The 285,651-nt window shown below is 47.3% G+C and overlaps 4 protein-coding genes, 1 long non-coding RNA gene and 2 other non-coding genes across 13 annotated transcripts in view; 5 read left to right on the forward strand and 2 right to left on the reverse strand.

Moving 5' to 3' along the window:
• Positions 1-2,764: 2,764 nt before the first annotated feature.
• Positions 2,765-9,752, forward strand: COX20 (cytochrome c oxidase assembly factor COX20). 2 transcript variants are annotated; one of them, XM_008268168.4, is made up of 4 exons: positions 2,765-2,879; positions 8,711-8,825; positions 8,897-8,990; positions 9,502-9,752. In XM_008268168.4, exons 1-4 carry the CDS (start codon positions 2,838-2,840, stop codon positions 9,635-9,637), a joined length of 387 nt encoding a protein of 128 aa, XP_008266390.2. In that variant the 5' UTR covers positions 2,765-2,837; the 3' UTR covers positions 9,638-9,752. The 2 variants fall into 2 exon arrangements, with proteins under 2 accessions (XP_008266390.2, XP_002717684.2); XM_002717638.5 differs by having other exon boundaries at positions 8,927-8,990.
• A 7,775-nt stretch (positions 9,753-17,527) lies between these two features.
• On the reverse strand, positions 17,528-27,826 carry HNRNPU (heterogeneous nuclear ribonucleoprotein U). Of its 2 annotated transcripts, none has more exons than XM_017347701.3 (14): positions 26,929-27,826; positions 25,910-26,021; positions 25,749-25,822; positions 23,818-23,957; positions 23,282-23,381; positions 22,144-22,256; positions 21,603-21,866; positions 21,215-21,334; positions 20,443-20,571; positions 20,174-20,342; positions 19,691-19,945; positions 19,238-19,422; positions 18,806-18,877; positions 17,528-18,366 (listed from the first exon to the last, which is right to left on the reverse strand). In XM_017347701.3, exons 1-14 carry the CDS (start codon positions 27,560-27,562, stop codon positions 18,313-18,315), a joined length of 2,421 nt encoding a protein of 806 aa, XP_017203190.1. In that variant the 5' UTR covers positions 27,563-27,826; the 3' UTR covers positions 17,528-18,312. The 2 variants fall into 2 exon arrangements, with proteins under 2 accessions (XP_017203190.1, XP_002717681.1); XM_002717635.5 differs by having other exon boundaries at positions 26,872-27,826.
• A 34,589-nt stretch (positions 27,827-62,415) lies between these two features.
• On the reverse strand, positions 62,416-89,284 carry LOC103350910 (uncharacterized). The gene is made up of 2 exons (XR_011381544.1): positions 88,472-89,284; positions 62,416-62,766 (listed from the first exon to the last, which is right to left on the reverse strand). It is a non-coding gene; the product is annotated as an uncharacterized lncRNA (long non-coding RNA).
• A 1,401-nt stretch (positions 89,285-90,685) lies between these two features.
• LOC127483609 (U6 spliceosomal RNA) lies at positions 90,686-90,789 on the forward strand. The gene has a single exon (XR_007910050.1). It is a non-coding gene; the product is annotated as a U6 spliceosomal RNA (small nuclear RNA).
• A 16,527-nt stretch (positions 90,790-107,316) lies between these two features.
• On the forward strand, positions 107,317-227,474 carry EFCAB2 (EF-hand calcium binding domain 2). 4 transcript variants are annotated; one of them, XM_008268165.4, is made up of 7 exons: positions 107,317-108,340; positions 148,815-148,890; positions 191,422-191,494; positions 220,682-220,761; positions 221,361-221,403; positions 221,499-221,565; positions 227,043-227,474. In XM_008268165.4, exons 1-7 carry the CDS (start codon positions 108,316-108,318, stop codon positions 227,156-227,158), a joined length of 480 nt encoding a protein of 159 aa, XP_008266387.1. In that variant the 5' UTR covers positions 107,317-108,315; the 3' UTR covers positions 227,159-227,474. The 4 variants fall into 4 exon arrangements, 3 of the variants coding, with proteins under 3 accessions (XP_008266387.1, XP_008266388.1, XP_051676774.1); XM_008268166.4 differs by having other exon boundaries at positions 107,317-108,334; XM_051820814.1 differs by lacking the exon at positions 107,317-108,340 and adding an exon at positions 111,497-111,530.
• On the forward strand, positions 164,745-164,802 carry MIR7180 (microRNA mir-7180). The gene has a single exon (NR_162726.1). It is a non-coding gene; the product is annotated as a microRNA mir-7180 (primary transcript).
• Positions 227,475-275,937: 48,463 nt separating the features above from the next.
• The window catches only part of KIF26B (kinesin family member 26B), a 517,449-nt gene continuing 507,735 nt past the window's right edge, over positions 275,938-285,651 (forward strand). The window contains exons 1-2 of one of the 2 annotated variants that reach the window (XM_051820805.2): positions 275,938-276,816; positions 277,629-278,030. In XM_051820805.2, the coding sequence (XP_051676765.2) occupies positions 276,754-276,816; positions 277,629-278,030 (465 nt within the window). In that variant the 5' untranslated portion in view covers positions 275,938-276,753. Of the gene's footprint in view, positions 276,817-277,628; positions 278,031-279,751; positions 279,871-285,651 lie in introns of those variants that run through there. The other variant, XM_051820806.2, reaches the window with a different exon arrangement.

Genomic DNA, 285,651 nt, shown 5'->3' on the forward strand with positions numbered 1-285,651 from the left:
GCCAGGCCAGAGCCAGGAGCTTCATCCAGGTCTTCCACATGGGTGCAGGGGCCCAAGCATTTGGGTCATCCTCTGCTACTTTTCCAGGCACATCAGCAGAGAACTAGATCAGAACTGGAGCAGCTCGGACTCAAACCAGTGCCCATATGGGATGCCAGGACTGCAGGCAGTAGCTTTACCTGCTATGCCACAGTGCCAGCACTGACTTTATCATTTTGAAAGGTGTAGAGACAGACACAGAGATCTTCCATCTGCTGGTTTATTCCCCAAATGTCCACATCAGCTAGGTCTGGGCCAAGTTGAAGCCACGACCTAGAACTCCAACCAGGTCGCCCATGTGGGTGTCAGGGGCCCAAGGACTTGGGCCATCCTCTACTAATTTCCTAGGAGCTTTAACAGGAAGCTGGACTGGAAGTGGAGCAGCAGGCACTGGAACAGGCACTGTTTGGATGCTGATGTTGCAGGCAACAGCTTAACTTGCCGCATCCCTAAAAGCATCTGTTAACATTTTGCCATATTCACTGCCTATGTAAACAGTCTATGTACATACATACATACTGTTTTCTGGAAAGCAAGGATATTAATATCACATAATATGGGATTCATGACAAGGATTACAGAGTGAGGAAAAAAGGACATATCATATAAGGGATATAGTTCATTGAAGATATAAATATCTGTACATCAAGTATATGGTATGCACACATTTTTTATAATATATATTAGCTTCCACATATACGAGAAAACATGAGATTTGTCTGTGTCTGGCTTTTTGTTTCCTTTTTTAGGATCTATTTGTCTATTTGAAAGAGTTCTGGGCCGGTGTTGTGGCCTCATGGGTTAAGCTGCTGCCTGCGACTCTGGCATCACATACGGATGGCAACTGGGGAGTGAGCCAGTGGGTGGATGATCTCTCTCTTCTCTCTGCAACTCTGCCTTTCAAATAAATAAGTCTTAAAAAAAAAAACAGAGAGAGAAAGAGAAAGGAGAGAAGGAAGGAAGGAAAGGAAGTTTGGAAAGACATATCAGTTGTATTTATTTTAGGGGAAAAAAGCAATGAGAGATCTTTTTTCTTTTCACTCTATAAACTGTTACACAAACAAAAAAAACTACAATCAAGTATTATGCAACTTTTTAAATATCAAAATTCTTTAACATAAAAAGTAATCCATGTGAAACTAATTTTCAAAGACGAATGAAATGAACCCCCAACTAAGCCAACCTTAGCAATATTTCAGTAGCAATTAAAAAAATAGGAAAAATTTCAGAAATAGGATGACTTCATGGTGTTCTACCTGGTACTTTTCCAGTTCTCCGCCCTTTACAACGTATTTAGAGATCATTTCCCAAACACTTCCTTAAGCCTTTTGGACCCTTCCTTCCTTCCAGGCCACCTTCCTAACCAAGAGTTCACAGCACGGTTAGCTCAAAATTTCAGAACAGCACTGGCAGAGTTCCCTTTTAATTTCCCTAATGTTACAGCACAATTCCAAAATTTCCAAAAAAAAAAAAATTTCCAAAAACCACTGTGACCTGCAAACGCAGAAATGCAAGTCATCGTGCATCTCACTAGGGCTGTGACTGGAGAAAAACAGCCAGCGCCCATGAGAGGAGTTAACATGGGAGCTCTCGCTGCGTCGCAGATAAATAAAAATGCAACCAAGAAAGCGTCCCATCAGGAGCTCAGGCTAGGGCGTCCTCGCTGCGTGCTAGGCTGCGGCATCACCCCGAGCGGCGTGACTGTGCACCGTGACAGCCCCTAAAAAGCAGCTACACGTTAACCATCGAGGTGCATCGGGAGAGGCGGCGCGGGGCTGTGCGGGGAGGCGCGGAACTCGGAGAGCGGCCGCCTCGTCCTGCCCGTGGCCGCGCGCTCTGTCGCAGTCGTGGGCTGGAGTGCCCCGGGGAAGCACCAGCGGACCCCAACCACGCACGCTGCGGGTTTCTCCTCTCCTCTCCCACGCCGCCTTCCCGGTCCTCCCTGCCCCTCCCCCAGCCCCGCGCTGGCGGACACCAGCGTCTGACGCATGTTCTGGAGCGAGCTGCTCCCTCCATTTTGTCCCCAGTCTCCTTTAGGCGAACGCGGCGCTGCTGTTTTAAAGGCACTAAGTAGCGAGAGCGAAAAGGGGAGGTTAGAGGGGGCGTGGGAGCCCCGTTTGCTAAGGGCAGGCTCTGGGGACTGCAAGGCGGCCAGCGCAGGGTGCAGCTGCCGCGGGCCCAAGGGCTCGTCCTGGCGCCGGAAGGACAAAGGACACTTAGGGGACGAGGGCACAGAAGCCCGCGGGGGACGCCTTCCGGGCCAGAGGCCCACACTGGGGGTGCGCTGGGGCCCGCCCCGCAAGACAAAGCCGCGGCAGAGCGCGGGCTCGCGCGCGCGCCGGCGCCCCCCCCCGCCGCGGCCCCGCGCCTAGGCGCGCGTCCGCAGCCCGTGCACGTGAGCGAGCGAGCGCGCGGGCGACGGTTGGAAATGGCGGTTGGGGCGGTTGGGGTAGGGGCGGGAAGAGGAGCGGTTTCACTGTGCCAAGGCTCCCGCTGGGAGTGCGGGAGTCGGGGTTCTTTCAGGAGCTCTCCTCATCCCACGCTCCGGGCACCGCTCACCGGTTGCGGGGCTGAGACGAAAGTGGGGCCCCCTCGACTGAACAAAGGAGATGGCAGCCGAGGCGACAGCGCGGCCTGGTGTGGCCACTGCGGCGCCCTAAGAACGTTCCCTAAAATGGCGGCCGGCGCGCGGGGGCGGGCGGGGCGCGCGGGGCGGGGCGGGCGCGGGCCGGGCTTCCGCTCCGGCGGCCCTCGGCGGTGGCAGGGCAGGGCGGCGCGGCTGGCGCCCGCGCGTCCGCATGGCCGCCGCGCCGGAGCCCGGCGAGCCCGGGAAGGGGAAGGTAACCCGGGCGGGGAGCGTGGGGGCGCGCGCCGGGGCGGGCGGAAGGAACGGGGCGGGCGGCGACAGAGACGCGACCCCTGTGGCGCGCCTAGTCCCGGAGCACGTGTCGCTGGCCTCTGCACCCGCGTCTAGTCGGGCGCTTGGGGACTGGAGAGACTCGCCATTCCCAGCCCCGCCGACATTTTGATCTACATTGTCGCGACAGAAGCATCCGAGACTGGGGGGAGGTGGAGGCTAGGACTGTTCGTGACTTAACTGCAGGTCATTATGACACAGCTCACAATCCTGAGCCCTGTGACATGGCAAGAAAGTTCTGCTGACAAGGGCATTGCTGGTTGGTAAAGGTAAAGCGAATGACTTAACGGGTGCCTGCCGTCCACGCTGCGTACTGCACAGTACTCGGCGTGCGGAGATGCGGTGAACGCTGGGGTTTAATTCTGGCAGGTTCATCACCGCCAGAGCAGCAAGACGAGAGGAGAGGGGCCGAGGTGCTTGGTTTTGAATAAGATGTACCTGTCTGAAAGGCAGAGAGGTCTTCCATCCACTCTTTCACTCCCCCACGTGCACGCAGCAGGCCGGGCTGAAGCCATCGGGTCCCCCACGTGGGTGGCAGGAGCCCGAGGACCCCGGGCATCACCTGTTGTCTCCACGTGTGCCAGTGAGCGCCACGGTAGCCGGGACTGGAAGCAGACAGTGCCATCTAAGATGCGGCGGGTCATTCGTGTTCTCCCTGCAGCGGGAGCAACCAGCGCCCGAACTGGAGCCCAGCTGGCGCCCCTGGCCTGTGCTCTCCCGTCCCTCATTCACCTGTCTCAGGAGGCAGCTGGCTCTTCCCAACCTGTAGACTGGACAGTTTCACCCCACACTTAAACCCCAGTGGTGACAGCCTGTTTAGGATAAAACCCGAATTGGTGGGGTAGTGAATCTGAACCAGGCTCTCTTCCTGAAGGGCTTCCTGTGACTCCACGAAGCAGACTAAGGTGTTTCTTTCCTCTTCAACCCTGGTGTCGTCTGTAGCATTATCATTCCAGCATTTAGCATAGTGGGAAGGTAAGAACTGATGGATCTTTCTTTGGGCTTAAGAGCAGGAAACCCAATTTATATCCTTAGTGCAATTAGCAGGTTTTTTTTTTAATGCAAGGTGAAAAATTAAGGTCCAAAAGGCAGAATTATAGGTGCCGGTGCTGTGGCATAGCCAGTAAAGCCCCTGCCTGCAGTGCTGGCATCCCATATGGGCACCTGGCTGCTGCACTATGGCTTGGGAAAGCAGAAGATGGCACAAGTGCTTGGGCCCCTGCACCCACGTGGGAGACCCAGAAGCAGCTCCTGGCTCCTGATCTGCTCAGCTCCAGTGGTTGCAGGCATTTGAGGAATGAACCAGTGGATGGAAGATGGATCTCTGCCTTTCAAACGAATAAATTTAAAAAAAAAAGAAAAGAAAAGAATTATGGAGACGGAGCTCTTCCATCCATTGGTTCAATCCCCAAATGACTTCAGTGGCTGGGGCTGGGCCAGGAGCCTCACCCTGGACTACCCCATGGAGGCAAGGGGCCCAGACACTTGGGCCATCTTCCACTGCCTCCCCAGGTGCCTTAGCAGAGCTGGATAGGAAGCAGAGCAGCCAAGACTTCAACTGGGATGCCTGTGTCCCTGGCACTGGCTTAACCTGCTGTGCCACATCACCAACCCCAAGAAAAAAAACTAAATAGTGAACTGAACACTCCTAGGCAGACCCAGACACCCACTGTGTGTACTGGTTGGCTGTTTTAGGTCATTCACACAGCATGGAAATTTTGCTCATTTGCTCTTCTTGCTGGCTTTTCTGGGGACATTCCCAGCTAAATTTGATCAGGACATCCAACTGTCAATTGGTTAATATGAATAAATGTTGGGTAAATTGTTTCCATACCGAATACCAAACTTTGACCATCGGTGCCTCTTCCAGCTTTACTCATGTACTGCCCATCTGCTGTTGAAAAACAAAAGCACCCTTGTTCAGAACTTGCGTGTTTCCAGGTGCATCCTACAAACACTGAAATTCTAGATTCATCTCTGATGAACACTGGCATTTTGAATGGGACCTTTAGTTAGCCCTTCTCCATCTACTGCTCATCTTCTTACAACATAACTGCTGTCTTCTAAGGGCCAAAAGGGTCACTTGGAACATTGAAAATAAAAAAAAAAAAAAAGGAGAGAATACAGCATTGACCTAATGTAAGAAAAGGAAGCCAGCCAACTTTTTAAAAATATATATTTATTTGAACAGTAGACACAGGTCTTCCACCCACTGGTTTGTTCCCCAAATGGCAACAACAGCCAGGAGCCCAAAACTCCAGCTGGGTCTCCCGTGTGGGTGTAGGGGCCCAAGCACTTGGCCACCTTCCACTGCTTTCCCAGGCACATTAGCAGGGAGCTGGATTAGAAGTGAAGCAATCAGTTCTTGAAATGTTGCTCCAATATTGGATCCCATTAATGCAAGCAGTAGTTTAACCCACTGTGCCACAACACTGGTCCCAATAATTATTTTTCAAACAAAACCCTGGGAAATTATTACAGCCAACAAACCTAAGGTTAAAGTTAGTAAGTAAACTAGCCTAGGTTGATAGAACTAGCCCTTCAACACTGCCTTTGCTCCTTGCTGAAGCTTTCAAGTGGTAGGATTTAATACATTCAGGTACACTGACTTCAAAATTTTTTTACAGAATACCTACTGAGTGTTGGGCACTAAACCAGGTACTGAGGATCAAGCCCTGATCAAAACAGGCAAGTCTGTCTGGATAGCACATTCTACTGGAGGAATCCTGCAGCAAGATTTTCATTTACTGGGCCAGCCAGCTGTCCACAGAGCGAGGGAAAAGGCAGTATTATCATTTAGGCTTGTAGAGGAATATGGGAAGGCCCATGTGCCTGGCTTGCCAGGACAAGGCAGAGTTGGATACAAAGGTAACATCTCAGATTAGGTGGAGCCTCAAGGCAGTGGTAAAGGAATGCATGCTTATTATTTGGAGCATAACTGAACGCCATGAAGAGGATGAGACAGTTGTGCACGTTTCTAAGAGGAATCAGGGTCCAAAGTACTGTTGACACGAGCAGTGAAGTAGCCGAGAAGTGGTTGGTTTGGGCTATGTTCTGAAGGTAGGGCCTTGCAGACTTGCTGATAAACTGGACTTGCCATTTAAAGAATCAAGGATGACTCAGCTTTTTTGGCCTGAATGGAAACTGGTTGTGTAGATGCCATTAAGAGCTGCTATTAACTTCAAGGTTCTTTTTTAGACATACCAGAGATGTCAGCAAGCAGATAAATGAGACTGAATGTTGTGACTTAAAATCAAGCCATCATCTAAATGGCACGTAGTTGAAAGCCTTGAGATACCCCAAGAAGGGCAGAGCAGCACCTCAGCACTGGGGCTTGCAGAGCCTTAGCCACCAAGCTGCCAGGCACAGTCAGGGACCCGAGACATGAAGCCAAGCAAATGATTCAAAAATGTCTGTGCTACATGTGCTAAGATGGAGACCAGATTTTGCAAAATCAGAGATCTTGATAGTGGTGTTTGCGTGAAGGGGACTGCAAGGAATCACGGGCAGAATGGGTTTGTTTTCCTAGTAAACTGTAATAAACCACCAGTGTTGTAAGGGGGAGGGACAGCAGTCTGAGTAGGCAGGAGAGCAGTAGTGCACAAAGCGTTACGGCCACCTCTAGATGGATGCAGCCACGAGGAAAGGCACAACATAGGCACTGGTGCAGTTCATGAAGTCGCCCCAGCTTGATCTGGAAGTCTTTTGTGCATTCCCTCATCCCAGCAGCATGAGCTAGAAAAGCTACTTTCCTAAGTGTAAGGATTAAACATATTAGAAAATTGACAATTTCCTCAATGTTTAAAGGCTTAAATGGCAAGAGTTAAACCACTTGCGGGCTACTTAAGGGAATAGAAGAGAAACGCCAAATGCATATATATTTCAGTGTATTCTGAGTAGGGTACTCAGAAGTCTACACCTTGGACTTTGTCAGTCTCACAGTTGTGTACCAACGCTGCTGGGTAAGCAGGATTCTTCCACGCAGGTGTTCTTGCACTGTCCAAAGGCTCAGAATCATTTACCAGTGGAAAAGTATCCTCCCCCATTTTGTTTTGTGTGCAGGTTAGGGTTTTTTTCTTTTTTTCAAGATTTGAAAGGCAGAGTGACAGAAGCCTCTTCCTCCATGGGCCCATTCCCCATATGGCCACAAGAGCCAAGGCTGAACCAGGCCAAAAGCTTAGAGCTCCATCCAGGCCTCCCACACAGGTGGCAGAGGCACAGACGCATTAGCAGGGAGTTGGATCAGAGGTGGAGCAGCCAGAACCGGCACTGCAATAGAAGATGCTAGTACCATGGGTGGTGGCTTAACCTGCTGTGCTCTATCCTGTTTTGATATAAATTGCAGATGTCTACTGATTTTATGCTCCCCAGATATGGCCTTTGGAAAATGCTCAAGCCTTACCTGACACAGTAGAAATGACCTAAGCTTTTGGGGTCAGACTAACTGCCGCCTCTGTTCTTGGCCAGCATTGAAGACCCCTGCACCTGTTTTATCTGAGTATCAGAAGGCTATACCGCTTTGAAGGATGCAGAGGGGCTGGCATTAGTAATGCCTGCTAGCTTGAAATTAGGAGATTAGGTCAGATGGTACTGTTTTCTCACTCGCCTCCAAGACCTAATGCAACACCAAGCACCACCCCCACCTTTACCCTGCTTGAGCAGCCAGCCCCCAAAAGCAGCTGGCCTGAAGGTGAGGAATACTGGTCCTAGCCTGAGTGCTAAATGAGAAGCACAGAAACCAAATCAAATACACTAGAGGACCTGCTGCAGGGTCACGTTAGGTGTATGCCATGGCGGAGAGAAACAAGGAACAGACTCGACGGAGTATGCAAGCTTTGCTTTATTCTGAGCCAAGTCACATGTTCTTTTTCAGTAAATACTTGAGCCAAAGAAGCAAACATAAACTTTGATCCACCTTGCCTTTTGCTGTCCTGTTTCTTCCATTCTTTTCCCTTAGACAGTTCACATTCTTTTGCAAGTGCCCCCTCACCCTAAACAGTGCTCCTCGGCTGGCACAGCTGTCATGCCCAGTGAAAACGGCATCATGTTCTCAAGCTTTCAGGCTTTATTAACAGCAATGCTAAGTTAAACTGGAATGTCGACTTACTTTTAAATGTCTGCCCTGCCCTCCCAGAAACCCTGAGGAACAGACGTTCAGTGACAGGCATCCCAGATAACCAGGCTGGGGGACCATAAACCCAGGGAAGGCTGTTCAAAGATGGCTTTCTGGCACTTCAAGGAGCTCGATCATCCAGCCCAGCTCCTTCTCTTTACAAATTGAGGCCACAGAGATAAAAATAAATTAAAGGGTACCAAAGCTAGTGCAAAACTGGAACAAAAACCCAGCTCTCTGGATTCCCCCTGCTTTTCTCAGCACACCTGGCTATGGCATTGAAGTGCAACCTCATTCCTGTCGAGGAAACAGGCCAGGAGAGAGAAGTCTTAGGTGACATAAAGTATTTATTCTAAAAACCAAATGATGCTCACCTAGTTTACACCAAATACCTGGAAATAAAAGCCATTTTTGGGGAATTGAAGACAGCACTATAGTCAAATGTTGTAAGCAAACATGGTCCCAAAGTGCTTTCCCATTCATGCTTTCCAGGTTATTGTAATTACTGGAGAACTATGCTGGTTTTGATTTTCAGCAATAGCCATATTCCCAAATAAATTCACAAAGAACTCCAAATCAGTCTACCAACAGGTTAAAATAATTTCCTCATTCAATCTAGGTTCTTTTCTATGTTATTCTAGCCTTTTAAACTCCTAGGAATTTTAGATGTGGAAAACATTCCCTGTGCACGGGACTCAATATTATACGGCTCACTGGGATCTGCTGTGGCTGGCCTAGGACATTTTTTGTTTACTAGTAAGTACCTGTCTCTTTCTCTGTAAGTACCAACATTTTTACATACATAATAATCTACAGTTAATGTGTAGTTCATTACAATGGTTCTGCTCATTTGACAGGTAGAATCAGAAGATCATGCGATGTTGGAGTAGGAGGATTTATCTTGGTGACTTTGGGATGCTGGTATGTTATAGAGTAGTCAGGAATGCTTGGGACTGTAAAAGGTGTTACCTAATTAAGAACAATTTCCCACTGGGACATTGCCATCCTCAACGAAGTAGCCTGACTTAAAGACTTCTGCATGGAAATGTCTTACAGAACAGTATTGTTGGAATGCCTTTACCTTAAATGCAAGCAGATATGCACTTTTCATCATTTGACAGATGAACACAGGCCATCATTTAGAATGGCCTCAATTGTTTACCTTATTCATCACATCTGAACATGTTGCTTTAAAGATGTGTTCGCAGCTACTGATGAATACAGATGAATCTCAAAAATCCTCATTTTACACAGACATATATACCCTATTAAAAGTCATTTTCATACCTAATTACCCAATAGAAGGTACTCCTAATTCGACCATGTATAGTCAGTCTTGGAGTAATTACTTCAAGATGTGGGATTATAACGAGCAGTAGTTAATTTCTCCAAGAACTATATATTAATAATTTATTCATATTATTCTCACCAGGTTCCATTGCAGGTACAGTTATGCAAAGCAACGAATCCAGGAAAGGATTGCCAGAGAAGGAATTAAAAACAAGATTTTATATGAAAGTACCCACCTTGATCCTGAAAGAAAAACCAACAGCAGTGGTAGCAATTAAGTCTGAAGTACAGAAAACCAAACACAGCTGCCTCAAGAGTTGGGATCGACCACAGAAACATCTTATGTACAATAAGAAAGCTTTAAGCAAGTAAATAAACTATGTTTTAGTTGTCTTTTTTTTTTTTTACACTTGCATAAATCTGCCGATGTATTCTAGTCCCGCCTCTATCGCCAGGGTAGCATTCCTGTGTGTAACATACTGTTGTGATCTGCTGTATCCAGTGTTTAACAGGCTTGGAAAAGAATTCTTAAAGTAAGCAGTGAATTTAATGATGAAATTTCAAGAAATAAAATACCTACACTTGGATTTTTAATCTTGCCTTAGAAACAAAAATTACCAGGGTGTGGGTGGGAGGGAAGTTATGGGGGCAAAAAGCCATTGTAATCCATAAACTGTACTTTGGAAATTTATATTTAATAAATAAAGTTAAAAAAACAGCCCCAATAAATTAAAAAAAAGAAGAAGAAACAAATATTACCTTATTACTTTCAGAAAAGTTGTTTTTAACTGCCCTGTTTTTGGAACAACAAAAGACTTAATTTTTAAGTAAAATTAGTTTTGATTTTAAACCTGTGTGGTTTAAATATTTAGGTGGTCTGGTGCATACTAGAAAAAATTACAGAACCACACAAAAATTACTGATCAGCCACCATAAAAAAAGGGAATGAAAAAAGCACCCAAGTAAATCATCACAATTCATTCATGTAGGTGATTTCCTGTCTAAGGAAATGAAGCCATTTTTGGCTTGAACAAGCTTCAGCATTACTTTAAATAAAGGTGAAAAGACACGGGTTGATAGGGTTATGGCCACTGTTGGTTCTGTTATTCTGATGCTCAAAGTGAGCCACAGAAAAGAGCAAGGAAGAGAACGTCCTCTAATTATTCATCCTCTTTCATAGGAAAGAGCGAGGTTGAGTTCAGTCCACCAGGAAAGGTTCCCATGCCTATCTGCTGGTGGCCAGCACCTTTATCAATTTATCTGGCAGCCACCAATAAAAGGACATTGGTAAGGGGAGGCTGCCAGAAAGGGAGAGAATATGCAAGACCTGACACCATGTGGTGTACATTTTTCAATTCAGTCATGACCTTGTAATAAACTACTGGTTAGTCACCCATGTTTGAAGAAGGCAGCATCACGTGTGCGGGAAGTAACTGACGAGCACTGATCAATAAACTGATGTCTGACAAGCTGTGTGGGCAGGCCACCTCCACGCTCAGCATGTTTGCCGACAAAAACACAACATGCAGAGTTAGGCAGCTGGATGGAGTAACTGAAGTCCTAGCTCTAGCACTGTAATTACGTCTTACCCCAAGTAAAACCTTTTCCGGCTGGTTCAGTGCCTCCACACCAGTGACCCCGTCATTTTCACAGAATGGTTCCACGAGCTGGGGACCTGGATAAAAACACAAATTTTTGACATACTTGGTTTTACTACTTTTAACATCATTTCATACGTCCATAAAATCATTAGTGACTTCCTAGACTATGGTCACAAAAATACCTTAACTTGCGCGACTACGCCCAAGCCCGTGCCACTTTTGCCCTTGATAAAGGCTCCAGATTGGTCTGGACACTGCTGCTTCCAGTCATCCCATCTGCTGCCACCCTGCCATCCAACTTAATGTTTCTATCACATGTGTGCAAACTTCTGGCCCACCGTGACTTTTACTCCTTAATCCATAAATTGTTCACCCAACAGTCCCTTTTGCTCACTAACCTCCAGAACTAAGATTACCCTATTTTGTGTGGTGTTCACTGCTGTGCTCGAAGTACAGCCAACATTGCTCCTTGGCAACTATTAACATTCCCAACCAATTATCTGGCACAGTCTATGCTTACTAGACTGAATCACTCATGTGCCCCCTCCTCTAGCCTCACTCGTTGCATGCTTTAACCTCTCAGAGTAACCTACCTTCAGTGCCCACTCAGCTCCCAAGCGTACAGCTGCTTTTCCTGGTTCCAGTAACTCCAAACTTTCACACTAGGTGATATAGCAGTAGGGTACCAGCTAAAATAGCTGATTAAAATAGAATTGTGATTGTTAGTTGTTTTAAAAGCCGTGTGGATCATCCATCATACCTACTGTGTTAAGTCTTACTAGAGCTTTACACAATTCCCCATTCCCTTACCCCTCCCTCTGGTTTTCCATCTTAGTGAAAGGTTAGGGAATTTACAATTAGGAACTTTTCTCTGAACTTGTGACTCATACTGTCTGAGTTTGGCAGTAAGAAACTGTGACTTCCCTAGAACCAGTATTTGATTTGCAAGCATCTCTTCAGTCTACGTACCTCGACTCCATCGCTGGTTTCCCTTTGCTTCGATTACATAATGCGAGGAGGTCTATATAATAAATTCAGGATTCCTGTTTATGCACTTTTCAGCAAAGAGCTAGGGATCAAATAGGGTTTGAATCCTTCTATTCCTAGATAAAAATCTGTGACAGGGGTTCAAGGTACCCCTTTAAAAGTCATGTTAAGATATATACTATTCTTTGGGTAAGCAGCAGATCTTAATGAGGAAAGTAGAAAAAGTGAAATGGTTACTGTGATTCTGATTTATAATGGTCCTCTAGAATAAATTAATTTTTGGAAACATCTTAAAATAGTCCAGTAGTCATCAAGTAAATATAGTAATACCAATATTCTCTACCATCCAAATACTGTTATTTTACACAGCTTATTTTTGTACATTAAGTTCAGTTTTAAAAGGTTCTTAAAAGGGAAGCTGTTGGGACAAAACATCTTTATTGTGAACATACTTTTCAAAGTGTTACATTTAAAGTTTGTCATGTGAGCACTACAGATAAATGAGTTGCAAATACTTGAGTGCTTATCAACCACTGCATTCTCCTTATTCTTGCATTTTCTAGAATAAGGATGACATTTTGAATGCTTTCATCAAGGCTACCACTGTTTATATTAATCAACAGGTACCAGTGCTAATTAAGAGTTCTGTTCACTCTGAAAGGTTATTTTTCAATTAAGTTTGTTCTCAAACGGAAATGGTTATAAAACCTTAAGTTGCCTGTTCTCCAGAAACCATCAGGTAGCTGAGCCATATTTACCCGAACAAACCCTGATAGCTCCATTGGAATCAAAAGACTCAAATCCGCTCGTTCCAGCTACAGGCATTAGTGTGTATTGGGGAAGAAATTAATTTCCTCAAAGCTTTTAAAATTTTTGAATAATTTCAGACCTAAAGGAAATTATACCCCTTGGGCTTAGCAGACAGCTCCCAACACAGCTCTCCCATTCCTTGTGTATACTTCCTAGCTGACTTTATCGACTGTGATATGAATGGATCACTTCATTTTCCAAAAGGACCTCAAATCTGTTTTCCAAATTGTCATAAGCTAGTCCTTCTGTAAATATAGTATAAATGCAAGAAAATATCTTGGGAATGCAAGGACAGAAAGGCATCCTAGACTCTTTGCATCAGAATATTTATTGAAGCCTTAATGCTTCTTTAAAAAGCATGCAGGATATTAAATGTGTTATTTGAAAACAGTGCAAATAGAAGGAATTTAGCCCATCAGATAAAAGATCTGGCCTTGAAAGGCCTCTGGTCTATCTGCATTTACTCATAAGCCTATGCCACCGGAGCACGGCTGAGAAACCACCCGATACTTCACTCTAGGTGTGCAGAGGCAAGGCTGAACACTTTCCCTGTCTTCTGCCTTACTAATTATTTCTGTCCCCCATCTTTTTAGAGTTCCACTTCAGGTGAAAGGAAAGCCTAACGTAAATGGTAAATGTACAAGCAGCAATTAATTTGGAATACCTATTGAAATCACTGGAACACATTTAGTTGGGCCCTTTACTCTTCCACACAGCACACTCGCATGGAAAGACTAAGGAAAAGGAGATGACATTTAAATCAGCACAATGTTTATTACTTTCTTCAAAAAATAAAATAAAATTAGTTAAGTTGGAACCTTTTCTTGTACCTGACCATGATTTTCCCATGTTCCTTAGCTACAAACAAGATTAAAAAAACTATCTCAAAAACCCTGCTGCCATTCAAGTAAAACCCCAATACCACGTCTTTTCTATGTATGCTCACTTAAAAGCACTGGTCTAGCCATTTCTGCTCTCAGATGCTTGCCAAACTGGCATCACTTCGAGCAGAGTATTTTACTGGACAAGACGTCTAACTTCCTGTAAGGTCACAGAACAGGAACTGATTCAAGAGCAGAGAACAATCACCAAACGCTGTTCCAGTTTTATCAGGTAGATACTGTTGGTCCTCCAGCCTGTAATCCCGACCTGGCTACCAGCAGTCACTGGCAATATGGCAGACTCACACTGTCACTACCTCACTTTTTGCTGTGGTTTCTAAGGCCTGGCGACTCAGCTTTAAATCCTGTATTCCTTGTCAAGATCCAAGTATATGCTGAACCTTGACATAAAGATACCAAAATATCAATATTCTTAGGCAAATTAATAACTATGAATGACACTAAGTTCCTTGACATCACTTTCAACAGGCATCCTCAATAACTCACCTAACCAAAGCAGTGACCACTGATCCCCAGACCTATATGAATTACACCCTTCAAAACTTGTCCCCCTTATCAATTCTGAGCTTCCAACCATTATTTATTCCACACATATAGGTGATGGAGTTATTCTGGTTATTCTGTTAACATGAATACACTCTCAGGATATACTGAACAACTTCCAATCCACTAAGCCTCAAAAAACTAAATGAGCTTCTTAGGGCACCTAATTATTATTCAATCATTGATATTTACTCAACAAACCTATATTCTTAATGCAGTACATAGCCTTTCTTCACTTCTCCCCACCCCTCAAACTCCTTTCCCAAGGTCTAGCATTCTGAGTGGCTTGAAATTGACAGTGTGGTACCAAATAAACCAGCATGCATACCTACCAGAACTTAATATTGTTTAACTGTCCAAGTTCACACATACTGAGCTTTCAAATGTTAAGATACTTGGGTGATTCGGGATTTTTATTCTACCAAGGGCTAATGCACTAATTCCACTATTTGGCTCACTTCCAAATTCTCAAGTGCTTATTTTAAAAACCTAGGTTAGTATCAGCGTTAAGATGAGGGTCCATCCATCTTGAGTTAGCTGGACACGTTACTTCTAATGCTTAGTTGTCTTACTCAAGCACTAAACTGGCTCTAATGACCATCTTCATGTTCAACGAAAAATTGGCACTGGACATCTATGGCCAAAAGGGACCCTTAAAAATTATCTGTAGAAAAGGCTGCTCAGGTAGCATACTACAGTTCAACTCAATGTTTTAGATACATCTAATGAGACTCCTGGTTTGTTACTAGCAAATTCTAACTACTGTTTAGCTATGCGGTTAACAGCTTCTTAAACAGTTAACTGTCTCTTCTGTCATGCTTACGCTACAACCTACTGCCAGTCCCTAACATGGATTCTTATGACTTCAATTCCATTTTTCACTCATTCTAAGACTTCAATCTCAGAACTCCAGAATTATGCTAAAATATTTAGAATGAAACCATTTTCAAGAATTTTAGTTGGGGAAAAAAGGCTTTGCATGTATTATTGTGTTCATTTTTCCAACAGAACATCTCAGGGAGTGTTCTGTAGGGTGCTGAAATACAACCGTTCTGTAACAAGTTCCCATCCACTTAGACAAGACATCCAGGAGTTATGTGTCAAGTAATTAGAGACTAAGACGATCAGTTTATTATCAACACCTGAAACAAAGATTTGGGCTCTAAAATGTTTGTGTTGTTTTTCTTTCCATTGGTTATTTTTATTTTAGCTTTTAAAATGAATCAAATATGCTTGTAGATGTACTTGTAGATGTACAATCAGGTCTTTTACATCCAAGATGTCTTGCCACTACCAAAAAGGTGTATTAAAAGTATTTGTGTGTGCAACTGAACCCATTACAGATATGATCCAGGATGAAAATGTAGAGCATCATGTGTCAATAAATAGAAGACTCCCACATGAAAAACACGTGAAATAGTTCCTGGAAAATACACATTTGCGTATTTTCAAAGAAAATTGCTTCTAAACTTTGTATTTTATTGTACTACAAGTTATCCCCAAGGCAAATAAGCATCATTTCAATGTCAAATCCATTTCACTCAATTTTCATTTTAGGATCTCATACATATTAAGGCCAGAAGCTGGTCACTGCCTTCTTACAGGTCAGAACCAGACCCTCTCAAAAGCTAGATGAGTATCATGTCATCTACCAGCAACAAAAAACTACAAACAGTGGAGTTACCTGTCAGTTGCACACCTCTGACAATAATCAGGATTTGTTCAATCTGTTATCTTTGTTCAGTTTTCTGCTGCTTGTCATTGGCCGTGGGGTGGGTGGGGGGTGGGAGTGAACCATGAAGCAAACTTCCTAAGATACTATTCTGCCAGAATCAGGCAATTTCTTAAACTTACCATTTTTTCTCCCTTTTCCTTGTTATTTGGTGCTTTTCCTTTTCTGAATTCCTTAAACACTATCTAAGATTTTCATTAGTGTAAATAATACTATTAGTTCTAATCTTTAGACTGCATCTTAAAATACTGATATCTGACATTTCCTATGTTCCATCTCTCCTTCCCAAATTCTGATAGTCCACCCAGTGTACTTGACTACTGTGCTGTTGCAAGCATGAATGAACTCCTCCATTAAGCAATGTTTAAACTACAAGGTATATCCACAAACTTCAACAGGCACAAATGAAAGCCTACTTAGCTAAGGATCAAAGTTTGAATGTTCCCTGTGTTTTAAGTCTATGCAATCACAATGCTGCTGCAAGTAGCTTATGCTAGTGGTTGCTAAATGGAGGCTAATTGCCAAAAAAAAAAACCTGAAACACTATCTTACGCTGTTCAATATCCCTAGTTATTAGTCTTTGCTCCAATATATTTTCAACTGAACCTATACCGTGACCTAAAACTCATCTCAAACTTGTAGCCAAATTCCTAGGAGTTATGAATGCCAAGCTTTAATTCTGGTTTCAAAATGTCTGTAACAAAAATCTAAGCAAAGAGCAATATACCAAACCTGAACTTACCAGAAGCAACCTAAAGACACCAACCAAACACTAAACTGAAGTCAGATTTTAGTTCTACACTTTGACTCCTGATTCCTCACTTTATTATCAGTGAGGGTCCTTTAGAAGATTAAGTGTTCTGTGCAAACCCAATAAAATTACAGTTAGGGGATCTAATGTTGTCACATAGCTACAGTTAAGTTAGCAGTGTTGTGTAGTAGTGCAATCAGTAACTGGCTTGCATGGCGGCTTCTAAAAGCACCTGTTCCCAGAGTTTCATGTATATTATATGCATATAAAATAACCAGTTGAGGACAGCCATTAGCATATTGTAAAGATGATAAACTGAGTGTTAACTTCTCCCAGCCAGTACCTTTTCCCCTCAATAAATGTTAAAAGACATCTGGGGGGAGGGGAAGGGAAGAATTCAACTTTACTTGATAATTGTAAATTGGTAAGCTTTATACATTTAAGTTTTTTAAAAAACCTAAATGCTCTAAGTACAGACTAAAAGCTGTCCAGAAAGCACACACTTAAATTTCTCCACTTGGGAGTCGTATAAAGGGATTTTGAACCTTGATGGCGAGAATCCCAAAACAAGAGTAAAATGAATTCTTTTATTGCAAACAAACGTCTAAATTAATTTCTCCACCCACTTTCTTTAGAAAGAAAAAGAAATCAGCAGGCTAAGGAGATACCCATTCAAGAACTAACATGATTAAAAATTAAGATATAAATGGGTGACTCACAATTTCATTAGCTTACAAAGATGGTGGAGTTAACTACTACAAGCACACTAGTTATACAGTATTTTGTGGGAGAAGGGAATACAGACATAGCTAACTTCATATAGATCCCATTAGACAACTGGATTTACAACAAGTTTTTTTTAATAAGAAATGGGCAAAGCCAGCTTTCTTTTCAGAATCAAAATGCAGAACAAATGGAAAAATTATGGTATTTAACCTTCACAAGTTTGAGCCTCCACAAATAATGCAACCAAGTTTTACATTTTTAACAGCCCTTCTACATACACTCCATCTTCTCTATCTTGGTTCCAAGTTTTATCTTCATTCCCAATTATGCCAATTGTGTTGTTATTTAGTTAAGAATAGGCCTTCCCGGTTCTTGTCAGAAATTGTTTAGCTCACCCCCTCCGCTACCCAGCACACTAGAGAGAGGATGGAGTGTAATATGAGCAGTACAGAGTCTTATGCAATTCATGAGGACCTTAGTCCTTACATGAATCTGGTTGCTAACATTTCTATCATATTGTGACAATGACTCCCGACTGTTATTCTCCGTGAGAGATGGGGGGAGTAAATTCTTAATAAAAGACACCAGGTACAAAGCAACATTTTACTTTTGTTGTGATAAAAAAAAAAAGTCACATTTTACAGATAAAATGTAGAACCCTGAAATACTGACACATTCTCATCGTGCACAATGCTGAGGTTCTCTTACGATTCACTTTAAAACTGCAATTAAAAATGTACAAAAAAGAAAAGAAAAAAAATCAACCCACAAAGCTTCTAAAAAAGGAACCCGCAGGCACTTCCTCTTGTGGAATGTTTAAAAAGTTAGCCTACTAAAGAAAACAGTCGACTTCTTGTGAAGGTTTTGGAGAAATATGTATCAGTTCGTTTTATTTGGGTATTCAATAATATCCTTGGTGATAATGCTGACTCCATGGCTTCTGACCCCAGAATTGCTGTAAGAGAAAATTTTTTTTTTAAAGAAAAAAACATCAATAAGCCACTCAAACTGCTTTTAGGAAATGACAATGAATCTAATTGCTGGAAACAAATTTATCTTTCATACCTCTGATTTCTATGAAACCGTATTTAGTTTTATTATCCCATTATCAATACACATTACAAAAAGAAACACATGACTTGGTTAGTTTATACAATTAAAACTGGTAGTAAAAATACCCAAATGTATTAAGTATTATTTTATTAAAAATATAAAGTTACAGCAAACTCCAATGTACTTTGCCTCCAAAAGATTATAGCTACAGCTACAGCACAATTTATCACTTGTTCTACATCACTTATGAAGTACTTCAATCCCTGAACAAGATATTTTTCAAAATTGATTCTAATAAACCTGAAACACAGTAGTGAACATAAAGCACACAGATTACTTACACCCTGCTGCCACTGGTTGTAGCCCTGAGATTGATTTTTGTAGCCACGATTGTTTCCTCGTCCTCTGAAGTTCTATAAAAACAAACAAAAAGAAAAAATCTTTACCACAGAGCCCAGCACTTTTATCAGGCTTCTGGCCACAGGTGTGAGAGACATTAAGAAATGGACAGGATTCTACAGCCATCCACCTAGGGAATGCAGAAACTGAGCACTTTCTACTAATTTCTCAAGTGTTTTAATTTTTTGTTCATTATTAGTATTAGTTCATTATTAGTATTATTCAGTTCGTTATTAGTTAGTAGAAATACTAACATGCTATGCTGCTAGTTAGTACACCTAAAATTAGGTGCACACATTTTACCACTATTTTAAAACAACTTCTCAGGCTTAATTACAGACATCAGTGCCTACATAGAGATCTTGAAGCATTACCTGGTTATAGTTCCCTCTGTTGGGCATTCCACCTCTGTTGTAATTCCCTCTGTTTGAATAACCACCCCGGCTGGGGAACACAGGGCCACGAGGGTAGGGATAGCCAATGCCACCACTTCCACCACCGCCACCACCTCTCTGTGGCATATTACCCCTCCTGTTGTATCCACCACGATTCCCAGGAGCTGAAAACACAAGAGACTTTTAGTTTCCATGTGTTGTACCTACTTCCAGATTTACGTTCCTTCTAGACCACTCAGTTTGAGAAAAATCAATGTCTGAAGCTGCTCAGGTACCACAGCTGTCTTTTATACCAAATCAGATAATTTTAAAACTAATTAATACAGCAACACAGGATGGATGAACAAATTTCCTTTGCTAATGTAGATAAATAATCCACAGACTCAAAGATTGTTTCAAACTCAACCTAAGTACTACTCAAACTTCACTTACCCCCTCCTCTGAAATTCCCACCGCGCATATTAAATCCTCCACGTCCTCTGTGGCCACCACCTCTGTTAAACTGGTTCTTGCCACTCTTATTCTTATTGCTCTTCTTTGAGCCAGTGTTCTGCTTCTTTTCAGGTGGAAGCGCCTTTTTGCTTTCCTCCTTATATTGCTCCAGAAGTTTTTGGGCTTCTTCTTTTTGAAGCTCAACGTAAGTTATTTCATCAAAGCACTCGGCTACCTCTGGCAGAGTAAAGTTTCCTGCAGGGATTAAAGCCAAATCATTAACTTACAAAGCTTTGCAAATATCCAATCCTTCCAATTCTTGAATGGGTTTTAATGCTTTCAAAGATAACATGGATACCTTAATAATTTTCCTCAAAATAGAATAAGCCAAACATTCTTATCAAGATTTAGTATCATTCCTGAAACAGTTCTGCTATATAAAAACCATAGATTAACACAGCACAAATGAAATTAAATTCTTGCCTTTCATTTTGAGGACTGCATGTTCTGGGAGGTCTTTCCCCTCAACTTCGGCTTTCTTCTGTGTTCTCTGCTTATAATCTTCATCTTTTGGGCAAACTACAACAGCTTTTCGTTGGAAGCCTGCAAACAGGCACATTTTTCTCCTCTGGGCAGCAGCAGACACATTTGTCTTTGAGAGGGAAAAAGTATGAAGTTTATAACCCCCAACTTGGATTTATAACAAATTTTATAACAAATTCCAACATGTCAGTTTCAAAGGTACAGCTCACCTGGTCCAGAATGAAGTTTCTCTTCTTCCGAGCAGCAATCTCAATAAACTTTCCAAGACACTGTGGGGCTCTCTGTAACAGTGTGTTCAGTTTTCCAGTATCTGCCATTTGCTTCTTAAAACCTGCCACCTAGTTTTAGAAGTTAAAAAAAAAAAAGGCAAGTTAACATTTACACAAATGTTGCCCTTTCCCATTATTTCTACCAAAAAATAGCCACTTTATCAAGCACCCTATTCTGTTCCAGTCTTAGCAGCTAAGAGCTTAAAAAAAAAAAAAAAAAAAAACTATGGAGATCAGAAGCCTAGTCCGCTGGAAGAAGTTTACCTTAACTCCTAAGAGCTTAAATAACCAATCTGGAGGCCCACACTGTGTGTTTGGCTCTGCTGCCCGCGAGGCTAGAATCCCACATGGGCAGCAGTCAGCGGCCTACTTCGAGTCCAGCTCCCTGCTGATATCCTAGGAAAGCAGCCAGATGGCCAAAGTGTTTGGGCCCCTACACCCACTTGGGAGATCGGAGTGAAGTTCCTGGCTCCCGCCTGGGCCTGGCCCAGCCCCAGCCATGGTGGGAGCCATCTGGATAATGAACTTGTCGATGGAAGAGAGCACTCCCCCCTCTCTAACTCTGCCTTTCACATAAATAAACTAATTTGACTTTGTTCAAATTTGTATCTCTAAGGTACCAAAATGAAAGATAGCAACAGGCAAACAAGAGCCTAGAGAACCTTGTAGTTTATTTGAAAAGCTGAGATCAGTTCCTAAACATCTTACTTACCATCATTTTATCCATAATGGTATTTGTGCCAAGAATGTTGTATTTCCCAGGATTCTCAGCTGCATGCTTAGTAACCCAGGTAGTTTTTCCAGCTCCTGGCAAGCCAATCATCATCACAACCTGTGCAGCAAAGAAACATTAATTCACTGTCTCATCCTTACAAGTTAACTGTAAGTCTCTCTGGTTATTATCTAGGAATTCAGCAATCCAGTCTCATAGACCCAGGAAGACAACTTGAGAAAGTTTAACACTCCAACGTTAAAGGAACTATTAAGTACTACATTTGGGAAAAAGCAAATGAAAACACAACACTCATCCGTATCTGTCACTTTTTTATCAACCAAAAGCGATCTTTCACATGCCACAGCTGAAAATAAAAATCGCTTACCTCACAATCCTTCTTCTCTTCAGGGCCCTTAGGTCCTCTAACCCGGTCCTCTAAGGGGACATTCTGGATGAAAGTATATTCTTCAGGTATTGGAAAATATGGCTTTTCCTTCTGACCAAAATTAAATTCAACTGCACAGTTGTGGCAGAGAACATGCGGGAACAGTGGCCGTCCAGCAAGAACTTCTTTACTGATTTTGAAGGCAACGCCAAGCTCCTGTCCATTCTTAGCGTAGGAGAGTTCTACTTCATCACTTTCAAAATTCTGTTCAAACAGAAAAACAACTTTAATCTACTTCCTATAGGCTTTCTGAGAAAATGCAAAAATTCATAACTGGGAATGACTTTTAATCTTGTGGTAAACATTAAATGTTAAGAACTTTGATAGCTAAACACTGAAGCACAAACAGTGCCCTAGAAAGTGAGCTACACTTTCAAAATTCATCTGCTTTGTTTCTCAAAATTTTTATTTTTCCTGATAACTAATGAAATCTTAACCTTGTTGATCACAGTGAAGGCTGAATTATGCAGCCCTGACTTACAGCAAAACAGGTGATCACATCATTTTCATCAAACTTCTCTCCATAATCTTCAGTCTCACAGTTGCATGTTTTTATTCCTTTCAGAGAATACCCATAAGAAAATTCTTCTTCACCTAAAAAAGTAATTTTCATGAAGTAAATATTTAAAACAATCCAAAGACCCGCCTGGTTTACTATTCAAAATATAGGATGTAATAGAAACTAAGCAAAAGTAGTCTTCAAAAGTTCACAGAAAATGTGTATTACCAAAAAGCTGCATGCATTTCAGGAGTTTTTGCACTGGAATAGGTAATTCCAGTATTACATGAAGTTTTCATAAGTAGCTTAAATAACCTAAGAATCCATCATTGGCATTCAGTTTTAACTACCTCTACACTAGATGTAAAAATTGATGAAGGCTAACTGGACCTATTACAAAATAAAATTTGTGGACAAACTGCATGTCTTGTATACAGGGGCCAACCCTGTGGCACAGGTTAATCCCCAGCCTGCAGTGCCAGCACTTCATATGGGCTCCGGTTCTAGTCCCGGCTGCTCCTCTTCCAATTCAGCTCTGCTACAGCCTGGAAAAGCGGTAGAAGATGGCCCAAGTGGGAGACCTTGTTAGAAGCTCCTGGCTCCTAAGCTTCAGATCAGTCCAGCTCCAGCTGTTGCTGCCATTTGGGGAGTGAACTGGTGATGTTAGACCTTTCTGTCTCTCCCTCTGTCCACAACTCTACCTCTCAAATCAAATCTTTAAAAAGGCTCCTCCTTAATGCACAGGAAAAATGTCCCAAGTTCTTGCACCCCTGTCACCCATGAGGGAGACCCAGAAGAAGCTCCTTGTTTCTGGCACTGGCATGGCCCAGCCCCAGTCATGGCGGCCATTTAGGGAGTGAGCCAGCGGATGGAAGATCTCTTCTCCCCCTCTAACTCTACCTTTCCAAAAAATAAATCAGTCTTTAGAAAAAAAAGTATGCTGCTCAAGCCATTAGTCATAACTCAAACAACCATAAAGGAACAAAAGCAAATTTAGACTCTGCCTACTGTTACTATTCTCTAAAACAGAATGAAAATAACAAGAAAAGGTTTTGAATGCCTGCAGATAGTTAATGAAATCAGACATTCATGAACTTGCAGTACTCAATGTAAACTTTACCTAGCAACATTCCACTTGTGGTTAGCGACCAGCCAATCCGAACTTCATGTATGTCTATATCTTTTGTATATAAATGCCTTACAGGTATCTTCTCTGTAACCTGAAAGTTAAGTCATTATATCATTAACTGTAAACCAAGGTAGGTAGGTTATTTATGTGCCTGGTTTATCTCACTTGGGCTATGGGTACCTAAAATTCTTCTCTAGCTATTTATACAAAGACAGGACACCCAACTCTACCCCACTCCCAGTATTTTCCAATTGATGTAAGGGCTTATAACTTAAAATTAAATACTTGGTTGATTTAGATTTTTAGAACAATATTTTTAAATTACATTCTCAATTGATGTTTTTCTCATAAAACCAACACTCTAACCAAAAGAAATTTTAACTCTTTGGTGGCCCTTTTCAAGGGCCTCATATAATGGAGTGCCCTAAATAATGTATGGGCTGGCTCTATAGGGCAAATTCTGATAAATAAACTTGCTTCACTATTACAAAATGAAGGTTCCAGAAACCTCACAACATTGCATTTACCTTCATCTCAAAACAGACTTTGCCTTTTGACACACCATAAGATGCCCTTCCTCCAGCCCAAAGAAAGGCAAAGCTCTCCATAGTAAGCGAAGAAGCACTGAGGCGATCTCTTGATATTTTAAAATGTAGATCACAATTATCTGCAATTATATTAAATACCATATTATTCTTTTGACATCCAATGGAAATCTATTTGCTATGTAGACAAAACTTGGATGTTAAATTTTTTTCATGTACTTCTTAATGCTGCAGAAAACAGTTTTTAACACCATGCTGTTTTCCCAATTTTCCGTGTAAGCCCCACTCCCACCATTCTTATCAAATTAAGTACTAAAGAGTAAACTGCCTATAAACTAAGGCTTAATGTCTTTAAGAATATAAAACAAGACATGTGACATGGATACATACCTGCTCTGCTCTTTACCTTGATTTAGAGGCACGCAGTAGAGGATAGCAGGAAATCAAAGTGAAGCATGCCAGAACCAGGTAGAATTTACCAGTGCCACAATAAAACTGAAGGGAGGCCACGGCCAAATATTTGAACATAGGAGTATGAGCTGTTGATCCCGTACTTTAACACTAGGCTCCTAAGTCCTAAATTATTTTCTAAATCTTAGGAATAAGGCAAGGCAGCCTCAACTTGGAATATACAAATCTGGTCTTCTAACACTGTCAATATTACAGCATTTTGGTCTTGTGTATTTGTGTATTAGCAACAATTAAGGATTAAGCTCTTAATCAGGTCATCCAAATCCAAAGCATCTTTAATCTAGCTACCTCTGGGTCACGTGAGGGACAGCTAAAGTCAAGGTAGAAAGCTGGCTCTTTTCCTTTTTACAGGACAGGAAACCTACAGTTCGGAACTTTTAAATTAGCTTTGCTCCTGAAATTCCTGATCACTGATAGAACTATGATTTCAAGAAGCTGTTGTTGCTCCTGTAATCAGTGCTTCAGCATCTTGGTAACTGCTAGTAACTTGAAGCAACTGATTTTGACATCAAAATTTCAAGCCACCTTTTCCATATGCATTTTTTTCCCAAAGACTCAACTCTTAACTACCTGTACAGGGTATTCAAGTAAGAAATCAGAGGTATCACCATTTATCACCTGAATCAACAATCTGTACAAGGAAGCATCCGAATCTAACTTCCGCCTTACCAGAGCAACTTGACATTTTAACTTTTCAAGTACGATTTCTACTCTTGGTTCTATTTCACACTGGAAAGACTGGTGCATCCTATTCTGATCAAACGCTAACCCAACGTAATTTAAGTAAAATCTGACAGCCACGGCCCATTTAAAGGTTTGCAATAATTCCGCATACTCGATTGCAACCCAACTGGGTAACGTAGTATTTACAGTGCTGCCATTGATACCATTCGCTGCTGAAGAAAGCTAGTGGCCCAGTGATGGCCCACTGCTGCTGCCCCAGGTCTTTGGAAGAAATCAACTTATGTTAAAGCAGCAGCTACTGAACTGGAATTGAGAACAAAAGAGCAGTTATTGAAATAGTATTACAGTCTTTTAGAATAGGGAATATACTTGAGTGCTAATGGGAAAAGTCATCAGTTAAGTATTTAACCAGCCCAAGTAGCTGACTTAACAATCCCAAAATAAAAGGAAATTACTGTAGGACACGTTAACAGTTTCCATTAGCTAACTAGTCCAAAATTGGCATCAATTTCACATTCAAGAATAAGAAGCTTTAAATTACAATTAAAATTGCCAAAGCCTGTAAAATCAATTCAACACAACTGATGGCATATTAATATTAAACTACTGCACTCTGGGTATCAATCATTATCTTTGCTTTTTAGAAAACTGTACATGTTTTCTGCACTTAGGTTAAACGTACTGCAATCTAACATTGTCAAAAAAACCCAAGGCATTTGAGGACTGCGTGGGGGAGCGGGTGAAACAGCTTCACTTACAAGTATCAAGACAAACCACTGTGTCATCGAAGTGCTCATCTTCTTCTTCAACGGGGGGCTGAGGAGATTTGGCTCTGAAAGACAGAATGGGCTCCTGATACGTCTCTGCCCACCCACGGAGAACGGGCAACAACAACGCACAATCCGTTAGCATCCTCTACCTGCTGTACTTGTTCTCTTCAATGTACTCAAAATATCCACGGCCATGATCTTCTCGAGGTCTTTTTACACCTCGCTTTTTATCTCCGCCTTTCTGCTCTGTTTTGCCGTCTCCTATAACACACGACACTCTCATAAGTGCTCAAGCCACCCAACACCCCCGCCAAAAGAAAAAAAAGCCGCTTTTATTTCAAGTTGCCTAAAAGCATCGAATTAATGAGTTTTGGGTGAATACTGAACCGCCAGGTCGAATGTGAATTCAAACTATCAGCTTGGAATTGGATTGGAGTTAGTGACGCAGCCTAAAGACGTTACTAATTCGGCCCGTCTACCGGAGGCTTCAAGAAAGCTTAAGCGCAACTGCGCGCCGGAGGCCCCGAGCCCACGTGGATCCCGACGAGCGGTCAGGAGGGGGAGGGGCGCGGGGGCGGCGGCCCCTCCCCCACCCGGGCCCGCGCAGCCCGCGGCCGCATTGTACGGATCTTCCGCCCCGCTCGGCGCGCCGGCTCCTCCCGCCGGAAGTGACGTCACGCCGAGCCCCTGCGCTCCTTGCACAATACCGCGGCGAGGAGCCGCCAAAGCGCGCCCGCCCCGGGACCTCGGGCCTCTCCCCTCCCCCCGCCCTGAGCCATGTGCCCGCACCGCGCGCACACACAGCGCGGCGGCGCCACCGCGGGCCGACGGGGCTCCTCCCCCCCTCCCGCGGCAGCTGCAGCTCCCCCGCCCCCACCCCCGCCCCGGCTCCCGAGCCACATAATGGAGGCGCTGCCACCGCCGTCACACACGCACACGCACACACACACCCCGAGCCCCAGGCCTCTCGGCTAATCTGGGATTCCCCGCACCCCTCCCTCCCCCCACCGCCGCCCACCCAGCCACCAGCGGGGGGCTCCGGCAGGCCGGGGGCCCGGTCCCCACCCCACGCGGGCCTCCCGCCGCGCGCAACGTACAACGCAGCACTCACCCGCCGCCGGAGCCCCGGGGCGACCGCCTCCTCCGCCGCCTTCCGCCTTCTTCTTACCTCCCGCCTGCTGCTGGCCCTGCCTCGCCCCGGGCGGCGCCACCGTCACCGCGAACAGCGAGGTGGGGCCGCTGCTCTTCCCCGCGGCCTCCTTGGCCGCCCCGCGCTGCTGCGGAGGCTGTTGCTGCGGCGCCGCCGGCGGTTGAGGCTGCTGCTCCCCGTGCCCGTTCTCGTCGCCCGCGCCCTCCTCCTCGTCGCCGAGCTCGTCCTCCCCTTCCTGGAAGCCCTGATCATCGCCGTTCTCGTCTTCCGAGGCGGCCTCCTCCTCCTCCATCGGGCCCGACTCGGCCGCCCCCGCGGCCCCGTTCTCCTCTCCTAGCTCCATCTGGTCGCCATCCAGGGCGGCGATCCCTTCCTCCTCCTCTTCCTCCTCCTCCTCGTCGTCGTCGCCGCCGGCCGCGGCCTCCTGCTCGAGGCCTGCTCCCGAGCGCCCGGCGGAATCCCCGCCCAGGTCTAGGCTGCCGTTCCCGGGCTCCATGGCGGGGCGGCCCCCGGCCTCCTCGTCGTCCAGCGCAGCCTGGAGTCGCTCCATGAGCTCGGCCTTGAGGCCCTTGTCGGAGAGGCGCCGCTTCTTGAGCTCCTCTTTCAGCTCAGACACCTTCAGCTTTTTTACATTAACAGGCGAGGAACTCATGATGAGGGCCCCGATTCGCGGCAGGGAGCTTGGCTCGGACTGGGCTCCGCTCACTCGGCCACTGGTAGCGGCTGCTGCGGCTGCTCCTCGGTCCGGGCGGCGGCTGCGGCTGGAGGTGGGTTCGTGCTGCAGAGAGGACCCGCCTGGTGTCGAACGGCGCCAATTCCTTTCACCGAGTTCGCGAGGGAGACGCGGAGACTCGCCTGGCGCGAGCGAGCACGCAACGTCCTCTCGCAGGGGCGGCGCCGCGCACGTAATATAGCCGCCCCGCCCCCCGCGCTGACGGGCGCGCCGCGCAGCAGGAAGGCGGGAGCGCGCTCGCGCTCGGCCCCGCCCAGCACCGTCCCTGCCTCCCCGCCCCCACGCCGAGGCCCGGGTCGGGAGCGCGGCACAGGCCGCGCAGTGCGCTTCCTATTGGGTGCCGAGCAAATGGAGGAGAAGGAAACCGCCTTTCGGTTTAACCGGCCCGCTGCAAAGTCCACTGGGTTTCTGCCGAGGGAGCTCGTTCTGCTCTTGGCCTCCCAGCCTGGGCGGCTGCTCGGCTTGAAATGCTAGCAGAGCTCAGCTTGGCGTTTTCAGCTCGAACCCCTCCACCTTTTCTTCCATCTTAGTATTGCCGTCCTGGGTGCCCCTCCTGCTATACCGTTTTAAAACGCCTCGGGATTTTATTTCCGCTCTGGCTTGTCTAACCCAGCCTGGCAGTCAGCACACGGAGAGTTGGTTCGTCCCTTCTTCCCCCCCTCTCCCCCCCCACCTCCGGCCTCGTATCTCCTTTCATTTTTCTAAGCCGGCCTGGCGAATGGCCTTTTAAATTCGGGAAGCCTTTCTTTTGTGTCTTCGGCAGCCCCCGGTGCGGGGCCTGGGAAAGCGGCTTCTCCCCTCCTCCGGTCTGCATCCGCAAAGCGCGCTCTTCGCGGCAGCCACACGCATGGCGTCAGTGGCCTTGCAGAGGCCTCTGTGGGGCCTGATGTTTGTCATTCAGGCCCGGGCGTGCGGTGAGGAGGGCGAAGCGCAGCTAGGACCTGCCACCCGTGGATTTTCTCCCTGTCCCCGCGGGGACCCAATGGTGCCCAAACCAAAGGCTCCTGAGATGGAACAGGGCGACAGTCTGGCAGACGGGCCATGAGAGACCTCGCTCTCAAAAAGAAATCCGTGATTGGATCGTGGTTGAAGTTTGAGAGTGGCAATCCGGGGTAGCATCCTAATCCCCCAGCGTCCCCACAGTGCCAGGCCAGCGATCCCCGTGGGAATGAGGAAAGAGACCTGCTGCACAAAAAGACTGCTGTGCTATTGATTTGAAATGTGGAAGTACAGAAATGCAAATCTTGTCCCGTAGGCTGAGGTGATGTAACTGATCCACAAATGTTCGTTTTTAAAAGCTGCTTTTCAACAGTTTTTAAGAAATGTGTCTTACCCTGTATTCAGGCATAAGGTGAAATACTGACATCCGTGAGATTATTTGAGTTGAGATTAATAGTGTGCAGTACTGGTAATCCTCAAATTAACAGAGGGGACTAGGACAGCCCGGAAGTAGAAGCGTCCAAATAGTGTCAGAAATTCACTTGGCCTTTGGCTATGTTGCTGAAGCTTGCCAACAAGCCACAGACGAATTTGAACTCTTCCTTGCTCTCATTCAGAATTGGGAAGAGAGCTGCAGGGGGCTTCGATGTTCTCCAACTGGGTAATTAATGAATCAGAGTTAAGTGCAATTATGTCGATGGTCCTCTAATGTGTATGTGTCCTCAGATTTAATTTATGTTTTTAAATTTTAGTCAGAAGGAAACAATTTCCATTTAACACAGAAAAAACTATGAAAACCAAGCTTATATAAGCATAATAGAGTTTTACATTGTTCTTAGATGATTATTAAACCATTTATATTAATAAATGAATTACTACTTCTGGTACACATGAGAAGTTTCCATGACTTCATCTCCCAGAGCTTTGCAGAGGGTTGAGAGTTGGATGGGTCAGATCACCCCCAGCCTGCTCGTTTTAGAGCTGTGGCATAGCTAAGTCACCTTCTGCAACAGTGGCATCCCACTGGGGTTCTGATTCAAGTCCCACTGTTCCCCTTCTGATCCAGCTCCTTGTTACCCGCCTGGGAAAGCAGAAAGATGGCCCAAGTACTTGTGCCTCTGCACCCACATGGAAGACCCAGATGGGGCTCCTGACTCTTGAATTTGGCCTGGCCCAGCCCTGGTTGTTGCAGCCACTTAGGGGACTGAACCAGCAGATGAAGATCTCTCTCCCTCTCTTTCTCTCTTTCGAATAAATAAATCAATCCTTTAAAAAAAGGAAATGAGACCCTCACTCTCATCCCAGTGCTCCTTTAGACAAAATTTGAAAGAAAAACGGTTGCTCTAAATGCCCAGAAAACCATCATCTCACCATCTGTCCTTTTTACAAACAGCGGAAGTCTCTCGGTCCATATTTCATCACTTGGTTGGGGCAGACGTGGCACAGCAGTTAAGATGCCACTTGGGATGACTGCGCCCCATATCAGAGGAGCTGGGTTCAGGTCCCAGCGCTGGCTTCCATTCCATTTTCCTGCTCATTTACACCCTGGCCCGTATCAGGTGGGAGCTCAAGTAACTGGATCCCTGCCACCCGCATGGGAGACCTGGGTTGAGATTCTAGCTCCTGGCTTTGGCCTGGCTCAGCCAGGAATGTTGTGAGCATTCAGGGAGTGAACCAGCAATGGGAATCGGTCTGTCTCTTTTTCTGTCAGTCTCTCTGCCTCTCAAACAAGTGAAATTTTAGGGGCCGGCACTGTGGCATAAAAGGTTAAGCCTCTGCCGCATCCCCTGGGTCCCTGCGCCCACAGGGGTGATCTGGCTGAAGCTCCTGGCTCCTGGCTTCAGCCTGGCCCAGCCCTGGCCATTGTGGCCATTTGGGAAGTAAACTAGTGAATGGAAGACTTCTCTCTTTCTCTCTCTCTTCTTCTCTCTATCTCTGCCTTTCAAATAAATAAATAAAAGGCCGGCGCCGTGGCTCAATAGGCTAATCCTCCACCTTGCGGCGCCGGCACACCGGGTTCTAGTCCCGGTCGGGGTGCCGGATTCTGTCCCGGTTGCCCCTCTTCCAGGCCAGCTCTCTGCTATGGCCAGGGAGTGCAGTGGAGGATGGCCCAGGTGCTTGGGCCCTGCACCCCATGGGAGACCAGGAGAAGCACCTGGCTCCTGGCTTCAGATCAGCACGGTGCGCCGGCTGCAGCGGCCATTGGAGGGTGAACCAACGGCAAAGGAAGACCTTTCTCTCTCTGTCTTTCTCTCTCACTGTCCACTCTGCCTGTCAAAAATAAAAAAAAATAAAAAATAAATAAAAAATAAAAATAATAAATAATAATAAAAATTTTAAAAGAAAGTAGAAGTGGTGATTAATTGTAGTAATTTTTTTTTTTTGCTTCTTATAGTTTTAATGCTTTTGTGATAGTAACAAAAGGGGCCAGTCATCTCCTCTAAATCCCTGAGGGACCTATAAGGAACTTTAAACCCCCCCCCCCTTTTTTTTTTTTTTATTTTTTTTTTTTTTGACAGGCAGAGTGGACAGTGAGAGAGAGAGAGACAGAGAGAAAGGTCTTCCTTTGCCGTTGGTTCACCCTCCAATGGCCGCCGCGGCCGGCGCGCTGCGGCCGGCGCACCGCGCTGATCCGATGGCAGGAGCCAGGAGCCAGGTGCTTTTCCTGGTCTCCCATGGGGTGCAGGGCCCAAGCACCTGGGCCATCCTCCACTGCACTCCCGGGCCACAGCAGAGGGCTGGCCTGGAAGAGGGGCAACTGGGACAGAATCCAGCGCCCCGACCGGGACTAGAACCCGGTGTGCCGGCGCCGCCAGGCGGAGGATTAGCCTAGTGAGCCACGGCGCCGGCCAAACCCCCCCTTTTTTTAAGATTAATTTCATTACAGAGAAAGAGAGATCTTCCTTCTGCTGGTTCACTCCCCAAGTGGCCTCAATGGCCAGGACTGGGCCAGGCCAAAGCCAGGAGCCAAGAGCTTCTTCTGGGTCTCTGGGTGCGGGGGCCCAAGCACTTGGGCCATCCCCAGCTGCTTTCCCAGGCACATTAGCAGGGAGCTGGATGGGATGTGGAGCAGCTGGGACTCGATCGGTGCCCATATGGGATGCCGGCACCTCAATTCCATTCTTTGGAAATCTTAGAGATTACAAGAATGTAGAGTATGAGAGGGGACAAATTAACTCCCAGTAACGTGAAATATTTATCAAATTACCCATGGATAATAAACGTGAGAGGTGATAACAAAGTTACCATGTCCAGAATATGCCCCAAAAGAACAAACATAAATTCTGTACCGTGCCACTCAATGCGCTCGGCTGATACTGTTCCAGTACCTTCTCCAGCACAGGTCCTGGCCTCCCAGGGATACTGCTGTGAGCCATGGGACCATGCCTTTACTCTCCCTGGGAGATTTTCCCAGTTAATGAAGTAGAGATGATAGCCGTTACTGCAGAAAAATATAAGCTGGAAAGAGCCAGGGCTCACTGGGAGGCGTGAGGCACTTTGCAAAGTTTTCAGTTATCTGTGGGGTGGTCAGGGTAGCCATTCACAGTTGGATAGGATGAGTAAGTTCCAGGGATCTACTAGCCAACACAGTGCCTGCAGTTAACACTGAGATGTGACGCACCTAGAAATGTGTTAAGAGTATAGATCTTGGGTTGAATGTTCTTGCCCCTAGAACAAGAAGAAAGACCATGGGAACAGGGGGAGGTAATGGATATGAGCCTCATACTGATTGCCATGCTGGTAACATGGGTGTATATATACGTTCAAAGTCACCCACTGTACACGTTGATCGTGTGTAGCTTCCGGGCACCTGTATGTCTCAATGCAGCTGTGGGGGGAGTGGCAAAAGGAGCAGTCTGAGCAAACACCCAGAAGGGGTGGACGGAACAGCAGATGCCAGGGCTTGGGGGAATGACGCTATGTGAGAGGGTCCTTCAAGAAGTTCATGGACATGGAATTAAAGGATGTCGCACATTTCCATGAACTCTTTGAACACCCTCATACAATTGCCAGCTTCCACGTTGGAGGGTTGGTAAGGACTTCGGCTTGTGCCTCCTGCTGTGTACGGAATGCTGCATCCTAGCAAACTTCATGTTGAAACCTCACCCCTCTGTGGCGGTATTAGCAAGTGGGGCCTTTGGAGACCATTAGGTCACGAGGGTGCAGATTCAGGAATGAGATAAGCACCCTTACCATGGGTAGAACAGACCAGAGGTCACTTCCTCTACCACGAGAGGACACAGCTAGATGGCACCTTCTGTGGGGAATGGGCCCTCGCCAAACACGGAGTCCCCTGGTGCCACCATCTTGAAGTTCCCAGCCTCCGGAATGGTGAGAAATAAATATTGTTTGTGGGGTCAATGCTGTGGTGCAGTAGGTTAAGTCTTTGCCTGTGGCACCAGCATCCCGTATGGACATGCTTTGAGTCCCAGCTGCTCCACTCCCAACCCAGCTCCCTGCTAACGGCCTGGGTGGCCCAAGTGCTTGGGTCCCTGCACCCACATGGGAGACCCAGATGAAGCTCCTGGCTTCAGATCAGCCCTGCTCCAGCCACTGCAGCCATCTGGGACATGAAATAGCAGATAGAAGGCCTCTCTCTCTCTCTCTCTAACTCTGCCTCTTAAATAAATAAATAAATCTTTAAAATATCTATTTTTTACATTTCTGTTGTTTGTAAGCCAGTTTATGGTATTTGGTTATAGCAGCCCAAATGGATTAAATTACTTCCAGTAAAAGGAAAGACACTGAAGAGCTGTCGGGAGAGGACTGACATGAACTACAGAATGCTAAAGTAAAGGGACTCACAATACTAGTCCTTTTAAGTCAGCTTTTTAAATATATTTTATGTATCAGACCCAGCTTAAGTTAATGAAAGAGACATGAAATATGCTAAGATAGCTTCCTGCTAATGAGTTTGGGAAAGCAAGCTCAAGTCCTTGGGCCTCTGCACCCACATAAAAAACCCAGATGAAGATCCTGCTTCCTGGCTTCAGCCATTGTGGCCATTTGGAGAGTGAATCAGAAGATGGAGAATGTCTATCTATCTATCTATCTATCTATCCATCTATCCATCTATGTCTCTCTCTCCCCTTCTTTCTACTCTTTCAAATAAATAAATAAATAATTTTTTAAAAGAAGAAACATGCTGACACATTTTCCAATGACCTTTAGAGAAGACATAAGAAGTTCTAAATGTTCCTAAATGATTATGTATTAAAATCAGACATTTTCACACCGACAAGCAGGAAAGCCCACTGGAAGGGAAGATGTCCTGAGTTCTGATTGAAAGTTGGAACGAAAGTCCAACTGAAAGGGCCTTCTCTACTGTGCTCACACTGTGCGTGTCGCATATCTGTACAATTTTTCCTTCTTTCTCCAGCTTTCACTCTGCCCCACCACAGCACACTTACTACTGGGCTACCTTTTAAGTCTGGTGCATTTTGTCCTGATCCATTTCTTTGTGTTATTAACCACCAATGACTGAGTGCCTCTGTGGCCCAGCCACCATGCTAGGCCCAAGCTCTTTCTCATGCACCAAAAAGTTCAAATCATTAGAACTTCAAAATTACACATGGCGTACTCTGTTTCTGCACGATTTATAGCTGATTGCACAGCAGAAAGAGACAGAAAAGCTAATAATCATATTACGTGAGTAATACGCACTCTGAGAGAGATGTGTATTCCACCCAGGAAATGGAGCAAAGGCACTCGGGCTTAGTCTCCGAAGGATGGATAGGACTGAGCGAAGAGGAAGGGGCTTCCAGGCAGCAGCAATGGCCGCTGTAAATGCCAACGGTGCCAGTCACTCCCACGGCAGATTCAGTACAAATGAAGTGTGAACTTGTGATGGCAGGAGCAGCAATGGCTACAGTGACACAGAGGCAGATTTTTTTTAAGTATGTTTGTGTATGTATATGCTTTTGTGTATTTTTCTTTAAGATTTATTTGTTTGTAAGGCAGAGTTACAGAGAGAGGGAGGAACAGAGAGAGAAAGAGGGAGGGAGTAATCTTCCTTCCACTGCTTCACTCCCCAAATGGCAAATGGCTTCAATGGCTGGAGCTGGGCCAGGCCGAAGCCAGGAGCCAGGAACTTCTTCTGGGTCTTGAATGTGGGTGCAGGGACCCAAGCACTTGGGCCATCCTCCGCTGCTTTCTCCAGGGAGCTGGATAGGAAGTGGAGCAGCGAGGACTCGAACTGGTGCTCACATTGAATGCCATAGCTGAAGGTGGCAATTTTATCTGCTATGCCACAGCACCAGCCCTATTTTTTAAAATTGATACACAAAAATTGTACATCTGCCCAAAGAGGCAGATTACAAAGAACTTGATCAAGCTAAGAAGTTGGAGCTTGGAGCTGGCGCTGTGGTAGAGTGGGTTAAGCCACAGCCTGTAGTGTGGTCATCTCATATGGGCACCAGTTTGAGTCCCGGCTACTCCACTTCTTATCCAGCTCCCTGCTAATGAGCCTGGAAAAGCAGCAGAAGATGGCCCAACTCCTTGGGCCCTGCACCCACGTTGGAGACCCAGATGAAGTTATTGGCTCCTGGCTGTAGTGGCCAGATGTGGGGTGAACCGGTATATGGAATATCTCTTTCTCTGTGTCTCTCCCTCTTTCTTTGTAACTCTGACTTTCAAAATAAATAAATCTTTTTTTAAAGATTTTTTATTTATTTATTTGACAGGTAGAGTTACAGTGAGTGTGAGAGAGAGACAGAGGGAAAGGTCTTCCTTCCGTTGGTTCACCCCCCTAAACGGCCACTACGGTCGGCGCTGCCCCAATCCGAAGCCAGGAGCCAGGTGCTTCCTCCTGGTCTCTCATGCAGGTGCAAGGGGCCCAAGCACTTGGGCCATCCTCCACTGCCCTCCAGGGCCACAGCAGAGAGCTGGACTGGAAGAGGAGCAACCAGGACTAGAACCCAGTGCCCATATGGGATGCCGGCGCTGCAGGCAGAGGATTAACCAAGTGAGCCACGGCACCGACCCCCAAAATATATATCTTAAAAAAAAAAAGACTACAGTCACAATGACAGATGCGACAAATGCCAAGTGACACTTGGCCGGGGACACAGACACCATGGGGAGTGAGCGCCCCTATTGAAAAGGGATGACTGCCTATGGCAACTCAGGAATGGGATCCTGGATTTTTTTCCCTTTTTTTTTAAGGAAATGGGAAATTATAATTTTTATGTGGCATCTCCTGAGTTGTATTGTTATTTTTAAAGAAAGATTCAGCCGGCGCCGTGGCTCAATAGGCTAATCCTCCACCTTGCGGCGCCGGCACACCGGGTTCTAGTCCCGGTTGGGGCACCGGATTCTGTCCCGGTTGCCCCTCTTCCAGGCCAGCTCTCTGCTATGGCCAGGGAGTGCAGTGGAGGATGGCCCAGGTGCTTGGGCCCTGCACCCCATGGGAGACCAGGAAAAGCACCTGGCTCCTGGCTCCTGCCAGGATCAGCGCGGTGCGCCGGCTGCAGCGGCGGCCATTGGAGGGTGAACCAACGGCAAAAGGAAGACCTTTCTCTCTCTGTCTCTCTCTCACTGTCCACTCTGCCTGTCAAAAAAAAAAAAAAAAAAAAAAAAAAAAAGATTCTATTGGAGTCGGTGCTGTGGCGTAGCAGGTAAGGCCGCCACCTGCAGCACTGGTGTCCCGCATGGGCACCAGTTTGAGTCCCAGCTGCTCTGCTTCCAATTCAGCTCCAACCATTGTAGCCACCTGGGGAGTGGATAGAAGATCTCTCTCTGCCTCTGCATCTCTGAGTCTGCTTTTCAAATAAATAAATAAATCTTTAAAAACAAACAAACAAAAATATTTTATTTATTTTAAAGGCAGAGTTAGAGAGAAAGAGAGAGAGAGAGAGAGAGAGTGCTTCTGTCTGATCTCCAAATGGCCAATACGGACAGAGCTGGGCAAATCCAAAGCCAGGAGCCAGGCGCTTCTTCCAGGTTTCCCACATGAGTGCAGGGATCCAAGGACTTGGGCCAGCAGGGAGCTGGATTGGAAGTGGAGCAGCTGGGACTCAAATCGGTGCCCATACGTGATGCCAGCCTGCAGGCAGAAGCTTAACCTTTTATGCCACAGCACCAGCTCTGTTTTTTTTTAATTGACACATAAAAACTGTGCATGTTTATGGGGTATCGCATGATGTATACATACATACATTGTGTAATGTTCAAATCAAGGTAAGCATGCGTGTCTCCTCAAACATTTGTCATGTCTTTGCAGGGAAAGCATTCAAAATTACTTCTTCTAGCTTTTGTGGCATAGAGAGCACATGGCCGTTATCTGTCATTCTCAGTCGCCCTGCTGTGCGATACAACACGAGAACTTGCTTCTCCCACCTAACTGCGCCTCAGTAGCTGCTGATGGACCCCCCCCCCCCCCATCTCTCTATCCTCTGCGCTTGCTTCAGCCTCTGGTAACTCTCTCTACTTCTGTGAGGCCGATTTTGCATAATCCACACGAGATTGAGATCATGCAGTGTCTGTCTTCTTGGGCCTGGCTCATTTCACGTAACACAGCGTCCCTTCAGTTCCACGGTCTCAGATACTAGGAGTTCATCTTTTTTATGGCTGAATGGTATTCCACTGTGTACATGTACCACATTATCTTTTTTAAATAAGAGATTTATTTATTTATTTTCAAGGCAGAGGGAGAGAGAGGGAGAGAGAGAGAGAAATCTTCCATCTACTGGTTCCCTCCCCAGATGGCCACAGCATATGGTGACACTGCAGGTGGTGCCACAATGCGGGTCCCCCCACATATCCTTATCCGCTTAGCAATTGACAAACACTCAGGCTGATTCTATTTCTTGACTATCATGAATAGTGTTGCAATAAACATGGGAGTACAAATGTCTTTTCAATACTCTGATTTCATTGCCTTTGGATATATGCCCAGGAGTGAAATTGCTGGGCAATATAATAGTTTTAACTTTTTGAGGCACTTCTATACTGTTTTCCATTAGGACTGTGCTAATTTTCATTTCCACCAACAGTGTATAACAATTCCCTTTGCTTCACATCCTCACCAGCACTTGTTATCTTTTTCAATTTTTTTTTTTTTTTTGACAGGCAGAGTGGACAGTGAGAGAGAGAGACAGAGAGAAAGGTCTTCCTTTGCCGTTGGTTCACCCTCCAATGGCCGCCACAGCCGGCGCACCATGCTGATCCGATGGCAGGAGCCAGGTGCTTCTCCTGGTCTCCCATGGGGTGCAGGGCCCAAGCACTTGGGCCATCCTCCACTGCCTTCCTGGGCCACAGCAGAGAGCTGGCCTGGAAGAGGGGCAACCGGGACAGAATCCAGCGCCCCAACCGGGACTAGAACCCGGTGTGCCGGCACCGCTAGGCGGAGGATTAGCCTAGTGAGCCGCAGCACCGGCCTTAATTTCATTTTTAAAACTTATTTATTTGAAGGGCAGCAAAGTGGAATTCACCCACTGGTTCATTATTCAAATCCCACAGCAGCAGATGGGACTGGGCACAGTCCAAGACAGGAGGCCAGAAATCAAGCTGAACCTCCCCCACAGTGGCAGGGGCTCAAGGACTGGAGCTGGCACCTGCCACCCCCCAGGGTGTACATGAGCAGGAAGCTGCATTGAAAACAAAAATGAGACTCCAGACGAAGTCCTGGCTCCTGGCTGCGGTCTGGTCCAGCCCTGGCTGTTGTGGCCATTTGGGGAGTGAACCAGCGAATGGAAGATCTCTCTCTGTCTCTCAACTCTGCATTTTAAATAAGTAAATCTTAAAAAAAAAAAAAAAAAAAAAAGCTATGATGCCATGTTCTCTGCTGGCTATCTCTGACTATATTACATGCCCCATGTACATAAATATCAACTATATCATCTATTGATTACACCTATAAATACGATCAATATCTGATGCTCAGTGTTTCTGAGATTACATAAGGCTAGGCTTTGCTTTTTCTATTGTTTTAAGATTAAATTTAGGGGCCGGTGCCTTGGAACAGTGGGTTAATCCTCTGCCTGCGGCGCCGGCATCCTATATGGGCACTAGTTCTCGTCTGGCTGCTCCACTTCCAATCCAGCTCTCTGCTATGGCCTGGGAAGGCAGTCGAAGATGGCCCAAGTCCTTGGGCCCCTGCATCCTCATGGGAGACTGGGAAGAAGCTCCTGGCTCCTGGCTTCAGATCCGCACAGCTCTGGCCGTTGCGGCCATTTGGGGAGTGAACCAATGGAAGGAAGACCTTTCTATCTCTGTTTCTTCCTCTCACTGTCTGTAACTCTACCTCTCAAATTAAAAAAAAAAAAAAAAAGATTAAATTTAAAAAATATTAAATTTAGGTGTCACCTCCTCCAGGGAGACTTTCCTGATTACCCCCACCAGAGTCTCCCTTGCCCCTGAATTATCTGTTTCTTCTCTGAGCCTCCCAAATCTCCAGCACTGTTCTTGTCCTGTAGTTTCACAATTATCTGTCTCTGTGTGTGTCTGAGCCTCAGGGGGGAACCTTGGGATGTCTGGTTTACTCCCATTGTCTGGGAAGTAAGTGTTTGGGACACAGCATGGGTGAAATAAATGGGCCTGTGTAGATTCCCATACCAGTCTCATAAGCCTTAGGCAAAATAGCTTCCCACTTTCAACCTCCATCTTGTAACTGCGAAGTCATAATTAACCTCTGTCCCATCCACCCTAGAGGGATGTGATCACACCTGTGAACATTCTAAGCTAGAAAAAGCTATGTGTGGGCAGCGCTGCGGCACAGCGGGTAAAGCCCCGCTTGCAACACTGGCATTCCCTATCAACACCAGTTCGAATCCCAGCTGCTCAGCTTCCAAGCCAGCTCCCTGCTAATGCACCTGGAAAGGCAGTAGATGATCACCCATGTGCTTGGGCCCCAGCACGCATATGGGAGACACAGATGGAGCTCCCGGCTCTTGGCTTCAGCCTGAAACAGCCCTGGCTGTTGTCATCATTGGGGAATGAAGCAGCCAATGGAAGATTTCTCTCTGTCTCCCTCTTTCTCTGTTGCTCTGCCTTTCAAACACATAAAATAAACCTTTTTTTTTTTTTTAATTCTATATAAGGGGCTGGTGTTGTGACATAAGGGGTTAAGCTGCAGCCTGTGATGCCTGCATCCAATAGGGACACTGATTCAAGTCCTGGCTGCTCCACTTTGGATCGAGTTCCCTGCTAACATACATGGGAAAGATGGCCCAAGTGCTTGGGACCCTGCTAGTCATGTCAGAGGCCTGGAAGAAGCTTCAGGTTCCTGGCTTAGAACCACCACCACCACCACCCCCAATCTCTCCCTCTCTCTGTAACACTGCTTTTCAAATAAATAAATAAGTCTTTAAAAGTAAATAAATAAAATGCTATGCAAATGTATGGTATTCATCTCATTATTACCTATTTATCAAACATAGACCTGGGGGAAAGCAGGTAGGACATTTTTATCTATCTATCCCGGTATGACATTAATTGCTAATACATTGTTTATTGAAAGACCTTGCAGTTGAAGTTTGATAGCTCTAGGAGTAAGACAGAATTCGATGCTTGGGATGCTTGCATCCTGCTCCTTTGATTTCCCAAAGCTTCGTGCTAATGTACACCCTGGGAGGCAGAGATGAAGGCTTGAGAAGCTGGGTCCCTACCACCCAGATAGGAGACTTGAGTTAACTTCTGGGCTTGGAGCTTCAGCCTGATCCAGCCTAGGCTACTGCAGTCATTTTAGAGAGTGAACCAGTGGGTGGAAGATAACTCTCTGCCAATCTCTCTCTGTCTCTGCCTTTCACATAAAATGAAAATAAATATTAAATATAGATATAATAGCAATTTGGCTATTTAATAAGCTATACACGTCCCTGGACTGGGAGGCCGGGCCACACTCAGCTCGACCTTCTGCAGAATTCAAGTCATTTCTGAACAAATGGTCTCGAGAAGTTCTTGACTCCTGAACGCTTATCCTGTACACAGAGTTCACAACCACAGTCTTGCTAAAAGCAAAAAATAACCAGGCACATTGTTCATGTTATCTCTGTAGAAGTATTATTATTGAGGATAATAAAAAAATTACAACTGATAAAGCTCAAAAAAGAGAATTGAGCTTTAAATGATGAAGCTAGAGTCACTGGGTACCCCTGGGTGGGGAGGGGGGACAGGCAGGGTGCCTTCTGGGAACAGGGACCAGTATGCATGGCTGTCCACCCTCCGCTCGGATGGTTCTGGGCTACACCGGAGCTTCACGTCAGATGAGCTTAATGGATCCACGTCTTCCCCTCCAGAAACTGAACTCCTGAACCTGGCCTTTATCACATAAATACTCAGGCAGCTCAGCAGGCCTACGACAGGTGAGCAAGTGCAGCAAATTCCCTCTCAAGTTATGGTTGATAATATTCCCCGGGCAAGCTAATTACAGAGTGCTTACTTTGTAAACCGAATCTTAATTTACCCTTGTCCAGAAAGAACTGGGGGAATTGGCCTCAGTGCCCCCAGGGAAGACAGGAATCAACAAGCTTGGACGAGACCAGTTGCCTGATAGGCTTCTACTTCTCACCTCTCCAAAAGGCAGGATGATTTCTTACCCACGTGCAAGGCCTTGGACAGCCTGCAAATTGAGTCTAATTTCTAGACCCTCCCCCTTCACCCCACCTCGGTCAGACGGTCTGGGTCTGGTTTTAACACTTACTTAAAAAAAATTTTTAAAAAGTGAATTTCCAGAGCAGGAACTTCAAACAGCAATGCAGAAAGATTTCTACAACACAAACCCCAGCGACTTTCCCATTGTGGACGGTGCTCGCCATCAGCATGATAATAAGGGCAGGCAAGTGATGAATCACGTTCGTTAACAAGGTGCCCGTGATTGATCTTTTTAGGGCCCCGCTTCAGGCTCTTAGCTGCTTCCCACTGCCTGGAGATAGAGCACGGACCCGCCCCCGCCCCTGCCCCCGCCCTGGGGTGGCTCCCGCCACCTCTCCTCTCTCAGGCTTCTCTGCAACTTCCCGGGTGCTGGTGACCCGTCTGCTCCCAGGGCCTGCGTGCCTCAGTGTCCTTCCTGCGCACTGTTCACTTGCTAACCTCCAGCACGGCTGCCCCAGGTCTGATCACGTCCGTGCGTCCTGAGCCTTGCTCCCCGCGTCGCAGCCCTCCCTTCTCCTGGAGCTTACCGTACACAGAACTGTCCAGTTCTGCATCCCTCCCTCAAAGTGCCTGCTGCACAGGGGCATCGCAAAGCTTAGCTCTTTCTCCAGGCGTTGGACCCTCAAGTGGGCAAACTGCCCACCTTGTGCAATCTGCAATCCAGATCTCCCCTGGAGAGACCTGGGGCACAGGTTAAATGGAGTGTTTTTACAACCGTTGAAGGCAGCAATGAGAAATTACAGTGCGATGGGTACAGATGATGAAAAAGTTGGAGAAGAATGGTGATGATGTAATGTGAATACAGGTACTTAATGCCACCAACCTGTGCACTTCAAGATGGTCGATTCAGGGGCAAGCATTGTGGTCCAACAGGACAAGCCACCGTCTGGGACGCCAGCATTCCATATCAAAGTACATGGTTCAAGTCTCGGCTTACTCAGATTCTGATCCGTTTACCTGCTAATGCGCCTGCGAGGCAGCAGTTGATGGCTCAATATTTGCAACTTTCTTCCTTGAAAGAATATATTTTATTTTTAATGACACCAGCCCAGTAAGGCTCCTGGGAAGTACTGGAGTTGCAGATGAAATGCAGAAAAGGGCAAGCACTGGCTGGTAGCCCCTGCCGCGTTGTCTGATCTGGAGTAAGGTTGCCCCAACACCCAATGCAACAGTAAGAAGTATTTGCACAGGTCCCATCGAACATTTTTAACAACCTATGCATTTGAATGGTGCTGCTGCACCTCAGGGGGTGAATGCTAATGGCATGAGATTGCCCCTCCCGGCCTGCACCGAGTCTGAGGTGGCTCTTTGCCATCCCATGTGTCCAGGGAAAACCCAAATCCTCAGGGTTCGATCCTGTGCTCGCTGCTTCTCTGGTGCTGTGCCCTTTCCTACATGTCCCTTGGGGCTTCACCAACAAGACTAGATCGAGGATATAATTAGATTTCAGTACAGTCAGAGGAAATTTCAAGTTACAGACATCATGTGTTAAAACAGTGTATGGGAGCCGGTGCTGTGGCACAGCAGGTTAACACCCTGACCTGAAGCGCCAGCAGACCATATGAGCGCTGGTTCCAGACCCGGCTGCTCCTCTTCTGATCCAGCTCTCTGCTATGGCCTGGGAAAGCAGTAGAAGATGGCCCAAGTCCTTGGGCTCCTGCACCCATGTGGGAGACCCAGAAGAAGCTCCTGGCTCCTGGATTTGGATCGGCGCAGCTCCAGTCGTTGTGACCAATTGGGGAGTGAACCATTGGATGGAAGACCTCTCTCTCTCTCTCTCTCTCTGCCTCTCCTCTCTGTGTAACTCTGACTTTTGAATAAATAAATAAATCTTAAAAAAAAAAAAAAAGTGTACGACCCTGCTAGGGCAGCATGACAAAATCCCACTGACTGGGAGGCTTACAACATGGAAATTTATTTCTCACGGCTCTGGAGGATCACAGTCCAAGATCAGGTGTCTCCAGGCTGGGTTCTGCTGTGGCCCTGCGTGGCCTGGATTTCCCTCTCCATGCGACAATCCCTGGCGTCTCTCTGTGTGACCAAGTGTCCTCTGCTTATGAGGACAACAGTTGGATTGGATTGAAACCCACTCAATATGATTGTTTTTAACTCCAATTACCTCTTTAAAGTCCTATGTACAAGCCGACGCCGCGGCTCAACAGGCTAATCCTCCGCCTTGTGGCACTGGCACACCGGGTTCTAGTCCCGGTCGGGGTGCCGGATTCTGTCCCGGTTGCCCCTCTTCCAGGACAGCTCTCTGCTATGGCCAGGGAGTGCAGTGGAGGATGGCCCAGGTGCTTGGGCCCTGCACCCCATGGGAGACCAGGATAGCACCTGGCTCCTGACTTCGGATCAGCACAGTGCGCTGGCTGCAGCGCACCGGCCGTGGCGGCCATTGGAGGGTGAACCAACGGCAAAAGAAGACCTTTCTCTCTGTCTCTCTCTCACTGTCCACTCTGCCTGGTAAAAAAAAAAAAAATAATAATAATAAAAAGTCCTATCTACAGAGGCTGGTGTTGTGGCACAGTGGGTTAAACCACAGCCTGCAATGTTGGTATCCATATGGGTGCTGGTTCAAATCCCACCTGCTTCAGTTCAATCCAGCTCCCTGCTAACATGCCTGGAAAGGCAGTGGAAGATGGCCCATGTCCTTAGGCCCCTTCATCCACATGGGAGACCTGGATTGAGTTCCAGACTCCTGGCTTTGGCCTGGCCCATCCCTGGCCATTGAGGTCTTTTGAGGAGTGAACCAGCAGATGGAAGATGTCTCTCGCCCTAACTCTCCTTTTCACATAAATACTTTTTTTTTTTTTGACAGGCAGAGTGGACAGTGAGAAAGAGAGACAGAGAGACAGAGAGAAAGGTCTTCCTTTGCCGTTGGTTCACCCTCCAATGGCCACTGCGGCCAGCGTGCTGCGGACGGCACACTGCGCTGATCCGATGGCAGGAGCCAGGTGCTTTTCCTGGTCTCCCATGGGGTGCAGGGCCCAAGCACTTGGGCCATCCTCCACTGCACTCCCTGGCCACAGAGAGAGCTGGCCTGGAAGAGGGGCAACCGGGACAGAATCCGGCACCCCGACCGGGACTAGAACCCGGTGTGCCGGTGCTGCAAGGCGGAGGATTAGACTAGTGAGCCGCGGCGCCGGCCATAAATACTTCTTTTAAAAATAAATAAATAAGGCCTTGGCTACAAATAAAATCTCAGTCTTAGGTCCTTGGTGTGAGCATATCAACATATTTTTTTTTATTTTTATGAATTATTTTATTTATTTGAAATAGTTACAGAGAGATTTTCCATGCACTGGTTGATTCTCCAAATGGCTACAATGGCCAGGGCTGGGCCAGTCTGAAGCCAGGGGCCAGGAGCTTCTTTTGGGTCTCCCACATGGGTGCAGGAACCCAAGCACGTGGGCCACCCAGGCCATTAGCAAGGAGCTAGATCAGAAGTGGAACAGCCAGGATTTGAACCAGTGCCCATATGGCTCAACCCACAGTGTTGGGCCCATCAACATAAGAATTTTGAAGGAACACAGTTCGGCTCTTATTCAAAAATGGGGAAATTACCTCCTAGTACTCAGCTTTGCACAGATGTGGATTTTGTTTATTTGAGAGACAGATACAGAAAGTGCTCTTTCACTGGTTCAACCCCCAAATGCCCACAACAGCCAGGACTAGGCCAAGGCTGAAGCCAGGTGACAGAAACTCAATCCAGGTCTCCCACATGGGTGGCAGGAATCCAACTACTTGAGGCATCACCTGCTGACTGCAAGGGTGCACACTGGCAGGCAGCTGGAGTGAGGAGCGGGAGCTAGGACTTGAGTCCAGAATGGGGGCATGGTCCCCAGCAGGGTAAACACTTGGCCCCCAGACTCAGTTTCAACAAACCCCTTCCAGGCCACCTCAAAGTTCTTGTTATGATCCTCTTGTCTGGGTACTATGTTTCCATTTCCCACCTCCAGCCTGGGCTGCCCTGCAGCCCTAATTTGGTCTCTGATGAAATCACACCTTTTTCCTGCAGAGCCTCACACCCCCACCCTTTGTTCTTTGGTTGTAACTGTTCCACCTTTCACAGCCACCCCATCACCAACTCAGCTCCACTGCCACTTCCAGACCTCTTGCCTTTCCCTTCTTCTCCTCCTCCTCTTACTCCTCCTCCTCCTTCAAGATTTATTTTATTTATTTGAAAGGCAGAGTTATAGGGAGAGACAGAGAAAAAGAGAGCTTCCATCATCCACTGGTTCACTTTCCAAATGACTGCGACAGTCAGACTCAGCCAGGCTGAAGTCAGCAAGCTGGCACTGCATCCGGGTCTCCCACATGGGTGGAAGGGGCCCAAGAACTTGTGCCGTCTGGGGTACAGTAGCAGGAAGCTGTATCAGAAATGGAGTACCCAGGATATAAACCGGAGCTCCCATATGTGCCAGCATCGCGGACAGAAATTTAACTCAGTGTGCCACAATGCAAGCTAATCAATTAACTAAATAATGTATTTGGATAAGCCTTATGAACCTTCCCTATTCTAAAAAATTTTTTCTTTTACTTATTTGATAATCTCATATCTGTATTCTGTTATTAAAATTCCTGTTACAGAGAGGCATCTGGTGCAGTGGTTAAGCTGCCTCTTGGCATTCCCACATTCCACATTAGAGTGCCTGGGTTCCAGTCCTAGCTCTGCTCCTAATTCCAGCTTCCTGCTTAAGTGCACCCTAGGAGGCAGTGGGTAAAGGCTCAGGGAACTGGGACCTTGCCACCCACATGGAAGACCCAGGTTGAGTTCATAATTCCTGGTGTTGGCCTGGCCCAGCCCTGGCTGTTGCAGACATTTAGGCAGTGAACCAGCAGATGAAAAAATGTCTGGCTGTCTATCTCTCTGTCTCTCAAATAAATAAAAATTCTAAAAGTAAAATATCTCCCAAAAATTCCTACTAGGTAGCTATTAACTATGTGGATTAATTCATTTGTGTTTTAAACACAATGTTCAATCTATGGGAGATAGATGCATATTTTTAAAACTTGCTGTCATTTAAACTCATCTGTGGGATATCAGTTTTGTTTGTTTCTGAAAGTTCTCATCTGGTTCCAGCATTGCCTTTGTTTTCTCCAACCCTCTCCTGCCCCATTTGTTTGTTTATTTTAGTAAACAAGTGAGAGGTTCCATTCCAGCATCCAGCAATTCTTGCGTGACCATTCCCGTTAAACAGTGACTCACAACAAAGCCGAAAGGAAACATGAGCAAGACGTGGCAATGTGAAGCCTCCCTCCAGGGTGACAGGGCCACCCCTCCCCGGTCAGCTTTTGCATATTTTATCCCAACAGTTCCTCCAAGGAAAACGCATTCTTCCACCTGAGGACCTGGCTAGGGACAGCACACTCAGGGAGCAGGTGCAATGGGGCCCGGATGCCTTTTCACAGCACCCCCTGTTCCTCTCAGCCTTCTAGAAGGGCAGCTCTCCCCAAGTCAGGAGAGAAATCAGCCTACGGATGCATGGGTGAGGGCTGGGGTTGCTCAGGGTGTCTTCAGCAGCCTACATGGCGAGAGGTCACAGGGGACACCATGGGAAATGGCACCCAGGCTTGGAACCCATTCCCCTGGTTCCAGCCCCACTCACCAGAACCCGGGTGGTCCCAGCCCAGAGCCTGCCTACCCCTCCCCCCCCCCCCCGGGTGTCTTCGTGTGAGCTGGGACCGCTTCACCCTTCCTGTGGAGCCACGTGCTGCGTCTCCACCCCACAGTCACAGCAGGTGCTGCTACTGCTCTTGCACTCCTAACTCTGCTTTTATCTTCCACCCTACAGGTCTAGACCAGTCTCATTTCTTTCTGTCATTTTAGCAGAGCTCTAAAAGGCCACAGAGATAAGCGCTTAGGTTGACTCTAACCTGGTTAATCAGCAAACTCTCTACCTACTTTTTTGTGAGATTATTGTCAGTCCCAAACAAGACAATGAATGTGAAAGTATTTGCAAGCTGTAAAATGTCAAACAAATGCAATGCATTATCATTTGACTCTTAAGACATCTGCATAGATTGTTCTATTGTGACTTCTCTTGTTGATTTTTAAAATATAATTTAAAGTTGTATTTATTTATTTGAGGGGCAGAGAGACACACAGAGAGCTCCCCAAATACCCACAAACATTTAGACTTGAGCCAGGCAGAAGCTGGGAGCCAAGAACTCCATCCAGGTCTCCCACACAGGTGGCAGGGGCCCCAGCTACTTGAGCCAACACCTGCTGCCTCCCAGGGTCTGCACTAGCAGGAAACTGGAATTGGGACATAAACCCGGGCCCTCTAATATAGGATATCGGGGTCTCAAACTATGGCTTCATCACTAGCTAAATTTAGTCAACATGAAAATAAAGAAAATATTCCCAATTATATGTGGTTGACAAAAGTTGAAAATAGAATATTAATTGGTAACCTGAATAAAATGCATCCTGCTAAGCAGTAGACTCAGCTCAGAATATCTTCTTCCTGGGATCCACCCGAATACCCCAGGTGTGTGGGCTACTTGTCTCTGGGCCCCCCAGGTTGCTGTGCACAAAGCTCACCCAGCACTGCCCACTCTACAGAAACTGCTGGCTTCTTGCTTCTTGCATGCTGTGGGTACAGTCTGTCTTGTTCACCTAGCACACAGATGTAACCACACTGGTTACAAAATGTTTGATAAAGTGAAACACTGCAGACAGCCATGCCCAAATATTATTTAATCTCTTGGAGAATACTTCCTAGGGGGTTGACCAGATAGCCCACCTTATGTACTAAAAAAACAAAATGGGGAAGCCCTTTCTCCTCCATAAAGACAAAGGAGAAAACCATGGACCTGTCTGACAGATTGCTTCATCTTTTCATGCAATGGGAGAAGAGAGAGAGAAATGAAACTGCAGTTCTGGCAGCACCAGACAGCCCAGACACAAGTGTGAAGCACAAAAGGGGAGGCCGCGTGGATCCTGGCAGCTCTCATGTTCCATGAAAAACACCTGCTCTGTTGGCAGCCAGAAAAGAAAGACCCAGAATAGCACAGGCTCACCCACTCACAAAACACAGGAACTCCCCTGTGCTGTAGGCAAAGGGGGATGTCAGGAGACAGGCCTAGTGAGGCTCACTTGCAAAATTTACCCAATGGCATTAAAAAGGACTTGGATTTCCCCTACGACAGGAAGAGAAGGAAATTCAACACCCCTGTGGGAGAGGCAGCCCAGAGGCTCAGGGCTCACGAGGTGGGCTTGCAGGCTTGCAGGAAGCACAGAGGCCCACACGTTCCTGGACCGGGGCAGCTGCACTTGAAGCTCACCCGCACAGCCCTGAAAGGCTGCGGCATAAGTCATCGCCCCTGCTGGGGACACCGCAGGGCGAGCCTGGCACTGTGGGGCCCCGGTGAATAGGACGAAGTTGGGAGACAGCATTGTGAGCAAACAGAGCGGCCACCAGCACGAGCAGGCAGCGAGGCCCAGGCATCGGGCTACCAGGGGCCAGGTGCATGGCATCGCCAACCTGGGTGACTCCCCTGCGTCTTCAACACTGGTGTGTCCACACCAGCTCCTGAGATGCTCCCTAAGCAAACCATTCCACGGGCACAGACATTTGGGAACTGTGCATAGAGTAAACCCCTTAGGGGTTCACCATAAACATTAGTCTCCAGGGGCCCTGAGCAGTTCTTCACAAAAGGAAGAAAGCAAAACCAAGCAATCCCTGGGTTTCCCAAATGCTTTTCTTCAATGTAAGGCCAACGAACACTGCAAAGAACCAGTGTTCCCTGGACCACAGGATGGCAACTGCTGTCCCTCCTGGGCCTTGACGTGTGACTCTTGCCTTTAGTAATGACACAGCTCTCAGAACTTAAAAAAAATCAAATTTATTTGAAAGGCAGAGAGAGAGAGAGAGAGAGAGAGAGAGAGAGAGAGAGAGAATCCTCTGCTGCTTTTCCAGGTGCATTAGCAGGGAGCTGGATAGTAAGGGGAGGAGCCAGGACTTGAACCAGTGCCCAAATGGGATGTCCACATTGCAGGGGGAGGTTTAACTTGTTGCACCACAATGCTGGCCCCAAAAGGCATATTTTTAAAAAGAAAGGGAGAGAGAACAAGTATCTAGCTGGCAGATTACTGATTTGCTTATTTATTGATTTATTTCACTTTTCATTTATTTTAGATGCAGAGAAAAGAAAAGGGGAGGGGGGAGCACATTACCATTTGCTAGTTCACTCCCCCAAATGCTCACAGCAGCCAGAGTTGGGCTGGGACTGAAGCCACAAGGTAGAAAATCAATCCAGGTCTCCCAAGTAGGTGGCAGGAACTCAAACACTTGAGCTATCCACTGCTGCCTCCCAGGTAACAAATTACCAGGAAGCTGGAGTCAGAAGCTGGAGCCTGGAATTGAACCCAGGCACTTTGATATAGCACATGGATGTCTTATCGGCTAAGCTAAATGCCAGCCCCTTACTGGCTCTTTCTTTTTTCTTTCTTTTTTTTTTTTTTTTCTTTTTTGACAGGCAGAGTGGACAGTGAGAGAGAGAGACAGAGAAAAGGTCTTCCTTTGCCGTTGGTTCACCCTCCAATGGCTTCCGTGGCCAGCGCACCACGCTGATCTGAAGGCAGAAGCCAGGTACTTATCCTGGTCTCCCATGGGGTGTAGGGCCCAAGGACTTGGGCCATCCTCCACTGCCTTCTCAGGCCACAGCAGAGGGCTGGCCTGGAAGAGGGGCAACTGGGACAGAATCCTTTGCCCAGACCAGGACTAGAACCCCGTGTGCCGGTGCGGCAAGGTGGAGGATTAGCCTAGTGAGCCGCGGCGCCAACCACTAGCTCTTTCTTACAACAAGGTCTCTCCACCTCAACATTTCTGATTTCTATTTTAGACCAGAGAGTTCTTTGGAGGGGCTGAAGGGCCCTGTGCTGCGCATTTCAGACATTCAGTAGCATCCTTGGCCTCTATTCACTCAATGAGAAAGGCTGTCCTTCCCATGTCGTGACAATCAAAAACGTCTCAGACGTTACCAAATGTCCCCGGGGGCAGAAATCTTCCTGACTGAGAACCACCAGTCTCAAGGGGATGCCCAAACATCCCTAGAAACTCTTAAAACTATTGTACACTCATTCGATTCTGGTAAGCATTTGGTCAGCTAAGACACCTGGTTAGGAGAACCAAGGTTAAATAAAGACAGGAAGCAGTGCAGAAATATACAGAATGGCCAAGAACGTGGGCTTTGGGTTTTACACAACAACCTTCTAATCACACAACCCATCTGTTAGATGGGTCAGTGCATTGGTAGATCAGAGCCTACAGAGGAAGGGTAGGGGTTGGGCACAGAGGTTAAGTCAGCTGCAGCCCATATCGGATTGCCTGGTCTAAATTCCAGCCCCTAGCCTTCCAATCCAGCTTCCTGTTAATGCAATGGGAGGCAGCAGCGGATGGCGCAAGTGCTTGTGTCCCTGCCACACACATGAAGACTTGGATTGAGTTCCTTGCTCTTGGCGTTGGCTTGACCCTTGCCTGGCTATTGTGGGCACTTGGAGAGTGGACCAGGAAGTCTGTATGTGTCTCTGTCTCTCTGCCTTTCAAATAATGAGAAAATACATAAATACAAATAAAAATTGCTTAAAATTTGTTTTGAAGTCAAAGGCAAAAGAAGCAGCTTGTTAAAGGAGAATGTTTGAATCTTCATTTAATACGTTGCTTACCCCAGTTATCTGCTCTAGATTTGAGAACAGCTCAGGCCGGCATAGTGCCACCTGCAATGCTGGCATCCCTTATGGGTGCTTCTCTACTTCCAATTCAGCTCCCTGCTAATGCACCTGGGATAGAAGCGGGAGATGACCCAAGTGCTTAGATCCTTACACCCATGTAGGAGACCTGGAAGAAGCTCCTGGCTCCTGGCTTCAACCTGGCCCAGGCCTGGCCGTTGTGACCAAATACAAAGTGAACCAGTGGATGGAAGATTTCTCTGTCTCTCCCTCTCTCTCTGTAACTCTGCCTTTCAAATAAAATAAATAAATCTTTTAAAAAAATCCAGTTTGATTCTATTCAGGTATTCCTTAATGTTCATAGAGGGAGAAATATTTGCTTTGTAAACATTAAAACCTAATACCGTGGTCGGTGCCGTGGCTCACTTGGCTAATCCTCTGCCTATGGCGCTGGCACCCTGGGTTCTAGTCCCGGTCAGGGCGCCGGGACTATAGTATCTTTGGAAACAGCACTGGTCATGTGGAGAAAGCGTGATGACACAAGAGGAAGGTTCGGGGAAATGGCTTTGCAGAGGTCAGCCATGTTTGGCCTCAGTTTCCCAACTATCAAATGAAAATTAAACGGAAGGGCAGATGCAATAGGTTAAGCATCTGCCCATGGTGCCAGAATCCCATATGGGCGCTGGTTTGAGTCCTGACTGCTCCACTTCCAATCTGGCTCTCTGCTATGGCCTGGGAAGGCAGTGGAAGACGGCCCAAGTCCTTGGACCCCTGCACTTGCCTGGGAGACCCAGAGGAAGCTCCTGGCTCCTGGCTTTGGATCGGCCCAGCTCCAGCCATTGTGGCCATCTGGGGAGTGAACCAATGGATGAAAGACCTTTCTCTCTCTGCCTCTGCATCTTTGTAACTCTGCCTTTCAAATAAATAAATAAATCTTTAAAAAAAATTAAACAGAGGCAATTTTATTCTTCAAAGTTAAAAAAGCCGGGGAAGATTAAGGGTTCAAGTTCTTTTCTAAGAGTCCTTTGTTAAATGTGATGATTGCATTTGGATCCCATGACGCATTTACTCTTCTAGATCGACTTTTAGCCACTTTGTCATTTTCTAATGAAATTCTTTTAGACATTTTGTTGAAACTGAGTTATATAGGTAGATTAATTGGGGGAGAATTTGCTAGTGCTTGGTAGTAAATCTTTCCTGCTAGGAATGGAGCATATTCAAGCCTTCTGCATATTTCAGAAGAGATTTTTATTTTTATTTATTTAATTTATTTTTTGACAGGCAGAGTGGACAGTGAGAGAGAGAGAGAGAAAGGTCTTCCTTTACCGTTGGTTCACCCTCCAATGGCCGCTGCAGCCAGCGTGCTGTGGCCGGCGCACCACACTGATCTGAAGCCAGGAACCAGGTGCTTCTCCCGGTCTCCCATGCAGGTGCAGGGCCCAAGCACTTGGGCCATCCTCCACTGCCTTCTCGGGCCACAGAAGAGAGCTGGCCTGGAAGAGGGGCAACCAGGACAGAATCCGGTCCCCGACCGGGACTAGAACCCAGTGTGCCAGCGCCGCAGGCGGAGGATTAGCCTAGTGAGCCGCAGTGCCGGCCAGATGAGATTTTTAGTTTTCTACCTGAAGGATCCTTACACTTCTCATTTCATTTATGTCTAGACTTACATACTCTGTTTTTTTTTTTTAAAGTGGGTATTTTTCCATTATAGTTTGTAATTGGTTTATACAAAGGTTACTTTTTTTTAAAGATTTATTTTATTTATTTGAAAGACAGAGAAAGAGAGGGAGGGAGAGATACAGAGAGATCTTCCATATGCTGGCTCATGGCCCAAATGGCCACGATGGCTAGGGCTGGGCTGGTCTAAAGCCAGAAGCCAGGAGCTTCATCCAGGTCTTGCAAGTGGGTGGCAGAGGCCCAAGCACTCGGGCCATCTTCCACTGCTTTTGTAGGTGCATCAGCAGGGAGCTAGATTGAAAGTGGAGCAGTCAGGACTTGAACTGGCACCCTTATGGGATGCCAGCGCTGCAGATGGCAGCCTAACCCACTAGGCCACAGCGCTGGCCTCTCTCGGGATTTGCAAACTCCAGCTGCCTTCCTGGCACATCAGCAGGAAGCTTGATCAGAAGCGAAACAGCCGGGATTTGAACCACACTCTGATATGGAACGCAAGCTTTGTAGGATTAACCCACTGCACCGCAACGTTGGCCTTAGCAAGTTCCTTCTAGTTTTTCTCATTAATGATTTTCTGATTTGTTTCTGCTTATTCAAAATACTTTGCAGAAGTCCCCACATAGCTAATTTGGTCAAAAGCCTACAGACCTATACCAATTTAATGTACATGATTGGATTATCAAACTTGTACTGTTAAAATCTGCATAATCATTTGGACCTAAGAATGTGAAGTCTCTCTTAAATTAATATGGTGAGAATTACATTCAAGAAATGAAGGTTGAACATAAGTGCCGTGGATCAGGCATTTTATGCAATGCTCTGGAGTGGTGTTTCTGATAGAAGTGCCTGTTGGAAGTACAAACTGATGCTCTGGGCCCCAAATCTCCCAAAAGAGAGTTCAAGGGATGGAGGCTGTGAAGCTGTGTCCTCAATGAGCTTTCTTACGCACTTTACACTTTAAAACCCTGACACAGCAGCAATTTAGTCACAGGTTGGCAAGTTGGCATCCCATATGGAAGGTCCCAGCCCCTGTGTTTCCCATCCGGCCTCCTGCTAATGCACACCTTGGGAGGCAGCAGGAAATGGCTCACGTACTTTGGTCCCTTCCACTCACATGGGAGACCTGGATGGAGCTCCTGGTTCCTGGCTTTGGCCCGGCCCAGCACTGGCAGATGTGGGCATCTGGGAAGTGAGCCGATTGATGTAAGCTTCTCTCTCTCTCTTATCAAATGAAAATAATAAAAATTAAAAGTCTTTTAAAAAAAGATTTATTTATTTATTTCAAAGGCAGAGTTACAGAGAGGCAGAGAGAAAGAGAGAGAATCTTTCATCCGCTGGTTCACTCTCCAGATGACCACAACAGCTGGAGCTGCGCTGATCTGAAGCCAGGAGCCAGGACCTTCTTCCAGGTCTCCCACGCGCGTGCAGGGGCCCAAGGCCTTGGCCCATCTACTTCTTTCTCAGGCCACAGCAGAGAGCTGGGTAGGAAGTGGAGCAGCCAGAACTTCAACCAGCGCCGACATGGGATGCCGGCGCCGCAGGGAGAGGCTTAACCTACCACACCACAGTGCTGGTCCCGTATGATAGTTTCTTATGATCCATTCAGATAAGGAGCTCCTTGTAGACAAGCACACATGAAATCTAGCCCGGTATCTCATTTTGTCTACCTTGGGAGTTAGTTCTCCTTAGATTTGTTTTTCCAGACAAGTTTTCTTTTTCCAGGTAGGATTTTCCTCTCCTCCCACACTCTGCAGAGCTGAACTTTTCAAGGCTTGTTTTTTAGTTGTGCTCCTTGATCTCTAACCAGTGCCTGCTGTGTGTAACAACTAATGAATTAAGTTGAATCATGAACCTTTAGTCTATGTAGCAAGTATCCTCCCAGTACATCCTGTAGTCCTAGCAGTGTCCTAGCCAAAGAGAGGGGGTGGCCATGACCTTGGGAAGCGGGCAGCTCTCCTCCGGAAGCACTGGAGAAAACAGAAACATATCCAGCACGTTGACATCATGATAACGAAGATTCTTTACCAATTCTAACTTTAATGCTTTAAAAATTATCTGAAGGGCAGCGTGACAGAGAAGGGGAGAGTGAGAGATACCTTCACGTATTGGTTTACTTCCCATGTGCTTGCACAGTTGGAGCTCGGCCATGCTGAAACCAGGTGGCAGGAACTCCATTAGGGTCTCCCATGTGCGCAGCAGGGGCCCAAGTATCTGGGCCATCATCCACTGATTGCAAAGGCGCATCAGTAGGGACTTGGAACTGGGGTCTCATAGGGGGTGCTGGCTTCCTAAGTGGCAGCTTAACCTGCTGCACCACGATGCTGGCCCCCAATAACTTCAATTCTTTAAATTAAAGTTCCTTAGCAACAGTTGCTTGTGAAATACACATTTGAATCTTCAACAGTCAACGGTGTTAATGGTGTGAAGCACAGCCCTGGTGATAGCCCTTTGCGGTTGTCAACACAAATTCAAAAACAAGCCAATGAGTGGGCTGAAGTAATTAATAATATTTTGGTAGAAGCACCACTAAGGAAGCAGTAAAGACAAGGGCATGGACATGACAGCTGCTGTACATGACTCATACCCCTCCCATCACCCCCAGCATAGATAGATAGATAGATAGATAGATAGATAGATATGCTGTTATGCTATCAAATAACAGACCTCTTCCTTGTGTGCCGTGCCCGCCCCTCCCAGCGCCCCCACCTTTTTGGATTCCAGTTAGTGCTATAGGGCTCGCTGGAAAAGCTCTCGGGCACTATCTGTGATCTCTGGTATATTCAGTGTCAGTTTCAGTCATTATTCCACAAGTCAACAAAACAAAACAGGGGCTCAGCTCTGATGTGAGCTCATGCTCTCCCTTCTTAAATAAGAAAAAAATTTAATTCCAGAATGTAGGCTATGAACTACCATTAACAGGAGACTTCATTCACATTTTCCTAAGAACGGGAAAGAGAAACAAGATAAAGAGGCCAATTTGCTTGTGGCAGAACTTAGAAGAGCAGAAAAAAAGATGATTTCCAGTCTTTGGGATCAAATCATCTTTTTCCAAAATTGCTGAAAAACGATTATTTGGCCTTTTCCTCCATGCATTTGAAAATAAAAAAGAAAATGGAAGAACCCAGTAGACTTTGAAATCTTTTAAGTTAAAAATTATTGTAGTTTGCCTAAATTAAGAATCCGGGACTAACTTTTGTAATTTCATGGCTTTTTGTTTTGTTTTTGTGATCGCTGGACTTTTTTAAAAAAATTATTAAGGCTTTCAGAAGAGAGAGTACAAAAGGTGCAATATGTTATCAACTGCCGGCCAGCCGCTACTCTTTTGAGAGCTGAGGTTCTCGAAATACATATCATTAAATTATCTGTCAAAATGATACCCAAATCCGCACGGCCTGGCTCAGCAATCGCAGAATTTGATCTCGCAAACAGGATTATGAAGACGAACAGCAGAAGGAAACAACCAGGCAGGCGCGGCCCAGGGCGCGCTCTGCGGCACCGCGGCGCAGGCGGGGACAGGCACCGACCCCCTCGACCACGGCGGCGGCCGCCGCCCAGCGCGCAGCTCGGGTGCGCGCGCACCCACGCCGCGTCACGCGCGCGGGGGCGGGGGCCGCGGCCGCCTCCGCGCCCCCCGCCCCCGCTCCTCGCTCCTCGCCCACGCAGAGCGGCTGCTCAGGGATGCTGCTGCCGGCAGGTGCCAGCCTGCCGCGGAAACGTCATGTTCTTGAACACGGTAACACGTAGTGGAAAGCCATGTCGTGTGTGCAAACAGGTTCACTTTACAGATTAGCATGAACAAAAGGTACCCCGCACACATCCGAGAGCCCAAGAGCTACCTGTCCCTGTAACCCTGGGGACCTGCGTGCCTTACTGCACCCGCCATCAGAGGTGCCTGGTTTGATAGGTACCGCATGATTTTGACCTTTTATTCAGTATTTGCTCATCTTGGGGAAAGAACAAATTACCTATAAGCTGGTAATCACCTAGAGGCTTGACCAAATCAGATCCGGTTTTTAGGCGTGAGTGTAGGCAGCAAGCTGCGAGTGCACCTGCTACCTGTGACTGGTCTTTTGATAATACCGAGATCAGGTACTGTCAACCTGATAGGTCCCTTATGAAGTTCCTCATCGGTTTCTCACCTATGGTTCTAGCAACCACGTATTATCATTGCTTAGGTACTTTATTTCACTAGGGGTGCAAAAATAGCAATGTTTTACGTTTATAATTTTTCCGATTATTAGCAGAATCTTCTCATCCATTATTTGGTTGCCCTGAAACATAGTTTGTCCAGGGAAGGCAGACATGACGTTTGGGTCTTTCTCTTTATTTTCAGCATACAGAGGTGTTTCCCTAGCATCCTCTAGAGGTGAGCAATGAGTCTATTTTTGGAGCATTACTAGGAACCCATGGATGTCATCATAACTTGCCGGGGCTCCATTCTCTGCAATTATGTACTGATTTGGTTGATGCTCAAAATATCCCACTTTCAGCCAGCACTCCTGTGTCCTTCTGACATGACCCAAGAGCCTTTGACCGCTTCCTGGCTACAGCAAAACGTTCCTGCGGTCAGAGGAACATCTTAAACTGCATGGGGACACGAGCAGCAAGATTTAGAACGTGATCAAGTCTTCAGGAAAAACCGTTCTGTTTCATCAACAACAGATTGCAGGGAGGAAAAAAAAGACGTGAACCCTAAAGATTGAGAGACATCAGACATTGCAATATCTGGATTTTTTTTTCTTTTGACAGGCAGAGTGGACAGTGAGAGAGACAGAGAGAAAGGTCTTCCTTTGCCATTGGTTCACCCTCCAATGGCCGCTGCAGCCGGCGCACCGTGCTGATCTGAAGCCAGGAGCCAGGTGCTTCTCCTGGTCTCCCATGCAGGTGCAGGGCTCAAGCACTTGGGCCATCCTCCACTGCACTCCAGGGCCACAGCAGAGAGCTGGCCTGGAAGGGGGCAACCGGGACAGAATCAGGCGCCCCCACAGGGACTAGACCCCGGGGTGCTGGCGCCGCAGGCAGAGGATTAGCCCATTGAGCCGTGGCGCCGGCCAATATCTGGATCTTGTATGGATTCTGATATTTACAGAAAACTGCTAAAAAATAGAATTAAGGAAGTGGATGATGATGATTGGACAACATTAGGAATATATAAACAGTGAATACCCCTGAACTGTATACTCATAAAGGATTAAGAGGATAAACTGTTAGCTGTGCAAGAAGAAATAAGAAAGTAAAAAGTTAAAGGTAGGCCGGCGCCGTGGCTCACTAGGCTAATCCTCCACCTCTCGGCGCCGGCACACCGGGTTCTAGTCCCGGTCGGGGCACCGGATTCTGTCCCGGTTGCTCGTCTTCCAGGCCAGCTCTCTGCTGTGGCCCGGGAGTGCAGTGGAGGATGGCCCAAGTCCTTGGGCCCTGCACCCCATGGGAGACCAGGATAAGTACCTGGCTCCTGCCATGGGATCAGCGCGATGCGCTGGCTGAAGCGCGCCGGCCGTGGCGGCCATTGGAGGGTGAACCAACGGCAAAGGAAGACCTTTCTCTCTGTCTCTCTCTCTCTCACTGTCCACTCTGCCTGTCAAAAAAAAAAAAAAAAAAGTTAAAGGTAATAATGAGAAAAGGAAATTTGAACACTGACTGGTTTGATTATATTAAGAAATTATAAAAATTCTAGGTGGGGTAACGTGATTATGTGGAAAAAATTCCCTAATATTTTAAAGATTCGTACTGAAAATTATCAAGGAAATTATATCTGAAATTTGATTTACATTTATCTAGTTGGGGTGGGAGAAGTAAGCAGATGTGGTCTGGTGGAATACAAGGGACCATGTGTTGAATGGGATTCACTACGGATGTCCTTCTGTTTTTATATGTTTCAAAACTGCATGATAAAAAGCTTAACATTTATTTTACTTTACTGTTATTACCATTTTTAAGATTTATCTGTCTACCTCAGAGGTAGAATCACAGAGAAGAAAGAGAGACAGAGAAAGGTCTTCCATCTGCTGGCCCCTTCCCCAAATGCCTGCAATGGCCGGAGCCGGGCTGATCCAAAGCCAGGAGCCAGGAGCTTCTTCTGGATCTAGCGTGAGTGCAGGGGCCCAATGACCTGGGCCATCTTCTACTGCTTTCCTAGGCCACAGCAGAGAGCTGGATTGGAAGTGAAGCAGCTCGAACCAGGAACTCAAACCAGCAGCCAAATGAATGCCAGTGATGCAGGTGGAGGCTTAACCTACTACACCACAGCACCGGCCCCTAAAATTGATTTTAAAATATAGATGATCTTAGAGTGAAGCTGAAGAGGAACTGATTGTGACAGAACTACACTGATTCCATAAATAAAATCTTGCCTAATTCAGAAATGTGTTAGCTACCTGCCAGCTGCAGTGGGAGTGTGAAATACAAAATCCCAGTGATGGGAATGGTGTGGCACAGTGGGTAAAGCCACCACTGTGACAATGGCATCCCATATGGGCACTGGTTCCCGTCCTGGCTGCTCCACTTCTGATCCCGCTCTCTGCTACTATGACCTGGGAAGGCAGTAGAAGATGGCCCAAGTTCTTGGGTCCCTGCACTCAGGATGACCTGAACGAAGCTCCTGGCTTCAGATCACGCCAGCTCTGGCTGTTGTGGCCATTTGGGGAGTGAACAATTGGATGGGAGACCTCTCTCTGCCTCTGCCTCTCTGTAACTCTGCCTTTCAAACAAATAAATAAATACAAACATAAAACAAAATCCCAGTGACTATTCAAGGAGCATATTACTACCTTATAGAGGCATGTCAGGCTTTTTTTTGCACACATTAAACCCATTTGATTCTTACAATAACCTTGTGCGATTGGTACTATTGTTACAATGCCCATTTTACAAATACATGAAACAGGTTCAGAAAGACAGAGGTAGGCTTTAAACTTGGTGGCTCAAGTACTCGGCTCCCTGTGACACAGATGAGTTCTGGGATCCTGGCTTTGGCTTGGCCCAGACATGGCTGTTGTGGGCATTTGGCGGTGTGCCCCAGAAGGTGGAAGAACTCTCTTTTTGTCTCTCTACCTTTCAAGTAAAATGAAAATAAATAAATTAAAAAATAATTCTCTTTAAAGAGACATAGGCTTTAAACCGTTTAGTCTTTGTGTGGAGCCCTACTATTAGTAAGAGCAGCAGAAACGGCTCTTTTTAAATTTTTTGTTTGTTTGTTTTTGAGTGACAGAGATAGACAGAAAGAGAGAGAGAGACGAAGACAGAGGGAGAGAGCGAACTTCCATATGCTCGTTCACTCCCCAAATGGCCACAACAGCCAGGTTTGGGCCAGCAGAAGCCTGGAGCCAGGAGCTCCATTCTGGTCTCCCACATGGATGCGAGGGCCCAAGTCCCCAGGCCATAATCCGAGATGCCTTCCCGGCCGTTAGCAGGAATGCTGGGTGGGAAACAGAGCTGCCGGGTTGCAAGCCGCAGCTTACCCCACTGCGTCACACTGCCAGCTCCGACATAAATGGCTTTTAAAAGATACCAGCCCTGTTGTAAGCGCTTTATGTCTGCTAATTAACTTTAATGTTCACAACAGTAACCCCATGTCGAAGACACCCTCAGGAGACCCCTTTTACAGATGCGAACACTGAGATCCGGCGGTGCGGTAACTAAGGTTACACAGCCGGCAGTGGTGGAGGAAGCACTGGGGCTGGGGGGTTGGCTCCGCCCTCCTCCACCGCCTCAGGGTCAATGGTGAGCCGAGCCGCTCAGCTCCACCGCTTGGTAAACACCGACTGCCCCAAGCAGTCTGTAGGGAAGCCTTCCAGGAACTTGGAGGCCCAGCTCCAGGCTCTCTGAGGCGCTGTGGAGGAGACTTAGGGGTTCAGTTCGCTCTCCTCCGCCTAGGAGAGAGCAGGGGCCCAGCAGCCTCAGCCGGGCTCTTTGATCCTTGATGTTCCAGAGGAAAAACTCGAGGAAGTTGCCTGCGGATCGGCCCACTGCTCCAGCACGGGAGCCGCCGCCCCTGGGCCCAGTGAGCCCCTGTCCCCACCACGCTCCTGTCTGCGCCAGAATACCTAGAAAGTTCGCCCTCTTCTACCGGCTTCTGCCTCGGTGAGCTCCTTCCTCGGAGATCGCAGCGTTCCTAAGGGTCACACTAACCAGTTCAGTACTTGATTTTAAACAAAGCTCAATTGTTTATCTTTTTTTTTTTTTTTAAGATTTATTTATTTATTTGAGAGGCAGAGCTAGAGAGACAGAAAGCTGTTCCATCCGCTGGTTTACTCCCCAAATGGCTGCAATGGTGGGAAGTGGGCCCATCTGGAGCCGGGAGCCTGGAGCTTCTGCTGGGTCTCTCAAGGGGGTGCAGGGGCCCAAGTGCTTGGGCCATCTTCTACTGCTTTCCCACGCCATAACAGGGAGCTGGATGGAAGAGGAGCAGCCAGGACACAAAATGGCGCCCACATGGGATGCCGGCACCACAGGCAGAGGCTTGACCTACTATGCCACAGTGCCGGCCCTGTTATTTGACAATTTTACTGGATATCTCTTGCCTCTGATTAAGTGATAAATATTTACAAGACAGAAGCTAGGTCTCATGCTTCATTGCTATTTCTCCAATAGGCCCCAAACCATGGAGTGGGTGTTCACTCTGTATTATCTAAATGAATAAATTATATTTACTAGCCAGTGTAGTTTAGATGGCAATACATAGAATGGTTAGGAACACAGGCTCACCCTCTCTTTACTAGTTGTGTGCCCCTTTATGGCTTACTTTTCTTGCTTGTAAAATAGGGATAAAGTTTCTCATTCATGTGTAGTGTGCTTAGCCCAAGCCCAGCATGTAAGAAATGTTCAACAGGTGTTAGCAGCTAATACTTTTGGTAATACTAATTTCCTGGGAAAGGAAGGTTTTATTGGCTATTCAGCATCTTTGCTACAAGTGAAGTCAAATTTAATCAGCAGGTTGCTTGGTAAGCATGATTTAGTTGGCTCTGGAGACTGTGGGCCGTAGTGGAGCAAGAATGGAATTGAAGCCAGAAAGGAGTTCAGATGTCACCTGTGAACCTAGTTGTGACATTGTATCTTAAAAAAAAAAAAAAAAGCACATTTTATTTCAGAAGAGTTTTAAGTTTACAAAACCAAAATTGTGAGGTAGTAATACAGAGCGGTATGCACCCTCATCCCATTTCTGCCATTAACATCTCATATCGGTATCTTTGTCACAATTAATGAACCACACCGTTTCTCCTTTTTTTTTTTTTTTTTATTATCCAAAACCCTTTTCTCCCTCCCATGCCATCCAACCTCCAGATCTTGGTTTTTATGAGCTTCAGTGTGTGTGTTTGCAAGATGGAAATGACAGTAGGTATCCCATTAGGCTGTTGTGTGCTTCAGATATGATTATAAAGTACCTAGCTGACAACTTGACACAAAAAGGAACTTTGGTAAGCCATGGTCTCAGTATCACCAAGCCTGTGGTGTTCCTCTCTGCAGAGAACGTGTTGGCTTGGTAGATGAGGCATCTGTGGTTTTCATTGACCCTTCTATGCTAGAAAGTTCTAATCCTCTGAATTCACTACGGTGCCTCTGTCTGATTCTTGGTGCTTAACTAAGCCACTTCTGTTTCATGCTTGCATGCACTCACATCGGGAATTTATGCTGAACAGCTCGGTAGCTTATTTTTCGTGGATGCATATAGACCATCCTTGTTTTATTAGCCAACTGCTTCTCAGCTGATCAAACCCTCAGTCTACGGATGTCGTCCATTCCATTTGGGTGCTGCTTCGTGCAGTGAAGGGCAGCCTTCAGTGACGTGCCGCAGTGTTCGGCCCACAGGGAGGCTCCCGGACCACCCAGGAGAGAACGTCTCAGGCCCAGTGAATGGCGAGTTTGTAGGGGCTGAAGAAAGGCAGCTGAAGAGTTCTTTTTTTTTTTTTTTTAAGATTTATTTATTTTTACTTGAAAGTCAGAGTTACAGAGAGAGGAGAGGCAGAGAGAGAGAGAGAGAGAGAGGTCTTCCATTCGATGGTTCACTCCCCAGTTGGCTGCAACAGCTGGAGCAGGGCCGATCTGAAGCCAGGAGCCAGGAGCTTCCTCCAGGTCTCCCACGTGGGTGCAGGGGCTTAAGGACTTGGGCCATCTTCCACTGCTTTCCCAGGCCATAGCAGAGAGCTGGACAGGAAGTGGAGTAGCTGGGTCTCAAACCGGTGCCCATATGGGATGCCAGTGCTTCAGGCTAGGGCATTAACCCGCTGCACCATAGGGCCAGCCCCAGCTGAATAGTTCATGACCAGAACCAAGAGTACAAGATGGAAAAAAAAAAATCAGGGATGAGATTAGGTGGAAAAGTGGAGACAGATTGTAGAGAAACTTTATGGTCAGTTTGAAAAATCTGATTGGAGGTGGATAAATGAGTGTCTTGCTGACACCATCACCATAGCTTGCTGATCGTAAAGAAAAAGAGAAATCTAATTTGACTCATCAAGCAATTAGAAAAGGCAAAGGATTTTTTATATATAACTTACCGTGATTTTTAAAATGTTTATTTATTTATCTTCATCTGCTTGAAAGGCAGAGAGAGAGAGAGAGAAGAGAGAGATCTTCCAACTGCTGATTCACTCCCCAAATGCCCACAACGGCCAAGGCTGGGCCAGGCGTAACCCAGGAGCTACCAACTCCTCTTGGTCTTCCACATGGGAAGCAGGAACCAAGCATTAGGGCCATTTTCCACTGCCCGCCCAGGCACATGGCGGGAAGCTGGATCAGAAGTGGATAGCTGGGACTTAGCCTGGCACTCCAATATCAGATGCCAGCATCTTCAAGTCAACCCCTCCATGTTTCTTTTTCTTTATTTCTTTATTTGTGAGGTAGAGTTACAGACAGGGAGAGGGAGAGACAGAGAGAGAGAGGTCTTCCATCTGCTCGTTCACTCCCCAAGTGCCCGAAATGGTCAGGGATGGGCCAGGCTGAAGCCAGGAGCCAGGAGCTTCTTCCAGATCTCCCACCCAGGTGCAGGGGCCCAAGCACTTGGGCCATCTTCTGCTGCTTTCCCAGACACATCAGCAGGGAGCTGGATGGGACATTGGGTGGACCTTCCATGTAGCTTCCCCTTTGACCTTGTAATTCTCCCACTGTGTCAGGGGGACTGGAGAATCTATTCTTTTACATGGACTTTGCCGCTCGTATTCTGTTGTAAGGAGAAAGGGGACATGGATATCGGGTAGGCCATCTTTGTAGGAGTTAGGAACATTTTGTAAGTCAGAAAGTTTCGTAGGAATCGGGATGTTTAGTTTCTCTTGTGAAAACTGGAGGACAGAGCTGCATTTGGGGGCTGGGAGAAGGAAGGCTCAGCGGGATTAGAAGGCAGAGCTGGCTGAAGGGGAGAAGCCCGTGAAGGTTGGGCCGAGGAGGGAGCAGGAGGTCGGTGACCTAGGACAGGAGTGATTTGAGTTTGTGTTCTGCTTTGATAAAATTAGTAACTTGAGAGGATTGAGCTGGTAGAGAATGGGTTGACCATAGGAAGGAAGAAAGAATGGGGGGAGCTTTTACAGAGATTCTGGGGCAAGTGCTGAGGCCCCCGACCAGCAACGTCAACAGAAAAATAGTGGGAGCCACAGATGCCATTGAAAATGTTCCAGTAGCCATGGTTTAGTTTTTTTTTTAAGTAAAGGTTTCTTTCTTAATTTGAAAGGCAGAGAGAGAGAGCAGAGAGACAGAATATGAGAGATCTTCTATTTGCTGCTTCATTCCCCAAATGGCCACAATGGCCAGGGCTGGGCCAGGCCAAAGCCAGGAGCTTCTTCCAGGTCTCCCATGTGGGTGGCAGGGGCCCAGATACTTAGACATCTTCTGATGCTTTCCCCAGGCCATTAGTAGGGAGCTGGATCAGAAGTGGAGCAGCTGGGACACAAACCAGCTGCCATATGGGGTGCCAGCGTCACAGGCGGCAGCTTTACCCACTGTGCCACACAAGACACCAGCCCCTAGTAGCCACGTTTAAAAAAAAGAAAAGTAAGCAGATGAAACTGATTTTAATTATATATTTTATTTACCTAGTATATCTAAAATACTTTAACATATAATTGATAGAAAAAGTGATCAAGATTTTACATTCTTTGTTTTTATACTAAAACTTCAAAATCCAATATATATTTTATACTTACAGCACACCCCAACTTAGATGTTAAGTTTTCATCAGAAATACTAGATCTGAATTTAGAATGCATACATTTATAGTTGAAAAAATATATTCTCATAACCAAGTTGTTCTACACATACTAAAAAATCTGAATCAAGTACCTGTGAACTAAAATGAAATAAAAAATTAGGTTCCTGGGGACGGGCGTAGTTGCACACTGGGTTAGGCCGCGGTGCTGGGAAGTACGAGCATCCGACATTGGAGTGCCGGTTCAAGTCCTGGACCTTCGGATCCAGATCCGGCTCTCTGTTAATGTGTTTGGAAAGCAGCAGAAAATGGCCTGGTACTTGGGTCTCTGTGTGGGGAGCAATCCGGACTAGACTAAGTTACTCGAATTAGGACTTATTCTATGCATCTGCTCTCCCACAATATGGCGCTGGGAGAGAAGTAAACAGCTTCCGCACAGCTGCCTCCAGTTCAACTGATGGACTGTAGGACTTGCTCCTGATTGGAGAGCAGCGTGCTCGGCGTGTGGGCGGCCGAGTTGGGATTGGCGGAGGAGGACCATAAAGGAGGAGAGAAACGGCATGCACCGGGAACATCTATGGGGAACATCTAAGGGAACCCGTGCAGCCCCCAGAGAGCCGGCCGGCGGTGTGCCGCTCCCCTGCGGAAGTGGGGAATGTGGCCAGGGGGAACTGCCCTTCCACGGAGGTGGAAGGGATAGTAGCCAACCCGGGAAGAACCAGCAGCAAACCCGGGGAGGGCCAAGCAGACAGAAAGAACAGCGCAGGGTCCTGTGTTGCTCCTCCACGAAGAGGGGGAGCGACATAATGGTGCCGTGACTCGGATAGGAAACCTGACTCGGATAGGAAACTTAAGACGGATAGAAAACTTAGGAGGGAAGAAACGGGAAGAACTGGGAAAATGTCGGAGAGAGAGACTAGCAAACAGCCTAGGGAAATTTCGGAGAGAGACTAGCAAACAGCCTAGGGAAAAGCCGGACGAAAAAGGTGCCGGAAGAAGCTATCAAAAGCCTAGGCATAGATTCGGATACGGACTACGGGGGGAAGCTGGGAGAAATCTCTAAGGTCGAAAGCGAAAGTGAAAGCTGGAACAAACAGACTCGGACGCGGACTGTGGGGAGAGGCCAGGAGAAATGAGGGAGGAATATCGTTGGAGGAAAGCTTGGGGAAACATACCGGGTAGAGAAAACTGTTAGGGAAATTGAAGCCGCGGGGGGCAGGCCAAGGCGGAGACGAAAGCCACTTTGGGGTTCTCAGGTTAGCCCGGGAATAGGGGGCGAAAAGTTGAAACCAGAAGCTGAGACGTAAGCCAGATTGGGATCCGTCTGATTAGCCCGGGGAGCAAAGGACGGGAGGCCAAACTGTGGGGCGGAGACGTACGCTGGGTTGAATTCGCCAGGCTAGCCCGGGGAACTTGGATTGAATGCTAGTGGTGGAGACGCAAGCTACGCTGTGTTACTCGCGGAAGCCGCCGCGTGCAGAGAGAGCACGGGGCGTGAATAGATAGGGAACGCTGGCGTAGGCTGTGGTTCAGACGCGAAAGGGTTAAGCGTGGAGACCGCGGAGCGCGCAAAGCCGGGAAGCTGCGCAGATGAGAGAGGCGCGCGGGCTGAAGCGGCGCAGAGCCGGGAACCCGCCGGCGGGGCGAGGTGCCGGAAAGCCGCAGGGATAAGAGAAACAGAAGTTTGGAAGTGGAGTGAGAGAAATGGGAATGCTGGAAGATAGAAGTAAAATGGGAGAAATAGGAATGCCCGGAGATAGAGAAATAGAGAAAAATAAGGCCTCCCCTCAACATGCCAATTAGAAGGCTTGGATTCGGTCTGCCCGATTAGTGAGGCGATGAGCACCTGGGCGGCTAGCCGCAGGTCACCGAAGACAGGCACGAATTAACATCAGTAAAGCTTCCCCACAATGCAACAATTAGGAGGCTTGGATTCGGTCTGCCTGATTTAAGGCGGTAAGCGCCAGCAAAGCTCGACCAGAGTATGAGCTGCAGGTCACCGAAGATAGGCACGAACCAACACTAATAAGTCTCCCCCACAATAAGGCAATGAGAAGGCTTGGATTCGGTTTGCCTGATAGAGCTTGTAAGCCCCTGCAGGCTCGACCAGAGCATGCGCTGCAGGGCACCGAACACAGGCACGCATCAGCGCCTAAAAACCTCCTCACAATGGCGAAGAGAGGACCCGGATTCGGTTTTGCCTGATGGATAGGACTTGTAAGAGCCTGTGGCAACTCTAGCAAGTAGAGCAGAGTGTGTACCGCGGGACACCGAAGACAGGCGTGTATCAACGCTAAAAAATAAAAAGAAAGGGGGATCTGTGGGGAGCAATCCGGACTAGACTAAGTTACTCGAATTAGGACTTATTCTATGCATCTGCTCTCCCACAATATGGCGCTGGGAGAGAAGTAAACAGCTTCCGCACAGCTGCCTCCAGTTCAACTGATGGACTGTAGGACTTGCTCCTGATTGGAGAGCAGCGTGCTCGGCGTGTGGGCGGCCGAGTTGGGATTGGCGGAGGAGGACCATAAAGGAGGAGAGAAACGGCATGCACCGGGAACATCTATGGGGAACATCTTTTTTTTTTTTTTTTTTTTTGACAGGCAGAGTGGACAGTGAGAGAGAGAGACAGAGAGAAAGGTCTTCCTTTTGCCGTTGGTTCACCCTCCAATGGCCACCGCGGCCGGCGCGCTGCGGCCGGCGCACCGCACCGATCCGATGGCAGGAGCCAGGAGCCAGGTGCTTTTCCTGGTCTCCCATGGGGTGCAGGGCCCAAGCACCTGGGCCATCCTCCACTGCACTCCCGGGCCACAGCAGAGGGCTGGCCTGGAAGAGAGGCAACCGGGACAGAATCCGGCGCCCCGACCGGGACTAGAACCCGGTGTGCCGGCGCCGCTAGGCGGAGGATTAGCCTAGTGAGCCGCGGCGCCGGCTAATGGGGAACATCTAAGGGAACCCGTGCAGCCCCCAGAGAGCCGGCCGGCGGTGTGCCGCTCCCCTGCGGAAGTGGGGAATGTGGCCAGGGGGAACTGCCCTTCCACGGAGGTGGAAGGGATAGTAGCCAACCCGGGAAGAACCAGCAGCAAACCCGGGGAGGGCCAAGCAGACAGAAAGAACAGCGCAGGGTCCTGTGTTGCTCCTCCACGAAGAGGGGGAGCGACACTCTGCCATGCACGTGGGAGACCAGTTTGGAGTTCCTTGCTCCCGGCTTTGGCCTGGCCCAGCCCTGGCGGTTGCTGCCATTTGGGAAGTGAACCAATGTATGGGAGATCTTTGTCTCTCTTTCTCTCTGCCTTTCAAAATAAATAACATGAATTTTAAGAATTTAAAAAAGAGGGCCGGTGCCGCGGCTCACTAGGCTAATCCTCCGCCTAGCGGCGCCGGCACACAGGGTTCTAGTCCCGGTCGGGGCGCCGGATTCTGTCCCGGTTGCCCCTCTTCCAGGCCAGCCCTCTGCTGTGGCCAGGGAGTGCAGTGGAGGATGGCCCAGGTGCTTGGGGCGTGCACCCCATGGGAAACCAGGAAAAGCACCTGGCTCCTGGCTCCTGCCATCGGATCAGCGCAGTGTGCCGGCCGCAGCGCGCCGGCCGCGGCGGCCATTGGAGGGTGAACCAACGGCAAAGGAAGACCTTTCTCTCTGTCTCTCTCTCTCACTGTCCACTCTGCCTGTCAAAAAAAAAAAAAAAAAAAAAAAAAAAAAAGAATTTAAAAAAGAAAAGAAGGACTCACCTTGACACTCATGGCACATAAAAAATGTTTATCAGATGAAATGCTTGAGGGGCCAGTGCTACGCATAGAAGATTAAGCTACCACCTGCAGCACTGGCATCCCATATGGGCACCGGTTCAAGTCCCGGCTTCTTCACTTCCCATCCAGCTCTCTGCTAATGTGGCTGGGAAAGCAGAGGAAGATGGCCCAAGTGCTTGGGCACCTGCATCCATGTGAGAGACCTGGAAGAAGCTCCTGGCTCCTGCCTTTGGATCAGCTCAGCTCAGCTCTGTCTGTTGCAGCCATTTGGGGAGTGAACCAGTGAACCAGAGGGAAGACCTCTCTCTCTCTCCTTCTGTCATTCAAATACATTCAAATAAAATAAACAAAAATTTTTTTTAAAGAAAGAAACCTTTCTGACAAAATCCTTAGTATCATTGTCTTCCAGAAGCATGCATTCATCCCATTTCCCACATTCTCCAGACTTCCTGGTCCTTGTGTGTGTCCTGTTCCTTTGTCTGAAATCTCTTCCTCCTTTTTGCATGGGAAAACGTCAACCTGTGTTTTGAGTGTCCCTTCAGGTATCTTCTCTGTGACTCAGGCCTGATCCATTGCCCCCAGCTGTGCCCCCATTTCGTGTTTCCATAGATCTGTTACGTCTTGGAGGCTGAAGACTATGGCTCCACTGTCCCTGTGTTCCTAGCGCTGCCCTACGGGTTCCGAAAATGGCCACCGAATGAAGCCGACCTGCAGCTTCACCTAGACCTCGCTGCTCTGTCGTCGCTTTAGGCAGCTGCTTCTTTTTTTTTTTTTTTTTTTTTTTTTAACTTATTTTTTATTTATTTGAAAGACAGAGTTACAGAGAGAGGTAGTGAGAGAGAGAGGTCTTCCAGCTGATGGTTCACTCCCCAGATGGCTGCAAACGGCTAGAGCTGAGCTTATCCGAAGCCAGGAGCCAGGAGCTTCTTCTAAGTCTCCCACACGGGTGCAGGGGCCCAAGCACTTGGGCCATCTTCCACTGCTTTCCCAGGCCCTAGCAGAGAGCTGAATCGGAAGTGGAGTAGCTGGGACTCGAACTGGCCGCCCGTATGGGATGCCGGCACTCAGGCCAGGGCTCTAACCCGCTGTGCGACAGAACCAGCCCCCAACTTTATTTTAAAAAGATACACACAGCCTTCTCGATTCCATTTTTGCTCTCTTTGGATAGATGAATTCTGCTGGACATGACCCTTCTAAGTAGCAGACTTTAAGGGTGACTTCTAAATCAAAGCCTCAGTATGTAAAATCTGCCTGGTGTGGATTTATGTAAAATGCTTGCCTTCTCTCAGCTCGGTGTCAGTGCGCGCTGCTGTACTCATGCATCGCAGTGCACATGTGGGCCTTTGGGCAGCGGCCTTGTGTGAGCACAGGTACCAGCACGGAGCAGTTCTTCGATGATAATCACCAAGACTTTGCAGGTCAGGGTGCGGTACAAGTGACGAGGCAGACCTTCACTCCCAGGTGCGGAGGCTCAGGTGTTGTCGGGCATGGCCAAGTCCATGTGGGTTCCTTGCTTTGGAGGCTTTGGTTATCAGCAGTAAGGTGCAGTTTGGCAACATCTATTTCAAATCTAAGAGACATTTCCTTTGACCTCCAAATTCCACTTTTAAGCCGGCGCCACGGCTCACTAGGCTAATCCTCCGCCTTGTGGCGCCGGCACACTGGGTTCTAGTCCTGGTCGGGGCGCCAGATTCTGTCCCGGTTGCCCCTCTTCCAGGCCAGCTCTCTGCTGTGGCCAGGGAGTACAGTGGAGGATGGCCCAAGTCCTTGGGCCCTGCACCCCATGGGAGACCAGGAAAAGCACCTGGCTCCTGGCTCCTGCCATCGGATCAGTGCGGTGCGCCGGCCACAGCGCGCCGGCCGCGGCGGCCATTGGAGGGTGAACCAACGGCAAAAGGAAGACCTTTCTGTCTGTCTCTCTCACTGTCCACTCTGCCTGTCAAAAAAAAAAAAAAAAAAAAACAAACCCAAATTCCACTTTTAGGTACTTATGGTAGATAAATATTCACCTAAATAGGTAAATATGTGTGCAAAAGAGTGACCTTCAATAACTTACCTAGCAGGGGAGACGCCATGATCAAGAGTGACCTTCAGATTGTTGGCTGTTATTTTGCAAATTTAAAATAGTGCCCACATCCTCCAGGATCAGGTTAGGTAAATATGATACAACCGTACAATAGAACACGATGTAGATGTTGCAAAATAATTTTTATATGTGATTTATTGCTGAATGACTAAGTTACAGAACGGGCCAGCACTGTGGTGCAGTAGGTTAATCCTCCACATGCGGCACCGGCATCCCATATGGGCGTCAGTTCTAGTCATGGCTGCTTCTCTTTCAGTCTAGCTCTCTGTTATGGCCTGGAAAAGCAATAGAAGATGGCCCAGGTGCTTGGGCCCCTGCATCCCTGTGGGAGACCTGGAAGAAGCTCCTGCCTCCTGGCTTTGGATTGGCCCAGCTGCCGGCATCCCATTTTGGAGTGCCTGGGTTCAAGGCCCACCTCAGCCTCCTGCTAACGTGCACCCTGGCAGGCAGCAGATGATAGCTTAAGTAGCTGGGTCTCCGCTGCTCACGTGGGAGGTCCTGACAGATTCCAGGCTCCTGGCCTCAGCCTGGCCCAGCACTGTTGTGGGCATTTGAGGAGTGAACCAACAGATGGAAGATCTGTCTCTGTCTCTCTACCTTTCAAATAAATAAAAAAATTTTAGAAAAGCATTGGAGAAATATTCTTGGATATTTGTTCTAATATAGTTTGTTCTGTAACTTTGTTAAATTTTTTTACTTTTAAAGATTTTTATTTATTTATTTGAGAGGTAGAGTTACAGATCTTGAGAAGGAGATACAGAGAGAAAGTTCTTCCATCCGCTGGTTCACTCCCCAAATGGCTGCAAACAGCCGGAGCTGAGCCAATCTGAAGTCAGGAGCCAGGAGCTTCCTCTAGGTCTCCCACACGGGTGCAGAGGCCCAAGGACTTGAGTCATCTTCTACTGCCTTCCCAGGCTATAGCAGAGAGCCAGACTGGAAGAGGAGCAGCTGTAACTAGAACTGATGCCCATATGGGATGCCGGCACTTCAGGCCAGGGCATTAACCTGGTGCGCCACAGCGCCAGCCCCTCCCTCTATAATTTTAAAAGTTATTTTTAAATATTTCAGAATACCGGGAAAGCAAAGAAGCATGAAAATGTCCTGGCCAAAAACAAAAACAAAACAAAACACCCAGGCTTCATATAAAACAGTAATTCCAAACAATGATTGTTGGAAGCAATGGCAGATCCATGGCCTGGCCATCTTATTCTCTCCTTTGAAGCAGAAGCCCCACGCAGCAGCTTTAGGGTCATGTCCAAACCATGAACTTGTTTTCTCTTGGTTCACAATCAAACTCCCCAAAGACAAAGGATTAGGTTGGCCCCTCACCATTCAATCTGGATTACTCCTATTGGGTCGGCTTCATATCCAGGCTACCTCACATGTGTGAAGCTCTCAGTATAGTGCACAGTATGATCAGAGAGGCCAAGGTTACAGAGTGGTATGGTACAAAGCCGGGTGATATGCACAGAACTCCAGCATCTTGGAATACAAGGCACACACATAGCATTGCCCAGATCATCCACTGCGCTTTCTCGTTGGCTGTGTACACTTAAAGAGAAAAAAGAAAGCAGCATCAACATTCATCTAACAGTTGTTATGTCGTTAATGACTCCAGCCAGGGATTTTAAAGACATCCTTGACGTTGGAGGGCAAGTTCATCTTCACATTTTTCAGGTGGGTGGGTTTGTGTTTCTCATGCCACCGGTTTATACCATGCCTGCTTGAAATCACAGAGGCAATTGTGCACTACTTGAGTTTTTGCTGAAAGATTGATTGCTGAAAGATAAGCAAAGCAAAGCAAAAACAAAACCGTACCCATTGCTTTTCAAAGGATGACAAAGGTCACAGTATTTGTAGGAATGAAAATGCATTTAAAATTTTTATAGAATCTGGGATTCCTTTGATGCTATATTCTTGAAATATCTCAAAGCCTAGTCTAGGCACCTATTTTTAAATCCTAAAAGGCAGGTCATTCCGTGCTACAGAATGAGGGAAGTAAGCAAAAGAATAGGCACATCCAAAAGCACTGTGGGGATGATCCTGTCCCTCACTGCACTGGATTCAAAAGGAGGCACATTCAGGCCACTGGGAATACTTCCTCCGAGTCTCCCGCATGGGTGCAGGGGCCCATCTTCCACTTACTGCTTTCCCAGGCCATAGCAGAGAGCCAGACTGGAAGAGAAGCAGCCAGGACTTGAACTGGCGCCCACATGGCACTCTGGTGCTGCAGGAGGGGGCCTTAGCCCACTCCGCCACAGCGAATGGCTCCATGACAGCTAGCACTTACTTCATATCCCTGCTGTCTTGGCAAGGATTTAAATGCCTTAAATAAATTAATCCACTGAAATGTCAAAACAATCCTGGGAGATAAGACACTGATATTACCCCCCTGAAGACGAGGAACCTGTAGAGGTTAAATTGATTGCCCATGGTTATGCAGCAAATAAGCAGTGAACCAAAATCCAGGAGTCTGGCCACAGCTCTTACCACTGACACGAAGCCTCTCAAATGAGTGTTTACCAGAAAGCTGCTCTTTGTGCTTTGCATAATTGTTAGTGATTATTTATGCAAGGAAGCGGGCTATTCAAGTTAAGGGGATGTATAAGAAAGGCCTCAAGATTTTTAAAAGTTTAATTATTTATTTCCGTTTTATTTGAAAGGCAGAGAGAGACTGAGAGAGGAGACAGAGAGAAAAAGAGGGAGAGGAGGAGGGAGAGGGAGAGGGAGAGGGAGAGAGAGATTTAGATATCTTCCATCCACAGGTTTACTCCCCAAAAGCCTCACAACAGCTGGGGCTGGGTCAGGAGCCCAGGACTCAATCTGGGTTTTCCACACGGGTGGCAGGCATGCAAACACTTGAGGCGTCACCTGCTGTCCCCCAGGATGTGTGTCAGGAGGAAGCTAGAATCGGGTGTGGGGCTGGGACTTGAACCCAGCACTCTTGATGTGAGACGTGGGCACCTCGGGTCAGTTAACTGCTCTGCCAAGTGCCCAGTCCTAGGAGGCTGACTTTTCTTTTCTTTTCTTTTCTTTTCTTTTCTTTTCTTTTCTTTTCTTTTCTTTTCTTTTCTTTTCTTTTCTTTTCTTTTCTTTTCTTTTCTTTTCTTTCCTTCCTTCCTTCCTTCCTTCCTTCCTTCCTTCCTTCCTTCCTTCCTTCCTTCCTTTCTCTCTCTCTCTCTCTCTCTCTCTCTCTCTCTTCTTCTTCTTCTTCTTCTTCTTCTTCTTCTTTTTTTTCAGTGGAGGCCAGAAATTAGAAGCCTGAACTTGGGAGTGAAGAAACGGGAGTTCATATCTGAAAGGCGTTTTTGATGGAGATCCAAGCTGATGCAGATGAAGACAAGGTTGCCTCCTCTCAGACAGCTCAGGTGCGAGATGGAGGCCAGCCTGGGGTCTGGCACCCATGTAGCACCAGGTAAACCTGGCTTGCTCACCATGGAAACTATTGTTGTTTTAATCAGATATGCAGAGAAATGCTTTCATCATGACCATCTGTTGCCTTATGCATTCAACAAGCTAGCGAAACGTTGAGCATTTGGTGACTGGTGGGGGCATTTGGCACACGGGTTTAAGACACCGCTAGGACACCCACCTCCCATATCAGGGTGCTAGGCTCGGGTCCTGCCCCCAGCTTTCTGCTAATGCACACTCTGGGAGGCAGTGTGATGTTGGAATACTTGGGTCCTCGTCACCTACCAGGGAGACCCAGATTGCATTCCAGGCTCCTGGCTTTGGCCTCCCCACCCCTGCCCCAGCCTCAGACACTGCTGCAGGGATTTGGGGAGTAAACCAGTGGATGAGAGCATTTTCTCTCTCTTGTAAATAAATACTAAACAACAAATAATAACAGCAACAAAAGTCCAGCTAGAATGGCCATGGAGACCTTGCGACCATTAGATGACTGGCAGTTATGGAACTGGAGGGGCCTGTGTTGGTGACAAAGACCTTGATTTCCAGAGGAGCCCCGTAAGAAGAGATGGCACTGAGAGCCAGTGGTGACAGAGCGCCCACTGTGCCTTGAATGCTAGGGAACCTCTGACAGGTGGGTCACTACCTCCGTACTAGGGAACCTCTGACAGGTGGGGCACTACCTCCGTACTAGGGAACCCTCTGATAGGTGGGGCACTACCTCTGTACTAGGGAACCTCTGACAGGTGGGGTACTACCTCCGTACTAGGGAACCTCTGACAGGTGGGGCACTACCTCCATACTAGGGCATCTCTGACAGGTGGGGTACTACCTCCATACTAGGGCATCTCTGACAGCTGGGGTACTACCTCCGTACTAGGGAGCCCTCTGACAGGTGGGGCACTACTTCCGTACTAGGGAGCCCTCTGACAGGTGGGGCACTACCTCCATACTAACAGGAGCTGTTTAGGGAACCATCTGAAGTGGCGAGGAAGACAGGAGGCCAAATCAGCTGGGAGGTAAGAGTGTGAACCCTTGGGAGGGCATCTTTATTTTTTGAACGCTTTTTTTTTTTTTTTGCGGTAATTTTTTTTAACTTTTATTTAATGAATATAAATTTCCAAAGTATAGCTTATGGATTACAATGGCTTTTTCCCCCCATAACTTCCCTCCCACCTGCAACCCTCCCCTCTCCCTCTCCCTCTCCCCTTCCATTCACAACAAAATTCATTTTCAATTCATTTATATACAGAAGATCAATTTAGTGTATATTAAATAAAGATTTCAACAGTTTGCACCCACACAGAAACACAAAGTAAAAAATACTGTTTGAGTACTAGTTATAGCATTAAATCACAATGTACAGCACATTTAAGACAGAGATCCTACATGAGGAGTAAGTGCACAGTGACTCCTGTTGTTGACTTAACAAATTGACACTCTTGTTTATGGTGTCAGTAATCACCCTAGGCTCTAGTCATGAGTTGCCAAGGCTATGGAAGCCTTTTGAGTTCTCCGACTCTTATCATATTTAGACAAGGCCATAGTCAAAGTGGAAGTTCTCTCCTCCCTTCAGAGAAAGGTACCTCCTTCTTTGATGACCCGTTCTTTCCACTGGGATCTCACTCGCAGAGATCTTTCATTTAGGTTTTTTTTTTTTTTTTTGCCAGAGTGTCTTGGCTTTCCATGCCTGAAATACTCTCATGGGCTTTTCAGCCAGATCCGCATGCCTTAAGAGCTGATTCTGAGGCCAGAGTGCTATTTAGGACATCCGCTATTCTATGAGTCTGCTGAGTATCTCACTTCCCATGTTGGATCACTCTCCCCTTTATTTATTCCATCGGTTAGTGTTAGCAGGTACTAGACTTGTTTATGTGCTCCCTTTGACTCTTAGTCCTTTCATTATGACCAATTGTGAACAGAAATTGATCACTTGGACTAGTGAGATGGCATTGGTACATGCCACCTTGATGGGATTGAATTGGAATCCCCTGGTATGTTTCTAACTCTACCATTTGGGGCAAATCCGATTGAGCATGTCCCAAATTGTACATCTCTTCCTTGAGGTAATATTTTTAATTTATATTTTAGTCAAAGGCTTATGGGCTCCACTATGGAAGGGTATTTTGATAGCACATCAAATAACTAAATAAAAAATAAACAGTGCTGTGGGAACAGAGCGTGCACCTTGAGCTAGGTGGAAACTGCGCCACAGCAGAAGCACTGGATCGCCCAGGCTGGTGGGCACGGGGGCAGCTTCAGGGCGATGCACTCTCCTGACCGATGTCTCCACGTTCAGTCCCCATACCAGAAGCCCTGTGGCCATGGAGACACGACCACGGCTGCCATGTGCGAGTGTCGTGTTTGCAGCCCTGTGCTGCTGTTCCTGCAGGCCCGCTCCAGCTCGGCCTGCATTAAACCAGAGTGTCCTTGGCCACTGTCTGACCCCCGCCTCAGTGAGAGGAGACGTGCACACCCTGACGTTGCGCGTGCGGATCCCAAGGGAGGTTCTAGGGTTACCCACAGCAGCTGAAGCGGACCATGGCGGGAGCCGGCAGGGGTGGCGACTCTGGGAAGCACTAGGCAGACTCCCAGGAATGGGTCTGACATGTCCACTGCCCCAGGAGCTGGGTGGGCAGGTTCTTCTGCCCCCACACTTCAGTTATTCAACTCGTCCTAAGCACTTCCCAAAAGCACCAGAGCAATGTCTGGCATTTTGTGGCACAACAGGTTAAGCCACAGCTTGCAATACCAGCAATCCATAGTGGAGTCCCTGCTGTTCCACTTCTGATCCAGCTCCCTGCTAAGGCACCTGGGAAAGCAGTGGAAGATGGCCCAAGTGCTTGAGCCCCTGTACCGAAGTGGGAGACCCGGATGGAGATCTTAGCTTAGGCCTGGCCTAGCCCTGGCCATTGTGGCCATTTGGGAAGTGAACTAACAGATAGAAGATACCTCTCTCGTGCACGCATGTGCTCTAATTTTTAAACGCACACACATACACACAAGCACACACACAAACACGCACATGCACACAAACACACATGCACACACAGCCAGAACAGAGCGGGGCGGGGGAGGGCACAGGCTTTTCTGGAAAACTCAGCCTGCCCAGATTAGCAATGAATGCACAATGTGAACCACAGATGTAGCTAAGCAAATTTTAGCAGCTATGCTATAAAAAGTTTAAAAAGAGGTAAAAATATAATTTCCACTTGTAACCACTATAAAACTTATTAAGGAGGTATTTTACCATTTCTGTGGTCTTCCAAGTCTGCTGTATATTTTACACTTGTATTTCAGTTCAGGGTAGCTACATGGAAGTGCCCCATAGCCTCGTGTGGACATCAGACAACACAGGCCTGGACAGCTGCACTTGGGGCAGTTGAATGAAAGAACCAGAAGCCTTTCTTCTGGGTCCCAGGGCAGGGACTGCAGATTTCTCTCCCACAGACCTCGTCCTGCGTGGGGACTACGACTCCCACACGGGATGAGCGTGTCCCAAGGAATGAAAAAAAAATATATATATATTCTTGTTTGTAGTTATTTGAAAGGGAGAAGACACAGAGAGACAAAGACAGAGATCCTCCATCTCCTGGTTCACTCCCCAAATGCCTGCCACAGCCTGGGCCGGGCCAGGCAGAAGCCAGGAGCCTGGAGCTCCCATTCTGTGTGCTAGGACTCATCCACGTCTCTCTCCTGTGACTCCCCTCCACTCGTATTTTCCAAATTCTGAAAACTGTTCTACAGAATTGAAAAAAATGTTTCTGTATTTCCGGATCTGAGATACCCAGGGCCTCCAGGCACCGGAGACAGCAAGGGGCCCTGTAGCTCCTACGGCTGATACATTGTTTTAGCCCCGCCCCCCCAGAAGCAGGTCCAAAGTCCCTTTGTGCCTCTGGACATTTCAGTTATGTGTGTTCTTTTTCTTCCTGGCTTGAGGCAGTTAATAAAGGATCTTGCATCATGTGTATCTAAAAGAATCCTGGTACAAATGCCCGTCAAGGATTTAGGACTGGGCAGTCATCCCTCACACCTACACCCCCACCCCCACTGCAAATAATTTGCTATTCCTTTTGTTTTAAGATTTATTTATTTAGCCAGCTCCGCGGCTCAATAGGCTAATCCTCCGCCTGCGGCGCCGGCACACTGGGGTCTAGTCCTGGTCTGGGCGCCAGATTCTGTCCCGGTCGCTCCTCTTCCTGTCCAGCTCTCTGCTGTAGCCGGGGAAGGCAGTGGAGGATGGCCAAAGTGCTTGGGCCCTGCACCTGCATGGAAGACCAGTAGAAGCACCTGGCTCCTGGCCTCAGATCAGCGTGGTGCGCCGGCTCCAGCAGCCAATGGAGGGTGAACCAACGGAAAAGGAAGACCTTTCTCTCTGTCTCTCTCTCTCACTGTCCACTCTGCCTGTCAAAAAAAAAAAAAAAGATTTATTTATTTAAAAGAGTAAGAGAGAGAGATAGAGAGGAGAGACAGAGAGCGAGGTCTTCCATCTGTTCGTTCACTCCCCGCATGGCCATAACGGCCATGGCTGGCCCAGCCAAACCCAAGAGCCAGGAGCTTCTTCCAGGTCTCCCATGTGGGTGCAGGGGTCCAAGCACTTGAACCATTTCTGCTGGTTTCCCAGGCACATCAGCAAGGAGCAGGATTGGAAGTGCAGCAACTGGGACATGAGCCAACGCCATATGGGATGCCACCACTGCAGGCAGAGGCGTAACCTTCTATGCCACAGTGCCGGCCTCTAGCATTTTGATTTCTAAACATTCTTCACTGACTGCAATGCACATCAATCCCATAACATGATTCCCCTGCAGCGTAAGTAAAGAGTGAGATGGGCACTTGGTATCCCAGTGAAGAGACTTCTTGGGACACCAGCTCTGCTTCTGATTCCAGCTTCCTGCTGCTGTGCACCCTGAGAAGGGAGCACATGATGCCTCGGAAACTTGGGTTCCTGCCACCCATGTGGGAGACCCAGAGTGAGTGCCTGGCTACTAGTTTCAGCCTGGTGCCACCCTAGCTATTGAGGGCATTTGGGAAGTGAACCAGCAGGTGGAATAACTCTTTCTCTCTCTGCCTTTCAAATAAAATGAAAATAAATATGTAAAAATTTTCTAAAGAATAAACTCTCAGGAGTGTGCAAATTTCTGGACAGAAAAAGTGTATCCTATTTTTAAAAAAACGGGACTTTTTTGTACACTAACAATGAATAATCAGGAAAGAAAATCAAGATGTTCCATTTACAATAACATTAGAAAGAATAAAATACTTCAGAATAAACCTAACTAAGAAGGTGAAAGACTTGTACACAAAAAAAAAGTACAAAAGATTGTTGAAGTAAATTGCAGAGGGTTTGGTGCTGTGGTGTAGCTGTTCAAGGTGCCGAGTGCAACACTGGCGTCTCGTGTATCAGTTCAAGTTCCAGCTGCTCCACTTCTGATCCAGCTCCCTCCTAATGTACCTGGGAAAGCAGAGGAGGATGGTCCAAGTGCTTGGACTTTGTGCTCATGTGGGAGACCTGGATGGAGTTCCAGGCTCCTGGCTTTGGCCAACTGGGGAAGAAACCAACAAATGGAAGATATCTCTCTGTTACTCTGACTTTCAAATAAAAAATAGTAATTTCTAAATAATAATAATAATCTCTAAATAATAGAAAGACATCTTATTTTCATGAATTGGAAGACAATATCATTAAGATGTCAACGGTATTCAAAGCAAAACAGGTTCGGGGTAATCCTTATCAAAATCCCAATGACAATTTAAAAATTAATTTATTTGAGAGTCAGAAGGAAAGAGAGCTCCCATCTGCTGATTCGCTCCCCAAATGCCTGCAGTGACCCCAGACTGGAGCCAAAACTGGGAGCCTGGAACTCAGTCCAGTTCTCCTACAAAAACCCAGTCACCTGAATCATCCGTGCTTCCTCCCAGGGTCTGCAGTCGCAGGAAGCTGCAGTGAGGAGTGGAGCCAGGTATCAAACCCCTGGATTCGAATATGGGCCCGAGTATTTTAATTAGCGGGCCAAAGCACACCCCCAGCCATGGCATTTTTTGCAGAAATAGAAAAATCTATCCTAGAATTCATGTGGAATCTCAAGGGCCCCCAAGATGTCAAAATAATTTTTTTAAAAGAACAAACTTAGAGGACTTGCACTTCCTGACTTCCAAACATAGTAATCAAAACAGTATGGTATCGACGTGTGTATGTATGTTTATATATATATATACACATATACTAATGTATATATTCCATACACTAATGGAATATAATAGAACCCAGAGAAAAACCCTCACATGTTTGGTGTAATGATCTTTGACAAAGTGACCAAGAAAGGATAGTCTCTAACAAATTGTGTTGGAGAAACTGGATATCCATATATCCAAAATAGGAAATCTTTTACAAATTATCTATGATAGTGCTTTGGAAAGCTTGTGGAAGGTGGCAGGCGTTTGATGTAGTGATCCCAATGCCCGTGTCCCATTTTTGAGTAGCTGATGAATCAGATTAGGCCTTTATTTTATATCAAATACAAAAAATATCCTAAGTGGATTAAAGTTCCTAAACTATAAAACTCAAAGAAACATAAGAGGGAAACATTGTCATTACATTTTAAAAATTTCTTGGATGTGACACCCAAAGCACAGGCAACAGAAGTAATAACAGACAAATGGAACTGCGTTATTTAAAAATCTTTCCTGCATCGACAGACACAATCAACAGAATGAAAAGGCAGCCTCCAAAATAGGAGATCTTTTACAAATCATCTATGTAGTACTTCAGAAAGTTTGTGGAAGGTGGCAGGTGTTTGATGTAGTGATCCCAATGCCTGTGTATCATTTTGGAGTACTTGGGTTTCACACTCCAGCTCTGCTCCCAAGTCCAGCTTCCTGCTAACGCACATCCTGGGAGACAGTGGTGATGGATCAAGTGGTTAGGTTCCTGCCATCTAAGTGGGAGACATGGATCAAGTTCAGGGCTCCTGGCTTTAGCTGCCAGCTCAGAACCATTGCTGGCAACTTGGAACTTGAGGAGTAGTGAACCAGCAGATGGACGAGGGCTCTCTGACTCTCAGCCTCTCAAAAAAAAAAAAAAAAAAAAAAAAAAAAAAAAAAAAAAAAAGCAAAATGGAAATTGGACTATAGCATAAGCATACGTTTTACATGGGGTTTTTGAAGACCCCTTCTATTCAGCAGGAGGTTAATGTCCACAATGTATAAAGATCTCCCAAAACTCAAGAACAAAAGGATAAATTAACCCAACTAGAAATGTGCAAGGAATAGAATAGACATTTCTGCAAATATGATATATAGATGGACAACAGATACATTAAAAGATACTCAGCATCACTGATCCTCAGGGCAATGCCAAAATGAGATACCAGCTCATACCCATTAGGTTTGCTTTTATCACAAATGACAAAAATCTGCAGAAGATAACAAGTGTCAGTGAGGATATGGAGAACTTGGAAATCCTGTCAACTGTTGGTGGGATTGTAAAATGGTACAGCTGCTATGGAAAGCAATATGACAGTTACTCAGTATATTATTAGTAATAGCCAAAATGTGGAAGCAACCCAAATGCTCATTGATGGATAAATTTGTAAACAGTGTGACCTAGGCATCTGATGGAAAGACATCCTGGCACACAGTGCAACCTAGATTAACCATGATGTTTGAATTAATGCTGTGTGACTAAGGCAGTCACAAGAAGAATACCGTGGCGTCCACGTATGTGGAGTACTTGGAGGAGTCAAATCCAGGGAGACAAAGTGGAATGCTGGCTGCTAGGAGCTAAGGGGAGAAGGAAGAGGGGAATTGTTGCTTAGTGGGTACCAACTTTTAGTTCTGCAAAGGGAAAATGTTCTGGATATCTTTTTTACAAGGATGTAAATATACTTAACACTCTTTAATTGTACGCTGAAAAATAGGTAAGATGGTTAAAAGGAAGAGGTGGGGGGGGGGGGACAGTGGTGAGAGGAAAGCAGCCTGATCCTCTTCCCCAGCTCTGTGCACCTGTGGTTCATTAAGACACATATTTTTCCATGAACAATGTGATTTTTTTTTTTTTAATTCGGGCAGTGGAAAAACACAGAAGTCAAGTGAAGCATGCAAGAATTCCTTCTGTTCTCTTTCACCCAGCTGCCACCATCCTCGTGGCCACGCTCCGAGGCTGTTTTAGAGGCAGGAAGACAGACTGGTTGATTCCTGTGTCCCCACTCATGCTCTACCTGATGGGAACCTAATCTGATCTCCAGAAGGGAACCTAACCTTTTGTAACCCAATCTCTGAAGCGATATCACTCCCACAGCGAGGGATTACACAAGAGTTGCAATACGTCATGAAGCGCCATCTCACTACTGCCTACCACACCACCGTGCCATGATTTTGAGGTCATACTTCCATAGCGTTTGTGTTTACCTTGTTCTTTATCATGGCTTTTACTAGGTATTTTAACCATTTAATGAGGTAGTATTCTTCCCATTTTACAACTAAGTATGGTATATAACATGTCACAGAAGAATAACATAGTTAGAACTCAAATGTCTTATAAACGATTAAGTGTTCTATCCCACAGGGTATATCTTTATTACTATTACATGAAAATCATCTTTTTACTTAATGTTTATGGAAAATCAAAGTGCTATGGCGCTATGTAACTTATGGATTTTGGAGAAGTTATTTTCTTTTTATGTTGTTATCTGTAAATGCATTCCTCATATTTTTTCTTTTAAAAATATATTTATTTATTTATTTGAAAGGCAGAGTTACAGAGAGATGGAGAGACACAAAGATCTTCCATCTGCTGGTTCATTCCCCAAATGGCTGCATCAGTCAGGGCTAGGCCAGGTCCAAGCCAGGAGCCAGGTTCTCCCTGATAGGTGGCAGGGGACCAAGCATTTGGGTCACCTTCTGTTTTCCCAGGTACATTAGCAGGGAGCTGGATAGGAAGTGGAGCGGCCAGGACTCGAACTGGCACCCATATAGGATTACAGGCAGTGGCTTACCTGCTGAACCACAACGCCAGCCCCTCCTTCATATTTCACAACCGATTTGATTGAATCAGATTCCCCAAGATGCGCATGCTACATTTGTCTATTATATCTCTCGGGTTTCTTTTGGTCTCGAGTGCCTTCCTGCTTCCCACCTGTTTTTTACAGCCATTGACTCACAGAAGATGCTAATTTAGTTGTGTCATACAATACCCTGCATTGTGGATCTACCTGTTTGTTTCCTCCTGGTGTCATTTAATTCTCTCTTCTCTACTCGCCCCCCTCATTTCCTGTAAATGAAAGCTGCTCCAGAAGCTTGATTAGATGCAGTGGCAGTTTCTTTGGCAAGAATAGTGGTATAGCCATTGATAAGCTGCTAGAACTTCCTAAAAATACAAGCAATGTTGGGTCATTCGAGGAAGCGTTTGATTTTATCAAGCATTTGATTCCAAAGATTTCCAAAGATGTTACGATAGACAAGAAAATGTCCCTAGGCTCTAGCCACTAGCTTCGATGTTTCTTCCTACTCCTTGCTAACGGATTACCTATTTCTGTCATTGTCCTAAGCAGAGCTAGTAAGCTGAGAACCGGGTTGGGCATAGGGCACAGCAGTTAAGTCCATACTTGGGATGCCTGCACCCCATATTGAAGTACCTGACTTGAGTCCTGGTTACCCGGTTGTTCCGATCCAGCTTCCTGCTGATGTGCACTCCAGGAGACAGCAGTGATGTCTCGAGAACTTGGTCCCTGCCACCAATATGGGAGACCTGGATTGAATTCCAGGCTCCTGGCTTTGGCCTGACGCAGGCCTGGCTGCTCTGGGCATTTGAGGAGTGGAGCAGCAGATGGAAGGTCTATCTGTCTCTGTCTCTGTTGCTCTGCCTTTCAAATAAATAAAAATAGACTTTAGAAAAAGTTGTAGGCTGGCCGGCGCCGCGGCTCACTAGGCTAATCCTCCGCCTAGCGGCGCCGGCACACCGGGTTCTAGTCCCGGTCGGGGCGCCGGATTCTGTCCCGGTTGCCCCTCTTCCAGGCCAGCCCTCTGCTGTGGCCAGGGAGTGCAGTGGAGGATGGCCCAGGTGCTTGGGCCCTGCACCCCATGGGAGACCAGGAAAAGCACCTGGCTCCTGGCTCCTGCCATCGGATCGGTGCGGTGCGCTGGCCGCAGCGCGCCGGCCGCGGCGGCCATTGGAGGGTGAACCAACGGCAAAGGAAGACCTTTCTCTCTGTCTCTCTCTCTCACTGTCCACTCTGCCTGTCAAAAAAAAAAAAAAAAAAAAAAAAAAAAAAAAAGTTGTAGGCTAAACACCTATATCTCATGATCTGTAATGGTTGTCACCTTTTAGCCTGTGTCAGAATCACACAGAGGACCTGGTAGAGTACCGACCGTGAGGCCGCACCCTGGCAGTCTGTGATCCCGTAATCTGGGTTGGGTGAGGAGTTTTGCATTTCTAACAACATCCCAGGTAATGCTGATGCTGCTGTTCCTGTGTCTTCAGTTTGGGAACCACATGTCTAGGTTCCAAGCCAACAACCCCAGCTTATGTTCTCATTGAGACACAGTCATACGTAAAAGCTAGCAGTAGTGATTCAAGCTGCAGTTGGACAGGTGGGTGAGATAACCTCTGAGAATTTTTCAAACCCTGTACCCTCCTGTAAATGTAATTTTTTTTACCAGACACCATTCCACTTTTAAGAGATAGCTATCATGCTTCTCCAAATTAGTCTTTTTGGGCTAAGATCCCTAGGTTCATCAATTATTCTTCGTGTATCACAGATTTAACTTCACTCATCACCTTGGTCACCATCTTGTGGGTTCTCTCTTATTTTTTTTATATTTATTTTTGTTTATTTGAAAGGCAGAGTTACGGGGAGAGAGAGAGAGAGAAAGAGAGAGAGAGATTTTCCATCCACTGGTTCACTCCCCAAATGGCCCCAACAGAGCTTCTTCTGGGTCTCCCATGTGGGTGCAGGGGCCCAAGAACTTGGGCCATCTTCCTTTGCTTTTCCCAGGCGCATTAGCAGGGAGCTGGATTGGAAGTGGAGCAGCCAGGTTTCACAAACTGGTTCCCCTTATGAGATGCCAGCATTGCAAGGGGCAGCTTAAGCCTCCATGCAGGCCCCCTTATGGATTCTCCCTGTGTCTTTATTGTCCCTGTTGACCCAAGGGACCCAGAGTTGGAAACATATTACAAATGGCTTCTGACAATTACAGAGCAAATTGAGGACTAGCCTACCTTGCTTTGTTCCCCAATTGTCTGTTGTATTCAGTAGCTGTATCACATATTGGCCTCATTTTTAAATTTTTTTTTATTTTTATTTTTTGACAGGCACAGTGGACAGTGAGAGAGAGAGAAACAGAGAGAAAGGTCTTCCTTTACCGTTGGTTCACCCTCCAATGGCTGCTGCGGCCGGCGCGCTGCGGCCAGCACACAGCGCTGATCTGAAGCCAGGAGTCAGGTGCTTATCCTGGTCTCCCATGCAGGTGCAGGGCCCAAGCACTTGGGCCATCCTCCACTGCCTTCCCCGGCCACAGCAGAGAGCTGTACAGGAAGAGGAGCGACCGGGACAGAATCCGGCGCCCTGACCGGGACTAGAACCCGGTGTGCCGGTGCTGCAGGTGGAGGATTAGCCTAATGAGCTGCGGCGCCGGCCTCATTTTGAAGTTCTTATCCACAGAAGTACAAAACTGGCTCTCTTTCTCTTTCTGTCTCTACGTCCCCTTTTTGCTTTCCCTCCACACTAGAGGCCCTAATGCTCGTATCGTCTCACTGTACAATTGATTATGGAAGCCCATGTTTGGTATTTAACATTATTCCTTGTTAAATTTCATTGTTTTAGCCTTGAGCTATCATATTTATGTATTTTGGTTTTGCAATCTTAAATTTGTTGTTTAACATAATTATTATGACTTGAAACTGTAACTGCTAAAGAGATGATCAGCACAATGCAAATACCCTTATTCATTCATTCATTCATTCATTTATTCAATAGATATTTATATAAGGAGTCCTCAAAAAGTTCTTGAAAAATATGTATTGTGAAAAAAAGCTATGCATAGATTTCAAAAATTTTTACCCCAAAATAAACTTGCCTTTTAATTCAATTTTCTGCAGACTTTTCAAAGTACTCTTGTAAGTTCCACCACATTCGATCATTGCTGTGGTCCCAAGCATTAATACAATGTTGATCCAGATAGGTCCAAGAGGGGCCAACATTTAGGTAAGTGAGTTAAGCATCCCATATGGGTGCTGGCTGGAAAGCAGAAGAAGATGGCCCAAGTACTTGGGAGCCTGCACCCAGATGGGAGACCACAGTGAAGCTCCTGGCGTCGGCCTGGCGTCGGCCTGGCCTAGTCCTGGGCATTGTGGACATTTAGGGAGTGAACCAGCAGATGGAAGATCTCTTACTCCCTCTTTGTAACTCTGCCTTTCAAATAAATAAACCTTAAAAAAAAAGTTCCAAAGACAGATCCCTATGGACCTTACTGACCTTACCCCAAGGGATACATGGGCGGCTAATCAACACTTTCGAGAATATGGCTGTTTTATCCATTATCATTTCACCCAAAACCCTTTTCACCTAGCTTCCCTGGCTCTGTTTTGCTTAGGAGTGTGTCTGCAGCCTTGAGGCCGTGCCTTGGTGAAGTGAGATTCCCTACTGTCAAGCATTCTACCTCTTTCTAAACGAGTGGATTCTGCATTTCCAGCGCCAGTGTGGGCCATGTCGGGGTGCACTGGAGGCTGAGGCGTGTGCCAGCCTTGCCTTACTGCTGTGCACCTGTGGCGAGTGATGTCAAGCCTCAGCCTCAGTTCCTCATCTCCGGGAGGGTAACCAGGGTTGTTAGGAGGAGTAGACGTAATTGAAAAACTTATTAGGGAAAGTAGGATTTCTAGTTAGGAATAATTAGATTTTTTTAAAAACCTGACATAAATTCATGAAAAGCTTTAGTTCAGAAATTTTCAAATCAGAGAAATAATATTCCTCCAATTGATTACCAAACAATTAAAAATATTTTATTATTATCTTGAACTTCAATGCAAACTAGTTTTCTACTTCATTCAAATACACGATACGATCATTTTAGTTATTGCCTTCATAATCTGTTACAGAGTTTATTTTATAATTATTATCATATTAATAAGCGATGGAAGATTTTCTCAGGTTTCAGAGAAAATAAGCAACTTTTATTTTCTCTGTTTCATAAGTGAAATAAGAACTTTGCATAGGATTCTGGAAGGATTATATGTTATGCCAGTTCTCTGGTTATTCTAAAAAGAATGTAACAAAATACTAATCAAAGAATTTAAATATTTGCATCCGCTTTTTTACAAAGTAGACAGAAACACAAAGCCGATAACTGAATCTGGAGAAGACTATTAGGCGGGAAGAGGATGAGGAGTGGGGGGAGACTATCTTTTTCACTACAGTCTTTGTACCTTTTGGATTTTGTGCCATGTGCATATATTACTGATTCAAAACATAGCTAATCCTTTTTAAGTAGTAGAAAAAGGATTTTAAATAACTCTCTCCTTTTCACGGAGAGCTTCTTCTTCTTCTTCTTCTTTTTTTTTAAATAAAACTCAAAGCCTTGAATACAAAGGAGCTAAACTAAATTCCCTGAAAAGTCTCATTCAAGTCTGGTAGTATCTATGAGTTAAACCAGTTCGATGAACTACATTAAACTATATTCACTTGATAATAACTTCTAAACTCTGCCTGCCAGGCATTCAAATGAAGACTAACTTGTTTCTACAAAAATACTAATCTACTGCAAAAACTTTCCTGAGACTATCACAATGTTAAACATATTTTAACATGTTTAAGGTTAACTATAAATGTTGTATTTTAAAATGCAAGGAACAGGATAGTATGCTTGATTTAGATATCAAAACATCAAATCTATTTTTTTCAAAGTATTTTGGGCAACTAACTAACTTGTTTGTATATTTGATTTTTGCTGACAGAATCATTCATATGAATAGTCAACAACTTACCTACACCCCAAATATCTATTTAAGACAAAAACAGAGTTGTCCAATAAGATTGTACACAAGAGAGATTAAAAACATGAACTAAGGCCTTCTTAGATCCTTTTGTTTTATGACACAAGTAAAAATACTTCAGTTCGTGAAATTTCATGCAAATATCTATTTAGAAAGTGTGTAAGTAGTGAGGCGTTAGATACATTGTTGCAATTTTCATTATCCCAGAAACTGCTGTGAAGCAGACGCTATGGCAGAGGTTGTATTAAGTGATTTGAAAAACTCGAGAAAAATGAAAGCTGGAGCAAATGAATACCTGAAGCTACAATTGCTGCCCGAGGAAGTCCACATGGACCTGCAAGTGCCAGAACCAGAAACCCGGGTTACCTTCTGGAAGCATTTCTTGAAAGTCTAATGTATAGTAGAAGGCATGGATTATCAGACACTCAGTGGAAACTGACTCACAATATTTTTTTCAGTTTGTTCAGATAACCAGAAGAAAATGATTTGTGTCTTGGAATAGTCAAACAAAACAATTCACTTTAAAACTCCATGAGGTTCAATACTAAGCAAACATGGAAGGCTGGACAAACCCTCCCCCAACTGACCTGGTGGGTACAATGATGTTACCTGCCTTGATGATGACAGCAGGAACGTGGTAAATAGAAGACCTCGTCCTCCTTCCTCACCAGCCTCAGAGGCCAGTGTTTCCCAACTCTTAGCCAGGAGTTATTCCATGCCTCCTAATGGGATGGTCCCCTGGAAGATGGTGCAGAAACCCATGGATGAAGAGCGAGTTGAGCTGGAGCAGGTGGACTGTACGTATTACGCCTGTTGGCATTCGGGGAAAGGTGAAGTCACAAGGTGTAACCTCAGATCATCCAGCAAAGTTCCATGCGCCCTTGCTCCAGAGAGCATCAGGCTGTCTTTGAGAAGACACTGCAGGGATTCTGAAACCATCACAAATAGTTTCAACCCAGACACAGCTGGATGTCGATGTGAGAACCAAAGATTTCCCCTGCAGGCAGATGCAGAGACAGCTCTTCATAAGCGGTGTTGATCAAGCAGGCAGTGACAAACCTGGCTCAAAGCTAATATGTTTTAAACAGTTACCAGGGCTTACTCACGAGGCTTCAGCAGCTATGTGAGGATTCCCAAGGGCAGAAGGCTCCATTCGGAAGGCCTGGCAGTTGTTCAAATGCCTGCTGGGTTATTGCAGCAACTAACTTCCAGTTTTGCAAATTGAAGCTGCCCACTTCGGAGCTGTGGGAGCACTGGGCTGATCCTTTAACTAACGTGTGTCTTCCAAAGCCTTTGCCATCTTTTCTTTTCCAGGACGGGCGGAAACTCTGAATAATACAGAATAACAGTAAGCACCTCTTGCTAGACTGCTTGATATGCTACATCAACTGGATATTTCTTCCTAACAATCTGCGAGGACGTATAGCTGTTCTCGGCTTACAAATGAAAAGGCTTGAGACTCAAGGAGCTCAGGTAACTTGCTGGAGTTCGTATGGCCAACAAGTAGCAAAGCTCAAATCTGAGCTCAGGACCAGCTGGCATGAATACCCATGATCTCTGCACTCAGTACAAACCCTTATAATTATATGAAGAATCACAATGTGCTTGGTAAGGCAAGAAGTCTGTACTAACACAGAAGGTTTTTTGAAGATTAACTGAGAAAACTCGGGTAAGCCACAGCCTGTTGCCTGACATACACTAGGGCCTCAATATTTGTTTATTTTTTTAAAAATCCTTGTCTTCTATCCTGGCACACGTGCAGTGGAGTGTGACAGGCACACCGTGGTTATCTATGGGGTTGTTAGTGGGACATAGGGACAACTATTATATATTTTAAAATAGCACCACTCACATGGTTCCGTAGTAAGTCAGTTGGCCAAGTTAAAAATAGATTCTAAACATAGCGAGAGCAGAAATTCAATCTTAGATATCAAGTCATGAAAAGCAGTGACAGAGGTTGCAACAGAAAAAGAAGAACATGCATAAACTGATTATGCACTTGGATAAAATTAACCACCTCGCTCTGTGCCTCCTCTACAGCAGAAAAGATATATACATGTGTGTGTGTATAGTATGTATATATAGGATACACATATGCAAATCAATAAACTAGAACGTGTTTCTATCTGTATGCATTTTGAGGCTAGGGTACCTGTTATCACATACCAGATACACTACAACCTAGTGCAGTTTCTTAAAACCTTTGGATGGAGGAGACAGTTTCATTAATGTTCGGAATTATTGGTGGTGCAGATGCACATATGGCTTGACTGGTAGAGAACTAGGAAGGGTGGGCGACAGAAGCTGCCTTCGTAACTCTTCCCTCTGCGCGGAGTAAATTTAGAGTGGCAGACTTAGAAAGTTGGGTTAGCACTCTGTCACGCTGTCATCTGAAACCCCAGGAGCTGGGATGCCAGATACGAACTCCCATCAGCGAGCCAAGGCCTCATTCCCCAGAACAAGTGGCTCTCAGCAAAAGGCCTGGAGCTCAGCTCCTTCTTCGCTCTCCTGCTTTGAGAATGCTGTCTGGAGCACGCAGCTACTTTTCTCTCAGTTGCTAGGGTGCTGCAGCTGTGGGCATGATTATTCCGGGGAGCAGCCATGAGATGTGTATCTTTAAATCACATACTCTTACCTCCGGAACCTCAAGAAGAGAATGACGGATGGTGTGTATTGTAACTTAAAATAATGGTACATCATAACAAACACGACTTCCCCCAAAATACAAATATAAATGAGGATGTATTTGAGAAATGAATTTTTAGGTAGCATAGAAAGGATTAAAAAAAAAAAAACCTCCAGTGCTTGCTGTGGTAGCACATGTGCTAAATTTAGAACAAAACAGAGATTAGCATGGCCCCTGCACAAGGATGACACACACATTCATGAAGCATTCCATATTTTAAAAAACAAACACAACCGACAGGACTGACCGCAAATTGATACATACATTTAAAAGCAATGCCTTTCTCCTTAAAGAAATTTTCGAAAGAGGTATATTTGTAAAACATTATGGAAAATAGGAGAATTGGGGACAAAATCAAAGGAGACTGGTTAATAAGGCAGTAATACCTATTTGGTCCATACCAACTGTGGGGCCCTTGGACAAGGCATCTCTCTTCCCCAGGCCACAGTTTCCTAAAATGTCAAAAGGGAGTAATCATTGTATATACTTCATACTTGTGAATGTTGAAGAACTATGCACTAGCCGCAGGTCTAGCACATATGATTCTAAAGATCAGGTGTTACCATTTTCTAAAAGTAGCAGAGGCAATAGATATTACTAAATACCTGGGATACAGAGATTACTATAAGTGAGGACTGATTTTCCCAAGAGCTAAAAAAAACCAGTTTTTTTAAAACTGTTTGACAAACACATAGTAAACCTTCAACAGTGAAGACTATTTAAACCTAAACAGGAAATTAGTACATGTATCTTCCACTATATGACGGTGCATGAAATGTTAGCTTCCTTTAATGGCAGCTTTGCGCATCAGGGAAACAGCTGTTGACTTCTGTCCATTTCCTAGGAGAGCGCTGTCCTGCAACTCATGGCAGGGAACTGAGACATATGCTCCAAATTCTTTATCTTTGACTTAGGTGGGTAGAACATGGAGAAATGCAGAAAAATGGGCAGATGAAAAACTTTCAAGTGACTTTATCTCTTGAGCAGAACTGGATTGTGGTTTATTTTGAATGTTATCTGAATATTTGATTTGACAAATATTTACTTCAGACATCAGACAGAAGAATATGGGCTATGAATAGGACACATTCTTTTTAGCTGTAAATGTTCCACAAGTGGATCAGAGGAGTCACGAGCGTTGTATAGTGGAGGTGAGCGAAGGAAACCGCAGGTGCAAATGAGAGCCAAATTTCTCCTCTGCCTCCAGATGGAAGGCCAGTTGGTGCTGCGGGGAGCGGGGTTGCTTGGTGATAGATTCCTGGAGGCACTTTACTTAAGAAAGACTGATGAATAAACTCGAATACTAGTATAGGTTCATAGCTAATATGTCAACCGATAGCCATATAATCTGAGGGAAGTGTTACAGCCTGAAAAACATTATGCAGATTGTTAGGTTACTTCTTTTTTTTTAATAAATATTTTTTCTGTTTATTTGAAAGGATAGAGTTTGAAAAATAGAAGGGGCAAGAAAGAGAGGGTCTTCCATCCACTGGTTCACTCCCGAGATGGCTGCAGCGGTCAGGGCTGGGCCAGGCCAAACCCAGCAGCCTGGAGCCAGGAGCTTCATGCTGGTCTGGGGCCCAAGCACTTGGGCAATCTGCTGCTGCTTTTCCCAGGCACATGAGTAGGGAGCTGGATTGGAAGTGGAACAGCCAGGACTGGAGCTGGTGCCCATATGGTATGTCAGCATTGTAGGTGGATGCTCGCCGGCCCCCAAGAGGGATTGTTTCAGCCTTCCTCTTTATTCACAGATTAACTCTGTAGACTCTAATTTCCAGAAATGGTGATGGTATTTTTTTTTTTTTTTTGACAGGCAGAGTGGACAGTGAGAGAGAGAGAAACAGAGAGAAAGGTCTTCCTTTGCCGTTGGTTCACCCTCCAATGGCCGCCGCAGCCAGTGCGCTGTGGCCAGCGCACCGCGCTGATCCGATGGCAGGAGCCAGGTGCTTTTCCTGGTCTCCCATGGGGTGCAGGGCCCAAGGACTTGGCCCATCCTCCACTGCACTCCCGGGCCACAGCAGAGAGCTGGCCTGGAAGAGGGGCAACCGGGACAGAATCCGGTGCCCCAACCGGGACTAGAACTGGGTGTGCTGGCGCCGCAAGGCGGAGGATTAGCCATGGTGCCGGCCTGGTGATGGTATTTTGAAATCAGATTAAAAAAAAAAAAAGATTTATTTATTTAGAAAGTTAGTGACAGAGGGCAGGGGGAGATATCTTCCATCTTTTGGAGAGAGAGAAAGAGAGAGATCTTCCATTTGTTGGTTCATTCCCCCAGATGACCACCACAGCCAGGGCTGGGCCAGGCAGAAGACAGGAATCAGGAGCTTCATCTGGGTCTCCTTTGTGGGTACCAGGGACCCAAACACTTCGGCCATCTTCCGCTGCTTTTCTCAGGCCGTTAGCAGAGAGTTGGATTGCAAGTGGAGCAAATGGGACTTGAACCAGTGCCTGTGTGGGCTGCCAGTGTTGCAGGCCCTTTACAGCACAACACCAGCTTCTGGAATCAGATTTAATGATTGCTCTGTGTTATGAAGCTTTTGGAAATTTCTCTGCTTTAATTGTTTCTTATTTCACTGTCTTCCATGTGTAAATTTTAATTTAGTCATTAGTTGAGCCAGATTATTTACAGACTATAAAGCGCTGTGGGATATAGCCCTGTTTATCACTACTTCTTGAATGTATTAATACATTAATTAATCCAGTGTTTCCTAAACTTTTTTCAATTACCCTTTACTTTTGGTTTCTGTCATATCCATGTTACTTATACTTAACAGTTTCTTTAATTTGACATAAATTGATTAGTTTTAAAAATTGAGTTTCACCTTAAGCGATGACCATTGTGAAATCTGAGTTTGAGGTGGTAGGTTTTTAAATAAGCCATAAAATAAAAATGGAACTATATAAATAGATACAAATTGTGAGCCACTTGAAATAGCTTTCCCGCTCATTTGGGAAACAAGGGATTGATCAATTCATGGCATTCTGAAGCGGAAAGGCCTCTTTAGATTTCCTCATCCAACCCAGAATTCTGTCGTGCTGTCAGCAGCTGAGGGAAGCTTCAAGAAGAATACTGTACTCACTGATCTAGTGTTACAAGTTTAGCACTTTCTTCACCATGTTCGATTGCACATTATGCCCCCCAACTAGCTGAACAGCTACTTAAACAGAATTCCCACCACATAAAATAGCTTTATTCTGGGTGTAAATGGTACAAAAATACTTCTCTCAGTAACTAATAGATCTGACCACATAAGATCACCAAAATACTTATTTTCTTATTTGCCAACACAACAGCTGTCTCCAATTATTTAGGTATTGTAGAATAAAAATGATGGAAATACACTAATGCAAGATTTTTTTTTTTTTTTTGACAGGCAGAGTGGACAGTGAGAGAGACAGAGAGAAAGGTCTTCCTTTGCCATTGGTTCACCCTCCAATGGCCGCCGCGGCCGGCGCACCGCGCTGATCCGAAGGCAGGAGCCAGGTACTTATCCTGGTCTCTCATGGGGTGCAGGGCCCAAGGACTTGGGCCATCCTCCACTGCACTCCCTGGCCACAACAGAGAGCTGGCCTGGAAGAGGGGCAACCGGGACAGAATCCGGCGCCCTGACTGGGACTAGAACTGGCTGTGTCGGCACCGCAAGGCGGAGGATTAGCCTAGTGAACCGCGGCGCTGGCCTTAATGCAAGATGTTAATATTAGGAGAAGCTAGGGGTGGGGGACTGAAAGGAGGCGTAGGGATGGTGTTGTGGCTCAGTGGGTAGAGCTGCCACTTGAGACATCCACGACCCATAGCGGAGTAGTGTTCAAGTCCTGGCGGCTCCACTGCAGCCCCCGCTGCCTGCAAATGTGCTTGGGAAGAGTGGGTGATGCTCACATTCTTGAGTTCCTGGCACTACCTGGGAGACACAGATGAAGTTTCTGGCTCCTGGCTTCTGCCTAGCCCAGCCCTGGCTATTGTGGCCATGTGGAGAATGAACCAGAGGATGGAACATCTCTCTCTCTCTCTCTCTCTCTCTGTTTCTCCCTTTAACTCTGTATCTTTTCTTTTCTTTTTTACAGGCAGAGTGGACAGTGAGAGAGAGAGAGACAGAGAGAAAGGTCTTCCTTTTGCCGTTGGTTCACCCTCCAATGGCCGCCGCAGGTGGCGTGCTGCGGCCGGTGCACCGCGCTGATCCGAAGCCAGAAGCCAGGTGCTTCTCCTGGTCTCCCATGGGGTGCAGGGCCCAAGCACTTGGGCCATCCTCTACTGCACTCCCTGGCCACAGCAGAGAGCTGGACTGGAAGAGGAGCAACCGGGACTAGAACCCGGTGTGCCGGCGCCACTAGGTGGAGGATTAGCCTATTGAGCCACGGTGCCGGCCAATGCTTTTCAAATAAATAAATCTTTAAAAAAACCACACAAGTTAGTGGATAAACTTGACCTTAATTGCTTAAATTCACAATCCCTCACTCTTTAGAAAGAGGTGCAATTCCCCACCTGTCTCCCGGGAGTGACACCGTTAGTCCACTCTGATGACGTATTTCTAGGGTGTTCTGGATTGCCAGTTGATATTTTTCACATGTTGTCCATACAAACCGTTGTGAGCTGTGCTGCAGCCGTGGAAAGGTTAGACGCTGTACACTATATTTGAAGGAGACAGTGTGGGTGGGTGCGTATTTCATTTTTGTAGGTCATTAACTTAGTAAACTTGGGCAAAAAAAGATGGGGATGACAAAAACCAAAATAAGAACACAAACTGCGTGCTTAGAACCAGCAGCTCCAGAGGTCCTGTGCAGGCTGGCCAAGCGTCCTGCTCCTAGTAGGTGTTCCATAAAGGCTTTCTGAGCTCTGAGGGGCTCTTCCGCCTCTCGGAAGGACTGTGAGTATGTAGGAAGAAAAGAGAGAGACTAGAGAATTCCTAACGCCCTTTCCAGTTAACCAGTGTTCCATGGACTTGACCCCTCCACCCCAAGGCGGTAAGCATAATTCATGCTCTCTTCCCATTCAGGCCTTCCTGAAAATAACTCCCTCTTCTAACCTCTGTCTCCTGTCACGCTGCTCATTTTGGATCTCACACCTTCCCTTACCTCCCTGAATGTAGAGCTGATCTGAAAGAGTGGGGGAGGGGGAGAGAGGAGAATGGGGAGTATAAAGAAAACCTCAGCAAAATGCCAAGGACTTTTTATCTTTTTTTTTTTTTTAAGATTTATTTATTTACTTGAAAGTCAGAGTTACACACAGAGAGAAGGAGAGGCAGAGAGAGAGAGAGAGAGAGACAGAGTCTTCCATCTGCTGGTTCACTCCCCAGATGGCCGCAACAGCCAGAGCTGTGCAGCTCCAAAGCCAGGAGCCAGGAGCTTCCTTTGGGTCTCCCATGTGGGTGCAGGGGCCCAAGGACTTGGGCCATCTTCTACTGCTTTCCTAGGCCACAGCAGAGAGCTGGATTAGAAGTGGAGCAGCTGGGACTCAAACCGGTGCCCATATAGGATGCCAGCACTGCAGGCAGTGGCTTTACCTGCTGTGCCACAGCACCGGCCCCAAGCTTTTTATCTTTGTATGTGTATATTGTTATTTTTTGGGGGGGGGGGCTGGTTGCAGATTCTAATTCTTGGGCAGTTACTAGACGATCTGCAACTTTATGGAAGAGTTAGTTTTCAATGCAGGAGAATGTTTAGCCCCAACTGATTGTCATCCACAGGCTTTTTATCAAGTCTAAGTGGCAATAATCACAGGCTGGAATTGCGTGGTAAAGATAGGCTCAGCACTGAGACTTTTCTTTTCCTCAATGATAAAAGCTAAAAATGTTGGGGTGCCGGATTCTGTCCCGGTCGCCCCTCTTCCAGGCCAGCTCCCTGCTGTGGCCAGGGAGTGCAGTGGAGGATGGCCCAAGTGCTTGGGCCCTGCACCTGCATTGGAGACCAGGAGGAAGCACCTGGCTCCTGGCTTCGGATTGGCGCAACACGCCGGCCGCAACGTGCCGGCTGTAGCGGCCACTTGGGGGTGAACCAACCTTTCTCTCTGTCTCTTTCTCTCTCACTGTCTAACTCTGCCTGTAAAAAAAAAAAAAAAGCTAAAAATGGCGTTGTGATGTGTACAATATAAAATATGTTAAAAAAGCTCACTTTGCAGCATCTGCTTATTGATTACATGCAGAAATTTTAAAAACTCCATGTACTCTATAGCTATAACTACAGACACGGGTCGCTGAATTCCAGGGGCACATTCTAAGAAATGTGTTTAGGCAGTTTCCTCATTCTGTGAACATCGTGGAGTACACTGACACAAACACTAGAGTAAAACAAACCCAAGAGAAATAGTGCTCTCCCTACTCCGCTCCCCCGACCCCACCGCAGGTCACCTCATTGGATGGTAAACACAAGACATAGGAAATGCCTATGGATGTAACATGGCATACTGTTTTGTAGCAAAGTTAAAAAAATTTTTAGGGGTAGCACTGTGGTATAACCAGTTAAGCCACCGCCTTTGATGCCGGGATCCTATATGGGCACCTGTTCAAGTCCTGGCTGTTCCACTTCTGATCCAGCTCCTTGCTAATGGCCTGGGAAAGCAGAGGAGGGTGATCCAAGTACTTGGGCTTCAACAGCCTTGTGGAAGACAAGGAAGAAGCTCCTGGTTCCTGGCTTTGGTCTAGCTTAGCCCTGGCTGTTGCAGCCATTTGGGGAGTAAACCAATGGACAGATGATCTTTCTCTCCCTCCATCTCTCTCTGTAATTCCACATTTCAAATACATTTTAAAAAATATTTATTTTCATTTGAGAGGGAGAGAAAGAGAGAAATAGCGAGATCTTCCACTCCCCAAATGCCTCCAAGGGTTGGACTGGGCTGAAGCCAGGAGCCCAGAACTTAGTCTGGGCCTCCCATGTGAGTGGGAAAGACCCATGCAGTTAGGCCATCGCTTGCTGTCCCTCAGGGCTTGCCTCATCAAGAAGTTGGGTTGAAAGCAGAGGAACTGGAGCTTGAACCAGGCACTCCAGCGTGGGATACTGGTATCCCAAGCAGCAACTTAACTGCTGTGACCAACACCTGCCCCAGTATCCTTTCTCTAATAGGTAGGAAGACCCTCTAAACTAATGATAAAAAGTATACTATACTAAATGCATAAAACAAGTAACAATTTTTATTAAGTATTATGTAGTATGGGTACTTTTATGTGTTACACTCTATTTGACCAGAAACACAGTAGGTTTGTTTACATCAGCATTGCCACAAACGTGTGTGTAATGCATTTGCTCCATGTCACTGAGGATAGGAACGCTTCAACTCCACTTTAAGTTTATGGTACCACCACCATATATATGAGCTCTGTCATTGACTGAAATGTCATCATTATGCTCAATCATTCATTCATTTTCCCAGGTTATTTTTCCTTTGTCCTATAGGAGCCTCAGGGACTGTTATTTGGTCCATGTGGTAAACCTTGGGTAGGAGAATTAATTATAGTGCTGGTAACATTGGCACGGTAGGGTGACAGAAGAACCACGCGTGCCATATGCCAGCTACATCCTCTTACCATCTCAGAGAGTTTGGAATTTTATGAATGAGGGGCCACATCTGCAAACATTTTCAGATTCCAGAACCTTTCTAGCATCTTCATTGGTTAATTTTATTATCCTATTGTTTTCCCCAGAGATCAACTTCAATGATCTTCCAATTTAAAAAGTGGCTTGGCTACACAGTTGGATGCAAGGGTAACAAGGAAGGTGGTAGCTAGAAAGATTGGGGTGCTTAACCCTTCACAGCCTCTCCCTCACCTCCCCCACCCCAGTCCCTTCACTACATCCCTCCAGAGGGAGACCAGCAGGCCAAATGCCCTAGGCTTCACACAGGGAGGAAAAGAAAAGCCCAGGCTAGGATTCTGAGGCAGACCTCAGGAGAGGCTTCTGGGACTGAGCAGCATGGAGCAACTTGGTGGGATCTGGGCTCTTGGTTTCCTGCTCACATAGTGTATTTCCTTCTCTCTCATTAAATTTTTTTTTTTTTTTGAAAGGCGAAAAGAGAGATCGTCTACCCACTGGTTCACTCCCCAAATGTCTGCAATAGCCCAGGGCTAGGTTAGGCTGAAGCCAGGAGCCTGGATTCCATCCAGGTCTCCCATGTGAGTGCCAGGGGTCCAAGCACTTGGCCATCTTCCGCTCTTTTCCAAGGCACATTAACAGGAAGCTGGGTTGGAAGTGGAGCAGCTGCGACTACCTGGCGCTCCCACATACAGCATACTGGTATCACAGGGCGCGGCTTAACCCTGTGTGCTGCAATGCCAGCCCCCTTACGACTGTATTTCTTGCGGAGGTATTGTGATGATTAAGACAGCCCATGGATGGGGCCAGCACTGTGGTACAGTGGGCTAATGCCCTGGCCTGAAGTGCCCGCATCCCATGTGGGCGCCGGTTTGAGATCCGGCTGCTCCACTTCCTATCTAGCTCTTTGCTATGCAGTGGAAGATGGCCCAAGACCTTGGGCCCCTGCACCCACGTGGGAGACCTGGAAGAAGCTCCTGGCTCCTGGCTTCGGGTTGGCACAGCTCCAGCTGTTGCAGCCAACTGGGGAGTGAACCAGTGGATGGAAGACCTCTCTCTCTCTCTCTCTCTGTCTCTCCTCTATGTGTAACTCTTTCAAATAAATAAATAAATCTTAAAAAAAAAAAAAAAAGACAGCCCATGGAAAACCTGTGAGCACTGTTGGCCTAGAGACATTACAAGGTCACATGGACATAGCCCAAAGAATTAATCAGGCCCCAAGTTGAGGGAGAATGATAGAGTGCCTCTGAAACCTCTGAAATGGTGACTCATCTCCGTATGTCCACTTGGCAGATGGCAACTGAGGTTACAGAGAAATAGCTTGTTCAAAGCCACGGAGCCAGTGAGCAGTGGACGGAGGGTCAGTCCTGGACCCCTCTTTGCCTCCTAGCATCATTTGCTTGACCTTCTGTACAGCATTGTCTCCCAATGTGTTAACATAAAGGAAATCCAATTCCAAAGACTGGAACCAACAAAGCAATTGTACACTTCCAGTGCAATTGTACACTTCTGTTTTCACCCTGGAGGAACAAGGGGTTGTGTGAATAATCACAGCATTTATTGAAACTGTAGGGCAGCCATGACCTTTCACTGAAGTCCTTCCTTTCCATGACTAAAGAGCAGAGACTCCGCACAACCAGCGAGCTGAAAAGCGCTGCCTAGGACAGGAAGTGTTTAAGTAACTGATTAAACAGTGACTTGCTGTGTCAGTGTGTGTTTGAAAGAGAAACAGAAAGGAACATGTGCTTTTAAGAGAACTGGAGCCAGGGGTGTGATTTCTCCCAGTGCTTTGAGAGCTGTGGTTTCGTCTAAGATTCACTTTCAAGCTGCCCACAAGTGCTGCAGTCCCGGCTTCCTGCGTGGGCTCTCCCTGGGAATATCCAAGGAGCTCTGGCACTGAAAGTGTCTCTTGGTGTCCAGGACCGGGATTTGAACACACTCCTCCCTCGTGGCTGAGAGGCCAGAAACCTTGATCTGCAGCGAGATGGGAGGGAAAGAGAAGGACGAGGGTGGGCAGACCACAAGGACACGGTAGAAGAGTGAGTTTCATCTCACCCACACGCCGGCATCTGGCCCGGCAGTTAGAGTAGCTTGTCTGTCCAGTCCAGGACAAAGTGAATGCCATTATCTGGTCCTTACAGTCTCCAGGAGTCTGCTAGAGGTGTCAGTTGATGTTTTAGAGCAGGGGAGAGAAAAAAGAAAAAAAGAAAAAAGAAAAAGAAAGAAGGAGAAAGAGAAGAGGAGGAGGAGAAGAAGGAGGCAAGCAAGTAGGTACAGGGGTGACTAATTCTGTAGAGAATTTTTGTGCTTAACATTCTTCCCTAAATATTTAGCTTACTAAATATCATCCAACAATGACATATTTATAAAGACACAGTGTGCTACAGTGGCTCTGGAATCAGAACTAGATACCCAGCGAACTCTCTTACCTATTAGCTATAATGCCTCAAGCATGCCATTTATATCTTTTTTTTTTTTTTAATTTTTTGACAGGCAGAGTGGACAGTGAGAGAGAGAGACAGAGAGAAAGGTCTTCCTTTGCCATTGGTTCACCCTCCAATGGCCGCCACGGCCGGTGCGCTGCAGCCGGCGCACCTCGCTGATCCGATGGCAGGAGCCAGGTATTTATCCTGGTCTCCCATGGGGTACAGGGCCCAAGGACTTGGGCCATCCTCCACTGCACTCCCTGGCCACAGCAAGAGCTGGCCTGGAAGAGGGGCAACCGGGACAGAATCCAGCGCCCCGACCGGGACTAGAACCCGGTGTGCCGGCGCCGCAAGGCGGAGGATTAGCCTAGTGAGCCGCGGCGCCGGCTGCCATTTATATCTTTTAAAAATGTTTATTTTCAACTATTTGAAAGGCGTGGGGTGGGGGGAGAGAAAGGTATCTTTCGTCCACTGGCTCACTTCCCTAATGGCTTGCAACTAAACTGGGCCAGGCTGGAGACAGGAGCCCAGCATTCCATCCGGATCTCCCACATGGTTAGCAGGGGACAACCACTCGAAGCATCGTCATCTGCTGCCTCCCAGGTTGCATTAGCAGGAAGCTGGATTAGAAGCAGGAGTACTGGGACTCAAAGTACCACTCCAATATGGGATGCTGGCATTGCAGGCAGTGGCCACGACCCCGGCCCTGAGCTGGACATTCTTGATGTTAATCATCCGGAAAGAGAGATACCTTCAGTTATGGAACTGGATTTAGGGTGCCTGGGTTCTATCCAGGCTCTGTTTCCAATCCAGCTTTCTGCCTTCTTCTACCTCGGGAGGCATCAGGTAATGGCTCCAGTACTTGGGTCCCTTGCCACCTATGTGGGAGGCTGGGATTGGGTTCCTGGCTCTTGGTTTTAACCTGACTCAGTGGGGGTGGAGGCTATGGCAACTATTTGGGGGAGTGAAGTAGTGGATGAAAAATCCTCTCTCTCTCTCTCTCTCTCTCTCTGCATTTCAAATAAAATGAAAATAAATAAAAACTGCAACTGGCAAGGTAGAAACCAGGAAGGGGCCACAAACTGAAGATAAGGTGCAGCAATAAACGGATCACATGTCATAGAGGCAGCAGATTGTAGGAGTGAAGGGTGTACTTGGTGTCACTGCATCTCCTCTTGTGTAGCTGAGGCACCGGAAGAGCAGACTTCGCACGTGAAAGCTGACTCTCAGGACAGAAACTGGGTCTTGACCTTCAAGTGCTCCTTTGTGGAAGTGGGAGTTTATTTCAAGACAGTGAATTTCCTTGTAAGATCTTTAAACTTTTCAAAGCTTTGTTACATCTATCAAGTCTGGCAAAAACTCTAAAGATACTGAGTTTGGAGACTGCTGTTCTGTTTTTTCTGGGTTTACGTTTTAAAGCGATTCCGTGACTTGTTTGTGATCAGGAGGTCAGTATACAGCAATGCCCAAGGAAAATCCAGTTTTTGTTTGTTGATGCCGGTAGTCTGCCCTTATCTGTGGTTTCATGTGCCAGTTTCACTTACCAGTGGCCAGCCACAGTCTGAAAATATTAAACAGAAAAGTCCAGAACTAAACAATTCAGCAGTGTTAAGTTGCGAGCTCTTCTTCATAGCGTGATGAAATAGTAGTAGTAGTAGTTGGGTGCCATCCCACTGGGGGTGTAAACCATCCCTTTATCCAGTGGCTGCACACCGCACGCACTCCTCAGCTCTTAGAGCCACCACTGTCGTGGCATCACAGGGCTTGTGTTCAAGCACTCCTTATTTGACTTCGTCATGGCCCCAAATCCAAGAGTAGAGATGTTGGCAATCTGGATGTGCCAGAGAAGTGGGAAAGTCCTTCCTTCAAGTGGATACGGTCTCCATTTAATAAGGAAAGGGGACAGCTATTTGGGTCAGCAGCTAAGACGCCACTTGGAATGCTCACATCCCATATCAGAATGTCTGGTTTGATCCCAGCTGCGCTCTGATCCGACTTCCTGCCAGTGTACGTCCTGGGAGGTGGCAGGTGACTGCTCAAGTCCCTGGGTCCCTGCTACCCACGTGGGAGATCCAGATTGAGTGCTGGGCTTCTGGCTTAGGCCTGGCTTGGCTATTGTGGGCATGCGGGAAGTGAACCAGAGGATGTTAGATGTCTCACTGCCTTTCAAATAAAATGAAAATAAATAATTTTATTGAAATGAAAGAAAAAATCATTTGCTGATGTTTCTAAGATTTATGGAATGTTAATATTAATTTTTCCTTGTTCCTAATTTATAAATTAAAAGTTTATCGCAGGTATGTCTGTAAAGGAAAAAGCATTGTCCCTGTAGAGCTTAGGGTCCAGTACCACCTACATTTTCAGGCATCCCCGGGGGGTCTTGGGACAGAGCCTGTTAGGTAGGGGAAAATGCTGTATTCCTACTCTGAGGAGATTTCAATTATTTCCGTACAATGGAAGCAGACATGGTGTGGGGGGGAGACTTTTTTGACTGTCACTCTGCAGTATTCACACCACTTACCCTTCCCACTTAACTGGAATGTTGAGTAACCAAGCCAGCTACCTTCAGAAGAAACATTTTCTGTGTTCTCCATGGGCACTCCACTGACGCCTGTCTGAATAGATTTAATTCACTGCACAAATTCAACTATGCAGAAGGCATAACCTGTACATATCCATCTGGTCCCATAGAATATCGTCCATCAGCTAAGTTTCTCAAAAACAGCATTCTAGCTTTTCTGATTTAGCCCTGATATTCCGAAATATTCTCAAGTGGGATTAAAAATAATTTTATGGTTCTGAGTTTCTGAAAATTGCTGAGATACCTAAGTGAAATAATGCTTTGGCAGTGTATAATATTACAAAATCACTCAAGCTGTAGTTCAGAAGCAAAATATATTGTAAGGAAAAAGCATGGTTATAGTTTGCCATTGACCAAAACAAGCTAATAATATTAAAAAAAAGAGTTAAAATGTAATATGGGGGCTGGCGCTGTGGTGTAGCGGGAAAAGCCTCCACCTGCGGTGCCGGCATCCCATATGGGCACCAGTTCGAGACCTGACTGCTCCACTTCCGATTCAGTCTCTACTATGGCCTGGGAAAGCAGTAGAAAATAACGCAAGTCCTTGGGCCCCTACACCTAGGTGAGAGACCCAGAAGAAGCTCCTGGCTCCTGGTTTTGGATCGGCCCAGCTTTAGCCATTGCAACCGTTTGGGGAGTAAAACAGTGGTGGATGATCTCTCTCTCTCTCTCTGTCTTTCTGCCTCTGCCACTCTGTAACTCTGCCTTTCAAATATATAAATAAATAAATACTTAAAAAAAAGTGTAAGATTTCTACAAAGACAGTGGAAAGTTGAGTCAAATATCAGTATAGGAGCCTGCATGTGGCACAGGGAGTTAAGCCACTGTTTGTGACACCAACATCCCCTATTGGAGCATTAGTTCAAGTCCTGGTTGCTCCACTTCTTATCCAGACCTCTGCTAGTGAGCCTGGGAAAGCAGCAGAGGAAGCCCCTGCCACTCACATGGGAGACCTAGATGGAGTTCTAGACTCCTGGCTTCAGCCTGGGCCAGCTCTGGCCATTGCAGCCATTTGGGGAGTGAACCAGCAAATGGAAGATCTCTCTGTCTCTCTGTCTCTCTCTTTGTAAATATTTATTTTATTCATTTGAAAGGTAGAGTTACAAAGAGAGGGGGAGAGAGAGAGAGAGAGAGAGCGCGAGCTAGCTCTTCCATCCATTGGTTCACTCCTCAAGTGGCTGCAATAGCCAGGACTGGGCCAGGCTGAAGCCAGGAGCCAGGAGCTTCTTCTGTGTCTCCCACACGGGTGCAGGGGCCTAATAACTGGGCCATCCTCCAATACTTTCCCAGGCACATTAGCAGGGAGGTGGATTATAAGTGGAGAAGCCAAGACTCGAACTGGCACCCATACAGGATGTTGACATCACAGGTGGTGCTTTTTTTTTTTTTTTTTTTAAGATTTATTTATTTATTTTGAAAGAGTTACACAGAGAGAGGAGAGGCAGAGAGAGAGAGAGAGAGGCCTTCCATCTGCTGGTTCACTCCCCAGCTGGTTGCAATGGCTGGAGCTGCGCCGATCTGAAGCCAGGAGCCAGGAGCTTCTTCCGGGTCTCCCATGTGGGTGCAGGGCCCCAAGGACTTGGGCCATCCTCCACTGCTTTCCTGGGCCTTAGCAGAGAACTGGACAGGAAGTGGAGCAGCCGGGTCTCAAACTGGCGTCCATATGGGATGCCAGTGCTTCAGGCCAGGGTGTCAACCCACTGCACCACAGTGCCGGCCCCAGGTGGTGTCTTAACCTGCTACACCACAGCGCCGGCCCCCCTCTGTCACTCTTTCAAATAAATAAAGAAAAAAAAAAAGATCAGCATAATGCAGATGATTTCTCAATGGCACTGTGGACCTTTATTTTACTATTTGGGTAATCATTTTTATCTGGAAATATTTTCAGCATTGTGTACTTTTATGTGTAATCAGCTAATTAAGTAGTTGAGAAGTATGTCCTAAGCATGTCCCCAGTTAGGCTGGGTACTGAGGATATAGAAAAGGTGTGAAAGATTAAGCTCTGGTCTTCAAAACTAATGAGGGGGGTTAGTTAATTTACTTTTTTTTTTTTTTTTTTTTTTTTTTACTCACTGAAGCCTGGAGCAACAGTATGGTAAATGTGCTCTAGGAGTTGAGAAGCAAAGATTGATGTGGTTTGGAGTAACTTAAAAAGCTTTGGTGATTAAATTTAGTAAAATAGCTAAAAATATTGTGGGAGGAGTTTGCAGAGAAATCTGTTTTTTTTTTTTTTTTAAAGATTTATTTATTTATTTGAAGGGCAGAGTGACAGGAGAGAGAAATTTCATTTGCTGGTTCACTCACCAAATGGCCTCAATGGCTGGAACTGGGCCAGGCTTGCTTCTTCCGGGTCTCCCACAAGGGTGCAGGGCCCCAAGCACTTGGGCCACTTTCCATTGCTTTCCCAGGTGCATTAGCAGGGGGCTGACTCTGAGGCAGAGCGGCTGGGACCCTAGTGCTCCCAATATGGGAGCAGGTGTCACAAGCAGTGGCTTAACCCGCTGGGCCACAACACAGTTCAACTCTTAGAATAATAAATTGAGCTTTTAAATTTTTATATAAGAGTATAAGAGTTTCATTCATTTTTTTTTTTTTTTGACAGGCAGAGTGGACAGTGAGAGAGAGAGAGAGAGAGAGAGAGAGAGAAAGGTCTTCCTTTGCCGTTGGTTCACCCTCCAATGGCCGCGGCGGCTGGCGCACCGCGGCCGGCGCACCGCACTGATCCAATGGCAGGAGCCAGGAGCCAGGTGCTTCTCCTGGTCTCCCATGGGGTACAGGGCCCAAGCACTTGTGCCATCCTCCACTGCACTCCCTGGCCACAGCAGAGAGCTGGCCTGCAAGAGGGGCAACCGGGACAGAATCCGGCGCCCCGACCGGGACTAGAACCGGGTGTGCTGGCGCCGCAAGGTGGAGGATTAGCCTAGTGAGCCACGGCGCCGGCTCAGGGTTTCATTCTTATTAACCTGTACTGCCAATACTTACACACAAAAAAATACAATGCAAATGGACAAACTGCCTTACTTGCAATGAATGTTGTAGATGTGGATCTTCTCAACAAGTCCCCGTGAAGACTAATTCTTAATTGTTGATCTATGTATTATTTGAGATAAAAAAACTGAGGAGTTGTTCCAGGCACCAGGGACATATGGCTGAGTGAAGCAGTTCCCTCCTCTGGAGGGAGGAAAGCCATAGCAAATCAGCGTGAGAAGCTCCCTGAGGAAGGGGTTGAGAGGGCAAACTTGAAGGAGTAGGTGACCTTGAAGGTCATCAGCAGGACAAGCAGCAGGGGACAGCAGTTTGTGGGAGAGTGCCTGCTGGTGCACGGAGAGCTGGGGACAGGCATTCCAGAAAGAAAAAAGCCTGCCAACAGCTAAGCAAAGCCAGAGCAGTGACAAGTGAGCCCGAGAGCAGATTTGGAGTTTCCTACTTTCTTCAAACCCTTCCTTATTTATATGGAGAGCCTTTAAAAATAAATAATTAGCACACAATGAGTGTAGGATTTAAATATAAATGAATGTTAATGAGTATTTCTGGGTATTAAGAACATACTATATACAATTGGAATCATTTTATGTAAGCATTTATCTTCCAATACAAGCTATTTTGTGATGATTCAATTGTTTATATTCAAATTCACACAGAATGCTGATCACAGCACCAAATGATATCTTCAATAGGAAAATGCATTTTTTAAAGGATTTATTTATATGAAAGTTACTTAGAGGGAGACATGCTGATTCACTCCCTAGATGGCTGCAATGGCTGGGGCTAGGCCAGGCCAAAGCCAGGAGCCAGGTGCTTCAACCCAGCCTCCCTCATTAAATGGCAGGAGCCCAAACACCTGGGCCAACTGCTGCTTTCCCAGGTTGATTTGCAGGGAGCTGGATTGGAATTGGAGCAGCTGGGACTTGAACCAGAGCCCCTATGAGACAGGTGGTGGCTTTATGCGCTGTGTCACAACACCATCCCCCCAAATGTGTATTTTTATAATGAAGAATACAGTCAGTTTGCTTTAGGGCTTACTCAGATTACAGAACCAGAATAAAAGGAGCACTAAAAACTGTTAATAAAATCATTAAATATGTTGTATTTCGAAGGCCTCTTAAAAAGTTATGGTTACCGGTTTATAAATCAGTTTTATGTTACAAATTGTTTAGCACATACACATACACACTGAAATACATACACATTGAAATAGTTTGAATAAATGACTCGTTTGAAACACATCATCAGGATTTTATTGAAAGCTCTTTTTCAGAAGAAAATATCCTAGTGAACATAGCCTAAAAAGAAAAAAACTGCCATGACACTGTCACAGCTGCCGAGTTTCAGGAAAGCACTTTTGAAAACTCCTATGATAACAACGCAGGTCAAGCCAGATTTCACCAGAAAAAAACACATTTAAACGTATGCAACACCGAGCACAACCCAGCCCCATTTTTGTTGCTAGGAGAACCTTCTATTTTGTATCAGGCATCGCAGCCTTGACGACGCAATGTTTGCGCGTATTTTGCACATGTTTTTCTACAGCGACTCCTCTCCCGCAGTAATAATAGTCGAATGGCTCTGGTTTCCTCTTGCGCCCGGCCCAGTTTTTCCGTTGCAGCCCCAGTTCTCACAGGCGGCGGGGCGCTCGCTGGCTCGCTCGCTCCGGGACAGGGCGGCGCGGACCGGGGGACCAGCGCGGCTGTGAATGGGGAGGGAGGAGGCTGGAGGGCGGCTCGGGTCTGCCCCCCTTACCCCCCCAGGAGCTGAGCTCTTCACCCAGCAGCTCTGGCTGCGTTTCCAAATCGGCAGTTTGGGGAAAAGAAAAAAAAAAAAAAAGCAACGCCACGTCTTGCAAACACGAGGGGAGGGGGCGAGCACTCTGTGCGCGCGCGGCCCCCAAGGGGTGAGAAAGGAGGGGCCCGGAACCTTGTGAAATAAACTCCCCTAGACCCAAAGTCCCCGGGCTCGGGCCCCCGGGCTGGAGGGCGACACCGGGTCCAACGGCCGACCCGCCGGCGGCGCGCGCGCCCGAGGGTCGTGGCGGGAAGCGCGCCAGCTCCCAGTGTTCCCTCTACCGCCGCCCGGGGTCTTCCTTCCCCACGATTCCGAGCCACCCCGCCTCCAGGGTGCGCGGGGGTGCGCGGGGGAGGGGACCCGCAGGGGGCAAGGACGCCGGGACCGACGTTAACCGTTAACGGTGGGCTTCTCCCCGGCGACCGGCGCGGCTACAAGATGGCGGATGATAGAGAAGGTACAGGTAGGCGCGCCGAGGGGAGGGCTGCCCTCGTCGCCCGCTGCGACCCGGGGCTGTCCCGGCCGGGGAGGGGCGGGCCACCCTCCATCTTGTCCCTGCCGCGGGAAAAGGGTGGCCTCCGGAGGGTGCCCTCCCGCCCCCGGCCCCGCAGCCCGCCCGGGCCGCCGCCGGGCCCCGCCCCTCCCCTCCCCTCCCCCGCCCCCGCCAGCGGCGTCCTCCTCCCCCGCCCGCGGAGGCCCGGCCTGCTGCAGCGCGGGCTGCGGAGGAGGCGCCGGCCCGCGGACGCTGATAATGGCGTCGTTGTTCACGGTCGCCGCCGCCGCCTCCACACCCTGGTCGGGGTCTCGCTGCCGCAGGCGCCACACCAGCAGCTGTCCCGGCTGTGGGCACCGGGGGGCCGGCCTGGCCGGGGACGGGTTCTGGCCGCCCAAATCTGGCGGAGTCCGCTCAGCCCGCGCTGAAGCCCCGCCCCGGCCCCGGCTGGATGGCGTTTGCGGCCACCATCTTGCCGCCTCGGTGAGGACGCGAGAGGACGGCCTCGGGGTCACAGCCGCTCCTGCCGCGCCTCTCTGGTGGTGGGACTCGGGGCTGCACCTCGTCCGGCATCTTAAAAACACAGAAACAGTAACGGCCCACGCAGCTGTTCATAAAGAGGGAAAAAGCGAGAGCGGGCGGGGCCGCGCTTGCGCCGCGGTGCGCGGGGCGGTCTGGCCGGGTTGCGGCGGGCCGAGAGGATTGATGTGTTGCCCGTGCGGAGCCGCGGATCCCTAACATCCACGTTTAGTTTTCAAGGGCCCGGACGTTGTCTTTAATTCAGGGCTGTGATTTAAAATCGGGTCCTCGGTTAACCGTCCTCTTAGTCACGCCAAAATAATTGTTTGATAATTGGCAAAAACACCGAAAGAATTACGAGACCGTAGAATCGAACATCTTAGAAGTGAAAAATCACACTCTACTTTGGTTTCCTTTTTGGAGCCTTCAGAAAAGCTCTATTTTTTTTTTTTTTTAAATCAAAGAACAAAGGTAGTTTGGGCTCACAGCTAGGGTTTACGTGAGCTCCCCAGTCATGGTGAGCCCAGAAGATCTGCGCAGACAAACGTGAAACCGTGCCAAAGGCCTACTTACTTGATGACAGGCATACTGATTTTTATAGTAATCCGGGAAGGCAGGCTTATTTTATTCATTTTGCTTTTAGCAAGACTTAACCCAGAAAACGGGATGTTATTTTGATCTATTGTTATTATGTACCAAAAAGGAGAAAAATCATCACAGATTTTTTTTTTTAAATCTGATCAACCTAAAAATTTTTTTTTAAAGAGGTTGGGAGCTTCCCATTTTTTTCAGTTTTCAACGAATACTTTTTTCTGTTGAAAATTAATTTGGATGAAGATGTAGTTATGTGTATAACCATAGAAGAAGTAATAAGTGGTGAAAGCTGGCTGTCTTTTATTCAGTTGTCATTTGTTTAATGCTTGTCCTATGGAAGGCAGATTCAACACAGATGACAAGGACATCGAGGTCAGTGAGGGAGATAACACACACAAATGGGAGGGGACAGGTAACCAGGCTGAACAACTTTTGTGCCCAACATTATGGCAGGTGTAATGGACTCAGGCAATCTGGGCGTCACTGGGAGCTTACCAGAAATGAGCGGTCTCAGGCACTGCCCTAGACCTACCAAATCAGAGACCTTGTTCTAATGTATCCCTGGGTGCTCCATATGTGCATTAAAGTTGGGGAAGCATTGTTGTGTGCTGTATCTCATTTATTCTTAAAACAGTTTTATAAGGATATTACTCATGTAATGAAATACCACACAGCACTTTATAAATATGCACACTTTTTATATTTCAGAACTTTTTAATAAATTCTGTTTATGTGAATTTTAAAAAACTCAGGAGACAACTAACTGCAGTCTGAAGGGTATGAGGAAATAAATGGGGACTCATTTGGTGATATATCTTTGAGAGGACATTGCATTCCTATATTTGATTCTCAGTTCTTTTATTTTTTATTTTTTTGACAGGCAGAGTGGACAGCGAGAGAGAGAGACAGAGAGAAAGGTCTTCCTTTACCGTTGGTTCACCCTCCAATGGCCTCTGCGGCTGGCGTGCCGATCCGAAGCCAGGAGCGCCAGGTGCTTCTCCTGGTCTCCCATGCAGGTGCAGGGCCCAAGGACCTGGGCCATCCTCCACTGTACTCCCGGGCCACAGCAGAGAGCTGGACAGGAAGAGGAGCCACTGGGACAGAATCTGGCGCCCCGACTGGGACTAGAACCTGGGGTGCCGGCACCGCAGGTGGAGGATTAGCCTATTGAGCTACGGTGTCAGCCAGTTCTTTTATTTTTTAAAGATCTTTTTAAAGCGTGAACCTTTTTTTTTGTAGAAATTTTTATTTATTTATTTGTTTGAGAGAGTAGCAGAGAAAAGAGAATGATAGAGAGATCTTCCATCCTCTAGCTCACTCCCCAAATGGCTGCACAGGATGGGACTGTGTCAGGTCAAAACTTGGAGCCCAAAGCTTCATCCGGGTCTCCTACGTGGGTGCAGGGGCCGAAGCATTGAGCTGTCTTCTGTGGCTTTCCCAGGCACATTAATAGGGAGCTAGCTGGATTGCAAGTGGAGCATGGAGGACTTGAGCCAGCTCCCTTATGGGAAGCAGGCATTGCAGTTGGTGGCTTTACCAGCAGGGTCATACGCCAGCCCCATGAATTACCCCTCCTTTTTTGAAAGGGTTTATTTATTTTATTTGAAAAGCAGAGTTACAGGGGGGAGGGGGGAGAGATAGCCAGCCAGACAAATCTTCTATCTGCTGGTTCACTGTCCAAATGATCTCAACGACCAGGGCTGGACCAGGCTGAAGCCAGGAGTCAGGAACCTGGAATTCCATCCAGGTCTCCAATATGGGTGCAAGGGGCCAGGTACTTATTTCATCTTCTACTTCTTTCCCAGGCACGTTAGCAGGGAGCTGGATTGGAAGTGGAGCAGTCAGCACTAGAACCCATGCCCATATGGGATGTCAGCGTCACAGGCAGCAGCTTAGCCTGTGGTGTCACAGTGCTGGCCCCTGGTTCTCAGTTCTGAAGGTTCAGAAATACATGTAACAGGTCAGAATCTGGATTGGAAGATTCACTCTAACTAGAAAAGACTGATATGCAAACCTGAATGATTGATTATGATTAGTTTAAGCAGTGGTACGTTGATGCATGGGCCAGAAAGCTAATTTCACTACCTAGTAGGCTATTATATGGGTAATACGTAAGCTTTGGAGGAGTGTGTTTATATTTCGGAAGATACTTTTCAAATTAGAATCAAACAGAAGATAGTTTTGAAGTGTATACCTATTACCCTCTAAGTTCCCAGAGAGCAGGTACTATTTCTGATCTATAACTGGCTGATTGGCAGAGTGCTTGGCATACATTAGGCATTCAAGTATATGTTAAATTCAGATTATTTGAACTAATCAAACATACCTAAAAGTACGTTAATCTAGTTTCTCTTTTTTTGTTTAAGCTATATGATTCTATCTCATTTGGTTTCATAAACTTTTTTTTAGTGCCAGAGTATGCCCTGGCATGTCTTTAAAAGAAACTATTATAAAGATCTCTTTGTAGAGATATACATGTGTTTTATATGTTCATAGTTGATCTTGAGGGTTTTTAAAAGTTGTAAGAGAGGAGTAAGTTTCCATAGCCATCGTATCCAGCTCCTCTTCAACATTTAAGGATTGATGTTGATATAAGTATTGAAAATAGGGGTTGGCTTTGTAGTGTAGCGGGTAAAGCTGGTGCCTGCAATGCTGGCATCTCATATTGGCATTGGTTCCACTCCTGGCTGCTCTACTTCCCCTCTGGCTCCCTGCTTACAGCCTTGGAAAAAGCAGCAGAAGATGGCCTGAGAACATGTCCCCTCCCCCGCGCACCCTTGTGGGAAGAAATTCTTGGCTCCTGGCTTTAGCTGTTGCAGCCATTTGGGGAGTGAACCAAGCAAATGGAAGTTGTCTCTCTCTCTGTTTCTCCCTCTCTGTCTCTATAACTCTGACTTTCAAACAAATAAATCTTTCAAAAACAATACTGAGGGGCTGGTGCTGTGGCTTAGTGGGTGAAGCTGCTGCCTGCAGTGCTGGCATCCCATATGGGTGCCAGTTCAAGTACCAGCTGCTCCACTTCCTGTCCAGCTCTCTGCTATGGCCTGGGAAAACAGTAGAAGATGGCCCAAGTGCTTGGGCCCCTGCACCTGCAGGAGAGACCTGCAAGAAGCTCTTTGCTCCTGGCTTTGGATCCGTCCAGCTCTGCCCATTGCGGCCATTTGGGGAGTGAACCAGCTGCTGAAAGCTCTCTCTCTCTCTCTCTGCCTCTCTGTAATTCTGCCTTTCAAATAAATAAATAAATCTTTAAAAAATAGGAAATATTGAAAAAAATACTGAAAATGTTGTTTAAGAAAATTAAATTAACCTATTAGAAGGACTATTATGCTTTATTAATAAAACTTTTCTATAAGATTTTTTTTTTAGATTTACTTTATTTATCTGAAAGAGGTACAGAGAGAGGTAGAGACAGAAAGAGAGGTCTTCCATCCGCTGGTTCACTCCCCAGATGGCCGCAATGGCTGGAGCTTCGCCAGTCCGATGCCAGGAGCTTCTTCTGGGTTTCCCCCATGGGTGCAGGGTCCCAAGGACTTGGGCCATCTTCTACTGCTTTCCCAGGCCATAGCAGAGAGCTGGATTGGAAGAGGAGCAGCTGGGATTAGAACCGGCGCCCATATGGGATGCCAGCGCCTCAGGCCAGGGCTTTAACCTACTGTGCCACAGCACCAACCCCTCTATAAGATATACTTAAAGCGTTAATGCCTATTTGTAGCATTTTATGCCTTTTTTGCATTTTTATAGTTTAACATAGTATGATTTATTTTCCTAGATTAAGAAATTTATATAATTATGTTAAAATAATTAAATTTTAGAATTAAGTTAAATTTTAAAAATCACTTAGTTTTTTTAACTAAATGTTTGAAATGAGAGAGAAAAATTATTGTTTTTTTTTAAATGTTTGTTTATTTTCATCTACCAAAAAGGTAGAGTGACAGAGAGACCTTATATCTGCTGGTTCACTCCCCAAATGCCTGCAACACCTGGGGCTGGGGCAGACCAGAGACAGGATCCTGGAACTCCTTATGGGTCTCTCATGTGGGTGGCAGGGGCCCAAGCACCTGGGCCGTCTTCTGGTGCCTTCCACATTGCATTAATAGGAAAGTAGCCAGGACTTGAATTAAGCAGTCTGATATAGGGAGTGGACATCCCACATGGCTAGTTAACCCACTGCACTATGATGCTTGCCCCAGAAAAAATTATTTTTGAAGTTTTACCATTTCCCTAAAGTTTCCTCACCCAGAACATTTTTACATTCCTTTGTTTTGTTTCGTTTTGTTTTTTTTTTAAATGGAAAATGAATGCTACTGTTGATTCTTTGGATCCTTAATCATGTTGGTTCTGCCTCCTAGAGAATTTTATATAGGACAGGAAGGCTCTTCTATTTGTAGTTCGATTCATGTCTAGGAAACAAATTGCTTAGGTATAAAAGTATAACTTTGGGAAGACTAGTGAACTTTGGAAGGTATGTGTTTTTTAGTAAGTTGCAGATACTGAAAGCTCACTCTAGAATTTACTGTTCGTTTATACTGAAATATTCTTTGTTACTTCATTTGCTTTGATAATGTTGCTTGATCAAGTGCTTCCCATGCAATGATCAGTTCCTAAATGGAAATGGTTTGGTAATATTTTTACAAAATATTTTCTGCATTATTTATGTATTATTTTTGTTTATTTGAAAAACAGAGTCAGAGCAAGACATAGAGACAGGCAGAGTTTTTTTTTTTTTTTTTTTTTTTTTAAGATTTTTTATTTGTTTGAAAAAGCAGAATTACAGAGAGAGAAGGAGAGACAGAGGTCGATCGATCTTCCATCTGTTGGTTCACTCCCCAAATGGTCACAGTGGCTGGGGCTGTGCAAGGCCAAAGCCAGGACATCTTCCAGGTCTTCCATGTGGGTACAGGGCTAAGCACTTGGGCCATCTTCTGCTTTCCTATGTGCATTAGCAGAGAGCTGGATTGGAAGAGGAGCAGCTGGGACTCCCAACTGCCGCCTATATGGGATCTTCTATTCACTGGTTCACTCTGCAAATGCATGCAACAGCTCGGTCTGGGCCAGGCCAAAGTCAGTAGCCTGGAACCCAGTCTAGGTCTCCCATGTGGGTGGTAAGGGCTCAAGAACTTTACTGTGACCTGCTGCCTGCCAGGGTGTGCATTAGCAGGAGGCTGGAATCAGAGGAGGAGCCAAGACTGGATCCCCGTCACTCTAATATGGGATACTGGAGTCCCAAGCAGTGTCTTAACTACTCGTGCCAAATGTTTATCCCTTTGTTAATGGTATTTTTTTGTTTCCTTGTTGTGCCACTTACTGAAAATATAACATTTGGAAATCAAAATTGAAAAATAGAAATTACAGGGGCTGGTGCTGTGGCGTAGTTGATAAGGCTGCCGCCTGCAGTGCCGGCATCCCATATGAGCTCCAGTTCGTGTCCTGGCTGCTCCACTTCCAGTCCAGCTCTCTGCTGTGGCCTGGGAAAGCAGTAGAAGATGGCTCAAGTCCTTAGGCCCCTGCACCCGCCTGGGAGACCTGGAAGAAGCTCCTGGCTCCTGGCTTCGGATTGGTACAGCTCCAGCCCTTGCAGCCAATTGAGGAGTGAACCAGCAGATGGAAGACCTCTCTCTCTCTCTGCCTCTCCTCTCTCTGTGTAAGTCTGACTTTCAAATAAATAAATGAATAAATCTTTTTTTAAAAAAAGAAAAAATAGAAATTAGTGTAAGTATTATTGAAAGATTTCCCCTAAATAGTAATTGTTGGTAGTGCGGAGTATGTAATATGTGGGATAGTATAAAGGATGAGCTTTGGAGTAAGACCTGAATTTGAATTCTGTCTTCCTCAAGTTCTTACTGTCTGGTCTTAGTTTAAACCTAAGGAGCCTCAGGTTCCTCAGTTGTAAGTTGGGGATAATTATGCCTATTTCACGATGTTGTAATGCAGTCATTGTTTTCTTATTCATACTTATATCCCCATCACCCATCACAATGTCTGGTACTAAAGAAATGCGAAATAAATAGGAAAGATGGGGATGGCTTTGTGGCTTATCGAATAAAGCTGCCCACCTACACTGGAGGCATCCTATATGGGTGCCAGGCACTGGTTCTTGTGCCGGCTGCTCCACTTCCAATCCAGCTCCCTGCTAATGCACCTGGGGAGGCAACGACTGGGGCTGGGCCAGCCCGAAGCCAGGAGCTAGGAATTGCATCCTGATCTCCCGTTTGGGTGGAAGGAGCTCATGTACTGAACTGTCACTCCTTGCTTCCCAAGTGCATTAATAGGGAAGCTGGATTGGAGCACACAGTAGTTAGGACTCACCAGCACTCAGATGTGGGATAGGGACGTCCCAAGTGGTGCTTAACCTGCTGCACCACAACGCTGGCCACAATAATTCATAATATTTTTAAGAAGGACATTGAAGTATCATCTCACACTCATTAGCTATTATCAGAAAAAAAAAGTGTTGGTGATGATGTGGAGAAGTTGGGACCCTTGTGCACTGTTAATGGGAATGTAAAATGATGAAGTGTCTACAGAAAACAATATGGTATGTCCTTAAAATTAAAAACAGAATTACCATTTGACCCAGAAATGCAACTTCTGGGTATATACTTAAAGAATTGAAAGGGGGCTAGTGTGTGGCATAGTGGGTAAGGTCATCGCCTGCAATACTGGCATCCCATATGTGCACCAGTTAGTGTCCTGGCTGCTCTGCTTCTGATCCAGCGCCCTGCTGATGGCCTGGGAGAGCAGCAGGAGATGACCCAAGTGCTTGGACTGCTGTACCCATGTGGGAGACTTGGAGGAAGGTCCAGGCTCCTGGCTTGGGTCTGTCCCAGTCTTGACTGTTGCAGTCATCTGGGGAGTGGACCAGTAGATGGAAGATCTTGCTCTCTGTCTGTCCCTCTCTTTTTCTGTAACTCTGCCTTTCAAATAAATAAATCTTAAAAAAAAAAAAAAAAAGAAACGGAAAGTAGAGTCTTAAAGAGGTTATTTGTAACCCCTGTTTGTAGGAACATTATTCATGATAGCCAAAGGTGGAAGCAACCCAAATATCCATCCAGGTATGGGTGGATAAACAACACGTGGTCTGTAATACAATGGAATATTATTCAGCCTATAACGAAGGAAATTCTGACACAGGCCGCCACGTGGATGAACCTTGAGGACATTATATTAAACCAAAAAAGCCAGTCAGAAATACAAATACTGTATGATTCCAGTTGCATGAGGTACCTCATGGAGACAGAAAGTAGGTTAGGGCTGCCATGGCCTCAGGGGAGGGAGTGACAAGAAGTTGTTTAAGTAGTATAGAGTTCCAGTTTTGCAAGATCAAAATAGTGCTGGAGCTTGATTGTGCAGCCATGTGAATGTACTTAGCACTTCTGAACTGTGTAGTTAAAAACAGTTAAGATGGTATATTTTATATTATGAGTATTTTTTAAAAATGGAAATGTTTACTGCATTCAAAATGAGAACAAATGTCAGTACTTTTTTTCTGGAAAAAAATCAGTTTTGGAAAACCTGATATCCACATGCTATGATATTTAATGTACTGCTGAGTATTTATCCTTAGCAGTACATATATGTTTTTTAAAGATTTATTGATTTCTTTGAAAGAGTTACAGAGAGAGAGAGAGACTGAGAGAGAGAGAGAAAATGAATCTTCCATCCGCTGGTTCACTTCCTAAGTGGCTTCGATGACCAGGGCAGAGCCAGGCTGACGTCAGGAGCCTGGAACCTCTTCCAGGTCTTCCACATGGGTGCAGGGGCCCAAGAACTTGGGCCATCCTCCTCTGCTTTCCCAGATACATTGGCAGGGAGCTAGATTGGAAGTGGAGTAGCTGGGGCTCAAACTGGTACTCATATGGAATGCCGGGATGGTGGCTTTACCTGCTATGCCACAGTGCTGGCTCCCATTCCAGTATATTCTGAGAAAAAAAAAATCTGTAATACAAAACCTCTCAATGTAAAGTTATTCGTAAAGTTGAAAATATGGGTTTAATTTACTTGTCCAATAAATGGAAGATACAGAGTAAATTGTTATAGTCTGGCCTGTTGGGTCGTAGTCATTTAAAGCAACATCTAAAAAAATTTGTGGGCCAGCACCACAGCGTACTAGGCTAATCCTACGCCTGTGGCGCCGGCACACCAGGTTCTAGTCCCGGTTGGGGTGCCGGATTCTGTCCCGGTTGCCCCTCTTCCAGTCCAACTCTCTGCTGTGGCCCAGGAAGGCAGTGGAGGATGGCCCAAGTGCTTGGACCCTGCACCTGCATGGGGGAGCAGAAGGAAGTACCTGGCTCCTAGCTTCGGATCGGTGCAGTGCACAGGCCATAGTGGCCATTTGAGGGGGTGAACCAGCGGAAGGAAGACCTTTCTCTCTGTCTCTCTCTCTCACTGTCTAACTCTGCCTGTCAAAAAAAAATTTTTTTGTGTAAATGGGTGAGGACTACACAGGTCATGGGAGATGATTGTATCAGGGTGAGTAGATTTTTATGGGCATTAAAAAATCTTCTTATTATAATTATAATGCCATTTCTACAAAACTGTTTTTGTTGTAGAAAGTTTTAATTTCTTTTCACATTAAGCATTGTTTATCACAGTCAGCTAACAGAAATTACTTTATTAGTCAAGATTACATTATAAAATTAAAGATAAAAGTTTGTTATAAAAAACCTCATTTAATGTGAATTATTTCTACAAAACTTTTAAAGCCTTCTTAATATGCTAATTACAAATTATTATTACCCATTTGCAAAAGCATATTTACTAAATCTGTACTTGACAATACTTTGTAAAACTTTATTATGGGTTTTATAGATATTAAGACTAATAAAGTAACTTATTAAGCACAGTAATAAATTTGGGAGTCTAAAGACCTAGGCTAGGATTTTACCAGTCTTTTTCCCGATTCTACTTGGATTTGTCACTTAATTTCTCTGAACTTCAGTTCAAAGAATTTCTAGTCTAATGAAGAAAACAAAGCTTAGGAGATAATAATGTGATAAGTGCTATGATAGTGGCATTTATACAGTGACTGGGTACCTTGGGAGAGTCACCTGTTTCACACACACACCCTTGAAATTATAGCCCCCTTTTATTCCTTCTCATACTTTTCCCTTCTCTTCATATTGTGGTTTATAATTACCTCTCTGTGTGCTGTTTGATGTCCACTTCTAGACCTCTAAGTCATAAGAGGCTAGGGATCATGCTTTTGTTACTTCCAGTATGGCTGGAATTTAGGACGAGTTAGGAGGTGCGGTAGGCTTTTAAATTTTAGTCTTAAATCATTGTCCCATGAAAGATTTTTCACAAGAGATACAATCATACTTATTGTTTAGAAAAATTACTTGAGCAAGTGTGTTGAGTGGATGAGAGTGGGACAGTATTGAAGTCCCAATATAGTAGCTCCGAAAGACGTGACCCTGAACCAAAGTAATGGGAGTCAGGAGTGAAGAAGAAGCTAGATATAATTGATAGATTTTGTAATAGGTTGGATGTGAATGTTGGGTCAGATCAGAGGAAGGAATGACTCTCAGGTTTCTTGGGTAACAAAGAGAAGAAACAGGAATTACCATGTTATGTAAACAATGGCTCTAGGCTAATCCTCCACCTAGCGGCGCCGGCACACCAGGTTCTAGTCCCGGTCGGGGCGCCGGATTCTGTCCCGGTTGCCCCTCTTCCAGGCCAGCTCTCTGCTGTGGCCAGGGAGTGCAGTGGAGGGTGGCCCAGGTGCTTGGGCCCTGCACCCCATGGGAGACCAGGAAAAGCACCTGGCTCCTGGCTCCTGCCATCAGATCAGCGCGGTGCGCCGGCTGCGGCGGCCATTGGAGGGTGAACCAACGGCAAAGGAAGACCTTTCTCTCTGTCTCTCTCTCTCACTGTCCACTCTGCCTGTCAAAACAAAACAAAACAAAACAAAACAAAAAACAAACAAACAAAAACAAAACAAAAAAAACAATGGCTCTAGTCTTGCACATACTGCATTTAGGTGCCTATGGTACATCTTGATTGAGTTATAAGATAGACAGCAGTGTGTGCTTGATATATAAATATCTCCTGAATGAAAAATGAGAAAGATTGGTGCTAGGTTGTTTGAATGCATCCCTCAATAAGTGGTTGTAGTCACGAGGGTGGAAATGCCTGGAGAAAACGGGTAGAGTGAAAAGAATGTTGACTGAACAGAGTAGGGAATACAGTCAGAACTCTGGGTAGAGTCAGTAATTAAGCAGAGAAAAGAACCTGGAAATAAGATTGAAAGCACAAAGGCAGGCATTGTGGGATAGTGGATTAAAGCTGCTGCCTGTAGCTTCAGCATCCCATATGGGCATGGGTTTGACCAAGTCCTGGCTGTTGCACTTCCAATCCAGCTCCCTGCTACTGTGCCTAGGAAAGCCACAGAGGAGCTCTTGGCTCCTGGCTTTGGCTTGACCAAGCCCTGGCCATTGTGGCTGTTTGGGGAGTGAACCAGCAGATGGAAGATATCTCTCTGTGTTTCTCCCCCTCTCACTCTAACTCTGCCTTTCAAATAAAAAAAAAATTGAAAGCATAATTAGCAAAATTGTGGGAAAACAAGAAAACTAAGGATAGGAAAAACTTCATGAAGAAAGTTCTCAAAAGGGTTAAAAAAAAAAAAAAAGAACCCAGCAACCCAAAACAACCCAGTAGTTAACATTTGTAGAGCACTTACTCTGAAGTAGGCACTTCAGAGGCACAGTTTTTTATGTGGATTATGTAATTTAATCCTTAAAACAAACCTGTATGGGAGGTATATCTATTATCCTCTTTCAACAGATGAGTAAGTGGAAGCTTAGATACTTAAAGTAGACTTTTAATTTTAGCTTCAGCAGGTAGGAGATTGGAAATCATCACATCTGTTGCTGCTAGAGCTATAAACTGAAACACTTGGTGATCTGACACATTGATGGAGACTGAATGTGTGATACTTACTTTGAGAATGAGAAACTCCAGAAAGTCTTCAGACCTTCATATTTTCTTGGGTTTTACATCCAGGAGCCCTACCCAAGGTATCATGGTACAGTGCCAAGAAAGATCTTGTTGCCTAGCATGGGGAAAGGGAAAAAAATAGCTTCTAAATATGCTTAGAATGTTTGCTCTAATAAACACCTACTCTAGACTCTAGAGGGAAAAAACACTACCAGAATGTCATCCCATGTATCTACATTTGGTCAGTAGCAGTGCTGTTAGTCTTCCTGTCTTACCTCAGGATATGGGAGCAGTCTTACAAAACACTTCTGAAGGTCACAGCACAGAGATGCAATGCCACTAATTTAATTTTTAAAAAATTTATTTTATTTTATTTGAAAGGTTAGAGAGGGAAAGATTGAACATTCATTGGTTCGTTCTCCAAATGCCTGCAAGAGCCAGGGCTGGGCCAGGCCAAAGCCAGGAGCCCTGAGCTCCATTTGGGCCTCCCACATAGGTAGCAGGAGCCCAAGTGCTTGAGCTATCACCTGAAGCCTCCCAGGGTGTGCGTTTGCAGGGAGCTGTGATCAGAAATGGAGCAGAGACCCAAATCCAGGTGTACTGCTATGGATGTAGGTATCCCAAGTGGCATCTTAGCTACTGTGCCAGATGCCCACCCCCCTGACAGATGATGGTTATAGATCGCTTCTCCTTACCCAGATCTTACCACCATGCCAACAAGTGTTTTGGAAGACTAGGTCAGGGAAACCGGCTTCTAAGAGCAAGATGAAGCCATCCAAGCTTTTTAAACAGAAAGGCAACACAATTCACTTTATGTTTTTTTGTTTTTAAGTTTCAAAAATGTTTTATTTGTATGAAAGGCCATAGAAGAGCACTTCCATCTTCTAGTTTACTCCCTAAATGCCCCAAATGACCAGGACTAGGTAGAATCCCAGAGCCAGGAACTTAATCCACATCTCCTGACAGGGACCTGAGGGGGACTCAGTGATTTGAGCCATCACCTGCTGCCTCCCAAGGAGTGCATTATCAGGAAGCTATGGTCAGGAACCAGAGTCAGAAACCTAGGCACTCCTGTGTGGGACACAGGCGGCTGCTGCTGCTGCTGCTGCTTCTTTTTTAAAGTCCGTTACACAGAGAGAGAAGGAGAGGCAGAGAGAGAGAAAGGTCTTCCATCTTCCATCCACTGGTTCACTCCCTAATTGGCTGCAATGGCCAGAGCTGTGCCAATCTGAAGCCAGGAGCTAGGAGCTTCTTCTGGGTCTCCTGCACGGGTACAGGGGCCCAAGGACTTGGGCCATCTTCTACTGCTTTCCAGGCTATAGCAGCAGAGAGCTAGTTCGGAAGTGGAGCAGCTGGGTCTGGAACCTGTGCCCACATGGGATGCCGGCACTGCAGGCTATGGCTTTAGCCGCTATGCCACAGCACTGGCCCCAGGACACAGGCTTCTTAACCAGCATGTCAACTGTGACTTGGCTGTATTGTGGAAGACTGGAGCAGGGCAAGAGTGGAGGATGATTATGGTATCCTAGATGAGTTGGCTGCAGAAGAAATAGAGAAGGTTTCAGTCTGGAGATTCTAGGTTTGTGACTGGATGTGAGTACTTGGAGGAAACAGTTAGGGATGAATGAACACCTCTCCATTCCAACTGGTGACTCTTCTGGCCTCTCTCAGTCTCATCTTCAAGTCTGAGGTGGAGGACACTCTTACGTTTGTATAGTATCACCCATGTACCTTGCTGAGTTTTAGCACTGATCTGTTATAATTTACTGTAGCTGATCTGTTTTTCTTTTAAATCAGAACACATTTTATCGTGGATGATCAATAAACGTTTAATAAATGAAAGCACAAATTAACATAAAACTAGATGATGGTTGAACATAGCATTCCTTTAAAAATGTATTTATTATTTATTTGAAAGGCAGAGTTATAGAAAGACAGGGCTAAACAGAGATAGGGAGAGAGAGAGGTCTGTCTGCTGGTTCACTCCCCAGTGGTCACAACAGCTAGAGCTGGGTCAGGTCAGGCTGATGCCACAAGCCTGGAACTGCATCTGGGTCTCTCACATGGGTGCGGGGGCCCAAACACGTGGGCCATCGTCTGCTGCTTTCCCAGGCATAATAGCAGGGAACTGGATTGGAAGTGGAGTAGCTGGGACTTGCCGGCGCTCGTAAGGGATGCTGGCTTAGCAGGCAGCTGCTTTACCTGCTGCGCCACAACGCCAGGCCCATAGTATTCTGTTTTAAAAATTTTATTTATTTAACACATTTGAGAGACAGACAGAGGGGAAGTGAGCTTTAAGCAGCTCTTTTGCTCTCCACATGCCTCAATCTAGGTCTCCCACATGGGTGGCAAGAACCCAGTTACTTGAGCCATCACCACTGCTTCCCAGAGTCTTGCCTTGGCAGGAAGCTGGAATTGGGAGTGAAGCCAGGACTGAAGCCGGGCACTCCAGTGTGGGATACAGGTGTCCCAGGTGACATCTTAACTGCTAGTACAATTATGCGCCCAGTATTTCAGTTTTCAGCCTAGTAATTTAGTGATATTATTGTCTTTGAATCAAGTAGTTCATGAAATAAGAATTCATTAACTATCCACAAAAGACAGACAAAAAGTTTTTTTTTTCCCAGAATTTTTTCTGGAGTAGGTATTGCCATTACTTGGGGTCAAAACAGAACAACAACATGATTATACTTCAGCTAATTAACCTTGAGGGCATTTCTTTACCTTCTTTGTTCTATGCTTTAAACAGTTTTTATGGTAAGTATTCCTCTTGGGGCTTATTATTTTATCCTAATTTCTGTCGGTGGGATTTTGTGCACCTAGTTAAACATTTAAATATGTATACTGACATCTCAACTTTAGAAAAACTGAGCTGCATTATTTGTTTAAATGAACTGTCTTTTGCTTTTTTAAAGATTCATCTATTTTATTTGAAAGGCAGAGGCAGAGAGAGAGAGAGAGAGTGGAAGAGAGAGAGAGAGAATGAGAGAGACAGATATCTTCCATCTGCTGGTTCACTCCCCAAATGGCTGCAACTGCTGGAGCTGGGCTGAACTGAAGCCAGGAGCCAGGAGTTTCTTCCGGGTCTCCCGTGTGGGTGCAGGGGCCCAAGGACCTTGACCACCCTCCTCTACTTTCTCAGGCATGTTAGCAGGGAGTTGTTTCAGAAGTGGAGCAGTCGAGACTTGAACCGTCGCCTACATGGGATGCTGACACTGCAGGCGGCAGCCTTACCCGCTATGCCACAGTGCTGGTCCCTAAACAAACTGCTTTAAGCCACGTATTTGGCATGGAGGTTAAGACGCTGCTTGGGACATCCACATCTCCTATCAGAGAGCCTGGGTTTGAGTCCAGCTCCGCAGCTGTGCTTCTGATTCCAGCTTCCTATCACTGTGCACTCTGGGAGGTAGCAGTGATGGCTCAAGTATTAGAGAGCCCTCTTGCCCTTGTGGGAGACCCAGGTGGAGTGCTTCAGCCTGGCCACCCCAGTGATGTGGGTATTTGTGGAGTGAACCAGCAGATCGGTGATGGCTATCTGACATGCCATTTGGAATCTGTGCATATCAAGTAAATAAAGGAAAAAGAAAAGATCTTGTATTCTTAGGTGATCTGAGTTTTATTTTATTACTTCTTTCTCTGTATTATCATAAGTTTCTTTCAAAATTGTTTAACTTTTTAATTTTTTCTTTCTGTGGTTTGATATTAAGGTAATAATCTGTGGTTCTGTTTAGTCATCTTAGCATTTTCATTGTCAAAAAACAAATGTGAAATTGTAGGTATAGGTAGTACTTTATATGGAATTAAAACAGAAAAGATAATTATTATGTAATGGTATAATTTGTCTCTAACTGAAATTCCACCCGTGAAGAGGCATTTTATTATTGACATATTGGTTTAGTTATATATTTTATAATAAACAAGTCTGCTGCATATTTGTTGTGGCCTGGTAGAATAGGAACATCTAAAAATAAGATTAAAGAATCTATTTTTAAAGAAATGTGAAATAGGGGCCGCCGCTGTGGCTTAGTAGGTTAAGCATCTGCCTGTGGCGCCAGCATTCCATGTGGGTGTTGGTTAGAATCCTGGCTGCTCCACTTCTGATCCAGCTCCCTGCTGATGGACTGGGAAAGCAGTGGAAGATGGCCCAAGTGCTTGGGCCCCTGCACCCACATGGGAGACCTGGAGGAAGTTCCTGGCTTATGGCTTTGGATCAGCCCAGCTCTGGCCTTTGCAGCCATTTGGGGAGTGAACTAGTGAATGGAAAACTCTCTCTGTGTCTCCCTCTCTCTGTCTGTAACTCTGCTTCTCAAGTAAATAGATAAATCTTTAAAAAAAGAAATATGAAATATAAAATTTTAGTATTTTATGAAAGATGATTTTTATACTTAATCTGATGTGAAAATTATAGTAAATACCAAAGATGAGTGAGTTAAGCCATCATTTGGGACATCTGCATCCATATCAGAGTGCCTGGTTCAAGTCCAGGCTGCTTTGTGCTTCTGATCCAGCTTCGTGCTGAGACAGTAAATGATGGCCAGAGTACTTGGGTTCCAGCCACCCCTGTTGGACACCTAGGTGGAGCTCCTAGTTCTTGGCTTTGTCCTGGCCTAGCCATGGCTGTTGCTGGTATTTGGAGAGTGAACCAGTGGATACATCTCTCTCTTTCTCTCTATCACTCTTCCAGATAAATAAATAAATAAAATCTTTAAAATAAAAAAAAAACACCAAAGTACCAAGTAGACAAGAAGATTTTTTCAAAAAGGTGAAATGTGAGTAGATTACATTGAGGCTAATTATAATTACATAAAACAAATGAGTATGAAATTAGAGTTTTGGGGCCGGTGCTGTGGCAAAGTGGGTAAAGCCTCTGCCTGCAGTTCCGGCATCCCATTTGGGTGCCAGCTCGAGATCTGGCTGCTCCACTTCTGATCCAGCTCTCTGCTGTGGCCTGGGAAAGCAGTAGAAGATGGCCCAAGCACTTGGGCCCCTGCACCTGCACAGAAGACCTTGAAGCTCCTGGCTCCTGGCTTTGGATTGGCGGCTCTGGCCGTTGCGGTTATTTGGGGAGTGGACCAGCAGATGGAAGATCTCTGTCGTTCTGCCTCTGCCTCTCTGTAACTCTGCCTTTCAAATAAATAAATAAATCTTTAAAAAATAAACAGAAATTAGAGTTTTGCCAATTTTCTGTTTCTGTGTATGTTTCATGTGAATGAATAAGCTTTACGTGACAACTTGTTTTCCCTCAAATCTATGTAACTTACTTTCCTGAAATACTAAGCAAGTTCTCCAAATAAGAAAAAATTGGTAAAGATAATTGGTAACTTCTATTGAATATTACAATAGCTCAAGTAGTACCCTTCTGAACAACTGTGTGAGGTAGTCTTAATATTCTCCTTTTCACAAATGACAAAATTAAATATCTGAGCAGTTAAGTAACTTGTCCAGAAGGCTACAGAGCTAGCAAGTGGTGAGTCTGTTCTTTACACCCAGGCGGTCTGCTTTAGAGTCAATGATCTTAGCTTTTATATGTACTCTAAATAGACATGGTGGTAACGTTTGCTTAAAGATGTTAGTAAAACAATGTTTTATTGATAAAGCCCATGCTTTATTTAGATTTTCTTAATTTTTTACCTAATGTCCCTATTCTTTTTTTCTTTTCTATTTTTTTAAAGATTTATTTATATGAGAGGCAGAGAGATAGAGACAGAGGCAGAGAGAGATATCTTCCACCTGCTGGTTCACTCCCCAAATAGCCGCAACAGCCAGGGCTGGGCCAGGCCAAAGAGAGGAGCTTCATCCAGGTCTCCCACATAGGTGGTAGGGGCCCAAGTACTTGGGCCATCTTCTCTTTTGTTGCCTTTCCAGGTGCCTTAACACGGAGCTGGAACAGGAATGGAGTAGCCAGGACTCAAACAAGCACTCGGATATGGAATGCTGGGGTTGCTGGTGATGGCTTAGCTCACTGTGCCACAATACTAGTCTCATAATGTCTTTTTTCTGTTCCATGATCCCACCAGGGATACTGCATACATGTAGTTGTCAGGTCTCCCTCAGCTCCTTTTGGCTGTGATTGCTCCCAGACTTTGCCTTGTTTTTGATGACCTCTTGACAGTTTTGAGGAGTACTCATCAGAATGCTCCTCTATGGGAACTTGTATGTTTGCCCCGTGGTTAGATTATGGGATTTTGGGAGGACGACCATAGTGATACAGTGCCATTTTCATGACCTTGTATCAAGGACACATATCCTGATATGATTTATCACTGTTGATGGTACCCTTGGTCAGCTGGCTGAGATGTGTTTGCAGGTTTCTCTCCTGTCAAGTTCCTTTCTCTTTCTCTTTTCCATGCTGTAGTCTTTGGAAGGAAGTCACCATGCACAGCCCACATTTAAGGAGAGTGGGATTATGCTCCCTCTTGTTTAGGGTAGGGAAGTTACATGAGTTATTTGGAATTATTCTGCACAGGTTTGTCTTTTCTTTTCTATTATTCATTTATGTCAGTGAGGATTCATGGATATTTGTTTTATGCTGATTATAAAACCAGTATTACTTGATTTATTTTCCAGCTTTGGCCATTGAGAGCCACAGTTGGCTTCTGTGTCCCTTTGAAATAGCCCTAGTGGTGTGGGGCATTTTTATTTTGTTTCATCTTTATTTTAAAAGATTTATTTATTTAAAAAGATAGTTCCTCCATCTGCTGGTTCACTGTCCAAATGCTCTTAGCAGCTGGAGCTTGGCCAGGCTGAAGCCAGGAGCTAGGAATTCTATCCAGGTTTCCATACGGTAGCAGGATCCAAATACTTAGGCCATCATCTGCTGCCTTCCCAGGCGCATTAGCAGGAAGCTGGATTGAAAATGGAGTAGCTGGGATTTAAGCTGGCATTCTGATAGGGGATGTGGACATTAGGATATTTTCATTCCTTTTCTTTTGATTTGTTTATTTATTTGAAAGGCAGAATTGGAGACAGAGAGAGAGAGAGAGAGAGAGAGAGATCGATCTTCCATCTGGTGATTCACCCCCTAGATGGCTGCAATGACTGAGGCTAAGCCAGGCTGAAGCCAGGAGTCAGGAGCTTCTTCCAGGTATCCTACATGGGTGCAGGGGCCCAAGGACCTGGGCCATCCTCTACTGCTGTCCCAGGACATTAGCAGGGAACTGGATTGGAAGTGGAGCAGCTGGGACTCAAAGCAATGCCCATATTGGGTGCTGGCTTGTAGGTAGTGACTTAACCTGCAATGCCACAACACTGACCCTAAGGGGTATTTGCATTTTAAAGCATTTATGCTACTATTACCAGGATCTGTTTCTATTTTCAGTACTTCTAACACCAGAAGTGTGAGTCTTCTGTACTAAACAATTCTGTAGTTCCCTGTGGATGCCAACTGGTTATCCACCAGTTTATCTCAGTTCTGACACTATGCGCTTGTTAGGGCAGACCCACAGGACATCAGCCCCCCTCCTCCCCAAGTATGGCAGTTTCTAATCACTGGTAGTGGGTCCCAAGATTACCCACAGTTCCAGACTTGCTGCAGAGCAGGGGGGCTCCACAATCCTCTCATTGGTTTGATAATTTAGTATAATGGCTCACAGAACTCAAGGCAACACTGTAGTTAGGTTTACCAGTTTATTATACAGGAGATTATGAAGGATACAAATGTATGAACGGGTGCAGAAGTACACAGGGTGAGATCCAGAAGGGTCCTAGATGTGGAAGCTGTTCTCTGTGGACTGGAGTGCGCCACAGTCCCTGCCTGCTGCCGTGGTCATCAGCCCACAGTCTCTCCTAGCCTGTGTGTGAGGTTTTCTCATGGTGCTTCTGTCTGTTCTGCAGGAGACTGATGTAAGTCACTGGGGAGTCGTGCTCAGCACCATCTCCAGCCCGTCCTCCCTCCTTGGAGGTGAGGGCTGGATTTTTAGCAGACAATTTTCATTTTGGTACTAATTTTTTTATTATGAGTCTGATTATGTTTATTGAAAACGTGGTTCCTGTGAGCCACTTTATGCTAATCTCTCTATATACATTATTGCGTCTCACTTTCATAGCAACTCTGTGAGGTGTTATTATTTTACAGATGAAGAAATAGACTAGTAAGAGGAAAGGCTTGTTTGATTAAGTATACAGTTAGTAATAAACAGGGTCTTCTTATTTCACATTTTTATATTGGCTCCAAGTCACTAGAAAATCATGTAAAGATCTTGACATTTAAAATCAGTAACAGATATTTGTGAGAAAAAAATTTTTTTAAGATTGATTTATTTATTTGAAAGGCAGAGTTAGAGGGGGAGTGAAGGAGGGAGGGAGGGAGGGAAGAAGGGAGGGAAGGGGAGAGAGAGAGAGAGAGAGAGAGAGAGAGAGAGACTGATTGACTTCCATCCACTGGTTCACTCCCCAGATGGCTGCAATGGTGGCCCAAGCTGTGCCAGTCCAAAGGCAGGAGCCGGGAATTTCTTCCAGGTCTCCCACGTGGGTGCAGGGGCCCAAGGAGTTGGGCCATCTTCTACTGCTTTTCCAGGCCATAGCAGAGAGCTGGATCGGAAGAGGAGCAGCTGGGTCACCACTGGCTGCTAATGCCGCAGGTGGAGGCTTAGCCCATTACCCCACAGCACCGCCCCCTCTTTATTTATTTAACATATACTTATTTACTTGAGAGGCGGAGTTACAGGCAGAGAGAGGGATAGATAGATAGAGAGATCTTCCATCCTCTGGTTCACTCCCCAAAAGGCCACGATGGCCGGAGCCATGACGATCCGAAGACAGGAGCTTCTTTTGGATCTCCCACATCGGTGCAGGGGCCTAAGCATGTGAGCCATCTTCTGCTTTCCCAGGCCATCAGCAGGGAGGAGGATCAGAAGTGAAGCAGCTGGGACACAAACCAGTGCCCATATGGGATGCTGGCGCTGCAGGCTAATGCTTAACCTACTGTGCCACAGTGCTGGCCCCTAATTTTTTTTTTTTTTTTTAAGATTTATTTCTGCTGGTTCATATGCCAAATGCCTGCAACAGCTGGGGCTTGATCAGGTAGAAGTCAGGAGCCCAGAACTCAATCCAGGCCTCCTAGGTGGGTGGCAGGGGCACAAGTACTTGAGCCATGATATGCTGCCTCTTGGTTTGCACATTAGCAAGAACTGGATTGGGTGAAGAGTAGCTGCAACTTGAACTAGGCACACTGATATGTGATCCAGTGTCTCAGTGGAGCCTTACCTGCTGCACCAAAGGCCTGCCCAATTTGAATCTTAAAAAGAGAGGTTTGGGCAGGCCTTTGGTGTCCCATGCCAGAGAGTGTGGTTTTAATACTTTTCTGCAGCTTCTGACTCCAGCTTCTTGCTAATGGAGGCCCTGAAAAGTAATGGTGATGGCTTACTTGTAATTGGGTTCCTGTTGTTCATGTGGGAGACCTGGATTGCATTCCCAGCTCCTGGCTTAGCTCAACCCAAACCTCGCCATTGTAGGCATTTGGGGAGTGAACCGATAGATGGAAGTGCTCCCTCCCCCTTCTCAAATAAATAATTTTTTATAAAAAAAGAGGTTTTTTTTTTGTTTGTTTTCATAGTGCCAGAAATAAAACTGTTAGAATTGACTTTCTGGATTGATTAAGTTAAGAAGAAATTGGTTCATTTACAGGTCTTTCCCATTCTGTGACCGTGTGTTTTTAAACCACACTAAGAAATGCAGATAGGGGCCGGGGCCGCAGCTCACTAGGCTAATCCTCCGCCTGTGGTGCTGGCACCCCGTGTTCTAGTCCCGGTTGCTCCTCTTCCAGTCCAGCTCTCTGCTGTGGCCCGGGAGTGCAATGGAGGATGGCCCAGGTCCTTGGGTCCTACATCCGTATGGGAGACCAGGAGGAAGCACCTGGCTCCTGGCTTCAGATCGGCGCAGTGCGCCGGCCGTAGCGGCCACTTGGGGGGATGAACCAACGGAAGGAAGACCTTTCTCTCTGTCTCTCTCTCACTAACTCTGCCTGTCAAAAAACCAAAAAAAAAAAAACAAAAACAAAACAAAACAAAAAACAAAACCAAACAAACAAAAAAAAGAAATGCAGATAGGAATAGCTGATGGGTAACTGAAAACTGTGATAAGCTTTCTTCTCAACTAAAAAGTAGAGTTGACAGACATCTTTTTAAGGCATATCTGTGCACACTGTTTTTAGGCTTGATACTTTTTTCAGATAGGAAAATCTTTCCTTCAAATTTATAAAAGCTGTTTACTATGACAAGATGTAAACCAAACCTACCCATCTTAAAGCTAAATTAGACCACATTTCCCCTAAAGTGTACACAACAGCAACAGTGGAGCATAATTAAATACTTGTCTATGTTTAGTGAGCAAAGTTTTTTATACTGACTCTAAAATAATTGTTAAACCCCGAATTCTGTATAAAACTGAAAAAGTGACAAATCCAGGTAAGAGAGAGAAGAGAAAGGAAAATTAATGCAATTTAGCAAGATTGGTTAAGCAGCTAGGGTTGCAGAAGTAAAGGAATAATACAGTCTCTGTATTAGTTAACCTATTTTATACTGATTATCTCCAGCCCTGGCAGCTTAAAACCACAGACACTTCTCATTTCACACACTTTCTGGACATACTTTTATGGGGTGATTCTGTCTCAAAGTCTCTCGTGAGTCTGGTGCCCACTCACAGGGCTGTTGGCAGGCAGCCTTGGTTCTTTTCCTGGTTGTTGATCAGAGGCTTGGTTCTTGACATATGGGGCCCTGCATAGACCATGTGACCATGTGTTCTCACCTGGCATCTGATATCTTACAGAGAAGGATAGGAGACTGGCAGAGATGCATCAGTAGAGAAGCCACACTATCTTTCATAACCTAATCTCAGATGCGACATTCCAACTTTTGCCATATTCTACTGGTGGTATAAGCTAACTTTGCTACAGTATTGGAGCAGACTACGCAGTGATGCGAATACAAAGAGATGGCCGTTGTTGGGAGCCATCTTGGAGGCCATCACAGTCTGTCCTCTGAACTCCAGTAATTCACCTCCCTCCCACATGCAGAATGAACTCACAGTCTCAAGACCACCAAAGTGGGCCTTGCATCATGTTGCAGTGTCAGCTCAAAGTCCCAAACATCACTTTAAATCAAAGCTGGATGTGCAGGAAGGTCCTTGCCTATGGTTACTTAAGTACACTCCCTGAGTACAAGTTGTCTTGAATCTGTAGACCCATGAGCTAGTGACAAGCTTTCTCTTACCTCTCAACATGTATGTGTCATGCGTAACATCCACAGACGCGTCCACTGAAAAGGGGGGAGAGGGGAGGAACACCGGAGACATGGGTTCATAAACTGAGCTGGGCAAACGCTGGACTTCCTTGATAAGAACTCTGTCCTGCTGTCCACAGATGATTCTAGGTAGCTTTTACCTTTGTCCTCTAGGCTTTTGGTTCTACCCTCTGTGTGATCCTGCTTTTTATGAGACATGAGATATGTTTACAGCTAAGCAGTATTCCAAGACTATTTTCTGTCCATAGCATTTTTGGGTGTCCAAGGCTTGCTTACTTCATTTCATTTTCCTTTCCTTTCTCTTTCCTTGCCTTTTCTTTCCCTCCCTCCCCCTTTCCTTTCCTTTCCTTCCCCTTCCCCCTCCCCTCCCCTCCCCTCCCCTCCCCTCCCCTCCCCTCCCCTCCCCTCCCCTCCCCTCCCCTCCCCTCCCCTTCCCTTCCCTTCCCTTCCCTTCCCTTCCCTTCCCTTCCCTTCCTCTTTCCTTGCCTTTTCTTTCCCTCCCTCCTCCTCTCCTCTCCTTTCCTTTCCTCTCCTCTCCTCTCCTCTCCTCTCCTCTCCTTTCCTTTCTCCTTTCCTTTCTCATTTCCTTTCTCCTTTCCTTCCCTCCCCTCCCCTCCCCTCCCCTCCCCTCCCCTCCCCTCTCCTCTCCTCTCCTCTCCTCTCCTCTCCTTGAAACCTCTTAGACCACTTAATTAATTAGATGTAACTGTTGCTTTCCATGTTAAAAGAGGTGGTGATGTTATAAAATTTCTGCTGTTACATAAAATGGGTCTTTGCAGTTTCCAGTGTGGCTTTCCTCAAAAAAAAAAAATTTTTTTTAAAATGAGCTCTGACCTAGACCCTTCTGGAAAGCAGCACTGCTTGGCTTCAAAGCCTATCCCACTTTTTGAGTGTTTGTTGTAGCAGCACCCCACTTTTGGGTACCAACGGTCTGTGTTATGTCACTATTCTCTATTAGTGGTCTGTTTGGTGGTAACAATTTATCCCAAAACTTAGTGGCTTAAACCAGTAGACATGTATTCTTTCATATAGTTTTTTGTTTGTTTGTTTGTTTTTGACAGGCAGAGTTAGACAGTGAGAGAGAGAGACAGAGAGAAAGGTCTTCCTTCTGTTGGTTCACCCCCCAAATGGCCGCTATGGCTCGTGCACTGCGCTGATCTGAAGCCAGGAGCCAGGTTCTTCCTCCTGGTCTCCCACGCGGGTGCAAGGCCCAAGCACTTGGGCCATCCTCCACTGTACTCCTGGGCCACAGCAGAGAGCTGCACTGGAACAGGAGCAACCTGAACAGAACCGGTGCCCCAACCACGACTAGAACCCGGGGTGCTGGCGCCGCAGGCGGAGGATTAGCCTAGTAAGCCGCGGCGCCGGCCTCATATAGTTTTTGAGGGTCAGGAATCTGGAGGCAACTTAGCTGGATGCTTCTCGGTCAGAGTCTCACGAGATTGTGGTCAAGATGGTGACGGGCTGAGACTGAAGAATTGACCGGAGTGGAGGATCTGCTTCCATGGGACTCTACATAGGCTGCTTACATGCCTTGCCAGCATGGTAGCTGCCTTTCTGCAGGATGAGAGAGAGACAGATGCAGAGCAAGCAAAACGACATGCCATGATTTCTGCCATGTTCTAGTGGTCCTGTGGATCAGCTTATACAGTATAGAAAGGCACTGCACAAACGGAAGAAAACCACGAGGCAGGGGTCATTGGGAGCCTTCTGGACATCATCTGCCACATCCCTGTCTCAAGAATTTCTGGAGTGGGGATTGTGGTGTAGTGGATTGGGACACCCACTTCCCATATTGAAGTGCCAGGTCCAATCCATCCTGCTGCTCCTTTCCCCATCTGGTTTCCTGCTGATGCATCCTGGGAGGCAGCAGATGATGACTCAAGTACTGGGCCTCTGTCACCCACGTGGGAGTCCCTGATGGAGTTCCTGACTCCTGGCTTTGCATTTGGGGAGTGAACCAATGGATGGAAGACCTCTCTGTCTCGCTCTGTCTGCCTCTGCCTCTCTGTAACTCTGCCTTTCAAATAATCAATACAGTGCTTCTTAAAAACAGAAATAAGGCCGGTGCCATGGCTCACTAGGCTAATCCTCCGCCTAGCGGCGCCAGCACACTGGGTTCTAGTCCCGGTCGGGGCACCGGATTCTGTCCCGGTTGCCCCTCTTCCAGGCCAGCTCTCTGCTGTGGCCAGGGAGTGCAGTGGAGGATGGCCCAAGTGCTTGGGCCCTGCACCCCATGGGAGACCAGAAGAAGTACCTGGCTCCTGCCTTCGGATCAGCGCGGTGCGCTGGCCGCAGCACGCAGGCCGCGGCGGCCATTGGAGGGTGAACCAACGGCAAAGGAAGACCTTTCTCTCTGTCTCTCTCTCACTGTCCACTCTGCCTGTCAAAAAAAAAAAAAAAAAAAAAAAAAAGAAAAAGAAAAAGAAAGAAGTGATTATTAGTCTTTATAATACAGAACAATAAACTGAACCCTGATCCATGACTGCCAAGGTGTGTTACAAAGGCCATTCACTAGTTTAGAGATGGGGTCAGTGACCTCTAAATTTTCTTTCCACTTTTCTTTTTAAAGATTTATTTATTTGAATGATTTATTTATTTGAAAGAGTTACACTGAGAGAGAAGGTGAGGTAGAGAGAGAGAGAGAGGTCTTCCATCTACTGGTTTGCTCCCCAATTGGCCGCAACGGCCGGAGGTGCACCAATTCGGAGCCAGGAGCCGCATCCGGGTCTCCCATGCAGGTGCGGGGGCCCAAGGACTTGGGTCAAATTCTATTGCTTTCCCAGACGGTAGCAGAGAGCTGGATGGGAAGTGGAGCAGCCGGGTCTCGAACCAATACCCATATGGGATGCTGACACTGCAGGCAGTGGCTTTACCCACTATGCCACAGCGCTGGCCCTCTTTCCACTTTAAATATTCTGTGGTTTCTAGTTGAATTTTTTCCTTCCTGACCCTGATGACAAATATGGGAGTATCAGAATTTCTAAAAAATTCTTAATTTGTAGTGTGTTAATAACTAATGAATGGGCTGGTGCTGTGGCTCACTTGGTTAATCCTCCACCTGTGGTGCCGGCATCCCATATGGACGCCGAGTTCTAGTCCCGGTTGCTCCTCTTCCAGTCCAGCTCTCTGCTGTGGCCCTGGAGGGCAGTGGAGGATGGCCCAAGTGCTTGGCTCCCTGTGCCCTCATGGGAAACCAGGAGGAAGCATCTGGCTCCTGGCTTCGGAATGGAGCAATGCCGGCTGTGGTGACCATTTGGGGAGTGAACCAATGGAAGGAAGACCTTTCTCTCTGTCTCTCTCTCTCTCTCTCTCACTGTCTATAATTCTACCTGTCAAATTAAAACAAAACAAAACAAAACTAATGGACTATAATTAGTATCAACTTAGAGTACTGTTATATTTTCATAAAAACATAGAGGGAAGTACTTAAACATTTCATTTTTAAAAAAATTTTAAAAGATTTATTTATTTGAAAGAGTTACAGGGAGAGAGGAGGAGACAAGAGAAATCGCCATCTTCCATCTTCTGGTTCACTCCCCAAATGGCTGCAACAGCCCAGGCCAGGCCAGGCGGAAGTCAGGTGTAAGGCTGCCACAAAACACACCAAACACTGGAGTTAGAGGAAAGGTTTATTATCAGGTGGGGGAAGCCCGATGGGCTTGGGGGAGAGGGCAAGAGGGTGAGAGAGAGGAGGAGAGCGTAAGAGAGAGAGAGATCAAGAGAGAGCATGTGTTTGGGAACAGGTCCTCTTAAACCTTTGCTGGGGGGCCGGGCAGGGAAGTCGGAGTAGTTAGAATCCCGAGGTTGGGCCTTGTGGTCACCTGGCTTGCAGCAATGGTGGTGGCTGGGCTAGAGCCCAGGATGGTGTCAGGGCGTAGATCATGCCACAGATAAGATTGCGCCATTTTACTAACATCAGGAGTTTCATCCAGGTCTCCCACATGAGTGGCAGGGGCCAAGCACTTGGGCTATTTTTTACTGCTTTCCTAGGCACATTAGCAGGGAGCTGGATTGGAAGTAGAACAGCTGGGACTTAAACCAGGTCCCACGTAGGATGTTGGTATCACAGGCAGCAGCTATACCACAGTGCTGTTCCCTATATGAATGTTTTAAGTAAATTGTGGGGGCCCACACTGTGGCATAGTGGATATATGTAATATTATATATATAAATATATATACACACATATATATTTTTAGGTACTTTTTTTTAAAAAAAGATTTTTTTTTACTTGTTACCTTCTATCCTCTGGTTCATTCCCCAAATCAGTACAATGGCTGCGGCTGGGCCAGGCCAAAACCAGAAGCCAGGAGCCTCCTTGAGGTCTCCTACGTGGGTGGTAGGGGCCCCAGGACTTGGGACATCTGCTGCTGCTTTCCCAGGTGCAGTAGCAGAAAGCTGGATCGGAAGTGGAACAGCTGGGTCTCGAACCAGTGCCCACATGGGATGCTGGTGTTGCAGGCAGAGATTTAACCCACTGCACCATAATGCTGGCCCCATGATGATACATATTTTGAAACAGTACCTTATTCAAAGTCAGGTCCAGCTATTATAATTGGTATCTGATACATATATAGCTCTTTAATATGATCCAGGGATTAATATGCATTCTTTGTACTTTTTAATTAATACAATCCTTTTTTTAAAAAAAAAGTTTTATTTTATGTATTGAAAGGTAGAGTTATGGAGAGAGAGAGGGAGAGACAGAGAGAGAACCTGCTGGTTCACTCTCCAAATGACCACAATGGCCTGGGCTGGCCAGGCTGAAGCCAGGAGCTAGGAGCTTCATCCAAGTCTCCCATATGGGTGCAGGGGCCCAAGGACCTGGACTATGTTTCACTGCTTTCCCAGGCACATTAGCAGGAAGCTGAATCAGAAACAGAGCAGACAGGATTTGAACCAGCACCTATTTGGGACGCTGGTGTCACAGGCGATGGCTTAACCTGCTATGCCACAGCACCAGCCCCTAGCTAATAAAATTCTTTTTTTTTTGAAAAATTTGTTTTATTATTATTATTATTTTTATTTTTGACAGGCAGAGTGGACAGTGAGAGAGAGAGACAGAGAGAAAGGTCTTCCTTTTGCCGTTGGTTCACCCTCCAGTGGCTGCCGCAGCTGGCGCGCTGCAGCTGGTACACCACGCTGATCCGAAGCCAGGAGCCAGGTGCTTCTCCTGGTCTCCTATGCAGGTGCAGGGCCCAAGGACTTGGGCCATCCTCCACTGCACTTCCAGGCCATAGCAGAGGGCTGGACAGGAAAAGGAACCGGGACAGAATCCAGCACCCCGACAGGTACTAGAACCCGGTGTGCCGGCACTGCAGGTGGAGGATTAGCCTATTGAGCTGCAGCGCCGGCCAATAAATTCTTGACCAAAGTTACAAGAAAAGTATTTTTATATTGTCATAAAATATGCACAACGCAGAATTTTCTGTTTGAACCATTTTTAAGTGTGTAGTTCCGTGTGCTGCATTCCTGTTACTGTATAGCCGTCACCACCATCCATCTGCAGACCTTCTAGATCATCCAAAACTGAAGCTGCATGCTGATTCAGTAATAATTTCACAGCTCTCAGCTCCTGCCAACCACCTTTCTATTTTCTCTTTCAATATGTTGTTCTAAGTGGAATCATACAATATTTGTCTTTGTGTGTCTGACTTAGTTCACTTAGCATAATGTCCTCAAGGTTCATCCATGTTTGTAGCATGGGTCAGAGTTTCCTTCCTTTTTGAGGCTGAATAATATGAGTAGTCCATTGTGTGTATAGACCACATTTTGTTTACCCATTCATCCATTGATGGACATTTGGGTTGTTTCCACCCTTTTCTTGGCTTTTGTAAATAATGCTGTTATGAACACTAGTGTATAAATATTTGTTTGAGTCTCTGCTTTCAATTCTTTGGGTATTTACCCAGAAGTGGTATTGCTAAATCATGATAAATTGATGTTTACCTTTTTGAGGAACCCCTCGGTGGTTTTCCAAGGAAGATAGTATTATTGTCAGCAGTTTGTAGATGAGGAAGTGTATGCCCAGAAAGGCTAAGGAACTTGCCCAGCGTCTCACAGCTAGTTTGTGGAAGAGGCAAGGTTTGAAGCTCGAGTTCTTAACCAGTATACTATATTTAACTTCCTCTTTTGTATCCATCTTATGAATAATGGGACATTCCGGGATTGGCATTTGGGGCTGGAGTTTGGGGATACTCATGTTCTGTATCAAGAGTGCCTGATTTAAGGCCCTCTTCTGCTCCTGATCTAGTTTCCAGCTAATTCCCATCCTGGGAGGCAGCAGGTTGTGGCTCAAGTACTTGGGTCTCTGCCACCCATGTGGGAGACCTGGATTAAGTTCTGGGCTCATGGCTTTAGCCTGTCCCAGTCCTGGCTATTGTGGCATTTGGGGAATAAACTAAGGCATGGAAGATCTATGTCTGACTCTAAGCCTTCCAAATAAATACATGCCTAAATTAAGAAAATTAAATAGGACATTATATTTTTCTAATTGGCAAAGATTGGCATCATTTGGAGTTTTAATAATTGGATTGTATCAAACCAATATTTTATTATTAATATTCCCTTCTTGGGTTGATTGCTTTTAGATGAGTAAATTATTATAATTCTTGCTCTTAAATTTTTTTAGAGTAGATTAGATCAGTATACAGGAAATTCTTTATCTTTTATTTATTTTTTAAAGATTTATTTTATTTCTTTGAAAGACAGAATTACATGGAGAGGTAGAGCCAGAGAGAGAGAGAAAGGTCTTCCATCTGCTGGTTCACTCTCCAAATGGCCGCAGTGGTCAGAGCTGAGCTGAACTGAAGCCAGGAGCCAGGAGCTTCTTCCAGGTCTCCCAAGCAGGTACAGGAGCCTAAGGATTTGGGCCATCTTTCACTGCTTTCCCAGGCCATAGCAGAGAGCTAGATCGAAAGTGGAGCAGCTGGCACTTGAACCGGTGCCCATATGGGATGCTGGCACTGCAGGCGAGGGCTTTAACCCACTGTGCCACAGCGCCAGCCCCATGAAACTCTTTAGCAATTGGTATTGTACAGTTTATCTCAGCCAAAAGGATGTGAAGTGATAGCAGCTTGTATTCTGCGAAACAAAAAAACAACAGCTAAAGGGCACTGATCTTGTATCTCTGTCATAAGAAGCCTGACTCCAGATACTCTCACTATAAAACTTAAAATTATACCTTTTATTTATTGATTTTTAAAGATTTTATTTATTTGAAAGGTGGAGTGACAGAGAGAGAGAGAGAGAGAGAGAGAGAGAGATCAGTCTTCCATCTGCTGGTTCACTCCCTAGATGGCCACAATCTCCCTAGATGGCCGGGGCTGGGCCAGGCCAAAGCCAGGAACTCCATCTGGGTTTCTCACAAAGGTGCCAGGAGCCCAGGTACTTGGGCCATCCTCCTGTGCTTTCCCAGTTTTGTTAGCAAGGAGCTGGATCAGAAGTGGAGCAGTCAGGATTTGAGCCAGCGCTTTGATACAGAATGCCTGGATTGCAAGCCATAGCCCAGCCTGCTGCCCCATGCTGCTGGCCCCGACAATTATATATATATATATAAATAATACATAATATATATTATATATAATATATATATAAATATATATATGTTTTGACAGGCAGAGTAGATAGTGAGAGAGAGAGAGACAGAGAGAAAGGTCTTCCTTTTTGCCGTTGGTTCACCCTCCAATGGCCTCCACGGCTGGCGCACTGCGGCCAGCGCACCGCGCTGATCCGAAGGCAGGAGCCAGGTGCTTCTCCTGGTCTCCCATGGGGTGCAGGGCCCAAGCACTTGGGCCATCCTCCACTGCCTTCCCGGGCCACAGCAGAGAGCTGGCCTGGAAGAGGGGCAACCGGGACAGAATCCAGTGCCCCGACCGGGACTAGAACCCGGTGTGCCGGCGTCGCTAGGCGGAGGATTAGCCTATTGAGCTGCGGCGCCGGCCACAATTATATTTTTTAAAAGGATATTCTGGGTTGGTGCCACTTCTCACTAGGATAATCCTCTGCCTGTGGCTCTGGCACCCCGGGTTCTAGTCCCAGTTGGGGTGCCGGATTCTGTCCCGGTTGCTCCTCTTCTACTCCAGCTCTCTGCTGTGGCCGGGGAAGGCAGAGGAGGATGGCCCAAGTGCTTGAGTCCTGCACCCGCATGGGAGACCAGGAGGAGGCACCTGTCTCCTGGCTTCGGTTCGGCGCAGCACACCGGCTGTAGCAGCCATTTGGGAGGTGAACCAACAGAAAAGGAAGACCTTTCTCTCTGCCTCTCTCTCTCTCTCACTGTCAAACTCTGCCTGTAAAAAGAAAAAAAAGAAAGGATATTCTGAACATTGATCATTTCATGGCTATTCTAAAAGCCTCTTTTGACATCGGTGCTATAAAATTAAAGTTGCCTTAGAAATACTATGGAAGCTCCCCTTAACTTGCTTGCTAGATCAACATATATTAGAGTTTTCATTTTTAAACCATACTGGTTCTCCAAGCATGTAGAATATCTTTGCCATTAAGTCTGATGTTAGTGGTGTGTTTTCCAAAGCTACCTTTGTTGTGTTGAGGAGCTCCTTTCTATCCCGTTTTCTGAGTGTTTATATCATGAAGGATGTTGGATCTTGTTAAGTACTGTTGTAGTGTTTAATGAGATGATTGTGTTTTTTCCCTTCATTCTATTAATGCGATGTATTACCTTAATTTAGTTTTCATATGGTGAGCCCATCTTACATTCCTGGGATAAGCCCTATTTGGTCATGGCATATAATCCCTTTTATTTGTGGCTAGACACAGTTTGCTAGTATTTTCTTGAGGATTTTTGTGTTTATAACAGATATCTCCCTGTAGTTTTCCACAGTATTTTTGTATAGTTCCTTGTTTTGTTTGGTGTTATTTCTTCTTTAGTCTGTGGCACCATATGTGTGTTGTATCTTTCACATTGGAGCACATGGTACAAAACAGCCACATGATACAAGGCATAATGGAGCACGGACCATAGCATGAAACGTAGCTTTGCTCTTCAGTATTAGGAAGATAGAATAGAATGCCTGTAGATAACTTTTTATGTTTGTTTATTTTCATCTATTTGGAAAGGAGAGAGAGAGAGAACGAGAGAGAACGAGAGAGAACGAGAGAAAGAGACATTTTCTCCTGCTGGTTTACTCCCCAGATGCTTGAAACAGCCAGGGCTGGGCCAGGTGGAAGCCAGGAGTCCAGAACTGCAGCTTGGTTTCTGATGTGAGTGGCAGGGACCCAGCTTGTAGAGGATTTTTAATGAGACTGCTTCTCTCAGTTTACCAATTAATTATAGGAGACAAGAACCACCTTTAAATAAGACTACAGAGCAGTTTTTACCCACGGCTTAAATTCTCTCTCTCTCTCTCTCTTTCTCTCTCTATGTATATATAGTATATAATATATTGTATATTTTATATAATATATATTATATAATATTACATAATAATATAATATGCCATGACCACATAGGGCTTATCCCAGGAATGTAAGGTGGGCTCACCATATGAAAACTAAATTAAGGTAATACATCGCATTAATAGAATGAAGGGAAAAAACACAATCATCTCATTAGACACCAAAACAGTACTTAACAAGATCCAACATCCTTTCATGATATAATATTAATATTATATATTATATATAATATATTGTATATAATATATATTAAGATTTATTTGTTTATTCAAAAGGCAGAGTTAGAGAGATTGAGAAATCAGTTTTCCCTCCACTGTTTCACTCCTTAAATGGCTGTAATGGCAGGAACTGGGCCAGTCCGAAGCCAGGAACTGGGAGCTTCTTCTGGGTCTCCCACATGGGTGCAGGGGCCCAAGGACTTGGACCATCCTCTGCTGCTTTTCCAGGCCATTAGCAGGGAGCTGGATCAGAAGTGGAGCAGCCAGGACATGAATCGGTGCCCATATGGGATGCTGATGTCGCAGGTGGTGCCTCTACCTGCTGAGCCACAGTGCTGGCCCCATGACTCCAGTTATATTGACAAATGATAGAAGAGTATGAAATAGTGGTAGCACATTGTTCATATGATATTTTGAAAACTTTTACTTTATCTTTTCTATGCAAATGCTTTTGAGAATATTTCTACTACTAAATTACTATAATTCACACAGGTTTTCTTTTTTCTGATCAATATTTAAGTAATTTAGTTTTGGAAATGTAATGTTGAAAAAGAAAATTATCATAGATAAAAGTTGAGAAACTTCTGCTTATTACTAATACTTTAAAGCAGACATTATTTCACTAGAAAATTTTAAGCAAACAGTTTCATATTGAAACCATTTGGCAGGGAAATAAATATCTGGAAATATACTCTTGAGCTATTAAGATGCTGCCAACTGTTTATTTTCTGAGGATACATTTGATTTAGTGTTGCCAGTATATACACATAATAAAGTAGATGACTCTCATAAAAATGTTAAGCTGTTATTGATAGTCGTCTTGAAGAAAGTTTACATTAAGCAGTTGGTATATATTTTTTAAAAATATTTTATTTATTTATTTTGAGAGGTAGAGTTATAGAAAGTGAGAGGGAGAGACAAAGAGAGAGGTCTTCCATCTGCTGGTTCACTCCCCACGTTGCCAGAATGGGTGGAGCTGTGCGGATCTGAAGTCAGGAGCCATGAGCCTCCTCCTAGTCTCCCACATGGGTGCAAGGGCCCAAGCACCTGGGCCATCTTCTGCTCTCCCAGGCCATAGCAGAGAGCTGGATTGGAAGAGGAACAGCCGGGACTCAAACTGGTGCCCATATGGGATGCCAGCACTGCAGGCAGAGGATTAACTTATTATGCCACAGTGCCAGTCCCGCAATTGGTTTATTTTTATTTTACTTTTTCAGTAACTTTTTTTTTTTTTTGACAGGCAGAGTGGACAGAGAGAGAGAGACAGAGGGAGAGAGAGAAAGGTCTTCCTTTTCTGTTGGTTCACCCCCCAACGGCCACTGCGGCCAGCCCGCTGTGACTGGCGCACTGCGCTGATCCGAAGCCAGGAGCCAGGTGCTTCTCCTGGTCTCCCATTGCGGGTGCAGGGCCCAAGGACTTGGACCGTCCTCCACTGCACTCCCAGGCCACAGTAGAGAGCTGGACTGGAAGAGGAGCAACCGGGACAGAATCCGGCGCCCTGACCGGGACTAGAACCCAGGGTGCCAGCGCCGCAGGTGGAAGATTAGCCTATTGAGCCATGGCACCGGCCTTTCAGTAACTTTTTTATTTGTGTAAAGAATACCCACATTTTATTAGAATAAGAAATGTTTAATTATATAATTACCTTCCTGTGAGTCTAAGAATGATGTGCCTTCCTCTCTTTCAAAAAGTTTTTTTAAAGATTTATTTATGGGGTGGTGCTGTGGCGTAATAGGTTAAGTGTCCATCTGCATTGTCGGCATCCCATATGGGTGCTGGTTTGTGTCCTGGCTGTTGCTCTTCTGTTCCAGCTCTCTGATATGGTCTGGGAAAGCAGTAGAAGATGACCCAAGTGCTTGGGCCCCTGTACCCATGTGGGAGACCTGGAAGAAACTCCAGGCTCCCGGCTTTGGATCAGCCCAGCTCCGGTTGTTGTGGCCATTTGGGGAGTGAACCAGCAGATGGAAGATTCGTTCTCTCTCTCTCTCTCTCGCTCCCTCTCCATTCCTGTAACTCTACCTTGCAAATAAATACATAAAATCTTTTTTAAAAAAAAGATTTATTTATTTATTTGAAAGGCAGAGTTTCAGAAAGAGAAAGAGACAGAGAGAGAAAGAGAGAGGTCTTCCATCTGCTGATTCACTTCTCAGTGGCCGCAACAGCTGGATCTGGGCCAGTCCAAAGCCAGGAACTTGGAACTTCTTCGGGGTCTTTCACGTAGGAGCAGGGGGCAAGCACTTGGGCCATCTTCTGTTGCTTTCCCAGGCCATAGCAGAGAGCTGGATCAGAAATGGAGCAGCCAGGACTTGAACTGGTGCCCACATGGGATGCCAGCACTGCAGGCAATGGTTTTACCCACTATGCCACAGCGCTGGCACCCCTGCTTTCAGTTTTTTAGGTGTATACCCAGAAGTGGAATTGCTGGATCCATGATAAACTGGTGTTAAATTTTTTTACGGCATGACATCCTGTGTTCCATGGCATCTGTGCTATTGTGCATTATTCACAGCAATTCACAAAGGTTCTAATTTCTTCACATGCGCAGACACTTGTCTCTTTAACTGTCTGTGCTGCCAAAGAAAATACCTGAGACTGGATAATTTATGAAGAACAGAAACACATTCCGAGGCTGGTGGTGTGATGTGGCTGGTTAAACCACCGCCAGCAGTGCTGGCATCCCATATGGGTGCCGGTTCAAGACCTGGCTGTTTCACTTCCAGTCCAGCTCTCTGCCATGGCCCTGGGAAAGCAGAGAAGATGGCCCAAGTGCTTGGGCCCCTGCATCAGCATGGGAGACTGGGAGGAGGCTCCTGGCTCCTGGCTTCGGATCGGCCCACCTCCAGGCATTGTGGCCATTTGGGGAGTGAACCATCGGATGGAAGACCTCTCTCCCTCTCTATCTGATGCCTCTCCTCTCTCTGTAACTCTGACTTTCAAGTAAATAAATAAATCTTTAAAAAAAAGAAGGGAGGAAGGGATGGAGGGAGGAAGGAAGGGAAGAAGGAAGGAAAGAAGGAAGATAGATAGATAGATAGATAGATAGATGGATAGATAGATGTTCCTTCTAGTTTTAGATGCCGGGCAGTCTGAGGTCAGTGCAGCGGGTCTTCTTGCTGTCATCCCGTGGTGGGAGGAAAAAGGGTGAGCGGGGAGAGAGGCCAAACTCATCCTCGCCTAATGAAACCACTGCTGTAATAAAGCAGCAGTCCGTTTCTGAGGGCTGGGACCTCATGGCATAATGTGGTCCCACAGCTCTACACTGTTTTGGAAGGGATAAATATCCAAATCATAGCAACTTGTCATTTTCCATTTTTATGATAATTATCCAAATGTGTGTGAAGTATTATCTCATTGTTATTTTGATTTGTGATTTGCTTTGTGGCAGTGGAAATAGAAAGGAAGGGACAAATTTTTGAGAAATGTTTAATAAAAGGTGCTGATGATCAAATAGAAACATTTAAATGCATTGTTGGAAATTGAGTTGATATGTATGGTACATTTGGAAGATAGTGATCAGGAAATCAGTGGGATACAGCAAGGAGGAGTACTGGAGAGGTGACTCTAATGGAGTAGTAGTTTTCAGTGCCAGGTTGAAATAAGGAAGGGGGGCTAGCATTGTGGTGCAGTGGGTCAACAACTGCTTGTGATACTGGCATCCCAACTGGGCGCCGGTTCAAGTCCCAGCTGTTCCACTTCCCATCCAGCTTCATGCTAATGTGCCTGGGAAGACAGCAGATGATGGCCCAAGTCCCTGGGCCCCTGCAGCCGTATAGGAGACCTGGAAGAAGCTCCTGGATCTTGGCTTTGGCCTAGCCCAGCCTCAGGCAAATGTGGTCATTTGGGGAGTGAACCGGGGTTGGAAGATTCATTTCTCTCTCTCCCTTTTTCTGTAATTGTGCCTTTCAAATAAATAAATCTTAAAAAAAAGAAACAAGGAAGGTTATCAGATAAGTCTAGAATGTAAGATATTCTGTAAGCTTATATGTAGTAGGTTGCTTCAGTAGGCTAATTTCCTAGAAGTGGGAGGTGGGAAGGATAGAGGATGGTTTTCATTTAAGAGGAATAAAGAATACATATATAACCAGCAAATGCAGTACATAAACTTTGATTGGATTTTAGGTTGAAAAAATTAGCTATGAGACATTTGGGGGCAGGTGGACTGGATATTAGATGATCTTTACTGCAGGTTATGTAGAGAATGTCCTTATTTTTATGAGGTGCATAAGTCTGCAATTACAGAGATGAAGGGAAGAATAAAAATGGCAGAATAATTAGTAATGCTTCAATCTAGGTAATGGTTATAGAATTGTTTACAATACAAAGCTTTTGACTTTTCTGTGTGCTTGAAACTTTTTGTAATTGTGGCTGGTAGAAAAAATAGGACAGGCTAGGAGCATAAAGGGGTTATGAGCAGCAACGGGGAGTAGAATATTGCCCACATTCCCTTAAATCCGAGAGAGTTGAGCCATAGGAGAAGGAGCAGCCAGGTTTCCAAAGGACTTACAGAGAGGTTATGAACTCAGTACATTTCTTTCGTTTTTCAAAGATTTATTTATTTATTTGAAAGGCATGGGGGGGAGGGGGAATGAATCTGCTGGTTCACTCTCCATATGGCATATGGCTGTAACAGTCTGGGCTAGACGAGGCCAAAGCCAGGGGCCAGGAGCTTTATCTAGGTTTCTCACATGGTTGGCAGGGACTCAAATACTTGGGCCATTTGTGCTGCTTTCCCAGGTGCATTAGCAGGGAGCTGGATCAGAAGTGGAGCAGCCAGGTGTTGAAGTAGTTGGTCATATGGATGCTGGTGCCGAAGGAGGTTGCTTAACCCACTGTACTACAGCGATGGCCCCGACCTCATTAAGCTTCAGGGAGATAAGACAGATGCACAGAAGTGAATTGAGCAAGATTGTATTTGATAAAAAAAATTGGCTATAATGAAAATTTGGAAACAATCCAAACATCCCTAATTAAGAGATTGGTTACATAAATTTCAACAAAACTCTAGAATACTAAACAGTCAGTAAAGATAATAACATAACAGATCATTTTTGAGAATGAAGGATGTTCAGAATTTATTAAGAGAAAAATCAGAGAACAACATTAAAAGTAATTAAGTCTGTGTAGTAGGATTTGAAGTGCTTTTTACTTGAAATTCTTTTTTCATATTCTTTTCTCCCCTTCCAGTTATGTGTGAAGTTGATGATCAGAAAGGAAATGGAACTGTTTTCATTTTAGAAAATCAAATGTAAACAGCTGACCTGGAAAATTGTTTCTAGTAATTTTGATGTAGAATTAATTGTTTATTATTCAAAGAGCTGATACAAATTAAGGAGTAATTGAAGATCGCAGTAGGGAGGCACGGGGCACATGAACAGACAGTTCATAACAGAAAACAGAGGTGGTAAGCAGACATACGGATCCTTACTCCGACTGTCTTGTAGTCGAAGTGTAAATTTAAGTAATGAGGTAGCATCCATTTTTGTTTACTAGATTAGCAAAAGTTGTATACTATCATGTTATTGATGATAAAAATGAATTGTATCAATAAGTTGTGGCACCTTCTGGTGGTACTATTCAGAGTGGAAGATTATTCATTATTCAAAATTGTGGGCTGGGTTGCAGCTTTGAAGCATTGTAACATTGGGGTGAGCTGGGGGCTCTAGTTTTCCCACAGGGTACTAGCAGTCAGGTTGGGTGTGGTCAGAGGAACAGCAGCATTGTTCAAGTGTGAAAGATTGGGGTTCAGCTTAGTTCCGCCTCATAACCTGGGATTTGGGTCAGATTGTTTCCATTCGCTGAGCTTTGGTTTCTTTTTTTCCAGGGAGTCACCTCTCTGGTTGTAAATGTACATTAAGCACCTAACAGAACCTGGTGCATAGGCAGTGCTTATTATTCCATAAGTGCCGAATGAATGGATGATAGTAATTAAATGCTCTCTGTAAAAGGATGTCTATGAGGGGCCGGCGCCGCGGCTCACTGGGCTAATCCTCCACCTGCAGCGCCGGCACCCCAGGGTCTAGTCCCGGTTGGGGCGCCGGATTCTGTCCCAGTTGCTCCTCTTCCAGTCCAGCTCTCTGCTGTGGCCCGAGAAGGCAGTGGAGGATGGCCCAAGTGCTTGGGCCCTACACCCGCATGGGAGACCAGGAGGAAGCACCTGGTTCCTGGCTTCGGATGAGTGCAGTGTGCCAGCCATAGCAACGACTTGGGGGGTGAACCAACAGAAAAGGAAGACCTTTCTCTCTGTCTCTTTCTCTCTCACTGTCAAACTCTGCCTGTAAAAAAAAAAAAAAAAAAAAAAGGATGTGTATGAGGAAAGTTTGGAGGGGAAAACAGAAAAATGATTAGTGATTATATTAGTCTAAAGAGATGTGAATATAGGCCAGCACTGTGGCTTCGTAGGTAAAGCCGCCACCCGCAGTGGTGACATGCCATTTGGGTGCTGATTCAAGTCCTGGCTGCTCCACTTCCCATCCAGCTCTCTGCTATGGCCTGGGAAAGCAGTAGAAGATGGCCCAAGTCCTTGGGCCCCTGTACCTGCATGGCAGATCCAGAAGAAGCTCCTGGCTTCGGATTGGCCCAGCTTCAGCTGTTGTGACCATTTAGGGAATGAACCAGCAGATGAAAGACTTTTGTTTCTCTGCCTCTGCCTCCCTGTAACTCTGTCTTTCGAATAAATAAATAAATTTTTTTTTTTTTTTTGACAGGCAGAGTGGACAGAGAGAGAGAGACAGAGAGAAAGGTCTTCCTTTTCCGTTGGTTCACCCTTGCAGTGGTTGCTGCGGCCGGCGCACCGCGCCGATCCGAAGCCAGGAGCCAGGCGCCCCCCCACCCCTGGCCCCCAACGTGGGCGCAGGGCCCAAGGACCCGGGCCACCCTCCACTGCACCCCTGGACCACAGCAGAGAGCCGGACAGGAAGAGGAGCGACCAGGATAGAATGCGGTGCCCTGACTGGGACCAGAACCCGGTGTGCCGGCGCTGCAGCAGAGGACCAGCCCAGCGAGCTGTGGCACTGGCCTAGTTTGTTCTTTTATTTGACAGCTCCAGAGGAATTAGACTGCCTAATACCTAAGACCAGGAAGGGGTTCCTCATTTTTCCTTATTCAGATTTTTAAAAAAGATTTATTTTATTTATTTGAAAGACAGAGTTACAAAGAGACAGAGGGAGAGAGAGAGAGAGAATCTTTCATCAGCTGGTTCATGCCCTGAATGGCTCTAATGGCCAGGGCTGGGCCAGGCTGAAACCAGGAGCTAGGGGCTTCTTCTGGGTCTCCCACATGGGTGGCAGAAGCACAAGTACTTGGGCCATCCTCAGCTGCTTTTGCCAGGCCATTAGCAGGGAGCTGGATCAAAAGTGGACCAGCCAGGACATGAATTGGTACCCCTATGGGATGCCAGCATTGTTAGGCAGTGGCTTTACCCACTATACTGTAATACTGGCCCCAAATTGTTGTTTAGTTACTGAGATTTTTGTTGTGAATTTAAAATTAAAGTGAAATAATTTTTATTTACTTTGTCTTTTGCAGTAGCAGAATTACAGAAAAAAATCAAAGAGGCATTTGAAGTATTTGACCGTGAGTCGAATAATACAGTGGATGTGAGGTTTGGAAACTTTTGTCTTATTACGATTCAAAATTACTGCTTCAACTCATAAAGTAGAAGAGAACTCTTTTCATATTGTACCTTGCATTTCTTACGCTATTTTGAATATTTATTTTCTTGTTCCTGTGAAAGGTATTTGCTAACTATTGCTTCAGATAAATATTCTTATTCTTCATAGTCTGGTAGAAAGGATATATCCTGATTTCTCACTCTAACCTATAGATTGTAAACTCTGTAAGATGACTTCTGTAATAGTTTTAGTGTTTGGCACATAGTTGGTACTTAGTAAATGTTTGTTGAATGAATGAATAAAATTTACTTTAAATATATATAGGTAAATGTTGTGGTACAGCAGGTTAAGCAGCAACTTGGAATGCCCTCATCCCATATTGGAGTTCTGGTTTGAGTCCTGGCTACTCTGCTTCTGAGCCAGCTCCCTACTTATGCACCTGGAAAGCAGTGGATGATGGCCCAAGTGCTTGAGTTCTTGCCACCCATGTGGTAGGTCCAGTTAGAGTTCCTGGTTCCTGGCTTCAGTTTGGTTCAGTCCCAGCTGTTGTGGCCATTTGGGAAGTATATCAGTGGATGGAAAATCTCTGTCTTTTCCTTTTTCTCTCTTTCACTTTGTCTGTCATTATGCCTTTCAAATAAATTAAGAGTATGTAGATATATTATCAAGATATGAATGGGCCATTAAAAAGAATGATTAATAATGCTTAAGCCGAGGTACATTCTCCAGTAAAATAGTAGAAAAACCAAACCAAAACAGAATACAGCAGAAACATGCAAAGATGAAATATGTGAAAACTGTCTGATCTGGAATGAAGGACAGGAGATAAAGAATAATGTAACCATGGGGTGGGTGTTGTGGCCCAGTGGGTTAAACCACCACTTAACGATGCCCTCGTTGCATATCTGGGTACCCGCTTGAGCCCTGGCTCTTCCATTTCTGACCCAGCTTCCTGCAAACACAAACTGAGCCAGCCCAGTGAGCACGTGAGACGTTTTTGATCACATTGTAATAGTATGTATTCTTTCGTTTTTTACAGGAAAGGTTCAGGGCTGATATATGGGATCAGTTTCATTTCTTTATAGTAATACCTTGGAAGGTTTTGTTTATGCCTCAGCTGTGTGTACGGGGCTAATCCCGTGGGTGAGGTGGAGAACAGTTAGGTTTAGCTCTGTGGAAGGCCCCTAGTGAAGCTTGGCTCAGCCATTGCCAAGTGGGTGTGAGAGGAGCATGCAGGGTTGCAGCACTGCTGCACAGTTCCAGTGGCTCTTGTCACACCGCACTCTGTAGGAACGACACTCCAGGGAGCCCCTGACCCTTCCAGCAAGGATACCAGCACAAAATGAGTGATGGATGGTGGTGCTGGTGAGAGTTTGGAGGGGGTGTGGGGCTTGCAGCTCTGGTTGTTTGAATGACTAAATACGTAGGTCCTTCGGAGAGTTCCTAGGAAAATGGAATTAAAAGATCAGTTTATTTGGGCACAAAATTATTTGAGATCCATGCACAGTGATTTATAATAGGCATTTTCTGTGAACTTTTTTTTTTTTAAGACTTATTTTATTGGAAAGAGAGTTACAGAGAAAGAGAGAGGGAAAAATATCTTTCTTCTGCTGGTTCACTCCCCAAATGGCTGCAACAGCCAAAGCTGAGCTAATCTGTAGCCAGGAGCCAGGAGCTTCTTCCGAATCTCCTATGTGAGTGGCAGGGGTCTGAGCATTCCAGCTATTTTCTGCTGCTTTCCCACGGGCATTAGCAGGGAACTGCTTCGTAAGTGGAGCAGCCGCGGATAGAACCAGCATCAGTATGGGATGCTGGCATTGCAGGTGGTGGCTTGACCCAGTGTGCCACAAATGCCAGCCCCTTCTTTGAACTTTAGAAGACCCCTTGTGTATGAATGGCAAGTGCCTTGACCTCAGATCTTTTATTGTAGCTGCAGGCTTCTGCTGGGGACAAAATAGAGAGGTATTGCTAGAGGAGTCAGTGAAAGTATAGCTTTAAGAGAGGGCAGAGAAGGGAGAGAAGAGAAATCAGCATTGTGTGACGGCTGACTAGCTGGTTGGGCTCTTGGAGCTTTGTGCATACTACCACATTTTAGTCTTGTTATTTGTGTGATAAGCGTTGCCATCTTTAATCTCTGCAGACAAAGAGGATGCCGATCGCTTGGTGAATGGCATGTTGGGGTTTCTCTGTTCCCAATCTTTACCGTGCTGCAGTGCCCACCTCCCCAGCCTGCCCTGTCGGGACTCCGGGAGCTCAGCTCCTGCCTTTACGCTTCCTCACAGCGGCAGGGAAATCTCTCGACTCCCTTAGAGCAGTGATGCCAGGCCTTTTTTGGTAAAAGGGCCAATTCAGGAAAAATAAACATGTTTATGGGCTACATCTTTTTCCCATTCCAAATTAAAATTACTCAGGCCCTCAGGGAAAGTGTGTGTATGTCTTTACAACTGAAATAGTTTTACTTTATTAAGTAAAGATGTTTACTGTGAAAATTGGCATTGTTTTTAGCATTAAAATATTAATGCTAAGCATATTTGAGGAGTAACAACATAGATGAATGCAGTGTTCTGATCATCATTCCTTATGTTAATTGGTAGAGGCTTTAAAGTGTATAATGCGGGGCAGGGCTGGTGCTGTGGCTCACTTGGTTAATCCTCCACTTGCGGCGCCGGCATCCCATATGGGCACTGGGTTCTAGTTCTGGTTGTTCCTCTTCCAGTCCAGCTCTCTGCTGTGGCCCGGGAAGACAGTGGAGGATGGCCCAAGTGCTTGGGCCCTGTACCCGCTTGGGAGACCAGGAGGAAGCACCTGGCTCCTGGCTTTGGATTGGTGTAGCTCCTGCCATAACGGCCATTTGGGGGCGTGAACCAGCAGAAGGAAGACCTTTCTCTCTGTCTCTGTCTCTCTTTCTTTCTTTCTTTCTTTTTTTTTTGACAGGCAGAGTGGACAGTGAGAGAGAGAGACAGAGAGAAAGGTCTTCCTTTGCCGTTGGTTCACCCTCCAATGGCCGCCGCGGCCTGCGCACTGCGGCCAGCGCACTGCGCTGATCCGAAGGCAGGAGCCAGGAGCCAGGTGCTTTTCCTGGTCTCCCATGGGGTGCAGGGCCCAAGCACTTGGGCCATCCTCCACTGCACTCCCTGGCCACAGCAGGGAGCTGGCCTGGAAGAGGGGCAGCCGGGACAGAATCCGGTGCCCCAACCAGGACTAGAACCCGGTGTGCCAGCGCCACTAGGCGGAGGATTAGCCTAGTGAGCCGCGGTGCCGGCCTCTCTTTCTAACTCTATCTGTCAAATAAATAAAAAATTAAGTGTATAATGTGTGTTCTCATGCTGCTGATGGCATTATCATCCACTCTGTCGAAATTGGAAATTAAGGGCAGAGGAACAAAATGACCTGCTCAGAGTAGTGTCTTGTCTGGGGCAGCGTTCTCCTGGTTGTCTCTGCTCCGGTGGGGAGGGGCTCTGGCAAGGCGATGATGCCTGCACCTGTCTTTCCCGGCCTCGGCTCCTCCTGCGCCATTTGTAGAAGCACTGCATCTATCTGGACTTGGTTTTGGCATATGATTGTATGATTGAAAGGGAAGCCTCAATCGACTTTTATTTTCAGATTACTAAACAGCCTATTTACTTTCTAAATTGTTAGTTTCTTTTATAATTTGTGCATTTTATATAATTAGGCCTAATTTTTAGTTTTCTGATTTCTTGCTTTACTTTTCACTCTTGTGTTGGTTAAAGCTGTGTTAACTATAATCCACGTATAAAATGCTTTAATGTCTGGTAGAGCTAGTCTCCTTATCACTTTCAATGAAGGATTTAAGGCAGTATCTGGTGTGAAGGTTGAGCAGTGTGAAACAATGTCTCTGAACAGCATGAGGGTGCCAGAGAGACCTAAAGGCGCCAGCTGTGGGCGGGTAGAGCGCACTGTTGCCTGAGAGGCTGCCTGGGCACCGGAGTGTGCTGGCTCCCAGGTGACGGTGACAGGGCTGACCCAGGCCCCTTAGATGTGAGGTTTGTCCTGGCTACTCTCCCTTCCCCTTATCTCTGCTTGGCACATATTGAAGCAGTGGCTTTGAAAGTTTGTGTATGACTGCCAGGCGACCAGTGGGCTGCACACTGCTATCTAAGACCTTATGAAGTGGGCTCCCTGCTTCCCTCAGACCCCTGAGGGGCAGCCCCAGGGTCAGACTTCCTGGGTACCAGTCCCAGTGCTGGCACCAGGAATACACTTCAGATTCTCTTTGTCCCTCAGCTTTTACATTTGCCTCGTGGCATTGGTAGCACAAGTAAGTAGTTCTCATAGTGGGGTTTAGAGACCACTGTGTGTCCCCCAGAGCCTTTCAGGTGTCCTGCTTTCATCATAAAGTTGAGACAGCATTACTTATTTTCATTCTCATTTAAAAAATATTTATTTAAGAGGCAGAGAGACAGAGAAGAAAGAAGGTGAGGGAGAGGGAGCATGCTCTCATCTGCTCATTCACTCCCCCAATGCTGTCAGTGACCCAAGGAACAAGGGACGAAACTGGGAGCCAAGAACTCAATCCCTGTCTCCCATGTGAATGGCAGGAACCCAGCTACCTGAGCCATCACCCGCTTCATCTCAGGGTTTACATTAGTAGGAAGCTGGAATCAGGAACCAGAGCCGGGAATTGAACCCAGGTACTCTGATGTGGTGTGTGAGTGTCTTAACTAGTGCTTCAACCACTAGACCACATGCCTGCCTTGCATTCTCATTTGTTTTGCAAGTATGTATTGGAGGGCTTCAAAGGCTACATGATATGCAGTATTATAGGCTGCAAAACTAGATATGAGAATCTGGTATCTTAACCAGGCGTTAAAGAGATGTGCAAACATGTAAAACATACCATTCTTCAAATAAAATTAATTTTTGTTTTGGAAACTGGTAATATAAATTACCAGCTGGAATTTACCTGGGTGCTCAGTGTGGAACATGGCAGTGCTAACCAGCATGTTGAGCTCTAGGCCAGACTCTCACCCACAGTGGACATTTTTAAAACTCAGAATAATATTGGTTTGGAGCAGATTATTTTGAAATTTAAACTTAGAGTAATATTAACTATTGCTATTATTCTACCTTATATTCTTTTTAAAAAATATTTATTTATTTATTTGAGAGGTAGAGTTGCAGACAATGAGAGGGAGAGACAGAGAGAGAGATCTTCCATCCACTGGCTCATTCCCCAATTGGTCGAAACGGCCAGAACTAGGCCGATCGGAAGCCAGGAGCCAGGAGATTTTTCTGAGTCTTCCTCACGGGTGCAGGGCCCCAAGGAGTTGAGCCATTTTCTACTGCTTTCTGAGGCCGTATCAGAGAGCTGTTTTGGAAGTAGAGCAGCCAGGACTTGAACCAGGCGGTGGCTTTACCTACTATGCCATAGCGCTGGCACCTCTACCTTAATATTCTTGAAGTATGTAATTCAGACTTATGTTTCTCCTGTTCAGTCTCGATGAATAATGTTGCATTATTGTACGTAACAGAGCCCTTGTAAGAATTTTTACTTGGGGCTAGTGCTGTGGTGCAATAGGTTAAGCCATGGGCCTACAGTGCCACCTGGTTTGAACCGTGGCTGCTCCCCCCCCCCCCCATTTTTTTTTAAAGATTTATTTATTATTTATTTGAAAAGCAGAATTACAAAGAGAGAGAGGGAGAGACAGAAAAAAAGAGAGATTTTTCCATCTGCAGATTGACTCCCCAGATGACTACAATGACTGGAGCTGGGCTGATTTGAAGTCAGGAGCCAGGAACTTCTTCTTGTCTCCCACATGGGTGCAAGGGCCCAAGTACTTGGGTCATCTACTGCTGTTTCCCAGGCACATTAGCAGGGAGCTGGATTGGAAGTGGAGCAGCCAAAAAATAAAAAAAAAAAATAAAAAAAAAAGGAAGTGGAGCAGCCAAAACATGAACTGGCGCCTATATGGGATGCATGCACTGCAGGTGGTGGCTTTCCCCACTATGCCACAGCCACTTCTCTGTTGATCTTTCAAATCCTAAAGTACTTCACTTTTCCATTTTCCTTATATTAAAGGGCTCTTTAAGCTGGCTCCATGAAAAACACTAAAAATGGGTTTTTAGAAAAAAATTATATAATTGAGAGGGAGAGAGAAAGAGCTCTCATCCACTGGTTCACCACCTGCCATGGCCCTGGCTGGGGACCAAAGCTGGGAGCCAAGAATTCAATACAGGTTTCCCACATAGCCAGCAGGAACCTAATCATTCAAGCCACTGCGGCCTCCCAAGGTATGCATTAGCAGGAAGCTGGAATCAGGAGCTGGAGCCAGGTATCAAAGCAAGGCACTTAAATATGAGACCTGGGTGTGTTAGCTAGTGTATTAACTGCTAGGTCAGTCCCCCACCCATGGGAAAATTTTAATATTAGGGACATTTAAATTTTGCCTCATAGAAAACATGAATACATATTCCCATACTTCATTTAGAAATCAATAAAAATCATAATTTTGAATAGATGACATGCATATAGCAGAAAATTCTAAAGGCACAGAGAACATACAGTGATAAGTAAATCTCCTCCCCCCAAATCTTGGCCAAGCAAGATTTGTTGCAAGTCTCTCTACTCCTTTAGAGATAGTGCATGTGAATATATTTGTATTTATTGTGAAATAGACATGCACAAACCTTGCTTCTTGGTTGAAGTCTATAGTTCAGGGGCTTTGGCATTAATGTAATCACACAGCTGTCACTGCTACCATCTCCAGCACTTTTTCATTTTCCCTGTGGCCATTGAACGTTAAGTCCTGTCTCCCCATCCTCCAGCCACTGGCAACCACATTATGAGCTTATTTATTCTTGATACCTTTTGTAGGTGGAATAGTACAGTATTTCCTTTTATGTCTGGCTATTTCACTTAGCATAATGGCATCAAGGTTAATCCATTTTGTAGCACGTGTAAGAATTTTGTTCTTCTGAATAATATTCCATTGTATGTGTATGCCACATTTTGTTTATCCATTCACCTGTTTGTAGGCCTTTGGGTTGTTTTTACCTTTTAGCTATTGTGAACAATGATGCTATAAATATGGGTATACAGGCATCTGTTTACATCCTTGCTTTAGTTCTTTTGTATACATCCAGAAATCAAATAACCTATTATCTGGTCCTTCTATGTTTGATCTTTTTTATGAGGAACCATTATAGTCTTCTTCAGTGCTGCACCATTTCACATTGCTATCAGCAGTCACAAAGATTCCAGTTTCTCTATATCCTTGTCAACACTTTATTTTCTGCTCTTTTGGTTTTTGTTATTGTTATTTTTATAATAGTCATCTAAAAGGGTGCAAAATGGTATCTTATTATGACTTTGATTTGTGTTTCTAATGATGACTAACAGCAGTTTTTCATTGCTTTTTGGCCATTTGTACACTCTGGATAATTGTTTATTCTAGTCTTGGACCCATGTTAAAATCAGGTTGTGTGGGTTATAGTTTTTTTTTGATGTTAAGTTGCAGGATGTGTGTGTATTTTTAACACAAATGGTAAGATGCTATGTAAACCATTATAAATCTCTCTCTCTCTCTCTTTTTTTTTTTTTTTTTTACAGGCAGAGTGGACAGTGAGAGAGAGAGACAGAGAGAAAGGTCTTCCTTTTGCCGTTGGTTCACCCTCCAATGGCCGCTGCGGCCGGCGTGCTGCGGCCGGCGTGCTGCGGCCGGCGCACCGCGCTGATCCAATGGCAGGAGCCAGGTACTTCTCCTGGTCTCCCATGGGGTGCAGGGCCCAAGCACTTGGGCCATCCTCCACTGCACTCCCTGGCCACAGCAGGGAGCTGGCCTGGAAGAGGGGCAACCGGGACAGAATCCAGCGCCCCGACTGGGACTAGAACCCGGTGTGCTGGCGCCACAAGGCGGAGGATTAGTCTAGTGAGCCTCGGCGCCGGCCATAAATCTCTTAATTCCTTAAGAAATAGCCCATGAAAATATGCTTCTTTCACTTATTAATATAGCTTGGTGATTATCCTTTATTAATATGTAAAGATCTTTTTGGAGTGAATGTTTAATGTGGTGGTTAAGACACCACTTGAAGCACCTGCATCTCATATGTGAGTGCCTGGATTCGAGTTCTGACTCTGCTCCTGATTCCAGCTTTGTGCTGCTGTGTACACTGTGTACCTGAGGAGGCAGCAGGTGATGGCTGCAGCAGCTGTGTCCCTGCCATGCATGTCACACACCCTGGATTGAATTCTGTGCTCCTGGCTTCAGCCTGGCTCAGCCCCAGCTGTTGTGGGCTTCTGGGGAGTGAACTGGCAGACGGGTGATTTCTCTGTTTCTGTCTCCTCTTTGTTTCTCTCTGCTTTTCAAAAGTAAATACATATTTTAAAAAATCTTTCTTTTGTTGTACGGATGAAGTGTAATGTAATGAGTTGCTCTGTCATTGATGGATATTTATTTCCGAGCTTTTTCTGTAATAGGAGTGTATACTGCAGAGATTCTCTTAGTACGCATGCAATTTTGTGACAGAAGTTTCCTCTAGGAGAAATTCCTGGAAGTATATTAAAGTACATGAATATGTTTTATAGATGTTGCTTTATTGACAGTATAGGCTCTCATCTCATTATGTGAGATTGCTTGTTTCCCCACTCTCTCTTAAACTCAGTTATCAAAATTTGGGATTTTTGCCAATCTGATATGTGAAAAATAGAAACTCAGAGTTAATTTTTCATATCTCTAAAATCTATTTGTATTTTCTTTTGTTTGAACTAGCAGTTCCTGACCTCGTCCCATTTTCCCCATTGAATTATTTATATTTTTAAATATTAAAGATCTTAGCCTTAGTCTGTGATATGTACATGCCACTAATTCTCTTTCTCCTTTTTTGGCTTTAGAAATTAGTGAAATTATATGAAGATACTTCAGAAAGTTCATAGCGAACAACTTAAAAATAGGTTTATATTTTGACGCAAAAATTTTTGAAATCCATGCATATGGGGGTTCTTCAAGAAGTTCATGGAAATATGTATGATGAAAAAACAGTGCATAGATTTCAAAGTATTTCCACTCCAATATAGACTTTCTTTTCTTTCTTTTTTTGTTTATTTGACAGGTAGTGTTACAGATAGTGAGAGAGAGAGAGAGACAGAGGTCTTCCTTCTGTTGGTTCACTCCCTAAATGGCCATCACGGCCGGAGCTACGCTGATCCGAAACCAGAAGCCAGGTGCTTCTTTCCTGGTCTCCCACACGGGTGCAGGGCCCAAGCACTTGGGCCATCCTCCACTGCCTTCCCGGGCCACAGCAGAGAGCTGGACTGGAAGAGGAGCAACCGGGACTAGAGCCCGGCGCCCATATGGGATGCCGGCACCGCAGGCGGAGGATTAACCTAGTGTGCCACCGCGCTGGCCCCGTCACACCAATATAAACTTAATTGTTAACTCCGTTTTCCATGAACGTTTAAAGTATTCTTATGCACCTTTTGTGTATGTTTTAATTTTTGGAAGCAAACAAAAGTAATTTTGAGTAGTTTTGTTTTTTTCTTTCAAATTTCCTCCCTCCCTCCTTCCCTCCCTCCCTTTCTCCTTCCTTCCCTCCCTTTCTCCCTCCCTCCTTCCCTCCCTCCCTTTCTCCTTCCTTCCCTCCCTTTCTCCCTCCCTCCTTCCCTCCCTCCCTTTCTCCTTCCTTCCCTCCCTTTCTCCCTCCCTCCTTCCCTCCCTCCCTTTCTCCCTCCCTCCTTCCCTCCCTCTTTCCTTCCCTCCTTCCCTCCCTCCCTTCTTCCCTTCCTTCCTTCGCCATCAAGCCTCTCCTAGCTAGTGTCGTCTTGCTATCAGAACAAGTCTCTTTCACTCTTTTACAAATATTTAGTTATTTATGTTGAAAGTCAAAATTACAGAGATGGGCGGGGGAGAGAGACAGACAGACAGACAGATGTCTTCATTCTGCTGGTTCACTCCCCGGATGGCTGAAACAGCCAGCACTGGGCCAGGATGAAACCAGGAACCAGAAGCTTTATCCAGATCTCCCATGTTGGTAGCAGGGTTGCAAACACTTGGGCCATCTTCTGCTGCTTTTCCCAGGCCAGGAACTGGATGGGAAGTGGAAGTGGAACCCACATGAGGTGCTGGTATCACAGATGACAGCTTTACCTGCTATGCCACAACACTAGCTCCACAAGTCATTTTTTAATGCAACTTTTAAAAAGCAGCTTTTCATCTTCAGCTCAGCCTGAGCCTCTGAGGTGCCTGACATCAAGTATCTATCGATCTCACCGATAGGGAGAGTAATTAATTAGCAGTTGGCAGGAACATTGAGCGTATTAGATCCTGTTTCTGATTGAATAAGAAGTAGCTAACAAGAATTTTTTTTGTAAGGGTTAGAAATAACTTTCAAAGAGAACTGGAGATGCCACAAGTATCGCTTTTACTTCTTCACATCAAATACTGTTTATGAAGAGATATTAATACAACATTTCACAATTCGTTTCATCAGGCAGTAAAACCTGTCAGCAGGATGGAGAAATTAGGTGGTCAGCTTCTGCAAATAATTATTATCTGAGAAAGCTGAGGCTATTCAAAGAAGGTTTGAAAAATTGTATAGGTCAAACAAGTCTGTATTTGTGCCATGTGGAACCTCATATAAAAGAGGAATTGGAATTGTTGGATGCTTATATCCCTCAATGGGGAGTGAATTGTGAAAACTGGTGTGGGGCTGGCGCTGTGGCATAGCGGGTAAAGCCACTGCCTGCAGGACTGGCATCCCATATGGGTGCCAGTTTGAGTCCAGGCTGTTCCACTTTCGATCCAACTCTCTGCTATGGCTGGGAAAGCAGAAGATAGCTCGAGACCATGGGCCCCTGCACCTGCGTGGGGAGACCTGGAAGAAGCTCCTGGCTCCCGACTTTGGATCGGCACAGCTCTGGTTGTTGCGACCAATTGGGGAGTGAACCAGTGGATGGAGGACCTCTCTCTCTCTCTTTCTCTGCCTCTCCTTCTCTCTCTGTGTAACTCTGACTTTCAAATAAATTAATAAATCTTAAAAAAAAAAAATGGGTTTCTTTGTATAATGATAGCTCATACATTTGAATGATTGAGTGATGAACTTAGGTAAGTATCTTGGTTAAAGCTCAAAAATATTGAGTTACAAATTTTGAAAGGAAGTAAACATTATGGTGTGATATATGTGAATTTTAAAAACATAAATTGATATTGTTTCTGAATACATAGGCATACATGGGAATAATAGTATTATCCTCAGAATTGTGTTTGTATCTGAAGATGGAGGATAAAGGTGGGGAGTGGGACTTCGCTGTTTGTGCAATGTTTAGGGAAAAATTCTAAAGCTTGTGGAGTGAAATATTAATGTCTATTAACTTTTGCAGTATATATGTGGCTGTCATATCTTTCCTGTGTTTTTCTCTGAAATGTTTCAGTTACACATAAATGAAAATTTCCTGAGTGATTTGCACCTTGTCCCTTCCATTTCACTTTCCAGTTACTTTCTGCAAAGTTGGTTATCATACCCGTTTGATGAGCTGTGATTAAGGAGTTAAAGAGCTTTAAAAAATCATCCCAAACCCTGCTTCTGAACTACTAGTTATTGTTAGATAGCTATCATTGTAGACCTCTTTCTATCCATGTGTTATAGGATAAATGGATAGAAAGGTGGAAAGTTAATAAGAAAGGAAGAAGCAGGAAAGGGAGGGAAGGAAAAGTGAAAAAAATTATGGAAGAAAAAAAAAAAAACAGACTATAGTGTCCACAAGAGTAGGGGTTTCTTTTATGCCCTCTGCTCTATCTCAGTACCTAGAACTGTGTTCGGCACAAAATGGATGTCTGCTAAGTTTTTATTGAATGAATGAGTGAAGGGCCTGTTCCTATATGATAATAGTCATGCTTTTTAAAAATATAAAGCAGGGGCCCCGGGCTGTGACTCAGCAGGTTAAGCTGCCACCTGCAGTGCTGGCATCCCATATGGGTGTCAGTTCAAGTCCCAACTGCTCCATTTCCTGTCCAGCTCCGTGATGATGTACTTGGGAAAGCAGTGGAGGATCACTCAAGTGCTTGGGCCCCTACACTCACGTAGAAGACCCAGATGAAGCTTCTGGCTCCTGGTTTCAGTCTGGCCCAGCCTTGACCACACCCATTTGGGGAGTGAACCATTGAATAGAAGATATATATCTCTCTCTCTCTGTCTCTCCCTTCCTCCCTCCCTCCCTCTCTCCTTCTCTCTCTCTCTCTCCCCCTCCCTCCCTCCCTCTCCATCCCTTCTTCTCTCCTTTACTCTGTAACTCTGTCTTTACAATATTTATATCTATAAAGCATAATTTAATTTTACTTAACTATAATAAAATAAATTTAAATGCAAGAAATTGTATAATCTCAAATGTTTGTTTGCTGTAGGAGACATTATTTTAAGTTCAGAAAAGAGAAAAACATTAAGAGCATATAGTCCGTGTGTGTGTGTGTATGTGTATGAGAGAGAGAGAGAGAGTTTAAATGTGTTTATTTTCATCTCTTTGAAAGGCAGATCAATATATATATAGAGAGACAGAGAGATCTTGTATCTTAGATCTTGTATCCTCTGGTTCACTCCCCAAATGCTCACAATAGCCAGGGTTGGGCCAGGCCAAAGCCAAGAGTTCAGAACCCAGAATTCCATCCAGGTCTTCCATGTGGTGGTGGGAGCCCAACTACTTGAGCCATCACCTCCTGCCTACAACAATGTGCATTAGTAGGAAGCTGGACTTGAAAGTGGAGACAGGACTTGAACCCAGTCACTCCCATATGGGATGTGGGAGTCCCAAGTGGCAACTTAATCTGCCATGCCACAACGTTTGTGTTTGTTTTTAAATAGTATTGCAAATATAAAAAAATCAGTTAACTCCTTACTCTGAAAATTTGGAGGACATAGCACTTTGAAAAAGTGCTACGTAGTTGGTTGAGCCTCCACCTGCAGCACCGGCAACCCATATGGGCACTGGTTTGTGTCCTGGCTCCGCCTCTTCCAATCCAGCTCTCTGCTTTTGGCCTGGGAAAGCAGTGGAGGATGGCTCAAGTGCTTGGGCCCCTGCAACCCACATGGGGGACCCAGAAGAAACTCCTGGCTTTGGATCTGCCCAGCTCTGCCCATTGTGGCCATCAGGAGAGTGACCCAGTGAATGGATGACCCCTCTCTCTGTCCCTCTGTCTGTAACTCTGCCTCTCAGATAAATATAACAAAAAACCCCTTGTATATATGAAATACATGAAATTTTTTTTATTCTTTATTTTTATTTTTTTTTTGACAGGCAGAGTGGACGGTGAGAGAGACAGAGAGAGAAAGGTCTTCCTTTTGCCGTTGGTTCACCCTCCAATGGCCACCGTGGCCAGCGTGCTGCAGCAGGCGCACCGCGCTGATCCGATGGCAGGAGCCAGGTGCTTCTCCTGGTCTCCCATGGGGTGCAGGGCCCAAGGACTCGGGCCATCCTCCACTGCACTCCCTGGCCAACAGCAGAGAGCTGGCCTGGAAGAGGGGCAACCGGGACAGAATCCGGCGCCCTGACCATGACTAGAACCCCGTGTGCCGGCGCTGCAAGGCGGAGGATTAGCCTAGTGTGCCGCGGCGCCAGCTGAAATACATGAAATTTTTAAAAAGCCTCCTGAACTTCCCCCTGACTAATAATATATCTTCAGTTTGTTATTATTTTTACCTAAAAAGGTAGACTATCTATGGCTTGTTTAGTACTCATGTGACTTGTATTTTGGGGGCATATTTGAGTGGAATCACTGCTAACCACCATCTTCCCATCCTGTTCTCCGTCCTTGGATCTTTGATTGGCGTCTGTTGTCTGGATTCTCTTGTCAGACTTTGTCTTCAGGAAGTGCTCCTGAATGTTCTCCTCTAGTCCTCCTAAGTTCACCTGTTTCCTTCACTCCTGAATGATGGCGTCTCGTACAGCCACACCATTTTTAATGACTGTGAGGTGTTCCAGTGTGTGAATACACTGTCACAGATTGCCTAATTTCAGAAATTTGGATTCTTTGTAAACCAGATTTGTAATGGGATGCTGCTATAATTTTGACATGGCACAATTATTTATGTAGAATTGTTCAGAGGCCTTATCTTTCCCAGACCACCAAAAAAGAAGTTCCTTACGCCCAGTTTCTTTTTATCTTGTCCTGTGGAGACAGAGAACTTGTGTGTCAGGCTTTATAATTTAGTTCTGAGAGTAGGCTGGTAGACAGCCACATAAGAAACCCACTCTGCCCTGGCCATGTTATGACACAGCATAACGAGCAGGGCCTACCCAAAGGCGGCTCCCTAGGCTCTGGACTTCCCAGGTTACATAACTGGAGAGAACGCATTGAGAGAAAAGGATCAAGCCCCATTCTGGACCCTGGGGCATGCCAAGGTTCAGGGGTTAATAAGAGAAATCAGAAAACGAAATGTGGACAAGTGGACACCAAAGAGAGAGAAACTCAGCTGGACATGGTGTCCCAGAAGCCAGGAGAACAATGTGTTTTCGAAAGAGAATGTGCCTGTGTAATGTCTACACAGGACAAGTTGCTAGGATGTTCTTTGTGGCTCATTACATCTAGTTTTATGGGCGTTCCATTGGATTTGGAAAGAATGCACGTTTTCCATTTGGGGGCATGTACTAATAAGGAAGAGCAAGCACTCCTGCTGTGAGATGTTGTCTCTTTATTATGTGGACAAAATGAAAATCCCACCCTGCTTGAGTTTGGAAATGGAGTTTGTTAAAGATGGAGGAAGTAAGATTTGAGAGTAATGGAATTTAAGCCATTTCAGGAGCATATGAAGGGAACAATCAAGAAAGGGGATTAAAGTGAGTTTTAAAAAAATTTTTATGTATTTTATTTCATTTGAAAGAAGGACAGAGAGAGATATACACATAGACACAGACACAGACACAGAGGTTTTCCATCCACTGGTTCATCCTCAAATGCCCACAATAGCCAAGGCTGGGCCAGGCCAAAGCCATGAGCCTGGAACACTATCTGGATCTCTTTCAAGGGTGATAGGGACCAAAGTACTTTAGCTATCATCTGTTGCCTGTCACGATGAGCATTAGCAGGAAGCTGGGTCAGCAACAAAGGAGCTGGGACTCAAAGCAGGCACCCTGATGTGTTTGTGTGTCTCAAGTGATGATTTACCCTTGTACCAAACACCTGTCCTAGGATTACAGTTTTGAAAATATACTTTAAATAGACAATATGTTCACATTGTTAAAAATCCAAAGGGAACAAGGTACAATGACAGGTCCCTTTAACCCTTTTATCAACTGCCCAGTTGCCCTCCAAAGTGACAGCAACCATAGTAGCAGTGTCTAGGGGTCACTCCAGAAATGCAAGTGCATATAGAAGGACATGCATGTGTGTTATTTTCTCCCCCTCCCCCTGTCTACTCAAGTCATTGGATTTGTACATGGCATGGTACCGTTTCCAGAGAGCAGGATCAAACGCAAGGTGAAACTTTTGGGGCTTCCTCAAGAGCATTCAGGGTCTAGAATGCCTGTAGCTGTTGTGTTCAAGCTTCAGCTCAGTGTGACTTCGATTTCAGCACATTGGAGACATCGCAAAGAGTGTGAGATCCGAGATACGCCAGTAAGCTGTGTTCCAAGCTATGTGGACTGAAGTTGGTTCATACAATGACACTGAGACAGAAAAATAACACTTGTATACAGGCTACCTTGTTCAGGGTACTTCATTAACTATCTTGATAGGGGAGACCTTTTGTGTATTTGCTACCTGTGCAGGCTCACTTTGGTTGACTTTGGAGTGTATATGTTTCTTTGTACTTACTGTGTGGTCTGGAACAGGTGCACATGTTACTGTGTGGCTACAGACAAGAAGAGTCAGAGGCTGTCTGAGGACTGGTGGTCTCAGGGAGTGTACTTCCTGGGGCCTCTGGGTATATAATTCCTGTGGCCTCTGGGTGTGTACCCTCTGTGGCTTCCAAGGTCATACTTCCTGCAGCCTCAAACTATTCTTCTTTACACAGGAAATAATAGTATAATAGTACTGGATTCCTTTGAGAAGTATCAGCTGTGTTAAGTGTGCAAGATTTTAAAAGAATTACTTATTTTCACACTATTTGAATGGCAGAGAGAAAGAGAGAAAGGATACACAAGAGAGACAGTCCATCTATCTGTTGTTTACTACTCTAAATGCCCACAACAGCCTGGACTGAGCCTAGCTGAAGCCAGGAGTTTGGAACTCATTCTGTATCCCCTACATGTGTAGTGGGGATCCAAGTGCTTGAGCCATCATCTGCTGCCTCCCAAGGTAAATGTTAGCAGGAAGCTGGAATTAGGAGCTAGGGCCAGGGCTCAAACCCAGGCACTTTGATATCTGATGTGGGAGTCCACCAAGTGGCATCCTAAGCACTGCACCAAATGCTTATCCCATGAGTTTTTGCCAGTAAAATGTGGATGGAGATGATGTGTGCCACTTCATGAAAATTAGTCACAGCTCTGGATACTAGATGCATTGGTAGGTGCACATGAAAGTCCAGGAGTTTTTGGAAGTTGCCTCCATATTTATTTAGAGAGAGTGAGAAGGAAGGTAGGGTTAGTAACTAGTGGCGTCACGTGTACACAGAGGGAGTAACTCCATCTTCACCATAGCCGAAATAGCTGTATATATTCTAGATAGATGAAATAGAGGGGATGAAGCTTCATCTGTAAGACAAGATGTCTCAATCTGGCTTTCCCTGGGGAAAGTGAGAAAGACAGGACTGGTGTGGGTGCATTCAAAGAGCTGTGGACAGGAGACAATTTGGTTTCAGTAAGAGTCCCAGGTAACATGGGAATCCATGATTTTTGTCATTGAAGAAGCAAGTGTTTGGGGTGCCACTGTATAGTGTAATCACAAGACCATTCTGAAAGCCAGCCTTTAAGTGCTAGAATTCAAGTAAGCTTTTGGTTAATTTAAAGGCATGATAGCGACACCAGCTCCTGACCCGTAGCCGTCTTCTCTTTCATTTTCTGAAGTTCTGAGAAGTGACAGATGTGTATTCTTTTCTGAAATTTGTTTAATGCATCTTACAATAGCTTCTGATCTTCCACTGAGGCGAGCTCATTTTTGGCTCTTTCCTTTGCTCACCAAATTCCAAAAGTACTGATTTTTTTAACTAAATGCTTGTATTTCTTATCTCTCCTAAGTTATAAATTTACTGAAGACCAAGTGTTCAGTTTTTGGGTTCTGTAATGCATACAGCTTTGTCTTTTCTCTAGAAACATGAACTGGGGGTGTATAGTCCTCTGTGTGGGTTGTTAGGACGAGAATATGGACAGGTGGGCCAGGGCCATCAGAATGATGCTGTTTCCTGACTGAAGGAACCTGAGCCTTCATTATGTCAGCAGTACAAATCCATGAATGCAGACAAGCGATAAGGCTTGATTTGGGGTTTCATATATTTTTTAAATTTTTATTTATTTTCATTTTATTTGAAAGTGGTAGGGGGAGAGTGGAGAGAAAGAGAGAGAGAAATGTCTTCCATCTATCTGCTGGTTTACTCCCTAAATGGCTATAATAGTCAGGGCTGGGCTGGGCTGAAGCCAGGAGCTTAGAACTTCATTCAAGTCCCCTACGTGGGTGACAGGGCCCCAAACTCTTGAGCCATCATCTGCTGCCTCCCAGGTTGTACATGGGCAGGAAGCTAGACCAGAAATGGAGTAGCCAGGACTCAAGCCAGGCACTGCGTTATGAGGTGCAGTCACCCTAGGCAGCAACTTAAACTGCTGCACCAAACATCCACCCCTGGATTTGAGTTTTATAAAGAAAACTACTTGTGGGTTGGTAGATTGATTGGCATGTGGACTAGAGCAGTGGCTTCTAATTCTGACTACACATTCGAATCACCTGGAAAGCTGAAAAAGCAAACAAAAAGACAGACACATACACAAAGCAGAAAAGTGATCAAATGACTTTGAATGGAAGAGCTGCCTTCAGTGGCACAAAGGCTGTCTGTGGTATAAACGAGGGTATAGAGCAGTCACAGTTCTTAGGCTGTGCTCAGAGGAATCTGAACTTGAGCCTGGGGAAAAAGGTTGGGTGAGAGCATGTACCTATGTGGTGGCTTCACAGAGCTGTCACCCAGCAACTTGCACTCTCCCAGCCCAAACAGTGTACAGCCACACAGCAGGTAAGTTAGCTGTCACCAAAGCTGGAAACGTCTGCGTTTCAGATGACACCATCAAGACAGTTAAAAAACAAGCCACAGAGCAGGAGAAAATATTTTCAAATCATGTATCTGATAAAGGTTCAGTATCCAGAATAAACAATGAACTCTTACAACTGAACACTAAAAAGAAATAACCCAAGCACTACGTGAACAAGGATTTGAATAGACATTTCTCTGAAGAAGGAATTTAAGGGCCCAAAACTACATAAAAATATACTAAATATCACTAGTCATTAGGGAAGTTGAAATCAAAACCACAATGAAATATAACTATAGATCCACTAGGATTGTTGTAACTTAAAAAACGAAAAATAACAGTTTTTGAGGATGTGGGGAAATTAGAACTTTGATGTACTGCTGAGAGGAATGTAAAATGGTGGAGCCACTTTAGAAAACAGTTTGGGGGCAAGCACTGTGGCTTAGTGGGTGAAGCCGCCGCCTGCAGTGCCAGCATTTCATATGGGTGCCGGTTTGAGTCCTGGCTGCTCTAGTTCCGATCCAGCTCTCTGCTATGGCCTGGGAAAGCTGCAGAAGATGACCCAAGTGCTTTGGCTCTGCACCTGTTTGGGAGATCCAGAAGAAGGTCCTGTTCCTGGCTTCGGATCGGCCCAGCTCTGGCCGTTGTGGCCATCTGGGGAGTGAACCAGCAGATGGAAGACTTTTCTCTCTCTCTCGGCCTCTGCCTCTGTCTCTCTAATGCTGCCTTTCAAATAAATAAAATAAATCTTAAAAAAAAAAAAAAAAAAAAAAACCAGTTTGGTACTTCCTCAACAAGGGAGACACAGACTTAGCATGTGACCCAAGAATTTCTTTCCTAGGTATGGCATATACCCAAGAGAAATGAGGAAACATGTCCACATAAAAACTTCCACACGCATGTCCATAGCAGTGCTATTTTCAGTAGCCAAAGAAGTAGAAGTAGTTCACGTGTCAATCATCTGATGAATGAATAAACAAAATATGATTTATTCATTTATGTATTATGTTTCACCCATAAAAATGAATGAAGTACTGATACATATTACAATATGGATGAACCTTGAAACATTATGCTGGGTGAAGGTAGTTAGACACAGATGGCGGGATGTTGCATGACATTTACATGAAAAGTCCAGAAAGCAGATTAGTGCTTGTGAGGGTACAAAGGGAGGGAGGAATGTGAAGGAGCTGCTAGCAGGAATTCCTTAAGGAGTGAGAAAAATATTCTTTGATTAGTAGCAGTGAAGATTGTTCAACCTCATGAATATACTAAAACCCACTGATTTAATACACTTTAAAAAGTCAATTGACAAAAATAGCAAAACAAACAAACTGATCCTAGTAAAGGTAGAAAATGTAAACACACTAATTACATAGAGTCAACCACAGAGCTTTCAAAAGAACTTTCACCAAAAGGCTTCGATCTAGGCGGTTTGCTAGAATTCTATCAAACTTAAAGACTAGTTACTCCTAATGGTACTTAGTATTTTCGGAATATAGGAAATGAAGGAAAAAGTCCACATTATTTTTCTGAAGTAAGTATAATGTTGACATGAAATACCTAATAAGGCATAAAGACCCTATGAAACAATTTTACATATGAATATACAACAATTGTAAATAAAGTAGTAGCAGCAAAATTCAGTAGTACGTTAAAGCAACTGGGTTTATCTAGCAATGTAAAAATAGTTCCATGTTGGGGTGTTTATTAATGCAATTCATTACTAGATATGAGAAACAAAGTCATAGGATCATCTCTATAGTAGTTTAAGAGGTATTTGACAGAATTCAACATACATTTATAATTTTAAAGACTCAAAAAAATTTCTACTCAAAATGTAGAAATTGAGAAAGAACTTTGCCAAAGTCTAGTTTCTGAATTAATGAGGATACATAAGCAGCATTTTTATGAAGCCAGGGTCAAGAGAGAGAAGCCACATTTGCCATTTAGTATTTTTTAACAATGTTTTGTTTTTAGATACTATTTGAAGTTTACATTATAGTCAGAGTATTTAGTATTGACTGGAGAGAAAAACCAACACAGACAAGTCTCAACAGAGGCATAAATGTTGGACACAAAATAGTTGAAGGTAGAATAGATATAATAAAGAATAACTATATTCATAGTGATATGATTAAATATCTGGAAACTCCAAGAGAATCAATAGGAAAACTACCACAAAGAAAAATTTAGTAAAGTAGTAGGAAATAAACTCAGGAATTAGGAGCCTTTAACTATGCACAGAATGCCCTGGTAGATGATATAATGAACTTAAGACTAATTTGTAATAGCAACAAAACCCCTCAGATTTATAGGCATAAATGTAATAAGAAATATACATTAGGAAATGTTACATTGGGAAAATCTGAAAGATTTAAAAAAAAGGACTTGGATGAATGGGAAGACCCATCATGTTTTTGGATAGGAAGACTTGCAATTATAAAGATGTTAAATAATCATAAATTATAAATTTAACACAGTGTCAATGAAAAAAACCCAATAAATCTGTTTTGGAGCTTGACAAGTGAATTTTTGTAAATGTTTATTTATTTATTTATTTATTTTCATCTACTTGAAAGGCAGAGAGAGAGAGAGAGAAAGAAAGGGAGAGATATTTTCCATCTGCTAGGTTACTCTCCACATGCCCTCAACAGCCAGGGCTGTATCAGTCTGAAGCCAGGACCCTGAAGCCCACCGACATCTTGCATGTGAGTGACAGGGGCCAAACACTTGAGCCATCATCTGCTGCCCCCAAGGCTGCATTAGCAGGAACCTGGATCAGAAATAGAGCAGCCAGAACTTGAGCTAATACTCCAGTGTGGAATGTAGCTGTCCCAGGCAGCAGTTTAACTTGCTGTGCCACAATGCCCACCCCGACAATGGAATTTTAATGTTGATATGAAAAAATACATATGCAAGAATAGCCAAGAAAACTCTGATAAAGAAGAGTAAAGGCAAGGGCCTAGCTTTATTTGATATTAGCATGCTACAAATCCTACATAGTTAAAAGAGAGTGGTGAAAATCCAGAAACAGCCCTAGGTCATATAGATGTAGTGGCATCTTTGACAAGTGAGAAGATGATAGCCTTAACTAAACACCCATTTGGAAAAATACAACAATTGGATCTGTACTTCCTACTGAATACCAAAAGAAAGTCTACGTGCAACAGAAATTCAGGCATAAAACATAACATAATTTATTGGCACCTTCACTGGTGTAAGAAAATTAAAGTTCCACCCCCCAAAACATCAAATGAAGAAATATGTAACAACTTGAGGAAATATTCTTTTAGATGACTAATATTCCTAATAAAAAAGTGGTACCTTTACAAAAAAAATCTAACCAGAAATCTCTACTTGTCGACCACAGAGAAAAAAGAAATTTAGTATGTTGTTACTTTCAAATTTGATCTTTTTTGGTAGGAATGTTAATTAGTATAGCCACTATGGAAGACAGTGTATGGATTTTTTTGAAACCTAGGAGTAGATCTGCCTATGAGCCAGCAATCCGACCACTGGGTATATACCCAAAAGACAAGAGAGCACCACCAAAGAGGCACATGCTCCACCATGTTAATGCAGAACTGGTCACAGTTGTCCGTCATCAGATGGCTGGATAAAGAAAGTGTGCTACGTATACACAGTGGGGTACTATTCAGCCACGAAGAGTGAAATCTGTCACCTGCAGCAAAATGGATGGAAATGGATGGAAGAAGATGTTGTATTGAGTGAAATCAGCCAGACACAGGAAGACAAATACTGCATGTTCTCCCTCATACATAGAAGTGTGTGTGTGTGTGTGTGTGTGTGTGTGTGTTTTAAGCAAATCAGTCTGAACACAGAATGGTGATTATTAGAGGCTGGGAAGGGTTAGAGGGATAGAGGAAGTTTGGGTTAAAAAAAACAGGTAGCTGAGTTGGTTCATTAATTGTGACAAATATGTCATACTAATATGAGATGTTAATGGGGAGGTGGGGCAGTCTACTGATTGTGGCAAGTATATGAATATGAACTCTGTACTATATAGTTTTTGGTTTTGAAATGTAAAACTGCAATAAAAATTGTTTAAAATTTTTAATCTTTGTTGTGCTTTTAAGAGCATTTTGTTTTAAAATAATTTTAAGTTACAGAAATTCCAAAAATAGTTCTGAGAGTCCTTGGCCAGTCCTTCACCCAGCTTCTCCTAATGTTCACATCTTGCATAATGATAGTACAGTGATCAAAACCAAGAAATGAACATTGCTTCATTACCATGAACTGAACTGTGGGTCTTGTTGGATTTCCACCAGCTTTTTGACTACTCTCAATCTCTCTTCCAGCACCCAGAGCAGAATGCCACATTGCAGCTAATTGTCTTTGTCTCTGTAGTCCTCCAATCTGTGGCAGTTCCTTGTTCTTTCTTTTATGACCTTGATACTTTTGATAAATCCTGCCCAGTTATTTTGTAGAGTGCCCCTCAGTTTGAGGGGCCAGAGCTGAGGTGATTCTAAGGAACCAGGAACAACTTCTGGGTCTCCCATGTGGGTGCAGGGCCCAAGCACTTGGGCCATCCTCCACTGCAGAGAGCTGGACTGGAAGAAGAGCAACCGGGACAGAATCCAGTGCCCTGACTGGGACTAGAACATGGTGTGCTGGTGCCGCAGGCGGAGGATTAGCCTACTGAGCCACGGCGCCGGCCTATTCAGTTATTTTTCAATAAGGACTTAACCTAGTTATTTGAGAGTGATAGAGAGGAAGAGAGAGAGAGCGAGAGCAAGTGAGCTTCCATCCACTGGCTCATTCCCCAGATGGCTGCAAGGGCTGGGGCTGGGTCAGGCCAAAGCCAGGAGCCTGGAGCTTCTTCCAGATCTCCCACATCCCCACTATGAAGTTACTAATTTTCCCTTTGTATTTAGTAAATTAATTTAGGAGAGATACTTTGGAGGCATGCAAATATCTTTGTGTTTCTGCTTCAACTTTTCCCACAAATTGTAGTATATCTGTTCGCTGGTCTGCCCTTTGACAATTATTACTATATTGTTTGCCAAATGGTGTTGCTCTGTGAGTTTTCAAAAGGGAACTCTAGGACATTGATCTTGTTTTTATTTTGTTTGGGTAGTGTGCAGCCATTTGGTAATGTTGATTCAGAACTATTTTTTTAATTAAAAAATTATTTATTTGAAAAGCAGAGAGAGAGAGGGGGAAAGTATCTCCCATCTTCTGGGTCACTTCTCAAATGCCTGTAACAGCTGGAGCTTGGCCAGGCTGAAGCCAGGAACCAGGAACTCATTCCAGGTCTCCACCTGGCGGGCAGAGACCCAGGGGCCTGAGCCATCACCTGCTGCCTGCAGGGCATGTACTAGCAGGAAGCTGGACCCCAGGTGCTCTGATGGGGGATGTGGGCATAATCACTAGGCCAAATGCCTGCTCCCCTGTCCCCGCGTTATAAATATTATTTGGGAGAGCTCCCACCAGTTGATTGCCTCTCCAGATACCCACAACAGAGTTGGGGTGTGCTGAAGCTTGAAGCTGGGGACTGATTCCAGGTCTCCCACGTGGGCAGAAGAGGACAAAGCCTCCGGAACTTTCAGACATTTCCCAGCTGTGGAAAATGTTTTGGCTAATTAATTCAGTAACATTTATTAAACCTTTGTTAGGACCAAAGCAGCTATGAACATACACAAAGGACATGGTACTTCCTGTCTGCTGTGAGTCTTTGTCTCTCGAAAAATCATACGAAGCACCATGACTGAGTCTAAGAAGATGCTGTTGTAAAAACTGCTGACAGACAGAATCCCAGGACTCGGAGGATGGGGACCAACTTCAGTTTTGCTCTGTACCAGCCATAGCGCTAGCAGAATGAATCCAGTAACTTCTGAAATGTTCTAGTTACCTTCTTTCTTAAAATAAGGATTATAACATAGACTGATATGAGAATTAAGTGAGGGAATGTTTCTGAATGTATATGAAAATATTTTTAATTGAAAGGAATTTTTCAAACTATTGTGTACTACAGATTCATTTATTATTCCACAAATGTTGAGTTTCTTTTATGTTTGAGCTTGTACCCTGTGTGAGAATATAGCATTGAAAGAGATAGATAAGGCCTCTGCCCTTAGGGAAGTTACATTTTAGAGGAAAGAGGCATAAAAAAGTAAATAGATAAGAAATAAATACAATTTCAGTAGGAATAAGTGCACTCACATAGACAAAACAGGATGATGTGAAACATGCTATAAAGAAAATAAGATGATAAATTAGAGAATGAAAGGGTAGTTAGGAGGGATGGGACAATTTAGATATTCTGGTCAGGGAAATTTTCTGTGAAGCTTTCTTTTGTTTGTTTCTAAGATATTTTTTTTTTTTTTTGACAGGCAGAGTGGACAGTGAGAGAGAGAGACAGAGAGAAAGGTCTTCCTTTGCCGTTGGTTCACCCTCCAATGGCCGCCGCGGCCGGCGCGCTGCGGCCGGCGCGCTGCGGCCGGCGCAGCGCGCCGATCCGATGGCAGGAGCCAGGAGCCAGGTGCTTTTCCTGGTCTCCCATGGGGTGCAGGGCCCAAGCACCTGGGCCATCCTCCACTGCCTTCCCTGGCCACAGCAGAGAGCTGGCCTGGAAGAGGGGCGACCGGGACAGAATCCGGCGCCTCGACCGGGACTAGAACCCGGTGTGCCGGCGCCGCTAGGCGGAGGATTAGCCTAGTGAGCCGCGGCGCCGGCAAGATATATTTATTTGAAAGGGAGAGCTACAGAGAGAGGGAGAGACAAAAAGAGAAGTCTTCCATCTGCTGATCACTCCCCAAATGGCTGTGACAGCAAAGGCTGAACCAGGCCAAAGCCAGAAGCCAGGAACTACCTGGTGGTCTCCCACGTGGGTGGCAGGGACCCAAGTATTTGGGTCATCTTCTGCTACTTATCCCTGGCTAATGCAGGGAGCTGGATCGGAAGTGGAGCAGCCAGGACTTGAACCGGCGCCCATGGGATGACTGTGTTTCAGGAGGCAGCTTCACCAGCTAAGCCACAGATCTGTAGGATTAGGAGCCAGGGGTCTCCAAAACACTCAAGGAAAATGAAATGAAAAGGTACTTGTTTCGGTGTAAAAAAATTTGGAATCTACACATAGTTTATTCATGATACAAATTTTCTGTGGACTTTTTGAAGACCTCTTAGGCCAGGATTTAAAAATTTTGGCACCAAAATAAGCTCATCTTTCCTTTTCTTTCTTTTTTTAAAAATTTATTTGACAGGTAGAGTTATAGACAGTAAGAGAGAGAGATAGAGAGAAAGGTCTTCCTTCCATTGGTTCACCCCGCAAATGGCCGTCACAGCCAGTGTGCTGTGCTGATCCAAAGCCAGGAGCCAGGTGCTTCCTCCTGGTCTCCCATGGGATACAGGGCCCAAGCACTTGGGCCATCCTCCACTGCCCTCCCGGGCCACAGCAGAGAGCTGGACTGGAAGAGGAGCAACCAGGACTAGGACCCAGTGCCCATATGGGATGCTGGTGCTGCAGGCGGAGGGTTAACCAAGTGAGCCAAGGTGCCGGCCCCCATCTTTCTTTTTCTAACAGAGTAAAAAAGAAATTCATTTTGGTACAATTCCCCCCCACCCCCCCGACCCCCCCTGCCAGAAATTCATACATACTCATATATACATTCAACTACTTTCAGAGTGCACTGAGAGATCTTTTTCTTCTTTTGTAAACATCTGTGGCCCCTAGAATTAGGAAAACAGCATATACTCAAAATATTGAAGACAGAATATAGTTTGAATACTCCTTTGATAAACTAAAAAATGTATTACTTTTCCATAGTCATCTCTTATGGAACTGAACCTTTTTTTTTTTTTTTGACATGTTAGCATTTTATTTTATTTTTTTCCCCAGAAACCTTTTATTTAAGGTATATAAACTTCATGCATTTCATAAATACAACTTTAGGAACACAATGATTCTTCCACCGTACCCACCCTACTACCCACTCTCCCACCCTGGTTCCTCTTCCCTCTCCTAGTCCCATTCTTATTTTTTACTAAAATCTATTTTTGATTAACTCTATACTAAGTAAAGAGGTTTTTGTTCCAAGATTTTTTCTCATTCTCTGTTATTTTTAAAAAAGATTTATTTGTTTATTTGAAAGCCATAGTTACACAGAGAGTGCAGAGGCAAAGAGAGAGAGAGAGGTCTTCCATCTGATAGTTCACTCCTCAATTGGCTGCAATGGCTAGAGCTGCGCCGATCCAAATCCAGGAGCCAGTAGCTTCTTCTGGGTCTCCCACATGGGTGAGGGGCCCAAGGACTTGGGCCATCTTCTACTGCTTTCCCAGCCATGTTAGAGAGCTGGATCAGAAGTGGAGCAGCCAGGACTTGAACCGGTGCCTATAAGGGATGCTGGTGCTTCAGGCCAGGGTGTTAACCTGCTGTGCCACAGTGCCGGCCCCTAAGTAAAGAGTTTAACAAGTAGTATGAAAAAAACCCTATTTCTCACCAGTTTTTTAATTTCTCTTTTGATTTCTTCTATGACCCACTGTTCATTCAGGAGCATGTTGTTCAGTCTCCATGTATTTACTTATGTTTTAAAGATTCTTGAGTTGTTGATTTCCAGCTTCATTCCATTGTGGTCAGAGAAGATGCATGATATAATTTTGATTTCTTTGAATTTGCTGAGACTTGCTTTATGGGCTAGCCTGTGGTCTATCCTAGAGAAAGTTCCATGCACTGGTGAGAAAAATATATATTCTGCAACTGCAGGATGAAAAGTTCTGTAGATATTTGTTAGGTCCATTTGGCCCATAGTGTCCATTAACTGTTGTTTCTATGCTGGTTTTCTGTCTGGTTGATCTGTCCATTGCTGAAAGTGGGGTATTGAAGTCTCCCATTACTATTGTATGGGAGTCTATGTCTCCCTTTAGATGCATTAACATTTCTTTTAAATAGCTAGGTGCCCTGTAATTAGGTTCATATACATTTGTAATAGTCATACTTTCCTGTTGAATTGATTCCTTAATCATTGCCCTTCTTTGTCTCTTTTAACAGTTTTTGTGTTAAAGTCTATTTTGTCTGATATTAGGATGGCTGTACCAGTTCTTTTTGGTTTCTGTTAGCATGGAATCTTTTTCCATTCTTTCACTTTCAGTCTGCGTGAGATGTGTTTCTTGTAGGCAGCAAATAGATGGGTCTTTTTTTTTTAATATTTATTTATTTGAAAGGCAATGTTATAGAGAGGCAGAGAGAGAGAGAGAGAGAGAGAGAGAGAGAGAGAGAGAGAGAAAGAGAGGTCTTTCATCTGCTGGTTCACTCCCCAGATGATCTCAATGGCCAGAGCTGCACTGATCTGAAGCCAGGAGCCAGGAACTTCTTCCAGGTCTCCCACATGGGTGCAGGGGCCCAAGGAGTTGGGCCATTTTCTACTGCTTTCCCAGGCCATAGCAGAGAGCTGGATCAGAAGTGGAGCAGCCGGGACCTGAACCCGCACTCATATGGGATGCTGGTACTGCAGGCAGCGGCTTTACCCTCTATGCTGCAGTGCTGGGTCTTGTTTTTTAATCTGTTTAGCCAGTCTGTGTCTTCTAACTGGAGAGTTGAGGTTATTTACATTCAAGGTGACTATTGATAAGTGATGACTTTACCCTGCCATTTTTCCATAAATATTCCTACTGTTAAGCTCATCTTTGTATTCCATTTTCCATGGACATTTAAAGTGCCTGATAATGAATGTCTTCCCTACAATTAGCATATTTGTGGTTTTGCTTTCTCCCACCTGGTCAGGGGAGGGCCTTTCTCTGATTCACAGTGCCCAGGCCCTGCAGATGCAGAAGGCTCTGGTTAAGTGACCATTCCGAGTGAAGTCCCCTGTTACATGGAGCTTTTTCCCTACAGCATACAGGAGATCCAGGCTCTGTCTTTTGGGGGCTGTGAGTTCTGGCACACAGAACTGTAGGAGAAATAATATTGCACTAGTTAGAACCAGAAGGTTTTCAGGAAGTATGTGTAGCCGTGAAAAATAATCTTCACTTGGTAAGTCAGACCTTGGACAAAGAGGCCTATTCTGCAGAGTGGTTGTGCTGCTGCCGTTGTAGCTTCATGTCGTTATGTGGCTCCAAATTAAGGGAATCTGTGAAAAGTAAGGGTAAGGTCTTTATTTTGTTCTCTACTGTACTGTAGGTGTTACTGGATGCATAGTAGTGTTAAATATTTGTTCAGTGAATGAAAATTATTTTCAAATCCTGCTTTTTTCCAAAATATTTTGAATTGCTTTTAACATCCTCTCACACTTAGCATGACATCAGTTTTTTTTCTCATGGAGGAGGTAAAATATTTTGTTTGTTCTTTTATCCTGTAGAATGGCATGAAATGTTCTGAACTGGCGATGTTTTTGACCTTAGACTGCCCTTAAACCGAAGCCTCACAGCCCAGTACCGTGGCACTGGCTCCATCTTGTGTCGGGAATGTGGTATCACACCGGCTGCATGCCAGCCTGCCGGGAGCGAGCGTTCACGCAATCACACTTGTTGTTAAGTAGTCAAGTGGTGAATGTAGTCGATGATGCGGTTATTGGGCCACCTGTTTGTGACACCTGTGTTCTGAAATAGTGTTACTCCCCTGTCTGCTACTCTCTCTGTGGTGCAGGTGCAGGAACAAATTCTTAACTTTTGGAGTTAATTTGTACTTCCTATCAGTATAAGACATCTGTGTACACCGACAAAAGAAATGAAATATCTGCATAGTTTAAAGACTTCCTGGTGAAACAATGCCATAATCAAGCTGTTGGCAACTTTTTGAAAATACCATTAAATTGATTTAAAAGGAAGAAAATAATTTTCCAAAGGAAAAATTATTTTTTTTCTCTTTACAAGAGTTGTATTTGATTTCTGTTTTGTATGCATGGGAGAACACCAAGGGAGTCGGTCCTAACCACTCTACTTGTCCAGGAGCTGGTCCTTTATAGAGATAGCTGGAGGGGTAGCTTTCCCTGGACAAGGGGGTGGTGACCACAGTATCAGTTGTGTGTGGGAACCAAAACCTGCTGACCTGTACCAGCTCACAAGAGCTGACTGTGAAGTTTGCAGAAATTCTGCAAGCCAAAGTTTAAAAACTATTTTACATAAAACATAAATTACATGAACTCAGTTAAATTCTGTTTAGAGCAGGGGTGCTGGCTCCAGCACTTAGACTGAATGGGAACAGTGTAGAAAAGGTTCCCAAGGCCCCTGCACCAGGCTGACACTAGCTTGGGAAGCAGTCCATGTCTTTCAGGTTGTTTGGTATAAAGGTCAAAATAAATACGGAAAATAAATAAATAAAAATAAATAAAATCTCTGAAGGGAATAAATGCTCAGAAATCGACTGCTCTCTGCTCACTGTCTTGGGTTCTGGAGGTTGAGGACGTCCCCTGTAGGTGTATGGTGGAGATGCCAGGTGGTGAGGAGCTACCATGCATCCCCTCCAGAGTCCACCCGAGTGACTGCACTCGCAGTGGGTAGCATGGAACTGGCGTGGCTGGTGTACTGACACAGTGGAAATCAGCAAGTGCTGCAAGTCTGGGTCTTTCCCCTTGAAGAACCTGTCGCTAACCAACATACTGCTGCGTGCAGATGGGTTTCTGTGTGTTTTTTCTCTCTGTTCCCTTCCAAAAACCTGACAGAAAGAAGGAATTATGAACTTTTTGAAAACTATTTTAATTTACTATGCTGACTTCATTTCTTAAAGTTTTTTTAAAAAAATTTATTTTATTTATTTGAAAGAGTTACAGAGAGAGGGAGAGACGTGTCTTCTGTTGTTTTACTCCTGAATCAGCTGCAACAGCTGGAGCTGAGCCAATCTGAAACCAGAAGTGGAGCAGCCAGGACTCGAACCTGCACCCATATGGGATGCCTGGTGCTGTAGGCCGGGGCTTTAACTCATTGTGCCACAGTGCCAGCCCCTTGAAGTTGTTTTAAAAGGGTATGTTAAGACTTTAACTGCCTTAAGAATTTTAATATTAAAATAGTTTTAAAAATAATTTTGAATCAATTCACTTGATTAAAAATCTCATTTAGGAGAAACAAGTTAATAGATATGATACTATTATTTTGTATTTTACTTTCATTGTCTAGTTCTAGTCTACTAGCATTTTTCTTTTTTTCTGAGCTACTTTCTTGTATTTGCATCACTAAGCTGTGAAGTTTCTGATCCCTACCTTCTGAAGCTGTATTTTTGCCTCCTTGGGTGTTTTCTGCCGTTTTCCTTGTCGTTTTTCTCCCTCTGTAGGCTTCTCTTTGTCAGTCGCTGGTCTGTCCTCGTGCAGACCTGTGTTCTTTCTTGCCTGTCTGTTTCTCTTGGCCCCCTTTAGGAGACCCCTCCTGAGGCTGAACTGTTAGGATGGTGTTTGCGTCACCCTGGCCGCGCCTCCCTAGCCAGGGGCCATCTGGAGTTCCTCAGGGCCCACCTTGGCCTGTCTGCCGCGCCCCATGTTCTGGCACCAGAGTTACGATGTGAGGGCAGCTCATGGAATCTCTGGGTCTTCTGTGCTCCCTCTCTGTGTTTTAGGAGCTGGGAAAGCGAGAGACATGCTAAGTGAACCTTGTTCCTGCTGTAATTTCCCCTTCCTCTCATCTCTCAAGGATTCGCGGAGCTGGGTGGAGGGTAGGGGGTCCGGGGTGCGGAGGTGGCTGGCGTCTCGTGTGAAGTGAGTTCATCTTGTTCCATTATCATGTGAAGAAAGAAACATTGGAGAAGGCAGGGCTGTTAGGATTTAAACAGCTCCTCCCATGCCCCATCTCTGTCACAGTCAGCCAGCCGCCCTGAAGGCACCTGCTGGTGGGCTGGTCCTGGGCAGAGGTCAGTGTGACACTGAGCTGGGGAGCTGCCGCTGCCCTGAGAGAGCTGGCCGCTCGTGTTTGTGATGCCTGGAGCCTCTGTCACAGGAGCCGTCATGAGAGACCAGCACAGCACTGCCGCCAATAAGAATGCTCTCTTACATAAGCCACCGGCTCTGTGTCTGGTCTGTGTGGACTGAGTTACAGAGTCAGAGGTAGAGAGAGAGTGAGAGAGAGGTCTTCCATCCCTTGGTTCACTTCCCAGAATGGCCACAATGGCCGGAGCTGTGCCGATCCAAAGCCAGGAGCCAGGTGCTTCTTCCCACTCTCCCATGCTGGTGCAGGGGCCCAAGGAGTTGGGCCATCTTCTACTGCTTTCCCAGGCCATAGCAGAGATCTGGATTGGAAGTGGAACAGCCAGGACTCGAACCGGCACCCACATGGGATGCCGGCACTGCAGGTGGCAGCCTTACCTGCTGTGCCACAGCATCGGACCCTGTATGTACTCTTAAAAATAATTTTAGGCATGGGCGTTGTGGCACAGTGGGTTGAGCTGCTGCTTGACGTGTTGGCATCCCATGTTGGAGCCCTGGACAGCAATCTGCAGAGCGAACCAGTGGATGGACTGTCTCCCCCTCTTTCCATCTCTGCTTCTCTGCCTTTCAAGTAAATAATTTAAAAGTGATCTTAAAATGAGAGCACTTGGGGAGAACTTTAAGAGGACATTTGGCTCATACCTCTGCTTTTTCAGATGAATTTATAAACAGCACGGAACTGCGGTTTTCCAGAAGAGAGAAACAAATTCTTATTGGGACTATCCTGTGATAGAAATGTGTGTATCAGGTAGCACAGGACGCTACTCAGGATGTGTCTGTGCCACACTTAAGCAAATAAACCAAGCCATGCTAAGCAACACGGTATCTGAGGGCCAAATTTGCTCCTTAGGTCATCAATTTGTCCCCTGGATCTGCATTCAAAGCTCCCACGGGGTTGGAATAGCCACCTTGTTGTTATCAAAAAGTTCTTTGGGCTGGTGTTGTGGCACAGCAGGCACCCCCGGTTGGAGCTCTGCACCTGGGAAGGCAATGGAAGATGGCCCAAGTGCTTGGACCCTGCCAGCCACGTGGGAGACCAGTAGGGAGTTCCAGTCTTCTGGCTTCAGCCTGGCCCAGTTCTGGCTGTTGTGGCCATTTGGGGGGTGAACCAGTGGATCGAAGAGCTCTCTGTCTGTCTATTTCTGTCTCTCACTCTGCCTTTCACATAAATATGTAAGTAGATTTTTTTTTTTTGACAGGCAGAGTGGACCGTGAGAGAGAGAAAGGTCTTCCTGTGCCGTTGGTTCACCCTCCAATGGCCGCCGCAGCTGGCACGCTACGGCCGGCGCACCGTGCTGATCTGAAAGCAGGAGCCAGGCGCTTCTCCTGGTCTCCCATGGGGTGCAGGGCCCAAGTACTTGGGCCATCCTCCACTGCACTCCCTGGCCACAGCAGAGGGCTGGCCTGGAAGAGGGGCAACCGGGACAGAATCCGGTGCCCCGACCGGGACTAGAACCTGGTATGCCGGCGCCGCTAGGTGGAGGATTAGCCTGTTGAGCTGCGGCGCCGGCCATAAATATGTAAGTAGATCTTAAAAGTTCTTTAATTAGGCCGGCGCCGTGGCTCACTAGGCTAATCCTCTGCCTAGCGGCGCCGGCACACCAGGTTCTAGTCCCGGTCAGGGCGCCGGATTCTGTCCCGGTTGCCCCTCTTCCAGGCCAGCCCTCTGCTGTGGCCCGGGAGTGCAGTGGAGGATGGCCCAAGTGCTTGGGCCCTGCACCCCATGGGAGACCAGGAAAAGCACCTGGCTCCTGGCTCCTGCCATCGGATCAGCGCGGTGCACCGGCCGCAGTGCGCCGGCCGCGGCGGCTATTGGAGAGTGAACCAACGGCAAAAGGAAGACCTTTCTCTCTGTCTCTCTCTCTCTCTCACTGTCCACTCTGCCTGTCCAAAAAAAAAAAAGTTCTTTAATTAAATATATTTGCCCCTTGGTACCTTCAGGAGAATGGTTTCAGGACGCTCCCCCTCCCTCCTTGGATACCAAAATGCAAGGGGTGCTCAAGTCACCTACATAAAATGCCCCAGTATTTGGATATAACCTACATATACCCTCCTGCATACTCTAAAGTATCTGTGGGTTTCTTATAATACCTAACAGTGTTTCATAAATGCTGTGTAAGTAGCTGTTATACTGTGTTGTCTAGGGAATAATGAAAAGGGAGAAAGCTTGTACATGTTCAGGACAGCTGCCCCCCCCCCCCCCCGAGAGTTTTTAATTGAAGGCCGCCTGGTTGTGTGGATGCAGAGCCCATGGGTGGCGGCCATCCAGGCTCTGCTGCGGTTTCTGAGAGGCAGCGCTGGCCGGGGCTCATGGCACGGATCCTGGACTCTGTGTTGCAGTTGCGTCTCCACCATCTACTAGCGGTGTGGCCTTGGGGAAATTCCATACCCTTTCTGTGGTTCAGCCTCCTCATCTTCGCAGTGATGGTACCTGGCGCACAAAATTGTGGCGAGCAGTAAGTGAAATGAGAGTGTTGCAGGCACTTTGAGGGACCAGCGTTGTGGCATAGGAGGTAAAGCCTGCCATGTCAGCATCCCATATGGGTGCCGGTTTGAGTCCTGGCTGCTCCACTTCCCACCCTGCTAAGGCGCCTGGGAAAGCAGTGGAAGATGGCCCCTGCTGCCTATGTGAGAGATCTGGATGGGGTTCCAGGCTCCTGGCTTTGGCCTGGCACAGCCCTGGCCTTTTTGGCCATTTGGGGGAATGAACCAGTGGATAGAAGCCCTCTCTTTGTCTTTCCTCTTTCTCTCTACCTCTGCATTTCAAATGAAGAAATAAGTCTTTTAAAAAACATGGAAGCACTTTGGAGCAGAGGCTGACCCTTAGGAGCAGAGACTGAATACTAACCTGCCAGCCCAGAGATACTCGCTCTCCTGTCCTAGAGACTGGTCACGGTGAAAGGGGCAGGAGGCAGCTGTGAGGCCTGGTCTCAGAGGAGAGGTCCACGAGGAAGCCCGCAGGCCCCTGAGCCTGCTGCCCTCACTTGTTCTCGCCCCAGTGACCGACCTGTCCCTGTCATCAGTTCCACACCTCTTACCAAGATGTCCTAGCCCTGAGGAAGTGGCTAAAGTGACCATAGGCAAGTTATTTAACCGCTTTGGGCTTTAGTTCTCTCATCTGATACAGAAATTAATAGTTCCAAGTCAAGTTGTCTCTAGGATGAGCTGAGTTCACAGATACACTGTGCTGGTACTGTGCCTGGTGCCTGCTGTGTGCCTGGTGCCTGCTGAGGGCTGTGTGCCTTGTGTCGGCTAGGGGCTGTGTGCCTGTTGCCTGCTGGGGATTTTGTGCCTGGAGCCCGTGAGGTTTGGTGTGCCTAGTGCCCGCTAGGTGCTGTATGCCTGGTACCCATGAACTTTGGTGTACCTGGTACCAGCTGGGTTCTATGTACATGGCACCGCTGGGGGCTATGTTCCTGGTGCCTGCTGGGTCTGTGTGCTTGGTGCCCGCTGAGGGCTGTGTGCCTGGCACCCTCTGGGAGCTAGGTGCCTGGTGCCCATGAGCTTTGGTGTGCCTGGCGCCCATGAAACCCGACAAGATTCCGCGTGGGAGTGAGACACGGAGCGCATTGTGGGGTGTGTGTGTGCAGTTATGAGGGGAGTCATCTTAGAAGTATTGTGGCCAAAAAAGGAGGCAGAGAAGTTGAATGGCTGAGAGTAAGAAAGCATGCATCAAGCATCGTTTTTATTTATTTATTTTTAGTAGAAATAACTTTAAAAAGTATTTATTTGAAAAGAAGAGATCTTCCATCCTCTGGTTCACTACCTCAGTGCCTGCAACAGCTGGATCTAAGCCAGACAAAAGCCAGGAGCGTGGAATTCGGCCCAGGACTCCCATGTGGCTGGCGGGGATGCAGCTGTTTGTCAGGATACACATCAGGAAGCTGCATGGGCAGTGGAGTTGGGACTTGAACCCAGAGACTCCGATATGGGATGCAGGCATCTCACGTGGTGACTTAACCGATGCGTGAAATGCCTGTCCCCCCACCTTTTTTCAAGATAAAGAATATATCTGAATCTTTTAATGTAAAAGAAGAAGCCCCTAATAAAGGAAGAGTTGAAGATGCCAAGGGGTTGAGGCAAGTGTGTCAGGAATGAGAGCCAAGACTGGAACTCGGAGAAACTAAGGAGGGGGTGTCACACACCCACGACCCCAGGAGCTCGGAGGCCGTGGGTAATAGTTCTTCAAGTCTGCGATAAAAAATGGCCTCCAGTGAAACGACTGAGCTAAAAGCGGGACAGCAACACAGTGGGAGGGGTAGAAAGGCGGAGAGGCAGGGCCTGGCGAATCTGTGGCGGAGCCTGTGTTGGAGTGCCCGGTGCTGCATGGGCAGGTGGAGCAGCTCCCCGGGGGAAATGCAGGCCCAGACACCAGCAGTGCTGAGAACCTGCTGAAGATGGAGGCTGCGCAAGTGCTTCTTTATTCCCAGAGAGCTGGGGAAGAAGCAGATGGGACAAAGACAGTGCCTCTGAGGGCAACAGCTCAGGAGGGAAGAGAGATGGGACAAAGACAGTGCCTCTGAGGGTAACAGCTCAGGAGGGAAAAGAGATGGGACAAAGATAGTGCCTCTGAGAGTAACAACTCAGGAGGGAAGAGATGGGACAAAGACAGTGCCTCTGAGGGTAACAGCTCAGGAGGGAAGAGATGCTGCTGGCCAACCAAGAGGCTTTGCCAGAGGTCTTGATCCCGAGCCGGTGATCGGGTGAGCAGGTGGGCGGTACCGCCGATGGCAGTGGGGAGCTGACGCTTCTTGTGGGATGGGAAGATGCAAATGCGCTGACTGCTGTTGGCAACAGGCTGTGGTTGCTCTTCAGGAGGAAACTAACGTGGTGTCCTTGTCCAGAAGATGAAGCAATTGGGGTGTGCACATGTGTGTGTGTGTGTGTGTGTGTGTGTAAAACATCTGGGGCTTGGTGTTTGATGTGCTAGTGTGAAGAAATAGCTACTAATGAAAATCACCTTTGAAATGTTGGCTTTGAGAGTACTGTTGGGAGAGTTGTGATTTTTTCATCAATAGCATTAGTTCTAACATTAAAGGCTTTCTGTATAAGAAAAGAAAAAACAACTGAGAGGGCTCCCTTTATTAAGGAAAAGCATTTTTATTCCTCCAGGCTGAAAGCGTAAGGACAGAGGTCTAGTGCACGCCTCTGAGGAGGAGAGGAGGAACAAAGGCGGTGACTGAAGGGGGGCTCCAGGTTAAGGCAGCGCCCAGTTTGCACCTGTTCAGGGAGGCAGGTGATAGGGAACAGTGCTTTGGAGCTGCCGGCGGTGTCTGTTGGGAGTGGGGAGGCTGCTGGGAGAACCGTAGGAGATGAGTGGAAGGACTGCTAGGCAGCGTTCCATCCCATTTGATTTTGGGTGGTGGGAATTTGTAGCGGGCCATGGTTTTTTCCCGTGGTTTTCTTCCCGCAGTGCCTTGCAGGAACAAAGAAAGGGAAGAGCAGAGATTCTCAGAGTCAGGGATCAACAGAGCAGGCAGGCTGGAAGGTGAGGGGGCCCAGAGTTGAAGATGGTCGAATGTTGAGCAACCATGTGTGAGCCCAGGCAAAACCAGTGGAGGACCCACTCAGCTAGCACCCCGGCTCCCGAAATGCAGTAAATCGTGGCTTATTCGGCCACTACATTGTGGGCAGCTGGTTAGGCAGCAGCAGGCAGCTGCAGTGCTGTGCCTAGTATTGACTAAGCATGGCAGGAAGCCGGAGGCAAGGGAGCCTAGTGCAAGAGGAGAGCTCAGTCCCGTGAGGCAAGTGGGCAGGTGGAGCAGGGTGGAGAGAGCTGGAGGTGCACACAGGAAGCAGCCTGCACGCTGGGCTTTGGGACGAGAGAGCAAAGTGGGGCCGGCGAGGCTCGGCGTGGTAGTGGGCATGAGGGGGCTCACCAACAGCTGAGCTCCTTCCTTCCTTCTTTATTTGTGAGGCACAGAGACAGACCCTCCCCAGATGCCTCAGTGCCTGGGGCTGGGCCACACTCAATCCAGGTTTCCCACATAGATAGCAGGGACCCAACCGCTTGAGCCATCACCACTGCCTTCTTGCACATTAGCGGGAAGCTGGAATTGGGAGCTAGAGCTGGGAGTGAGACTCAGGTGTTCTGATATGGGATACAGGCCTCCTAGTCACCAGGCTGCGTGCCTGCCCCGTTCACTCTCAGTAGAGGGCCTTGCTTTGGACTGCACATGGGAATTTCTCCATCAGCCCCCTTCCAAACCACAAGCTAGGGTTACAGATGTGAATTGCGCAAGACAAGGTAACAGATAGGTTTCATTTCTCTACTTTTCTAAATCCATTCAAATCCCACCCCACTACCTGCTGAGACCAGTGAAAAAGTTAATATTTGTAGTGTTTTGTGACTTCTCCTCCTTCTCTCCTGTGTTGTACCGAAACTCCAAGGCTAGGGCAGGATTTAGGAGAAATGGGAGAGAGAGAAACCATTGCGCTGGGGGATGTCTGGGTGTGAGGCAGGGTCAGCATCCGTGTCCTTTGCGCCGAGCTCAGCCGTGGCTCCCAGGGCCCAGTGGAATGGGAAGATGCAGGTGCACTGACTGCTGCTTTGCGCCGAGGAGGGCAGCGTCAGTAGGGGAAAGGGAGGAGCAAAACATGGGTATGCTTTGCTCTCGGAAGTGTTGCGTTGTTCTTTAGACCACGCTAGGATCATCAGCCAAAATGTTGGCACCGCCCTCCTGCTTTCTGTGGCCGTCAGGCCTTTATGCTTCGAGATGAGGGAGGAAGACAGCTTTCTGAGGTCTGCTGAGGCGGGGTGAGGCCGTCCACCCAGGTTAGCTGAGGAGAGGAGGGGACAGGTTCTTCAGGAGGAGGTGGGGAGAGGGCCTGTGTGAGCCCGCCACCCTCACAGGGGGGCCTAGCATGGGGGTGGTCATGAAGGCTCTGAGCACTACGGGGCTGGCCCCGGCCTTGCCTCCTCCCCAGAAAGCCTGTCCTTGCAGTGAGACTTGCCCTCAGCTGAGTTCTTTGCCATGGCTCATTCCCATTGGACGGAAACTTGCTCACATTTTCCTTTTTTAAAAAAGTTTTTTTTTTTTTTTTTTTTTTTTTTGAAAGGCAGAGTTACAGAGAGAGATCATCTATCCACTGGTTCACTCCCCAAATGGCTGCGACAGCCATGGCTGGGCCATGCCAAAGACAGGAGCCAGAAGCTTCTTATGGGTCTCCCATGTGAGTACATGGGCTCAAGCACTTGGGCCGTCTCTGCTGCTATCCCAGGTACATTAGCAGGGAGCTGGCTCAGAGGTGGAGCAGCCAAGACTTGAACCAGTGCCCATACGGAATGCCAGCGTTGCCGGTGGCAGCTTTGTTTGCTGGGCCACAACACTGGTAATAGGACCTGGATTTTCAAGGTTCTTTGTGGTTTGACCACTTCTTAAGACTGGAGTTTACTTTCTTGTGCTTCCCTCTGTTCTCCTTGTTTCAGCCACACAACTCGGAGTCTTTGCCTGTGCACTTTCCTTTACTTGCAGCAAGGTTTCTCTTCCTGCCTATGCTTTAAGTAGTTTGAAGCTGATGGAAGCTTCTCCTGGCCCCGTGATCCCCGTCTAGGTTAGGGCCCATTTTCTCCAACATGTCTACAACATCTTCACCAGCCACAACACCCTCTCCCATCTCCTTTGTTAGAATTGCTTGTCATCCATGTCAGGACATAAATTCTGTGACAGCAAGGACAATTTTCACCTTATTCATTGTTATATCCCTAACCTAGTGTGGACTCTGGTACTTAGTAACTACTCCTACTTGTTCTGTTGAATGAATGGGGCCTGGAATCATTAAAATGCGTCTTTCTTTTTTTAAAGATTTATTTATTTATTTTAAAGGCAGAGAGAGAGAAAGATCTTCCATCCTCTGGTTCACTCCCCTAAATGGCTTCAATAGCTGGAGCTGGGCCTGTCTGAATTCAGGAGCCAGGAGTTTCTTCCAGGTCTCCCACATGGGTGCAGGGGCCCAAGGACTTGGACCGTCTTCCGCTGCTTTCCCAGGTGCATTAGCAGGGAGTTGGATTTGAAGTGGAGCAGCCAGGATTTGAACTGGTGCCCCTATGAGATCCAGCACTGCAGGCAGTGGCTTTACCCACTATGCCACAGCGCCAGCCCATAAAATGCATTTTTTAAAGATTTATTTTTATTTATTTGAAAGAGTTACAGAGAGAAGTGGAGAGAGAGAGAGAGTGAGCAAGAGAGAGAGAGAGAGAGAGAGAGAGAGAGGTCTTCCATCCTATGGTTCATTCCCCAGATGGCCTCAATGGCTAGAGCTGTGCCCACCCAAATCTAGGAGCCAGGATCTTCTTCCAGGTCTCCCACGCAGGAGCAGTGGCCCAAGGACTTGGACCATGCTCCACTGCTTTCCCAGGTGCATTAGCAGGGAGCTGGATCAGAAGAGGAACAGCCGGGCATCTTTACTGGAGTGCTGCTACTTGCTTGCTCTGGGGGCCTGAGCAAGTCACCTATCCCTTCCGAGCTTCAGTTTTTTCACCTGTGAATTGAGATGATGATACCTGGGTGTGGGGAGCAACTCGGACTAGACTGTTACTCGAATTAAGACTTATTCTATGCATCTGCTCTCCCACAATATGGCGCTGGGAGAGGAGGAAACAGCTTCTGCACAGCTGCCTCCAGTTCAACCAATAAATAGCAGGACCTGCTCCTGATTGGAGGAGAGCAGCGTACTCGGCGTGTGGGTAGCAGAGTTGGGATTGGCGGAGGAGGACTATAAAGGAGGAGAGAGACAACATGCACGAGGAACATCTAAGGGGAACACCTGTGCAGCCCCCGAGAGAGCCGGCCGGCGGTGTGCCGCTCCCCCGTGGAAGTGGGGAAAGTGGCAGGGAGAACCGCCCTTCCATGGAGGTGGAAGGGACGGTAGCCAACCCGGGAAGAACCAGCAGCAAACCCGGGGAGGGCCGAGCAGACAAAAGAACAACGCAGGGTCCTGTGTCGTTCCTCCATGAAGAGGACACCTAGGACAGGCCTGTGTGAAGATCAAGATAGTGGAGTATGTATGAAATACTATGTGGCTCAGATAGTAGGTAAATGTCATTAAGTTACTTATTAAGAAAATCTGTGTTGTAATCTCATCTATAGTACTCATATATATAATCTCAGATATAGTACTTAAGCAACCTTAATCTAAAATGGCTCCCTTGGTCAAGTATAATCATTAGAAAGAATCTACAGTCCAGTATCCCAGAAGCTCTGAAATACTGCAAATATTGTGCAGAGTTTCTCAGAGGGCAGAGGGCACTCTTGTTGCTAACACAGCAGTTTCTCATTTTCTCTTTATCCACCTCACTGCGCAGAGTCTGCCTCATGATGGTGAGACCTGAGCCTGGATCAAGGCGCAGCTCTTTTAGACTAGGCCTCCGTCTTGTAACTCAGGCCTGACCGGGCCCTGAACCCTAAGCCAAAAGCTCCTAAGGAAGAAAATAAAACTCCCCTTACGATAAACTCTCCTAGCAACAGCCAATTAACAGATAGCAGGGAAATACGCAAAGTTCCAGGTGTCTTCAGGCAGTTAAGTGATTGACAACATCCCCAAACCCTGCAGTTTGGCATGTACACCCTAGCAGCTCGGACCCTGAACTTTAGCCAATCATAAAATGACAAGTATAAATTTAAAATATAAGATGCTGTGCAGCCGAACTTGTTCATTCAACTGTATAAAAACCCCAACGACCTTACTGGAGGGGCCGCCAATCCAGCCCAGCCTGGTGCAGACGTCGGTCCAAACTCGAGTTTGAAATAAAACTCTTGTGTTTGCATCAGCCTCCTGGTGATCTTAATTGGTGGGAATCGGACGCTTCGGATACAACAATGGCAGCTGTTGCCTAGGCCACCCTAAAAGGAGAACTGTGTATGTGGTTAAAACTTTCAAGTGGCCACATTTGTTTTAAAAAATTAAGAAACGGGTAAAATAAATTTTAACAACCTACTTTACTTAACTCAGTATGTCTAAAATACTGTAATATGTCTAAAATGTCACTTTAATACTATAATCAATTTATTGTTTAAAAGATTAATTTATTTATTTGAAAGGCAGAGTTACAATGAGGCAGAGGCAGAAACAGAAGTCTTCCATTCATTGCTTCACTCCCCAAATAGCTGCAACAGCTGGAGCTGGGCCGATGAAGAGCCAGGAGTTTCTTCTTGGTTTGCCACGTGGGTGCAGGGGCCCAAGGATTTGGGCCACCTTTTGCTGCTTTCCCAAGCACATCATCAGGAAGCTGGAATGGAAGTGGAGAAGCCCTGACTAGAACTGGTGCCCATATGGGATGTGGGCACTGCAGGCGGTGGCTTTACCCGCTGCTACGCCACAGCGCCAGGCCCCACCGTAATCAATTTAAAAGTTGTTAGTGAAATAGTTTGCATCCCTTTTGGAAAAGATTTGTTTATTTATTTGAAAGGCAGTGTGACAGAGAGGGAGAGAGGGAGGGAGGGAGGGAAGGAGAGAGAGAGAGAGAGAGAGAGAGAGGTGTCTTCCATCTGCTGATTCACTTCCCATGTGGCTGCATGGCCAGGCCTGAGCCAGATGGAAGCCAAGAGCCAGGTGCTTCATCCAGGTCTCCCACATGGGTGGCGGGGGCCCAGGCTCTTGGGCCATGTTCTGTTGCTTTTTCCAGGTGTGTTAGCAGGGAGCTGGATTGGAAGTGGAGCAGCCGGGACATGAACCAGCACCCATAATGGATGCCAGCCTTGCAGGTGGTGGCTTTAAAAGCCATACTTTTAAGCATAGTTGCCACTAATGTGAACTTCACTGCACACCCATGTGGTAGACATCAGCATCTCCGTTTTACAGTCGTGGAAACTGCGGCTCTAAAGAGTTAATTGTCACTGTCAGCTGGCTGGCATCTCTTACTCTCTCTCCATCCTTCCCTCACTATTCCTTTACTAAACCTCTCTCTCTCTCTCTCTCTTTTTTTTTTTTTTTTTTTTTTTTTTTGACAGGCAGAGTGGACCGTGAGAGAGACAGAGAGAAAGGTCTTCCTTTGCCGTTGGTTCACCCTCCAATGGCCTCCACGGCTGGCACGCTGTGGCTGGCGCTCCGCACTGATCCGAAGCCAGGAGCCAGGTGCTTCTCCTGGTCTCCCATGGGGTGCAGGGCCCAAGCACTTGGGCCATCCTCCACTGCCTTCCCGGGCCACAGCAGAGAGCTGGCCTGGAAGAGGGGCAACCGGGACAGAATCCGGTGCCCCGACCGGGACTAGAACCTGGTGTGCCGGCACCGCTAGGTAGAGGATTAGCCTATTGAGCCGCAGCGCCGGCCACTAGAACTTTCTGATTTGGGCCTGGGCAGGGCTTGCACTTGCCGGTCAGTGGGAACATTTATTCCATCCCTCTTTCGTTTTCTTATCTGCCTTTTGTTTTCTCTACAAAGCAGCTTTTATAATGGTGAGGCAGTATTTCAGTGCTTTGGTTTGCTGTGCTACATATGATCTGGACTAGTTTAGAAAATTACTTAATTCAGTCACTTACATAGCATTTGGCTTTTCGAGTTTGTCTTCTGAAACCCCTGACGACTTTTTTTTTTTCCAGAGAGATTGGAACGATTGTGAGGTCCCTGGGGTGCTGCCCCAGCGAAGGTGAGCTCCACGACCTGATTGCGGAGGTGAGTGTGGCATCTGAGAGTGGCTCTGTCACTCTGACTCCTCGTCACTGAAGAACAAAATCCTGTGAAGCTCGGAATGCGCTCACTGAAAATATTAGGAAGGCTCTGCGTATCGGTCAGCCAGCAGGATCTGAAACATGAGGGAGCCTGTGAGCCAGGAACGCAGCTGGCGGAGCACTCGTGAAATCCCCACGGTGGCTATTGGCCCTCTTTAAGTTCAGCTGGAGGAAGGCCAGGAGCGCTGACTGGACTGACCCAGTGCAGAGCGACAGAGGAAATCACACCAGCCCAAAGGGGACAGAAGCAGAAATAGACAATGCAGGGATTCATTGGGGGAAATAGAAATAACTTTCAGAATGGGTAATAAACAGGAAAACAGTACCTAGCTTTATTTGTAATGCTGTCAAAAACCAAAAATCACAACAAATCTGAAGACCTTGATTAGCTTTATTTGCAGCCCTAAAATTGGGCAGCACCTCATTCCAAGGGGTGAGTGGAAGAAGTGTTCCCCGGAGCTGAGCAGAAGAGCTTGGTTTGATGGGCAGAGGAGGGCCGAGGAAAGCAGGAACGAGAACAAAGAGCGGATTGGTCGGTTCAGAGTTACTTTGCTGTGAAGGTGGGGACAGAAAACTGAGTGATTAACATCAGGTGACTTTGTTTTTGATGAGGATGGAAATAGAGGGAGCTTCATTGTCATGGGGACTGAAAGTGTTCTGTAGGGGAGATTTGGTGTCATCTCTCCCTTGATTTCTGGGCAGGTCAGGTAACAGCCTAATTTGGTCATGTGCAGTTTTGCTGTGAGTGACTCCATCTTGATTTGTAGTCTAGTCTGTGGGGACCCAGTGCAGGAGTCTAATCCACAATAAGGGCCACCTGTAATTTTGTGTGTGTGTGTGGTATAGATGAGTCTCCGGAGAAATAAAGCAGTGTGTGAGCAGCCCAAGGCCCGAGAGCTTCAACCCTGTTTATCTTTCCAGGAAGGTCTCAGATCTAATTTCGAATGCAGCTTCTAGCTCAATAAATAAAGCAGAGACCTTGAGTGGGAAAAGCTACCTGGGCCACCAGCAGGACCACTTTGTCCAGACTGCTTACCTAGGCATGAGATTTTTGGAGGAAATCAGGGATTAACAAAGAGGATTAGAGAAGAAGGCAAAGAAGGCAGATTTTGTCTCCTATTCCTTGTCCCTAGCGCGGTGCTTGCTTACTTATTATTGTTTGCAAGAAAGAAATTGTGACTTTGGCTGAGTCACTTCTCAGTTTGCTTCAGAGATGAGTGAAATAACGTGTCAGAGGCCTGCTTGGAACCCTAACATGTGCCGTAAAGTTCTGGAATGGCAGGCAGAAAGATGACTGCGGCCCAGATATTAGCACTTTGGGAACTAGAAAGCAGTACTAATTTTTCACTTACATTTAAGAATATTTATTAAAGAAATCTAAATTTTCAGATTACATTGTTTTTTCTATTTATAGGAGATTCAGTAAAGCAGTTTTTACTAAGAATAGGGAGAAAAAGTGTATGTTTCCTGAGTGGGTGCTTCCATTAAAACCACTGCCCAGGGGCAGGTGTTATGGCATAGCGGGGAAAGCTGCTGATGCCAGCATCCCATATAGGTGCGAGTCCGGGCTGCTGCACTTCCTATCCAGCTCCCTGTTAACACACCTGGGAAAGCAGTGGAGAATGGCCCAGATCTTTGGGCCCCTGCACCCGCATGAGGGACCCGGGTGAGGCTTCTGGCTCCTGGCTTCAGATCCGCTCAGCTGCGACCATTGTGGCCATTTGGGGAGTGGACCAGCAGATGGAAGATTTCTCTCTCTCTCTCTCTCTCTCCCTTCCTCTCTCTGTAACTCTGCCTTTCAAATAAGTAAATAAATTTTTAAAGGCAAGTTTCTACCCTAAAATATTTATCCATATAAATGGAATAGGTGTTAGAAAGAGGTAGGCTGGCCGGCGCTGTGGCTCACTTGGCTAATCCTCTGCCTGCGGCGCCGGCACACCGGGTTCTAGTCTTGGTTGGGGCGCTGGATTCTGTCCTGGTTGCCCCTCTTCCAGTCCAGCTCTCTGCTGTGGCCCCGAAGTGCAGTGGAGGATGGCCCAAGTGCTTGGGCCCTGCACCTGCATGGGAGACCAGGAGGAAGCACCTGGCTCCTGGCTTCGAATCTGGGCAGTGCACCGGCCGTAGCGGCCATTTGGGGGGGTGAGCCAATGGAAGGAAGACTTTTCTCTCTGTCTCTCTCTCACTAACTCTGCCTGTCAAAAAAAAAAAAAAAAAAAAGGCAGGCTGGCACTGTAGAATAGGTAGGAGCCGGAAGATAATTACAGTGAAATCACAAGTATTGCTCTCCGTTCAGTGGAGTAAGCAGAGCAGTAATGGAAAATGTCCCTGAGGGTCAGAAAAGGGGCATGGTTAGAGCCACGTTTTTTGTCTGTATGTGGGGTCAGCAAACCATGGCCTCTGGCCAGAACAGCCCACCTCCTATGCCTGTAGTTCAGACGTCCCTGTAACACAGCTGAGCTTATTTATCTCCGGTAATCCACGCTGTTTCCTCAGTGGCTGAGGCACAGATGTGTGATGTGCACAGGTTAAAGCATTTACTCTCAGGACCTTTGCAGAAGGAATTTGCCAAATCCTCACCGCTCTCTGTGCCAAAGCAGAACAACGCCCACACCTAGTGCCAAAGAGCTGGGCAGATCCCACAGCTCCCACATAGAGCCATGTGGCCTACGGTGAGCTGCCTGGTCTTTCACAACCTGCCTTCCCGTGTGCAACAGGAGTGTGGTAATATCCCAGTGTTTTCACGAGGATTAAACATCACAATGGGAGTCAGTATTTTTTGGTGGGCACTCAGTGCATATTTACATTTTCTTGCTCTGCAGGTGACTCCACTGGAATATCCCTGCTGATTTAGGGACCTAGCTACAGTGGGTGCTTCCATCTCAAAGTTTCATTTTGTCTTTGCCTTATTTTTTGGACATTGACATGACCTTTGACAGTTACAGATGTTTAGAGACCAGTGAGGATGGCTGAGCTGAGCTCTGTCCATGTTTTTCTGTATTTGTAAACCAACACAAATGATTCTAACTAAATCCTACCAGCAAGCTTGAACAGCTGGGTGTGACTATCCTTTTTGAACTTTCCTGGCTAAATGGGGAGTGAGGGGACACACACATGTTAGTATTTATCAAGTATGCTTGGGAAGTCAAAACTCTGTGAGAGTAAGCATTTAGGGGTAAATGTCTTATTGCTAAGTGCCCCGTAATAGTTTTTGTAGATCAAACTATTTAAGTGTGTTTTTGTGAATGTTTTAAAATTGTGCTATAAAAAACTAAAACCTGTGTATTAATTCTTTAGTTGACATCTAGTTGAATTTTAGTGGAGATAGCACATTTCTGTCTTTAACTTGTGTACCTTTCAACCCTCTGCTTTCTGAATCTGAATTTGAAGTCTGATGTTTTTCTTGAAATAGATCACTTTAGGACACCAGGCAACACCGACCCATTCTCTTAATGTTCTATAACAGCACCTTGCTCCCAGTGATCTCGGCCTGTTCGTAGTATCACAAGCTAGCGACTGTGAGGGGTGTTAGAGGAAATCTTGCTGACATACATACAGGTTTCCAGGTAACCTTCCTTCATAGTAAGTTACAGCCATCTGTGTCTTCACCGCGTCGGAGCTGGGCGGAGGGAGGGGCATTTTAGTAGAGGGGAAAGAGTATCTGGAGTCTGCATCCTTGAAGGTCAAACCTAAGTGGAATTATGGAGACTTGAACCCAATTACAGAGGAGAGCTAAAAGCTAGTTGAGGAAGAAGACCTGTGTTGGTAAGAAGATTGGCTCAGGTGTGGGAACCAAGCAAGGATTCTGACTTATGGGAGGAGGGTGACCATCCTCAACCTCGCCGGCCCGTGTCAGTTGTGGATGGTGAGTGGTGGGCTTGTCGCCTGCCCGTCTCTTTTGCTGTTAAGCATACTACACTCTGTTAACTGCCTCTACAGTTCCTCGTGGCTCACACTTCAGCCTCACTGAGGCCTTTTAGCTGCGTGATGAAGCAGCTTTCTCTGGCTTCTGTTCCCTGGGCGGGGAGAGGCCAGCTGGCCAGTCTTTCCATTGCATACCAGCAAGCCCGGGTGCGTACTGCCTGCAGAGGTGGCCATCTCAGCGCTTGGCCATAGCAGTGCCCGCCTCCCTGCACGTTTCTGGTGTACTTAGGGAGCGCTGTGTCCTCGGAGCCTTCTCATGGAACGTAATCTGCTGCTGTTTTTCTGATTCTTAATGCATCCGTCCCATCTGCCCAGCCTTTCTACTTCCTGCAGTGTTTGGTCACCATTTGTTCCGGATCTCTAAGAGCCACCTCCTCATGGGCACTTTGCCCCATCTCCTGGAGTCCTTGCCGGGGTTATAGGTGCTGTGTCCTGAGACAGTGCCTAAAGTCAGAGAATTCTCGCTTGGCCAGTCTGTGTCCCAGGCGTCTTGGTCAAACACTACTGCCATCTCAGGGAGCTCTCCCAGCTCCCGCCAGTGCATACTTGGCCATCTCAGTGTCATCTCTCTCCTCCCAGCCTAGTTGTGCTGGGATTTATCCCCAGCTGCCTGGAGAGGCGATGGGGCGGCAGCACACAGATGGGCTACCTCCTCCCAGGATGGCCAACACCCTCAGGGGCCTCCATCGATTTCTCCAGCCCATATTTCAGTGTGCCAGGTTTCTGCAACCAGGAAAAACTCTCACCTCTCTTGGTGGGGAATCTAAACATCTCTGGATGTCTTCTGCCTTGTTTGCTGTTTCAAGGATGTATATGGCTCACAAACTAAACCTCCCCACAGCCTGCTTTGTATAGTCTGTGAGCTAAGGATGGTTTCTGCATTTTTGAAAGATTCTGAGAATAAATGAAGATGTGCAACCAAGGTCCTACAGGCTCTGCAAAGGCCACAGCATTTGCTGTCCCCGCCTCTGCAGGAGCTCACCACCCGGGTTTGTGTGTGCCCGACTGTCTGTCCTTTCACCACAGGAGATAAGGGCTCTTTGGCAGCTACCGGAGAGGCCCTGGGCTTTCCTGTCTGGTCTGGAGCTGCTTGACACTGACCTCCAGTTTCTCACTGTTCTTCTGAAGGGAGTCAGTACAGCTGCAGCCAGCTCGGTGAGGGCCACGTGCTCCCTTATCTTGCAGATGCTTGCATCCTGGCACCCACACGGGCTGTCCTCCTCCTTGAGATTCTCCCAGGGCACCGCTGGCACACGTGTCCAATGCTGCTCCGGACAGCTTCCCTTTTGCCTGCCCAGTGGGGAGCGGATCTTCCTCAGAACTCTGACGTGCTTTGTGTGTGTTAGTTTTCAGCTGAGACCTAAAAATTGTACCTATTTGTGGGATCCCATGTGATGTTTCGGTGCACACTGTGTCGTGTTCAGATCAGTTAGATTAGGTTCTCTTCAAACGTGCCTGAGTCTTGGGCCACTCCTGGCACCACTTGTGATGCCCCGGGTGCTCTACGAAGCAAACACGGAGCATTGGATGTCCAAGAGATTGATTGCAGAAGCTATGCAAGGCATCAGAATGCAGTGCAGGCCTGGCCCTCGTGAAGGAGAGATGGAAGGAAGGGCCCTAGATTTCCGACAGCAGTTCTGGAAAAAAGGCTACTCCAAACTTGTTCTGTCAGAACAGCTTCGCCTCTGCAGGAACGGGGCTGATTCTGTTAGCCCTGCAATACTTAGGTACTGACTGAGGCAGCCCATGGGAAAGGTGGCCTTGGCCCAGACAGGACATCGTTCTACTCTGTTTTGTGCAGTTGGAGAGTTAAGAGGTTTTATGGCTGCCATAGTTATCATCTGGAAGAACTGAAGTATAAACCATGTGTTGGATGACTGAAAAAATTCCATTCTATTTTTTGTTTGTTTCTAAGCTCATTAGGAGCTCCCTGTAGCTTTCAGGATTAGATCAGGGCAGAAAACTGCTTAGTGATAAAACAGAAGTCCTCATCAGTCAAAGAACAGGGTCTAGAAGAATGAGCAAAAGCTTTAGCAGCACGTGGTAACAGGAAGTCATGGATAGGTAAGAACTGGGCTAGGCTTATCCTGCAAGTCCCTTCTTGGTTACAAACATGATTCCATGGCAGGGAGATTGCGTTAATCGTAATCTTCAATGTGTCTGTCTCTTTAGACAACTACACTGTGGATAGGTTAACCTCTGCATCTGGTGCACAGCTAATATTCTGGTACTTACACTGCTGGTAATTACTGTCTTCCCTCTTCAGGGTTGGATTTCTTTGTATCCCAAGTTTTCCTCTTTCTAGGTCCTCTAGCATTTTGTATATTTGAAAAAACCGTGCTAGTCTGTGGTTGGGTGGCTATAGAATAGAATTCTGCGTTCAAGCTGGTCATTAAGAGTTTAGAAGGCCCTCCTGTCTGCAGGCTATGGGTGCTGTCACTGAGTAGTGCAAGTCCATTCTGACTTCCAGTCCTCTGTTTGTAACTTTTTTTTTTTTTTTTTTTTTTTTTTTTTGACAGGCAGAGTGGACAGTGAGAGAGAGAAACAGAGAGAAAGGTCTTCCTTTGCCGTTGGTTCACCCTCCAATGGCTGCCGCGGCCGGCGCGCTGCGGCCGGCGTACCACGCTGATCCGATGGCAGGAGCCAGGTACTCATCCTGGTCTCCCATGGGGTGCAGGGCCCAAGCACTTGGGCCATGCTCCACTGCACTCCCTGGCCACAGCAGAGAGCTGGCCTGGAAGAGGGGCAACCGGGACAGAATCCAGCGCCCCGAGTGGGACTAGAACCCGGTGTGCCGGCGCTGCTAGGCGGAGGATTAGCCTAGTGAGCCGTGGCGCCGGCTCTGTAACTTTTGAAAACAATTTTCCTTCCTGAAAGCCTGGACAACTTTTTTTTCTTGAGTGCTTGAAATTTCACAATTATTTACCTTGATATAGATCCATTATCATCTCATGTGTTAGGTACCTGGTGTTAGTTGCCTTTTCAAACTGGCAACTTTAGGCTGGCGCCGTGGCTCACTAAGCTAATCCTCCACCTGCGGTGCTGGCACCCCAGTTTCTATTTCCAGTTGGGGCGCCGGATTCTGTCCCGGTTGCTCCTCTTCCAGTCCAGCTCTCTGCTGTGGCCCGGGAGTGCAGTGGAGGATGGCCCAGGTCCTTGGCCCCTGCACCCGCATGGGAGACCAGGAAGAAGCACCTGGCTCCTGGCTTTGGATTGGCGTAGCTCCAGCTGTAGTGGCCATTTTGGGGGTGCGCCAACGGAAGGAAGACCTTTCTCTGTGTGTCTCTCTCTCACTGTCTAACTCTGCCTGTCAAAACAAACAAACAAACAAACAAAAAAAAACCAAACTGGCAATTCTGGTACCAGGAACTTTTCTACAATCGTCTCGTTGATGATTTCTAACTGCTCACTCATTTCCTGTCACTGTTCTCATTTTGAGACTCCTTCTATTCACTTTTATGACTCTGGACTAATTTTCTTATTTTTCACTATTTTATTTTCCATCATTATCTTTTTGTATATTTCTATCTCTGGTAGACTTCTTGAATGTTGTCTTCCACTCTTTTTTGTTTAGTTTGTCATTTCTGTTGTGTTTTTAATTTCTTATAACTTGTTTTTGGTGTTTACTCCTTTTTATTTTTGCTTACTGTAAAGGCAGAGAGACACTAAGAGAAAGGACAGACAAATAAAGAGAGATCTTCCCTCTTCTGGTTTAGTACCCAAATGCTTACAACAGCCAGAGTTGGCTAGACCAAAGCCAGGAGCCCAGGATTCATCTGGGTCTCCCGCGTGGCTGTCCCACATGGCTAGCAGGGACCCAAGTACTTGAGCCATCACCTGCTGCCTCCCACAGTGAGAGGTGGAGCTGGGACTTGAGCCCAGGCACATGACAGAGGGTGCGGGCATCAGGATGAACGTTCCTTCCTAATGGCATTCTTTCCTTCTCTGAAGATATCAGTGAGAGTTTATGTGCAGTTTCCCATTCTTTTGTGTAATCTCTGTTTTTCGTCAAAATGATATTTGTGTTTGTTTTGGTCTTTTTGTTAGTTGCTTTTCTCACATGTCTGAGAAACCTCAGCTGTCAGCTCATAACAAACACATGCTTGGAACGTTTCATTTATTTTATTTTCTAAAATATTTATTTGAAATGCAGAGCATGAGAGAGAGAGAGAGAGAGTCAAAGAGAAATCTTCTATCCACTGGTTTGCTCCCCAAAAGCCTGCAATAATGAGGTCAAAGTCAGGAGCCAGGAAATCCATCCTGGTCTCCCACATAGGTGTCAGGGGCCCAAGCACTTGGGCCATCATCTGCTGCCTTCCCAGGTGCATTATCAGGGAGCTGGATTAGAAGCAGAGTGGCCAGGACTAATGAAGGCATAACCCGCTGCACCACCTGAACTTGTCTGATTTAAACTTCACCATTGGATGATGTGGGAATCGCAGCGCCAGTGTTTGAAGAGTCTCTTCTGTGCAGGCTCGATACCATAGAATGGAGTCTTCCAGTTTTCTGTGAGAGTAAATAGCTGCCAGCTCGGATCCCTGCTGTTCTACTCTGTGCACAGGATAAGTGTGCTGGGGTGGAGAGAGGCAGTCACCCACTGGGGAACACGGTGAAGGGAGTTAAGACAGCTTCACTTGGCACCAGATCTCATCTTAGTGCTGCTAACTGTAGTACCTACTCCTTCACCTCAAGTTCCAGAAATAGCTGATGAGGATCTGTACCACTGCTGGGTTGGAGCTCAGTTTCCTGTGTCTGCAAGGTCATTGCTGCTTGTTCACCTGCTTTCTAGCTTCCAAAATTTTATTCCTATTATATCCCTTCCTATTCTCCCTAAGTAGGGTTATCATTGTTTTTAAATATAGTTTTTACTTCAATTTTAATGAGATTTGAGAGAGAATAAAGTTGGGTGGGTTTGTGCTCTTTGCCATCTTCTGCTGCTTTCCTATGTAGTGTGATTTTTTTTTTTAAACTTAGTACTGTATCATTAATATTTCCCATTCCAGGAGCTGTCGCGTGGCTCACTTGGTTAATCCTCCACCTGTGGCACCAGCATCCCATATGGGCGCCGGTTCTAGTCCCAGTTGCTCCTCTTCCAGTCCAGCTCTCTGCTGTGGCCCGGGAGGGCAGTGGAGGGAGGCCCAGGTGCTTGGGCCTCTGCACCTGCGTGGGAGACCAGGAAGAAGCACCTGGCTCCTGGCTTCGGATCGGCGCAGCACCGGCCGTTGCGGCCATTTGGGGGGTGAACGAACAGAAGAAAGACCTTTTTCTCTATCTCTATCTCTCTCTCTGCTATAACTCTTTTTATAATTATAAAAAAAATTTCCCATTCCAGTGTTCTGCTTTATTTTAATGGCTTTCTAATTTTTTTGAAGATTTATTTATTTGAAAGGCAGAGTTACAGAGAGGCAGAGCCTTAGAAAGGATGAGAGATATCTTCCATCCACTGGTTCACTCACCACATGGCCACAATGGCCAGAGCTGTGCCTATCTGAAGCCAGGAGCCAGGAGCTTCTTCTGGGACTCCCACGCGGGTGCAGGGCCCCAAAGACTTGGACCATCTTCTGCTTTCCCATAGCAGAGAACTAGATTGGAAGTGGAGCAGCTGAGACTTGAACTGGCACCCATATGGGATGCCGACACTGCAGGCAGCGGCTTTACCTGCTACACCACAGCACCAACTCCTCTAATATTTAATTATGTAGTAACCATAATATTAATAAATAGATGCATAATATTCAACTGTGAATTAATGTTCTATAGTTCACATGTCCATTCATTTGTTGTTAGACCTTTATGCTGCTAATAATTTTGAGGATTATAGATACTTCATGTTAAACATTATTTGAATAAAATATAAGCCTTTTTTGAAGGGCAAAAATATCTGTTTCATGTTGGTAAATAATTAGGTATGCTGTTAAAGAACTCTTAGGACTGGCGCTGTGGCATAACGGGTAAAGCTGCTGCCTGCAGTGCCAGCATCCCATATGGGTGCCGGTTCAAGTCCCGGCTGCTCCACTGCCAATACAGCTCTCTGCTGTGGCCTGGGAAAGCAGTGGAAGATGACTAAAGTCCTTGGGCCCCTAGACTCAAAGGAAGCTCCTGGTTCCTGGCTTTGGATCAGCTCAGCTCCAGCCATTGCAGCCAGTTGGGGAGTGAACCAGCGAATGGAAGACTGCCCCCCACCCCGCCTCTCCTTTTCTCTGTGTGTAACTCTTGACTTTCAAGTAACTAAATAAATATATTTTTTAAAGAATTCTTAAAAAAAAAATTTCCGAGAATGAGGAGGAGTCCAGGTTACTCGGGGCCTCGTGGGCGTGCCGAGGCAGTGTGGGCTGCTGAAGGATTTTAGATGAGAACAGTGGGGTGAGATGAGCATTTTAGACAAACCAGCCTGATGGCAGAAAGAGGTGAGGCTGGAATAATCTGTAGAGATTCTTTCCCGGGATCTGATAGGTGGGGGCCTCTTGTACATCTGGGTAATTTTTTCCCCTAAGGATTTATTTGATACTTTTCAGTTAGTAAAACTTATTTGTTGTGTTTCTATCAAATCACAACTTTCTGACCCTTAGCATTCCACTCCTTAAGTCTTGGTGTTAGCTTTGTGCACTCTTCTTTTCAAATATTTTATAAAAATGTTAAATGAGAAAATTTCATCATGGTATTATGAAGATTTTACTCTTAATATTATTACACCTAGATTAATGCCTGCCAATTATATATACTTAGTATAGAACAATTCTTTTTTTTTTTTCTTGAGGTTTATTTACTTATTTGAAAGTCATAGAGAGAGAGATACATCTTCCATCCACTGGTTCGCTTCCCCAAATGACAGCAATGGTTGGGCCAGGCCAAATCTGGGAGCTGGGGACTTTATTGGGGTCTCCCACAAGGATGGCAGGGGCCCAAGCATTTGGGCCATTTTCCGCTGCTTTTCCAAGAGCATGATCAGAGAGCTGGATCAGAAGTGGAGATCAGAAGTGGAGCAGTCCGGCGCCGCGGCTCACTAGGCTAATCCTCCACCTGCGGCGCCTGCACACTGGGTTCTAGTCCCGGTTGGGGCGCCAGATTCTGTCCTGTTACCCCTCTTCCAGGCCAGCTCTCTGCTGTGGCCCGGGAAGGCAGTGGAGGATGGCCCAAGTGCTTGGGCCCTGCACTCCATGGGAGACCAGGATAAGTACCTGGCTCCTGCCATCGGATCAGCGTGGTGCACTGGCTGCAGCGCACCAGCCGCAGCGGCCATTGGAGGGTGAACCAACAGCAAAGGAAGACCTTTCTCTCTGTCTCTCTCTCTCACACTGTCCACTCTGCCTGTCCAAAAAAAAAAAAAAAAAAAGTGGAGCAGCTGGGACTCAAACCAGTGCTCATATGGGGTGCTGGCATTGTAGATGGCACCTTAATCTACTTCGCCACAATGCTGGCCCTCAAATTTTTGGCTATTTTAGAAAGCCAACATTATCAGAAAATAAAGCATCACCTTTGTCTCATTACTTTATTTTGAACCACAGAATACTGGTTTAAAAAGGTAATTGCCCTAAAATCATTTCAATTGATTTACTTTTAAATACTTAATAAGGTAGTCCCTTGTTATAAAATAGGTTAACATAAAAAAGTAGTGGAGAAATTAAACCCAGATTTACTAATTCTTGTTTGACGTGTGGCCTTGTAGCGACAGCTTTTTTAACAGACTCCCGTAGTGGTTCGCCAATGGCTCATCAATATAGTCTCCTACAAGAAGAGGGCCAGAGCTGTCTTCGAGTGCATGTGGCTGGACAGTGTCTCCAGATTCCAAAATGAGATCATGTGCTCTGGAAAATTGTGGTAGGGCCGATGTTGTGGCACAACAGTTGAAGCTGCCACTTGTCGCAACACTGGCATCCCATAGCAGAGTGCCAGTGTGAATCCCAGCTGCTCCACTTCTGACCCGGCTTCCTGCTAGTGCTCCAGGGAAGGCAGTGGAGGATGGCCCAAGTGCCTGGACCCCTGCCGTCCACGTGGGAGACCAGGATGGAGTTCCTGGCTCCTGACTTTGGCCTGGACCAGCCCTGGCCATGGCAGGCATTTGGGGCGTAGACCAGCAGATCTCTCTCTCTCTCTTTCTCTCTCTTTATTTCTCCCTCTTTTCTCTGTCGTTCTGCCTTCAAATTAATCAGTCAATTAATTAAAAAGACATAGTGGTATATTTCATCAGTGAAAAGAATGAACTATCAATTTATGCTACAACACGAGTGAACCTCAGAAACAAAAACAAAAGCAAGGGAAAGAAGCCAGTCACAAAAACCCACATTGTAAATGATGCCATTTGTATGAAACGCCCAGAAAGGGCGACTACACGGAGACTGAAAGCAGTTCAGTGGTGGCCGAGGTCTGAAGACAGGAACAGGGACCAACCAGAAAAGGGCTCAAGGGAACTTGTTTTTTTTTTTTTTTAATTTTAATTTTTAAATTTTTTTATAAAGGAAACAAATTTCATATATTTTGTATATAGTTTTAAGAGAATAATGATACTATCCACCCTCCCCTCCCTCCCTCCCTCCCTTCCTCCCTCCCACACTCCTTCCTTCCTTTCTTATTTTTCTTTTAATTTTTATAATGACATACTTTCAGTTTATTTTTTATTTTATTTTTTGGTAAAAGAAAAAGAGTTTATTTCAAGAAGCCAGCATCTTGGGGAGAGATCTCTTGATCCAAAATGTGCTCTTATTGCCCAACAAGCCAGCAAGAGGAGTTTTTAAAGGGACAGGAGTGGCTGAAGTAAGGAATAACTGAGTCTGTTCAACTGACAGCTATGCAGATGTGCAAGCTTTGTCTGATGAAGGTCCATCCAGCCCCACCCAGGGTGTCAGCCAGGTAGAAGCCTCTTGACTAGGGCTCAGCATTATCTGGGTGGAGGCTCCTCGGTCAGCTGGGTCAGTTCCCATTCCAAATCAGCTCCCCTCTTTAGGCTCCTGAAATTCTCCTTATGCAGATGTTACTGTTCACCAGTGTAGGCACAGAGTAATTCACAACATCAGTAGCTAGTTTTGTGATACAGAAATGAGGAGGGAAAGGAAAGGAAGGTGCCTTTATTACAGTTATATTTTTGGACCTTCCATTATGCCACCCTCTTGGCTGACACTGGTATCAACCCTGGTTACTGCAACTCGAGAGTAATTCCTTGAAGCATCTCACCCTTTCTCCTGTCCTGCCAACCCCACCGCCACTCCCACTGTACCTCTCTGTACCTGTGACCTCACTCCTTTTATCCTCCTGCCCTCCCTACCAGGCCACACTACTACATTTCTTCCCTTCTCCAATTTAGGTCGCACAGATCAAAGTTTTATCTACACTGAGGCCAACAGTGCCCTTAGCCTATTTTTCTTCCATTTCCCCATTTGGCAAAAGCCAAACTCTGTAATAACTCATCTGTATACCATCTCTGGGACTTTATCTGGTCCGTTCCGTGGCAGAAGACTTGCTTAGTGTTCCAGATTGGTCCCTACATAAATGCAGTGTCTTCAGATTTACCTGTCACTCACAACTGCCAACAATCAGAAATGTTTCTGTTTCCCTGGTCATTGTGGCAATTCAGTTTTTCCCTTTAATTTTCATTCTCAGTAGGTGATCTTGCATTCACAGAAAGAAGAAAAATTCCACAAACACCCCCTACCAGAAAGCAAATGGCTGATAAATACAATTCTGATCTCTTCAGGCCACTCTGAGCCACAGCATCTCCCCCACAGTGAACTGCTGGAGCTCTGTGACTTACCATCAGTATGACCCTCGCTCTCCGGACAGCGGTGTTCATGGCACCAGCGTACTTTTGAATTTGTAAAATCACCTCAAAGTCAGCTTGTGCAAAGCTGAACTTGCCTTCTGCCCCTCTCCCGTGTTCTCCTGTGCCCCATATCTCAGAGGAGGTATCACCAGTCACACAGTTGACAAAGCCAAGCCTTACCCTTCGTATTGCATCCTCCGCATCATCCCCAGTCAGTTACAACCTGCAGATTCTAGACTCTCAGTGTACGCTGGGACTGCCGTCTCACGGCTTTCCCACCACCACAACCTAGGGCCCGGTTGTAGGGGTCACACAGCAGCAGAGAATGTATCATTACCCCAGTTCTTTGTCTCACATGGAAGAATTTCTAAGTGGACAAGCAGAGAGATTTAAAAGCAAGACTTATTAGAGTCAGAGACCTCCAGCCAGAGTGGCGTGGAGGAGGTGGGGCTCCAAGAGAGGAAAACCCTCAGTTTACTTTATAATCTCAAGTAACCGTCCACTGAAAAAAGAATTCAACAAGTAGTAAGTAGAAAAACCACTCTTCTCAAGAGTATAGATGAGGGCTATGAACAATAACCAAATCTCAAAAGTGTCAGTTTTGCTCATTTATATTACTTTTTTTTTGGTACTCTAGATTAGTTGCCACAAACCAGGGGAAACATGATATTTGTCTTCTTGGGGACTGGTTTATTTCTCTAAGCATAATGGTCTCCAGTTGGCATCTGTTGTGTTGCAAAAGACAGGATTTCATTCTTTTTATGGCTAAGCAGTATTCCATTGTGTAAATATACCACCATTCCCAGCAGTGGAATGAGAGGGTCATACAGTGGATTTAGTTTCAGATTTCGAGGAGTCTACATAGTGTCTTCCACAGTGGTTGCACTAGTTTCTGTTCCCACCAACAGTGTATTTTTCTCCACATCTTTGGCAGCGTTTGTTATTTTTTGATTTTTGGATGATAGACATTCTAACTGGAGTGAGATAAAACTTTATTGTGTGTGTGTGTGTGTTTTTTTAAAGATTTATTATTTGAAAGGGAGAGTTAAAGGGGGGGGGGGTGTCTTCCATCCTCTGGTTCACTCCTCAAGTAGCCGCAACAGCCAGAGCTGTGCTGATCCAAAGCCAGGAGCCAGGAACTTCTTCCGGGTCTCCCAGGTGGGTGCAAGGGCCCTAGGACTTGGGCCATCTTCTACTGCTCTCCCAGGCCGTAGAACAAGGCTGGATCGGAACCAGCACCCATATGGGGTGCCGGCACTGCAGGCACTGGCTTTACCTTCTGTGCCACAGTGCTGACCCCTTGTTGTGGTTTTTATTTGCATTTCCCTGATGGCTAGTGATCCTGAGCATTTTTTCCATATGTCTGTTGGCCATTTGTATTTCATCCTTTGAAAAGTGCCTGTTCATATCTTTAGCCTATTTATTTTCTTTTTTAAAAATATATATTTTTTTGACAGGCAGAGTTAGACAGTGAGACGGAGAGAAACAGAGAGAAAAGTCTTCCTTTTCCATTGGTTCACCCCCAAATTGCCACCACAGCCAGCGCGCTGTGCCGATCCAAAGCCAGGAGCCAGGTGCTTCCTCCTGGTCTCCCATGCGGGTGCAGGGCCCAGAGACCTGGGCCATCCTCCACTGCCTTCCCGGGCCACAGCAGAGAGCTGGACTGGAAGAGGAGCAACTGGGACAGAATCCGGCACCCTGACTGGGACTAGAACCCGGGGTGCCGGCGCTGCAGGTGAGCTGTGGCGCCGGCCATCTTTTTAAAAAATATTTATTTGAAAGAATTACAGAGAGAGAGAGAGATCTTCCATCCATTGGTTCACTTCCCAAATGGCTGCAACGGCTGTAGCTAGGCCAGTCTGAAGCCAGGATCTAGGAGTTTCTTCCAGGTCACCTATGTGGATTCAGGAACCCAAGTACTTGGGCCATCTTCTAATGCTTTCCCAGGCACATTAGCAGGGAACTGGATTGGAAGTGGAGCAGCCTGGACTGGAACTGGTGTCCATATGGGATGCCAGCGCTGCTGCAGCTTAACCCACTACACCATAGCACTTAGCCCATTTATTAACTGCATAGTTTGTTTGGTTGTTGAGTTTCCTCACCTTCTTATACGTCCTGGATATTGGTCCTTTGTCAGATGTATAGTTTGCAAGTATTTTCTCCCCTCTTGTTGGTTGCCTTGGTTGCCTCTTTGTTGAATGTTTCCTTTGCTGTGCAGCTTTATTCATAGTTGTGGAAACTTGGACACAACCAGACATCTTCAGGGGGTAAATGGACAAACAGAGAAATGCTATTCAGTGCTAAAGAAATGGGTCTTCAGGACATGAAAAGACATTGAGGAAACTTAAATGCTTATTCCCAAGTGAAAGAAGCCACTCTGGGAAGGCTGTGTGCTATACTACCCCATCTGTGAGACTTTCCGGAAAAAGCAAAACTGTGCAGGCAGTGCAGTCGTCAGTGCTTGCCAGGGATTTGGGGGGCAGGAGGGTTAAACAGATGGAGCACTGAGGATGTTTAGGACAGGAGAACTCTCCAGTGGTACTTTAATGGTGGATACTATCACACATTTGTCCAAACCTCTAGAATGTACAGCAGCAAGCCTGAGCCCTGTGTGCACGAGTGACTTTGGTTGATAATAATGTGTTGGGGCTGGTGCTGTGGCGTAGTGGGTAAAGCTGCCACCTGCAGTGCCGGCATCCCATATGGGTGCAAGTTCGAGTCCCAGCTGCTCTACTTCCAATCCAGCTCTCTGCTATGGCCTGGGAAAGCAGAAGAAGATGGCCCAAGTGCTTGGGCCCCTGCACCCACGTGGGAGTCCTGGAAGAAGCTCCTGGCTCCTGGCTCCTGGCTCCTGGCTCCTGGCTCCTGGCTTCAGATCAGCACAGCTCCGACCATTGTGGCCATCTGGGGAGTGAACCAGCAGATGGAGGACCTCTCGCACTCTGCCTCTCCTTCTCTCTCTGTGTAACTCTTTGAAATAAATAATTAAATCTTAAAAAAAAAAAAGAGAGATAACAGTGTGTTGATGTAGTAGGTTCATCAGTGGTGACAAATTTACCACTCTGATGGGAGATGTGGCTAGGAGGGGTACTGGACAGGGTAAGTGAGGACTTCTGTACTTTCCACTGAATTTTCTGTGAACCTAAAACCTCAAGAAAATAAAATTTATTTAAAGAATTGGAATGCTGAGTTATGGATTACTTTATTAAAAATGATGGGAATAAATACTTGTAAGTTGAATTTTTGTTTTAGATATTTTTATTCTGTCTGTGCTATCAATAAATAAGTTGGAATGAAGAAAATTGATAACTAAAAAAATAAACTAATGACCTGGTAAGATGTTCACAGTATGTTAAGGGAAAAAAAGTATATAGGCTAGGATTCTATTTCTTCTGAAATTTATACATACACACGTATTCTATATGTGGATATATACTTTCCTGTATTTTTTAGTTTCCACAAGGAATGTGTATTATCTCTGTAATAAAAAGGAGAAAAGAAAGCTGCATTGGATCAGTATCATTCAAAAAATTGCTCATAGATGACAAAGACACTGTTGATAATGCATACTGACAATCTGCTTAAAGTTGCTCTTTAAAATGTAAAAAAGTAGTGACATTTAACAATTAACATGTTATAATATATGTGACTTAAAATGCATTTAATAAAGCTTACATATTTAACTTGACCAAAAACTCTCTTGCGGGCTTTTGCTTGCTAGGGAAGAAGTTGTTCAACATTACATTCAGGAGTCTATTGTGGTAAGCACTACTCCTTGATGCTTACGTGGACTCTTTGGCCTGGGAGAGAGCCTCTCCTCTCCTCTCCTCTCCTCTCACTGCAACACAGCTGTGCACCATTGCTTTTGGTACAGGTGGAACTGAAGAGGACTTTAGCAGGGTGATTGTTCCAACACCCGCTGCCTCTGTCAGATCTGGGGCTGGAGAGCCAAAGCTGAAAGGCATGACATAATCAGTGCAGCTGGAACCCCTGGAGCCCACCCCAGCTAATGTCTGGACAAGCACCCCTCCCACATTTCTCCCCCTCATTTCCAGTTACAAACTCACACTTGGTTCAAGTGAGATGATCCAATCTATTTTTAATATTTTTAATCATAAAAAGGAAAGAATTTATAACCCAGAAGAATCATGTATCCTGAATTATATATGATAGCTTCTAGAATCTTTTAAACTTTTGTTTTATTTTCACTTTATTTGAAAGGCAGAGAGATAAGCAGAGATCTTCCATCTACTGGTTCACTCCCCAGATGTCCAAACAGCCAGGTCTAGGCCAGGCCAAAGCCAGGAGCCAGGAGCTGCATCCCACAGAGGTGGCAGGGACTCAAGTACTTGAGCCATCACCTGCTGCTGCCTTCAGGTTGCGCAGTTAGTAGGAAGCTGAGTTGGGAGTGAGGAACCAGAACTCACAGCACATGTTCTGATACGGAACTCAGGCATCCCAACTGGTGGTGTAACCCTTGGTCAAATGCCTGTCCCTTTAGAATCTGTAGAGTAAATTACACTTCTCCACAGTAAGTTGCTTCAAATATTTTTTCGGGGAAGATATAATTATGGTAAATGCCAATCAGTTTTTCTTATTCTGTACAAAGAATGAAATAATTTCTAAATTATATTCTGAAACATGCTTTATGTCAAAATTTATATATACACTTTTTAGAACCTAGTTTGACAATATCTCAAGTTTTTTTATGATGTTTACTACAGATTGTGGGGAGCAACTCGGACTATACTGTTACTGGAATTAAGACTTATTCTATGCATCTGCTCTCCCACAATATGGCGCTGGGAGAGAAGAAAGAGGCTTCTACACAGCTGCCTCCAGTTCAGCCAATAGACTGTGGGACTTGCTCCTGATTGGAGGAGAGCAGCGTGCTCGGCGTGTGGGCAGCCGAGTTGGGATTGGCGGAGGAGGACTGTAAAGGAGGAGAGAGACGGCATGCACCAGGAACATCTAAGGGGAACATCTATCCGAATAACACCTGTGCAGCCCCCGAGAAGAGCCGGCCGGCGGTGTGCCGCTCCCCTGCGGAAGTGGGGAATGTGGCCAGGGGGAACTGCCCTTCCACGGAGGTGGAAGGGATGGTAGCCAACCCGGGAAGGACTAGTAGCCAACCCGGGAAGAACCAGCAGCAAACCCGGGGAGGGCCGAGCAGACAAAAGAACAGCGCAGGGTCCTGTGTCGTTCCTCCACGAAGACGGGGAGCGACATAACGGTGCCGTGACTTGGATATGAAGCCTAGGCAGGGCTTAGTGTCGTTCCTCCACGAAGAGGGGGAGCGACATAATGGTGCCATGACTCGGATATGAAGCCTAGGCAGGGTTCAGTGTTGCTCCTCCACGAAGAGGGGGAGCGACACAGATCATTTTTATTTTTATTTATTTTTTAATTTATTTGACAGGCAGAGTTAGACAGTGAGAGAGAGAGAGATAGAAAGGTCTTCCTTCCGTTGGTTCACCCCCTAAATGGCTGCCATGGCTGGAGCTATGCCGATCTGAAGCCAGGAGCCAGGTGCTTCTTCCTGGTCTTCCATGTGAGTGCAGGGGTCCAAGCACCTGGGCCATCCTCCACTGCCTTCCCGGGCCACTGCAGAGAGCTAGACTGGAAGAGGAGCAGCCAGGACTAGAACCTGGCGCCCATATGGGATGCTGGCGCCAGAGGCGGAGGATTAACCAAGTGAGCCATGGCGCTGGCCCACTACAGATCATTTTTTAAAAAATGTGTCTGTATATTTTATTTGGTTACCTGAAACTAGTTGAAATGTAGATGCTTTATTTTTTTTTATTTTTAGATTTTATTTTTAATGATAGATATAGAAATGTAGTAATAAAATGTCATAGTATAAATAATAGATAAGGTAATAATAAAAGAGAGATAAAAAACAAAATCCATTCTTGTGTACATATGGATTTCACACACACACAACACACACACACACACAATGTCTCAAATATTTTTAACAAAATGAAATTTTGGGCAAAATACAGTTTTTCAGTAAATGCCTCAATGGCACTTATTCAACTGATTGGATAAATCTGAGAGCAACTTGGAACCCCTTGAAAGGAGTTTAGGACCTAGTAGACTTTATAGTTGTCTCATATGATTCAGATGAAGCAAAACAAAGAACTTTTTATTGTGGATAAATGAAATGGGTCACCAGGAAGGCTCATGGACTCATCTTATAATGGCAGACTGTAAATTTGGCATGGAGACTGGTAACCATCTGGTCTGAATTTCCTCTCAGTGAAATTCTTCTTGGATTGTTCATAGAATTCAGAACAACAATCTTATAAGTTTTCTAACAGAAGTAATAGTAGTTTCTTTAATATGTCTCTCAAATAGCCATCTTTATAAACCATCTATTTTTTTAAGAATTATTTATTTATTTGAAAGTCAGAATTACACATAGAGGAGAGGCAGAGAGAGCGAAGTCTTCCATCCGATGGTTCACTCCCCAATTGGCTGCAATGGGTGGAGCTGTGCCAATCCGAAGCCAGGAGCCTCCTCCAGGTCTCCCACGCAGGTGCAGGGACCCAAGGACTTGGGCCATCTTCTACTGCTATCCAGGCCACAGCAGAGAGCTGGATCAGAACAGGAGCAGCCGGGACTGCCACCCATATAGGATGCTGGCGCTTCAGGCCAGGGCATTAACCTGCTGCGCCACAGCGCCGGCCCCTTATAAACCATCTTAACTACTGATATTATCTGTGTGTGTGTGTGTGTGTGTCTGTGTGTGTGTGTGAAGCATGAAGAATTTCAGTTGATTGATCGGTTGTGATATCACTGAGGAGAAATGAATTTTCACCGTGTGTTTTATTGTGCCTATGCAGCGGGTTCAGCACTAGAATAGATAATGCTGTAATGAGAACAGAGATGGTCTGATGATTTCACGGTGGAAAGGAGGAGAGAACTTGAGGCTGTTATCCCATCAAAATGCGTGACTGGACTCGAAGACCTCAAATAAGCACTCCTCTGTGTCCATGGCTTCTCAGATGCCAGATTAAGAAAACTGACTTAGACCAAAGTTGAGTGAGGAACAGTATTCACCACATGCCATGAGACTTGCATAAATATTACTTAAAAAAATCTCATACTGTTTCTGTATTTATTGAAACATCTCCACGTTGGGGAAAAGGGTGTAGACAGTGACAGGAAGGAGAGAAAGGAGAGACCTGAGGCACTGTGGAGCCTTGAAGGTGGGACACTTATGCATGGCAGTGAAAGCTATTTTCTTTTTTTTTTTTTAATTAATTAATTTATTTCAAAGAGTTAGAGAGAGGGAGAGACAGAGAGAGAAAGCACTTCCATCCACTGATTCACTCCCAAAATGGCCACAACATCCTGGCTGGGCCAGGCTGAAGCCAGGAGCCAGGAGCTTCTTCTAGGTTCTTCCATGTGGGTGCAGGGGCCCAAGCACTTGGGCCATCCTCCACTGCTTTCCCAGGTACATTAGCGGGGAGCTGGATTGGAAGCAGAACAGCCAGGACTCAAACATGGGATGCCGGTGTCACAAGTGGTAGCTTTACCTGCTATGCCACAACGCCAGCCCTAGAAAGCTGTCTGTTTTCTTTAGGTCACCTACTCCACAGCCAGGCCAACATCTGCCAGCGTGACATTAAGATGGATGCACTAGAAATGGTACTCTGTGGTGAAGTGCGGCTGCGGGAACCCTCATGCACAGAGTGTTTATTATCTGTATGATCACAGTTGCTACTTGAGCTGCTTTTGAGCACATTGGCCCTTGTAGAAGAAACAAACTAGATGATAACAACTTCTGCCTCATTCATGTTTATAATCACAGGATATGTTTGTTTTTGGCTTTTGAAGAGCAGGATATGGAATTGGGGTGTGTGTATTAGTTTCCCTCTCTCTTCAGCCAGAAGAGACTTGCAGGGATACTGCAGCAATGTGGGGTGGTCCACCTGTTAATTCATGTACCCTGTCTCCCAGGCAGAGCTGGGCAACAGGCAGGGTAACATGTTCTATAATGTAAGGAATTTTCCTGAGTTCATTTTATTATTAAGTTAGTCAATTCATTTATTTTTTCCTGCAGCCTTTCTGTTTGTATTGATTCTGTAAAATACAGTACTTGAGTTTTAAATATCTGCTTTGCTAGACTTCTAGTGGATAATAATTCACAGACTTTGGATAAAAATATATCATACTTCTCTAGCATGTGTGTCATGAACAGTAAAAATTTATTGTCGGCCGGCGCCGCTGCTCAACAGGCTAATCCTCCGCCTTGTGGCGCCGGCACTCCGGGTTCTAGTCCCGGTCGGGGCGCCGGATTCTGTCCCGGTTGCCCCTCTTCCAGGCCAGCTCTCTGCTGTGGCCAGGGAGTGCAGTGGAGGATGGCCCAAGTGCTTGGGCCCTGCACCCCATGGGAGACCAGGAGAAGCATCTGGCTCCTGCCATCGGATCAGTGCGGTGCGCTGGCTGCGGCGGCCATTGGAGGGTGAACCAACGGCAAAAGGAAGACCTTTCTCTCTGTCTCTCTCTCTCACTGTCCACTCTGCCTGTCAAAAAAAATAATAATAATAAAATAAAATAAAAATAAAAAAATAAAATGTCTGGGGGGCAGCACTGTGGCACAGTAGACTAAGCCTCTGCCTGTGGCACCAGCATCCCATGTGAGCCCCAGTTTGTGTCCCAGCTGCTCCTCTTTCAATCCAGCTCTCTTCTGATGGCCTGTGGCGAAGACTTTGTCTTTTAATTAAACATTTCTCTTTTTTTAAGATTTATTTTATTTATTTGAAAGGGTTACAGAGAGAGGTAGAGACAGAGAAAGAGGTCTTCCATTCTCTGGTTCACTCCCCAGATGGTCACAACGGCCAGAGCTGTGCCGATTCGAAGCCAGGAGCCAGGAGCTTCTTCCCAGTCTCCCACGTGGGTGCAAGGGCCCAAGGACTTAGGCCATCCTCTACTACTATCCCAGGCCATAGCAGAAAGCTGGATTGGAGGAGGAACAGCCAGGACTCAAACCAGCGCCCATATGGGATGCCGGCGCTTCAGGGCAAGGCTTTAGCCTGTTGCGCCACAGCGCCAGCCTCCATTAATTAAACTTGTCTCTGACATGATTAAGGTTGTAGTAGAGACCTTCCCAAGGTCAGAAGAAAAAGGCATAAATCATACATAAGGAAAGATCCCCCCCCCACCACCATGTTTGGGGCTCAGGCTTTTAGATAAGAAATTCCACCTGGGCCTTATGTCAGCATAATAGAATACTACTTCCTGTTAAAAAGCCTTGATGTCTTGTCTCGGTACATGATTCGTGCTACAGGCCCGAGTGCTTGGGCCCCTGGACCCATGTGGGAGAAGAAGAAACTCCTGGCTTCAGATTGGCCCAGCTCTGGCCCTTGCTGCCATTTGGGAAATGAACCAGTAGATGGAAGATCTCTCTCTGTCTCCCCCTCTATGTGTGTAGCTCTGTTTCTCAAATAAAATCTTAAAGAGAGAGGAAAGAAGAAAGGGAGGGAGGGAGGGAGGAAGGAAGGAAGGAAGGAAGGAAGGAAGGAAGGAAGGAAGGAAGGAAGGAAAAGAAAGATGTCTGGTAGTCCATTTTCTTTTTTTTTTTTTAATTTTTATTGTTTTATTTTTTTGACAGGCAGAGTGGACAGTGAGAGAGAGAGACAGAGAGAAAGGTCTTCCTTTGCCGTTGGTTCACCCTCCAGTGGCCGCTACGGCCGGCGCGCTGTGGCCGGCGCACCGCACTGATCCGATGGCAGGAGCCAGGTGCTTTTCCTGGTCTCCCATGGGGTGCAGGGCCCAAGGACTTGAGCCATCCTCCCCTGCACTCCCTGGCCACAGGAGAGAGCTGGCCTGGAAGAGGGGCACCCGGGACAGAATCCGGCCCCCCAACTGGGACTAGAACCCGGTGTGCCGGCGCCGCAAGGCGGAGGATTAGCCTAGTAAGCTGTGGCACCGGCCCTAAAATGCCTTTTAAAAAACCAAAATGAACATCCAGTTTGGAGTTTAGTGACTAATAATTCTGGTTTATTAGCTGACAAGTTAACAGTGGAAGAATTGTATTACAAATTATCATATGGAATAATAGTGGCCAAAATAATATGACACTGGCACACGGACAGACATGGAGACCACTGCAGCAGAAAAGAACTCCCAGAAAGGAAGCTGCGTATGTAGTCAGCTCCTCTTCCCGGGCAGCACCTGGAACACAGTGAACACAGTTCCACAGACCGGAACACACAGCCTCTCAGTGAGCGATGCCGGGAAAACGGATACCCCCCCCCCCCCAGAGAAGAACCAAGGTGGACCATTGTCTCACACTACAAAACTAAATTCAAAATCGATTAAAGATTAAAATGTAAGCCCTGAAACCACAAAACTGGAAGAAAACTTAGAAGAAGCTCCATCTTGGCAATGATATTTTTGATTTAATAACAAAAGCAAAAATGTGTGCATCAAACTAAAGTGCGTACACACAGAAAAGGAAACAAGGTGAAAAGGCAACTTGTGGGGCAGAAAATATTTGCAAAACATCTACTGGGGGCTACCGTTAATGAAGACACATAAGGACCTCATATATCTCAGTAAAACAACCCAAATAAAAAGTGGGCAAAGGCCCTCATAGACAGTTTTCCAAAGAAGATAATGTTCATGGCCAAAAGTTATGTGAAGTGATGCTGAACATCACCGCAATGAAATGCCACCTCGCACGTTAGGATGGCTGCCATCGGAAAGTCAGAAGATAGCGAGGGTCGGAAAATAAGCCCTTACCCACTGTTGGTAATGTGAACTGGTACCGCTAATAGTATGGAGGTTCGTCAGAAAACTAAAAGTAGAACCACTATGATCCAGCAACTCCACAACAACAACAAAATACAACAATATACTTAAAAAAAATTTTTAAAGATTCACTTATTTATTTGAAAGGCAGAGTTACACAGAGAAGGAGAGGCAGAGAGAGAGAGAGAGAGAGAGGCCTTCCATCTACTGGTTCACTCCCCAACTGATCGCAACGGCCGAAGCTGTGCTGATCTGAAGCCAGGGGCCAGGAGCTTCTTCCGGGTCTCCCATGGGGGAGCAGGGGCCCAAGGAGTTGGGCCATCTTCTGTTGCTTTCCCAGGCCATAGCAGAGAGCTGGATCAGCAGTGGAGCAGCCGGGACTCAAACTGGCACCCATATGGGATGCTGGCACTGCAGGTGGCAGCTTTACCCGCTACGCCACAGTGCTGTCCCTTACAACATATTTAAATGAGAACTTTGACTAAGTCAATCTGAAGTGTTCTCACCACACACACAAAATAGGTAACTGGAGATACTGGTACTATGGCATTGCAACACCAGCACTGCATATCAGAGTGCTGGTTCCAGTCCTGTCTGCCTGCTTCCAGTCCAGTTTCCTGCTAACGCACGTGGAAGGCAGTGGAAGATGACCCAAGTGCTTGGGCCCTTGCTCCCCAAAGGGGAAATCAGAATGGAGATCTTGGTTCCTGGATTCAGCCTGGCCCAGCCTGGCATGTTCAGCCGTTTGGAGGGTAAACCGGCTCCCTGCTAATGCGTCTGAGAAAACAGCGGAGGATGGCCCAGGTGCTTGGGGCCCCGCGCTCATGTGGGAGACCTGGAAGACGCTCTGAGATCCTGGCCATTTGGGAAGTGAATGAGCAGATGGAAGATTCATTTTCTTTCTCTCCCCTCCACCTCTGTGTAACTCTGCATTTCAAATAAATTAAAAAAAAGTAACTGGAGAAATTTATTTGTTAATTAGGCTGAGTGTGGTAATCATTTCACAATGGATATGTATATTAAACTACCTGTATACCTTAATTTTATAGAATTTTATCAGTCTTACCTCATTAAACCCAGAAAAAGTTTTTTTTTTAAAACAATAGAGGTGGCCAGCGCTGTGGCTCACTTGGCTAACCCTCCACCTGTGGCTCCGGCACCCTGGGTTCCAGTCCCGGTGGGGCGCTGTTTCTGTCCTGGTTGCTGCTCTTCCAGTCCAGCTCTCTGCTGTGGCCCGGGAAGGCAGTGGAGGATGGCCCAAGTTCTTGGGCCCTGTACCTGCATGGGAGACCAGGAGAAGCACCTGGCTCCTGGCTTTGGATTGGTGCAGCACACCAGCCGTAGCGGCCATTTGGGGGGTGAACCAACGGAAGGAAGACCTTTCTCTCTCTCTCTCTCTCTCTCTCTCTCTCTCTCTCTCTCTCTCTCTAACTCTGCCTGTCCAAAAAAGAAAAAAAATAGAGGAGGGGCTGGGGCTGTGGCGTAGCGGGTAAAGTTGCTGCCTGTGGTGCTGGCGTCCCATGTGGGCACCGGTTCAAGTCCCTGCTGTTCAACTTCTGATCCGCTCTCTGCTATAGCCTGGAAAAGCAGTGGAAGATGACCCAGGTGCTTGGGCCCCTGCACCCACGTGGGAGACACAGAGGAGGATCCTGGCTCCTGGCTTCGGATCAGCCATGTGGCCATCTCTCTCTCTGCCTCTGCCTCTCTGTACCTCTGCTTTACAAATAAATAAATAAATCTTAAAAAAAAAAAATAAAAAAAATAGAGGAAACTAGATGGAGGCAACTGTATGTTCTGCAACTTTTCTGTGAATCTAAGATGATTCTAAAGTAAAAAGATTATTTAAATATAATACAATTTTTATAATATGACGTAGTGTCAGGCATGTGTTAGCCTTCCATGAATGCTCTATTGAGAATAACACTTTTCGACGCTATTGCTTACACATCTCTTGGAACACAAGGAAAGACTAAATGTGGCCTCTAGAGGACAGTGTTGGGTCACGGAAAGAGCTGTCCAATTTCTGCCCAGCTGAAGCTGGTCTATCGTTTTTCTGACCTTTTTTTTTGGACAGGCAGAGTGGACAGTGAGAGAGAGAGACAGAGAGAAAGGTCTTCCTTTGCCGTTGGTTCACCCTCCAATGGCCGCCGCGGAGGCGCGCTGCGGCCGGCGCACCGCGCTGATCCGGTGGCAGGAGCCAGGAGCCAGGTGCTTTTCCTGGTCTCCCATGGGGTGCAGGGCCCAAGCACTTGGGCCATCCTCCACTGCACTCCCTGGCCACAGCAGAGAGCTGGCCTGGAAGAGGGGCAACCGGGACAGAATCCGGCGCCCCGACCGGGACTAGAACCCGGTGTGCCGGCGCTGCTAGGCGGAGGATTAGCCTAGTGAGCCGCGGCGCCGGCCTTTCTGAATTTTTAACCAGGGGGCTGCTGTTTATGCGTTGCGCTTGTTTGCAGGAAATCTGTGCCTCTTCTGCCACCCTGGGCATTGGAGATGGTGTCTCAGCCATGGTCTGTTAGGGAAGAGCCATCTGCAGCGTTTCCAGTTTTCAGCATGGGCTTCCCTCCACCCAGGGCTTGTGACACTGGGTGTGTGTATGTGTGTGTGTGTGTGTGTGTGTGTGTGAGGCATTGCTTATGCTGTGCTTGTCATTTGTGAGTTCTCCCATGGAGTCAGAACTACCAAGGGGGACTTCCTTTGTCAACACTAAAGCAGTGTGTAGGTTACTGACGGTGCCCAGAAGCTAGAGGGCTCTGGGCCTTGGCAAGGTTGAGGCTGCTCTATAGCGGTTCACTGCAGCTGGCAGCGGGGGAGGCGAGCTGCTGATCTCGCTTCTGAGCAAATGTCTGGAGCGATCAGGACAGAAACGCATCATTGTAAGATTTCTGCTCTATAGATAATTTCTCCTCTGTCTCTGTCTCTCTCTCTCTCTCTCTTTCTCGTTAAGATTATTTTATTTGAAAGGCAGCGTTACAGAGAGGATAGGAGAGACACAAATCTTCCATTCACTGGCACACTCCCCAGATGGCCGCAATGGCTGCAGCTGGGCCAGGCTGAAGCCAGGGGCCAGGAGTCTCTTCCATGTTGCCTGTGTGGGTGCAGGGCCCCAAGCACTTGGGCCACCTTCTGCTGCTTTCCAAGGCGCATTAGCAGAAATCAGGATCGGAAGTGGAGCAGCCAGGATACAAACTGGTGCTCGTAAGGAGCACCAGCTTTGCCCACTACACCACAAGTCCGCCCCGACCTTGACATTTTAAGAGGCACCCGAGGTCGGGGGTTTCAGAGTCCTGCTTACCACGTAGAGCCAGGTGAGCGAATGCTAGTTTGCAAAAGGCTTGCCTTGGACCTGGAGTTGTTCCTATAGTGATGGGCTCTGAAATTCCACAGCACATCATCCTGTCGTTAGATGGATTGGCCGAGGCTCTGCACACACTGTGTGTGACTATTGCGACATAAAAAATAGCGCTCATTTCTAAGACAGTGCGCCCCACCAAGCTGCAGCCTATAGACTTCTTATTTTTTGCTCAAAGAATAAATCTGTTAAAGGCCCATCCGTTGAATTGGGATCTATGAGCTTTTTAATAGGATTTTTGAAAGGGAGTATAGAATTTATAGCTTCTCATAAACAGCCTAGCATGAAAGTTAAGGTTAACAGTGCTTTTTTCAGCCATGCTATCGAACTTGAACCCATGGGCAGGGGTCCATTTTATTCTCATCTGACAGTGCTAGGATCAGACATTGTCATTCTCGGTGTGCCCTTAACTCGGTGGTGTAACAAGACTGCACTTACCATGTCAGTATTTAATCAATACTAGGATGATCGGAGATGTGCTTTGATCCTTGAGATGATTGCCGCTCTAATGCGGCTCCTCATTCACTGTCCCTGTGCTCAAGTCAGAAGCCCGTCTCCCTCTCTCTCCCACTCACTCATCATGGACGCAACTGCAGGTCCTGTCAGCGAGGTCCCATCAAGTCCTACTTATTCCTCACGTGTTTGCTGAGACACCTTTCTCCACAGTCCCTGCTTCAGCACAGGACCTCAGCACCCCTGCTCGTCTGCCCAGGAAGCCAGTGGGCCCACGAGCAGTGTGATCTCTCAGAGCACACAGCCGGGAGACCGCCAGTGAATTCCCATTGTCATTGGGAAAGCAGGGAGAGACACTGGCATGGCGAGAAGGTCGGGCAAGGTCTGGCTCCTCCTCTGCCTCTCCAGCCTCATCCTGAAACACTGCCTTTGTTGCTCACTGTGTGCCCGCCTGGTGGCCTGCAATGCGATGCCTCAGCACAGAGGCTCAGTGCCTGTGGTTCCCTGGGGGGGGGGGGGGGGCGGGTGTCTCTTCCCTGCTGTCTCGGCCTCCATCCCTTCTGTTCATCCTTTGTAAACCGCTGTGAGGTGTTAATTCTTCATAAATGATTTTCCTGCTTGCTGATCTAAGAAAGTTTCCAATCTTGTGTGCTCCTGTATACCCCTGCTCTTTTAGCTCATTGTACTCACATAAGCGTATAACTAGATGCGCAGGTGTGTGGGTTTTGATTAAAATGTCTCCACTACCAGAATGTAAACTCTGAACAGGGATCATGCCCATTGTACTCATCATCAAATCCCCAGCATTTGCCTCTGTGCTCAGGAAAAGCAGTTGCTCCATCCATACATTTGTTGAATGAATAAATGATTGTTTCTTGAACATTTAGGTAGAGGAGGAAGAACCCACTGGATACATCCGATATGAAAAATTTCTTCCAGTGATGACCAAAGTACTACTGGAAAAAAGGTAAATGAATGTAATTGTTAGAGAAAGGTAACGCTTTGAATTACATTCATTTCAAAAGAGTTTCCTGATCCACTCTGTGTATTTTACTCAACCAGTGTATCTGAGGGTGGCTGCCTTCTACCCTTTCAGTCTACTTCTGAACTGCAGGTTGGTGAGTGTTTAGAAATATCAACCACAGTAGTGTTAACCTGAGCAAAGCATAACTGATGTCAAAGAAGCCAAAGTCATACAGCAAATAATTCTTCTGTTTTATCCGTGATACGTAAGAGTCCTAATTGTCTTCTAGCAAAAGTGTAGCATTAACTTACTAAAATTGGTTGATTGTTCAAGATTTGTTTCCAGATAAATCAGTGTCCATAATGAGTAAAAAAAGAAGTGCTAATGGTTAGCATCCAACATGCCAGTGATTGTCAGCAGCTATTTTCTGTGGGGTTAAGGTGCTGTTAACTTTCATACCCAGAAATCCAAAAGGTTTCAGTGAGAGACATGCTGTTATCCTTGTGCGCTGACAGCTTGTTTCACGTAGTCATTTCTTATGTAGAGACTGTATTTGCTCATTGATTTGCATGATACTTGCTCATTTTTTTGCACGATTATAGATACAGACCAATTCCAGAAGATGTTCTTCTTCGAGCTTTTGAGGTAAGGTCCAGATGATCCATACAAATGAAACATGGATCATGTTGAATTTATTTGTCAGGCAAAAAATAGAGATTCTATCTTTTGTTTTCCCATAGGCTTTAGATCCAGCTAAACGTGGGTTTCTTACTAAAGAAGAACTGATCAAGTATATGACTGAAGAAGGTAAGACTGATTTACAACTTACAACCATGGCCTGTGTGAGGGATTAATAATTTTTTAGCAGTAGGTATTCAAAAGTTAGAGCAGATACTTTAAAGTGAATTATTTGGTTAAAAAGAATTTTTCACTACTGCTATTAGTTTGGGTTTGGGTGGTTTTGGTTTTGTGGGAGTTAAGAGGACAACAGGTGGGTTCAAGGGCAATGGATTGTTGTCTCATAGGAGTTCATAGTGTATCATGATGACTTTTTTTTTTTTTTTTTGACAGGCAGAGTGGACAGTGAGAGAGAGAGAGACAGAGAGAAAGGTCTTACTTTTGCCGTTGGTTCACCCTCCAGTGGCCGCCGCGGCCGGCACACTGTGGCCAGTGTACCGCGCTGATCCGATGGCAGGAGCCAGGAGCCAGGTGCTTTTCCTGGTCTCCCATGGGGTGCAGGACCCAAGCACTTGGGCCATCCTCCACTGCACTCCCTGGCCACAGCAGAGAGCTGGCCTGGATGAGGGGCAACCGGGATAGAATCCGGCGCCCTGACCGAGACTAGAACCCGGTGTGCCGGCGCCGCAGGGCGGAGGATTAGCCTAGTGAGCCGCGGCGCCGGCCCATGATGACTTTTATAAATTGCGGTCATTCTGCTCAGAGGACTTCTGGGATAAAAGGCATGCCACCTAGAAAACATGAACTATTAATCACTATAAATCAGATTGAGTATTCAAATTTAAGTACATAAAATTCCTCTTTAAGGTTTTTCAATTAGTAAGATTATAGATAATACAACCTCAACTAATATGAATGCACACAAAAAACTCAACTTTTATGCTAAAGGACCTTTATGTTTGCTTTGAGCATGAACCACACACGTCGCCCCCACCCCCATGCATACTGCCTGCACACTTGTATGTGCCAACCTGGGAACTGGTTTTCCTTAGAAATGTGTTTTCCTCCCCTGAATGTCAGCAGCTGGCGGGCAGCCTCTTGACAGTCTCATCCTCACCGTGGTCACCCCCGGCCTCCCATACAGAGGTAGAGTTCTGTCTCCTTGCTCCATTCAGTGGTTCAGAAGCACAAGTGCTCTGAGTAGGGGAGAGAGACAGCATCTACATGCACAGCTGCTTTGCCCACTTGGACTTATCTGAGATTAGGTGGAAATCCACGGGGAGAGAGTAACTGATGTTGGCAGTCAGAGCTTTTATCCAGCAGCTCCTGTGGCATCACTCAAATTATTTTATGATTTAATTTTTAATGGGAATGTTAGTATTCCAAGCATCAGCCTCTTAATCCTAAGTATTAATTAAAAGGAGGTCTTAGATTATATTGGGCAATATGAATTTAGTCGAAATAACCAAAACAGTTAAATTTTTATTAATGTTGTGCCTACTGTATGTTTAGTAGTTACTAAGTGTTAATAAGGTATACTGTAGTACCTCTTGGGTACTACCATATTATTGGGGAAATGAAACTAATTTATAAAGTATATCAAATACAAGACAACTGAAAAAAAAAATCAGAAGACCAGGGCAGACTACACCAGGCTACTCGATGTTGGAAGACTTAAGAACATAGGTTCAGGGCCAGTGCTGTGGTGTAGGTAGTAAAGCCGCTGCCTACAGGGCCGGCATCCCAAATGCATGCCAGTTCGAGTCCCGGCTGTTCCTCTTAGAATTCAACTCTCTGCTATGGGCTGGGAAAGCAGTAGAAGATGGCCCAAGTCCTTGGGCCTCTGCACCTGCGTGGGAGACCTGGAAGAAGCTCCTGGCTCCTGGCTTCAGATCAGCCCAGCTCCAACCATTGCAGCCATCTGGGGAGTGAATCAGCAGATGGAGGATCTCTCTCTCTCTCTCTCTCTCTGCCCTCTGCCTCTTTGTAACTCTGCTTTCAAATAAATAAATAAATCTTAAAAACAAATAGGTTCCTTGGGAAAGTGGAATTTATATGTTTTGTTGGGGGTGGGGGTGAAGTCTTATGGCTTATAGTGCCCTCACACAGTAGTCTCAGCAGATGTTGTTAAGTGAATAAGTAGATGCATTAGTCAAGAGGCTTGTGAGAGGGAGACATGGAGATGGGTTAACAGCATTACCAAAACTAGGAGGCAGGAATGAGTGTGGAGTGTCAGAACCACCGAGAAGACAGGCTAAGCTGTCCCGAAGGTCTTGTTGACAGTCAGTAGGAAATGACTTTATGTTGATTTACTAGAACCAAACTGTGGAGGCCTGGGCTCAGAAATTTGGAATTTACCCCGTGTGCGATGGAGAAGTATGTGCGGTTTTGAGCAGGAGGTTCACCTGGTGCAAGAGTGATGGTGGGAAGGCGACTCTGCTGCTGGCAGGTTTGCTAGATGAGTGAGAAACGGACTGGACGGGGAGATCAGTTAGAAGACGATTCCAGCATTTTGAAGGTTCCATATTTTAAGGCCTTTCCTGGCAATGGGAATGGAAACGGGATTGCTGCTATGAAATAACCTATGGCAGGGTCATGGGCTCCTGCGGAGCAGAGCAGGGGACAGCGAGCGGTGAGAGCTGAGCCAGCAGTAACAGCAGGTGGACTGGTGGTGGACGCTGGTGCAGCCGTGCCGCTGCTGACACAGGGCAGTCAGGACAGACCACCGTGCGCCCTGGGACGGCACACTCCGCGGTTTCCTGGGGCGGGCTCTGCGATAACGTCCATAAAGCGCTGCCTACGGTGAGTTAATAGTACTCCTAAGTCAACCACCGGGTATCAGTGAGCAGCAGAGAACAGTCATTTTCAGATAAGAATATACACGGCTTAAGTTACTCACTCAACAAGTATTGTTAAATATCTTCCACATTATTTGAGTTAATGTGTTTGATGGTGATACATAAAAGTACTCTATGAATCTAAGTTACTATCATTATTAAATGTAACAGCCCCGTCAGCCAGGTGTAACAGCAGTTGGCTAATCCGGTAAAATAGTTGCTTAAGAATTGGTGCTTGAGAGTCTCAACATTCCGCAGATTGTTTTTAACTACATCTATGCTTTATACAAATATGGATGCAGGTTACTTGCACTGTCTTTTCACAGTACCCATAGAGCATCAACCACATTAATCAGTTTGAGAATATGGATTCTAAACGCCCAGGAAGTCATCTATGGTTGTAATAAATCTCATTAAATCAAGTCCCTACAGGATAGAGGTCCCTGTGTGTCCAGGAATGTGTATTGCATCAGATAGCATTTAGCAGGAGGGGAGATCTCAAAGAAGTTTTAAACAAACACTAAACATGTTGCTGCTTATGTGCCAGGTAATAACACATTTAATCCTCATAACAGCCCTATGCAATACGTAGTATTGTTTCCATATCCATTTGATAGACAGAGAAACTGCAGCGTAGAGACATTAGGCAACTTGCCTAAGATCTTAAAGCTAGTAAAAGACAGCCTGCACTTGAACCCAGGCAGTATGGCTTTTAGCCATTAAGCTGTTTGCCTTTCATCCTTAAGCAAACATTGTATACCTGTCTCCTTGCCCAAGGAAGCAGTTGGCTACCTTCAGTATTTTTACTGTGAGCAAGGCATTGTTCTAAGTGGTAGTGTGTGGTAGTTCATTCGACTTACAGATCATGAACTTGACTGCTGGTGTTTGGCCCCTAGTTCCACTGCTTACTCGCAGGGGCAGTCTGCCTTCTTCCTTTGTATGCTACTGATATCATCACTTGTAAATGGGAATAATAACAGTTCTTACCTCTCATAAGGTAATTGGGAGATTAATTTAGTTAATGTATTTGTGAGCACTTAGATCAGTGCCTGGTGTACAGCAGTATTCAATAAATGTTACTATTATTCTTTTTTTTCTTAAAGATTTATTTATTTATTTGAAAAGCAGTTAGGGAAAGAGAGACAGACAGAGATCTTCCGTCCATTGGTTCATTCCCCCAAATGGCTGCAACAGCCAGCTACAGCTGTGCCAGACGTATGCCAGGAGCCAGGAGCTTCTTCCAGGTCTCCCACGTGGGTGCAGGGGCCCAAGGACTTGGGCCATCTGCTGCTGCTTTCCCAGGTGCATTAGCAGGGGCTGAATCAGAAGTGGAGCAGCCAGGATTCAAACCAGGGCCCATACAGGATGTCAGTGCTGCAGGCCTCTGGTTAACCTGCTGTGTTAAATGCTGGGCCCATTCTTGTTCTTTTTTTTTTTTTTCTTTTTAAGTCTATTTTATTTGAGAAGCAGAGAGAGACAAAAGAGGAGAGCTCCCATCTGCTGCTTCACTCCCCAAATGCTGGCATTGGCCAAAGTCAGAAGCTGGGAACTAAATCCAGGTCTCCCACATAGGTGGTAGGAACTCAGTTACTTTAGCTGTCACCACTGCCTCCCAGGGTCCGCACTAGCAGGAAGCTGGAGTCAGGATCTGGGAATCAAACCTGAGTACTTCCATATGGGAGGCAGGTGTCTGAACTCCTTGGCTGAACACCCACTTCTCTGTTATTTGTGTTCTTGTAAGGAAATACATCAGAGTTCATTTGGCAGTAGATTTAGCATTTAACAATCGAGTATTCAGAATTTGTCACTTTAATATTTTGGACGTAGGCATGGTCTCGTTTGACAATATTATGTTCATCGTCATCAAAATTCCTATTTGAGTAACTTCTCTATTAACTGAACACCAACCTAGAAACCATTGTAATAGTAGGTGATTTAAGTGCATGAAGTAGGGAAGCCTCAGGCTTTGATAACTCACCTGTTTGGATAAGAAACTTTACGGATAAGATGCTTAGGATACCTGTATTTTTGTTTAATGTCAGGACAAAGTGCTGTGTTAAATGGTCTGCAGCCTTTCCAACCTTCCTGAGTTTGCGTCTTTAAGATGGCCCTCATCTGTTATCTGCATCCACCTAACACCTACAGATTTTCTATCCATCTCTTGGGTTTATTTAAAACCAACACTGGAGCAAAGTAGGTTTTTAAATGGTGGATGAAGGGCGTCTCTCACTGGCTTGCCTGGCTCCGCTCAGTTAGCCAGATCTGGCTTAGAGACATTCAGAGATAAAATCATTACAGTTTCTGGTCTCTGTTGTTTCCTCTTCGGCAATTTTGCGCAATAAACATCTAATCATCTCTCCATACTCTTTCTAAATAATGATTGGGTGCCCCATAAGACTCAAACTTTGGCTTAATCCTTTGGCAATTTGAACAGTTTTGAAATTTAAATAAGTAAACAAGCAAACCCGGTTCCTGGTATCTTTCTGTCCTCCTGCTGTCTGGCCCAAGTGCCAGCTTCCTAGGTTGCCTGATCTGTGATATCTGCAGGGTTATCTGTGAAACTGCAGGTCCCAGATCCGCCACAGTGTGCCAGGGCCTGCTTCCGGGACCTCTGGGCTTCATGATGCGCTGGTCCATAGCTTCCAGGAGAGCGCCTAGTGACACACTGGGGCCTTGTGGGGCTGCTAGGCGGTTAAGCTGGCCGGTGGAGAGAAAAGAAAAAAAATCAGGTCGCTGTCAGTGATGGATTCTCCTTCTTGTCCTTCCCAGGTGAACCTTTTTCACAAGAGGAAATGGAAGAAATGTTGGCAGCTACGATTGATCCAGAAACAAATGCAATTCATTACAAGGACTATATAACAACCATGATGATAGATGACAGTTAAATGTTCTGAAGACTTCACTTCTAATTGAAAGGACAATTTAAAAAATTGTTTGTCCTTGTTAATTTCACATTTTAGCCAGTAATTCCTATAGCTGATTAAATATCTTATGATAGAACTATTTCAAGATTTTTAAAAAAGATTGTCATAATAATTTAAAACATCTTTTTGCTGTGCCTTGCCTATGGAATGATCAATTGTGAATTATTTAAAAACTATTCTGAAAACATCAAAATAGATTCTTATTTTTGACAATAAAATCCATGTTATCTTCAAATTAATTAAACTGACAAAATAAAGAATGTCTGTAATGACCTAAGGTTTGGCATATAAAGATCTGGAGAAAGGATGGGTGACCAAAAATTCAAAATGAGTAGCAAATGATGCAGGCTTCCTTTTTAAACAATTAACACTTGAACAATCAATGTGGAAGGAGAATTACTGAAATTATTATTAATTTCTTATGAGTGTCAATTACTCAATCTCATTTGAGATTACAATCCCCTATTTTATAAAATTTAATTTGCGGATTACCATAGTCTGGATCTTAGCTTTAAGGTTGACTATCTCCAAAAGGCCCATATGTAAAAGGTTTGGTCCCCAAAGTCATAAGTTAATGGTATTAGGAGGGTGCAGACTTGTACCAGTTATGGTGTTTAGGAGGTAGGCCTAATGGGAGATCCTTAGATCGCTGGAGGTGTGTCTCACAAGGTAGTTCTTGCTAGTAGGTTGGCCATAAAAGCCTGAGTTGGGCCCAGCCTCTCTCTCTCTCTGCTTGCTGCCTCACCGTGTGATCCTAGCTCTGTCCTTGCCATCCATCACCCTCATCAGAACCAAGCCAATGGAGCTCCCAGAGCTTGGACTGTGAACCTCCACAACTGTGAGCTAAGGAAATCTCTAGTCTTTATTGAGTTGTCTCAGGGGTTTAGTTGTAGTGAAAAGCTGACCAACACACTAGTCCAGCAAGTTACCCTAGATGGGAGAGATGATGAATCTAGAGAAAAGACTGAATGGAAGGGGAAGGTGCCTCGGGACTGAGCACCCCAGGTCCTCCTGTCTGAATTCTGTCACAGGTTCTGACTGACGCCATACTTTACCTGCTTTGTCCGCAGAATCGGCTCTGTTTAGTTCTGTTCAGTTCAATTCAATTCATATAATTGGCTTTCTGGATTGTAATTGATTTTTATCTTTAGCATTTTTTTAAAGTTACCCAAAAGTGCAACACAGGATTCCCTCAGAAATTCCATTTTATCTCACATTTGCAAAGGGGCCACTTTTCTTTGTACTCAAACCGTATCCGTGTGGGTTTTACCTCTCCAACTCACCTGCCTTGCTGGCAGCATCCAGTTTAAATCTCGATGGTGTTTTCCTCCATTGCCCCAGCAGGAAGTTGGCTGAGCCTGACTCCCGCCTTCGGCAGAGCCTGCCATCCCCAGTAGTGCTGCCGGCCCAGCTTGTGGAAAGCACTGTGTGTTCTCAGTCTCCTGGGCTCAGGCAGCTGCGTGGCTCCGGGCGGGACTGCAGGCTGGGAGTTGGCATCTCACCCTCCCTCTGGCTCACTCTGGGTCAGGTACTTTGCCTCCTGTGCACCTCTGTCTGGAAAGAGCCCAAGCCAGTCCTCCTGCTTCCAGAAGACAGGGCATGGGTTCAGGCTACTTGACAGGGACCAAATGTGCATGGACCAGGTACCTCAGAGACAGAAAAAAAGAGTGCTCAAGATAGCAGGCCAGCTGGGGTTCCCACAGATAGCCAAGGGCAGGATGCCGTGCTGTGGACAGGATGTGTTCCCATCTTCCTCACCCTCCTATCTTCCTTTGCCTTTGGTTACTGCTTCCATGTAGAAAGTGTTGTCAGCCGACCCCTTGAAGAAGGTGACATCACTATGTCACCCAGAGCAGAGAGCCTCCTGGTCGTCCGTGCCGCAGCTTGTGGCAGGCGTGGTGGCCGTCTCCTAGGCCTGCATGTTTCTCAGATCCTGGTTGACAGCTGCTTCGGAAGCACCTGGAAGGCATGTTTGTGAGAGTGCAGACACCTGTGCCCTGTTCCGGAGCCCCCTCAAGCAGTTTCTGGGGGGGGGGAAGGGGCCCCGGGAGCTCCATCCGAAGCAGATGCCCTCGGGAGCCGTACCTGCTTGAGTGTAGAAGCTGCACTCTTGGGCATCGTTGCATCGTGCAGTTCCTAAGTGGCACGGATGTGTCGTGTTGCTGGGATTCTGCATCCTGGTTTGTGAGGTGGAAAGCACACCGACTGCAGCGCTGGTGTGAAGACTTAAGGAGATCATGGAAGTGAAAAGTCTTTAAAAGCTACAAGGTACGACAGGAATCACTGTTTATAGAAAACCAGCTAAGCAGGGAGGGAGGGAGAGAAGAGGAGGGAGAGACCTGGAGATGTGCCGCCCGGATGTGGGAAGTAAGCAGCTAAGCGAAAGCTAATTTGCCGGATGAGGGTGGTGAGCCTACCCGGGCTGCTGATAGAGACCAGGAGAGTCGCTGTCATGATGCCATGCGTTAGAAGACGTTTAGCTTGTTTCTAGAATGTGATCTTAGGAGGAGACTTCTTTCTTTTTCTAAAAAATTTGCTATCAGTCATAGCACTTTTATTTTTGAAGATTTGTTTGTTTATTTGAAAGGCAGAGTTACAGAGAGAGGGAGGTGCAGAGAGAGAGAAATTGATTTTCCATCCACTGGTTCACTCTCCAAATGGTCGCAGCGGCCAAGCCGAAGTCAGGAGTCTGGAACTCCATCTGAGTCTACCACATCGGTAGCAGGTGTCCAAGGACGTGGGCCATCTTCTATTGCTTTCCCAGTCCCATTAGCAGGGAGCTGGATCTGAAGTGGAGTAGACGGGACAAGAACGGGTGGAATGCTGGTGTCGCAGATGGCGGCTTAGCCTACTGCACCACACCACTATGTCAGCCCCAGTCATAGCACTTTTTTTTTTTTTTTTTTTTTTTTTTGGACAGGCAGAGTGGACAGTGAGAGAGAGAGACAGAGAGAAAGGTCTTCCTTTGCCGTTGATTCACCCTCCAATGGCCGCCGCGGCCGGTGTGCTGTGGCCGGTGCACCGCGCTGATCCGAAGGCAGGAGCCAGGTGCTTCTCCTGGTCTCCCATGGAGTGCAGGGCCCAAGCACTTGGGCCATCCTCCACTGCCTTCCCGGGCCACAGCAGAGAGCTGGCCTGGAAGAGGGGCAATCGGGACAGAATCCGGCGCCCTGACCGGGACTAGAACCCGTTGTGCCGGCGCCGCAAGGCGGAGGATTAGCCTAGTGAGCCGCGGTGCCGGCAGAAAGATATCTCACTCAGCTGGTTCACTCTCCAAATGCCCACAACAATCAGGGCTGGGCTAGAATGAAGCCAGGAGGCAGGAACTCCAGCCAGGTCTCCCACATGGATGTCGGTCAAGCAAGCTCTCGGGCCATCCTCTGCCACCCCCCAGGATGCGCCTTAGCAGGAAGCTGGAGCAGAGCACAGAGGTGGAAGTGGGCAGGGAAAGCAGAGAGGAGCAGTCGAGGGCAAGGTCACGGCCGCTTTCCTGGGGAATGCTCGGGGCACGTTGCTCGCTGACTTTATGGAGGGACAGTAGCCTGCTTCTTGGGCCACTGTTGTGGGAAAGTTAGCCACGGCCTCAGCAAGACAGCCCCGGCTAGCTGCATCAGAGCCCTTCCTGGTCGTGACGGTGCTCCTGTGTTTCCGCTCATCCAGCCCGCGTGATTCTGCGAGCATTTCAGCGGGAACACGAGGCAGCCACCTTGTAGGCCTGACTGGGTGCCTTCTGACTTCTGTTGGTTTTGTAATCTTAAAAAAATCTTTCACAGCCAACCCTTCCCCACCCCCAGTTAATATAAAAAAAGACTGCGTAGATGCGGTTAAAGTCCCAGGCCTCTTGGTTCTTTAGGGTTGGCTTACATGTCTGCAATCACCAGTTACAAAATGTCTTGAACTTGGTGGAGCTTAGGTGGAGGAATGAAGCTTATACTTTATATCTTTTAATTACATTTCCCTAGAAAAGATAAAAAAAAAAACAAACCCTTAGTTTATTTGAGAAACACAGAGAGAGCTTCTTACTCCCCCAATGCCCGCACTGATCGGGGCGGGGCCAGGGCCAGAGCTGGGAGCCGGAAGGTAGTCCAGGTCTCCCACGTGGGTGGCAGGGATCCAGTTACCTGAACCATCACTGCCGCCTCCCAGGTCTGCATTGACAGAGATGAGTCAGAGACTGGAGCTGAGACTCAGCCAGGTACTCCGATGTGGGGTGCTGGCATCTCCTCCACTGGGCTACAGCTCACTCCCAGAACACAACTTTTAATAACTGATTAGTGTCAGATTGTTCAGATATTCCTTAATTTATATAGTTAGTTGCTGCTTCTTGGCCATTTCTTGGTCATTTAAGTAACTTTCAATTTTTCACTCTTATACTAAATTATGATGAACATCCACATTGTTAAATCTTTAGTTATTTGTTTGCTCAGAAGTGGAACTGTTGGGTCAACTTTAAAATGATGAGGTCCTGGCCGGCACCGCAGCTCACTAGGCTAATCCTCCACCTAGTGGCGCCGGCACACTGGTTCTAGTCCCGGTTGGGGCGCCGGATTCTGTCCCGGTTGCCCCTCTTCCAGGCCAGCTCTCTGCTGTGGCCAGGGAAGGCAGTGGAGGATGGCCCAAGTGCTTGGGCCCTGCACCCCATGGGAGACCAGGAGAAGCACCTGGCTCCTGCCTTCGGATCAATGTGGTGCGCCGGCTGCAGCGCACCAGCCGTGGCGGCCATTGGAGGGTGAACCAACGGCAAAGGAAGACCTTTCTCTCTGTCTCTCTCTCTCTCACTATCCACTCTGCCTGTCAAAAAAAAAAAAAAAAAAAAAAAAAAAGAGGTCCTATTTTGAAGTCTGTAGTTAATGTGTTTTCTGCCTATCCCAGAGAAAGATTGTCCCCATATTCTCCCAAACTCCTCTCAGCATTATTGTTGCTTTTAATTTTGCCAATTTGACAGGCAAAAACAGTATCTTGCTGATTTTGACATGTTAAGATTTGCATTCTGTCGATTACTGGAGCTTGCTAAGGCCTGTGACAGGGGACCTGAGGATTCTACTGGATTCACTCCAGGAGGCAGCAGATTCGAGCCTCCCAGGTTGATGGTTTCCCCAGACAGAAACAGCAGCCCCTGTGGCTGCTGGAGATGGGGACCCACGAAGCTCGGCATTCCAGGCAGAATCTGAACTCGAGAGATGGGTTTTTTTCAGAACCATTACTGCTTGGCGGAGATCGGTGAAGTGAGAATGAGCCACTGTCGCTCAGAACAGTTAGCAGGGGATGTCACAAAGATTCTAGGAACTGGGGAAACAGGCCTGCACGTGAGAAGCCAGAACAAGGGCCAGCTGGCCGTCCGCTCCTTGGGGTCACAGTGTTTCCTACTGCAGTTCCTTCGCTCACTCAGTGGACGATTATTGAATTCCTACTACATGCCAGCACGGAGATACGATGCAGCTCTCGCCCAGAAAGGCAGTGTGGGGAATGGTTGCATCCAGCATTAGCTGTTGGGCAGTGTGAGTGAAGTGCCTGGGGATCAGGGAAGGTAACAGCCAGCTCTCCCTGTGGGACCCTGAGGACTTCACAGAAGAAGTCACAGGGTGAACCCCAAATGTTTTCCATGCTCATGTTGGCAGTGTTGCTGCCAGTGCTGGGCGGGGGCAGTGGTCCAGAAAGAGATGGCTTGAGGCTAATGCTGAAGTAGCCTGCAGGAAAGAACGAGCCAGCTTTGGAAATCCGGCTGTGCCAGATACAGGAGGTGTGTCCTGGGAGAAGTCACTGGGTCTGTCTGCACCTCTGGTGCCTAGGGGTAACAGGGCAGAAGTCATACCTACCTCGGAGGAGGAGCTGCATGTTGGGCTCGACAAATATTTTCTCTTGTAGTAAATATTTGTTCATTTTTGTAATGGGACAGAGTCCAGATACTTACAGAATGTGGGGTCATAAAGAAAGCTGTTTTCCTAAATTCGTGACCTCAGGGACTCCATGGAAAGGGTATAAATGTCATTTTGACTCCGTTGATTCAACAAATATGTATTGTGCTAGGAAGGCCAAATAAAGTCCCTGCCCTTAAGGAATTTTAATTGTGGGAGGCCAACAACAAGAGGCAGATGATACATGCGTGCATTTATGTCACGTGGAGAGGAGCCCTGTGAAGCAAAACTGAGCAAGAGAGGAGGAACGAGAGGGAGGAGGTCCCATCTAGCTACAGTGACAGGGAGCTTGGCCCTGTGGAGGTGATGGGTGAGCAGTGACCTGCCGGCAACACAGGGGATCTGGGGCCGAAGTTTTCGCTGTAGAGAGAACGTCAAGTGCTTGGAGGGACGGAAGGAGGCCATGGGAGCCTCAACACAGAGAAAAGCGGGGAATGAGGACAGAGCCAACGGGAACCTTGTCGGGCCATGGAATGGACGTTGGCTGGATGCTGGATGTTGGATGCGAAGAGAAGAAAGTGAATGGCCCTGTGCAGGGTCTGAGTCCACCCCTACAAGGATGGACTGGGTCCGAGGAAAGGTGAGTGTGCCGCTCGCCTGTTCCCCAGCCTCCTGATCCCGGAGACAATCAGAAGCAGCAGGGCGTCAAGTCTAGCAAGAACTCGTTTATTTCACGCGTAACAGAGCCTTTTATAGCACAAAACTGCAGTCGTTGGGGCAGGGCTAAGGGCCAACCAATGACTTAAAGGGTCTCTTTACAGGATGATTTCTATAGGACTAGCCATATGTCTATACACTTGTTACTAGTTTTGTACCTCCCCTGATGTTGCATGGCCACTTAGCTTTAGTGGTAAACAACTTTGGATTCCACCCACCTTACTTCCTTTGGGCGTCATCTTTGAATTGCCTCGTGTAACTAATTTCCCCACAGCCCTGAACCAGTTAGTGGGTTGTTATGAGGCGCCCTCAGTTTACCTTGTTTCTCAAAAACATGCCGGCTCACGTGGGTGCTCTATAATCTAGCACCCCTCTTCCCTTTTGTTCTTGCTGTCAATTTGCTGAAGTTCTGAGTCTTTGGTCCCAAAGTTCTCTACGTTTTGTGGCAGTCTTACTGCATTTCTGTGTTGCTAACATGTCCCTCAGTTCTGTTTCCTGTAGTCTGATTTTTATATCTAGAGGCTTGATCAAATTCAAGTTGAGTTTTTGGTGTTTTTTTGCTGTTGCCATTTTTGCGAATTGGCTTTGTTAGAGTGGTGAGTTGTTACCGCCTCCCTAAGGAGGCACAGGGTATCTGGATCACTGTCGCTCCCCGTCTTCGTAGAGGAGCGACACTAAGCCCTGCCTAGGCTTCATATCCGAGTCACGGCACCATTATGTCGCTCCCCCTCTTCGTGGAGGAACGACACAGGACCCTGCGCTGTTCTTTCGTCTGCTCGGCCCTCCCCGGGTTTGCTGCTGGTTCTTCCCGGGTTGGCTACTATCCCTTCCACCTCCGTGGAAGGGCAGTTCCCCCTGGCCACATTCCCCATTTCCGCAGGGGAGCGGCACACCACCAGCCGGCTCTTCTCGGGGGCTGCACGGGTGGTCCTTCAGCTAGATGTTCCCCTTAGATGTTCCTGGTGCATGTTGTCTCTCTCCTCCTTTATAGTCCTCTTCTGCCAATCCTAACTCGGCTGCCCACACGCCAAGTACGCTGCTCTCCTCCAATCAGGAGCAAGTCCTACAGTTTATTAGCTGAACTGGAGGCAGCTGTGCGGAAGCTGTTTACTTCTCTCCCAGCGCCATATTGTGGGAGAGCAGATGCATAGAATAAGTCTTAATTCCAGTAACTCAGTCTAGTCCGGTTTGCTCCCCACAGATCCCCCTTTCTTTTTATTTTTGGCGTTGATACGCGCCTGTCTTCGGTGTCCCGCGGCACACACTCTGCTCTGCTTGCTAGAGTTGCCACAGGTTCTTACAAGTCCTAATCAGGTAAACCGAATCCGGGTCCTCTCTTCGCCATGTTGTGAGGAGGTTTTTAGGCGCTGATGCGTGCCTGTGTTCGGTGACCTGCGGCTCATACTCTGGTCGAGCCGCCTGCTGGCACTTACCGCCTTAATCAGGCAGACCGAATCCAAGCTTTCTCATTGCCGTATTGTGGGGGAGACTTATTAGTGTTGGTTCGTGCCTATCTTCGGTGACCTGCAGCTCATACTCTGGTTGAGCTGCTTGCTGGTGCTTACTGCCTTAATCAGGCAGACCGAATCCAAGCTCTCACATAGCAGTGTTGTGGGGAGGCCTTATTGATGTTAATTCGTGCCTGTCTTCGGTGACCTGCGGCGCATAAGCTGCTAGCCGCCGCAGGTTCTCATCGCCTCACTAATTGGGCAGACCGAATCCAAGCTTTCTCATTGCCATGTTGAGGGGAGGCCTTTCTATTTCTCTATTTCTCTATCTCCGGGCATTCCTATTTCTCTCATTTTACTTCTGTCTGCCAACATTCCCATTTCTCTCATCTTACTTCTAAACTTCTGTTTCTCTTATCCCTGCAGCTTCCCGCTGCGCCCGCCCCGAGGCTGCTTCTCGGCAGCTTTCCGGCTCTGAACCGCTTCAGCCCGCGCCTCTCTCATCTGCGAGGCGTCGCAGCTCTGCGCGGCTCAGCTTTGCGCGCACACTCCGCGGTCTCCGCGCTAGCCCTGCGTTCCCTATGTACTTGAGCCCCGCACGCTCTGTCTGCGCGCGGCAGCCTCCGCGAGTCACACAGTGTAGCTTACGTGTCCGCCACTAGCATTCAATCTAAGTTCCCCGGGCTAGCCTGGCGAATTCAACCCAGCATACGTCTCCGCCCCACGGTTTGGCTTCCCGTCCTTTGCTCCCCGGGCTAATCAGACGGATCCCAATCTGGCTTACATTTCAGCTTCTGGTTTCAACTTTTCGCCCCCCATTCCCGGGCTAACTTGAGAATCCCAAAGTGGCTTTCGTTTCAGCCTCGGCCTGCCCCCCGCGGCTTCAATTTCCCTAACATTTTTCTCTACCCGGTATGTTTCCCCAAGCTTTCCTCCAACAATACTCCTCCCTCATTTCTCCTGGCCTCTCCCCACAGTCCGCATCCGAGTCTGTTTGTTCTAGCTTTCACTTTCGCTTTCGACCTTAGAGATTTCTCCCAGCTTCCCCCCGTAGTCCGTATCTGAGTCTATGCCTAGGCTTTCAATAGCTTCTTCCGGCACCTTTTTCGTCCGGCTTTTCCCTAGGCTGTTTGCTAGTCTCTCTCTCCGAAATTTTCCCTAGGCTGTTTGCTAGTCTCTCTCTCCGATATTTTCCCAGTTCTTCCCGTTTCTTCCCTCCTAAGTTTCATATCCGTCCTAAGTTTCCTATCCGTCCTAGGTTTCCTATCCGAGTCACGGCACCATTATGTCGCTCCCCATCTTCGTAGAGGAGCGACACTAAGCCCTGCCTAGGCTTCATATCTGAGTCACGGTACCATTATGTCGCTCCCCGTCTTCGTAGAGGAGCGACACTAAGCCCTGCCTAGGCTTCATATCCGAGTCACGGCACCATTATGTCGCTCCCCCTCTTCGTGGAGGAACGACACAGGACCCTGCGCTGTTCTTTCGTCTGCTCGGCCCTCCCCGGGTTTGCTGCTGGTTCTTCCCGGGTTGGCTACTATCCCTTCCACCTCCGTGGAAGGGCAGTTCCCCCTGGCCACATTCCCCATTTCCGCAGGGGAGCGGCACACCACCGGCCGGCTCTTCTCGGGGGCTGCACGGGTGGTCCTTCAGCTAGATGTTCCCCTTAGATGTTCCTGGTGCATGTTGTCTCTCTCCTCCTTTATAGTCCTCTTCTGCCAATCCTAACTCGGCTGCCCACACGCCAAGTACGCTGCTCTCCTCCAATCAGGAGCAAGTCCTACAGTTTATTAGCTGAACTGGAGGCAGCTGTGCGGAAGCTGTTTACTTCTCTCCCAGCGCCATATTGTGGGAGAGCAGATGCATAGAATAAGTCTTAATTCCAGTAACTCAGTCTAGTCCGGTTTGCTCCCCACAGATCACCTCTCTTTTTGTCACTGCTCAGGCACAGTTGCTGTCAGCTTGATCCAGGCACTGTCAAGTTCCCCATCAACTTGTCACCTCGCTTGCCATTATTTTATCAGCAGTTGCAAAATGGTGAGCTTTAGGCAATGGAATTCTTCTGTTAAGGATGATTTCCTACTATCAACTATTTGGTCTCCTTGAATCCAGTTTGTACAGCCAGGGTTCAGCAGTTTTCTTCTTCCCTTTTATTTTTCAGAAATGTTTCTTGATTTCTTTTAAAAACATCATTTTACTTTCATAATTCTGTATGTCACAGTTGGGCCTTAAAATTGCCAGTGCCCCATTAGGAGCGGTTTAAGGCCACTTGGCTCCTGTGCCAGCCAAGGGAATGTTCTTCTTACCGTAGTATTTTCTGATGATTTACGGTGCTTGCATTAGCAGTCACACTATTATTTCTGTCACACTGAACCTATCTGTTTTTCATGTGGGCGGGAGTAAAGTGCTTGGACTTGATTTAATGAAACTATTGCAGATTGATAAAACAGGTTTCAAACATCATAGGTTGTAAGGAAAAAGATGATTTGGGGTAAATATTTAGATAAGTAACACCAAGAATTCATGATTCTAAGACTTTCCTAATAACCATGTGAAATAATCAACAAATGCATAAATGTTTTAATGTATTTTATATATTTAATACATTTAAAATTATGTATATTTAAAAATAAGAAAACCTTATGCAACTCAGATTTGTTGCTTATTGCTTCTGACTTATCTGTGTTTCTTCCATGTTCAGTTTGGTCATCCAATAGTGTACCTTGATTATCAGTGAACTTGGACTTAGAAACGAGTTAATTTCTACAGTAACCAGGATGCACCAGGTAATTGCAAAATTCTCTTAATCTGGGAATTAAGAATTCCTATGGTATAGAAACTAGAACTTTGTGTTTTCAAACCATTGTAATCTAACTCCAAAGAGAGTTTTTACTTCTAGTTCCCTGGTGGATGTGAGCAACATAGATGGCTAACATCAGTGGCCCAGCGTCCCAAGAGCAGTGAGGCAGCAGCAAGGTCAAGGTGGAAGGCATGAGAGCCACAGCAAAGATGGAAGCTGGGATTGAGGACCCAAAGGGAGAAGCCAGCCAGGAGTGGGTGTGGTCAAACCAGTTACCACTGTGATTGGAGCTGAATCCTGCTGGGAACCTGGGAACCTGGTGGTGTCACTGTAGAATCCGTGCCTCAGATTTAGCCCAGCTGAGCAGTGGGGAAGCTGGGTTATGCCCACTCAGACTCTGATTAGCCACGGGTGTGCTTGGGGGAAGAGGTGTCCATTCTGCAGCCATTGGTTCCCGGCCTTCCGTGCTCCGAGGCGGGGAGCCTGTGACCTGTTCACGCAGTGGGGGTCAAGCCAGCCGTTCAAGAGCTAAGGCCCAAGCAGAACGGAGTGTGACAGTCTCCACCCCACCTGCCAGGAAGTAGGCTGAGAAAGAACAAGGTCTTGCTTCAACTGGACAGCAACAGGAAACCTGCCCAGAAACCAGCCAGATCCAGCATGGCTTCCAGATTGACTGTTGCCCAACCCTTAGCCTGATTATAATGCATTTGCACAGAAACAAGTCACTCCCCCTTGCACCTTGATGGTTCACAGTTGCCATGACAACCTGCAAGGAGAGGGAAGAGGCAGATCCCTAATTGCTGCATATCACTGTCCCTTCGCCAAAAAAGCTGACTGTTCTGCCCAGATACTAGCACACACTGGCTAGGCTCCTTACAGGAGCCGAGCAGCACCCGGGGCTGCTCTGTGGCGTGGCTGGCTATTTGCTACTGCCTTTGATAAAACTCTCTAGCTTTCACTTTGCTGCCTCACAGCTGATTTTGCTCAAGCCAAGGACCCTGCTGAGGCCACAGGGACCCACACAGGGTCACTGGCTGTGTGGTATCACGAGGGGCTGTGGGAGGGCCACCACTGGGGGCTGCCCCATCACGAGTCCCTGCTGCCCCCAGCCTGCCTTGCCGGCCTCTCCCTCCGCTCTCACAAGGGCTCCTACAGTTTTCTGGAAGAAGACAGGCACCCTCACACCTCAACACCTGTGTAGACACTGCTCTTCCCTCTCCGTCACCTTTCTCAGGGTTACACGCCTTGGGCACCTGCAGGGTCATTTGTACGTGTTGATTTAATGTAGCCCTTACTATAACTTCGGGGTTGCCTGTCTAAAAGTGTCATGATCTCCATTCTACAGGTAAGGAAACGGAGGCTCAGGTTAGCTAACAGGCCCCTGGCACAGAGCTGGCAAGTGGCAAGCTTTGCTCCAAGGTCTCTGCTCCGAGGAACTGCCTGGTTGGTGCTTCCCAGGTCGGCCAGCGGCAGCTTGTCCTCACGCTGAAGCCAGGGACGTGCTCCCACCGCTGTCTTCCCACAGCCCCGTGCCTTGTTACAGCGTGGCTTATCTCGTAGCACAGTTAACGTCTTTACCCACCTGGCTTCCTCTGAAAACTGTGGCCCCTCATTTTCCAGCTGCAGTGCTTGGCCCTGGCCTCGTGTGGAATAAGGCCATCGTTAACTTGAGCTGAGTGGATGTTAAAATCTGACTATCAGCACGCTGCAGTACTGAGGGATGAGACTTCTGAAAGAAGGCAGCCCCCGTTCTGACTCTGCGGGGCAGGAAGAAACAGGGACGTTAATGGGGCGCTGTCTGGGTTCTGGCACAAGCCCCCCTTGTACTAAACTCCGCTTCCCCAGCGGCCAGGGCAGAATGCTGCTTCCCAGTTTACGCAAAGCTACAGATTCCTTCTGTGGTTTGGGGCCCGTGTGCAGGATGTGTGGGAGTCTCCCTCGCCAGCTGCCCACAGCCCCAGAAGGGCCACAGGACATGTCAGCAGCCCACTCACCTGACGGGCCTGCGGGCCCCGGTCCTCGCCGCCAGCAGCCAAAGCGGTTCACTGGGCTTCACCATGGGTTGTTCGACCACAAAATAGGAGGGAAGAAAGCTGCTGGCTGGGGAGAGGCCTGGCCCAGCTCAGCTGTAGTGCATCAATCAGCTCACAGGGAGGTGAGAGAAGAATGCTTTTCTCCCGTTAATAAAAACAACAAAAACCCCACTGCATGGAAGAGCCTGGGTTCCCAATCAGAACACTGAACCTGCTAGGACACGGGCCCTAGGAAAGCACAGAGACCAAAGAATGCTCACCTTGCCGCTCACCATGAACTTTGTAACTACTTCTTGGCAATGGGGATAGTAAGCGCAGTGGAAAAGGCAGCGAGGAGACACACTCGCTCCTCCTTCGCCACCCGGGCCTGGGATGGGTTCAGTCGCTCCTGTGTGCTGTGCCAAGGCCACCAGGTGCACGCGGGTGCCTGTGGTGCCAGGCGACCTGAGCAACAGCAGTGCGTCCCAGCAAGAATGTGCACACAGCGGGAGTGAGCTCCTGCTGCCCTTGGCCCTCCCCCGTCTCCCACAAGTCATCTGCAGAACACGGGAGCGAAGAGCCCTTTCTTCACGGTGCAGTGGGCTCGTCGAGGCCTCAGCAAGCCTTGAGCAGACTCACGAGGGTGACGTGTGACATGACGGTCTTTCAGTGTGATCGCCATGGAGTTTCCCTCTTCATTTCTCTTAACGTGTTCCCAGTGCCCATTTTTTCCCACTTTATAAAAGACTGCCTCCTCCGCCTGAGTCTGAAGTGTCCTATGTACTTAGCATGGTGCCTGTTGGCACCCGAGCCCATCTAAGGCAGTACCTGCTGAGGACTGGGGGCTCCAGGAAGCCATGTGGTCCAGGTCAGCTTACCTGCAAGATGTCACTTTTTCTTGGTATCAGTGCTCTTTAATTCTTATTTAAGATTGTTGAAAAGAGTCCTCTGTAGCCAAGTGAGAAAGGTTATTGGAAAATTTTACTGCATGTTGGAATATATGTGTGTGCGTATGTTTGGAGCAGTGCGACTTCATCTTCATACTCTCCCTTTTCCACTGTGCTGAGATCGTGTGAGAGACTTTGCCATTTCAACCACCACCTGTCTCCAGAACTTTGTCCTTCCAAACTGAAGCACTGCACCCATTAAATAATAACTCCCAGCCCCTCTCTATGCCAATCAAAATGTGATTTCTTTAATAAAGTCTTTTCTTTCAAAAGATAACCTTGTCCTCCTTCTGTTGTGCTTCGAGGATTATTTTTTCTGAGAAGTGTTTTTCCTCAAAAAACTCATCATGGTGTCTTAGATAAGTCAGCAGTTAAGATACAGCTGGCTGGCACCGCCTGTGGCGCCGGCACACCGGGTTCTAGTCGCGGTCGGGGTGCCGGATTGTGTCCCGGTTGCCCCTCTTCCAGGCCAGCCCTCTGCTGTGGCCCGGGAGTGCAGTGGAGGATGGCCCAAGTGATTGGGCCCTGCACCCACATGGGAGACCTGGAGAAGCACCTGGCTCCTGGCTTTGGATCAGCGCGGTGCGCCGGCCACAGCATGCTGGCTGCAGTGGCCATTTGGGGGTGAACCAATAGAAAAGGAAGACCTTTCTTTCTGTCTCTCTCACTGTCCACTCTGCCTTTCCAAAAAAAAAAAAAAAAAGATACAGTTAACATGCACGCTTTTCAAAGATTTATTTGCCCATTTGTAAGGCAGAGTGACCGGGAGGGGTGTGGAGCAGAGAGAGAGAATCCGAATCTGAGACTCTTCCATCACTGGTGCACTCCCCAAGGGGCTGCAGCAGCCAGGGCTGAAGCCAGCTGAAGCTAAGAGCCAGGCATGCCCTTTGGGTCTTCCACGTGGTGGCGTGGACTCCAGTACGTGGGCCATCATGTGTTTCCTCTAAGCACGGTAACAGAAAGCTGGGTCTGAAGCTGAGCTTGAGCCAGCACTCTGATACGGGACGGCGACGCAAGCGGCAGCTTAGCCCTGAGATGCCCAGGTGCTCAAGATTCTGAGAAAAGCTATCGAGAATTTACATAAGAGCTACTTTCAGGTTTTTTTTTTTTTTTTTTTTTTTTTAATATATTTGCCGGCACTGCGGCTCACCAGGCTAATCCTCCGCCTTGCAGTGCCGGCACTCCGGGTTCTAGTCCCGGTCGGGGCGCCGGATTCTTTCCCGGTTGTCCCTCTTCCAGGCCAGCTCTCTGCTGTGTCCAGGGAGTGCAGTGGAGGATGGCCCAGGTGCTTGGGTCCTGCACCCCATGGGAGACCAGGATAAGTACCTGGCTCCTGGCTTTGGATCAGTGCAGTGCGCTGGCCGCAGCACACTGGCCGCGGCGGCCATTGGAGGGTGAACCAACGGCAAAGGAAGACCTTTCTCTCTGTCTCTCTCACTGTCCACTCTGCCTGTCAAAAAATAAAAAAAATAAAATATATTTATTTGAAAGGCAGGATTACAGAGAGAGGGAGAAAGATCTTTCATCTGCTGGCTCACTCCCCAAATGGCCACAATGACCAGGGCAGGGCCAGGCTGAAGCCAGCAGCTTCATCTGGGTCTCCCATGTGAGTGCAAGGACCCAAGCACTTGGGCCATCTTCTGATGCTTTCCCAGGTGCATTAGCAGGGAGCTGGATGGGAACTGGAGCATCTGGGACTCAAACCAGCGCTCATATGGGAGGCCAGCACTGCAGGCCATGGATTTAACCCACTGCGCCACAGCGCCACCCCACTTTCAGTGATCTCAGCTCAGTTCATAGGGAGGTTGTTGACCACAGACTACATCTGCTGTATGGGTTATATCCTTGCAGTACTCTGTTGTCTTTTCATTGTTCAACCCAGCAGCACTTAATAAGGCCCGCCATTTGCTCTGCACTGTACTAAGCACAGTGGGAAACAGCAGAGTTGAAGATATGGTTATTGCCTGAACACTTGTTCCTGGGGAAAAGTACCGTAGAAGGAGGACATGTCAGTCCTTCATGTAGAGCTAGCTACAGGAAACAGGATCATTTCTAATCTAAAATTCATCCGCCGCTTAGGAACAGGCAGTGTGAACATTAATGTGTTCAGTACAAAAACAGGCCTGAGTGTTGGAAATGTCTGATCACCATGATTTATACCTGCCTGTCATAAGGCGTCTATCGTGTGCCAGATACCACATTGGCTACTGTACTCAGGTTATCTCATTCAGGTCGCACAAAGCCTGTATGGTTAGTTACTGTTATCGCCAGTTTCCAGCTGCAAAAGCTCGCACACACAGAGATGAAGGGCATGGCACTAGGAGGTGGTGGGATGGGGATCCCACCTCAGCCCTGCCTGATTCCGGGTCCCAGCGTGCCATCGTTAGGATGACTGGTGGAACACCGTGACATCAAGTCAGGGGAGCAAAGAGAGCCGACTTTCCTCTGTTTTGTGTTTCATTGGCATTTAAGTGAAAATGGAACAATTTATTAAAAAGGCAACCAAAAATAGGATTTAAGGGTTCTCTTACAGCAGGTCCCTCACTGCTATGCACACACCAAGATTCTTTTTTTTTTTTTTTTATCTTTATCAATTGTCTTCCTATGCCATCCCTGGGTTCCTACCTCTATGACCTCCGTGTGGAAACCACCACACACACACACACCCATCCATGAGTGGCTGGCCAGGGGCCTCTTCCCACCATTCTTGGTCGGATTGAGTAAGAACTTGTTCAAGAGGGAATTCAGTGTTGCTGGAACAGCCTACTCTTTGATGGCATATGGGGAGTGTTTAGTTCTTTTTTTTAAGATTTGCTTATTTATTTGAAAGGCAGATCAGCAAAGACCTGGATCTGAAGAGAGATGGGAACCAGTGTCCATATGGAATGCAGGCGCTGCAGGCAGAGTCTTAGCCTACTAAGCCACAGTGCTGGCCCCTCCAGGAATTCGTTTGTTATTAAAAATGATGGGGAGGATGGCCCAAGTCCTTGGGCTCCTGCACCTGTGTAGGTGACCTGGAAGAAGCTCCTGACTCCTGGCTTCGGATTGCCCCAGCTCCAGCCGTCGCGGCCATCTGGGGAATGAACCAGTGAATGGAAGACCTTTCTCTCTCCTTCTCTCTGTCTATCAAGAAAAAGTGCTTAGTTCTTACAAGTGTGTTAAAGGGAGACAGCATCCCTCAAGTGATTTAAATTTCTTATTTGAAAGTGACTGCCCACATGTCAGCAGGTGGGGAGGAGGAGTGTTGCATCATGGGTCCTGGGAAGATCATCATCAGTGAGCTAACAGGGCATGGGCGTGGGGTAAGAAGTACAGTTGGGGGAACCTGGTTCCCGTGGATCCATTCCCTGCCCAACTCTGACGGGTGCGCCTCCTCCACTCTTTTGATCCCGTTCACTCCTCTCTGCTCATCAGTTCCTTCCTTCTTTGAGTGTATGAAGCAGGGAGCAAAGAGCAACCCACAGTGCCTGCCATCTAGGAGGGGCCGATGCCAGGGGACGGTGGGGCTGCCGTGTGGCTGGAGCTCACTGGCCCCAAGGCTGCCCTGGGGCCGCTGGCAGCTGAGCTGTGTCTTGAAGGCTAACCAGGCAGTTTCCAGGTGAGCAGTGGGGGCAGGGGCCGATTTGAGGCGGAGAGTGCACCTGCCAGGGCACGAAGCTGCAGAGCCAGCCATGGCGCGTCAGCGGACAGTCGCAGGTGTCAGAGGGCAGAAGTCATGCCTGAGTGTCTTGTTTCTGTTTTATACCACGAATATGAAACCTTTATGTGCGTTTTTCTGAGGGTTTCAGTCACCTTGCGTATCTGGCTAAACCCTTTCTTTGTCTTCAGCTGTAGACACAAAGATTAATGTTGTCAGAGCAGCGTGAAACTGGGCTTGTGGAAATATTTTAGAAATTCCATCCACAGAAGGGCTGCATAAAGACCATCGCAGCCCTTCAGCTCTTGACTGTGTGCTGCGTGGTATTCTGGATCTGTCTCCCTTCTTGTGGCTGATACTTACACAGCCGGCGATGATTTCATCTGACATTCGGAAATATCAGTGTAAAAAGCCTCTCAGCCCTGCAAAGAAAATTGCTGTTTTTCTTCATTGTTTTTACCAATGTTGAGACGTTCCCGGTGGTACCCAGGGTCAAGCAATTTGCATCCAGATTGCTAATGTCAAAGCTGGCTTCCTTCTACTGGTACAAGACTTCTAAATCTGTCCGGGTGGGAAATGATGGCAACCCAGGCCGGGGGTCCCTAAAGCAAAAGCCCCAGTCACGGTACCTGGAAGTTGCAACGTTTGAAGGATTTCGAAACTGTAGGATGAGGTTGCCCTGTCTGCCGTCTTCATCCTTAACTTACACCAGCAACTAGAGCCACAGGCAGAAGATCCAAGGTCTGCCCTGAGCATAGGTAAGGTGGGAGAGCAGGCTGTGGGCAGGTGGGCTGGGCGAGGTCGTGAATGCTTCCTGAAGGCTTTGAAGTTCGCCCCTGCAGCTTGCTCTGGAGAACCAGGAGACCCTGTGTATCATCTTCCAGAACATTCCAGGAAGTAACGAGCAACCCTTGGCTGGAAGATGCCACCTGCCTTAAAATAATGACAATATCTGGCGGAGTGCTTTGATCTCTCGCAGACATTATAGAAGAGGAAATGGGGCTGCATGGGGACAGCTGACAGGTGCCCCAGCCAGAGAGAGGGCACAGGTTATTCCCTCCATGAGTCACTGGGCTGTGGAGAAAGGGACTTGGAGTTCTCTGTAGGTTATGGAATGTTTGTGGGTCCCCAGGCATGCCTCTGGCTATTACGTGCGGTGGGAGAGTTCGGGTTTTGAGGATCACTGAGAACAAGAATAGCAATCAGGTAGTTTTACTCCTCCAGCAAGAGCTTCTAACACACACATAGAAAGTGTGAACTCTTGACCCAGGCGTCGTCGTGATTTGCAGTAAAAATAATTTCTTGCTTCTGATGACTTTAATAACAATGACCAACCACAAATTTGAGTGTCATCTCAAGGTTCGTTAACCCAAAGTTCCTTCATCAGGAAGCAATAGATGAGAAATTCAGTAGCTTCTTTCTTTTTGTAGTAAGTGACCCTTGAGAGTGAGACTCTTGGGGCAGCCGTCTGGCCTGTGGCTAGGATGCTGGTTCAGGTAGTCACGTCCCACATTGGAGCGCCTGTGCTCAGTACCTGCCTCCGGCTCCTGGCTCCGGTTTCCTGCTGACGCAGACCCCGGCTGGCAGCAGTGACGGCTGGAATAGCGGGCCCCCTGCCACCCACGTCAGAGACCTTGGCTTCACCTTGGCTGTCGAGGGAATTTGGGGAAGGAACCAGTAGATGTGAGGCTCTCTATCTGCCTCTCAAATAAATACATACTTTAAAAAAATTTAAAAGAATAATGAACTGATGCTGGTGTATATACTAGGGCCTCAAGGGAGGCTGTTGTCCCTTAAAGTAGGATGGATGATCCTAACCTGAAGAATATCAAAATAATAAGTGACCTAACTTAGTTTTTGAATGAATAAAAATGCACATGGTACAAACACAAAATGCATAAAGGCTCATGGAGTAAAAACCAGTTTTTTCTTATAAACTTGTCCCTCAGCCACTCGGTTCTCTTCCCTGAGCTCACCAGTTCCAGGGAGTTCTTGAGTCAGTGTGTGGGTAGTGTCCTGTATGAGTAGCTCTGTGTCACACTTCACTAAGCAACAGATCATCAATATATAAATATTTACTTCACTCATTCAATGTATGGTGGTTTTTAAAAATATTTTATTTATTTACTTCAAAGTCAGAGTTACAGAGAGGCAGAGACAGAGAGAGAGAGAGAAGTCTTCCATCTGCTGGTTCATTCCCCAAATGGCCACAATGGGTGGAGCTGTGCCGATCTGAAGCCAGGTCTCCCACACAGGTGCAGGGGCCCAAGGTCTTGGGCCATCTTCTGCTGCTTTCCCAGGCCATAGCAGAGAGCTGGATCAGAAGTGGAGCAGCCAGGACTAGAACCGGTGCCCATATGGGATGCCCGCACTGCAGGCGGTGGCTTTACCCGCTGTGCCACAGTGCCGGCCCCTGTACAGTGGATTTTGCATTAAAAATGTTTAAATTGATTTGAAAGGCAGAGAGAGAACAAGAGAGAGAGCTAGAGCTTCCATTCACTGGTTTACTTCCACACAGCCGCCAGGCCAAAGCCAGGAGCCTTGAAGTCAGTCTGGGTCTCCTACGTGGGTGGCAGGGCGAGCCATCACCTGCTGCCTCCCAGGGTGCACTGGAGCAGGAAGGTGGAATTGGAAGCAGAGTGAGGACTTGAACCCAGGTGCTCTGACGTGGAGCATAGGCAGCCGAAGCTGTGTCTTAAGTGCTGTACCAAGCGCTGGACCTTGGATAGTATTCTGTTTCATGAACGCATACATTTCATTTAACCAGTCTCCTTTTAGAGAATATTGAAATTGTTTTTGATCTTACAGAAATTCTGAGTTAAATTGTAGTGGATTCTGGTCCATTTATAACTAGATTGCAGCTTGAAGGTTGGTGTATGAGAGGGAGCTATCTAGAAGCACATTAGCACACAATTACAGATTTTTTTTTTTTTTGACAGGCAGAGTGGACAGTGAGAGAGAGAGACAGAGAGAAAGGTCTTCCTTTGCCGTTGGTTCACTCTCCAATGGCCGCCGCGGCCGGCGCACCGCGCTGATCCGATGGCAGGAGCCAGGAGCCAGGTGCTTTTCCTGGTCTCCCATGGGGTGCAGGGCCCAAGCACCTAGGCCATCCTCCACTGCACTCCCGGGCCACAGCAGAGAGCTGGCGTGGAAGAGGGGCAACCGGGACAGAATCCGGTGCCCCAACCGGGACTAGAACCCGGTGTGCCGGCGCCACTAGGCGGAGGATTAGCCTAGTGAGCCGCGGCGCCGGCCACAATTACAGATTTTAATATTAGCTCTTTCAAAATCCCAGCTGTATCAGTAGAGCTCACATACCCCAACATTTGGCCTTTTAAAATGTACAGTGCAACCCAGCAACTTTCCATATGTTCACAGAGTTGTGCAGCCATCACTACGATCTACCTACATTCCATTTAGATCATCCCCCAAAAGAAGCTGCGTACCCAATAGCAGTTCCTCTTCCTCTCTCTCTCTCTCTCTTTTTTATTTTTTGACAGGCAGAGTGGACAGTGAGAGAGAGAGAGAGAGACAGAGAGAAAGGTCTTCCTTTGCCGTTGGTTCACCCTCCAATGGCCGTCGTGGCCGGCGCACCGCGCTGATCCGAAGGCAGGAGCCAGGTGCTTCTCCTGGTCTCCCATGGGGTGCAGGGCCCAAGCACTTGGGCCATCCTCCACTGCACTCCCGGGCCATAGCAGAGAGCTGGCCTGGAAGAGGGGCAATCAGGACAGAATCCGGTGCCCTGACCGGGACTAGAACCTGGTGTGCCGGCGCCGCAAGACGGAGGATTAGCCTAGTGAGCCGCGGCGCCGGCTCTCTTCCTCTCTTCCTCTCTTGGGACTACCAATCTGTTTCTGCCTCTGTGGATTTGCCTGTGTGGGACATTTCCTATAAATGGATTCGTGCGGTCAGTGACCTTTTGTGCCCGGCTTCTTTTATTTTGTATGAAGTTTTCACGGTTCACCCATGGTGTAATATGAATTATTATTTCATTTTTTTTAAAGCTCACTAAAACTCTTTTTATTTGAGGCAAGAAGTCTGGCTAAAAGGAGGACGGTGCCGAGCAGTCAAAACCCAGCTCACCGTGGCTTTATTTTGCCTCTGTGGGCTGGTTTCACCTGGTTCAGAGGAGGGTATTCAGGTTCTGCGCTCCCTGCTGGCAAGGACAAAGACAACTGACCCGCAGGGCCAGCTGGGCAAGCCCTTGCTGCTTGGTCTTCAGGTTTGCTGACCCACAGGGCATACTACATGTGCAAGAAGAAAAATTAAAAAAAAAAAAAAGAGGGAGGAAAAACAGATGCAAGTGACTTGGGGCAGAACAGGCACCTGCAGCCCCAGCCCTGAGGGCGAATCTGTGGGCAGCACAGCTCACCAAGGCACAGACCTTCCAGCACCTATTACAGCCAAGTGAGGCGCTGGAAGCCAGGCTGCTCAGGTCAGAGCCAAAGACCTGGAGGCTCTGAGCAGTGCATTCTGGGGCTGCAGACTTGGCACTCTCCACCAGATTCCTCGGCAAGGATACCCAGATCAGCACCTGGGCTGTGGTTTCATTAACGCCTGGCTGCGATCCGTTTGGTCTTGGGAACTTCTTGTAGGGAAAGAGCCAGGGGTGTCGTGGGCAGCCACCACGTTGCCTTTAGACTGGCCGCACTGGACTCAGGTCTCCTTGGGCAGGTCCTAGTGGCACCCAGTCTCGTTAGCCACTGGTTTATATTTTAAGCCAGGTTTGTTCAGGAGCCTCTTGACCTGGAGATGATTGCAGCTGAAGCTGCCTGTCGCTGCCACCTGCCTGTCACTCACCAGCTCTTCTCCAAAGGCTGAGAGCTTGGGGCCAGGGGAGAAGGCAGGGGTCCACATGGTGCAGCTGCAGGTCGCCAGGATCTTCTCGTGGTACGTGTGCCGCAGGTCCTCACACTTCAGAGCCTCCACCTCTCGTAGCCCAGAGAGGACTTCCCCGCCTGATGGGCATCTCGGCACTGTCCTTGAACATGCTGTGGCTGTGACTGGACGCTTAGTAGACCCTGGCCCAGAACCCTGCCACGTTGTCCTTTCTATAGCGGAAACGGCACGCCATTACATGTAGTCAAATAGCCCTTGTTTGGACAGGTCAGGAGCAGGAGCACCTCAGAGTTCAGATTTGGGAATATTTGCATGGACTTTTTGGTGGAGCACCCCTGCTCTGAAAAGCTGAAACGCTCCAAAATAGGGGACATTTTCTTTTCTTTTCTTTTCTTTTCTTTTCTTTTCTTTTCTTTTCTTTTCTTTTCTTTTCGACAGGCAGAGTGGACAGTGAGAGAGAGAGAGACAGAGAGGAAGGTCTTCCTTTGCCGTTGGTTCACCCTCCAATGGCCGCCATGGCTGGCGCGCTGTAGCCGGAGCACCACGCTGATCCGAAGCCAGGAGCCAGGTGCTTCTCCTGGTCTCCCATGGGGAGCAGGGCCCAAGCACCTGGGCCATCCTCCACTGCACTCCCTGGCCACAGCAGAGAGCTGGCCTGGAAGAGGGGCAACCGGGACAGAATCCGGCGCCCCGACCGGGACTAGAACCCGGTGTGCCGGCACCACATGCGGAGGATTAGCCCAGTGAGCCGCGGCGCCGGCCGGGAACATTTTCAACGTTGTGTTAGTGCTCAAAAGTTTTTGATTTCGAAGCATTTGGGATTTGTGGATTAGGGACACTTAGCCTGTATCACGTTGTTATCAGTGATGGATGAGGTAATGTTTCCCTTTGTTGGCTGTCATGGTTAATGCTACTGTGAGACTTGTGATGGCTCATCTTAAACCCGTCTTCACCATGGCTGCCGTAAGCCGTTTCTTCCTTGTCCTGTCTTCCCTCTGTACTCAGCCTCCCCCCAGGTTTTGGCCTCTCTATCTCTGGCTCAAGGTCAGCTGTTTCCCTCTTGTCCCAGTGACACTCACCTCTCTCAGCCCTACCCTGGCATTTGGAAGTCTGGAGGTGCTCTGCTCACCAAGGGGCCACGTTCTGCTGCACGTCTGCTTTGAAATGAAAGCCCCAGCACAGTCGTGGTTCTAGTCATTTTTTTTTAAGATTTATTTGTTTGAAAGGCAGAGTTACAGAGAGGCAGAAGCAGAGTGAGAGAGAAAGAGAGAGAGGTCTTCCATCCACTGGTTCACTCCCCAAATGGCCATAATGGCTGCAGCTGGGCCAAAGCCAGGAGCCAGGAGCTTCTTCCAGGTCTCCCAAGTGGGTGCAGGGGCCCAAGGACTTGGGCCATCTTCGACTGCTTTCCCAGGCCATAGCAGAGGGCTGGATCGGAAGAGGAGCAGCCGGGACTTGAACCTGTGCCTATATGAGATGCTGGCACTTTACTTGCTACACCACGGCACCGGCTCCTCTTGTCATTCTTAAATTCAATGAAATCTCTCAGTTTTACATCAAGACATTTTTTAGCCCAAGGGAAGGCAAAGATTTAATCTTTGCATCACATGAATCTGACACCTGCCCTAGGAGGCAGAAGCAAGTGTAGTCAAAATACCAATGGATTTTTTAACACATGGAATGATGTCAAGGCTTTTATACCACAAGCCTCTCTCTCTGCTCAGCCTCTTAGTGGTCAGGGCGATGGGTCTCCCCGAAAGCCAAGTAGTCCTCATAGCTTCATCAGGATCCTGGGGCTTCCACAGTCAGCAAGACCATAGGGATTGGAGAAGGCAACAGGACACACTTACACAGTGAGTTCCTGCTCGCTAACACAAGGGGGCGTCAAACGTGAGAAGACAGTCGTCCGCCTCAGAGACGCTACTCTCATCCAGTTCAATAGAGGTAAATATCACCGAAAACCCTTCAGAAATTTAAGGGAGGGTTTTTTTTAAAATTAAAAAAAAAAAATTTGGGGCCAGCGCTGTGGTGTAGCAGGCTAAGCCTCTGCCTGTGGCGCCAGCCTCTCACAGGGGTGCCGATTCATGTCCTGGCTGCTCCTCTTCCGATCCAGCTCTCTGCTGATGCACCTGGGAAAGCAGAGGAAGGTGGCTAAAATCCTTGGGCCCCTGTGCCCATGTGGGAGACCTGGAAGCAGCTCCTGGCTCCTGGCTTCGGATCAGCCCAGCTCCGGCCATTGAAGCCATTTGGGGAGTGAACCAGCAAATGGAAGACCTCTCTCTCTGCCTCTGCCTCTCTGTAACTCCTCCTTTCAAATAAATAAATAAAATATTAAAAAAACCCAATGTATCTGAGAGGCAGAGACATGGAGAGAGACGGACAGAGCTCCCATCTGCTAGTCCACTCCCCAGGTGTCTGCAGTGGCCAGGACTGCTCTCAGCTGAAACTAGAAGCTGGGAGCTCCGTGCAGGTCCCCCACATGGGAAATGTGAGGAGACGCAGGGTGAGGTGGCCTCTATAAGGCCAGGAGAGAGGCCCGAGCAGAGCTTCCCTCCCAGCCCTTGGAAGCTGCCCTCCCAGCGGACACCTGGAGAAAGTGTGGACTTGGCTCTGGATTTTGCGTGGTCTCAGGTTCCAGCCTCTAGCCTGCATCACAGTGGCCCCAAGTGAACATGGGGTCCGTCAGAGAGGACTGGGGGCCGTTGCAAGAGCTGCCACAGAGGAGGAAGGATCCTTCACCTTCCCTAGGCTCACCAGGCTGGCTGCTGCGTGGGAGGCATCCCAGGCATCCAGGAGGTAGACCAGATGCGATTTCCTGATGGACCAGATGTGAGGTATGAGAGGCAAGGGAGGGTCAAGGGTCACTTCAAAATTGAGGGCGTGCAGGGCTGGTGCTGTGGTGTAGCGGGTACAGCCTCTGCCTGCAGTGCCAGCATCCCATATGGGCGCCGGTTCGAATCCTGGCTGCTCCACTTCTAATCCAGCTCTCTGCTAATGACTTGGGAAAGCAGTGGAAGATGGCCCAAGTGCTTGGGCCCCTGCACCCGCGTGGGAGGCCCAGAAGAAGCTCCTGGTTCCTAGCTTTGGCCTAGTCCAGCCCCAGCTGTTGCAGCCATTTGGGGAGTGGACCAGTGGATGGAAGATCTCTCTGTCTCTCTTCTTCTGTCTCTGTATCTCTGCCTTTCAAATAAATAAACATTTTTCAAAAAATTGAGGGTGTACAACTGTGAGGATAGAATTTCCATGGGTGGGGGTGACTGAAACACAGGGGAGTGGCTTTCGGGGATGGTCAGCTGTAGTTTGGTGGGGCACAGTTAGGCGCCTTACACAGAGGTGTCAGGAGAGAAGGGGTTGGGGTGGGGCAGGTGCACCTGGGAGCCATTAGCACGCGGATGGCATTGGAAACCAGGGGACTGGTGACTAGCAGTGTGGGGAGTATAAATGGAGAGGAGAATGGTGTGGAGGACCCAGCTGGGTGCCTCATGCTTCTGGGGGCAGGGGCAGGGGAAGGAAGCCACACGGTGACTCAGAGGGAGTGAGGGACTAGGGAGGCGAAGGGAGCCCTGGGAGGAGGATGTGATGGGCAGGAAGGTGACCAGCTGTCTGCACCCTGTGACAGCCCTGTAATTATGTGCCTGTCCTTGCTTTCACCAATGCCACTGCTGGGAGTGGCGCGAGCGAGAGCTAAATCCACGTGCACCACCACAGGGTACAGGGCTGGGTCTGGACCGGACTGAGGGGAAATCGCAGGCAAGCACGTGAGGGAGATGGAGGTGAGTGCCTCACCAAGTTCAAAGTGGTGTTGCCTCAGAGGGGCGCGGAGGGGGAAGGCTGAGCCGCAATTGAAAAAAAAAAGTTGGTTTTGTTTTAAAAGATTTCAGTTATTTAAATTTATTTGAAAGGCTGAGTTACAGAGAGAGAGAGACAGAGAGACAGAGAGAGAAAGAGAGAGATCTTCATCAGCTGGTTCACTCCCCAGATGGCCACAATGGCCAGGGCTGTGCCAGGCCAAAGCCAGGAGCCAGGAGCTTCTTTCAAGTCTCTCACATGGATGCAGGGGCCCAAGCACTTGGGCCATCTCCTACTGCTTTCCCATACCATAGCAGGGAGCTGGATCAGAAGTGGAGCAGCTGGGACTGGAACCGGCACCCAAATGGGATGCCAGCAGGCAGTAGCTTAACTCATTATGCCACAACACTACACCCCCCCCCCCCGCCAAATGCTTCTAATCCTTTGATTTTTGCTATCATACATGTATTTCTTTGATGAAGAAAATGTAAAGAACACAGAGGACTTTCACACATGCACACACAGAGAAAATGTGGGAGGGGACTTAGGAATGGTGTTTTGGGGGTGACTGCAGAGCCCTGGTGGCTGAGGGGCAGCGTGGGCATTGGGCATTGTCTGCCTCCCACAGGAAGATCCCTGTGTTGTCCACTCCCGGCGTGCACCAGGAAGACAGCTTCCTCTTGTCCCTAGTGCTCTTTGCTGGCTCCCAGGGAGAAAAGCCAGGGCCCGCCCACAGCACAGGAAGATGGGCAGTCGGCAGGCGGGGAGAAGAGATAGGGAGGGCAGTGGGGGAGAAAAACAGGGCGGGGGGGGGGGGCAGGCGTTTGGCACAGCAGTTAAGCTGCTGCTTGGATACCTGCATCCCGGATCTGAGCACCTAGGTTTGAGTCTTGGCTGTGTTCCCAATTCCGGCTTCCTGCTAACACGCCCCCTGGAAGGCAGCTCGGGTACTGCCCCTGCCGCCCACACAGGAGACCCGGACGCGGTTCCGGCTCCCAGCTTCAACCCGGCCCAGCTCTGGCTGTTCTAGACATTTGAGGAGTTCTGCCTATGTGTATGTGTCTCTCACAAATAAATAATTAAAAAAGAAAGACAATGAGGTGATGCCTTCCCACCCTGGCCTCTGTCACACTGCCCGGGAAGGTCCATGTGGCCGCTCTGCTTTGGGAAAGACCAGCAGAAACGCAGGTGGAGAGCGACTGCGATGCTTGGCTTGCAGGAGGGAGGATGGCCCGAAGGAGAGAAGAGCCGCGGCGGGCGGGGCTGAGATGCAGCTCCGGGCTTGTGTTCCACGCGGGAGGTTGTGGCTGTCGCACGGTGCGGGGGACGTGCCGATCCAGCGGTCACCACGCAGGACTCCCAGGGCGGCGGCCTGGGGGCCTGAGGTCCCCCTGGCACCACGAAGGGCAGCTGGAAGAGGGCGACCCAAGTGAAATGGGAAGGGGGCGGTGAAGTGGGAAGGGGCAGCCGGGGAGAGCGAGGAAGGGGCCGGGCATCGCAGCAGCCCTGACCCCGGGGGCCCGCGGGGCCAGCCTCCCTCCAGAGCCTCCAGGGGAGGACCCTGCCCCGGCTCCCGCAGGCTGCAGGTGTACCCTGGCTTGTCTCAGTCACTCCATTCTCTTCCTCGGCCTCCACGTGGCCTTCTCTGTGTTTGTCCTCGCTGTCCTGTCTCACGGCTCCGCCTCCTGTCACTCACAAGGACACCTGGCATTGCGTTTGGGTGGGTTTGGGGCTGCCCTAAGCATGAGGTTATGTCCCGTTAAGATCCTTGGACTGCCGCTGGTGGGGTGGCATAGAAGGTTAAGCATGTGAGGAGCCGGTTCAAGTCTCTGCTACTCCACATCTGATCCAGCTCCCTGCTAATGCACCTGGGAAAGCAGAGGAAGGTGGCTAAAATCCTTGGGCCCCTGCAGTCGCGTCGGAGACCTGGAAGCAGCTCCTGGCTCCTGGCTCCTGGCTTCGGATCGGCCCAGCTCCGGCCGTTGTGGCCAACTGGGGAGTGAACCAGCGGATGGAAGACCTCTCTCTCTCTTGCTCTTGTTCTCACAGTCTCTCTCTTTGTCTTTCCCTCTCTCTAAATGCTGTCTCTCAAATAAACAAACCTTTGATAAAACAAACAAGCAAAGAGAAGATCCTCACTGCCATCTACAGAGACCCTATTTCTGAGTAAGGCCACGTGCACAGGTCCAGGGGTGCAATGGATTGAATGTGTGTGCCCCCCCTCCATTCACACGCTGAGACCCCCAGTCCCCAAGTGACAGGGTGTGAGGCGGGCCTGTGGGAGGAGAGTGGGCCGTGAGGGTAGCGCCCTCCTGGATGGGGTCAGTGCCCCGTGAGAAGGGACCTGGGGAGCTCCCTTTCAGCCGGGTGAGGACACATGGAGCAGTGGCCGTGCGCAGGCCACGTGGGCATCCCGATGCTGACCCTCGGCCCTTCCAGAGTTACGGCCGTGGCTGTTTAAGCTGCTCAGTCTGTGGGGTTTGCTGCCGCAGCCTGAGTGGATGGAGCAGCCTGGGACCTGGGAACAGCCTATTGGATCCCGCTATTCAATCCACTTCCCCTTGCTTTTACGTAAATGGCATTCCCTGGAGGGAGCTTCCTTAGGACTGTTCAAGAAAAAATTGACAGTTCTTTGTTTGTTTTGAAAAATAAAGGAAGAACAATGAATGGGTCGATGAGACCTACTACAAAGTTGGATTTGGGTGTTTGGTGCGGTAGTCAAAACGCCATTTGAGATATGTGCAGCCCATACCAGAGTGTCTGGGTTCAAGGGCCAGCTCTGTTTCTGATTCCAGCTTCTTGCTGATGCTCACCCTGGAAGGCAGCAGGGGATGGCTCAAGCTCTTGGGGGCCCCTGCTGCCCATGTAGGAGACTCACATTGAATTCTGGGATCCTGAGTTCAGCTTGGCCCAGCCCTGGCTGCTGTGGGCACTTGGGGAGTGATGCAGCAGATGGAAGATCTCCACCTCTCTCTCTCTCTCTCTCTCTGCCTTTCAAAGAAAATGAAAAATAATTTAAAAAATTTTAAAGTCTGGAGTGCAATCAGTAGCCTGAAAGTGTAGAAGCCTCTGATAGAAATACAGATCCCTTTTCTGCGGTTGCCTCATTAGATTTTGCACCAGTGACAACGGCGGTAAAAATGGATAACACACCTGGTACACAGCAGCCATACAGCAAGGCCGGAGACACGATGCTGACGGACGGTCTCAAGAACCCCTGTGCTGCATGGCTTTCCAGTTGCATATCTGACTAAAATAAGTGGTCATCTCGTCCACTCATTGGTTTAACAAACACTGAAGCCTAAAACACAGGGGTGAGGGGAGCCGGTAGGAATGTGACCACATGACCACTGAAGAGTTCACGGGCTGCTGGGAGAGAAGGACTTTCTCATAGGAAACCACAGCCCTGAGAAAGGAGCCCACCCAGGATGCCTATGGGGATTCGGGGAAGAGATAGGGCATCCAGTTGGAGGGATCCACAGGGCTTCCTGGAAGAGGTGGCATTGGAGCTGGGCATTGTCTGAATATGTGGTCTAGGAGGAAGGTGATTTTTTCTTAAGATTTTTATTTATTTACTTATTTTTAAAATTTTATTTAATGAACATAAATTTCCAAAGTACAGCTTATGGATTACAATGTCTCCCCCCCCCATAACTTCCCTCCCACCCGCAACTCTCCCCTTTCCCGCTCCCTCTCCCCTTCCATTCACATCAAGATTCATTTTCAATTATCTTTATATACAGAAGGTCAGTTTAGCATACATTAAGTAAAGATTTCAACAGTTTGCACCCACATAAAAACACAAAGTGAAAAATACTGTTTGAGTACTAGTTATAGCATTAAATCACAATGTACAGCACATTAAGGACAGAGATCCTACATGAGGAGTAAGTGCACAGTGACTCCTGTTGTTGACTTAACAAATTGACACTCTTGTTTATGGCATCAGTAATCACCCTAGGTTCTTGTCATGAGTTGCCAAGGCTATGGAAGCCTTTTGAGTTCACCAACTCTGATCTCATTTAGACAAGGCCATAGTCAAAGTGGAAGTTCTCTCCTCCCTTCAGAGAAAGGTACCTCCTTCTTTGATGACCTGTTCTTTCCACTGGGATCTTACTCGCGGAGATCTTTCATTTAGTGTTTTTTTTTTTTTTTTTTTTTTTTTGCCAGAGTGTCTTGGCTTTCCATGCCTGAAATACTCTCATGGGCTTTTCAGCTAGATCTGCATGCCTTAAGGGCTGATTCTGAGGCCAGAGTGCTGTTTAGGATATCCGCATTCTATGAGTCTGCTGTATATCTCACTTCCCATGTTGGATCATTCTCTCCCTTTTTTATTCTATCGGTTAGTATTTGCAGACACTAGTCTTGTTTATGTGATCCCTTTGGTTCTTAGTCCTATCATTATGATCAATTGTGAGAAGAAATTGATCACTTGGACTAGTGAGATAGCATTGGTACATGCCACCTTGATGGGATTGAATTGAAATCCCCTGGTATGTTTCTAACTCTACCGTTTGGGGCAAGTCAGCTTGAGCATGTCCCAAATTGTACATCTCTTCCCTCTCTTATTCCCACTCTTATATTTAACGGGGATCACTTTTCAGTTAAGTTTCAACACTTAAGAATAACTGTGTATTAATTACAAATTAAACCAATAGTATTAAGTAGAACAAACAAACAAACAAAAATACTAAGAGAGATTTTCTATCCTGTCCATTAAGGATTTCTGTAGTTCAAGAATTTGTTTTTGAGAACTTCTTAATGTTCTTACCAATTTTTTGAGATCTGCTTCTTGCATTTCTTCTGTCTCATCATCTTCATAATCTTGAATTGGGGTGTCTTTTTCATTTGGGGGCATCATAGTGTCTTCCTTGTTCTTGTTACCTCGGTTTTTGTGTTTGTTGTTTGGCATTGTGGAGATATTCTTTGGTTTCTTCACTGTGGTGCTTTTTCTCATTATACTATGACTCTAGATTAAGTGGACTGTCTGCTTTTGATGGATCCTTAGAGGCTGTGATGGGTGTGGCCAGAGAGCTCTCTTTGGTTCTTCAGGGTTAAGGGTGTGCCAAAGGTGACTCACCAAGATTGTTCTCTCGCTCACTCGCTCTCTCTCTTTCTCTCTCTCTCTCTCTTTTTTTTTTTTTTTGACTCAGTTGGGAAGTAATTCCGCACAGCTGAGTGGAATTGAGGGTAGTTGATGTATGAAATCTGGCCCCTGTGGGTATTCGTCTGCTCTACCCTTGGAACCACACAAAGAGTTTATACAGCCCTCAGTGTGGTCTCAAATTTCTCCACAGTCTCTCACCAGGTTGCCAAGGTTACCGAGTTTGTGTACTTGGTGAATTCTCTCACCCCCCCCCTCAGATTTTCACAGTCTCAGTTCGTTAGCCCCACACTTTCTTTTTTTTTTTTTTTTTTTTTTTTTGACAGGCAGAGTGGACAGTGAGAGAGAGAGACAGAGAGAAAGGTCTTCCTTTTGCCGTTGGTTCACCCTCTAATGGCCGCCGCGGCCAGCGCACTGCGGCCAGCGCACCGCGCTGATCCGATGGCAGGAGCCAGGAGCCAGGTGCATTTCCTGGTCTCCCATGGGGTGCAGGGCCCAAGCACCTGGGCCATCCTCCACTGCACTCCCTGGCCACAGCAGAGAGCTGGCCTGGAAGAGGGGCAACCGGGACAGAATCCGGCGCCCTGACCGGGACTAGAACCCGGTGTGCCGGCGCCGCTAGGCGGAGGATTAGCCTAGTGAGCTGCGGCGCCGGCCTAGCCCCACACTTTCACTAGGTCCTAACCTCCTGTTATTTCTCCCCACCAGAGTCAGGTTTTTCTGCCTGGCTGATGGTGGGCGCCGCTTTACGTATGTCCAAAATGGCACCTGCTCTTTGTCTTGCTTGCTTTGTAAGGTGAGTGGAGAGAGAGGCTAGTGTCCACGCCGGTTCCCTTATTTATTCATTTTTTTCTCTCCTCCAGTCAGCCTGGTGAACTTTCCCCACTGGGGCTTCAGCCCTCGTTCCCTCTAGGCTCTTTCTGCCTTTCTCCGCCAATGTCTCGGGTTACCAAGGTTTTTGTCTCACCTCCCCTTCCAGCGCTGGCGCGCAGACTCTGCGGCTGGGCTTCCACGTGGTGGGCGACTTTGCTCTCCCTGTAGGTCCTCCTTGTCACATCCACTAGATCCGGAAGAGTTTCTTCTGCAATTGTTTTCTGAGCCTTTTCCTGAGACTACAGTAACTCCACTTTTATTAAACTAACTTTTCCCGGACTATTTGGTGCATGCCCTCACTATTCCGACATCTTGGCTCCACTCTCAAGATTTTTATTTATTTATTTGAAAGGCAGAGTTACAGAGAGAGAGAGAGGGACAGATGGGGGTGGGTTCCATCCACTGATTCACTTCCAAAATGTCCAAAGCATCCAGAGCCGGGCTGATCTGAAGCCAGGAGCCAGGAGCTTCATCCAGGTCTCCCACATGGGACAGGGGCCCAAGGACTTGGGCCATCTTCTACTGCTTTTTCAGGCCATAGCAGAGAGCTGGATTGGAAGTGGAGCAGCCAGGACTCAAACTGGTGCCCATATGGGGTGCTGGCACTGCAGGCGGCAGCCCAACCCACTATGCCCCAGGCAGGCTGTTCTAGGCAAAGGCAAAGGCAGGTGTGGGTCAGAGACCACCGTGTAGTGTGTGTGGAACCATGAGGAGCTCAGCACACTACCTCTCCTCCTTACCTGCCCTTGTCACCTCCTACCGTGTCTGTTTCTTCCGCTTATTTCCAGGTTACTGTCCCTGCTACCATGCAGATTATGGGCAGAGGGCGGGCAGACCTTTTTTGCTTTGCTTTGCTGCTCTGTTCCTAATACCTAGAGCAGGGCCCTGCCCCTAGGCCCTCGGTAAACAGTCGTTGAAGGAGTGAGGATGTTGCCACTCCCCACCCGGCAGGCAACCAACCAACCAGGGAAGCAGAAACCACTCTAGGTGTTTTAAGCAAGGAGAGATTTAGCACATGGGTTAGGAGCTTGCAAAACCCTGGAAAGAAGGGAGCTGCAAAATGCCACTGCCAGCCGTCCGGGAAACAGGAGTTTCAGAACCTGCAGGAACCGGCACCCACGGCACATTTGCCTGTACCACAGAGGTGGATTCAGCCGGGAGACATTTGGAGACAGTGTAGCTCTCGTGTGGGCCGCAGGAGCTCACTGCTGAAGGGAGAGCAGGGGATGGCGTGTGCCTCTCTCCCATCCTGCAGAGGCCCCCGGCGTGCCTCGCACGTGGCCCACCCTGACCCGACACCCTCCTGGCTGGCTCACCAGTCGCTAAGGCCAAAGGACCACCTGTTAGCGTGGAGAATGGCTGTGGGAGAGGTTTTCTCTAAGGAACTGATCAGTGATGCAGATTCTTTCTTTCTTTTTAAAAATATATTTTGATTTGAAAGGCAGAGTTACAGCGAGAGAAAGAGAGAGAGATCTGCTGTCTGCTCATTCACTCCCCAAATAGTGCAATGACCCAGGTTGGACTAGGCTGAAGCCAGGAGCTTCTTGCTTCTTCCAGTTCTCCCACCTGGGTGAGGAGGCCCAAGGACTTGGACCATCTTCTGCTGCTTTCCCAGGCGCATTAGCAGGGAGCTGGATGGGAAGTGGAGCAGCCTGGTCTGGAACTGGTGCCCATATAGGTGTCTCAGGTGGCAGTTTAATCTGCGACACCACAACACTGGCCCTGATCTGGCTGGTTTCAAGGTTTGGGGTCTGCCAGGGATCACTGTCCCACTGTGGTGAAGATGTCTGTCTCGATTGACCAGTAGGTGGCGACATCTAACTGCATGGAGCCACGCTGGGTGTCCTGCTCTGTCCTAAACCCTGCCTACGAGAGACCTGATGGAGTCCTTGGAAGGAAAGCATTATCATTTATCTTCACTTTATAGAGGCAGGAAGATGAAATGGAAGCTAAGGAGCTTGCCCCAGGTTGCTTGGCTAGCAAGCCCTGGGGTGGGATGTTGAAGCCAGGTTGTCTGCCTTGGGAGCCTGCGTCCTTAGAAATGAGGTGACACTGTCCCCACCCCCAAGGAGGGCAAATGCCAGTGGCAGGGCTCTGAGCTGTCCAAGCCTGCACGAGGGAATGTCAGTGACATAGAGAGGAACCTGTGTGTCTCAAGCACTGCCCCAGGGCTTGGGGCCAGGAGATTGCTGGAACAGCGAGGATAGAGGCAGATACAAGCTGGTATATGAATTGGAATTCTAGTCTTTTCTTTGTTGTGTTCATTTCTTTTGTGGTGTTGGGCGTGGTAGTTTGTGTTCTGGGCTCCTCACAGTTTGTCCTGAAGTAACTATGTTAACTTCACCCATAGAAGAACTGGGTGCGGGGGAGGGGGAGGTCCTAATCACTTAGGGTACTTTATTCTGAAAGCCCACCTGTGGTCATTCTGAAAACCCACCCGTGCTGGCAGAGAATCGATTGCTGCACCCTGGGATCTTCCAGGCATCATGGAAAGGTTTTCAGTGACGGACTTATCTCCCATAGCCAAGGGCGGTGACTGGGCGCTCTGCTGGGTTTTGTGGTCTTCCTTCCTTTCTTCCTTCCTTCCTTCCTTCCTTCCTTCCTTCCTTCCTTCCTTCCTTCAGATTTATTTATTTATTTGAAAGAGTTACACAAGGAGAAGGAGAGGCAGAGAGAGAGAGAGAGAGAGAGAGAGAGAGGTCTTCTATCCACTGTTTCACTCCCCAAGTGGCTGCAAGCAGGAGTTGATCTTCTGGGTCTCCCACGTGGGTGCAGGGGCCCAAGCACTTGGGCCACCTTCCACTGCTTTCCCAGGCACATTAGCAGGGAGCTGGATTGGAAGTGGAGAAGCTGGGGCTTGAACTGGCGTCCATATGGGATGCTGGCACTGCAGGCAGCGGCTTTACCTGCTACGCTGCAGTGCTGGCCCCACGGTCATTGTGTTCACCTTGGAAGCTTGCCTGCACTTAATGCTCATTTGAATCTGTCACTCTGACAACTCCAAGTGCTCCTCTCATCTCACCTCTGGAACGGACCTGAAACACTTGTGCTTTACCACACTCAGGGCTCATCCATGCTCCAGTCACTTCCACCTTTGCCTCTGAGCAATCCCGTTAGTCACTGTGACCATCGCTGCCATTCAGCTTTTGGGCTGTAGGGTGTTTGGAACTGGGGGCGATCTTTCAAATGCCGTTTCAGAAGCTATGGTACACGACAAGCAAAGCCTTCTAATCGCGATCTACATTGATTCTCTCCGCACACATGTAGCAAGAGCCCCACCCAGGGCCAAGCTGAGTGGGAAGGGTGGGAAGGCTGAGGACCCAGCCATGGCCTCCACGAGCTCCCGGCCTGATGGGCACCACGCATGCACTGTGATGCCACTAAATGGACATCTCTGTGCTTAAATCAGAGCTGGCTCATTGGCAATCACTTTGCACCCTGGCTTTAGAACTCCTTGAGGGTAATCGAAGTTGAAGGGAAGAGAGGACCAGGACAAAGGAAAGCTGAGGCGTGGACAGCTCCTTGTCAGTTGTTAGGGATACCAGGAAGGCAAGATCGCAGCCTTGCAGGAAATGTGGAGACTGTTGTGGTAAGTGGAATGAGTTGGGAAAAGCTCGCGGTAGGAAGAGAGCCCGCCTTAGTCTGTATGGAGTTTGAGCCCGTTATCCATAGGGAGAATTGCTTTATGAATGTGTGACCCGCAGTGGCCGGGTGCAGAAGCCGTGTCGTGCCGTAGCAAGGTTCGTGGCTTTTGGCTTGCCTTCCTCCTACTCTGGGGCCTCTGTTTTCTCACTTCACTTTCCGTGGGATTGTTTGCTGGAGCTCATCTGGGCATTTCGTAAAGATCAATCATTGAGGTGACAGCCAAGGCCAGTGCCAACGCTGGCTCCCGGCCTCCCTGTCCCGGGCCGAGGGCCACATGTCACAGCTGCTGGCCTAGAGCTGTGGTTGTGCTTTCAATCCGTGCACCTGTGTTCACCTGAGAGCTGGGATTCGCTCTGTGAAAAGCTTTACCAAAATGTGCATCTCTACCTCCGGCGGGGTCGTTCCATCTGTCGGCGAGAGAAACCATCCCAGCTTCTTTTCTGCAGGGCTGGGTGTGGATCGCTCCTCATTCTAACCACTGGGGGTTTTCCCTTTTCTGCTTTCTCCTCGTACACGCCTGCAGTTCTGCGCAGCCAGTGGAGTCGGCCACGTGAGAACAGAGTTGAAATGCACGGTATTTCTTCTCGCCTCCTCTTCACCCGTCCTCGTCCACCCAGAGCACAGATTGCATGTCTGCACTCCTAAGCCGCAGCCCTGTCGTTAACAATTGTTTTTGCAGCTCAGCCTTGCACGGAGCGCAGTGGTTTTTATGATTGCTGTTCCCAGTGGCATGCGGCTCCGTCCTTGTTGGCAGGGTGGGGGAAGAACTCGCCGGTGGGACCTGGGGCACAGGAGGCATGCCACCGGGATGGGGCTTCTCATGCCCTCTGGGCAGCCCTGGGAGTGATGCTTCAGCCCGCTGCCTGCTGTTAGCTGGAGAGCCCTGTGAGCGGCTGCTCCCAGCGCTGGCTTTGCTGGGCACGTCGCGGTTGCCCTGGGACTTGGCTTCCACGTCCTTTCTGTGGGGCCGAGGAAGCCACCTCTCTTGCAGGTGGCTGTGAGGAATGATAAACCGGCAGCGCCACTGCTCAGCATATGGCTGAATGTCAAGGGCAACATAAATGCTTAATTTCATTTATTTAATAGTAGTTGGGCGGCCACGTGGACGTTGCTGTGGAAACCGTAACTCTTGAATTCTCTGACGCTTATCTGTGCTGTTGTTTTTAAATGAGCCTTTACATTTAAATCCTGTGATTTCTTTCTATATTTGAAAAGTAGCAAGAAGGAGCACAGCTTGATCCCAGTCTCTGCCTTTGTGTAAGGCAAAGTGCGGTGCTGGGTTCCCACACCCCGCACCATCCTTGGTCCAGTCGCGCTCATCTGATCCCTCTTTTTTTCCAAGGTTATGTCTCCCACCCATTCACCCACCCATTCACTCACCCACCCACCCACCCACCCATCTGTCCACTCATCCACCTACCCACCCTTCTACCCACTTACTCATCCACGCATCCACTCACCCATCCACCTATCCATCGACCCATCCACCCTCTCTCCTTCCCTCCTTGTCTCCCCACTGCACGTCCAGTGGGCCAAACACAAGGAGGTCAGAACTACTAGGTTTCCAGGGAAAGATTACGTTAGGGCAGACTGCCTTGGCAAGTATAGGTGTGATGGCAGCCCCTGCAGGGCTGTGAGACCAAGGGGATGTGATGAAGGTGGTGCTAACCGCAGTGATGATGGGGTAGCAATTCTGATGAGTACCAGAGGCTCCCCATGCTGGTCACCGGCCCCAGGTGACCCTCCAGGTGTGAGCAACAGCAGCACGGCTGAGCAAAACTGGCCTTGATTTGAATCCCTCATTGGTGAGATTACGTGAATCCTACATCCCCTGCATATTCCCTGTGTCCCACGCAGGGGCAGGACAGTTCCCTCCCCCATGGCCTTGGAAGCTGCTCCCTGGGCTGTCTGTGCCTCTGTACCCATCAGCATGGTGGCTGACGGGTGGCTGTACCCCTGCAGCCTGGCCCTGTCACGCCTGCCTCCCTGAGGCTCACAGGGCTTGGACAGAGGCAGTACCTCTCCTCCTTCCAGCCGTTCCTTCCAGAAACCCTAACATCGGGATTTTTAAACAACTGTGCACACAGTCTCAGTTTTGTTTCATTTTGAAATTACTCCGCTGTTGGCAGCAGCAAGCAGCTGGGGACTTGGCACACTCTTCCCAGCACTGGGCTCACTTCCCAAGACTCTGGTCCACATGAAGGTAGGCCCGTGGGATTCCAGCCGGATGCGCTGCGCTTCCTGAAATGGGTGCCCAGGTCGACTATGGCACTTCTGCTTCAGAAGGAAAAGGCACTGGGGCGGTGGTGGCCCAGTCTTCTCTACATCGGACAATGTCCCTGTCGCTGGAAACCTGAGTTCCGTTGCTCCCGCCCTGCTCACGTGTCTGGCAGTCATCCCGGAGCCCTGCCGCTCCCTCCTCACGCCTGTTTGGTCTCCCCGTGTACGTAGCCACTGGGCGCTGAGAATTCAGTCCTCAGTGCCACACTTCCACTCCCCTTTTACCTCTGCCGCCATCTTCATAGATTGGCTTTATTGAGATACATTTTACCGATGATCAAAGTCTCCCTAGTCAAGTGCATGTCTCAGTATTTCTCTGTAAATTTACTGCACGGTGCAGATACCACCACGAATCTGTCTTACATACGATCTCTCCTGCCCATTTACAGTAAACCCTGTTCCTGTCCCCATTCCTAGGCAACCACTGTGCTACTTTCTGTCTCCATAGATTTGCTTTTTTTTCTCCTGAACATTTCATATCAGTGGCATCACACAACATGTGCTCTCTCGTGTCTGGTTTCTTTCACGTGGCATAACCCGGCTCATGTGCGGCTCATGCATGTTGTATGGGTCAATATTTTATTCCTTTTTCATGCCAAGTACTATTCCATTGTACAGATATACCACATTTTGTCTATCAGCTGAAGGATATTCAGGCGTTTTCCACTTCCGGGTTATTATTAACAATGTTGCTATGTGTAAGTCTTTGTGTGAATGTGTGTTTTGTTTCTCCTAGGGGTAGGCAGTGGAATTGATGGGTGATATAGTCACTTTAACTTCTTGAGAAACTGCCAAGGATGGCTCCCATTTCTCCGCATCCTCAACAATATTATCCTCTGGCTTTTCAATTTTCGTTGCTGTAGGGGACAACACATGGTTTCCTATAGGCCTTTTCCCTTTGCTAATTACTAACGATGCTACGTGTTGTTCTAGGTGCTCAGTAGCCAAGTGCATGGCTTCTTTGATGTAACATTGGTCTGTGTCTTTGGATTAGATTGTTGGTTTTCTAATGACTGAATTGTAAGGCTCCCGTCACTTTTCCCTTCTAACTGGTATGCCTGCTTCTGTGTCCTACCACTTCAACTTTTCTTAACCAACTTCTACTGAATTCATGTGACCATGCGGCCTTGGTGCTAATCCTTGTTATCAAAACCCTTGAGTATTCTCTACTGCTTAAGGTTCAAACTCCTAAGCTCCATTTTCAAAATATCACATGGGCTGGGGTAGGTGGCTCTGTCCCTCCAGAGTCCCACGGCGCTCTGAGCTCTGGGCTCACTCCCAACCTCTGAGTGTCTGATCCTTGTGGGCGGGCGGGGGGGAGTGCTCCCCCTCCCTCCACTGGGGCTGCCTCCCCTTCCTCTGACCTCTCCCAACTTTATCTGCTTCCTTTGTCCTGCTGGTTTGTTTACTTGACCTGTAAGCTGAGTGCTGCTTTAGAAATTATAAATAAAAATGCCTCCAGGCACTCCTCAGAGAATGACATTCTGGCCTAGCTCTCCCTTCCTGGGAGCAGCCACTTGAGTGGTAGCTTTTCTTCTCCATCCTGGACTTTCACAGCCTTCTTGGGTTGCACCTGCCACCCCCACAGGCTGCACCTCTGGTCCAGAGGCTGTGTGTGGTTCCAGCCTGGGGATCAGGGAAGGGTCTGTGTTTTCCCTGGCACTCACTCTGGCTGACTCTGTGTCTTTGGATAAGTTACCTCATCCTTAAAGAACTCTGGGGTCCCCTCCTAACTGCAAACTTAGGAAGTTATAAAGATAAACAGAGCACGTGATGGTTTTTTTTTTCTTTTTTTGTGTTTCAAAATCTTTATTGTAAGATATTTATTTGAATCCCCAATGTTCTCTCCCCGGCTCCATGTCCAGCTTTGTGTTTCGGTCTGCTGATGTAGGCTGGGCATGCATGCGGAGCACACGTGTGTGTAAGTGTGTCACATGCCGAGCACATGTGTGTGTGTGAGGGTGTGCGTGGCTATGGATGCGTCATGTGGCATGTAGTAGCTCCTTACCGTCTAGCTCCAAACAACTAAAACTTGCTGAATTTTTAAAAATTTTAGCAGTCTTTTAATTATATTGCATTTGTCTTAGAAAATATAAAGCTAGTAACTGCCTCCTCCCCCAAGAATTGTTATATGCTTAATATTTTAGTGTTAATTCTAGTCTTTTTTCTCTATGTAACTTTCTTTTGGTTTTATTGCATTATCATAGTGTACACACATTTTAATTTTTTTCATTTAACACGATTATGTCACCAATATCTTTCCATCCCATTGTTGATTTATGAAACCATTTTTAAGGGCTGCGTGATATTCCATTATCTGATTAGACTGCACGTTATCACATGACCCCTGACTAATGCAGCTGCAGCTTGTGTGTTTTCCTTTGCTGTTAGGACTGGGGTTAGAGGGGCTGTGATGCCTTCCTCCAGGCAGGTTTCTCCCACCTCCTGTGATGAGCGGTGGCACTGCCCAAGGCTGTTGCACAGTGGTAATGGGCTGAACCCTCACTGTCTTATTGTCCTCAACTCTTTTTTTTAAGCTTTAATTTTTTTGAAAGGCAGAGTTATAGTGAGAGAAGGAGAGAAAGAGAGATCTTCCATCTGCTGGTTCACTCCCCAAATGGCTGTAATGACGGGTTGGGCAAGTCCAAAGCCAGGAGCCAGGAGCTTCCCTTGGGTCTTCCACGTGGGTCCAGGGGCCTAAGGACTTGATCCATCTTCTACTGCTTTCTCAGGCCACCGCAGGGAGCTGGATTGCAAGTGGAATAGCTGGGACTCAAACCTGCACCCTTATGGGATGCCAGTGTCACAGGCAGAGGCTTAACCTACTGTGCCACAGTGCTGGCCCCATTCTCCTCAACTCTTTTTTTTTTTTTTTTTTTTTGACAGGCAGAGTGGACAGTGAGAGAGAGAGACAGAGAGAAAGGTCTTCCTTTTGCCGTTGGTTCACCCTCCAGTGGCCGCCGCGGCCAGCGCACTGATCCGATGGCAGGAGCCAGGAGCCAGGTGCTTTTCCTGGTCTCCCATGGGGTGCAGAGCCCAAGCACTTGGGCCATCCTCCACTGCACTCCCTGGCCACAGCAGAGAGCTGGCCTGGAAGAGGGGCAACCGGGACAGAATCCGGCGCCCCAACTGGGACTAGAACCTGGTGTGCCGGCGCCGCTAGGCGGAGGATTAGCCTAGTGAGCCGCGGTGCCGGCCTCTCCTCAACTCTTTTTAATACCTGGTCTTTCTCCTCCAACCCCAATGCAAAAGAATGCTAACAACCCCTCAAAAATGTATCCCTCTGGTCACACGTGTCCAGTTCACATCCTTCCTTTTTTTGTACCTTTGTCTTCTGGACTGAAATCAAGACTTGGAATATAAGGCCAGCGCCATGGCTCACTTGGCTAATCCTCCACCTTGCGGCGCCGGCACACCGGGTTCTAGTCCCGGTCGGGGCGCCGGATTCTGTCCCAGTTGCTCCTCTTCCAGTCCAGCTCTCTGCTGTGGCCAGGGAGGGCAGTGGAGGATGGCCCAGGTGCTTGGGCCCTGCACCTGCATGGGAGACCAGGAGAGGCACCTGGCTCCTGGCTTCAGATCAGCGCAGCGCGCTGACCGTGGCGGCCATTTGGGGGTGAACTAACGGAAGGAAGACCTTCTCTCTCACTTACTGTCTAACTCTGCCTGTCAAAAAGAAAAAAAAAAGACATGGAATAGAGCATCAGAGGAATTTATAAGGCTAACACGATTAAGGACTGAATGGTATTCTAGGAGTGGAAGGCTTCTCAGCTGTCAGACTCACAGCCCTCCTCTCCCGCGACAGCAGCGGCCACACACACAGAGTGAAGGTAGCAGCTTGCTGACGACACATGGGCAGCTCACGCACGGTCGTATGGTCCCCAGAGCAGCAGCAGATCGCGTGGAAATGGTGTCTGTGTATTCGTGAAGACGCAGCATGGCCAGTGGAAGCTGCTTGAATCATCTTCCAAGGAGAAACACAGCTGCCGTTGGCACACGCTTTGCACCGGCTCTGATGGGGGAGGGATTTCAGCAGGAAAACTCTCCAGAGGTGTGGAATCTGTTCTGTTCCGCTTAGCACTTGGAACTTGCCAGCCTGATTTCGGTGTTTTAATGAGACGTCCAAAAACACAACGGCACAGTCAATTTTAGCTATAAAACTTATGAACTATTAAATCCCCAAAAATATAAATAGTGGGAAAGCTAAATTGCATTCTCTGAACATATGAATGTTCCATGTGATCTTCCCCAAGAAATTGTGTCCATTTAACAATGGAGCCACAAGGACTATGGAGCCAGAGTTTCAGAGCCAGCCAGGCACTAGCCCTTCAGTGTTTCTGTACATGGTGCTCCTGGCTGTATCAGACACTCTGTTTTCTACCAGGGCTTTCAGTGGAATCACAGAAGCTGGTACCTAATTTTATTCATTCTTAAAATGAGTCCTTTTGCCACCTAAATCCTGAAGTCATGCTGTTAACACCCTCGAATGTGAAGATGTGAGAAGTACGTCTGTATTTATATCCATAGCACCCATTCATCTGTCTATGAAGAGTTCAGCTGCACCACTGGGATTTCCAAGTCTAATATAAAATTAAATTACAGCTGTATGCAGGCTGCCAAGTCTCAGGAAAACAACAACAACAACACTGAAGCTACGAGAGTTCTAATAGCCCAAGGCAGACCTGAAAAAACCCACTTGAAGACTAAAACTAGGGAGTCCCTCATATACAACACTGAGAGTCCCTCAGGAAAACTGTCAAAAGCCGGACAACAGTATTTCCAGGCACTGGAGAATGGACCAGGGCGGGCAGAGACTGGAGCAGAGTCAGGGTTGTCTGCTGAGGCTGGTGGCTACACTGCAGGCAGAAGGCAGACTCCGGTCTGCAGTATTACCCGGTGGAGTACAGGGCTGCCCGGGTGGCTGGAAAGGGAGGCAGAAAACCCTGGAGAGGAGAGAGCCCTGGCCAGGGAGGCAGCCTTGAGGTTGGCACTAGGTTTCCTTCCAAGCTTTGGCTGACACCTTTGCGCTCTGCGTAAATGGAAGAGTTACAAGGGGCCAGGGAAAACAGCAGCTCGAAGGCAGAGTGTGCAGCAGGGATCTCAGCCGCTGCCTATGGCAGGGGCAGAGCGGGAGTTTGAGTGTCAAGTTCAGAGGCCTCAACAAAGGCTTTCTCTTGAGTCCTCCCAAGGGCCACATCTCAGAGATGAAGAACGAGTTCCAGGACTGAGGGATTTTTCCATACCTAGGGGCAAAAATAACAGAGTCCCTTTATTATTTTTTTAAAATTTATTTGAAATGCAAAGGGGGGAGGAGAGAGAGAGAGAGAGAGAGAGAGAGAGAGAAAATCTTCCATCTGCTTGTTCACTCTCCAAGTGGCCACAATGGCCTGAGCTGTGCTGATCTGAAGTCAGTAGCCAGGAGCTTCTTCCAGGACTCCCACGTGGGTGCAGGAAGTTGGATCTGAAGAGAAGCAGCCGAGACTTGAACCAGTGCCCATAGGGGATGCCGGTACTGCAGGCTTTACCCTCTATGCCATGGTGCCCACCCCACGCTTGCTTTTTAGAATAGCTCTGATGAGCACTAACCAGAGAGCTACATCAACTCCTGAAGGCAGCACTCTCAGTTCCCGAACCCCAGCCAAGGCTCCACCTCCTGAAGGTAGCACCAGCTGTCAGATCTCCACACTGAGGACCAAGCTTCCAACAGGTGCACCTTAGGGGGCATATTCAAGTCATACACAAACCGTGGCAGTGAGCCACCAGCAACTTAGCTGCCTGCCAGAACGCAATGGAAACTCAAGGGAAAGAATAGAATCTAGCTTCTTTACAACACATCACCTGCAATATCCAGCATTAGGTGAAGTCTACTGACTATGAAAAGAAACAGGAAAATGTGGTTCACAGTCACTAGGAAAATCAGTCCATAGACAAGGACCCCCAAGTGAGCAAGACGCTGGAATTCAGACAAGCATGTTACAGCTGCTATCATAACTACAGTATGTTCACACACTATAAAAGAAACAGAGAAATGGAAAAATACACAACATTTGAAGTGAAAAATTTACTGTGTAGGTTTAACAGAAGATTGGAGATTGCAGAAGCAAGGGTCAGCATTCTGAATACAGGCTACGTAGAGGGGCTGGTGTTGTGGTGTATGTACAGTGGTTGGAGTCCCACCTGCTCCACTTCTGATCCAGCTTCCTAATAATGCAGCTAAGAAAGCAGCAGAAGATGGCCCAAGTGCTGGGGCCCCTGCTACCAATGCAGGAGACCCAGTTGGAGTTCTAGACTTCTGGCTTTCTCCTGGTCCCGTCCCAGCCATCGTGGCCATTCGGGGAGTGAACCAGCAGATGAAAGATCTCTCTCTCCATGTCTCCCTCTCTCTCTTTTACTCTGTCTTTCAAATAATTATTAAAAAAAAATAGGTAAAGTAGAAATTATCCAGTCTGTAGGACAGGTAGAGCTCTAGTCCCCTGTGGCACCACATCAAGCAGTGTAGTAACAGCCGTGTGATCAGAGTTCCAGGAGAGGAGACAGCGACTGGGGCAGAAAAAATATTTAAATAAATCATAGTTGCAAATTCCTAAAACTTGATGGAAAAACTTCTATATCAACTTCTAGATCTGAGGAATTCATTAAATCCTAAGTGGGATAAATATCGAGAGACCCACACCAAGGTCAGATTGTTGAAGACCAAAGGTCAAGAGGGTACCTTTGGCCGGCGCCGCGGCTCAATAGGCTAATCCTCTGCCTGTGGTGCCGGCACCCCGGGTTCTAGTCCCAGTTGGGGTGCCGGATTCTGTCCTGGTTGCCCCTCTTCCAGGCCACTTCTCTGCTGTGGCTAGGGAGTGCAGTGGAGGATGGCCCACGTCCTTGGGCCCTGCACCCACATGGGAGACCAGGAGAAGCACCTGGCTCCTGGCTTCGGATCAGTGTGGTGCTCCGGCCACAGCGGCCATTGGGGGGTGAACCAACAGTAAAGGAAGACCTTTCTGTCTCTCTCACTGTCATTCTGTCTGTCAAAAAACAAACAAAAAAAGAGGGCACCTTCAAAGCACCGTAGAGAAAAAGAACATGCAGGAGACACACAGGAGAACGTCTATCAGAATCCCTGCTGACCTGGAATCAGAAGCGAGGGCAGAGGCCAGCGTTGTGGTGCAGCGGGCTAAGCCTCCACCTGCAGTACCGGCATCCCATATGGGTGCTGGGTGAGTCCTGGCTGCTCCACTTCCAATCCAGCTCTCTGCTAGTGCGCCTTGGAGGGCAGTGGAAGATGGTCCAAGTCCTTGGGCCTTTGCACCCATGTGAGAGACCCAGAAGAAGCTCCTGGCTCTTGGCTTCGGATTGGCGTAGCTCTGGTCATTGCATCTAATTGGGGAGTGAACCAGCGGATGGAAGACCTTTTTTTCCCTCTCTCTCTGTATAACTCTGCCTTTCAAATAAATAAAATCTTAGAGCAAGTACAGCCAGAGGGTGACAAATGGTGTCCTTGCGGGGCTGAGAGGAAAATAACCTTCACCCCAGCCAGCCAGCGCAATGCAATGCATTGTCAAACATAAAAATGAAACAAAGCCTTCTTCAGATGAGCAGAATGTAAAGAAATGTTGACAGGAGACTCACCACAAGAAATGCTAAAGGCTCTTCAAACTGAAAGAAAAGGGCCCCATTTGGGGCCAGCGCTATGGTGTAGTGGGTTAAGCCACCGCCTGCAGTGCCAGCATCCCATATGGACGCCAATCGAGACCCAGCTGCTCCGCTTCTGGTCCAGCTCTCTGCTATGGCCTGGGAAAGCAGTAGAAGATGGCCTGGGTGCTTGGGCCCCTGCACCAGCGTGGGAAACCCAGAAGAAGCTCCAGGCTCCTGCCTTCGGATCGGAGTTCAGCTCTGGCCATTGCAGCCACTTGGGGAGTGAACCAGTGGATGGAAGACCTCTCTCTGTGTGTCTCTAGTTCTCTCTGCACCTCTTTCCAATAAATAAAATAAATCTTAAAAATAAAATAGCCCTGTTAGAAACTTGGCTCTGACGGAGAAAGAAAACCCAAAGAGATCAAGGGAGGGTAAGATCGGATAAATTTGAAAAACTTAAACTTTCTAGCTTCACTGAATGGCAATAGATTACTGAAGTAAAATCGATACGATTGCATTGCAGGCTTGATAATGTGTGTAGATACAGCACACATCAGAGGAGCCCAAAGGAGGGAGGTGGGGTGGCATTCTCTTTGTATTGTGCAAGCTTACTTTCTAGAGGTGGCACAGTGTTAGCTCTAAGCAGCCCACGAAAGGGAAGATGAGAATTATAAGTACTAGAGTTTCAGGGATGAAAATAGAAAACTACAAACTCTTCTACTTAAAAGAAGGCAGGACAGATGGGGGAGCAAAAAACCGAGCATACAAACAGAAGCCAGATCCATGCTAGGAACAACCTGAAATGAAAAAAAAAAATCTGTTACTCGGCTGGCATTGTGATGTAGTGGATACAGCCACTGCTCTTGATGCTGGCGTCCCATGTGGGCACCTGCTCATGTCCCTGCTGCTCACTCCAGCTCTCTGCTGTGGCCTGAGGAAGCACTGGAAGATGGCCCAGGTCCCTGGGCCCCTGCGTCCATGTGGGAGACCAGGAATAAGCTTCTGGCTCCTGGCTTCCCACCTGTCCCAACTCTGGCTGTTGTGGCCATTTGGGGAGTGAATTAGTGGATGGAAGACTTCTCTTCTCTCTCCCTCTCTCTTTTTCTGTAACTCTTTCAAATAAATAAACTTTTTTTTGACAGGCAGAGTGGACAGTGAGAGAGAGAGACAGAGAGAAAGGTCTTCCTTTGCCGTTGGTTCACTCCCCCCCAATGGCCCCTGTGGCCGGTGCACCGCGCTGATCCAAAGCCAGGAGCCAGGTGCTTCTCTTGGTCTCCCATGCGGGTGCAGGGCCCAAGTACTTGGGACATCCTCCACTGCACTCCCTGGCCACAGCAGAGAGCTGGACTGGAAGAGGAGCAGCCGGGACAGAATCCGGCGCCCTGACCGGGACTAGAAACCGGGGTGCTGGTGCCGCAGGCAGAGGATTAGCCTATTGAGCCGCGGCGCCGGCATAAATATTTTTTAAATAGAAAAAAAACTATATTAAATGAAAAAAAATCCAAACACAAGAGTTATCCTACGTGGATTCTATGGATAAAAACAAAAACCAAGGTCAGTCAAAACTCATCTATGGGGTTGGAAATGAGAACAGTGGCTGCTTATGAAGGGTGGAGACTGCCAGGGGAGAGACAGGGGACGACGGACATGTATCTCTCTATTGAGGAAGCAGCTTAACGGCGAGCACCCACTTGTGTAAATCTACAGAATTGAACACTGAACCTGAGCTCGTGTCGCCGCAGATAACGTCTCCATCAACTTGAAAAACCCTGGAATCCCTATCGCCGGGCCTGCGGTCCTACCCTTTCGGCAACAGAGGGCGCTCCGAGCCCGCCAATACGCACATTTGGGCCCCGGCTGCTGGGGGATGCAGATGGGCCCAGCCCTGGGCTCGCGGGTCTCCAAGGTGCGCAGCGCGGCGCAGCGCAGCTCCGCGGCGGCTCCCCCTCCACACTCGGGCCTTGCCCACACGGGCTCCCCCTCTTTGGCTGGTCCCTGGGGCCGGACCACGCTCGCCGCTCATGGCCAGAGTGTTTGGCACGACGTCTTGGCGGAATACAGATGTGGCTGGGCGGCGGCGCGCGCGGCGGGGAGGTGTACCTGCCCCCCACTCGGGTCCTCTACTGAGAGGCTGGCGTTCACGGTGCAAGTGGGAATGCGATGGGAACTTCCACAGTGTTGTCGGGCTTTTCATTTTGGTCTCTTTACCGCGCTTGGGTAGCTGTGAAATGTTCCCACGCGGGGGCTTGCGGCGCCGGGAGGCGCGGCGCGAATCTCCCCGCGGAAGGCAGCCGGGGCGGCGTCGCCCCTGGGCTCCCGATCTGCGATGGCCGCTCTTCCCGGCTCCACGGGCCTCCTCCCTGTGGCAGGAGGAGGCCGGCGGCGGCGCAGCCCCGGCCATCCCGTGCGCCCTGGCCGCGCTGGGCCACGGCTCCCGGGCGTGGAGATGCCACTACGTCCCACGTGATCCCCGGGCCCGCGCGGGGCCGTCTCGAGGGTGTTAAATCAAAGGTCACGACAAAACGGACCTGCCGGCTCGCCAAGAGAAATGTCCTCCTGGGAGATGAAAAAATGACGCCCCGGCGCGGCCACGTGTGGCGCCTAGCCTCCGCCGATCGCTCCGGGGCGGGGCGCGGCGACCGCCGAGGGGGCGACGACTGCGGGGCCCGGGTGCGGGAGGCGGCGGGCTTGGTGAGCACCGAGCCCCCGGCACGCGGCGGCCGCAGCCAGCTCGCGCGCCACACCCCCTGCGCAGGCCCGCGCCGTCCGCGCTGCGTGTCCTCGGCTCGGCGGCGGCCCGCGGGGGGTCTCCGGGCCCACCTGTCCCAGGCCGGGGCGGCGCGGCGAGGCGCAGCTTGCGGGCGGGGCGCCAGGGGCCGCGGCGCTGCGCGGGGCTGGGGGTGCGGGAGGGCAGGTCTCGGAGAACAAAGGGCGGGGGGGAGGCCCCGGTGTGTTTGCGGACTTGTTTGTGACTCAGTCCCTTTCACGCGGCGGTTCAAAGGCAGACCTGCAAGCCTCGCCAGGAAGAGAAAGAATTTGGGGGCGGGGGCGGCTCGGGCGCAGCACTTCCGTCCAGCCGCGCTCGCTCGGCGCTGCCCCGCAGTCCCCGGCGGGCGCAGCGCGGGGTCACCAGCGCCCCGGGCGGCGGGCGGGCTGCCAGCCAGCAACTTCCCCGCACCCTGCGGGATTTATGACCCCACCCCCGCCCCAGCGCTCGGTCGCGCAATGTCAGGCAGGAGCGGCGCCGCGGCATAAAATGGATCCCGGCCGGCGCGGCGGCGGCGGCGGCGGCGGCAGGCAGGCGGCGGGCCCCCGGGTGGCGGGGCCGCGGCTCCCGGGGCTCGGCGCGGCAGCCGGGCGCACACGCGCGCGCTGACCGCGGACGGCGCGGGCCACGCGGAGCCGCCCCTCTCCCTGCCCTCGCGCAACTGTCAGGCGAAGCGGGCCGGCGCATATTGGCTCGGCGACACGCCGAGGCTCCTCCCCGAGCCTGGATCTTTATATTTTGGGAGAATTTCTTTTGAACTCAGTTACCGCGCTCGGTGAAGGAGACAAGTCCACCCCCACCCCCACCCCCCGCGGGCTGGGCGGACGGAGTTCACGCGCCGGCCGGGGCCCGGGCTCGCCGGCGTCCTGCGGGGCTGCGAGTCTGGATCGCACCCCTGCGTTTCCCGGTGCGGGGCCGAGGAATAGGCCGGCCGTCTGGCTGTGACTGCCGGCAGAGAACGCGTGCCCGGAGGAGGCACGGCGCGAGGATGAAACGCATCGGAAGAGAAGAATAACCGGCCACCTCCACCCTCCCCGCAGCCTCACTGCTCCCGTGACTTGGCTTTTATGCCCCCTCCCCCCGGCTAGGAAACCTTGACTTGCGGGCCAAGAACAACCCCCTGCAACCCGGGGCGCGTCTGGGTCTCGAGACCCCCCTCCCCCTTTGGATGCAGCCGTGCTGGAAGGAACCCCGAGACGCTCTGCTCCGGAGAAGCCACGATGAATTCCGTAGCTGGGAATAAAGAGAGGCTTGCGGTCTCCAGCAGGGGCAAGAAATACGGGGTAAGTTGCGCCGGGCACGGCGCGGAGACGCCTTTCCAGGCCCATCCCGGCCGGCCGGCCCCTTCCCGGGACGTGCGGCCCCGCGCGCCGGTGGCCAGCGCGCGGCCCCGAGCCCTGCTCCCGCGGCAGCTGCGCCTCCGCCGGGCCGTGCGCGCTCGCCTCGCTCTCGCAGTGCTCCGCGTCCTCTGGTCCCTGCCTCATCCCGGCACCGGGAACTTTTGCAGCATTCCTGGACTTCCAGGCAGAGTTAAGCCCGAGGGGAAGGGTCTCCCGTGGATTCTCTGCGGTTCCTCGGGTCGTCTCCCTGGAGCCTGGAGACCCCTCCTGTGACTTGCGGGATACGGAGGGCTTGCGCCCGAGTGAATAAAAAAGCCCCCAGATCACCGTCTCCCCCGCCCCGCGAAGGGTCTTCGGAGATCTTTTATCCTGGGCTCTCGCTTGGGTGGGTGCCTGGTTCCAAAGCGCGGGGCGCCCAATCTGCGGCCTCCCCCTGCAGAGACGGCTGGGTGCCACCCCCCTAGTCCCCCAACGAGCCCTTCTCCTGACCCCAGAGGAGTCCGCCGGCGACCGGGGACGGGCGCAAGGGGTGACTCGGGCGGTGGGGACTCACTTGGGGGCAGTTAGCGACACAGATGGAGGCAGGACTGTTTGGCCGCAGGCCTTAGAGCGCTCCCGAAGCGGCGCCCTTGGGCGTTCGCCAGACCCTCGGCGGCGACTGAGTGCCCCCGCGGGCGAGCACCCCCAGCCGGGCCAGCTCCGGTGCGCGCGAGCAACCGCCCCGCAGCTCCTGACGCCGCGTGTCTCGCCCGCAGGTGAATGAAGTCTGCTCGCCCACCAAGCCCGCGGCGCCCTTCTCCCCTGAGAGCTGGTACCGGAAAGCGTATGAGGAGTCGCGCGCCGGCAGCCGGCCCACCCCCGAGGGCGCGGGCTCGGCGCTCGGCTCGTCCGGGACCCCGTCCCCCGGCTCGGGCACCTCGTCCCCGAGCTCCTTCACGGGCTCCCCGGGCCCCGCCTCCCCGGGCATTGGCACCAGCTCGCCGGGCTCCCTGGGCGGCTCGCCGGGCTTCGGCACGGGCTCCCCGGGCTCGGGCAGCGGCGGCGGCTCCTCCCCCGGCTCGGACCGCGGCGTCTGGTGCGAGAACTGCAACGCCCGCCTGGTGGAGCTGAAGAGGCAAGCCCTGAAGCTGCTCCTCCCGGGGCCCTTCCCCGGCAAGGTGAGCGCCGCGGCGCGGGGGGCGCGGCCGGGAGGGAGGCGCCGGGTGAGCCGCGACCCGGGGTGGGCGCCAGCGGCTCCGCACCGCCCCGCACCGCCCCGCACCGCAGCTGCCGGGCCCGCCGCGACCTCGCGCCCCGCTGGCGCTGGCGGCTGCTCCACACCCCTGGGGGTGCTGGCTCCGGGCGACCCTACGCGCCCCCCCCCCGCCGCCAGGCGGTCCTGCAGCTGACGGGGCGCGCCCCCGGGGTTCGTCCCGCGGTCCCCGACGCGGGGCTGCGGGCCGCCCATTGGCCTTTCCGCCCCACCCCCACCTGCGATCCCTTGCGAAGACCTGGAGGGGAGCGTTTCCCCATACTGTCTGTGTCCATCTGAGGACCACTAAGAGGTGGCGGCCGGCTGCGCGTCGAGCACGTTGACCCTTCGTGGCAACGGTGCGGCGTGGCGGGACCCGCCCGGGCTGCCGAGTGTCACACAATGCAGGCCTGTTTGTGCTGCGGGGTGCGAGTACTATCGAGTGATAATATTTACTCTTCCACTTCAAAGAGGTTTTTTTTTTTTTTTTTTTTTTTTTTTTTTTAATTTTAATCAATGGTGAGGGAGACAATCCTGTCAAGAAGTCAGGATTGTTGTGGAGGTTTTTCTGACCTTGTGCAGTGGCATTTCCCAGTTTATATTGCTTTGACTTTGGAGATGAAATACTGTGATTTTTTTGAGGAGTGGAGTTTAGAAACGGCTGCGTCGGCCTGCCTGCACGCCTGCTTATCCTAACACACGCGCGTTGATGTTTTTACGGATGTGCCACAAATAGCCACTGATGCTGTGAAATTGTTGGAAATCACCTCCAGGAAAGTTGGGTTGTGCGTCTAGAACTCATCTCAAAAACAATTACCTCGGGGTGTGCTGTCAGTGTGCCTTTTTGTAGTGTGGTACTGCCTGTGCCAGGACACCCCAGGACTCAAAGCTCATGCCTCACCTTGGGTACCAGGCCCTGCAATTTCACGCCATCTCTTCACTCCCATGTATTTGCTGTTTGGCCGTTCATCAATATTCATTGATTTTCTACCCCCACTTCAAGGCTCCGTAGTGCAGATAACAGGTACAAACACTCCTAGTCCACGCGGAGCTTATTTTCTGATGGATGACGCGGGCAGGAACCACAAAAGGCACAGGTCATAATTGATTTGCATCTGCCATGCGTGCCACAAAGGAGGGTGTGTTAGGTCCTGTGAGGTCGTGTAAGGGGATGGGGTGTGTGATTAGGATGGGAAGAGCCTTGGTTTTTAAAGATGGGTATCATCTGGTAGTTGGCGATTCTATTAAGTCAGAGCCTATCTGATTATTTTAGAATGTTCTTGAGGACCCCTTCGTTTGATAGGCTCTTCTGTGCATGTGTTGTTGAGTATTGGTCATGTGTGAAAGTAAACCAAAATAGTCCTCTTTCGTGAAAATGGAAGAAGGGAAAGAAAAATCGTGGGCGGAAGACACAAATGTTGAAGCTTAAATGCATCTGTTCCCGTTTACGGAGTCACGTGACAAACCCGGTTTCTGAAGCGGCCCGCAGCATTCATCTACACGTTACAGGAGGCAGTATATTCACCCGGTTTATTTACGTGATGTTGGAGTTGAATAATGGTCAGACCGAGTGGAGGCCCCAGAAGCAGCACTGGAGCCCTGGACCTCAACGTTCTCCCATGACTTCCAGCGACATAGGGATGTGGAGGAAGGCCGCTGGTCACAGGGACCCTCACAAGGGACCACCCCAAGCGCACACGTGACTATCTCAGTGCCGCAGTTGCCCAGGTTTGATAAGGGGTCAGCTCAGCGAAGCGTGCCATCAGGTGCAGAGGGGTGTCTGGCGCTCGGCGGGGGTGGGGTGGGGTGGGGTGTGGTTCCTGTGCGGTGCGTTTCAGGGCCTTGTTTCTGACAACAAATCTGTGTGTCTTTAGGAATAATAATTTTAGGGACGGTCTCCGTGCTTTAAGTATTTGTACCCCCTACTTAGGCACCATGCTGTTATTCCTTTATTGTTGGTAGTGTTTGAAACCAGCAGTTGCCGTGTTACCCGGCACACCGTGGGGGAGCCCATGTCACTCGGAAACAAGTCCTTCCTTCCCCAGGCAGCATTGGTGGGCAGACTGTGGACCTTGGGCACGGAAGGAGTTAAGTTTCATTAGAACAAGTGCAGTATTTGTGACTGCAACATGGGGTTAGCCCTGGAGAATAAGAGTCTGGAAGATAAAGACATGTTTTTGAGGGGTAATTAGCAAGAATTATCTTTGTAATTCACTTCAGATGCTTAACTGCATTCGGGGGATATTTTCTTCAGTAGAGTATTAAATTCGACTAGGTGGCATTAAAAGTCTCCCAGGCAGTCAAAGGCAGAAGCGCACATCCACAAACCTTCTTATTAAGTTCTCTCTCCACCACTGATTTCTTTTGGGACATTGAGTAAATCAGTTTTCCTCTATTTTTTTTTTAAACTTTCTCACTGATAGACTAAGGAAAAAATGATTCAAACTTAAAATGTCACTCTAAGGTGAGGTTTGGCAAGAGCTTCCTTTTTTTAAAAAAAATTTTATTTATTTATTTGAAAGGCAGAGCTACAGAGAGGCAGGGGTAGAGAGAGAAAGGTCTTCCATCCACTGGTTCACTCCCCAGATGACCACAACAGCCGGAGCTGCATGGATTTGAAGCCAGGAGCTTCCTTCGGGTCTCCCATGCAGGTACAGGGGCCCAGGGACTTGGGCCATCTTCCAATGCTTTTCCAGGCCATAGCAGAGAGTGCTTCCATTTTTTAAGGGAAAGACATGAGTCTGATGATTATTAATGAGACAAGAATCTTTGAGAGACATGTTTTTGCAGAGCTGAAGGTTTTTTTTTTTTAACCAAACATTGCCACTTCCGGTTCCTGATGTCAGTATATCCCCAAATATTATGTGGCCAACGTGTATTCTTGGTCCCATTGGGTTTCCTAGTTCTGTCTTTGGGGCAGTTGCTTAGACCCCTGCAGAGGGGTCTGGGTAGTCCCAGAAGTTAGTGGTTGGCTCTGGTGGCCTGAAAGTGCCCACTTATTCTGAGTACTCTCAGAAGTCACATGACCACTGGAGGTGGGGCTTCAGGGCAGAAGACAATGTGACTTGGGGTCAGCCTCTATCTGCCACGCCAGCGTCCCATAAGTGTGCCCGTTCAAGTCCTGGCTGCTCCACTTCTGATAAGCTCCCTGCTGATGTGCCTGGGAAAGCAGTGGAAGATGGCCAAGTGCTTAAGCCCCTGCACCCACGTGGGAGACTGGGTGGCAGCTCTTGACTCCTGGCTTCAGCTTGTCCAGCCCTGGCTGTTGCAGCCATTCAGGGAGTGAACCAGCTGATGGAAGATAAAATCTTACCAAACGACAGAATGCCTTGGATGTAACTAGGGGAATGGGTGAGAGGCAGGAAACGGGAGGAGTCACAGATTTGCATGGAACTCAGACAGAAGGATGATAATGGATTTGGATCTCCTTGGGTTGAGTTGGAGTTTTCCAGAGAAGAGGCGGAGTGAGCAGAGGCAGATTTAATAATGAAACAGGTTGTTACTGGCTATTTCATGGCTCTGAGATGTGGTCATGGTGAGTCCTCCTGCCTGTGGTCCTGGTGCTGCAGGTTCAGCGTGTCCTGTGGCGGCCCACCTGGGTGCTTGGAGACCTGGGTCTGGGGAGCAGACTGTAAAACATCGGGACTGACTGTTACGACTTGAGCGGTAAAGGCGTGCGCACCGGCTTCCCATCATTTCTCTTTTAGTGCTAGTGCAAGTGGTCAGATAAAACAGAAGACGCAGGGCATGTGAAGAGCTGTGATTTGAAGTGAGCGCAGTGCTTCTCCCCGTGGTAGCGCTCTGGTGTAAACATAAAATCGCCTCCTGTCCGGCGGCAAGAGCGTCTTTCCTATTTTATGGGTAGTCGGGGCACCAGGCCAGAAATGGGGGCCAGGGAAGGAGTCTCCCATTTTGGGGCTGGTCTAGATCGCACTGATACCCGTGACAGGACTTTTGAATTGGCTGTGGAAGTCCTGCGAAACATCAGCCCAAGGAAGGTCCCTGGAGGAAGCAGAAATGTTCCAGGTTGGCAGAAGGTTATCAGACATCTGTTCATTTCCATATCAATAAAAGAAATTCTTTTATGTCAAGGGAAAAAAAAGGCCCAGAACCACATTCCTATCTGATTTTTTCTCAGTCACATATTCTCAGTCCATTTATGCCCCAGAAACATCAGGCAGATTAGCCAGACACGCTGAGAAGGGGTGGCCGGGAGTTGCAGAGATGAAAGAAAGGAATGCGTCACGAGGGTCAGAGACACCGACCGTGGGCCCTAAATAGAGCTCGAGGGAGTCTAGACTTGGGGGCAGAGCGATATTAATACACACACTTGTTTCTGCGCGTTGCCAGCTCCAGAAAAGGGATGTGAAAAAATAAATATTCCAAAGGATTCTCCCCGAAGCTGTCGTACAGCTTTATAAATAGATAACATAGACGTTGTGTTTTAAAGACTTTTGAATTAGGAAGGAATTCTAGTGGAAATCATCTAAGACAAGACCGTTTAAAAGCTGCGTTGGAGTCTCATCTCAGAAGTATTTTGGATACAGCTAATAGTTGGTAGATCAGTAATGACAAAATCCTGCAGCATTTATCATTTAAACACTTCTAAAGTGTGTTAGGAGTTTCTAAAAACACTCCCAGGGCAGTCATTTCTTCTTGAAGGTGTTGCGAGCTCTGGATGGATGGCTTCACCTTGTACCAGACTTGGAACTGGGAACCAATGTGGTCAGTTTTTATGGTGACTTAATTCACTTTGCAAACATCCCTGGCCTGTGGCAGTTTCTTCCCTGCTCATTGCAGATGGGATTACTGCATTAGAAATGTGATGTTTAAACGGTCGAGGCTGGTAGTCAGCCAGCATTTGGAAGGAGTAAGCCAGTTAAAATGTAGGCACCTTCAGCTCTTTGGCGTTATGTCACAGGTTGGACCACTCATCAGCCAGCAGTCATGCCAATGTAGTAGTCATGGTGATGATAAATGGGCACCATCCTTGTCCTTATGTGTCAGGCACTGTACCAAGACACACACATACACAACCTCAGGGAGCAAAATGGACACGAACTTGGTTGCTTTTCTTCACTCTGGAGTTCCAGGTGCTTGATTGTGGCTAAGGTCACAAAAGGAGGCCTGAATAAAAAGTGCAAGGCCCAGAGAGATCCAAGCACACTTCCATCCCAGAGCCACTGTGTGTAACTGCTCCTCTCACCCCCCGCTGGACAATGTGTGGTCTCCCCCTACCCTCACCCACCTTTGGGGAGTGGGGAGGTGGGTGAAGACCAAGACCCAGTCTCTTTAAGGAACACAAAACCAATGTCCTCTCTCCCATTATCTTGACCACATATAAAGCATCTTTGCTTGGCTTTGTAGATGCCGCCTAATGGGTCTTGTTGCAGGGAAGGAGTGCTGTGTAAAATGGGCTCCTGATGGACCTTTCACCCTGATGTGCACTTAGCAGAATGAGCTCATTTAAAGCACCGTTCGTTGTGCAGGTGCAGAAGGCCTGCATTCGTTGGGATTCCTAGATCACTTTTGAAATATTTATCAAGACATCACATGGAGTTGTAGCCCCGTCCTGCCTGCCTTAACCCTGGAATGCTTCAGAACACATGTAAAGCTGCATATGGGGGCCCGTGTTGGTGGTGTAGCAGGGTGAGCCTCTGCCTGCGGTGCCAGCATCCCGTCTGAGCACCCGTGTGAGTCCTGGCAGCTCCAGTTCCTATCCAGCTCCCTGCTCATGCATCTGGGGAAACAGTGGAAGGCAGCCCAAGTGCTTGGGGCTCTGCCACTCATGTGGGAGACCTGGATGGAGCTGCAGAATCCTGGCTTTGGCCTGGCCCAGTCTGGGTCAATGCAGTCATTTTTGGAATGAACCAGTAGATGCAAAATCTGTTTCTCTCTCTGATTCTCTCCCTGTAACTCTGCCTTTCAAATAAATATTTTTTTAAAAAATTGGATTTTGAGTCATGGTTAGAGAGGTGTCTGTCCACCACTTTCAGGGTTTTGTTTCTATTTGAAAGGCAGACAGACAGCTTCCATCTGCTCCTTCACTTCCCAAATGCTCACAGCAGGCGAGGCTGGGCCAGGCCACAACCAGGAGTCTGGAACTCATTTCAGGTCCTCCGCATGAGGGGTAGGGACCCAGGTACTTGAGCCTGTTTTCTCCCAGGGTGCACATTAGCAGGAAGCTGGATAGGAAGGGGAGCTGCGACGTGGGATACATTGACGTCCAAAGCATCATCTTAGCTGCTGTGCCGAATGCCTGCCTCACCTCCAGGTTTTAAAGGAATTTACGTTTTCTTCTAGTATTTTTAGTTTCCTTTTTGATACTTAGATCTCTGACCCACTGGGAGATTATTTTGGTGTATAATGAAAGGTATAGATGAATTTTATCTTCTAAATGTCCACTTGCACCCAGACCCTTATTGAAACACCCATTTCCTCCCATCGTGATCCTAAACTGAATTTCCAGGTGTACTGGAGTCTACTGCTGGATCTTCCATTGCGCTCTGTTTGTCTCCTCATGTACCAGTTCCACACTGTTTCACCTGCAGGAGCTTTGCAGCGTGCTTTAGTGTTGGGTGGGGCTAGCTTTCTCCTCCAGACAACATGTTCCTTTTTTTTTTGAGTTTCCTGGTTGTTCTTTCCTGACCACTTTCCCACGTGAACTTTGGGAGCCACTTGTCTAACTCCAAAATTTGTTTCTCCTACCTGCAACTGTGCTGAATGTAGTGATTGTTCAGAGGAGGGGTTGAGAGTTGGTGTCTTTACGATGTCAAACCTTTCCCAAAATGCTGGAATGCCCTTCCATTTGAACAGGCCTACTTTTCAGAAATTTAGAGACTTCTTCAAATAGGTTTTGCACAGTCTTTAAAATTTAGTCTTAGATATTGTTATATCTTTTGTTGCTATTATAAATGGGATCTTCCCCTTCCTTATCTCTTCTAATTGATACTTACTGATATTTGTCAAGTTTATTTATTTACATATTTTGCATCCTGTTCTCTTACTTTTAAAAATGGTTTTCACTTTATTTGAAAGGCAGAGACAGACACGGAGCTCTTCCATCCACTGGTTCATTCTCTAAAAGCCTACAACAGCCAAGGGCTGGGCCAGGCTGAAACCAGACACCTGGAACTCACCAGGTCTCCCACATGGATGGTTCAGATCCGGGACTTGAGCTGTCTTTTGCTGCCTCCCAGGGTCTGTATTAGCAGGAAGCTGGATTGGAAGTGGAAGAGCCAGGACTTGAACCAAGCACTCTGATATGGGATGTGGACATTCCAAGTGGCAACTCACCCATTGTGCCCAAGGTTGTATTATTGACTTTTATGTATTTATGTTATAAAATGATATAACATTATATACAATAACATATAAAATAGGTTATATGTTATTATGTATTCATTTTTTTAAGAAGCTGGTTTTAAAAAATGACTTCTTTAAATAGATATATCAATACGGTGTTCCTTTGCTGATTTTATGCCTGTAATTGTTTTCTTTTTTTTTTTTTTAAAGATTTATTTATTTTTTTGAAAGACAAAACTACA

The sequence above is a fragment of the Oryctolagus cuniculus genome, chromosome 13 (genome assembly GCF_964237555.1).
Source record: "Oryctolagus cuniculus chromosome 13, mOryCun1.1, whole genome shotgun sequence".
Lineage (NCBI taxonomy): Eukaryota > Metazoa > Chordata > Mammalia > Lagomorpha > Leporidae > Oryctolagus > Oryctolagus cuniculus.

What these genes read in the sequence shown, in the direction of transcription:
- COX20 (XM_008268168.4), top strand. Translation starts at nt 2,838, where the DNA reads ATGGCCGCCGCGCCGGAGCCCGGCGAGCCCGGGAAGGGGAAG. An exon ending in GCGAGCCCGGGAAGGGGAAG is followed by an intron (nt 2,880 to 8,710) that starts GTAACCCGGGCG and finishes ATGTTATTCTAG; the next exon opens with CCTTTTAAACTCCTAGGAAT. An exon ending in TTGGTGACTTTGGGATGCTG is followed by an intron (nt 8,991 to 9,501) that starts GTATGTTATAGA and finishes TATTCTCACCAG; the next exon opens with GTTCCATTGCAGGTACAGTT.
- EFCAB2 (XM_008268165.4), top strand. Translation starts at nt 108,316, where the DNA reads ATGGCGGATGATAGAGAAGGTACAG. An exon ending in AATAATACAGTGGATGTGAG is followed by an intron (nt 148,891 to 191,421) that starts GTTTGGAAACTT and finishes TTTTTTTTCCAG; the next exon opens with AGAGATTGGAACGATTGTGA. An exon ending in TCCACGACCTGATTGCGGAG is followed by an intron (nt 191,495 to 220,681) that starts GTGAGTGTGGCA and finishes TTGAACATTTAG; the next exon opens with GTAGAGGAGGAAGAACCCAC.
- HNRNPU (XM_002717635.5), bottom strand. Translation starts at nt 27,562, where the DNA reads ATGAGTTCCTCGCCTGTTAATGTAAAAAAGCTGAAGGTGTCTGAGCTG. An exon ending in AGTGGTTTGTCTTGATACTT is followed by an intron (nt 23,958 to 25,748) that starts GTAAGTGAAGCT and finishes ATATAATTGCAG; the next exon opens with ATAATTGTGATCTACATTTT. An exon ending in ATGTGATCACCTGTTTTGCT is followed by an intron (nt 21,867 to 22,143) that starts GTAAGTCAGGGC and finishes CTGTTTGAACAG; the next exon opens with AATTTTGAAAGTGATGAAGT.